At 42.0% G+C, this 287,221-nt stretch overlaps 3 protein-coding genes and 4 long non-coding RNA genes across 18 annotated transcripts in view, besides 21 other annotated features; 3 read left to right on the top strand and 4 right to left on the bottom strand.

The window, feature by feature from the left end:
* RPIA (ribose 5-phosphate isomerase A) overlaps positions 1-54,988 on the bottom strand; it is a 59,257-nt gene extending 4,269 nt beyond the window's left edge. Inside the window, exons 1-8 of one of the 2 annotated variants that reach the window (NM_144563.3) lie at positions 54,678-54,988; positions 48,117-48,177; positions 46,597-46,652; positions 17,324-17,383; positions 12,045-12,109; positions 10,924-10,992; positions 9,985-10,126; positions 8,585-8,684 (exon numbers count right to left, since the gene is read on the bottom strand). In NM_144563.3, coding sequence (NP_653164.2) covers positions 8,585-8,684; positions 9,985-10,126; positions 10,924-10,992; positions 12,045-12,109; positions 17,324-17,383; positions 46,597-46,652; positions 48,117-48,177; positions 54,678-54,962 — 838 coding nt within the window. In that variant the 5' untranslated portion in view covers positions 54,963-54,988. Of the gene's footprint in view, positions 1-8,584; positions 8,685-9,984; positions 10,127-10,923; positions 10,993-11,361; positions 11,459-12,044; positions 12,110-17,323; positions 17,384-46,596; positions 46,653-48,116; positions 48,178-54,677 lie in introns of those variants that run through there. The other variant, XM_047443733.1, reaches the window with a different exon arrangement.
* Positions 23,319-31,389, top strand: LOC105374853 (uncharacterized). 2 transcript variants are annotated; one of them, XR_007087133.1, is made up of 3 exons: positions 23,319-23,397; positions 26,558-26,680; positions 31,303-31,389. It is a non-coding gene; the product is annotated as an uncharacterized LOC105374853 (long non-coding RNA). The 2 variants fall into 2 exon arrangements; XR_940341.4 differs by lacking the exon at positions 23,319-23,397 and adding an exon at positions 30,836-30,902 and having other exon boundaries at positions 26,606-26,680; positions 31,303-31,378.
* Positions 47,820-47,994: a silencer, noted in NCBI's record as "fragment chr2:88998185-88998359 (GRCh37/hg19 assembly coordinates)". NCBI's record gives its function as "represses an EF-1alpha promoter that drives an FKBP-Casp9 reporter gene in an ReSE screen in HepG2 liver carcinoma cells {active_cell/tissue: HepG2}" and the evidence as "EXISTENCE:reporter gene assay evidence [ECO:0000049][PMID:32094911]".
* Positions 54,022-54,201: an enhancer, noted in NCBI's record as "active region_16174". NCBI's record gives its function as "activates an Ori minimal core promoter by ATAC-STARR-seq in GM12878 lymphoblastoid cells {active_cell/tissue: GM12878}" and the evidence as "EXISTENCE:reporter gene assay evidence [ECO:0000049][PMID:35858748]".
* Positions 54,432-54,601: an enhancer, noted in NCBI's record as "active region_16173". NCBI's record gives its function as "activates an Ori minimal core promoter by ATAC-STARR-seq in GM12878 lymphoblastoid cells {active_cell/tissue: GM12878}" and the evidence as "EXISTENCE:reporter gene assay evidence [ECO:0000049][PMID:35858748]".
* Positions 54,762-55,061: a silencer, noted in NCBI's record as "silent region_11733". NCBI's record gives its function as "represses an Ori minimal core promoter by ATAC-STARR-seq in GM12878 lymphoblastoid cells {active_cell/tissue: GM12878}" and the evidence as "EXISTENCE:reporter gene assay evidence [ECO:0000049][PMID:35858748]".
* Positions 55,185-95,451, top strand: LOC102724805 (uncharacterized). Of its 3 annotated transcripts, none has more exons than XR_940345.3 (3): positions 55,185-55,906; positions 58,353-58,516; positions 94,742-95,451. It is a non-coding gene; the product is annotated as an uncharacterized LOC102724805 (long non-coding RNA). The 3 variants fall into 3 exon arrangements; XR_940344.3 differs by lacking the exon at positions 94,742-95,451 and adding an exon at positions 59,135-67,842; XR_007087132.1 differs by lacking the exon at positions 94,742-95,451 and having other exon boundaries at positions 58,353-67,842.
* Positions 55,442-55,511: an enhancer, noted in NCBI's record as "active region_16172". NCBI's record gives its function as "activates an Ori minimal core promoter by ATAC-STARR-seq in GM12878 lymphoblastoid cells {active_cell/tissue: GM12878}" and the evidence as "EXISTENCE:reporter gene assay evidence [ECO:0000049][PMID:35858748]".
* Positions 86,959-87,868: an enhancer, noted in NCBI's record as "OCT4-NANOG-H3K27ac-H3K4me1 hESC enhancer chr2:88958311-88959220 (GRCh37/hg19 assembly coordinates)". NCBI's record gives its function as "activates a minimal SCP1, AML or CMV promoter by ChIP-STARR-seq in primed H9 embryonic stem cells {active_cell/tissue: H9 hESC(primed)}" and the evidence as "EXISTENCE:reporter gene assay evidence [ECO:0000049][PMID:30033119]".
* On the bottom strand, positions 114,836-118,832 carry EIF2AK3-DT (EIF2AK3 divergent transcript). Its single transcript, NR_135540.1, has 2 exons — positions 117,929-118,832; positions 114,836-115,261 (listed from the first exon to the last, which is right to left on the bottom strand). It is a non-coding gene; the product is annotated as an EIF2AK3 divergent transcript (long non-coding RNA).
* Positions 118,063-118,742: an enhancer, noted in NCBI's record as "NANOG-H3K27ac hESC enhancer chr2:88927437-88928116 (GRCh37/hg19 assembly coordinates)". NCBI's record gives its function as "activates a minimal SCP1, AML or CMV promoter by ChIP-STARR-seq in naive H9 embryonic stem cells {active_cell/tissue: H9 hESC(naive)}" and the evidence as "EXISTENCE:reporter gene assay evidence [ECO:0000049][PMID:30033119]".
* Positions 118,172-118,301: an enhancer, noted in NCBI's record as "active region_16171". NCBI's record gives its function as "activates an Ori minimal core promoter by ATAC-STARR-seq in GM12878 lymphoblastoid cells {active_cell/tissue: GM12878}" and the evidence as "EXISTENCE:reporter gene assay evidence [ECO:0000049][PMID:35858748]".
* EIF2AK3 (eukaryotic translation initiation factor 2 alpha kinase 3) lies at positions 118,516-189,920 on the top strand. Of its 5 annotated transcripts, none has more exons than XM_047446428.1 (17): positions 118,516-118,972; positions 132,808-132,937; positions 150,998-151,192; positions 153,256-153,389; positions 155,609-155,843; positions 156,056-156,218; positions 157,760-157,900; positions 158,557-158,679; positions 160,600-160,820; positions 163,119-163,231; positions 167,021-167,143; positions 169,958-170,107; positions 171,215-171,995; positions 175,620-175,787; positions 184,271-184,372; positions 187,682-187,744; positions 188,725-189,920. In XM_047446428.1, exons 1-17 carry the CDS (start codon positions 118,956-118,958, stop codon positions 188,923-188,925), a joined length of 3,060 nt encoding a protein of 1,019 aa, XP_047302384.1. In that variant the 5' UTR covers positions 118,516-118,955; the 3' UTR covers positions 188,926-189,920. The 5 variants fall into 5 exon arrangements, with proteins under 5 accessions (XP_047302384.1, NP_004827.4, XP_047302386.1 ...); NM_004836.7 differs by lacking the exon at positions 118,516-118,972 and adding an exon at positions 119,197-119,694; NM_001313915.2 differs by lacking the exon at positions 118,516-118,972 and adding an exon at positions 121,732-121,915.
* Positions 118,743-119,422: an enhancer, noted in NCBI's record as "NANOG-H3K27ac hESC enhancer chr2:88926757-88927436 (GRCh37/hg19 assembly coordinates)". NCBI's record gives its function as "activates a minimal SCP1, AML or CMV promoter by ChIP-STARR-seq in naive H9 embryonic stem cells {active_cell/tissue: H9 hESC(naive)}" and the evidence as "EXISTENCE:reporter gene assay evidence [ECO:0000049][PMID:30033119]".
* Positions 119,122-119,381: an enhancer, noted in NCBI's record as "active region_16170". NCBI's record gives its function as "activates an Ori minimal core promoter by ATAC-STARR-seq in GM12878 lymphoblastoid cells {active_cell/tissue: GM12878}" and the evidence as "EXISTENCE:reporter gene assay evidence [ECO:0000049][PMID:35858748]".
* Positions 119,423-120,102: an enhancer, noted in NCBI's record as "H3K27ac hESC enhancer chr2:88926077-88926756 (GRCh37/hg19 assembly coordinates)". NCBI's record gives its function as "activates a minimal SCP1, AML or CMV promoter by ChIP-STARR-seq in primed H9 embryonic stem cells {active_cell/tissue: H9 hESC(primed)}" and the evidence as "EXISTENCE:reporter gene assay evidence [ECO:0000049][PMID:30033119]".
* Positions 119,442-119,601: a silencer, noted in NCBI's record as "silent region_11732". NCBI's record gives its function as "represses an Ori minimal core promoter by ATAC-STARR-seq in GM12878 lymphoblastoid cells {active_cell/tissue: GM12878}" and the evidence as "EXISTENCE:reporter gene assay evidence [ECO:0000049][PMID:35858748]".
* Positions 119,702-119,781: a silencer, noted in NCBI's record as "silent region_11731". NCBI's record gives its function as "represses an Ori minimal core promoter by ATAC-STARR-seq in GM12878 lymphoblastoid cells {active_cell/tissue: GM12878}" and the evidence as "EXISTENCE:reporter gene assay evidence [ECO:0000049][PMID:35858748]".
* Positions 130,553-130,762: an enhancer, noted in NCBI's record as "active region_16169". NCBI's record gives its function as "activates an Ori minimal core promoter by ATAC-STARR-seq in GM12878 lymphoblastoid cells {active_cell/tissue: GM12878}" and the evidence as "EXISTENCE:reporter gene assay evidence [ECO:0000049][PMID:35858748]".
* Positions 131,971-132,030: an enhancer, noted in NCBI's record as "active region_16168". NCBI's record gives its function as "activates an Ori minimal core promoter by ATAC-STARR-seq in GM12878 lymphoblastoid cells {active_cell/tissue: GM12878}" and the evidence as "EXISTENCE:reporter gene assay evidence [ECO:0000049][PMID:35858748]".
* Positions 145,777-146,976: an enhancer, noted in NCBI's record as "P300/CBP strongly-dependent group 1 enhancer chr2:88899203-88900402 (GRCh37/hg19 assembly coordinates)". NCBI's record gives its function as "activates an origin of replication core promoter dependent on BRD2, BRD4, P300/CBP, MED14 and CDK7 cofactors, with strong dependence on P300/CBP, by STARR-seq in HCT116 cells {active_cell/tissue: HCT116}" and the evidence as "EXISTENCE:reporter gene assay evidence [ECO:0000049][PMID:35650434]".
* On the bottom strand, positions 171,051-207,941 carry EIF2AK3-AS1 (EIF2AK3 antisense RNA 1). The gene is made up of 3 exons (NR_110236.1): positions 207,407-207,941; positions 206,482-206,596; positions 171,051-172,147 (listed from the first exon to the last, which is right to left on the bottom strand). It is a non-coding gene; the product is annotated as an EIF2AK3 antisense RNA 1 (long non-coding RNA).
* Positions 207,521-208,720: an enhancer, noted in NCBI's record as "MED14-independent group 3 enhancer chr2:88837459-88838658 (GRCh37/hg19 assembly coordinates)". NCBI's record gives its function as "activates an origin of replication core promoter dependent on BRD2, BRD4, P300/CBP and CDK7 cofactors, and independent of MED14, by STARR-seq in HCT116 cells {active_cell/tissue: HCT116}" and the evidence as "EXISTENCE:reporter gene assay evidence [ECO:0000049][PMID:35650434]".
* Positions 217,076-222,012, bottom strand: SPMIP9 (sperm microtubule inner protein 9). 4 transcript variants are annotated; one of them, XM_011532691.2, is made up of 5 exons: positions 221,879-222,012; positions 221,162-221,251; positions 220,990-221,026; positions 220,164-220,256; positions 217,076-217,609 (listed from the first exon to the last, which is right to left on the bottom strand). In XM_011532691.2, the coding sequence occupies exons 3-5, from the start codon at positions 221,014-221,016 to the stop codon at positions 217,187-217,189; spliced, it is 543 nt and encodes a 180-aa protein (XP_011530993.1). In that variant the 5' UTR covers positions 221,017-221,026; positions 221,162-221,251; positions 221,879-222,012; the 3' UTR covers positions 217,076-217,186. The 4 variants fall into 4 exon arrangements, with proteins under 4 accessions (XP_011530993.1, XP_011530994.1, NP_689883.1 ...); XM_011532692.3 differs by lacking the exon at positions 221,162-221,251 and having other exon boundaries at positions 221,855-222,012; NM_152670.3 differs by lacking the exon at positions 221,162-221,251.
* Positions 228,174-228,674: an enhancer, noted in NCBI's record as "OCT4-NANOG-H3K27ac hESC enhancer chr2:88817505-88818005 (GRCh37/hg19 assembly coordinates)". NCBI's record gives its function as "activates a minimal SCP1, AML or CMV promoter by ChIP-STARR-seq in naive and primed H9 embryonic stem cells {active_cell/tissue: H9 hESC(naive and primed)}" and the evidence as "EXISTENCE:reporter gene assay evidence [ECO:0000049][PMID:30033119]".
* Positions 228,675-229,175: an enhancer, noted in NCBI's record as "OCT4-NANOG-H3K27ac hESC enhancer chr2:88817004-88817504 (GRCh37/hg19 assembly coordinates)". NCBI's record gives its function as "activates a minimal SCP1, AML or CMV promoter by ChIP-STARR-seq in primed H9 embryonic stem cells {active_cell/tissue: H9 hESC(primed)}" and the evidence as "EXISTENCE:reporter gene assay evidence [ECO:0000049][PMID:30033119]".
* Positions 234,159-234,660: an enhancer, noted in NCBI's record as "H3K4me1 hESC enhancer chr2:88811519-88812020 (GRCh37/hg19 assembly coordinates)". NCBI's record gives its function as "activates a minimal SCP1, AML or CMV promoter by ChIP-STARR-seq in naive H9 embryonic stem cells {active_cell/tissue: H9 hESC(naive)}" and the evidence as "EXISTENCE:reporter gene assay evidence [ECO:0000049][PMID:30033119]".
* Positions 241,389-242,588: an enhancer, noted in NCBI's record as "MED14-independent group 3 enhancer chr2:88803591-88804790 (GRCh37/hg19 assembly coordinates)". NCBI's record gives its function as "activates an origin of replication core promoter dependent on BRD2, BRD4, P300/CBP and CDK7 cofactors, and independent of MED14, by STARR-seq in HCT116 cells {active_cell/tissue: HCT116}" and the evidence as "EXISTENCE:reporter gene assay evidence [ECO:0000049][PMID:35650434]".

Genomic DNA, 287,221 nt, shown 5'->3' with positions numbered 1-287,221 from the left:
CACCTCCACCGAAGCAGGTGCTGGTATCCACAGCTCGGGGACCTAAAGACAGATCACATCACAGGACTTTCTGCAGACATTCCCCAATACCAGCCTGGAGCCCAGTAGCCGCACTGGGTGGCTAACCCCAGAAGGGCATAACCACTGCAGTCCAGCTCTCAAGAATCCTCATCCTTAGGGGAAGGCGAAGAACACCCCATCAAGGGATCACCCCATTGGACAAAAGAATCTGAACAGCAGCCCTTGGGTTCCAGATCTTTCCAATGAAACAGTCTACTCAAATGAGAAGGAACTAGAAAACAAATTCTGGTAATACGACAAAACGAGGTTCTACAGCACCTCCCAAAGATCACACTAGCTCTCCAGTAACGGAGCCAAACCAAGAAGAAATCTCTGAATTGCCAGATAAAGAATTCAGAAGGTTGATTATTAAGCTACTCAAGGAGGTACCAGAGAAAGGTGAAAACCAACTTAAAGAAAATTTAAAAGGACTCCAGAGAAACAGATATCATAAAGAAAAGATAATCAAACTTCTGGAAATGAAAGACACATTTTAGAAATGCAAAATACACTGGGAAATTTCAACAACAGATTAGAACGAGTAGAAAAAAAGAACTTCAGAGCTCGAAGACAAGGCTTTCAAATTAACCTAATCCAAGAAAGACAAAGAAAAAAAGAATCAAAAAAATGAACAAAGCCTCCAAGAAATTTGGGATTATGTTAAACAATCAAACATAAGAATAACTGATGTTCCTGAGGAAGGAGAGGAGAGAAATCAAAAAGTTTGGAAAGCTTACTTGAGGGAATAATTGAGGAAAACTTTCCTGGTATTGCTGGAAATCTAGACATCCAAATAAAAATGCTTGAAGAACACTCAGGAAATTCATTGCAAAAAGATCACCACCTAGGCATATAGTCATCAGGTCATCTAAAGTAAGACAAAGGAAAGAATCTTGAAAGCTGCCAGGCAAAAGCATTAGGTAACCTATAAAAGAAAGCCTATCAAATTAACAGCAGATTTCTCAGCAGAAGCCCTACAAGCCAGAAGGGATTGGGGTCTTATCTTTAGCCTCCTTAAACAAATTAATTATCAGCCAAGAATTTTGTATCCAGCAAAACTAAGCTTCATAAATAAGGAAGAGATACAGTCATTTTCAGACAAACAAATGCTGAGAGAATTCGCCACTACCAAGCCAGTCCTACAAGAAATGCTAAAATGAGTTCTAAATCTTGATACAAAACTCACAATACACCTAAATAGAACCTCCTTAAAGCATAAATTTCACAGGACCTATGAAACAATATCACAGTGCAAAAAAACAAGGTATCCAGGAGACAACTACCATGATGAATAAAATAATACCTCATATCTCAATATTAACGCTGAATGTAAACTGCCTAAATGCTCTACTTAAAAGGTACACAATGGGCCAGGCTTGGTGGGCGGCCAAGGCAGGCAGATCACCTGAGGTCAGGAGTTTGAGACCAGCCTGGCCAATATGGTGAAACCCCGTCTCTACTAAAACCACAAAAAAATTAGCCAGTCATGGTGGCGGGCACCTGTAATCCCAGCTACTCAGGAGGGTGAGGCAGGAGAATTGCCTGAACCTGAGAGGTGAAGGTTGCAGTGAGCCAAGAACATGCCATTGCACTCCAGCCTGGGCAACAAGAGTGAAACTCTGTCTCAAAAAAATAAAAAGATACACAATGGCAGAATGCATAAAAATCCACCAACCATGTATCTGTTGTCTTCAAGAGACTCACCTAACACATAAGGATTCACATAAACTTACTGTAAAGGGGTGGGAAAAGATACTCCACACAAACAGAAACCAAAAGCAAGCAGGAGTAGCTATTCTTCTATGAGACAAAATAGACTTTAAAGCAACAAGTTAGAAAAGACAAAGAGGAACATTATATAATGATACAAGGATTAGTCCAACAGGAAAATATCACAATTCTAAATATATATGCACCTAATACTAAAGCTCGCAAATTTATAAAACTGTTACTACTAGACCTAAGAAATGAGATAGATGGCAATACAATAATAGTGGGAGACTTAAGTACTCCACTGACAGCACTAGACAGGTCATCAAGACAGAAAGTCAACAAAGAAACAATGAAATTAAACTATACTCTGGAGCAAATGGACTTAACAGATATCTATAGAACTTTCCGCCTAAGAAGTACAGAATATATATTCTTTTCTTCAGCCTGGAACATTCTCCAACATGACAGGCTACAAAACAAGTCTCAATAAATTTTAAAAAATCTAAATTATATCAAGTACTCTCACAGATCACAGTGGAATAAAATTGGAAATCAACTCCAAAAGGAACCCTCAAAACTATACAAATACATGGAAATTAAATAATCTGCTCCTGAATGATCTCTGGGTCAACAATGAAATCAAGATGGAAATTTAAAAATTATTTGAACTGAATAATAATAGTGATACAACCTATCAAAACCTCTGGGATACAGCAAAAGCAGTGCTAAGAGGAAAGCTCATAGCCTTAAATGCCTAAACCAAAAACTCTGAAAGAGTACAGATAATCTGAGGTTACACTTCAAGGAACTAGAGAAACAAGAACAAACCACACTCAAACCCAACAGAAGAAAAGAAATAACTAAGATAAGAGCAGAACTAAATGAAATTGAAACAAAAAATACAAAAAAGATAAATGAAACAAAAACCTGGTTCTTTGAAAAGATAAAATCGATAGACCATTAGTGAGATTAACCAAGAAAAGAAGAGAGAAGATCCAAATAAGCTCAATTACAAATGAAATGGGAGATACTGCAACCAATACCACAGAAATACAAAAGATCATTCAAGGCTACTATGAACACCTGTATGTGCATGAACTAGAAAATCTGGAAATATACAAGCCTCTTAGATTAAAGCAGGAAGAAACAGAAACTATGAACAAATCAATAACAAGCAGCGACACTGAAACAGTAATTAAAAAAACTGCCAACAAAAAAAGTCCAGAACCAAATGGATTCACAGCTGAATTCTATCAGACATTCAAAGAATTGGTAGCAATCCTACTGAAACTATTCCAAAAGATGGGAAAAAAAGGGAATCCTCTCTAAATCATTCTATGAAGCCAGTATTACCCTAATACCAAAACCAGGAAAGATCATAACAAAAAAAGAAAACTACAGACCAATATCCCTGATGAACATAAATGCAAAAATACTCAACAAAATACTAGCTAGCCAAATCCAACAGCATATCAAAAAGATAATACACCATGATCGAGTGCGTTTCATACCAGGGATGCAGGGATGGTTTAACATATGCAAGTCAACAAATGTGACACACCACATAAACAATCTAAAACAAAAATCATACGATCATCTCAATAGATGCAGAAAAAGCATCTATCAAAATCCAGCATTGCTTTATTATTAAAACCCTCAGCAAAATCAACATAGAAGGGACATACCTAAAGGTAATAAAAGCCACCTATGACAAACCTACAGCCAGTATTATACTGAAAGGGGAAAAGTTGAAAGCATTCCCCCTGAGAACTGGAACAAGACAAGGATACCCCGTTTCACATACCCAGTATCCAACATACTATTGAAGCCCTAGCCAGAGCAATCAGACAAGACAAAGGGCATCCAAATCAGTAAAGAGGAAGTCAAACGGTTGCTGTTCACTAATAATATGATCATATACCTAGAAAACCCTCAGGACTCATCCAAAAAGCTCTTAGATCTGATAAATGAATTCCGTAAAGTTTCAGGATACAAAAATCAATGTGCACAAATCAGTGGCACTGCTATACACCAACAGCAACCATGTAGAGAATCAAATCAAGAACTCAACCCCTTTTATGACAACTGCAAAAAAAATAAAATACTTAGGAGTATACCCAACCAAGGAGGTGAAAGATCTCTACAAGGAAAACTACAAAATACTGCTGAAAAAAACCACAGACAACACAAATGGGACACATCCCATGCTCATGGATGGGTAGAATCAGTATTGTGAAAATGACCATATACTGCCAAACGCATTCTACAAATGCAATGCCATTCCCATCGAAATACCGCCATCATTCTTCACAGAACTAGAAAAAAAATCCTAAAATTCATATGGAAAAGCAAAGAGCCCACATAGCCAAAGCAAGACTAAGCAAAAAGAACAAATCTGGCAGCAGTACATTACCTGACTTCAAACTACACTATAAGGTCATGGTCACCAAACAGCATGGTACTGGTATAAAAACAGGCATATAGACCAATGGAATAGAATAGAGAAGCCAGAAATAAAGCCAAATACTTACAGCCAACTGATCTTCAACAAAGCAAACAAAAATATCAAGGGGGAAAGGACACCCTATTCAACAAATGGTGCTGGGATAACTGACAAGCCACATATAGAAGAATGAAACTGGATTCTCATCTCTTATACAAAAAATCAAATCAAGATGGATCAAAGACTTAAATTGAAGACTTGAAACTATAAAAACTCTAGAGGACAACACTGAAAAATCCCTTCTAGACACTGGCTTAGGCAAAGATTTCATGACGAAGAACCCAAAAGCAAATGGAACAAAAACAAAGATAAGTAGGTGGAACTTAATTAAAATAGAGAGCTTCTGCACAACAAAAGGAACAGTCAGCAGAGTAAACAGTCAACCCACAGAGTGGGAGAAAATCTCCACAATCTATACAACTGAAAAAGGACTAATATCTAGAATATATAAGGAACTCAAATTAGCAAGAAAAAAAATCCCATCAAAAAGTGGGCCAAGGACATGAATAGACAATTCTCAAAAGAAGATATACAAATGGCCAACAAACATATGAAAAAATGCTCAACATCACTAATGATCAGGGAAATGCAAATCAAAACCACAATGCAATACCACCTTACTCCCGCAAGAATAAAAAAATAATAGATGTTGGCATGGATGCAGTGAAAAGGGAATACTTTCACACTGCTGGTGGGAATGTAAACTAGTACAACCACTGTGGAAAACAGTGTGAAGATTCCTTAAAAAACTCAAAAGTAGAACTACCATTTATTTGATCCAGCAAAACCACTACTGGGTATCTACCCAGAGGAAAAGAAGTCATTATATGAAAAGGACATTTGTACACACATGTTGATAGCAAAACAACTTGCAATTTCAACAATATGGAACCAGCCTAAATGCCTATCAACCAATGAGTGGATAAAGAAAATGTGATATATATACACATACACACACACACCATGGAATACTACTCAGCCATAAAAAGGAATGAAATAATGGCATTCACAGCAACCTGGATGGAGTTGGAGACCATAATTCTAAGTGAAGTAACTCAGAGATGGAAACCCAAACATCGTATGTTCTCACTTATAACTGGGAGCTAAGCTATGAGGACGCAAAGGTGTAAGAATGATACAACAGACTCTGGGGACTCAGGGGAAAGGGTGAGAGTGGGACAAGGGAGAAAAGACTATGCATTGGGTACAGTGTACGCTGCTTGGGTAATGGGTGCAACAAAATCTCAGAAATCACCACTCAAGAACTTATCCATGTAGCCAAACATCACCTGTTTCCCAACAACTATTGAAATAATTTTAAAAATTAAAAAAAAACTCCCAAAGACAGCTCCCAATAAACAAATGAAACGGAGTAGTGATCGAGTGACGAAAAGCCAACAGGCAGAGCAAAGAGTTGCTGAACACAAATAAAGGTCCCTGGCACCAAACTGTGCCTATGCAACTGGATCCTTCCAAAGATGAGCAAAGTAGCCACTCAAGACCCGTTTTCAAAATGTCTGCAATATAAGGAGAAAGCATCCACTGATCCAAAAAACAGTTAAATCAGGTTCAGAAAAGGCTTTAAAGAAAGAGCAGAGATGAATGGGCAGCAGTCTAAGGTAAGACTTTAGAGCAACTTCTCTTTCAATTACTGAGATGCTGGGTGTGACTGACCTCCCCCAACTCCCCGATAAAATATAGTGGAAAGAGCAGAGGATGCTAAATGTGAACCTAGGGGAAAGAACTCCAGTAGCCCTGGCCCTTCAATTCAGTCACTCTGCTCTGGGTGGAACACAACAAAACATCAAAGGGAGTTGTTTTCTAAGCGTCCTCACATACTGTGTACGAATGCACATGGTAACAGAGATAAACAGGGAAACTCGCCCTACTTCTATTCTCCTGATACTGGTCCAGCCGTGAATCTAATGGACTCAATCAGGAAAAGAAAAAATGAGAAAAGATACAGCAAACCACTCTGATTGTCCTGTAGATATCACATTATATGATTTAATAGCTAGCCTCTTTTATCATTTTCCTCACTTTAAGTTCCTAACAAAACTCTGAACGTCTTTAGGACGCAGCTTCTACATACTTTTTTTTGAAGAATCACATATGAGGGAAATTTCCTTACAAAGGACATTTCAGAACCTTAAGCAGCCAAGGTCTAACCAGGAGCAAGAGTGACACCTAGTGGGCACTGCAAGAACTCCACCTATACGGCAGCCACATTGGTGAGCCCTTTCCTCCTGGGGCCCTGGGTTTGTTTGCATTATCACCAAGGGCAAGTTCTCCCATTTTACTAACAGTGATTTGCAAATCTTCTCTTCCTCCTACCTTCTTGGCTGTTTAGTTCTTCCACTAAAGAGGGAACACTAACCAAGAAAATGAGTATAAGCCAACTCATGTTTTTGACTTAACGTGGTAAAAGACTATCAATAACAAACTAAACTAAAATAACAAACTAAAGTAGAATTGGGGCCAGGCACAGCGGTTCACACCTGTGATCCTGGCACTTTGGGAGGCCAAGGGAGACTTTGAGCCCAGTTCAAGACCAGCCTGGACAACATCGTGAAACCCCGTTTCTATAAAAAATTCAAAACTTAGCCGGTCCTGGTGGTGTGTGTCTGCAGTCCCATCTACTGGGGACGCTGAAATGGGAGAACTGTTTAAGCCCAGGAGGTCAATGCTGCAGTAAACCATGATCACACCACTACACTCCACTCTGGGTGACAGAGCGAGACCCTATCTCAAAAAATTAATAAATAAAGTAGAACTGGAAGAACTAGCTTTTCATTACACAGCTTATATTCACACTATTTTAAATCCCAACTAGCACAGGTGTATCTTAGAATCTTAGTATATTTAATTAAAAATAACAATAGTACCTTTCTTTCAAGGGATTTATTCATTCAACAAACACTTTCCCTTCTGCAATGGGCACGGTTTTAACTCATTTAATCCACCCAACAACCTTATAAGGTAGGCACTAGAATTAACTAGCCCCTTCTACATAGGAAGAAACTCGGGCACAGAGATGTTAACTAACTGCTAAAAGGTAACACGCCAGAGCACAGCTGGGTTAGGATCCTTATCCAGAATAGTCTGCTCCATTAAACTGGCCTGAAAGGTCCTGTCAGCCAGTTCTGGCCCAAGAATACTCCATGATAGGGAATATTCCGTTAGCCTCTTAGTCTCGCAATATCCTAAGAAGCTGATACCTCTCAAGACTGCCTCCTCCTTTTAATCCCCCTGTACGAGCCCTTGATACCTCCTCTAGCCTGGACCAGGACTCCAGCCTCAACCAGGACTCCAGCCTCATAACTCATCTCTACACTGCCCACCCATCCTTCACGCAGGGCCATCCTGGCTCTTATTCCATCATTCCCTGGCACAGCTGCATTAGAAGCTCCCCAAGGCTCTAAATGTTCATTTCACACAGCCTCTCCTCGCCTGGTGCTTCAGCAAGTAAGCATTAAACATTCAGGGTCTAGTGGCAGACAACTTAGGGTGCCCATCTTGGTGCTGTCTTTGGGCAAATGGCTTAACCTTTCTCAGCCAGTGCCCTCCTCTGTAACTACCTCATCAAAGTGGGAATCAAAGGAAATATTTTTAGACGTTTAGCACCGTGTTTAACTTATGTTATGCCAAGGCATGGATGAAAAACCACCTCTACACCATAGAACATCCTCACATTCTCCCAAAAAGAAACTTTTTGTGCACTCTAGACTCTTGGTATTCCTCTAGTAGAATTGAGCACATTCTATCTTATTTGTAGGCATGGCTTCTACACACACACACAGATTTCCCCAGGTTTACATCAATTCTCCTTGAGGACAGATTACAAGTCCTCCAGATCGAAGTATCCCCTGTAACACACAGCACAACATCTTGCCTTTGGCATGCATCCAATGAATGTGGATTAACTGAGTCATTTTCCCCGCTACTTAAGAAGAGAACCCACAAAAAAAGGCTGTAGTCCAGCTCCTGGAAGGAAAGGTTCTACCCAGAGACGATGGCCTTATTTCAAGGCAAGTCCCCTCTGAACTTCCATCAGCTTCAGGACTATCTTAACTCAAACAGGCTGTGAAATGCACAAGCAACAAAGCTGCTAGGTAAGCAACAATTGTTGGGGGAAGGGAATACGGCAAAGGAGGTGAAGTTAAAAACCCAAACATGGTATAAAGGGAATTCTTCTTTCCAACCAAGCCTTACAAAGCCCATGTCCATTGTGCCTTCTGTGGCCAGATGTAGGGGCCAGTTATGAAGGCCATGGGTGTGTATATGACTGGTGAACACCACTCATGTTACCTGGGATCATTTTGATAGCTGTATTCACTTCACTCCATTTGTGTACCCGGTCAAACTTCCAGTCCAAGATAAAATTCCCATTATCTGTCACCACAGGACCCTAGAAGATAATTTTCCACAGTGACCAAGGATGCAGATACAGGTAGGCAGAGAAGGACAGGAAAGTAGAGGGGATAACCAAAGACAAGTATGCATTTTAACCTGCTCCCACCTTATGCTTTCTAGGTGTGCTGTGAAGTGGTAATAAGCAGGAGCTTTGAAATCAGAAAGACTTAGATTGTAGTCTTTTTTTTTTTTTGAGAGAGAGAGAGAGGATACAAGCCTCTTAACAAATGTATCAAGCTATTTTTACTCACATGAGCTCCCACTATGACTATGTGACCATGTCACAATTATCACCACATTCCTATCTGATTTCTGGTTCATTGTTCTTACTTCCTTTAGTCCAAAATTCATTGTTCTTATCTGCTTCCTTAAGTTACTACTTGGCTAATAAGAAAAAGGGCAAGAAACAGAATCCAAAACACAATAAGAACACTAGCAGCAATGTGGCTTTCAAATAAGAACTCTGACAGGGTCAAGGTTGAACGACTTCTCCATTTTGTGCTACATTTCTTTCATGTGCCGACAATCTGAACGTCAGTCAGAGCACTGTACAACCACTAGGAACAGAACTACGGTTTTTTTTTAAAAGTCACAGAAACAGTGGGGACAAAATATATCAAAATAAAAATGTATCAGGGTAGGGTGACAGATCTTTTCGATATCCTCCAAAATGTTTACGTAGTTACATATGTAACTGTGGTTAGCTTCTGGATTGCTGTCTTTGCTTATTTGTTTACTTAAGTATAAAAAGAGGGAAAAGTTATGCGCAATCCACTTTAGAAGCTAAAGAGAAACACGAAAAATTTGGACCATCTGGAGAGTATTCCTTGGGAAGAGTTCACACACCCCAAGAAATTCTACTTCTTGTCACATTTAACCACAGAATGAGAGGAAAGAAGAGGGAGAAAAGAAGTTACACCATGGAACCTAAAAAACTTTCTGTTCCAAGCAGTTCCCAAAGCCAGGGTTTCACAGCTGCCAATCAGGGTGTTCCAGGCCTCAGGCACAAAGGTCAGATCACCTGTGGGATGTCAGAACCTGAGGCACAGAGAAAGAATCATTCCCCTATCTGTACAAAGGAGATGCACTGTATTAAGTGTGGTCTTGTCTACACGAGTTTGAATGCAGAAACTAACAGGCCAATTCTCCGAAAATAAACAAATACATCAATTAAAAATAAATAAAAGCCAATTGCCTGGTGGAAGCACACATGACCTAACTGCAACAGAAGGGAGGACACCACACTGAAAACCTGAGTGCACCCAGCACACCCCCGGCCCAACCAGGCCACTCACAGCCTTGTTGACAGCCATTCGAAGTTCAACCACGCCCCCAAACTTCTGGCTCACAGCTCGGCTCACTGGGACATAGGCCATTGGGATGACCTCGATGGGGATTCCCTTGTGCCACTGATCCCCGAGATTCTTCGAATCTTTCCTGGAAAGAAGGAGTCAGAAAGTACAATAAAAGTAAATAAGCTCAACAGTACAGGCAAACACCAAATTCAGGAACAGGGTTAATGAGATGGTGGGAAGGCAAGGAAAGTGATCAAGGGCAATATACATGGGGCTACAAATGAATTAGCTGTTTCACTATATAGGAAAAGAGCTATTTGAAATAAATATGACAAAAATGTTAAAATCTGATATTGCTGGCTTGTGGGTATGTAGGTGTTTAATATTTATGCTCGTCCTGTGGCTATATTTCACAAGTAAATATACACATACACATATTTGAAATTAACATGCTCAGCACAAGTGCTTTTGACTACATTCCTTGAAGGAGCATCTGAGAGCCTGGTCAAAGACTATCAATGACACCAGTCACCTGCGGCAAACCCTGACCCGAGAAGAAGCAGGGTATGCTGAGTCACTGCCCGTGGGCAGGGCACACCCTGCCTCCTCTGAGGCTCCCTGTGAGGATCCAGTGAGTGACATGACACATGAGAGCATGCTCTGCTAACAGGGTGACAAGCTGTTTCCCCGTTCCACTGAACACATGAAACGATGCTAGAGATCCTGGCTGCGGATAACAGTGCTGTGATTAGCAACATCTACCTTCAGCCTACAAGCAGAACATAAGGTCTCCTAGACACTGTACTAAGTCCTAGCCATCAGTCTCAGAAAGTCAGACAGTCCCTGCAGCTCTCCATTTCCTCTTTCACAAAAATGGGGATGCGGCTTGGGGATCCAATCTACCTCCTCAGTTGGCAGCTCAGACACCAGAAACTGTACCTGAAATCAGCGATCACGATGAAGCGACTAGCATAGCCAGCCACAATCTTCTCCTGGGTCAGGCAGCCTCTGCAGGAAAGAAGCAAAGGAACACAGGAGTAAGACAAAAATCTCAGTTTGGGAACTAAGGTTAAATACAGGAATCCCAAATCCACTCAATCCTGGCACTTAAAGAGAAACTTAACTTTTAATTTTTAAAGGGACATCCCCAGTCCCATCATGCTGCTCCTAGTAAATGGACTCTAGAAACATTACCCCTGTCTGGGAGAAACCTAGAAAGCAGACAAGGTTCCCATTCAGGCCAGGCATAATTCCATCCAAATGTGTCTGAGAGGGAGCATTGTGTTCAGGGAGATGTCATCTGGACATGGCATGAATGGGAGGGTCTAGAAGCTGAGGAGGGCACGCTTTGAACAACCCGCCCAGTCGACTACTTGCCAATGAGGGTGATGAAGTGGAGAGAGCCCAGAGCACTGAATCAGCAGATTTGGGTCCAGGTCTACCTCTAGGGTTTAGCAGCTAAACTATCTCACATCTGCAGTTGACAGGATTAAGTAACACGTAAGAAAATCTAATAAACAGTAAAGTGTGATTTTAAACAAATGCTGCATCACTCAATAGTCTGCTTGATTATAAGAACCAGCAGAACAGGATTTCACCTTTTTCAACTCACCATTCCCACCACTCCCCAAATCAGCACTTAAGAAATACCCAATTAATGTTTTCCAAAGGAACAAATAATATCCCTAACTGCTCACAGAAGTAAGCACAGCTTTAAAGCAAAAGTCACACACTGGTGCCCACAGACCTAACAATCTAGCCCAGTATTATTTTGATTTGGCCTTAAGTTTTTAAAGTCTGAATCAACAAAAGAACACAAATCCACAGAGAATCCATTACGATGAATGATCTCACTAAAGAGGCCCAGGTTCCTTGTCAGTAAATTGCTGCTAATGACCAGAAATGCTGAGTTGGGTCTAAGGCCATATGCTATCAATATCCTAGGAGAAAGACAAACTTGCATATGTCACAGTGGCAATTTGTTTATTCTGTATCCATCTTGCTTTGCTAAGGATTAACTGGCAGATACTCTTTAGCACAGAAGCCCCCACAACACTCACCCGCCACCCTTGATGAGATTGAGATCAGCATCTACTTCATCAGCACCATCGATGGCAAGGTCGATCTGTATTGGGGGAAAGGTAAAGATACAAAAACCACTCGAGGGGAGCCTCTGCTAATTGCCTGAGCATGCGATAGCTCATCAGATACTCAGCAGCCCTGTTAGCTAATTCTAGTACTCCCATTTAGCAAATCAAGAAATTGAGCTACAAGAGGTTAAGCTGCTCCACTAGGATCAAAGGGAAACAGCACAGGACTTGGGACTCTAACCGGGATGCAGTTCTTACCCACAAGACTATGTTCCCTTTTCTCATTGATGGGCTTCTCTGTGGACAAGCTGGCGTTATTTAGAGCACGTGTTCTCAGTGTGGGTGCTATCACCTCCCCCAAGAGGCAAAAATTAGTTTTTGGTGGGGGAATAAAAAATCTTAGACATTACAATGAGTTTTGTCCCACCAAAGGGCCAATACAGTAATATCTGTGCTACTAAATTCCACTGGGGGTGGGAAAAATGCAAAAAAAAAAAACTGATTCAGAAGTCTCTGTACTAACTGTGAGCAACCTCACAGGCAATTTTAAGTGGACATGAGGATCAAATGAAGAGATACACAAGAAAGCTGATGAGTTCCCGAACTGGAAATTACTGGGGCATTGCCACTAAGACCCCACTTGTCTGGGCTTGCCCGCTCCCTCTATTAGGAAGCTCCACCACAAGCCCCAAAAGCAGTTGAGGGGCAAATGGGTTCATCTAGCTTTTAAAAATCAAAATCAAGAAAGTTACACATTTCTCATCACTCATGGTACTCTGCATGGACATTGTAGGAACCCCGAGTATATTTTTAAAGACAGCAAGTAGTATGCAGGGTACAAATTCTATTCATGGTGCAGTTACTAAGTTGCTTGGCATGGCTGGCATGGCACAGGTATAAAAAATACAGTTTCATATGGGTCATGCTTGCTTCCAGCCTTTTACAGATTCCAGCCTTTGTCTGAAGTTACAGCAGGCACTGCTCTCCCCAGGCCTGCATTAACCCCAGAGCCAGGCTGCACTCTGGCAATTCTCAGGGGTATGGAAAGTGGCAACCTTTTCTGTCTGGGCTCCAGGCCCACCTTCAGCCCAAACCACTCTCTTCACAGCTGCTGAACACATGATCAGCCTGTGCCCCTGGCTCTGCCCACAGAAATCCCCAAGTCCTTCCCATAGTTCTTACTAACCCCTGTGAGGCCCATGTGTATGACAGAAACATGGGCTACCAGATCACCATCAAGTCTCAACCTGCCTGGTTTTCCAGGTGCCATAAAACCACCCCACTTTTCCTATCCAGCTTTGCTTTCCCTCTCCCCACTATGCACCAACGCAGTACACTCACTCTGTCCTATCACCCCAGCCAGTCCGAGCAGTGTCCATTTGCCCACATGGAGCTGTTCCTGTGGTTCCCGTCTACCACTCTCTGGAATGTTCTCTCCTGCCCCTGCCACCTGGCCTTTATAGCCCAATTCAAACTTTACCTCTTCCCAAAAAACTCAAACTAGCATTAGTCTAGAAAAGATGTGCCTGAGTTCAAATTCTGATTCTGCCACTTAAAACCTGTGGCATTAGCCATATGACTTACCCTCTCTGTGCCTTTTTCACATCTATAAAATGGGAAAATTGTGGTATCCTATCTTCAAGAATACTGGAAATAAAACAGTTTAATACAGGTACAGCACTTAGCACAAAAGCTGGTACATAATAATGGCTCAGAAAATGCCAGGTAGGGTTTGTGATGTTGCTCACCCTCACCAACATCAGTCTCCTCTGGACTGCCCCTGTGTTAGTCTTTACCACAAAACTTAGTTTTAATATTTTCTTTTTTTTTTTTTTTTTTTTTTTTTTTTTTTTTTTTTATTATACTCTAAGTTTTAGGGTACATGTGCACATTGTGCAGGTTAGTTACATATGTATACATGTGCCATGCTGGTGCGCTGCACCCACTAATGTGTCATCTAGCATTAGGTATATCTCCCAATGCTATCCCTCCCCCCTCCCCCGACCCCACCACAGTCCCCAGAGTGTGATATTCCCCTTCCTGTGTCCATGTGATCTCATTGTTCAATTCCCACCTATGAGTGAGAATATGCGGTGTTTGGTTTTTTGTTCTTGCGATAGTTTACTGAGAATGATGGTTTCCAATTTCATCCATGTCCCTACAAAGGATATGAACTCATCATTTTTTATGGCTGCATAGTATTCCATGGTGTATATGTGCCACATTTTCTTAATCCAGTCTATCATTGTTGGACATTTGGGTTGGTTCCAAGTCTTTGCTATTGTGAATAGTGCCGCAATAAACATACGTGTGCATGTGTCTTTATAGCAGCATGATTTATACTCATTTGGGTATATACCCAGTAATGGGATGGCTGGGTCAAATGGTATTTCTAGTTCTAGATCCCTGAGGAATCGCCACACTGACTTCCACAATGGTTGAACTAGTTTACAGTCCCACCAACAGTGTAAAAGTGTTCCTATTTCTCCGCATCCTCTCCAGCACCTGTTGTTTCCTGACTTTTTAATGATTGCCATTCTAACTGGTGTGAGATGATATCTCATAGTGGTTTTGATTTGCATTTCTCTGATGGCCAGTGATGATGAGCATTTCTTCATGTGTTTTTTGGCTGCATAAATGTCTTCTTTTGAGAAGTGTCTGTTCATGTCCTTCACCCACTTTTTGATGGGGTTGTTTGTTTTTTTCTTGTAAATTTGTTTGAGTTCATTGTAGATTCTGGATATTAGCCCTTTGTCAGATGAGTAGGTTGCGAAAATTTTCTCCCATGTTGTAGGTTGCCTGTTCACTCTGATGGTAGTTTCTTTTGCTGTGCAGAAGCTCTTTAGTTTAATTAGATCCCATTTGTCAATTTTGTCTTTTGTTGCCATTGCTTTTGGTGTTTTGGACATGAAGTCCTTGCCCACGCCTATGTCCTGAATGGTAATGCCTAGGTTTTCTTCTAGGGTTTTTATGGTTTTAGGTTTAACGTTTAAATCTTTAATCCATCTTGAATTGATTTTTGTATAAGGTGTAAGGAAGGGATCCAGTTTCAGCTTTCTACATATGGCTAGCCAGTTTTCCCAGCACCATTTATTAAATAGGGAATCCTTTCCCCATTGCTTGTTTTTCTCAGGTTTGTCAAAGATCAGATAGTTGTAGATATGCGGCATTATTTCTGAGGGCTCTGTTCTGTTCCATTGATCTATATCTCTGTTTTGGTACCAGTACCATGCTGTTTTGGTTACTGTAGCCTTGTAGTATAGTTTGAAGTCAGGTAGTGTGATGCCTCCAGCTTTGTTCTTTTGGCTTAGGATTGACTTGGCAATGCGGGCTCTTTTTTGGTTCCATATGAACTTTAAAGTAGTTTTTTCCAATTCTGTGAAGAAAGTCATTGGTAGCTTGATGGGGATGGCATTGAATCTGTAAATTACCTTGGGCAGTATGGCCATTTTCACGATATTGATTCTTCCTACCCATGAGCATGGAATGTTCTTCCATTTGTTTGTGTCCTCTTTTATTTCCTTGAGCAGTGGTTTGTAGTTCTCCTTGAAGAGGTCCTTCACATCCCTTGTAAGTTGGATTCCTAGGTATTTTATTCTCTTTGAAGCAATTACGAATGGGAGTTCACCCATGATTTGGCTCTCTGTTTGTCTGTTGTTGGTGTATAAGAATGCTTGTGATTTTTGTACATTGATTTTGTATCCTGAGACTTTGCTGAAGTTGCTTATCAGCTTAAGGAGATTTTGGGCTGAGACGATGGGGTTTTCTAGATATACAATCATGTCGTCTGCAAACAGGGACAATTTGACTTCCTCTTTTCCTAATTGAATACCCTTTATTTCCTTCTCCTGCCTGATTGCCCTGGCCAGAACTTCCAACACTATGTTGAATAGGAGCGGTGAGAGAGGGCATCCCTGTCTTGTGCCGGTTTTCAAAGGGAATGCTTCCAGTTTTTGCCCATTCAGTATGATATTGGCTGTGGGTTTGTCATAGATAGCTCTTATTATTTTGAAATACGTCCCATCAATACCTAATTTATTGAGAGTTTTTAGCATGAAGGGTTGTTGAATTTTGTCAAAGGCTTTTTCTGCATCTATTGAGATAATCATGTGGTTTTTGTCTTTGGCTCTGTTTATATGCTGGATTACATTTATTGATTTGCGTATATTGAACCAGCCTTGCATCCCAGGGATGAAGCCCACTTGATCATGGTGGATAAGCTTTTTGATGTGCAACTGGATTCGGTTTGCCAGTATTTTATTGAGGATTTTTGCATCAATGTTCATCAAGGATATTGGTCTAAAATTCTCTTTTTTGGTTGTGTCTCTGCCCGGCTTTGGTATCAGAATGATGCTGGCCTCATAAAATGAGTTAGGGAGGATTCCCTCTTTTTCTATTGATTGGAATAGTTTCAGAAGGAATGGTACCAGTTCCTCCATGTACCTCTGGTAGAATTCGGCTGTGAATCCATCTGGTCCTGGACTCTTTTTGGTTGGTAAACTATTGATTATTGCCACAATTTCAGAGCCTGTTATTGGTCTATTCAGAGATTCAACTTCTTCCTGGTTTAGTCTTGGGAGAGTGTATGTGTCGAGGAATGTATCCATTTCTTCTAGATTTTCTAGTTTATTTGCGTAGAGGTGTTTGTAGTATTCTCTGATGGTAGTTTGTATTTCTGTGGGATCGGTGGTGATATCCCCTTTATCATTTTTTATTGTGTCTATTTGATTCTTCTCTCTTTTTTTCTTTATTAGTCTTGCTAGCGGTCTATCAATTTTGTTGATCCTTTCAAAAAACCAGCTCCTGGATTCATTGATTTTTTGAAGGGTTTTTTGTGTCTCTATTTCCTTCAGTTCTGCTTAGTTTTAATATTTTCAAATGTCCATGGCTGCCTCAGATGATTCTTCCTTATTTCCACTTAGTGGCAAGCTCCATGAGCTGGCTCACTCTTATACCTCTGCACAAAGACCTCAGGAAGCCCTGGATATAGCCCTGGGCTTGCCCACTTCCCTTCACTACATTCACACTGAGCCCTTGCGGTTAAACCACAAGGAATGTGGTGGAAAGGAACCACCTCGGCACTTGTGACCTCAGCCAAAATTAATACTCAAGGTCCCAGGAGAAAACTTGGTACAACTAACTGACATCTTCCCTAGATTTTACAAGATATCTGGAGCCCATGAACAAGTGACAGCCATAAAAAAGCGGAAAGAAATACGCAGTGGTCTGCCTCTGAGTGGCAATCTTACCTCTGGGTGTCGATCCAGATCACTGAGGGTCAAGCCATACTGCAGGATGAGCTGGCGGGCCTGCGGAGGACAGGGAAGAGCAACCACGATCATTTACTTGAGTTCATGACAAGGATTCTCAGAATTCTTCTGGATTTAAGTGTCCCAAGTCCTACCCAGGCTCTCTCCCAAAGCCCAGCATGGCCCACCATGAGGTAGGAGATCTAGCCCCATGAATGGCAAAACTAACTGCTGATTCAACCTGGGAGCTGGGAAAAGGCAAACAGCACAGCAAAGACCCTGTTCCAATGCGAAGCTAAGAGCTCCTCGTCAGTGACTTGTGATGAAAGAGAATGCCACGGCATCCTAAAGCTTCTGGCAAAACAAGTGCGACAAAAAATTCCTAACATAGAACCAAATCCACAACTTACTACAAAGGTTTTAAAACAATCCAATGGTATAAAAACAGACTGAGGAAGATCATTATGAATGGACACGGAGTGGTTTCCAGCCCACACTGTTAAGTAAATATGAGGAAAAGAATATATACACTTAAAAATGCCAGAATTCAGAAAGACTAAGGGAGGAAGTCAGCAAATTTAGCACACTAGACTGGGAGAGATTTAGGATGTTTGTGAGAAAGTCAGCACCACTGACGTTATAGTCAAGCTTCAGAGCTAACCTTCTTAAAAAGGTGACAAAAGGGAGAACAGTGGTTACAGCCATCAAATTTTGGCTCTGAGCAGGATTCGTAGCTGGAATAAAGATACCTCAAACCTTCATGTTTGAATGCCCAAGTCCCAGTGATGTGAGTTTATGTTCATGTCATTGCTTATAATGCACAGAAACCAAAGGATGGAAAACTTTTTTGTAAAGACAAGCCTTCACAACGTTTTCTGCTAAAAACAAAAAGCACCTGAGATTAAGAATCAGAAGGTCCAGGTTCTAATCTTAAATGAGCCAGCCCTGTGACCCTTGGCAATTTTTCTCATCTATAAAAAGGTAGGGACAGATGAAATGACCGAGGCCAACCTTCTAATCTAAAATCGTAAGACTCTAAGGCTAAAACGTAAAGATCTTGAAAATTGTAATGTTGGATCCTGATTCAAACAAACTAAAAAATATACTTTTAAAGGATAAGACAATAAAAAAACTTTGAACCCCAGATTTGATGTTATTAAAAATTATTGATGTTATTAGAAATTATTGCTCTTTTTAGTATTGTTGTGGTGTTTAAAAGACTCCCCATTTTCCAGAGAGACATATGAAATATATACAATGAAATGATATTATGCCTGGAATTTGTTTCTAAATAACAAGATTCAGGGGGATATTTAGGTATGGATGAAATAGGATTGGCTGTGAACTGATAATTATTGAAACTGGATGCTGAGTACATGGAAGTTCATTTTATTGTTCTCTCTCCTTTCTGAACTTTGAAATTTGCCATAATAAAAAGCTAAAATAAAATGCTGGCTGAATAAGCAAGTTCAAAAAAAACCTTATGATTTTGAACTTATCAAAGAGAAATATATGCTGAAAAGGAAAACAGCAAAAATAGTATTGCTAGATTATTTCTTAATTCTTAGATTTCTCCAAAAGTACTATCAGAACTATGCAGCCGTTAAAAACAAAAAGAGAGAGAGATCACGTCCTTTTCAGGAACATGGATGGAGCCAGAGGCCATTATCCTTAGCAAACTAGCGCAGGAACAGAAAACCAAATACCACATGTTCTCACTTGTAAGTGGGAGCTAACAGAGGGCAACAATACACACTGGGGCTGACTGAAGGATAGAGGGTGGAGGGTGGGAGGAAGGAGACGATCAGGGAAAATAACTAATGGGTACTAGGCTTAACACCTGGGTGACAAAATAATCTGTACAGCAAACCCCCATGACATGTTTACCTACATAACAAACCTGCACATGTACCCCTGAACTTTAAAGTTTAAAAAAGTAAAAGTAGTATTAGAGAAACCATCCTAACTTCAGATCTGAGACTACAAAAACATTGGAAAGTGGCCTCAAAGAGGGCCCCAATAATCCTCACCTCCTGACATTCATCCCTTTGGATCATCCCTTCCCATTGTCCCAGAGTTAGTCTGTGTGAGTGACCAATGGCACAAAGCGGAGGTGATGATATGACACTTCTGAGATTAGTTTACAGAGAACGCTGCAGAGGGAGGGCAGGGGTAAGGCTGCAGACTGGCATGCTCCTCTCTCTCGCATGCGCACACATGCACGCGCACACATGCGCGCGCACACACACACACGCACGCACACAAGAGATATTAAACCAATCATTAACACATCGCTAACAGCCATGCGCGGTGGCTCATGCTCATAATCCCAGCACTTCGGGAGGCCAAGGTGGGTGGATCACTTGAGGCCAGGAGTTCAAGACCAGTCTGACCAACATGGTGAAACCCCATCTCTACTAAAAATACAAAAATTAGCTAGGCATCATGGTACCTGTAACCCTAGCTACTCAGGAGGCTGAGGCAGGAGGATCATCTGAGACCAGGAGGTGGAGGGTGGCAGTGAGCCGAGATAGTGCCACTGCACTCCAGTCTGGGCAAGAGAGCAAGACTCTTTCTCAAAAACAAACAAAAAAAACCCCACACTGCTAACTGATAAGGACGTTTTAAAAATAGCTGTCATGTCCTGGACAAGGAGTTGGCTCTCCTTCCCCTAAAAGGCACATTATCTCTACTTCTTCTCTACCATATACTTATAAAATATTGCATACATGAATGTAGCATTAATTCTTTGAATATTTGTGGAGTGCCAGGCACCACACCAGACACTGAAGATAGTAACACACATTCTCCATGCACAAGGGCCTCTCTATTCTTATACAAATGAATATACCTTAAATCAGGGGTGTCCAGCCTTTTGGTTTCCCTGGGTCACACTGGAAGAAGAATTGTCTTGGGCCACACATAAAATGCACTAACACTATCAATAGCTGGTGAGCTTAAAAAAAAAAAATCACAAAAAAACTCAATGTTTTAAGAAAGTTTATGAATTTGTGTTGGACCACATTTAAAGCCATCTTGGGCCACGAGTTGGACAAGCTTGCCTTAAATGATCACGACAACCAACTGAGCTATGCCTCCTCACCACAACCACCAGCCGCCCACCCCAGTACCTGACCAAAGCCTGGCACATGAGAAGGGCCTGGTCGGTGAGCACTGTCTGTTTCTGCAGCTGGGGGGCCCACTGTGATTCCCCTGCATACCCCCATACTCCACCCTCAACTTCTGCAAGCCCTGAGACTCTCCCATCTTCCCCAACAGACAATAAGCAACAACACAAGGGGAGCATCTGTACTCCCTTTAAAACAGTTCTGTGCCCCAATTCACAACACGAGGCTCAGGAATTCTGCCGGTTTGTTAAAATGGTCAACTGAAGTCTGGGCCCCTGTACAATGACTTCAAGATCCCACTAGGAGAGAACACTTTAAGCCTGTTCCCATCAGCAAGTTCTCCAACTCTCCCTTCTCCCAACCTGTGACTTGCCTCCCCGCAGGAGTGGTCCAGCAGCTCTACAGAGAAGTCCTGATTACAAATGGTGTGAGCCTCATCCTTCCTGAATGTTAGGTTGAATTGTGTTCCCCACAAAAAAGATCTATTGGAGTTCTAAGCCTCAGTACTTCAGAATGTGATGTTTTATGGAGACAGTGTCTTTAGAGAGGTAATCAAATTCAAATGAGGCCATTAGAGTAAGCTCTAAATCAGTATGACTGATGTCCTTATTAAAAGCGGAAATTTTGACACAGAAACAAACAGGCCCACAGGGAGAACAACATGTGAACATGCAGGCAGAGATCAGGGGATGGGCCTACAAGCCAAGGAACACCAAAGGATATCAGCAACCCACCGAGAGAGTTAGGAGGAAGGCACAGGACAGATTCTCCTTCACAGTCTCAGAGAACCAATTCTGCCAACACCTTCATCTCAGACTTCTAGCCTCCAGAACTCTGAGACAACACATTTCTGTTTTTTTTTTTTTAAGCTATTCAGTCTGTGGAACCTTGTTATGGCAGCCTTGGCAAACTGATGCATGGAGTTCCACAAACAGCATAAGGGTTTTGACCCACTACTGGCTCAGTGAGCATATGCAGCCTCTGGTGCTCCACTGAGATCTGCATCTGCTAGACACCAGAAGCTTCTAACAGGGAAGCAAAAGGGTCTCCGGAGCGTGTAGAGTAAACACCCCTGCCTGCCTCTTCTGGCCAGAGTTCTGGAAAGTGCAAGGAGCAGGAAAGCTAATGATTAGCTTGTGATTCTGAAGAAAGGCAAGAAGCAAACCCCACAGCTGGTACCTCTAAACGTCTCATGATTAGGGACAGTGGCACTTGGCAGGCTACTGGTACTTCTGTTTTCCCTTCATTTTACAATAAAACCTGAAAATGTAGTTTTATTATTTCACAAAATGTGGTTTTCAGGTTTTATGGTGCTTACATAGTAGAAGCATAAACATTTTCCCTTCTACTACCTAATCAAGGTAGAACCGAAGGCAGAGTGAGCAATAAATGCTGTTTTTGGTTTAAACCAGTTCTGGCTTTCAGGTACTTTACCTTCTTCTTTACCTTCTACCTTTAAAGTTAAAGGCCTTTAATTTTAAAGAGCAAATCCACCAAAATCATTTAAATCCCTACAGGTTTACTTGTTTAAAAAGTAGGGCATGAAACTGTTAGGGCTCAGGATACCCCAAAATAAAAGCCTCAGAAACATCCTCAGGAGCTGCCAGGCACAGTGGTTCACTCCTGTAATCCCAGCACTTTGGAAGGCCGAGGTGGGCAGATCACCTGAGGTCGGGAGTTCGAGACCAGCCTTGCCAACATGGTGAAACCCCATCTCCAGTAAAAATACAAAAAAATTAGCCAGGTGTGTTGCCATATGCTTGTAATCCCATCTACTAGGGAGGCTGAGGCATTAGAATCACTTGAACCTGGGAGGTGGAGGTTGAAGTGAGCCGAGATCACACCACTGCACTCCAGCCTGGGTGACAGAGTGAGACTCTGTCTCAAAAAAAACAAAACAAAACAAAGAAAAAAGAAAGAAACATATTCAGAGGCAAAAGTTTCTTTCAATTATTCTGCCCTCCTGACTCTGGCCTCTCATGCTCCTGAGGATAGCCATAGAAACTAGAATCCCTCCTCCCCAAAGCAGGTCACAGAAACAACAACCACTTTCCTTTTCCCTTTTCCCCAAAGCCAGACATAAAACTGTGAAAGGAAAATAAAACTTGAGGCCCCAAAATCAATCAAGGTGGGAACTGCTTAGGGCAAACCTGTCTCCCATTCTATTCAAAGTCACCCCTCTGCTCACTGTGATAAATGCATATCTGATTGCCTCCTTTGGAAAGGCTAATCAGATGCTCAAAAGAATGCAACCATTTGTCTCTTATATACTTATGACCTGGAAGCTCCCTTCCAGCTTCAAGTCTTCCCGCCTTTGCTTGAGTTGTCCCACCTTTCCAGACCAAACCAATGTTCATCTTGCATATATTGATTAACACCTCATGTCTCCCTAAAACGTACAAAACCAAACTGTGCTCTGACCACCTTGGGCACATGTCGTCAGGACCTCCTGAGGTGTGTCACAGGCACGTGTCCTCAACTTTGGCAAAATAAACTTTCTAAATTACCTGAAACCTGTCTCAGATTTTCAGGGTTGACATTTTGGTAACCACAGAGGGATTCTGAGTAGAGGTACCCCTGACCTTTGACAAATCTATCAGTGCTTAGTACCAGCATGAGCTAATTTTATGGCTCAAACCAACAGGACAATTTGCTGAGGTCTGGGAGTACACCCTCCAGAGAATCCCTGATCTCCCCAAATCTGGTCAAAATCTAAAGTTTATTTTGCTGTAGAACTCCCCCCACCTTTTTGTTTTTTGGAGTTTTACTTGATTCCAACAAGGAATGCAAGATTTCCTGTTTCCATGACGATGGAAGGCAGGTAACTCCTTTATGGAGTTTGAGCTCACTCCCAGCAGGGAATATGAGTTTAACATTTTTTGTTGTTTTTTTCCTCCTGCTTCTAGAGCGGTAGAAAGCAGTCTTTAGCCTGAGACCCATCCCTAGGTAAGTAGTTGAATTGGGGTTTTCTCTTGTCTAAAGCTTAATAACTAGTTGGTCTTAATCTCTCCTTACCATTAGAGCACTCGGTGATCATATTGTTAGGGTTTTTATTGTTGTTGTTTTTTGCAGTCTTTCTCCCAACAGATTTGACCAACTCTACCTGACTTGATCAAATCCAAGCAAGAATTCCAAATTATGGGTAACAAACCCTTTCTAATTTCGCTAAAATTCCTCGCAGCTGCAAAAGAGGGAAAAATAAACAAACAAACAAAAAACTATGCACTTGGTTTCTGTTTGCTTCCTGTCTTAAAAAAACAAACAAATGTTCTTTCATTTACTTCTCTTCCACCCTATACCTCCTTCTTCCCCCTTTGCCATCTGCAGTACCAAAAACAGTCTAGAGGTTTATAATGAGTTGAACCCCTTTAAAGAATTCAGAACAAAGGTGCCACTCACCGCAGTTGGGGTGTTCTGTTTTCTTTGCAGAGTTTCAAGAGTCATGGGCAGATTCTTCTTAGGTCTAAAGCTCTGTTTTCCTGTATTGGGTGACCTGACCTCTTTGGCTGTGGGGGCACCAGAGATCACCTTGTACTGTGAGAGGATCTGACCATGGCATGTATAATGGCAAATGAGACAAAGGACTGTTACGTCTTTGTTTCAAAGCTAAACTACAAACTAAGTTCCTCCCAAAGACCAGGAATGAACAAGGACACCGTAAAGGTTAGAAGCAAGATGGAGTCCGTTAGGTCCTATCTTCTTCACTGTCTCCGAATTTTGCAATGGAAAGTTTCATAACTTTAAATAATGACTATCAAACTTTTCATAAATAATCTAAACAATTAAAATAAGTAAATGTAATGGGATAAATACTTGTAGACAAACTTGTCATAATTTAGAATCTAAAGTTAAATTATAGATATTTTATTATTTGGGTATTTTCCAATAAAAATATATTGTAGGAAAATATTCTTTCAAAAATAAGTGTCCTTAAAAAGGTGAACAATTTTTGTTTGGTTCAAAGCTTTTTTAAAGGTTATGTATAAAACAAGTTGTAAAAGGAACCACAAAATAAGAGAGATGTAAAGAAAGCTATAAAAAAAAAGGGTTTTTTTGGTGAAAAAGCTTAAAGAGAAATAATTTTGTATGAGAAAAAATCTTGTATGGTTAATTTGGGCCTAGAATAAAATGACTGGTTGTTTAAGAAAGAGGTATGTTCAGGACAAACCAGAAAGTCCAAGCACGTCATGAAGAGTCTAAGGCACAATAAAAGGATTAAAAAAAAAAAAAAAACTTTTATAGATCAAGCTGTCTATAATTAAACACAAATTATAATGGTCTTTCTGGAGATTGGGTTTGATATTTAAAAAAAACCATTTATATACTAAAGAATTTATTAGAACAGTAAGGGATTGATTTCTTAAGGGATCTACTCTTAATAAATTATTAGAGATTTTAATTATGTTTTTAAATAAATATATGTATTTAAAGATATATTTGCTATTAATATATGTTTCAATACATAATTATAATTATATAATATATATGAACTCATCCTTTTTTATGGCTGCATTCCATGGTGTATATGCACCACATTTTCTTTATCCAGTCTATCACTGATGGGCATTTGGGCTGGTTCCAAGTCTTTGCTATTGTGAATAGTGCTGCAAAAAACATGTGTGCATGTGGGGGGGGGGGTGTGTGTGTGTGTGTGTGTGTGTGTGTATAATATATATCTAAAATATATCTATTATGTTTTATATTAACATATATTAATTATAATAATAAAACAATATACTAATATGTTGTATTTTATATTATACTAATTATATTAAATATGATTATATTAGTAATATATTTATAAGTATTAAAGTATAATTATTAAATTTATTTTCTTTTTTTTAAATTATACTTTAAGTTCTGGAATATATGTGCAGAACGTGCAGTTTTGCTACATAGGTATATACATGCCACGGTGGTTTGCTGTACCCATCCACCCATCATCTACATTAGGTATTTCTCCTAATGCTATTCCTCCCCTAGCCCCTCACCCCCTGACAGGCCCCAGTGTGTGATGTTCCCCTCCCTGTATCCATGTGTTCTCATTGTTCAACTCCCACTTATGAGTGAGAACATGCAGTGTCTGGTTTTCTGTTCTTGTGTTAGTTTGCTAAGAATGATGGTTTCCAGCTTCATCCATGTCCCTGCAAAGGACATGAACTCATCCTTTTTTATGATTGCATAGTATTCCAAGGTGTATATGTGCCACATTTTCTTTATCCAGTCTATTATTGATGGGCATTTGGGCTGGTTCCAAGTCTTTGCTATTGTGAATAGTGCTGCAATAAACATACGTGTGCATGTGTCTTTATAGTACAGTGATTTATAATCCTTTGGGTATATACCCAGTAATGGGATTGCTGGGTGAAATGGTATTTCTGGTTCTAGATCCTTGAGGAATTGCCACACTGTCTTCCACAATGGTTGAACTAATTTACACTCTCACCAACAGTGTAAAAGCATTCCTATTTCTCCACATCCTCTCCAGCATCTGTTGTTTCCTGACTTTTTAATGATAGCCATTCTAACCAGTGTGAGATGGTATCTCATAACTATTAAATATATTTCTATATATTTAAATAATATATATTTAAACTATATTTAATAATGTATTTTAAAATAATTTAAATTATTTTTTAATTTTGTTTTAGAAGTTTGACATTTATTACATCTCACCATTTTCAGTTTTTTCTCCCCTTTTAAAAGGAGCAAAGTAATAATGTTCTCCAACTCATTTTCAGCTCATATAAGTTTTTTTCCCCTCAAGTTCCATTTGTTGTGGCCTGATGCTAACAATAATTTCTTAAAGGTCTAAAGGAAATGTTTTCTTCCAACATAATATTCTGTACACTGCAGAAGGTCTTTCCTTTTGCCTTTTGGTAACTGGCCTAACAGATTTTACGTTTTATGGAAATAATTCCTATGGCATTAAGTTTTGATTTGCTTACGAAAAAAAACTGAGACAAATTTTTTTTTAAATTAAGGTTATTACATCCACGTATCTTTTTGTATGTGCTTTTGAAGTTCTTGTAACATTAAGTTACAGGGCTTTGACTCTTGGGTCTGAGAAGGATACCAAGTCCTGTAAAATCTTAAATACTGACAGTAATTAAAGCCTCATCATCAGGCCCCATAGAAGATGCCAATCAAAATAAACTGCATTCCTGAGACACAGGCCAGAAATTAAAGCTATTCAACTCCTCAACGCCAAGGGACTACTGTGGAACAGGTGGGTGTGTGAGATTGTAAGGGCCAATTTTGAGAGATAAAATAAGTTCAGTTTCACTATAAATCAAACATTAATGTCAAAAGCACACTGATGCAAGACCAGCATATGGGCACCTGGGTCAGATTAACAAGGTTATCTTGAGGCATTAACCGACTCCTTAATAAAGGTTATAAAGTCTATAAAAGACTTATGGAAGTTATATCTTATGTTCAAGATTAAAATTTTATAAATTGTTTATACATTTTGGAAAACAAATTTAATTAGCTTCATGTTTTGATTAGGGCTTATTGTTTGGCAAATTAAGTCTCCTCTCTCAAAAAATGAAGGTTTTTGACTTTTTCTTTTTTAAATCCTTAGGTTATCACTTTGGTTAAATGAATGACTTATTTTACAATGACCTGTGATCCTCTTTTGTGATATCAAGTGTTTTAAACCTTTGATATTTGACAATATTTCCAAAATCAAATTATAAATTATGTCTTTTTCTGACCTAATTAATCCTTTAAGATACCAGGTTCCCTAAAATCTAAAACAATGACATAATTTGGCTTATTTGGTATAAAAATTATACAGGAAGCATTGTCAAATATGAAATGGTGTTTGCTTTTCTCTGGGCTGTATTTGTATAAATGTTATTGGTATGTGTTCCAAAATTATGGGAAACTCCTATAATTCTGATATGACTTAATGTATGTTATCAGTAATAATTATAATTGTTATGTTAAATTACTATGTGCTACAGAGGTAACAAATCTCCTTGTCAACTGTGTCTTGACTATAGCTGCCCTAAAACTTTTTGTCATCCATGACAATTGTTGTCTTGTTTGGTCCTCTTTAGAAGGTGGCTTTATAATCAGCTATAAAACTCTTAACAGGTGCTCTTGAATACAAGTTTCTCACAACTTTAGAGATTGTAACATCAGAATAAAGGAAAAACTTTCAGGACTCAGAGAGCTGAAATATTCATGAATATCAAGCAGAACAGTAATTAACTGCAGGGACTAAACTAATAGAAGTCTGAAGTAATCTTTTTAACGTTTTGCTTAAGACGTTGCTGATCCTTTCTTTTATTTTTCAGAGTCAAAAAAACTTCTTTTAAGCTATTTATAGCTTTTAACAATTTAGTAAAGTATACTCTTATGAACCAAATTTGGGGCATATTTGTTTTTCTCTACCTGATTTCTATAAAACTTGGGGAGTATTTGTGACTATTCTTACCTTATGACAATACAGTTATTTGCATAAGTGCAATAAGAATCTGTTTTCATTCGTAATGGGGCACAATTAAAGAAACTGGTTATTTTACCAAGGCTTTAACTTGAATGGTGTGTCTTCCATAAAGAAATCAAACTGACTTATGGAGCCCCTTGGAAAAACTGACCTTACACCTTTGTCTATGCAGTCCCTGTACAGGATTCCTGAGCTGTGGTAAGTAAAGAATGTCACTTTCTGACAGGCCTAGGAGGCCCAAGTTTATCTTGGAACCTCAAGAGGAAAGGAATTCACCCAACTCATAGTATTTGATGGTACAAATCCATAATGGCTGGGCTCGGCTTTAAAAAAGGAGTCTTATCTGAGATTCCTTCTATGGAACAAAGTTCCATCAAAGCCAATTTAAAAGCCTGTGTAAAAAAAGTAATTATTATTCTTGCTGCACTGTATACAAATAATAAGGCCAAGTATGATAAAGCAAATCAGTCCTACCATGATTTGTCTTTAGTAAAAATGGGAAACTAGAGAAAAATTGTTTCAAAAACTATAGCACACCTGTTGTTAGATTCTAGTCTTGCCTATGTTTTTCAATTTTATTATTTTCTAAAATTTGAACCAAATTCTAATTTTTCTTGGCTACAACCCTGCAAAATAATGTTTTCAGGGGTTTTTTTCCTTCTTTTTTCCCCACTGTTCCGAATTTGGAGTCACCAAAAACTAAGCTGTGCTTTCACAAAGCCCTGCAAACTGAAGCTAGACAACTTAAACTTCAGAAGCAAACAACAGCAACCTATTTACATACATAAGCCACTTTCATACCTGTCTACTAATGTATGGACTTTAGAGTAATGTGGCCTATATCAATTTTCCAGGATTGTTCTTTTGTTTGTTGTTGCTTTTCTCCCTTCCTCCCCCTATTTTCTCTTCACAGGACATGAGACTTCACGACCTGCTAAAAATGAACTTTCCTAATAACTCAGGAACTACCTGTCTAGGAATAAACAATCCTAGCCATGAGAGATCAGAAGAAACCTGAAGCCAGAGACTCATTTTCTTCTAAAATACTTTCTCCAAAAGATTTTTTAAAAGAAAGGGGGGAAATGTAAAAGGAAAATAAATCTTGGGGCCCCAAAATCACTCAAGCTGGGAACTGCTTAGGGCAAACCTGCCTCTCATTCTATTCAAAGTCACCCCTCTGCTCACTGCGATAAATGCATATCTGATTGCCTCTTTTGGAGAGGCTAATCAGAAACTCAAAAGAATGCAACCATTTGTCTCTTATTTACCTATGACCTGGAAGCTCCCTCCCTGCTTCAAGTCTTCCCGCCTTTGCTTCGAGTTGTCCCGCCTTTCCAGACCAAACCAATGTTCATCTTGCATATGTTGACTGATGTCTCATGTCTCCCTAAAAGGTATAAAACCAAACTGTGCTCTGACCACCTTGGGCACATATCGTCAGGACCTCCTGAGGTGTGTCACAGGCACATGTCCTCAACTTTGGCAATATAAACTTTCTAAATTACCTGGGACCTATCTCACATTTTGGGGGTTCACAAAATTTAACAATATTACTCTAACCTCCTCCCTCCCTAATCTTTCTATGCCAAAACTGGACATAAAGAAATTATCTCGCCTATTTTGTCTGACTGTAGGTCATAAGACCCCCATTCCAAAGACCATTCTGCCCCATACCAAGGAGGGAGTGCTGCAGAGAGACCAGGAAGGATCTAAACCGAGGGTCTTGCTGGGTTTCTCAACTCAGTCTGTATCTACTAGCATTAAATCATATCCTTTTTGTCCAATCGTATCTCTACATGGCTGTCCATACTTTGCTGAACCTAAGCATAAAAATGGAGAGTTTCCTCTGATCTTTGGATCTGCATTCTGAAGGCATTTGTGCCACATAAAACAATGATCAAACACATTTGTATGCCTTTTGTCAGTAATTTTCAGTGAATCTTCAGAGGGCAAAGGGGGAGTTTTTCTCTTGGCCCCCAAAAAATATTTTGACTTCCTTTCAACCATTTCCAGAGACTGTATCTGGCTAAACTTAACACAAAAATAAGTTTACGTTTGAGTGGGAAAAAAAGTAACCTGAACAAGTGAATTTTAAAAGGCCCTGTGAACTCTCAATGACTCCTCCACACAGTTAACCGGAATGGGCCAGCATTTTCCAGTCTGGATACACTGTTATCAATTATCACCATAAAACTCAGTTGGGTGAGGAGTGCTATTTTAAAAACACAGGATCAAACTTCCAGGTAAAGATGGCAGTTTGAACACCTGCATTTAGCTCAGCTCTGTAAACCTGTATCTGAGACAGGTCACAATCAATTTAGAAAGTTTATTTTGCCAAGGTTAAGGATGTGCCTGTGACAGAGACTCAGGAGGTCCTGATATGTGTCCCAAGGTGGTTGGGGTACAGCTTGCTTTTACACGTTTTAGGGAGACATGAGACATCAATCAATATGTATCAGATGTACCTAGGTTCAGTCTGATAAGGCAGGACAACTTGAGGCGGGGAAGGGGTCTTCCGGGTCATAAGTAGATAATAGACAAAAGACTGCATTCTTTTGAGTCCTCAAGCGGCTATCCACTGAATACACAATTTAGTCTAGCTCAGTATCTGCATTTGTACATAAACAATAGGGTAGAGGAAGCAATCAGATATGGATTTGTCTCAGGTGAGCCTCAGAGGGATGACTTTGAGTTCTGTCTTTTGTCCACAAGGAAGTTCCTTGTGGGCAAATTTTGAGGGAGGTATGTAGCTTTTTAATTTTGTAGCTCTTATTTGGAAAGAAAATAGGAGGCAGATTTGCCTGACATAGTTCCCAGCTTGACTTTTCCCTTGGCTTAGTGATTTGGGGGCCCAAGATTTATTTTCCTTTCACAGCTCCTTCTCAAAACCTCTCTGAAACTACAATAAAGGATTTTTTCTTAAAGGAATAAACCTCATGAAAGAGGAGAAAATAGCAACGAATTTTAAAAGCTGGAACACTGATGGACAACGGTAAATGCAGGAATAAGAAACAAAAAACCTAGGCCAGTACTAAAGAAAGCTAAGAAGTAACTAAAATACCACAGAACGTCCCAAAAGTTTCAGGAAGCAGTGATATTTTCAAGTCCAGGATGTGAAGCCAACCTCACAGGGTTAACAAGAATTCTGAACAAAAATATAGTTATAATTAAGCATTAATCAGGCTGCACTTTGGCCCACTTCCTTGTAACCAAAAGTCATGTAGCTCTAGATACTGATCACTTGTATCCTCACTGTTCCTATAGATAGAATTTCTGACATTAGAGTCATGGGCTTTTAAGAATTAATTGCATCCCCCATTGTTCTTATAGATGGGATCTCTGACATTAATTAGAATCATAAGGCTTTTAAGAATTGCTTATGATTTTTTCAGATCCTGAATTCCAGCTGAAGAGTTGACATCAACCAGTTTGAAGCCTCCCTTCCCCCCGAAGAGGAACAAAATCAGCATGAGAATACTGTTTCTTCCTCTCCTGTCCCTTGACTTCACCCTGCACTCTTTCCAATCATCTCCACACTTCAACCCATTCCAAAACCCTTAAAATCCCCAGCCCCCAACTACTCAGGGAGACGGATTTGAGGATTCCTCTTGTCTCCTTGATTGGTGGCCCTATGGTTAAACCTTTCTCTGCTACAAACCAGTGTCTCTGCGTATTGACTTGCTGTGTGCATTAAGTGACGAACCTATTGTGTGGTTACAGTAGGAGTAAAAAAAAGAGAAGACTGGTTGAAAGGCTAATTTAAAACTTGTTATACCTCTAATCCTCCCTCTGTACTCCCAAAACAGCATGCTGATTCTCTAGAGAAGGTCAAACGCTGGTCTTAGGATTGAGTGGCCAAGCACATTTGAGGACAAGGGTACCCTATCAGTGAGCTATTGCTGAACAGCAGCTATCCCAGAACTCGGTGGCTGACAAACAAGTCACATGTTCATGCCCAGGTTCAGGAGATGCTGCACTTTCTCTCATCTACCACAGGTATTGTGTTGAAAACAAGAGAATTAAAAGCAAGTTTACATCCAGAATACTGACAGACATCTTCTAGTCCTCTTTACCTACTTGACTCCCAGGCCATGGGTAGCCATGCATACCCCTCCCAAAAAGAAATGGGGCAGCCTTCTCTAGGACATCTGACCAGCCAGGGGAAAGACAAATGATCTGACATCAGGAGTTCCCCAAGGTAATGGCCTGACAGACAATCCTCATCTTGAGAGCTGGCTGACCATCAGGTAGCCCAGCACTCTTCAAAGGAGCAGACAGGGGCCAGGCACAGTGGCTCACATCTGTAATCCCAGCATTTTGGGAAGCCAAGGCGGGCAGATCACTTGAGGCCAGGAGTTCGAGACCAGCCTGGCCAACATGGTGAAACACTGTCTCTACTAGAAATACAAAAAAATTAGCCGGGTGTGGTGGCAGGTGCCTGTAATCCCAGCTACTTGGAGGCTGAGACAAGAGAATCACTTGAACCCAGGAGGCGGAGGTTGCAGTGAGCCCAGATCGCGCCACTGCACTCCATCCTGGGCGACAGAGTGAAACTCCATCTAAAAAACAAACAAACAAACAAACAAAAAAACAAAAAATGAGCAGATAGAAAACAGACATAATTTAATAGACCAAACAATCCAACAATATTTTCATTGTGTTGGTTGTTACATGACTGTGCTTGTCAAAACTAAAAATTGTACTTAAAAGGAGTGAATTTTACTGTGAAGTGTACCTCCCATGAACTGGAAAAAACAACTGAGGAAACCTGTACAAGAAGAAGTCCCTTAAACAAAAAATCATTAACATCCTCAGTGAAGAAATTGAAAAAAAAAAAAATTAACCATAAAACAAGAACAAGATCCTACTACGAAAAATTTTCAGAAAACAAACAAAAAAGAGCTATTAGAAACTGAACACATGAGAACAAAGAAAGCTCAATAAAAGGGTCAGAAAAAGGCAAAGCTAAAAATGAAGCAAAGGGACAAAATAAGACTGTCCACAAGCACCAAAGTCACAAGAAGGGTCCCAGAAAGATGAACCAGAAAAAACAGAGGGAAGAAAAATGAAATAAACAATAGGGAAAATATTCCCAAAATTGCAGAGTGTGAATACGCATGATGAGCTGTCCCAGCAAGTGCCCAGCACACTGGACGAAAATAGATCCATACCAAGAGACACATCATGGTGTTTTCAGAATGCTGGAGAAAAACATGATAATAAAACGGTACGTGAGTCCTTAGAGAATTAAAAATAGATTTCATACAAAGGATCACAAATCAGAAGGGTATCTACCTCCTCAACAGCAAATTAAAAACCAGAAGACAACAGAGAAATGCCTACAAAATTCCTGAGAAAGTATTTAACATAGTGCTCTGTAGAGTCAAATGATGACTGAGGAAAAGTCGCATAAAGATATTTTCTTAGCCAGGTGTGGAGGCACACATTTGTATTCCAGCTATTCAGGAGGCTGAGGTGGGAGGATGGCTAGAGGCCAAGGGGTCAAGGCTGCAGTGAACTGAGATTGCACCACTGCACTCCAGCGTGGGTGACAGTGAGAAGACACTGTCTCAAAAAAAAAAAAAAAAAAAAAAAAAGGCCTACTCGTAGCTTGAAAAAAAAAAAAAAAATATATATATATATATATATATTCAGACATCCAAAACGTCATGGCCAACATAGTGAAACCTCGTCTCTACTAAAAATACAAAAAAATCAGCTGGGCGTGGTGGCGGGCACCTGTACTCCCAGCTACTTGGGAGGCTGAGGCAGGAGAATCACTTGAACACGGGAGGCGGAGGTTGCAGTGAGGTGAGATCATGCCATTGCACTCCAGCCTGGATGACAACAGCAAGACACCGTCTAAAAAAAGAAAAGAAGAAGAAGAAGAAGCAAGGGCAACCCAAAACAAGAGAAAAGAGAAGGAAATTTCCTGACTGTGAAGGGAGACCCCAAGAGTGCAGCCAAGTATAGCGGCTTACAGTTGACCATCCCGGATGACCCAAACAGCCTTCACAAAGCAGATGAAATTGATGAAGTGGGATACCCACTGTGCTGGAAAAAACAGATTTCACCACTTTGGGGAAAACAAAATATTGGGCAGGCAAGGAAAAGTAATCATACATAACACACTGTGTGGTTCTTGCACAGTTACAATTCTGTAAAAAACAAGTAAAACCTAACTAAAAAGTAACTGTACTGGGACAATTAGGAGAGGAGAGGGAGGGTGAACTGTGAGAGCAAGGTAAAGAATAAGCAAATGTTCATCTTCCATTTATCCATTCAGAATTACAATTACCTAAAGTTGTCAGAAAAAGAAAATCTGAAAGAATTTTAAAAGCAGCTCAAGATAGCTGCAGGTTGAACACACAGGTAAAAGAAACTAGGCCTATGAATTAAAGATGAACTCTCACTTGCAAGGCTGGAATTTGCCAAACATTTCACTAACATGTGCTGATTGTAACCTTCTTGCCTATCAGATGAAGCACAAATGCAGGAGAAAATCAATCATTTCTCTCCAGATCCTGAGACACCTGCATACTGGTTAACTTTTTACCCTATATTCATTGTAAACCAAAAACAAAATTCTATGCCTCCCAACTGACTGATGGACCTCTACTCTCAGCCAGGTGCATTCCAAAGAAAACCTGAAAATCAAGTTCAGGTCATGATGGGAAAGGGGAGTCAGATATGCCTCATTATACCATCTTCCCTTTGGAATTCAGGCACAACTGACAAGCATTAACATTAAAACAGATTTTTGTTCTTAATCTTTTTTTAGAAATAGGGTCTCACTATGTTGCTCAGGCTGGTCTCGAACTGAGCTCAAGCAATCCTCACACCTCAGCCTCCCAAAGTGTTAAGATTACTGGCATGAGCCACCACTCCCAGCTAAAACAGATCTTAAGATGAACAAAACAAACTATTTGTAGCAATAAGACACCAAATTCCAACCTGATCCTAGTATAGAATCACATGACAGCAGGTCCTGAAAGAAACTGTATTTTACCCTAAAATGTATTTCTTTGACATATTTTGAAATAGCCCAGTAAAGCTGTCTCTTGTAGGGAAAAAAATCTACATTCTGTAAAGAATCCCCTTCCCTTTCCAGGTCTTTTCCTTGACCCAGGGGAGAATTAATTAAGACTCTGGCACTTTTTAAGTCTGATAAGAAACATTTACAATCTATTCTGACACCTGCTACCTAAAAGCTTCATCTGCATAAATAAGAACCTTGGTCTCCATAACCCCTTATCTTCACCCAAACATTCCCTTCTATTGATTCCAGGTCTGTAGATAATAATTATTTCAACCAATTGCCAGTCAGAAAATCTTTGAATGCAGCTATGACCTGGAAGTCCCAACTCTGCCCTGGAGCTTCAAGTTGTCCCACCTTTCTAGACTGATCCAAAGTACATGTTACATGTACTGACAGATGTCTTATGTTTCCCTAAAACGTATAAAACCAAGCTATAGCTTGACCACCTTGCGGTGGTTTCTTTGACTAGCTGAGTGTTTTTCTTTTCAAAACTCCTTTGTCTGCACCAATCCTTTACATTCTATATAAGAGCAACAGAGATAAAAATTGCTCCAAATATAAAGGATGCTTGCGCCCACCAGCCCGGACCTCAGGTATTTTTAAGTGACAAAGAATCTTGCGGAAGGGTCAGAGGAGATTCCTCATGACATGTAGTGGTTCCAAAGAGCTTCACCATCAACAGGAAAACACTTAAGTTGTAATAGCTCCTCCAGGGAACTCTCATAATAGGCTGGTCGCCTAGCGTTCAGGGCACCTCACTGCTTCAGCAGGCGAGTTTCTCCTGAAACACCTAAGAGAGCAGACCAGCTCAGGGGTGAGCAGACCACCTCAGGGGTAAGAGCTCGAGGAGTGAAGCTCATAAGCAACACATTTTTGACCCTGAACACATTCTTAATCTGGTGCAGACAAGGGAGAAGGGAGGAGAGACATTTAAAACAAGACATCTGAAGTTGAAGCTATTGAAGGAGAGTTACCATCTTCCAAGACACCAGCTAGGCTTGTGACTAAAAATTATAGCACCTCATCTTATAAATTTTTTGACTCATTGAACCAACATCACTAAAAATTAAATTAGCTTAACTTGGCCAAAATGGGGCTCATTCAAGACCCCAAAATTGAATTATTTACGTGCACAACTGGGAGGAGTGGCTTAAAAATTAAACACAAAGAATGGGATAGTTACTACAATGGTTTTTAAAAGCTTCTAAAAGAAGTAATGATAAAATTGCTTCCATACAGGAGGTGAACCAAAAGATCCTGGAAACTTTCTCCACTGAAAAAATCGTCTCATGTTTCCACTGTCTCACCTCCTCCCCTCCAACTGCTCCTTCAGAACCCTCTTATTCTTTCCTTTCAGAACTGCCTTGGCTGGGCGCAGTGGCTCACATCTGTAATCTCAGCACTTTGGGAGGCTGAGGTGGGTGGATCACTTGAGCCCAGGAGTTCGAGAACAGCCTGCACAACATAGTGAGACATCGTCTCTACAAAAAATTTTTAAAAAGCTAGGCATGGTGGCATGCACCTGTAGTCCCAGCTACTCAGGAGGCTGAGGCAGGAGGATCGCTTGAGCCCAGGAGGCCGAGGCTGCAGTGAGCTGTGATCATGCCACTGTACTCCAGCCTGGGTGACAGAGCAAGACCCTGTCTCAAAAAAAAACAAAAGAACTGCCTTGCCCAGATCAGATGTTCCTTACTCCCTCCTCTACCCACAGAAGTTTTGATAGCACCTTTTAGAGAAAATCCTGACCCAAAGGGAGAACCTTCAGTAGTTTAGTCCCCCAGGACGAGGCAGAACTTAGAGCCCCTACTAAGGAATTTCCAGAAAAAAAAGGGGGGCTATTATTAAGATTCCTGGACACTCCAAACTCAGCCCTTCAGAGAAAAAGTATTTTGTTGACGCAGCAGCCAAAGGCTGCTCTAACACTAATAGCAGATGAAACTATACAGGTGGCTATATTTTTTTTAAATGAGTTCCATTGAAAAACAACTCCAAGTGGCTCAAGAAAAGGGTTCAGAGAAGAAAAAGCAGATATGGCTAACAAAGGAGACACACCTTTCCCCCACTTGCAAATTATAGTATGGACTCAACAACAGACTTGTTTTGCCTTTGGAATTTATTTCAATTTCCTGTATTACAACATTTCTATCAGCTCACTCACTAGGGACCTCAGAAAATGACTGCCTAAGAAAAACAATATTACTGGAAACAGTCACCCACAATTGGCTCATAAGACTTATGCTAAATGTGCAGTTTGTCCTAAACATAATCCAGGACAGCCTCTTCATGGATATCAAGGGCATTTTCCTTTGCCCACCAGACCTTCTGATATCTGGCAAGTGGATTTTATCCAATTACCTCCAGCCCAGGATTATAAATAGATACTGGTTATGATTTGAATGTTCTCTCACTGAGTTGAAACATTTCCTTGCAGAAGAGTCATAGCACACGCAGGAGGAAAATATCGTCGAAGCAAATAATTCCCTCTTGGGGAACTCCTTCCAAATTACATAGCGATAGAAGAACTCATTTTACTAGAAAGACAGTCCACTCAATTTGTAAAATCTGGCCCATTTTCCAACATTTTCATTGTGTATACCATCCTTAGTCTTCTGGATCGGTGGAACAAATAAACGGAATAGTAAAGATCCAGCTGGCTGGCCGGGCGCGGTGGCTCACGCCTGTAACCCCAGCACTTTGGGAGGCCCAGGCGGGTGGATCACAAGGTCAAGAGATGGAGACCATCCTGGCCAACAGGGTGAAACCCCGTCTCTACTAAATATACAAAAAATTAGCCAGGCATGGTGGCGGGTACCTGGAGTCCCAGCTACTCAGGAGGCTGACGCAGGAGTACGGCATGAACCCAGGAGGTGGAGCTTGCAGTGAGCCAAGATCGTGCCACTGCACTCCAGCCTGGGCGACAGAGCGAGACTCCGTCTCAAAAAAAAAAAAAAAAAAAATCCATTTGGCAAAATTAACAAAAGCTTTTCATACTGGGCCAAAGGCTCTTCCATTGGTTTTGCTTAACCCAAGAGCAACTTCTCTTGGATAACATCAATTACCCACTTACGAGACAATTACAAGTCAACCTATGAAACAGGACAGCAATTTATATGAACCAACTTTATTGAAAGGTGCTATACTCAGTTATTGTCAAGGCTTAACTAAACTTCTTTCCCCAAAATAAATTAATAAAAGATTCTTTTTACGGTGTACTCCTTGGAGACGAAGATCTTAAATACCATAATGTCTAGCCAAGGGACCTTTTTTTTGGAAACAACATCAACTAAAAAACTCACTTGAACCTCACTAAAAGACTCACTTGAACCTCACTGGAAAGGACTCTATCAGGTATTGTTAACTAATTGCTGTGCAGCAAAACTTGAAGGAGCTGACTCCTGGATTCACATTTCTCATTTAAAGAAAGCTCCAACAACTAAATGAACTTATAAGTCCACTGGAGACCTCCAGTTAAAGATTTCTGAGATTCCTGACACCTCTGATTATGGAAAGCAGACAAGACCTGATAGACAACATTGCCCAAATTACCAGACCAGGCCTGAACTGACAATGAATTTCTTCTGCATATATCTTTTGTTTTTGTATTTTCCTGCATGATGACTGAATTTTTACTAACACTCCCTCATGTGTTTGATCCCCATTCCTCTTAAGGGAAACTGCTAATCTAACTGATGTGAAAGTAGGACAAACATTTTTTCAATATCAAGAAGATACTGGAACCCTGACATCAATTTCTTAGAATCAGTCCAATGTTCCGATAGCCCATGGCACCAGTTTTTCAGGCATAATAAACTATCAAGAGGCCCCCACTTAGGGAAAGATATCCAGGAAGTTCTTCCCAATTCCATGCCTGGTCTGGCAATTTTTAACACTTTACAAATAGATCACTATGTTACTGTGAATACAGATGATCACTTACTATACACTTACTATACAAACTCCTGGAAGACATTTAGCTGCAGCTTATGTGCCTTGCCATAGCATCTCTTGTCCTAGGAGTCAGGGACCTTGTTTTTGTGACTGGTCTACACAATTCTAATGAAACTGGAAATCAAATAATGAGAGCTACTTGGTGGACAAGAGTACCACCAGAGGATACTTGGGAATGTTACCAGGGAGAATGTGAGAAGCCTTACAGTGTACTCAAACTAAACTGTATCTAGGGGTAACTGCTGCTCCTCTCACCTTAACTTGGAGCACCCAACATTATTGGGTTTGTAACCGGTACTCAAATTGCACTTCCATTATAAATGCTCAATGGCAACAACATGTTTGGTGGATAAAACAGCACTAGCCAACTAAAGCAAAAAGAACCTTAGGTCCAATAAAGGCAGGACTTGAGATGTTAGGACAAGCTAAAAGTGTATTTAACAACGACAAAAAAAAAAGAAAATCACAAGAAAAGTCAATATTTACCAGTCTAAACAGATTAAAAGAAATATTCTTTCAGAAGGAAGGTATGGGTTGGGAAGCTACACAAAAAGATAATGACACTATTGTTAAGAAGGTAAATCAACTACTCAACTAACAAGGAGCCATGCCAAAACCCAGTGATGGAAAATTGCATGCGTCCAAACTCAACAAGGTTTACTGACCATGCTAATCCAAATGGAAACTGAAGTGGCCTCTAAAATGTGCCCTCCATTTTGGATGCAGAAACACAAGGTATACATTTATGCACAAACATATGAACCCTCTTCTTCCTGGAAAATTACTACCAAGAATATGTAGCTTAATTCACTGTACTCTTACAGCATTAGCACCCCACATAGATAATAACTAGACATATAACATAGTGTTAGTAGGAATAGAGATTTTTTTAAGTAATACCCATTTTTCCCAATGGGGAGTTGAAAGGCCATATTAAATAATACTTGGAGTCCAATTTCAGTTCTACATCGTAAACAAATTCAGGAAGTTGGTGCTGTCCCCAAAATGTTTGGAATCCTGAAATCATATAAATATGACCCTTAATTTCTTTTTTTTTTTTAATTTAAAATTCCAGGATACATGTGCAGGTTTGTTACATAGGTAAATGTGTGCCATGGTGGTTTGCTGCATCTATCAACCCATCACCTAGATATTAAGCCCTGCATGCATTAGCTATTTACCCTGATGCTCTCCCTCCCCCCACACCCCCCAGACAGGCCCCAGTATGTGTTGTTCCCCTCCCTGCCTCCATGTGTTCTCACTGTTCAGCTCCAACTTATAAGTGAGAACATGCAATGTTTGGTTTTCCGTTCCTGTGTTAGTTTGCTGAGGATAATGGCTTCCAGCTCTATCCATGTCCCTGCCAAGGACATGATATCGTTCCTTTTTATGGCTGCATAGTATTCTATGGTGCATATGTACCATATTTTCTTCATCCAGTCTATCATTGGTGGCATTTGGGTTGATTCCATGTCTTCGATATTATGAATAGTGCTGCAATGAACATACATGTGCATGTATCTTTAGAATAGAATGATTTATATTCTTTTGGGTATATACTCAGCAATGGGATTGCTGAGTCAAATGATATTTCTGGCTCTAGGTCTTTGAGAAATCGCCGCACCATCTTCCACAATGGCTGAACTAATTTACATTCCTACCAACAATGTAAAAGCATTCCTGTCTCCACAGCCTCCTCAGCATCTGTTGTTTCTTGACTTTTTAATAATCGCCATTCTGACCAGCATGAGATGGTATCTCATTGCACTTTTGATTTGCATTTCTCTAATGATTAGTGATGTTGAGCTTTTTTTCATGTTTGCTAGCCACATAAATGTCTTCTTTTGAGAAGTGTCTGTTCATGTCCTTTGCCCATTTTTTAACAGGACTGTTTGTTTTTTTCTTATAAATTTGTTTAAGTTCCTTGTAGATTCTAGATATTAGAACTTTGTCAGATGGATAGATTGCAAAAATTTTCTCCCATTCTGTAGACTGTCTGTTCACTCTGATGATAGTTTCTTTTGCTGCGCAGAAGCTCTTTAATTAGATCCCATTTGTCAATATTGGTTTTTGTTGCAATTGTTTTTGATGTTTTTGTCATGAAATCATTGCCTGTGCCTATGTCCTGAATGGTATTTTCTTCTAGGGTTTTTATAGTGTTTTTCATTTTCTAGGGTTTTACATTTAAGTTCCTTAATCCATCTTGAGTTAATTTTCATATAAGTTGTAAGGAAAAGGTCCAGTTTCAATTTTTGCATATGGTTAGCCAGTTCTCCTGGCACCATTTATTAAATAGGGATTCCTTTCCCCATCGCTTTTGTCAGGTTTGTCGAAGATCAGATGATTGTAGATGTGCAGTCTTATTTCTGAGATCTCTACTCTGTTCCATTGGTCTGTGTGTCTGCTGTACCAGTACCATGCTGTTTTAGTTATTGTTTTGGTTACTATAGTTTGAAGTCCAGTAGCGTGATGCCTCCAGCTTTGTTCTTTTTGCTTAGGATTGTCTTGGCCATACAGGCTCTTTTTTGGTTCCATATGAATTTTAGGGTAGTTTTTTCTAATTATGTGAAGAATGTCAATGGTAGTTTAATGGGAATAGCATTGAATTTATAAATTACTTTGGGCAGTAATTTGGCCGTTTTCATGATATTGATTCTTCCTATCCATGGGCATGGAATGTTTTCCCATTTGTGTCCTCTCATTTCCTTAAGCAGTGGTTTGTAGTCCTCCTTGAAGAGATCCTTCACTTTCCTTGTTAGCTGTATTCCTAGGTATTTTATTATCTTTGTAGCAATTGTGAATGAGAGTTCATTCATGATTTGGCTCTCTGCTTGTCTATTGTTGGTGTATAGGAATGCTTGTGATTTTTGCACATTGATTTTGTATCCTGAGACTTTGCTAAAGTTGCTTATCAGCTTAAGGAGCTTTTGGGCTGAGATGATGGGGTTTTCTAGATACAGAATCATGTCATCTGCAAACAGAGACAGTTTGACTTTCTCTCTTCCTATGTGAATACCCTTTCTTTCTCTTGCCTGATGGCCCCGGCCAGAACTTCCAGTACTATGTTGAACGGGAGCGGTGAGAGAGATGACCCTTAATTTCTATACCCTGCTCAATATAATATATGGTACAGAAGTGATATGGTTTGGCTCTGTGTCCCCACCCAAATCTCATCTTGAATTGCACTCCCATAATTCCCATGTGTTGTGGGAGAAACCTGGTGGGAGACAATTGAATCATGAGGGCAGTTTCCTCCATACTCTTCTTGTGGTAGTGAATAAGTCTCATGAGATCTGATGGTTTTATCAGGGGTTTCTGCTTTTGCATCTTCTTCATTCTCTGCTTGCTGCCATCCATGTAAGATGGGACTTGCTCCTCCCTGCCTTCCGCCATGATTGTGAGGCTTCCCCAGCCACGTGGAACTGCAAGTCCAATTAAACCTCTTTCTTTTGTAAATTGCCCAGTCTCAGGTATGTCTTTATCAGCTGCGTGAAAACAGACTAACACAGTATGTTGGTACCAGCAGAGTGAGGCGCTGCTGAGAAGATATCCGAAAATATGGAAGTGACTTTAGAACTGGGTAACAGGCAGAGGTTGGAACAGTTTGGAGGGCTCAGAAGACAGAAAAATGTGGTTAAGTTTGGAGACTTGTTGAATGGCCTTGCCCAAAATGCTGATAGCGATATGGAAAATAAGGTCCAGATGGAGATGAAAAACTTGTTGGGAAATGGAGCAAAGGTGACTCGTTGTTTTAGCAAAGAGACTGGCAGCATTTTGCCCCTGCCCCAGAGATTTGTGGAACTTTGACCTTGAGAGAGATGATTTAAGATATCTGGCAGAAGAAATTTCTAAGCAGCAAAGCATTCGAGAGGTGACTTGGGTGCTGTTAAAAGCATTCAGTTTTAAAAGGGAAACAGAGTATAAAAGTTTGAAAAATTTGCAGCCTGAATCCGATAGAAAAGAAAATCCTATTTTCTGAGGAGAAATTCAAGCCGGCTGCAGACATCTGAATAAGTAAGGAAGAGCCAAATGTTAATCCCCAAGACAGTGGGGAAAATGTCACCAGGGCATGTCAGAGGTCTTCATGGAAGCCCCTCCCATCACACACCTGGAGGCCTAGGAGAAAAAAGTGGTTTTGTGGGCCAGGCCCAGGGTCCCCAAGCTGTGTGCAGCCTAGGGACTTGATGCCCTGCGTCCTAGCCACTCCACCCCTGGCTGAAAGGGGCCAATGTAGAGCTCGGGCTGTAGCTTCAGATGGTGCAAGCCCCAAGCCTTGGCAGCTTCCATGTGGTGTTGAGCCTGCAGGAGCACAGAAGTCAAGAATTGAGGTTTGGGAACCTCTGTCTAGATTTCAGAAGATGTATGGAAACACCTGGATGCCCAGGCAGAAGTTTGCTGCAGGAGTGGGGCTCTCATGGAGAACTTCTGCTAGGGCAGTGCGGATGGAAAATGTGGGGTTGGAGCCCCTGCACAGAGTCTCTACTGGGGCACTGCCTAGTGGAGCTGTGAGAAAAGGGCCACTGTCCTCCAGACCCCAGAATGGTAGATCCACTGACAGCTTGCACCATGCACCTGGAAAAGCTGCAGACACTCAATGCCAGCCCATGAAAGCAGCCAGGAGGAAGGCTGTGCCCTGCAAAGCCACAGGAAGGGAACTGCCCAAGACCATGGGCACCCACCTCTAGCATCAGCATGACCTGGATGTGAGACATGGAGACAAAGGAGATCATTTTGGCGCTTTAAGATTTGACTGCCCATCCTGGATTTCAGACTTGCGTGGGACCTGTAGCCCCTGTGTTCTGGCCAATTTTTCCCATCTGGAATGAGTGTATTCACCCAATACCTGTACCCCCAGTGTATCTGGGAAATAACTAGCTTGCTTTTGATTTTATAGGCTTACAAGCTGAAGTGACTTGCCTTGTCTCAGATGAGACTTTGGACTGTGGACTTTTGAGTTAATGCTGAAATGAGCTAAGACTTTGGGGACTATTGGGAAGGCATAATTGGTTTTGAAATGCAAGGACATGAGATTTGGCAGGCTCCAGAGCTGGCTGCAGGCTGCCAGCATTCTGTCCCCACCCAAAGCTCATCTTGAATTGTACTCCCATAATTCCCATGTGTTGTGGGAGTGACCTGGTGGGAGATAATTGAATCATGAGCGTGGTTTCCTCCACGCTGTTCTCATAGTAGTGAGCAAGTCTCACGAGATCTGATGGTTTTATCAAGGTTGCTTTTGTGTCTTCCTCATTCTCTCTTTGTCTGCTGCCATCCACGTAAAACGAGACTTGTTCCTCCTTGCTTTCTGCCATGATTGTGAGGCTTCCCCAGCACGTGGAACTGTAAGTCCAATTAAACCTCATTCTTTTGTAAATTGCCCAGTCTCAGGTATGTCTTTATCAGCAGCATGAAAATGGACTAACACAATAGGAAAAGGTTGCTTACATTAGAAAGGGAGGAAAAATGAGACTGTAGCTGTTTTAGATCTTACTTGCAACCAGACAACATTTGATTTAAATTATACTGCCATTTGGTACAATACTGGGTTAACAGGAAAGTTACTTTTACGATGAAGTAATACTTTTGATAATAAAAATTGGAAAATTGGAACTCAACCCTCCTCAAATTGTACTCCCAGCAGAAAATGGACAAGCAATTAGACATTATAAATCATCAGCTAATTACAGTTATAAATGCAAAGATATCATAAAGTACAAATACAAAGGGAGGAAATTTATCTAATTAGTCACAGACTATCAAAATCTATGTTCAAGATTCTTTTCTATGATAAGTGTTTCTTTACTTCAGTGGACCTCTAAGTTGCTCATCATATTGTTGATTATCTTTCTAATATTCCTACATTACAAATATTATCAATACTGCAAAAATGTTACCAAAAGAATAAAACTCCAGCCAAAATTATGTTAGCTCATCAATTTGAACTACAGCCACAGAATGTATGTAAGGGTGGTCCTCTATTGTCTGTTTTATCCAACATACTCTTTCCTCTAATTCTGACCTACTGAATTACAACAGAAAGGGACACGCTCCCAGTTTGCTCTGAGTCTGTGTCCCTGATCTATAGTCCTCAAACTTGGCTCAGAATAAAATTAACTTTGACTTAAATCTATAGTGGCTGTTAGAATATCCAATCACCTAAAAGAGCTAAAAGTATGTCCATGTAAAGAGCAAGAAATAGTGGAGGTCAGGGGTGGGAGGTAATAAGAGTGTGCTTTCTAGGTAGTGGTCATCTAGGGGAAAGTGAGGGTAGTGTGCTTTTTTTTCTTTTAAATAAAAAGACTTGAATTATTTGTTTCTTCAATCCACGTGCATATATAACTTTAAAAATAAACACCAATGTAATTTATTAACTAAGAAATAAAAATACTTGATGATCAAGCCAGTTGGAAAAATTAGATACTTAGCTTTTCAAAAGACTAAGAAAATCCATCACAAGCCACTGAGGCTTTAAAAGCATTGCCTCAAGAAAGCAGGATTTAAAAAAAAAAAAAAAAAGCTATATAAAACACTTAAGATATTGCCTTCAGTCCCCTGGGTGGCCATCCACCTTGTTTAAGGTCTCCAAGAGATTTAACATCAAGGAAGCTCCAACAGTATGCACTATCCAACTCCCTAACCTGTCTACCTGGAATCTCTGCCTTACACCCTACTGTTAAGCTGAGGCCAGTCTGGTTTAGAAGGAACCTTAACCTCTCTCCCTTCACCAGAGCTGGTTGCAGGCTGCCAGCATCCTGTGTCTCCAGGATTGGGAGGGTTTCCTAAGAAACCCAGCTATCCAAGCCTAAGTCCATAAAGTCCCAGGAGCATCAGTCACTCATAAATCTCATCTCCTACCCCAGTGCATAGTATCATCTTGACTAATCCAGCGAGAGATTATACACATACTCCTCCCTGCAATGGCCAGATGAGGGATGACAATTGGCTCCATCTGAGCAACTGTCTTCCCTTCCACTTCCCAAAACCTCTCTTCCCTTATCTCTCCCTATATTTAACTGGCTCCACTGCTTTCCTCCATCAGCTCCTACTATTTTATGATGTACTTGCATTACCAACACATTGCTTAATTCCTTTTAGCCTGATTTTTTTTTTCTTGAGACAGGGTCTCACTCTGTTGCCCAGGCTGGAGTGCACTGGCACAATCACAGCTCACTGCAGCTTGGACCTCCTGGGCTCAAGGGAGATCCTCCCGCCTCAGCCTCCTACATAGTTGGAACTACAGGTACAAGCCACCACACCCAGCTAATTTTTGTATTTTTTGTAGAGGCAGGCTTTCACCATAATGCCCAGGCTGGTCTTGAACTCCTGTGCTCAAGTGATCTGCCTACCTTGGCCTCCCAAAGTACTTGAGATTACAGGCATGAGCCACCACACCTGGCCTAGCCTGATTTTTTTCACCTATAAATAGGAGTAATATTCCTTGAGGAGAGAGACTACCGGGCCATCTCTGCATTCTCCGTAGTGCCTAAACTCAACATGCACTGAAATATTCACCAAGTGATTAAACAAATGCACCTAAAACTACAATTCCAAGAAGGAATCCTTGGTCAATAAACTCTCCTATTCCTGGACTCTCTGACCTAGAACAACCTTGAGGTACAAGACAAGGCCATAGGTCCACAACCCCGGGGAACCAGAAGATACAGCAGAAGCTGTCACGATGCAGATGGAAAGCAGGACATACCTGGAAGGAAGTGGGAATACAGACGAGGTTCAGATTCTCTTGCTTCACCCTTTCAGCTGTGGAAACAAAAGCCATATTGGCAGTTTTTCACTCTCCTTACTTTATTCTTCTTGTCATATGTGTTTGCTCGAAACCAACAGACAAGGGAAGGTCTATTTCCCAAAGACAGCTGCCTTTCATCCTGTGTCCCCCTCCTTGGTGGGAAAGTTGGTGACTGTACCTCACACATCAGAAGATAGGGACACAAGAAAGCCTGGAGAGGTAAGTACTGACCACAGAAAGCAGTGTCAGTGTTTGCCATTGTTATGTGCCTGACAATATTCTAAGAACTTTGTATATATGAACTCTTAATCCTAACAACCCAAAAGGTAAGTTAAATTATTTTCCGCATTTTGCAGATAAGGCAACTGAGGTTCAGAGAGGTAATGTAACTCGGTAGTTATACTGCTAATAAGGGACACAGCTGGGACATGATCCCAGGCCATGTAGCCACACAGTCTTAACTCCCCTATATTGCCTCTTCTAGGAAAAAGCCAGAACTTTACTTTTGCATTTTAGTAAAAAACATACTTATTTGTAGGCCCCAGAGAGTAGCTAAAGGAGATTTATTTTTTCAATTTGGATTTGTACCTTTCAGGAAAGTTTGATTTAAAAAAAAAAAAAAGACTTCAGGAAAAAATTCGTATTAAAATTTCAAGTCTTTTTAATCACTGAGTGCATCTTGGGAGGTTTGGGTGCCACTATTATAAAATCCATAGTAACTCCTGTGCCCTGAAAGTATTCTCCAGATACTTGGTTAAGATTGAAAGGTATATAACACAAAAGCTCCTATTTGGCCAGTGAGAAGGCTTCCAGAAGCCATCACACCAGCACTAAAACCACTCCTTGATAACAAAGTGTTCCTGGACTTTACCTCCTGGGCTCTGCCCCTTGGCACCTAGAAGAATTCAGCATTCAGGCAGGCCTCTCCTCTGGGCTTTGTTCTTACAAACAAAGAGCAGGGAAGTAAAACCTGTTGAGCAGCCATAGGGGCTGATAATTCCTGAGTCTTTCCTAAGCATAGAGACACCCTAATCAGTGTGAAATGAGCACCTGCAGGAACCAGCCATCAATGGCAGGAGTCCCACATCCACTCCAGGGTCATGGACAGGGCAAACCCACTATGGCCTCAATTATCTGCCTGAGGAAGTCTGAGCTCACGCAAAGAACTCAATGGTAGAATGCCATCAACATGATTAAAATTATATTGGGACCTCAAGCTAAGTCAGCTCCTCCCCTCCAGCTGAGCAGAGTAAACAAAGGCAAGGGCGTCCTTCAAAGTTGGATGAAGAGGCCCAAGATTCCCTCTCTCCACAAAAGAGCAGAAACACTCAACTGACCTCAGGTAGTCCCTCTCTCCAGCTCTGTACTGCTGAAGCCAAAAGGGCAATGCCAAACCTGTGTGCCACTTCCTCCCTCTCCTCTACCTCCCTACCCCATCATCACACACAAAACATCCAGTAGACAGTGAGAGAGCATACCTATTCGCTGCACAGCATGGACAATTGTAGAACCACTTCCAATTCCCAGCACTTGGTTATTCTGCCAAAAAACGGGGAAGAAAAAACAAAACTTATTAATATCATATTTTACTCCTTTGTCAGCCTACTTCCTAAAGCTATAAAATTATTATGAACAGCAATCCACCAACACAGGTACAAGACAGGTACTGTGCCTATTTTATAGGAACATAAACAATGAACCTCAATGCTGTACTTTAGCCAATCCATGGTGGACAAATGTTCAACAAGGCCCTCCTCTCTTCATTTCTGACACTGTCAACACCACCGCTTCCTCCCTACATTCTACCAAATAATTGGTGCAATTACTTGCAACTGAATAGCAACTTGCGTCACCCTCACAGAAATGGCCTGCATATAAACACTTAAAGATTCCTGACATTTCAAGCCAGCAACAGTGTGTTTAAAAAAAAAAAAAAAAGAAAGAAAGAAAGAAGAAGAAGAAAGAAAAGAAAAAGATTCCTGGCCAATCCCAGGGAGGCAATTAGAAAAACACCTAAGAAAAAACAATAGAGCCTGGAGCCTGGGTAAGGGAGGAAAGCTAAGGCTTCTGGCTTCAGTGTCTTCCATAGGCACCTTCAAGTTGGTAGCACCACAAGACACATCAGGCCCACCATCTAGAGCTCTCCCAAAGTCAGCAGATAAAGGGAGGGCCTGAAGTAACCTCAAAATAATAAAGTATGTCAGCATCTGCCTAGGTGACACCAAGGGGTGCTCATTTTGCATGAGCCTGCCTCAGAGAAAATGGAAAGAGGGCAAAGGCTTAGTTAAGAACATGAAAAATAGTCTTCATCTGCAATAGAAAGGATCATAATAAATGCAGAGCACTTCCTGAGTACAAAGTACAGGCAGACATCACAATACGGAGCCTACCTACAAGCAGACCAAACAAGAAGAAACAAAGAAGGTACCTACAAGCAGACCAAACAAGAAGAAACAAAGAAGGTACCTGCAAGCAGACCAAAGAGTAAAAGCTCAGCTGAGTCTACTAGACCACAAAGAGCAAAACGAGGCCAGGGTACTAACAGTCAGGAACTAATATGCAGCTCAGTGCCTAAGCAACTTCCTGACATCTATCTCCTGCCTTTGCAAGGCAAAGCCAAGTGAACACCAAAGCGGCAGCTACCATTTATTAAGCACCTACCAAGAAGACTTATAAATGTTAATATAAAGCCAAATCTCACAACAATCACTTATGACCTACAGAGCCACTATTTCCACTTTATAGATGAGTTCAATATTGTAAGGAAAAACTTAAGACTTTGAAATGAGCAAAAGAGACTACTGGATATCCTTCCAATGGGATGCTGGAACCTGCTTGTATTGTCTGACTCTAAGAAGGTATGTGCCTTTGTCTTTAAGATATATGACGACTGTATAGAGATACACTTTAACTTGCAGAAAACTGTTAACAAAGCAAGTAAGTTTTGTTCATTGAAATGCAAATTAATAGTGTTCTGTGAGACACAATTATTAACAGATCTTCTAAATTCATTTTAAGATTTTTTTACTACATATGAGCTTACAGTTGACTTCTCCTGTTATGCTTTGAACATCTCCACCAAAACTCACGTTGAAATTTAATTGCCATTATAACAATATTAAGAAGTGGGACCTTTAAGAGGTGATTAGGTCAGAGGGCTCCACCCTCATGGGTAGGATTGGTGCCCACCCATAGCACTTCAACATCTGTCTCTCTCACCAGATGCCAACGCCTTGATATTGGACTTCGTAGCCTCCAGAAGTATAAGCCAAAACATTTCTGTTCATTATAAATTACTCATTCTCAGGTATTCTATTATAGCAGCACAAAATGGACTAAGACACCTATGAACAGGTTCTAATAACCTTTCCAGTTCCCTCATTAATTTAGTGAGTTAAATAAAATCTTTGACATATATTTGTTTTATATATGTGTGATTTTACCTGTTTTAAATATATATACAAGATATACAATATATCTTGTATATATGTTTATAATATATATAAACTATCAATGCCCCCCCACACACACACAAACTCATCTTCAAACTCCTGGGCTCATACAATCCTACTGCCTCAGCTTCCCACATAGCTAGTACTATGGGAACATGCCACCATGCCCAGCTAATTTTTTTAATTCTTTTAAAAGACACAGTCTCACTCTGCCAACCAGGCTAGTCTCGAACTCCTGGCCTCAAGTGATCATCTCACCTCTGCCTCCCAAAGTGCTGGGATTACAGGATGAGCCATTTCAATCGAATAAGCAACTTCAGGAAGTTCAATTCGCTGAAACATCAATCTATTTCAAATTTCTTAAGATTTCCAACAACTGATTAACAATTAATTTATTTGACAAAGGAAAGCCCATAGTAAAACCTTCTTTTTAGGAAGAAGACAAGTCCTGAAGGGCCCTCAGGACAAGCAGGGCCACAACTAAAATCCTTCATTCCCCACAGGACAAAGGCCATAGGAATACTTAAAGTCAGCCCCTAGGCCTCACATTAGATATGGTCCTTCTCAAAGCCTGACTACATCTATAACTAGAAAAGATTAGAAAGAATGACCAACAAGTAGAGTTACCAAAAAAAAAAAAATCAAATACTAATGTCCCCACAACCATATACATATATACTAAAAATGCTACTATAGCCTCTCCTACCTACAGAAGACTTTATCCAACAACTTTTGTGTTATTGACCTGGTGGAAACTGCTTTTACTAGCTCACAGTTCCAAAGGCACTGAATACATCAGGGGCTTGGGCTGTCAGAACAGGGCTCGCACTAGGTCAGGATTCCACCTATACCAATGCTCTCAAGAAGGCAATGTGTGTAGTAAAGTTGTTTAGCTACCTGGACAATCCCCAAAGGCAAGGACTTCAAGACAAGTAAATGATACATCACAGTACAGAAACATTCAAAATGGCTAAATATCTCACATATAAAAATCTTCAAGGAATGAGAAAATGTCTTATCAAGGCCTATGTCTGAGTGTGGAAAAACTCAAACTTTTTCCTCTGCTCTCACACCACAACAATCATCAACACAGAAGACTTCTGTGATCAAATGTATGGGGATTTCTCCCCGTATCCCAAGCAAGCAATCTACTCTGCAGCAGACACCAGCTGGGTATCCTCCAATTCAATTTCAACACTCTCTACCTGGAGATACCATAAGGTTCCACTGGTTGAGGGCTCAGCTCCCAAGATTGCCTCCTCCTTCCTACCAAATGCAAGTCCAGGCCTCCAGAACTTCTGACTTGACAGCTTCAAGTTGGAGTTTCCACAACACTCTCTTTGGGTTTGATTAACTTGCTAGAGTGGCTCACAGAACTCAGGGAAAACATGTTTACCAGCTTATAAAGGCTATGATGAAGGATATGGATGAAGAGATGCATAGGTAAAGGCATGTAAGAAGGAGCACAGAGCTTCCATGCTCTCTCTAGGCACACCATCCTCCAGGGACCTTCACATGTTCTGCTCTCCAGAAGCTTCCAAACCCTGTCCTCTCGAGCTTTTCTTTTTCTTTTTCTTTTTTTTTTTTTTTTGAGACTTTATTGAATAGGTATGATTGGCTCTTGGAAAAGACCAGGAATTGCAAGGGCCTAGAAATGTGACTGAACAAAAAGGGCATGATCCAATACTAGCAGACTGACTGGGGAAACCCTGCAACGGCTGTCTGTTCAGATTCTTCTTCACCTGCAGCATTCCTTCCTCCAGGGTATGGAACAGGAACCCTTCTGAAATGGGGATCTTATGACGTACAAACAGACAACATAGGTCACAGAATTTCTTTACAGCCAGCTCCAAGACAGAAAAGCATTGGGGAGAGAAAGGAGCAAGTGGAAGGAGGGAAGGAGAAGGTAAGAGAGGGAGATTCTGTTTTCTGAGGCCTGCTTTGGGCCCTAAAGCACCCCAAATATAACAAAAGACTGTAGCAAGGGCTATGAGTGTTATGAACCAAGAGCCATGGATAAAAACATTGTGTGTGTGTGTTTAAAATATCACACTAGATAGACTTAACCTGACCTTCACATATGACCTGAAGCTAGGAACTCTAGCTTTACAGTAATTCAATCACCAAATTCCTGGTTACCAAGCTTAGCCATACATTCATGTCACTCACAGTCCCCAGCAGGCAGGTGGCACAGAGGTGAATTCGGATGAATCAGACAAGCTCTGTATAAGGCTCGTTCTTTGCCTTTTGAAAGAGACCAGGAATTGCAAGGCCCTGCCAGACCTAAAGCTCTTCACCCATGTGATCCCTGCTGCCTTGGAATCAAATGACTGGCCCAGGAAATCAGTGCCCTTGCCAAAGCCAACCAGAGGTGACCAAAGGCTGCCTATGAGGTGGCCCAACAGCAGAAGACTGCCAAGCAGGCCCTGCTAGAGGAGTGGCCCCATTCTAATGGGCAATATTAAACCACATGTATGTGCAACATCAGAACTTCACTCAGCTTGTCGAATGGAGTAACTTTGGAAATACTACTTCTGCTAACCAACTAGAACCACTGCCCATCAGCTTCCTCAACCAAGCTAGTAAAAAAACAAAGCCCAGGCTCCAAAGAGAACAAAGGGATGAGGCTACAGACATTCAGAAGAGCCTAGTTCTGCATGTCGACCCATCCTGGGTGGCTACACCCACAGAAACAGACAGAGCTGGGCCCAAGGTGGCTATACAAAGGATTCACCTGAGAACTCTCCATGTTTTCCATCCACTCAGACACGGAAGTGGTCACCATATTGGAACTCCAATGGACTAGAGAACAGGAAGCCCTACTCCCCAGAGATTCTACACAAAGAACCTCCAATAACCCCAACACTTTCGTATTTGTGTCCACACTGCACACAATTGAACAAACATGTACTGGGCAGGACCCACTGTGACCAATGCTAAATGAAGGTTAACTACCCTCCAGGAGCTTACCCTTTAAGGGGCTGGAAGAAACGAACACACAGATGACCAAAACATGAGATACAACATAAAGCACATAAGAGGCATGAAGTGCTACAGAATCACGGAAGAGAAATCTTCCTCTCCTTAGGATGCTAAGGAAAAACTGAAAGGAGGAAATGGCCTTTAAGCCAAACCCTGAAGGGCATATATGATTTTAACAGGTGCCCCCAAAAGGTCACTGTAGATCTCCCCAAAATTACCTAACTTCATGAAATGATGTGGTCAGAATCCAGTGTTTTGGGGCTCTAGCCTAAGGTCAGGGCTTGCAGATTTTTATTTAATCAAATACATGACTATAACACAAAGGTCAGGGAGATGCGCCACCAAATATTAATGTAAATTCATTAACAGGACAACTTAGATATGGGGCTTTTCTAATTGTATTCTCATGTGGATTACATTTATCTATTAGCTATTCACTGTATGCAGATATTTTGAAATTTCAGCTTATTGTCTCAATTTTACAACGGAGGCACTGAATCCCAAAGGTAGGGTCAAATTAACACATTTTACATTATCTCTGTTAATCCCCATAGAAAATCCTATTGCCAATCAGACTTACAACAAGCTACACCAGAACAGGGTAGCAGTGGAAAGAGTAGAAGGTCACACTGGAACATCCCTTCTACAGAACTGGCTGAGCCACAGGTTACCACATTGTCCACTCCCACTCAAACAGGCTGTGGTGAAGCTCATCCAACATCATCTAAGCAAAATAATTTTGTAAAGCATTAACAAATGTAAAGAACTATTATCGGAGAAGAAAAGAGACTCTAATACCACTTTCTAATAAGTAGAAACGAGAGATAAAAAGCCAATAAGACCAAGGAAACTACACCACAGGGCAGACATACTCCACTTGGCTTCCTTATTATAATTAAGATACTTGATTGGTGACAGCAAAACCACTTGGATTAAAAAAACTCCACTAACAGCACCACACCTGCCACTTAACAAACAAGTAGGGACCACGACCTGACTGAATAACAGCTAAACATCTCTGCAGACCCGCCTTAAAAAATAAACCAGCATCCTCCAGACTTAGTCCACCCAGCCCTATGGAAAGAAGGAAGTTTGAAGCCCCGGGTCTTCCCTTCCCTCCAAGAGTACACTCAGGGGCCGGCGCGCACCAAGCCCAGAACCTCCTTCGACTGAAATTTCAAAGCACTAGCAAACCAACTCTCCGCCGGCTTCCGGGTCAGTAAAGAGAAATGAAAACCTCTCCGCAGCCCCAAAGCCCACCATTTTCCATTTATTGATAAGGAGGCCACAAGGCAAGTGCCTCTAGCCCCCATTCCAAACATCAGACAGCACCAGGCTCCACTTTGCAAACTGTTCCAGCTGGACAAGGAGTCTTTAGAAAGCTCAAGTATTAGAAGATTCGCCCCCAACCGATTCCACATCTAAAAGGTCTTTAAGGAGCAGGGAAGAGGGGTCTAAACTCGGGTAAAGTGCACACCCTCTACCCTCTCACTCAGCTCCCGCCCTGCCAGGAGCTAGGCGCGCCCCGGCAGCACCCACAACGCGCAACAGTAGCCCATCACGCCAAGGACATGCGCCCCGCGCCCCACGTTTCGAAGTGCTCACCCTCACGTGGTTCTCCACAGCCGCGCGGCCCGCCAGCTTCTTGGCCTCCTCGGCCTTGGACATCGTGGAGGGGGCCGGGCAGATGCTGTTGGAGTCCCCGCAGCTGGTGCTTGTGTTGCCAGCACCGCCACGGGTCCCAGACTGTGCACGCCCCGGCAGCCGCACGTGGGAACCCGGGAGGTCCCAGCTGTTCCCTCCTCCGCCGGAGGCCGCGCCCCCGGCCCTCCCGGGCAGCGGGGCCAAGACCCGCCCGTAGAGGGTGCTGAAGGGCCCGGGGCGCTGCATCCCGACGCCTCGCTCCGGCCTCCGCTGAAGTCCCGCCCCCGGCTCCCCCGGAAATCTGGTCGCTTACGCACACAGTCTGCGTGCCCTGCTGCGCGGGTCTTGCTGGGAAATGTAGTTCTGTGGCTTCGAGGAACCCCTATCTGCGCCTCAGTCTGGACTACCAATCCCATAATGCTCTCCGCGACGGAATGCGCAATCGCCGGCGACGGGCTCCGGCACTTCGCTCTGTGAAGTACCATTAGCCGCGGGAATATCAGTATGGTGACTCCTTACCCTGGGGAAGTGTACTTAGGCCACGGCTAGGTGAAGCCCAGGGATATTTCTGTTCGCCCATGCATCCGAGAAAGGAGTGTTAGACCTGACCCTGTTGTTTCTCCCAGCAGTGAGAACGTGGCCATGGACAAGAATTCCAAGTAGTGGCACTTCTGTAGACGACGCGGCCCTTTTGGGGTTACTACAGCCCAGGAAACTCACATGCGACACGGCGCCAGCTGAAGTCCATCTAGACCCCCGCAGACCCAAGGTCACAAGTTGAGAACCCCCTGCCGTGGACATTCTTCTGCACCTAGTGGTGAAGCAGGTGGAGCTGCACCTTGCTCCGCCCATTTGGAGACTGGTTCTGCACATATGAGTGTGCCCTGCAGCGATCCTGCAATCCTTCGTGACTAACAAGGACTTTCTGTGAAAACAGATTTATCTTTTCTTCTCTACCTTTAAGGTTTCTTGCTGTTGAGAATAGTTAAGGGACGAGGAATTCTTATTGCCCCCATTTTACAGGCAAAGAAACTAATGCTGACCCCAACCTTACCGACCACTTGGAGGTCCCTAAAAACACATGACCTTTGTGTTTCTCGGCTGTTAGTGGAATCCTTTCTGTCTGCTCATGAACTCATCTTCAAACGCATTCCAGGCCTTCAGAACTCTTCCGTGAGCGCAAGTCACTGGTATGGGCCACTGTTAACTGCCGGTTATCACCTAGATTTTCTTAACTATGCTTTGCCCTCTGAGGCCGTGAGCTCTTGAATCTTCACCTTAGTCTGTAGGAGGAAAAGTTGTTTGAGATGATATTTGAATCCTTCATTTTAGGCCAAATTCAGAACATAGCAAAAGGTTCTGGCTAACATGCAGAACAGTATGTCTGGACTCCCACTACTGTTGGTCTGCAAAGTTGAAGGCTACTCTAGGCAAATATGTCACCTTTAATGTATCTCCTTAGGAGGAGTCTTTCACCTTATTCATGCTCCTCAGCACCCACACCAAAAGATTCATGAAGTAAATGTTACCTAGTCTCTGCTTTACCCCATTACCCCCGGCCTGAGGACCTTTGAACCATTTTAAATGCTCTACCTGCCAGCCTGGCCATCTGTGCATTGCTTGCTCCATCCACCCTTCTGACTCAGCTGAAATACCACCTTCCCAAAGAAGTCTAAGTGACCACCTCATCTAAATTGGGTTTCCTGCCCACCCCTCCTCTATCACTTTGCGCATGGTTGTATTTCTATCACAGAACTTCCGTCCATCATTCGTGTCCTTCGTTTTGTACTTGTTTATCATATATCCTCTGTAGAACAGAACATTCTGAGAAGACGGACTTTGGGTGTCTTTCTACAAAATCCTCCATTCCTAAAACTGCTTTACCTGTAGATGGTCCTCAACAAATATCTAAAACATTTTAAATAACAAATAGATGTCATGCTTTAACCCTACACTCCACCTTCGGCCATACAGAATTTTAGTCCCTGCGTCCATGCTCTTACCTCCGTGGTTTTGTACACTCTGTACCGTTCTAACTCTCAGATATTCTTCAAGACTTCATTCTGTTACTTGTTACTCTGCAACTCTAAACCCCACTCTTAGTTGAGTTGGCTGCTCTTCGGTGCTCACAATTACCTGTAACCTCTCTGTCATAACCATCTCACTCTATTCATTTGACTGTCTCACTCAAACGACGTGTCCCTTGATGGCAGAGACTGTTGCTCATAACATGGACAGTGCATTGTTCAATTACTGTTTTGGGGTGACAAAGTCTGTCTGTGCCTCTTTGCGTTCTCTTTCCTTCTCTCTTTTCTCCATGTTGTACTTGTCTTTCCATTTCTGCAACCCTTTTAATCCTTTCCTTAGGTTGTTATTCATGCCTAGTGATTCTCATGGACATTCCGAAATCCCGGTTCTTAGGGCTGAAGACTATGCTGATCTTTGAAATAATATGAGTATCGCATTCTGATGATACTTCATTTGCATAATTATTGATAATAGTGCCAGGTACAATGCTAAGTGCTTTGCAGACTTTATCACATTTAATCCTGACTTCAAGAAGTGGATACTGTTAACTCCTGGCCAGGCACAGCAGCTCTCACCTGTAATCTTAGCACTTTGGGAGGCCAAGGCAGGTGGATCACCTGAGGTCAAGAGTTCGAGACCAGCCTGGCCAACATGGTGAAACCCCGTCTCTACTAAAAATATAAAATTAGCTGGGTGTGGTGGCACACACCTGTAGTCCCAGCTACTCAGGAGGCTGAGACAGGAGAATCACTTGAACCCGGGAGGTAGAGGCTGCAGTGAGCTGAGATGGCACCACTGTCAGCCTGGGCAAGACGTAGTGAGACTCTATCTCAAAAAAAAAAAAAAAAAAAAGTGGATACTGTTATCCTCATTGGCATAAAAGAAGTCCTCACTTTGGGAGGCCAAGGCAGGCAGATCATGAGGTCAGGAGTTCAAGTCCAGCCTGGCCAACATGGTGAACCCCGTCTCTACTGAAAATACAAAAACAAGCTGGGAATGGTGGCAGGTGCCTGTAATCCCAGCTACTTGAGAGGCTGAGGCAGGAGAATCAGTTGAACCCAGGAGGCGGAGGTTGCAGTGAGCCGAGATCACGCCATTGCACTCCAGCCTGGGTGACAGGGTAAGACTCCATCTTAAAAAAAAAAAAAAGTCCTCACTTACTCAAGGTCACACTGCTTGTAAGCGAAGCTGGGATACGAACCTTCAGTGATTCTAGGACCAAACACTGACCTAATAGAATCACCTAGATGGGGATTTATTAATTGCCCCACCCCACCCCCAATATAGCCATGAACTTTGTATAAACCACACAGGTAATGCCTTTTCTCTTTAAAGCCACATGTAATAGCAGCAAATCTTAAGATGAAATGGTTAAGAGGGGGAAAAAACTATAAATGAGGAAGTACTAAATGAAGGGAAGTGCACAGGTTTTGGATGATGGACCAGATTCAGGGTCTGATAAAAGTAAGATCAATCTACTTTATAACTTAATAACCCACTAAAAAGCCTTTTTTAAATTATAAGGGCCATACTAATCTCTGTATCTTGCCAGTTTTAGTATATGTGCTGCCAAAGCAAGCACTAAAAAGTCTTTTTTTTTTTAACTAGATTGCACTAGAAAGAACCACATGGGGTTTATTCTTCCCTCTTTCAAGAAACCTAATGAAATTGGGCTGAGATTCCAAGGAACTCCTGGAAAAGAGTTATCAGTGCCAGAATGAAAGATCCTAGAGGCAGAGCCCACCGTTCTACTCTATTTATAGTGGTGAAAGGTAAGGCCTGCACCTGCATGGGCTTTAAGTATTCACTCCCATGATAGTCCCAGTGTGGTCCAGCCTTAGAGGAAACAGAGGCAATGGGCACCATGGCAATTCACTTAATGCTGGTGTATTAGTCCGTTTTCATGCTGCTGATAAAGGCATACCTGAGATTGGGCAATTTACAAAAGAAAGAGCTTTAATGGACTTATAGTTCCACATGGCTAGGGAAGCCTCACAATCATGGCAGAAGACAAGGAGAAGCAAGTCACATCTTACATGAATGGCAGCAGGCAAAGAGAGAGAGCTTGTGCAGGGAAACTCCCATTTTTAAAACCATCAGATCTCATGAGACTTACTATCACAAGGACAGCACAGGAAATACCCACCCCCATAATTCAATTATCTCCCACCAGGTCCCTCCCACAATACATGGGAATTATGGGAGCTACAAGATGAGATTTGGGTGGGGACACAGAGCAAACCATATCAGCTGGGATGTAGGCACCACCAGGAAGATACATAGCCATCATTGTGTTCCTGCCCAGGCTTCAGTGAAGCAGGAAAAACTCTTGCTTTTTCCACTTCCTCATTTCCATTTCCTCTCCTTTCTCACTCTTACTTTCTTCAAAGTTTGTACATTTTGAAGATGATTTCCATGGAAGACTGTACAGAGCTACAAACTAGATGTTGGAATGGATTTGAGGATCCTGCCAGAGACTGAAGATGCTGGCTCAGATATATCTCAGAATAGAGTTTGGCTCTCCCTACTTTCATTCAACAGCTTCACTCATTTAGACCTAGCAACCCAACCTCACACCCTCCACTCTCACACCGTTAGAATGACCCTTTGGAGCCTCAACTTTTGACCTGCCTTGCTCCATCCCCTTTTCACAAGGGCAGGTTTATTGTCTACTGGCAATCTTGACTAGGGCCTTGGAAGAGGATTGGACCTTATTCACAGTGGTCTAGTGATCAAAACAAGTCATTGTTAATACATCAGTGTTACTACCTTGCTATGCATGTAACGCTGGAAAACAGCATAGTGCAGTCCATTTACCAAAACCAAATCTTACTGCTAGTTGACCAACACCATGTGGTACTGAGAAAAATGTGTATAGAACAACCCCTTACTGCTGTATAAAACCATTCCTTGCTTAAGGATCACCTGACTTTTGATATCTTTACACCAGTGATTGTCAACTTGGAATGATTTTTGCCCCTCCCCTCATGGGGATATTTGACAATGTCTGGACACATTTTTTATTGTCACAATTGGGAGAATTCTACTGGCGTCTAATAGGTTGGGGCCAAGGATACTGCTAAACATCCTTCAGTGCACAGACAGCCACATACACAAAGAATTTTCCCAACCAAAGGTCAATAGTGCTGATATTGAGAAACTGCCTTAAAGAATCTTCAGGTGAGACTACATGGGAGGTTCTGTTAGCAGTAGCGAATCCATACAGGTCTGCAGCAACCTCAATTCTTGCCTCCTCAGAAGAAAGAATTCAACCAAGGAGGCATTAGGCAATAGGAAAGACCAATGCAAGTTTTAGAACAGGAATAAAAGTTTGTTTAAAAGCTTTAGAGAAAGAACAAAAGGAAGGAAAGTCCACTTGGAAGAGGGCCAAGCAGGTGACTTGAAAGACGAGTGGTTTGACCTTTTGACTTAGGTTTTTATATGTTAACAAACTTCCAGGGCTTGCATTTTATTCTCCCCTCATTCTTCCTTTGGGGTGGGCTGTCTGTATGTGCAGTTGCCTGCTAGCCCTTGCAAGGGGAGCATGCATGGTGTGTTTACCGGAGTTGTACACATGCTCACTTGAGGCGTTCTTCCCTTACCAGTTGAATGTCCCTAGGAGGCCAGATACCAGTTCAGCTCTGCCATTTTGTCTCTTAATGCACATGCTTGAGCCCACTAGTGCAACTCCTGAGATCTTATTGGGAAGCTGTTGATTACCAGTTTCAGGTTTTTTCTATCTGTTGGGAGACTTCCTTTCCCTGGCACTGGCAGCAAACAATTATTATTTTAGAGAGGCAATTAACAGCTGCCTGACCATCACCTGATGGTCACCTGACATTCCTTTTAGGGGTTTGGGCAAGTGCTCTCCTGCCCTGTTCATGACCGACTAGCTACCCACTGTAGCATTTCTCCCCTCAAGATTCCAAGACCCCAATTCTTTGGGAAAAATGGATGATCAGTCTTCTGTAAATCCCTCCTGCTGATGGTGGGGCAGTGGTGGTTGTTCTGTGGGTCTTGGCCTGTTGCTAGCTGTCAGAGAAGGAGAGTGGCTCCATGGGTTGATGAGAGCACTATCCAGCCAGGTCCAAGGGAGGCAGGGGCAGAATTTTATCTCCATCATGTATCCCTGATGGACATCTAGGGGTCCCCTGTAAGAGGGTGACTCTTGAATATTGAGAGGATGGTATCCCTCTCTCAGGATTATCTGGAGCTTGATGGCCTGAAGATGAAAATAGACAAATTGAGTTATTAGATTTAGTAGAATGTTAAAATGAAATAAGGAGGTGAGGACAGCTCCAAAAAACCCCAAGCCTGCCGGCACACCCATGTAACTGGTGGCCATAGTCATGCCTGCCAAGACTTGGGTTTATTGGGTTGCTAGCCAGTTCCAGTATGTGCCCAGAATTAGAATATTGATCCAGATTTGTATGTTACCCATCCCTTTTGTTTCTTCTGAGCTGCAGCCAGAGATCACTAGCTGGTTCACAGGAATAAGGGTTAGTCTAAATTGCAGAGAAAAATTCAAAAACAGCTGATGAGACTAGAATCTAAGAACAGGTATACCATAGTTCTTGAAACATAATTTTCCAGACATGGTGGCTCATGCCTGTAATCCCAGCACTTTGGGAGGCCAAGGTGGGCAGATCACTTGAGTTCAGGAGTTTGAGACCAGCCTGGCCAACATGGTGAAACCCCATCTCTACTAAAAATACAAAAATGAGCTGGGCGTGGTGGTGGGTGCCTGTAATCCCAGCTACTCAGAAGGCCATGGCAGGAGAATCGCTTGAACCCAGGTGAAAGAGGTTGCAGGGAGTCGAGATCATGCTTCTGCACTCCAGCCTGGGCAATAGAGTGAGAGACTCCATCTCAAAAAAAAAAAAGAAAAAAGAAAAAAAATAAGAAATAAATAGAATTTTTCTCTCCAGTCCTCATTTTTATTAAAAACAAATCATGACAGGACAGATTTGTTTGCAAAATAAACTTTAGTCTTCTTATACTTGGCCTAATTATTTGCACAAAGCACAGCAAGAATAATTATTTCCCTTATAGGCTCCTTTTTAAATTGGCTTTGATGCAACTTTGTTCCATAAGGAATCTCAGATAAGACGTTTTTAAAGCCTTAAGCCCAGCCATGGGTTGGTGCCATCAAATACCTGTATGAATTGAATAAATTCCTTTCCTCTTGAGGTCCCCAGATAACCTGGGGCTCCTGGGCCTGTCAGAAACTGGTATTCTTTACTTACCACAGGTCAGGAACCCTGTACAGGGACCGTGTAGATAAGGTATGTTTTCCTAGGGGGGGCTTTTATTGGCTCTATAAGTCAAATTTGATTCCCTGAAGGAAAGCACACCATTACAGTTAAAGCCTTGGTAAAATAACCAGTGGCTTCAATTTTGTCATTGCAAAAGAAAACAGATTCTTATTGCACTTATGCAAATTACTATCTTGCCATAAGTTAAGAATACTCACAAATTGTTTCCAAATTCTGGGGAATCTGGAAGAGAGAAATATGCTGCAAATTTTGTTTACAGGGGTATACTTTGCTCATTTGTTAAAAATTGTAAATGGCTCAAAAGAAAAGCTTTCTAGGCTTTGAAAAACAAAGGAGCAGCCATGTTTTAAGCAAAAAGTAATAAGAGGATTGTTCTAGTTTTTTATTAGTTCAGTCCATGTAGTTAACTCCTATTCTGCTTGATATTCACAAACATTTTAGCTCTCCATGAGGGTCCTGAAAGATTTTTCCTCTATTCTAATGTCACAATATCCAAAGTTATCAGAAACCTGCATTTAAGAGCACCTGTTAGATTCCCATAGCTGATTATAAACTGCCTTCTAAAACAATCCTTTAACCATCTAAAGTAGGCAAAAAAATCCATATTCCCATGAGTTCTTATAACTTTTTCCCAAAAGCACATTCTACCTTCCTTACACACCTTCCATGTAAAACTATGTTTCCCATAGCCTCAAGTACATGTTACACTATTAAGTCTTAGCAATTTTTACTTTTGGTGAAAAACCTGGTGAGTAAGTGATTTTAATTATGTGCTAGGTTTGGAGCCTAGGACACCAGACAGAAGTCCAGATAAGGTCTGACTGTTTTCAGCATAGCTAGGGGGCATGGCTAACTCTGTATGTTCCCAGGCCTTACCTAGCTTTAAAGCAGGGAATTTGTACTGTTAAGAGCTATAGTGGCAGTTTGTGAAGCATTTAGATGGCATAGTAACCTTTAAAATTGTGTAGTAGTTCTTTCATAAATTCCCTTTCACAAATCTTTTTTAACAACTTACACAGACCACCTACAACATGCTTGGACTTTTTTACTTGTCCTAAACATCCCTCTTTTTAAACCACCAGTCATTTTACTTTAGGACAAGAATTTACCATACAAGATTTTTTTTTGTTCTACAATATCTCTTCTTTATAGCCTTCCTTACCAGAAATACCACTTTACCTTTATAACCTTTGAATTAGACAAAAGTCATTTTCCTTCTTTTAGAAAGTTAAGGTTTGTACCACATGTTGCTATGTGAGTCCTGTGGAGGGGGAGCAGATAAGGGGGTTATCTACCTACTGCAGAAGTTATCCCCCGCTCAAGAGTTTGCTCAGTTAGATTTTCACTAGAACTTGTCTGAATAAATGTGGGCTATTTCTAAACCCCTGAGGTAGGACTGTACCGGTTAAAGTTATTTGTTAAAGAATTACTTAATTTTGAGGGGAGAGATAGGACTATCAGAGAGAAAGATGAATTCAGAGGCTGGATAAATATTGAGTGAGCACCCATTTTGGAAAGTATATTTTTGCCCCAAAGAGGTGAGAGGACATTGCCAGGGACTGGTGGGAGAATAGTAATTGGTCCCTTAACTAATATAAAGGGGTGTGAATCTTTTCTTTTGGAGGGGGGTGCCATTTGCCCCTATTGCCTGACAGGATTTGGAAGAGAGTTTCTCAGAGAAAGATATTAGCACAGAGTAGGCAGCTCTTGAATCCAAAAGGGAAATTTATAATTTTACTTGCCACCTGCAGAGTTGCCCTCAGCTTTGTCCTGTTGATGATGATGTGTGATTTGGAAGGCAACTAGAGCAGAGACCACCTTCAGCTCAAGGTTATCAGGGGTTGGGATTCTGTCCCAAGGGCCCTTTGGCCCGTCAGGGCGGTCTCATTTCCAGTGGCCAAGCTTGTGGCAGAGAGGCAAGCCATTAGAGGCTTTTTCCCATTTATCCCATTAGGGCACTTTGCCTTCCAGTGGCCTGGCTTCCCACACCAATGGCAGTTACCTGGAGGAGTGCCCTTAGGGCAACCTGGAGGGAGTTGGTGGGCTTGCAGAGCAGCCAGTACTTGAGCCCACCTCCTTTCTCTGTGTTTCTCCTTTTTCTTAGCCTTGTCCTCCTTATTCTGCTGTCAGTTATAAAAGACTGAGGAGGCTAATCTGAGGACCTCCTGCACAGGGGTACTGAGTTCTAAGGCTGACTTTTGCAATTTCCTCCCAGTTCATTCTTAAGCCAAATAGTATTACAAAGGAAAACTAGTTTTTTGTTTTAAGGTTTGGGGGAATCAGACTTTTCCCAGTTTGAGGGGGCGCCTCCAAGGAGCATGATCTTTAATTTGGAGATGCTATTACCCATCTGCAAAAGGCAAACAGAGGAGAAAAAGGGGGGTAAAATTTTTCCTCCACTTTCCTATTATTCTGAATGAGGCATCCTCCATTGTCCTTAGGGTTCCAGAATAAACCAGTCTTACCATGTACCCTTGGTCCATCTCATCACAATTACCCACTTGAAAACAGAAGAGATACTGGAGTGAAAAGTGGGCCCTCTGTTCGTCCCTAAGGTTCTGGAATGAACTGGTCTTACTGTGTACCCCTAACCTTGCCTTCATCTCTGTTCTAATGGTAATCTGTTAGCCTAGGGCTAAACTTCATCTCTGTCCAATGGGTCTCTTGCACCTGCTGCCTTGGGCCAGCCTATATCCTTGTCTCCATGACCCTATAGTGACTCTCACTTCAGCATTTAGCAACAAAATGATTATCTATTTTCTTATATTCCCATTTCCATGTTCTTTAAGTAGATGAGAAGCCTGTTTTTCAGTTAACTGCCCCAAGGGGCTAGACTTCCCTCCCTGCAAATATGACCTTGAAGGTCTTGATGTATGTTAATAAGGGCATGGAAGTGGTTAGAGAAATGGAAGCTACAGGAGGAAGTGGGAGGAAGCAAGAGGAATACTCATGGAAAGCCTTCATATCCTCACAAAAACAGCAGCCCTTGGATTCAAGGGGGCAACATTTATTTGCCCTCTTGACATAAAGGAGTAAACTCCAGGGGACTTGGGGCTTGGGGTAAGAACTCGCAAATGGCAAAGGAAGAATTTATCCTCCTCCCAGTGGGTGCTTACTAAAAAAAAAAAAAAAAAAAAAAAAAAAAAAAAAAAAAAAGCAAGTAGGCAAGTAGGTGGGATCCTTAAAGGGCCAGAGTGAGGTCCTATGTAGGCAGACAAATTGCTTCAAAAGCCACTGGAAAACTTGGCCCTGGGGTGTAACAGGAACAAAAAGCATATAGTAAGTTATAAGGAGCTGGCAGAGCTACAGTTCCAATTAGTGTCTGTCCCAGCAATGTGCCAGCAGACAGGGGAAGGGTTGGAGGTCATCTGAGCTGGTAGGATAAAAACAAGTATAAATCTCAGGGGCTATCTGCAAAGGAGCCTGTGTCTTTTCTGCCATGAAAATTCAGCAAGAGCCGCGGACACATGAATAACAGGGAGTGTGTGTTTAAGAAGTCATGTGGCATGTGAAGTGAAAGCAAAGAGCCAGACTTGCCCCCAAGGCAGACTGTCTGGCTGGGTGTTCAAGGCCATTTCAGAACACACAGAGAAAATAGAAGAATAGGCAGTGCAGGTTCTTGGGGAAAAGCTGATTTTAGTTGAAAAAGCAGAGGAAAACCCAGACATTGCACAGTTTTAGACTTTAGCCCTACCACTTTCATGAGCCTCCTGCCCAGGAGGGCCATTAGTTCTACTCAGTGTGGACCCCAAGGTCCTTCCCACTCCCGTGAGCTACCCATCAGGGTAAGCTGAGAGATCAGCTGGGGGGAGTAGAGCCACTGTAGCTGAGAGGAATTGTTTGTGGGGTTGGTTAGTAAGCAAGAGAGCAAAAAGGAGGAGGAAACCATGTAGACGGGTTGAATGCCTCCAGCTGAAGCAGGCAAGGTGTATAGGTCTTGTACTACTAGGGAACTTATCCGAGTCATATAGCACCAAAGTATGTTAGCAGTGGCAAATTCATACAGGTCTACAGCAACCTCAGTTCTTGCCTCCTCAGAAGGAAGAATTTGACTGAGGAGATGGAAGGCAGGAGAGATCAAGGCAAGTTTTGGAACAGGAATGAAAGTTTGTTTAAAAGCTTTAGAGAAGTTACAAAGGGAAGGAAAGTCCACTTGGAAGAGGGCCAAGTGGGTGACTTGAAATATCAGTGCGTGGTTTGACCTTTTGACTTAGGGTTTTATATGTTTGCATAATTCCAGGGTCTTGCGTTCGTTCTCCCCTGATTCTTCCCTTGGGGTGGGCTGTCTGCATGTATGGTGGCCTGCTAGCGCTTGGGAGGGGAGCATGCACAGTGTGTTACTGGAGTTGTAGGCATGCTCACTTGAGGAATTCTTCCCTTACCAGTCAGATGTCCCTAGGAGGTCATATACCAGTTCAACTACACCATTTTGCCTCAATGTGCATGCTTGAGCCCAGTCGCCCAACTCCTAATATCTTATCATGAAGCTGCTGATCACCAGTTTCAGGTTTTTTCTGTCTGTTGGGAGACTGCCTTTCCCTGGCATTGGCTGCAACCAATTATTTTAGAGAAACAGCACTGCCTGAACATCACCTGATGAGCCCCTGACATTTTTGGTGGGGGTTGTGGGGAGCCCTCTCTTGCCCCGCTCATGCCTGACTAGCTACCCACTATAACACCTCATCTATCTTGTGCAGCTTGTTTCATCTGTTTCATCCATTCCCAGAACTCCCAAGTGATCACCTTCTCCAGACCTATCTTACCCCCAAGGAACTCCCTAGCTCTCAGTACCCCCACCCACATTGGTTGTTCCTTGTTTGCCAAAGCACTCTCTGGAGCTCACCTGTTTGTCAGTGTTGTCATTTAGTTCCATCCATTTGTTTTCTCTGGATGGAGCTGGAGGAAACTTCAGATCCATATGGGCAGAAGAGGAGAAAGATGAAGGAAACCAAGCTTTGCCAGTTTGGTGAGGTAGGGGTGAGGAGCAGACATTCACAAAAAAGATCATTCCTTTCCACGCTGGCAGAGGAATCAGCTCTAGCCCTGATGCCTGCACTGTTGCCAAAGGGCTCCATCTCTGTTCAGTCTTGAGCATCAGCCTAACTTACCAGTTACCAAGCCCTGAAAAGAGGGAATGGATGTGCATCCCACCTCAAGGAGGAGGTGAGAGGAAGAAAACAGACTATTCTGCCACTTGAGTATATACATTCTGTAGAAAAGTCAGAGGGGCACTTTCTAAGACTGGACCACACATCCATGGACCTTGTTGAGTCTGCGAAAATGATACACCAAGATAAAGGTTGCAGAAGAAAAGTTTTCTCTGACCTTCCCCTGCCCTCCAATCTCTGGCTGCTCATTCTCCCCCAGGATAGTCACAGAAACTAGAATCCCTCTTCCCCAAGGCAGGTCATAGAAACCAGAACCCCTTTCCCCAAAAGCAAGCCATAAAGCCTAAAAATATTACTCCAACTTTCCCCCACCTTTCTGTGTGAAAAATTGGCCATAAAGAAATTACCTGACCTACCATGTTAGGGATAACCATTCCAGAGAGGTTCCTGCCCCATACCCAGAAGGAAGGAATGCTCCACAGAGAGACCAAGAGTCATCTAAGCAGACAGGCCTTGCTGGGTTTCCCCACTCAGTCTGTTAGCATTAGATCATAACCTTTATGTACGATCATATTTCTACATGGCTATCCATAGTTCTTGAACCTAAGCATAAAAATGGGCAGTTTCCTCTGTATTTTTGAGTCTTCATTCTGAAGGCTCCCATGTCGTGTAAAATGATGATCAAATACATTTGTACTCCTTTTCTCCCATTAATCTGTCTTGTGTCTGTTGATTTTCAGTGACCCTTCAGAGGGTGAAAGGGAAGCTTTCTCTGGGCCCTTAAAACCTTCACAAGGCTGGCTCCCTTACCTTATTCAGGTTTAGCCACAGAGGTCTTCCCTGATTTACTAATAAAGTACCACTGCCCCAATCCTCAGCCCTCCCATCTCCCCCTCACTCCCATCAAATTATCCTATTGTGCTCTGTCATCATCTTGTTATCAAGAAAGAAAAATAGCTTAGAGCTCTCTGAGGAATGTGAGGTATGTAAAATGTATCAGGCCCAGAGAGTATGGGACTTCAGTCTTCCCATCTTCTCCTGCACCCATTCCCAGAGGCAATTGTTTAAAAGCATTTTGTTTTTTCTTTCCTTTCCTGTAGTTTCATAATGTAACCCTCACCCATTATCTTCATATTCCTGGAACTTGTCATACAAAGAACAACATATAGGCAATCACCAATCAACATTATTTCTGTAAACCAATGAGAATCCTTGACAAACAACTTCCTATCAGTCCACTCCTTATCCCTCCTTTAGGTCTATAAAAACCTGCCTGTTAACAAAGGTTGGATGGAGCTCACATCCAAGGTTACTTGGGTCTGAGTCTTCTGGGCAGCTCTCCTCCTCATGGCTCAAGTAAGCTCTTTAAAATGACATTTTGTGCCTCACCTTCTTGCTTTAAATCAACATTATGTTTTTATTTATTTACTTATTTATTTATTTTTGACACATGGTTTCACTCTGTTGCCAAGGCTGGAGTGTAGTGGCACAATCATGGCTCATTGCAGCCTCTACCTCCTGGGCTCAAGTGATCCTCCACCTCAGCTTCCCTAGTAGTTGGCACTACAGGTGCATACCACCATGCCTGGCTAATTTTTGTATTTTCTTTGTAGAGATGGAGCTTTACCATGATGCCTAGGCTGGTCTCAAACTTCTGAACTCAAGCGATCCACCCACCTCAGCCTCCCAAAATGCTGGGACTACAGGTGTGAGCCACCATGCCTGGCTGACATTATGTAATCTTTTGTTTGTTTGTTTATTGCCTATACTTTGCCATTCTAAAATATAAGCAGAAAACTCACCTGGATCCCAGCATTTGCAGAATGAATGAACTCAGGGTACCAGCCCTTAACACCTCCTTTCTTTCATCCTCCAACTCCCCACCTTCAGCCTCGTGCTACCTCAGTCAGCCTGGAATTTCTCGCTCTTTCTAGCTCACAAGCAATTTCACATTTAATAATCCTACCAAGAAACTATGATTTTAAAAACTGGACCGAGATAACTCCATCCAACATGCTTCTCCTTCTGCATTTCTGGAACAGTTTGCCATTTATAAAGCACACCATTGAATCTATTGGGTGCTCTATACAGTGTTTCTGATATCTTTTACAGCAACTATTTTCTTGCTGGTCTCCCCAACGTCACGCCCAGTGAGAGCTTATAGGGAAGGAGTTGCTAAGGCCACTGGGCCTAGGGCAACATCACACAAAGGCAGGTGCAAGTTAGAGAGGAACAGACCTGAGGTCAGCTATCTTTGTTCTCTTCACTAGAAAAGCAGGGCAAGTCTTGATTGCCATTTAGATATGGACTGACATATAGTACTACTCATGGAAAAGGAAGATTCAGGAAATGAAAATTGTTTTTATTATTTCAGGGAGGATAAAAGCAAAACAAATTGCTAGCTCTCTCAGGATGTTTTTCTTATGTTGTTTAGAAAGTTCAGGCTCTCTCAGCCTTCAATTTTTATGTCAACTTCCCACCATGACTTTGTACATTTTTTTAATGACCAAACGTTTGTTAGCAATAAGGCTAAGTGTCTAAACATTTAATGCTGTTAAGGAAAAAAATTACTCATGCCACTTGTGAAGAATGGTAAGGCAGACTTTTTCAAGAGGAGCCATGGTGATAGGTATAGGGACCACTGCAAATGGGTCTTGCAGTGGGAGAGGGAGACTGGACTCAATTCCAACTCCAAAAAGGACAAGCAGGGATTTATAATCAAGGAGCAGGGCCCGAGCATAGTGGCTCATGCTTGTAATCCCAGCACTTTGGAAGGCCAAAGCAGGAGGATCCCTTGAACCGAGGAGTTCAAGACTATCCTGGGCAACACAGTGAGATGCTGTCTCTACAAAAAAATAAAAAATTAGCCCGGCATGATGGAGCATACCTGTAGTCCCAGCTTCTCAGGAGGCTGAGGTGAGAGGATCACTTGAGCCCAGGAGGTTGAGGCTGCAGTGAGCTATGATCAAGCCACTGCACTCCAGCCTGGGTGACAGTGAGACCCTGTCTCTAAAAAAAAAAAAAAAAAAAAAGGAGCAGGGTGGGAGCCAGTGGATAGAAAATTACTAAGGGGAAACATCAAGGATAAGGGTTTCTGGCTAAACTGACTTGATAGGATTATTGCTGAAGGCAGGCTAGGGTGATAAGATATTGAGGCTGGTCAGATACCAAGGGTGCATAGTTTTGCTAAACTGACTTGGAAAGTTTCTTGCTCAAACTGGATTCTATAAGCACAGAGGAAAAAGCCCAAGGTCAAACCTAGTCAAAAAGGACTCTAGGAGCCTCAATAAAGTTTTGGTCAAAGGATAGAGTCTTTGTAAATGCTATTGCCTCAGGACAGTCTGTTTTTAACTTTTGGAAAATATCAGGGAGAATAAGGAAGCCAAGTGGTCGAGGAACTTTTTATTAACCATCTCAGTTGATTATTATAATATGTTTAGTTAGAGCACAGAACATGGTGGAGGTACTTCAGGGTGGTTTAGGTTGTAAAAGGAATAACAAATGAAGTCTGAGAAAGAGAGAGGACCTAGATGTTTTTATTTTCAGCACAGCTACTGACTGGCTTTGTGACCTTAGTGAAAGCCCTTCATCTCTCTAAACCTCACCTTCCTCCTATTAAATGAGAGTTGAACTCATACAAACATAGAGTTCAAGGGTGGTGGGGAGTGGGGTATGGGGGAATGAAAGTTGAAGTAAATTATCTCTACGGTCTCTTCCAACATTAACATTTTACACAACTGTTTCTGATAGATCATTCCATTTAACCCATATTTACAGAGGATAAAGCATAGGGTGAGATGTAAAGGCAGAGTGTACCCTAAGTCCCATCTCTGAGCTATAGGGGATCCTGCTTTCCCCAGTCAGAAGAATTCATCACTGACTCCTTACCTGTGACATAATTCTGCAAATTCTGCAGGACTCCAGATGGGGTTCCCACAGCCCATTCTGCTGAATATTACCCAGGAATAAAAATGTATACAGTAAACTTTAAAAAACTTAAAAGACTAATACAAGTGTAACAATGGCTATTCCCTGCAAGAAAGAAAAAAAATGATAGAGTGTAGGAGATCCCACCATCATTCCTTTTAATGCTCTCAGCCAGCTTCAATTCCCATGAGACTCAGTTTGAACATTTTGAGGCCCCAAATGTGAGTCTCATGTTCAACCTGATCCCTAATGCATGAGCCAACAACTTCACTTGGTGCTGGCAGTGTGTTAGTACCTGGAAGAAAAACTGGCTGCTGTGGACCTAAGGAGGGGCTCAACAGGACTCTCCAGCATGCTATTTTCAGGGGAATTTTCAATATTAATTTTCCTGATAGTTGAATTTCATTATCTGCACTGAAATTAGAACTTAAACCCTGGTTAAAATGAGGCTCTACTATTAGCCAGGCATGGTGGCAAATGTCTGTACTCCCAGCTACTCAAGAGGCTGAGGCAGGAGAATTGCTTGAACCCGGGAGTCAGAGGTTGCAGTGAGCTGAGATCTTGCCACTGCACTCCAGCCTGGGCAATAGAGCGAGACTCCAGCTCAAAAAAAAAAAAGGCTGTACTCTATGTCCTTTATTGCTCCTGCTGCCATCTTCAATAGCAGTTCGATTCCAGTTATTTTCTGTCACTGTAAAAGTTGTCAGAATCAAAATAGAGTCACTTGTGTTAAAAACCCTGAGAAATGGAGCCAGGGAAGGCCGCGAAAGGAGGGTTCTCACATACAAATGCCAGATAACAAGAACTCTCACAAAATAACCCTGAAAAAAGCACAACTTTGCAAAAGGGCCATTGCAAACTTTCACAGAAGTATTTTGTGTGTGTGTGCCCAGCAACTGTCTGTCCCACCTCATTGTTGTTATTGATCCTTGTAGCCAAGGATAATTATCTCAAGACAATTCTGTAATCCTCATTTTTCTTCTAAAAACTATCTGTTCTTCTAAATATGCTCAACTGCCCAGGCTGGCTCATGTGATATGCTCTAGATAACAAATGATACAGCCACCAGTAGGGGAAGGGCCCCAGGTATGCTGGCCCTTGGAAGCTGAACACAAGTTTCTGCCCGTTATAAAGTCCATTGTTCCCTCTCCTTAAGGAAATCTCCCCTTCCTTGTTCCCATAGAGAACAATGTCTTCTCTCTCTCTCTCTCTCTCTTTTCCTCCTCAATCTACACAGCCTAAGCAGAAGGTTTTCATTCAGTTGCCTCATCTATTCATTCAACAAACATTTGTGGAGCACTTACTACATGCTGGGTGCAGCTCCAGCTTCCAGGAATACAGCAGGGGGCCACAGAGACAAATGCAGCCGATTTTAAAGCTCACATTCAGTTCCGTGCCTCAGTTGCCATGGCCCAGGCACCTTCCAGTGGAAATGATTCTGTTCCCTCACTACCTCAATGGTGGATAATGCTATTGAAAGAGAATTTCTTTAAGACAAAATATAACTCTCATACAGATAAAAAATAAACACATGTTAATACTTTATTGAACTCATTAATAAGGAATCTGGTGAGGTGTTTCAACTAGTTTAAAGAAGTTCTAAAAAATCACAAATTATATGGAGTAAAGAAATGTTGAAATGAATGTGCCAATTGGGGAAACAAAGCAAGCTTGCTCCCTGTATTAGTCTGTTTCCACACTGCTATAAAAATACTACCTGAGACTAGGCAACTTATAAAGAAAAGAGATTTAATTGACTCACTGTTCCACATGGCTGGGGAGGCCTCAGGAAACTTACATTCACATGGAAGGCAAAGGAGAAGCAAGTACCTTCCTCACAAGGTGGCAGGAGAGAGAAAGACCAAGGAAGTGCCACACTTTAACATCATCAGCTCTTGTGAGAACTCACTCACTCTCATGAGAACAGCATGGGGGAACCTCCCCCATGATCCAATCACCTCCCATCAGGTCCTTCCCTTGACATGTGGGGATTACAATTTGAGATGAGATTTGGGTGGGGACAGAGAGCCAAACCATATCACTCCACAATAAGACAAGGAATTCAACTGAACCTCTGCCATACAAAGCAGATGTTGCACGTCTTTAGATAAAAATTATTTCATATTGCTGTTATTTGTTCATAATTTACAAAACTGAAAAATAGCTTTCATGGAATCAGATAACCTGGAAGGCTGTCCTGCACAGTTCAGATAAGGCAAAGTTTTCTACTGAAGTATGAAATTTTCCCTACAATGCCAACTTCAAGATTCCCATGTACCTATCTCTTCAAAGCTGCAGGAAGCTATTAGAGGATTTCACAAACTCAGCAGTACGGACATTTTGAGCAAGATAATCCTTTTTTTTAATTAAAAAGACTTTTTTTTTTTGAGACAAGATCTCACTGTGTTGCCCAGACTGGCCTCAAACTCCTGGGTGGAAGGGATCCTCCTGCCTCAGCTGGTATTTTACAGTAAACAAATGAAAGCTGATTTATGATGTTATTCTAGTTAAAGTTTATCCCAAACTACATCAATTCCTTGGAAATATCTGTATTTCTTTGAAGATGATAGATTTAGGTAACGAACAAGCAAAAACTGTTTGCAGTGAATGAATGTACAAATTCCAAGCCAGGGTTCTAGGAATAGTCCTCTCTTTCACTATATTCCATTAATCACATTCTACCTACACAATCTACCTCCTTTATAACCCTCAGACCCAGCCCTTGTATTTATGTCCAACTCCAGCTGCTCAGTGCAGGCATTTATCAATTCATTTTTCTTTTTTCTTTTCTTTTTTTTTTTTTTTTTTTTTTGAGGTGAAGTCTCACTCTGTCGCCCAGGCTGGAGTGCAGTGGCACAATCTCGGCTCACTGCAACCTCTGCCTCCTGGGTTCAAGCGATTCTCCTGCCTCAGCCTCCCAAGTAGCTGGGATTACAGACACGCACCACCCCCATGCCTGCCTAATTTTTGTATTTTTAGTAGAGACAGGGTTTCACCATGTTGGCCAGGCTGGTCTTGAACTCATGACCTCAAGGGATCCACCCACCTCGGCCTCCCAAAGTGCTGGGATTACAGGCGTGAGCCACTGCACCCAGCCATCAATTCTAGATTATTACTACATCTTCATAATTTTTCTCCTTTCCTCCAATTTCAATGTCCTTCTTCAGCCATCAGAGCGATTTTTTAAAAAAAAATCTGATCATGTTATCCTTGTTTAATCTTACAATGCATCTCACTGTTTTAAGGTTAAAGTCCAAGCTTCTTAACAAGGCATGCAGGGGCTTTTCCATGAGCTGACCTCTTTTTCCCTCAGCAGCATCCTCCTCCACCAGCCCCCTTTTACCACCTAAACTCCAATTATAGCCAGCCACTCAAAGTTTCTGTACGTACCATGTTTTATTATGTCTTCATGCCTTTGCAAGAACCAGTGCCTCCGCACAGAATGTCCTCACTATAACCCCTCATCCTCCCAGTCTTCATCTTCATCTGGCTAAGCCATCTTCTAAGGCAGACAAATATATATGTATATATGTATGTAATTGCTGCACCAGGGTACGAGGTGGAAAAAGAAATAATTGCTATGCCTATTTTTGCCCACTAGAGGGCAAGCTCCTTGCGTGCAGAGCCTGCATCTATTATTTTTTACGTCTGTATCCTCAGGGCTTTACACTGGCACCAGTATGAGGTTACTGGATGGATGCATGCATGGATGGATAGATGACGAATAGATAAAATCATCATGTTAAAAATCCCAGTACAGCGTGATGGCTCACGCCTGTAATCCCAGCACTTTGGGAAGCGAAGGCAGGCGGATCGCTTGAGACCGTAAGCTCAAGACCAGCCTGGCCAACATGGTGAAACCCCGTCTCCACTAAAAATATTTAATATTAATACGAAAATTACCCAGCTGTGGTGGTACATACCTGTGATCCCAGCTGCTCAGGAGGCTGGGGGATGAGAATCACTTGAACACAGGAGGCAAAGGTTGCAATGAGCCGAGATCATGCCACTGCACTCCAGCCTGGGCAACAGAGTGAGACTCCATTTCAAAAAATAATAATAAATAAATAAAATAAAATCCCAGTACAACCCAGAAATTGTATAATTGCTTACAGTTTATTAAGATACGATTTAATGGTTGTATAGTATAATGGTATAAAAGTGCATGGTATAATAGATAATGGAAAATAAAGAATTGAGTTAGAAGAACCAATTTTTAGTCCTCTCTTGGTCACAGACTGGTAGAGGTTGCCTACATTTCTTGGCTCATGGCTCTTTCTCTGCATCACTCCAACATCTTGGTTCCGCGGTCACATCTTCTACTCACTCTGATCTCCTGGTTCCCTCTCACAAGTGTCCTTATGATGACACCCAGCCCACATGGATAATCCAGGATCACTTCTCCATCTCAAGAACCTTAAAGTTAATCACACCAGCAAAGGCCCCTTTGCCATATAAGGTAACATTCGCGGGTTCCAGATATTAGGACATAGACATTATTCAGCTTGCCATTGATAAGTACAGGCAAAACTAAACAAAACAAAAGGTTGGGTGCGGTGGCTCATGCCTATAATTCCAGCACTTTGGGAAGCTGAGGTGGGCAGATCATTTGAGGTCAGGAGGTCAAGATCAAGGCTGCATTGAGCAGTGACTGCGCCACTGCACTCTAGCCTGGGCAACAGGGCGAAACTCTGTCTCAAAAATAAATAAATAAATAAATAATTTTAAAAACCACTTAAACCTCACACTTTATACAAAAATTAACTCAAAATGGATCACAGATTTATTTATTTATGAGACAGGGTCTTGCTCTGTTGCCCAGGCTGGGGTACAGTGGTGTAATCTTGGCTCATGACAACCTCGACCTCCTGGGCTCAGGGGATCCTACCACCTCAGCCTTCCAGGTAGCTGGGACTACAGGCGCATAGTACAGGCACTAATTTTTGTATTTTTTGTCGAGAGGGGGTTTTGCCATGTTGCCCAGGGTGGTCTCGAACTCTTGAATTTAAGCGATCCACCCACCTCAGCTTCCTGAAGTGCTGAGATTACAGATGTAAGCCACAGCTCCCAGCCCCAGTTCTGTATCTTGATCACAGTGATGGTTACGTGGATTTACCCGTGTGATAAAATAGCATAGAACTATACATATATCCTGTGCCAATATCAATGTCAGGTTTTGGTATTACACTCTAGTTATATAAGATGTAACCATTTTTGCAACTTCCTGTGAATGTATAATTATCTCAACATAGCAAGTTTAAAACATACAGGTATATTGCATGTAAACTATACTGCAATAAAGTTATTTGTTATAAAGTGATCTGTTAAATATGTGACAAAATGCAGTGTAACAGCCTGAGATCATACTTTGGAGCCAGAAAGAACTGAGGTCGAATCAACTGTGCCCTTTATTTTCTTGTTTAATCTCGGAGAAACACCTTAACCTCTCTGAGTATCCATGTTAGCATCTGTAAAATTTATATAATATTATCCATGTTACAAGGTTGTGGGAGAAATCTATGTAGACGTCTAGTTCCCATGAATATTCTGCAGATTTTAGTTCTCTTTTCCCTTTACCTCACCCTATTGTGAGATTTCTCATGTACAATAATTCACAAACAATTTTAAAATATTATTTGTGAAGTTTATTTATTTTAGTGGTTAAAAATACAGTCAAAATCTAAGGCGCCTCCAGCTCTTATAATTCTATGCCCAATTAATTCACCCAACACAGGAATTGTGCTTTACCAGGGAGCAATGTTATGAGTTACCATCAGGTGGCAGACCATCCTCCCTATTGGCCGATCAATTTGGTCAACAGAGGTAATGGTAACCACCTATACTTAGATTATGAAGTCTTTCTGTTTCCTGCTGTGAGGAATTTCTGGAACAGCCCAATTTCTTCAGATTTTCTGGCCCTGAAGCTTTAAAAGTGATCTCATAATATACTCAGCTAAACTCAGCTCAACAGTTTATCAAATCTTTATCAAGCTCAGACAACAGGTGCTGTACAAAGGATTTGGAGTCAAAACCATATTAAATGTTCAGTATGTGCGTCACTTTTGCCTTTAGGGTGTGTGTGTGTGTGTGTGTCTTGCAAGGTATTCTTCTAACAAATCCTCCTACATAATGTCATCCAAGGTATTGCAAAAAGTATTTGTTTTTCTTTGGTATCCAACTTCTATGACTTAGACAAAGCTAAAGAGAATTAAATTGAATGGTCAAAGGTGATTCAATTGGTTTTTCACTGTTGAACTTCCTCAAAAGATCTCAGATCATAGGGTAACCAACTTGTCCTAGTTTTCCTGAGACTTTCCCAGTTTTTTATTTGAAAACCCCATATCCTATAAAACCTTGGGAATCTGGGACAGTTGGTCACTCTACCGAAAGATAGCCTCTCTTTTTCTCCCAGTCCAAGGAGTATCAGAAGGAGAAATGGGAGTGGATTTCAGAATGATCTTGTCCTGTCCTTTCACTAAACCTGTCTTGTCATGGGGCCTGCCAATCAGGACACCATGTCTAACCATCAGGCAGACCTAACGCTGCCCTTTGAATCTTGGGACAGCATCCAGAGCAAATATGAGTCAGTAAAGCCTGGAAAACTCTGGTGATAAAGTGGAGAATACATTGGGGTGGGGGGGCTTTAGTTTGGGTCATCAGAAGGCTACTCTGAGGAAGTGACATTTGAGCTGAGCCCTGAAGGAAGGGAAGGAGACAGATATCCAAAGTTCTGTAGGGGAAGGCATTGCAAACAGAAGTAGCAAGTGCCAAGGCCATGCAATGGGAAGAAATGTAAGATGTTGGTGGAACCAAAAAAATGCTCAGTGTGGAGTGTGGCTAGAGCAGAACGAGAAGGAGAAGAAGGGTAGGAGGTGAATTTGTCAGGGCAGGCAGCAACTGGTCCATGGAAGGTCTTGTGGGTCTTGGTAAGGAGTTTGGATTTTGTTCTTAGTGAAGAGAAGCCACTGGAGATCTTAAGAGAGGGAAGGACATGATCAAGTTTATGTTGTAAAAAGATCCCATGGGGCTAATGTGGGGACAGGTAAACCATTCAAGAGGCACCCACTGTTGGAATCAAACTCATGGTATCAGACTGGTGAGAACCCCTGCGCCATCATCTGAGAGGACATGCTGCTGTAGGGGAGAGAAGGTAACAGCTTTTCCTCACCCATCACAAGGTTCATGACTGATCCTCCCATGACAAAAGACAGATTAACAGGAGAAAAGCATACAAGTGTATTTCATATAAGTTTTGTATGAGAGCCTTCAGAAATGAAGATGCAAAGAAATGAAGACAACTGTATTTTTATGAACAGCCATGCAGAAGTATGATTAGAGAACCAAAGTGTATGAGCTGATAGTAACAAACTGAGGGAAAACTTAGCAAGGTTAGTTTGTTCAGATTCTTCTTGGCTCTCCTGTGTAACATTCCTTTTCTCCAAGTGTAGGATGGGCACCTCTCACATGGGGATGTTAGGACCTGCTTCAGGAGAAGCTCAGCTTAGTTTCCTGATCTGCTTCAGAGGATAAGAGGTGAGGGGAAAGTAAGAGTGGGCTTCTTGCTTTTACTGTTTTCTCAAATGCCAAGGTGCCACATTTTGTAGTAGCGTGTCCTGAACCTCATAAGTATCAACAAGGAAAGAAGGCTGCCACTAAGAACAGCTACCCAACCAGAATCTCACCCCAGTTTCCCACACCCTGCTTTAGAGCCAAGAAGCAGCTCAGTCACCCAGCATTAGGCCTCACCAAGAGCAAGGGATGACTCCCCAGAGACAGCCACGAAGCTCCTTGGACACTACTGTCTATATGTCTTTACCCTGAAAGCATGCAGAAGAGGGAGAGATGAGAGAGTAGTAAGGAGATGTGGTCAAAAAATGAGAGAAACTGTAAAAGAATGAGCACTCTTTAGTGCTCTTCATCCTGAAATGCCCTGCAATACACACTCACTGCCTCATCCCACTAGTTTTCCTCTTCCATCCATCTGATGCTGGAGCTGAGTAGAAGACTATTGGAAGTGTCTTGCAGGATCTCAGAATGCATCTACTATCATTCTTGAAATGAATAGGAATGTGAATGCGAGATCAGCCAGCCTCCTCTAGCAGCAGCATGGGCACATCCTGACATGCCAGGCTATTGGGGTGTCAAGTTTTAAAGAAGAGTAAAAATGGTGACACCGGCTGCCCCAGGTAGGGGGCATTAGTGAGAATTCTGGTGGCAAAGGCAAGATCTCTGAGAGAGAGAGGTAGATAGATAGATAAATAGAGAGAGATCTTCAGCAGGTCCTCAAATGATCATACCACCTGCTCTTCTGGGCACCCCATTTTACCCTTGGATTGGACATAGTCATTGATTCAGGAATGAAACTTGTGGGTGAGAGGAAAGAGGAGATGAACTGGTCAGCTCGTGTTAATAAAAACACTCAACTATACACATTGTTGGTCTTCAATACTCCACCCCTCCAAGGCCAAGAAGTTTGTGAACCACACAGCTCTGCTTTCTGCTATAAAGAGTGCTGAGTTAAGCTTGGTTAAGAGCTGCCACCAAATAAATGCTTGGAATGAGTTAGGGTGATTGAGGAAAAGTGATTCACCTGCGCCAAGAGGCTCTCCTGGGTGATGTCTGGTAGGAGTGCTAGGAGTGTGGGAATTCAGGGACAGTGAGGCCGAGGAGGCAATAAGCCCTCAGCATGGGGTCCAGTGAGTGTGTCCACGCACAGCCTGTACCTTAACAATGGATTTGCTGCGGAGACTGGGCCAAGGTTCCAAGGTAAGCAAGACTCATGGCCAACTGCATCTGTGGCTAGTATGTTTGATCTGGCAGGGACCAGGGTGGGAACAGACACAGGCATCCCGTGAGCATGACTCATACCTCTGCTATTGACAGCACCTGAGAATGAGGGCCCCTGAGAGGAGCAGCAGTTGGGGAGGGCAGGAGGGCTGCCACCCAACCACCTTTGGAGAACCTAGATCTGGACTGGACTAATCACAAGGTATTGTTGGACAGAGTCATTCTTTCCTCCATCCTCACTGGGGTAAGGTTATCTTACCTGTGATACTTAGGTCTATAAAGATAAGACTTCTGGCCAGGCACCATGGCTCATGCCTGTAATACCAGCACTTTGGGAGGCCGAGGTAGGCGAGTCACTTGAGGCCAGGAGTTTGAGACCAGTCTGGCCAACATAGTGAACCCTGTCTCTACTAAAAATACAAAAATTAGCAGGGCATGGTGGCACACACCTGTAATCCCAGCTACTTGAGTAGCTGAGGCACGAGAATCATTTGAACCTGGGAGGTGGAGGTTAGCCTGACATAAAGTTTGTGTAAAAGATAGTGGATAAATTATTGAATCTTCCTTTTGATTTATAGGCCACTGTCACTTCCAACATGTTCCCAATTGATAACACCCCATCATGATATTTCTGCCATTAAATTTGATCACCAATATATTTATATGTCTCTCCCTTCCCACTCACCTGTGAGCTTTTTGAGGGCCAAAGGATGATGTCAAACATCTCTGGAACCTAGCACTCTGCTTGGCACATAATAAATACCAAATGATTGTTGTATAAGTCAATGACTATATCCTAGTCCAGGACTTTCTGTTTTTTACCTTTATGCTGCTATCATGGACTGCTTCCAAGTGAGAATTTATTTTCTCCTCTCATAATCCTGAGTCAGAGACTCAATGGAGCCTTCTTAATAAGAACAAAGCCCAGGTCCTCCAAACTGGACACTAGACCAAAGGATCTCCATGTGACGTGGGGGCATGTGGGCCATGAGGTTGCACCTTTGCTCAGACCCTTTGGTCTAGTTCCTGCTTGCCCAGCTGTGAACAAGCTCTCCTTCCTACACCTTATATCACAGCTGAAACATGCAAACCCAACTTCAAGAAGGACTGGACAATCATACCCGATACTTAGTTATGAGGACGCTTTATTCATTTATGTAAAAAAAAAAAAACTTGCCAATATCTACTTGTTAGTAATTGGTTTGTTGTTGTTGTTGTCTCACTCTGTCGTCCAGACTGGAGTGCAATGGCACGATCTTGGCTCACTGCAACCTCTACCTCCTGGGTTCAAGCGATTCTCCTGCCTCAGGCTCCTGAGTAGCTGGGATTACAGGTATGCACCACCATGCTCAGCTAATTTTTGTATTTTTAGTAGACATGGGGTTTCACCATATTGGCCAGGCTGGTCTCAGACTCCTGACCTCAAGTGATCCACCCACCTTGGCCTCCAAAAGTGCTGGGATTACAGGCGTAAGCCACTGCACCCGGCCTAGTAATTGTTCTTCTAGTATTTGTTGACTAATAAAACTCATAATGAAAAATTAATAAGTTCCCCAATGATTTAAAACATATTTGCATTTTATTAATCATGCTATTTCTAGATTCATTAGATTGATTGTCATATGTATGTGTGAGATATATTGTTTATTCAGCCCATAGCCAAAAGCTTGGTGATCCTGTGGGTTTTCCAAAGCCTTTTCCCTCTCCAAACTTCATATCCTGATAACTCTGGTCCCTTGAATCCCAACCTAAGGGACCACAGAGTTATAAAAAAGAAGGTAGCTTGCCTAAAAGGTAAGGCTTGACTCCAAACTCAGGAGACCCCCATTTATATGAGATTCTAGGAAAATAATACCACTCAGGAAGCTTCCCTTCTTCACCTCTCAACTCTTCATTCTTCAGTATCAGCCCTGGATCTCCCAACCCTTCCAGAAAGGTGTTCTTTCAGGATCCCCCAAAGACATATTTAATAACTTCAGTAGTTCTTAGGGGTTGGATGCCAGCCCCAAGGTCTTAGTAAAAGACAGTCTAATATAAAATAAAACTAAGCAAAATAAAAGATGAGGACTTTCTCATATAGGGAGAGTTCCACATTCTTTAAAAAACTCTAGCCGCAGTGGCTCACACCTGTAATCCCAGCACTTTGGGAGGCCAAGCCGGGCAGATCACCTGAGGTCAGGAGTTCGAGACCAGCTTGACCAACATGGAGAAACCCCATCTCTACTAAAAATACAAAATTAGCCGAGCATGGTGGCACATGCCTGTAATCCTAGCTACTCAGGAGGCTGAGGCAGGAGAATCACTTGAACCCAGCAGGTGGTTTGCGGTGAGCTGAGATCGTGCCATTGCACTCCAACCTGGTCAACAAGAGTGAAACTCCATCTGAAAACAAACAAACAAACAAACAAACAACCCCTAGATATTGTCATGCATGTCCATAAGAATTCCTCTGCTACTTTTCTCCTTGTAAGCTACTTCTATTTTGACCTCAGTTTTACCTTTATTCCAGATGTTACTTTTGACTTATTCAATGTTACTGGTTTGCTATCTCTTGTTATGACACCTGGTGTATTGGTCAAGAAGCTTCAGAAAACAGAATCCACTCTAACTAGCTATATTAGTCCTGTATTAACTAGCTGTATAAATGAATATTCGAGACTGGGTAATTTATAAAGAAAAGAAGTTTATTTGACTCACGGTTCTGCAGGCCATACGAGCATGGTGCCAGCATCTACTCAGCTTCTGCTGAGGCCTCAGGAAGCTTACAATCATGGTGGAAAACAAAAGGGGAGCCAGCACATCACATGGCAAGAGGGAGCAAGAGAGCAGGGAGGTGCCAGCCTCTTTTAAACAACTAGCTCTCATGTGAACTAATAGAATGAGAGCTCACTCATCACTAAAGGGATGAGGGATCCATCCACATGACCCAAACAACTCCCACTAGGCCCACCTCCAACACTGGGAGATTACATTTCGACATGAGATTTGGAGGAAACATCCAAACCGTATCACTAGCTTATGCAGAAAGTATTTAATTCAGGGTATTTAAAAGCTTACAGCATTGTTGGAAGGTTTAAAGACATAGAGTCTAGATGGAGCATTCAGAAACAACTCCCAAATTTGAATTAATCAAATAGGTGGCCAGGGGCTCTGCTCCACTGGGGGGCTGTCACACAGCCCTCCTCCCATTCCAGCCAGTGCTAGCACTTCTAATTTTGCCGCCTTTCCCACTTAACTCAGTTCTGAATTCAAATGTCACATACGTGCTTAGGATTAGTGGAATGAGAATGAGATTCAGAGCCCTACATGCAAGGGGAAATGTTTTTAGGCTCCTTGCCTCTGCAATACAGGAAAGCACACAGGAAGAGGCTGAAACAGAAGTCGGGGAGCAAAAGCACAGAATCTCCTGCATGTAGACACCCTTCATCTTGACTTTACCCCTGATTGGAGGTCTTGGAATCCTACCCAGATTTTCTGGGACTTTGCTAATCCAGTGTGATCTGTGGACTAGTAAATTAAACACCTCTTGGGAGCTTTTAGAAATGCAGACACCCGGGCCCCATCCCTACTTCATTAGAATCTGCATTTTAGTAAGATCTTCAGGTGATTTTTATGATATTAAAGCTTGAGAAGTAACAGTTTGGTTCTCAAACTTGACTTCACATTGGAATCACTGGGGAAAGTTTAAAAACTACCAATGCCTGTTTCCCATCTTCAGAGCATCTAATTTTATTGGTCTGGGGTAGTCTGAGCATCAGCTTTTTAAAATATGATATGCTCAAAGTTAGAGAACTACTAGCCTAAGAAAACAGAAACCCTTGCTTTGGGCTTTGCACACTAACCTCGGTGCTGAGTGTTCACCGTGCTTGCACTTCACTGTCTCATGGAGTTTGAATGCCAGGACCCTGTCAGCCTGCTAAGGGTCTCAAGCAATCACAGAGTTATGTTACTCTTCGCAGAATTTTCTATTTAGTTTAAGAGACCACGGAAATCAGAAAGGTGCTGAAAACTAAAATTTCCAAATTGCCATGAAAAATAAATTCCAAGACGAAGGAGTTGCAAACAAGACTACACCCTTTTCTTAAAGGCTCCTCCTTGTATATTTAACACAACACCTAGCACATTACATATGTCCATTTAAATGCCACAAAAGACTGGGCACAGTGGCTCACGCCTATAATCCCAGCACTTTGGGAGGTCAAGGTGGGAGGATCACTTGTGGCCAAGAGCTTGAGACCAGCCTGGCCGATATGGTGAAACCCCATATTTCACTAAAAATACAAAAATTAGTTGGGTATGGTGGCAGGCACCTGTAGTCCCACCTACTTGGGAGGCTGAGGTAGGAGAATCGCTTGAACCCTGGAGGTGGAGGTTGCAGTGAACTGGAATCGTGCCACTGCACTCCAGCCTGGGTGACAGAGCAAGACTCTGTCTCAAAAAAATAAAATAAAATAAATGCCACAGAAGTGATTTTGGATACTGACAATGTACTATGTTTCTTAATTGGTACAAATACTTCCACACTGGTCAGATTCATAAGAGTATTTACTGTACAATTACAAGTTGGATTAGAACAAACTTTCATTGTGATGAGACTCTTGGGCTCCATGTCATGGGGCACAGTAAATGTGTGGTTCATTGCATTCAGCAGTTCAACTCTTGGTTTAGTTCCAAGACAGACCCATATTATAACAAAATTTTTTAACAAAATGACATCCAAGAAACGTTCATTGAATTGAACATGTGGTGTTATGTGTTTTACAGGATCTTCGTCTATACAATGTCTTTTCTAGTGTAGATGCTCAGAAATATTTGCTGGCTTTGGATATGACTGGTTTTTCATTCAAAGCTGGTAAGATTGCATCTACAAAGACTGAAAGGTGCAGCTACATAGGTGACAAATATTGTCCATTTCCCAAAGTGTACAGACATGTCCCCTCCACCTCTCTGGCATTTACATCACCATGGCCTTCCACAGTTCATAATGAGGTCATTTTTGATCAGACAGTAGAATTAGGTGGCTCACTGCTCTAATCTTCTTTATACAGTGTTTAATAGGCAGAATTAGAAAGGTTAACATTTCACAATGGACTAAGATGCCTGAGCTAGTTTATCTTGTAAAGTGAACAAGTAGTATCAAAATTAGTTTGGGCGTCAGTCACCAAGCACCGTTTAGTGACAGGGGCCTGGAAAGGTTAGGATTTCAGAATGGGAAGAGGAGAAAGAAATAAAATTTGGAGAATATTTGGTAGATCAAATTATGAGATACCAAATGACAGTCTTTATGAACCTGAGGTTGAGAGCCTAAAGGTAGGTCTAACCAAATCACTATGGTGAAAATATTCTGTGCCCCTATATGGACCCAGAGTTTGATACAGGTTGCCCCTCGCCTTTTGTCCCACCTGCCTTTCCCAGCATACATTGACATCCCCAAACCTTCCATGAGTCTTTTCATTCACTCGTTAGAGTCTGGAGTGATTAGACGGTGCGGTTGCCTCTGTGCTATTGACTGGCAGCCAGTAACTTATTCTCCAGTTCCATGTTGGCTTTCTATTGAGATTTTAAGAATTAAAACTTGTATTGTTTCAAGCATGAAGAAACACTTTGGAAACAAGGACTTTAGAGACAAAACTACAAAATGTCATGACAACTAAGGTTGGTCTACTTTACATACCACCTTGGCTGTGCCTGAGTTAAGTGTTTAGTTAGGGCCTTACCTCCACGGAAGTCAGATGACAGAGAAGGGCAAGCAGCCTGAGAAGAAAGTCACTCTGAGTGACCCGGAGCCTGGCAGATTGGGTCCAACTCTACAGTACATCTGAGGAGGTATGAGGGTTAATTTTATATGTCCACTCAGCTAGGCCACTGTACCCAGCTTTTTGTCAAGCACCAGTCTATGTGTTACTGTGAAGGTACATATATTTTAGATGAGATTAACATTAGAGGTTGAGTAAATGAGATTACCCTCCATTACGGGGTGGGCCTCATCTAATCAGTTGAAGGCCTTAAGGGAAAACACTGAGGCCCCCCCTAGGAAGATGGAATTCTGCCTCCACACTGCCTTTGGACTTGACACTGCAACATCAACCATTCCTTAAATTTCCAGCCTGCCCTCCAGATTTCAGTCTTACCAGCCCCAACAATTATGTGTGACAATCCCTTAAAACCTATCCTTCTCTCTGACACACACACCCTCCCCCACCTGCATACACACATACATGCACATTCTGTTCCATTTATCTGGAGAACCCTAATTCCAGAGGAGACCCTCCTCCAGGTCCAGTTCTCCTCCATCACTCACATCTGGCATGCCAGTGTGTTGCTGTGCTTCAAAAGTTTCATTTCAGAGAGAAGATTCTTCTATTCTCCCATCCTCAAAGAGTCTTAGTTGGGATTTATGTCTGTCTTCCTTGCTGAGCTGCTTATAGCTCCACAGCTCATTCAAGTGCATGATGTGTGTCGCCTTTTGACTTAATTCTGGCCAGGCATGGTGGCTCACGCCTGTAATCCCAGCACTTTGGGAGGCCAAGCGGTGGATCACCTGAGGTCAGGAGTTCGAGACCAGCCTGACCAATAAGATGAAACCCCATCTCTACTAAAAATACAAAAATTAGCCAGGCATGGTGGCATGCACCTGTAATCCCAGCTACTCGGGAGGCTGAGACAGGAGAATCACTTGAACCCAGGAGGTGGAAGTTGCCGTGAGCCGAGATCATGCCATTGCACTCCGGCTTGGGCAATAAGAGTGAAACTCTGCCTCAAAAAACAAACAAACAAACAAACAAAAAACAATTCTGAGGAATGTGGGAGGCCAGAACTGTGTATAGAAACTGCCTTTCTTTCTGCCTTCTTTTCGGAACAAAGAATTTTTCCTATCAAATGGCAGTTCTCCCTACCCCCAACCCCAAAGAGAGAGGTAGAAAGGGAAGAAGGTGGGGGAGGCTCCACTTTACAGCCTCTCTCTGACCTCACTTTTCCAGCTTCTGCCAGTTCTCCCGGAATAAACTGGTAAATAAAGTCATCTGATCCTCTGAACCCCACCCATGAGCAGCAGGCCACAGCCGCAGCTGCCTTAGGCATTTCAGAAAAACACATCAGAGTCACTACTGGCCTCTCTCAAGGGTCAGGTTACTGTCACTCTACTGAAAACACAATTTCCAAGCCAATCAAGAAGAGCTTATTATAAGCACACGTTTCCTGCTTTTGGGATTCAGGAGCTGCAAGGAAGCTGCTTTCAAAGTGAAAGAAGGATTTCAGGAAGCTGCAGACGGCTGGGAAAGGATAGAATATAAACATCTTACCTAAAGTACAGCAGCAAGAGGGGAAGCCCTTGTTCCTGTAGATAGACATAAGGGGCAAACTTAGCAAGCCGACCACCATCCACTGCAGCTGGGCCCTTTATTGATCGTCTCACTCAGAATGTGGTTGGTAGAGGAAGGCATTAAAGCGTGGGATAGTACTGGCCTTTACTGAACTCCTTTTTTTCCTGGAAATCCTTTAGCTCAGCACTAGGAGAAGAGTGGAGGCCCCATATTCTCAATTCCAGAACAAGTCCAGGCAAAAACTCTTCGTTCCAGTCATTCATTTCTTCATTTGTCATTTATATTGTCAAATATTTCAGGAGTACCTACCATATGCCAGATGGTGCATAAGGACTGAGGACACAGCAGTGACTCAGAAAGCCTGGAACTCCCAAATCATCAAGTCCCTTATCTTCCTGAATGGAATGTGGGCCATACCCTGGCAGGGTGCACCCCTGACTTACTGGGCTTTAGAATTGGCAGTATTAACCAGTCACCATGCTGCCAACAAAGAATGGATATGCAGGTCTTAGGAATGCAAATAGGTGGAAATGTAGAGCCATGTGACCTTTGTGTCAGAAAGGACTGTCAAGATTATCTCTCAACTTCTCCATTTTCTGATTCCCAGCCCTGTATTCCTTCTGTTATACTCATGAACATGACACGACTGGCTCATAAGCAATAACATATCCACTTTGAATAATTTTTCTAGCTCTATATCAGCATTGATTTAAACTATTTTTACCAACTGCATTACTTTTTGATTCACTAAATGGAAATTCTGTAACTGTAGACTGGTGAAGGGGGGTTAAACGTTCCTATAAACATTCAAAGCTAAGGATTAAACACATGTTCTTGATAACATTAGTGCTCTGACCTTATTAAAATAAATGTAGATGTCATAGGAAGAGAAGAGATAAGGAGGAAACGGATAAAGAAGTTGAGCTTTCTAAAAAAGCCAAGATCTTGCCACAGTGACTCAGGATGATTGCAAATAAAGCAAGATTGGAATTTTAAAATGCTGTCTCCTTGCCTTCTCATAACCACTCTGCCAAAGATTTTCGATCTTTCTGAAAACTGATGACTAATAATAACAGCCATCCATTCTCCAGATCTTGGCAACCAAGCTTCAGAATGCAAAAACAAGAAATTATGCAAAGTGCCCAAAGTGGCATCAAAATTATAAATGAAAGGCACATTATACTTTCTATTTTTACATTTTGGCTCTTAAGAGAATAAAGGACCTTAGGAAAATATAATATATTATATTTCATATAATATATATAAAATAAATAAAAATATAATAAAATATAAGTATATTTTCCTGTATATATTATAAAAATATACAGGAGGCACCCAGAAAAGTCATCTTGAATTTGCTATTTAGCTAGAATTTATTTTATTGTGTATTTAAAGATATCCAAGAAGAAAATTCTGTGGCTTTCTGGATAAATTACTCCAATATTTAGTAACTTCCTTAACATTCACCGAATGTTTCTCTAATATATCTGGTTTTATGATCAGAAGTGGTACTATGCTATATTTTCACAATTCAGCATCACAATGCAATAATTATCAATGGGCAACACGAGCCTCTGAAATAGTGAGTTGGTGGTGCAGGTGAAATGGGAAGGACAAAAAAACAAAACAAAGCAAAAAACATAGTCCTTTGTAACTAGGCCAAGGTATGGAACCTTCTTTGGCAGGAGCAGGTAGCAGAGCTCTTCTCTTGCCTTGAGGTATTGTGAGTTACTGCACATCCTCCTGTCCAGAAACCTTTCATGTTGTTCTGTCTTATTAGTTTCAAGTATATTTTTTAATGTCTGAGGAGTTTTATCTCTGTTGAACAGAAAAAGCTGGCCAGTCAAATGTCCTCTATTTCTCTAATGTAGCCTTTGCTTCTCAGGCTTCACCAACCAAAAAAAGTCAAGGGCCCAGGTTACCCTCCAAGGCCCACCTAGTCTTTCTGGAACCCCAGCTCCATAACTGCCCATGCTAAGGCCCCGCCCCAGAATTCTTCCTCTTCTCAGTAGTAGACATCTGTTGTTTCTTTCTGCCTAGCATCCATCTCCCAATTTAGCTGATAAAGGAACCCCAATTTCCCTTAGGAACACTCCCCTCCCCACCCACTCTGTGTAGTCATGAGGGGACTATTGACCAAGGGCCCTGCCCTCCGCTAGCTAGAAATAGACTCACAATCCAAGCTAGGTCAACAGTCCATCTCTCCAGGGAATGTAAACTTTGATAGTGTAGCCCCAGGAAAGAAAATTGAGGTGATTCACTCTTGAGAGATTTATCTTCCTATATTCCAAAGCTGCTCTGGTTCTTGTACTTTTGGAGGCTTGGTTGTTTAGCTTTTTCTTTAATTTTGTGAGCTATCCCATATCCTTCCAACAACAATATATCCCTAAAATTTTTCTTTAAAATGGTTAGAGTTGGTTTCTGTGGCTTGCCACAGAAGAGTCTGAACTGACATATTCCTCAAAGCCTTAGGGACAATTATCCTAAGATAGAACAAAGTATGACCAGCCACAGAATCAGAACACCATGGAAAGACAGCCTTGTTGTCCCCCGGCTGGGCAATTCACCTCCTCCAGTTTCTCAAAGGCCTGGAGCCCCTGGCAGGATAGTGCTGCTGACTCACATTCACATTCAGTCCACTCCAGACCAATGCTTCTGGACGGCTCTGACTCTCTCGGGTCTCTTGTGACAACAACAATCTCCCTCTACACCACAGCTTGTCCCAGCTCATTTTGCCTCAAGTAGGATGCCATCTAGGAATCACCATATTTTCTACCTGGTCAGGAATGGCTGACACTATAGGCCTTTTAGATTAATGTTTATTTTAGCAATTTAGGCCAAGCCTCCAGGAGCTCAGCTGAAAATCAGTTCCAACTGGAGTCGCACGTGAAATGAGAGTAAGATTCTAAAGACAGAACTAAGGCAAACCTACATAGGACTGAAGGACTGAAACCACCCTATGCAATGGAATGCTCTACGGCAGTGAAAAAAATGAGGAGGCTTTCTGTGAGCTGGAACTGAAAGATTTCCAAGATACATTATCTTTTTAAAATTTTTTATTGTGGAAAATTCCAAACATGTACAAAAGAACCCAAAATAGCACAATGAAGCCCCATAGACACACCTCCCAGCTTCAACTGCCATTAACTCATGGCCAATCTTTTTCCATCTATACCCTTACCCACATCCAACCCTTCTCTTCAGATTATTTTGAAGCAAACCTCTAACATCATCTATATGTAATATAGATGATGTGTTTTGATATATATGATGCAAATATATATATATATTTTTTCTTTTTTTTTTTTTGAGAGAGAGAGAGAGAGAGTCTCATTCTGTTGCCTAGGCTGGAGGGCAGTGGTGCAGTTATGACTCACTGCAGCCTTGGCCACCTGGACTTTACTGATCCTCCCAACTCAGCCTCCCAAGTAGTTGGGACCACAGGCACAGGCCACCATGCTTGGCTAATTTTTGTATTTTTTGTAGAGACAGTGTTTTGCCATGTTTCCAAGGCTGTTCTCAAATTCCTGATCTCAAGCAATATGCCCATCTTGGCCTCCCAAAGTACTGGGATTACAGGCATAAGCCACAACACCTGGCCCCTCAGCCATATTATTTTACCCACAATAATTTCAATATACATATCTCTTAAACATAATCATAATACTATTATCACACTTGAAAATTAATTACAATTCCTTGGTATCATTAATATTGAGTTCAAATTTCCATGATTTCATTTGTTTGACTCAAATTCCAACTAAGGTGCTGTGTCCAGGGTCCCCAAGATCACCCCTAGTTTCAGGTGGTCATTAAAAGCACTCACAGGACCTATATTCATGACTATGATTTATTACAAGGAAAGGATACAAAACAAAATCAGCAAAGAGAAAAGGTGCATGGGGTAAAGCCCAGAGTAAGCCAGACTTAAGCTTCCAAGAGTCCTCTCCCAGAGGAGTCACAGTAGATTCACTTAATTCCTTTAGCATCAAATCATGACAAGCGTGTGAAGTATTGTCTACCAGGGAATCTCGTTAATGATTTAGTGTCCAGAAGGAAAGCAGGTATTCACCATAAACCATATTGCACAACGGTTTAGGCACAATGAGCCACTCTTATCATGTAGGGGTTGGTAGGAAACTTCATGAACTCCAAGTTTCCATATGCCAGCCAATGGCTAACCTTACAAGGGGACCTTTCCAAGAATAGCAGTCTCAGGCCTGCTGTGTCAACTTTTTTTCTTCACAGTTGCATACACTGCAACAGGTTAGTATCTCTTAAATCTCTTTTAATCTATGGGATTCTTCTCCGTTGCTTTTTTCCTCTTAGTAATTATTTGTTTCTCATAGTCTGGATTTTGTTTACGCATTTTTGTACAGTCGTTTAAAATATTCCTCTGTTCTCTATCTTTCCCATGAACTGGTAGTTGTATCTACAGATGTAATCCAACGTGGGTTCTCTGTTTTTCCTTTTTGGGGGGTAGTAAGATGACTTCATAAGTGGTGTTGTGTACTTCAAGAGGTCTATTGCATCATGCTGCCTCTCTGTTGCGATGCCACTGGCTCAGCCCTTTGTCCATTAATTCATGAGGGTCCAGAGCAGTGATATTCTGTCATTCCTTCTTCATTAGCTGGAGTATTTCTATAAAGAGAAACTCACCACATAATACTTGATGACTCAGTGCTATAGTTTGTATAGAAATGCTTGATTCACCCTCTTATTTTCCAGTTTTGAAACTAATGATGTCCTCTAGACCCCTCCAAAGATGACATATTTTTGAATATCATTACGAAATTAAGGACTTAGACATATTTGATGAGTGCCGGACGCAGTGGCTCACGCCTGTAATCCCAGCACTTTGGGAGGCCCATGCCAGCAGATCTCTTGAGCTCAGGAGTTCAAGACCAACCTGGGCAACATGGTGAAACCTCGTCTCTACAAAAAATACAAAAATTAGCCAAGCATGGTGGCATGCGCCTATAGTCCTATCTACTCAGGAGGCTGAGGCACGAGTATCGCTTGAACTGAACCCAGGAGGTAGAGGCTGCAGTGAACAAAGATCACCCCATTGCACTCCATCCTGGGCAGCAGAGTGAGACTCTGTCTCAAAACAAACAAACAAAAAATTAAAAACTAAACATAATTGATGGTTTTTAATCTGTCAGTGTCCATGTTATGCTGTTGCTGCCCATGATGAGCCTCTACAGTTTGAAACCTGAAATCTTTACATATGATTCTACCGGTCTTTGAGAGCTTTCTTCCTTTCTTAGGAGACAAGCTATTCCTGAATCATCTTGTGTATTTCCTATCCAAATCTGGAATGAGCAGTTTCTCCAAGAATTCATGGTTCCTTTAAGTGAAAACTGGTATTTAATGTTTACAATCTGGGTGCTAAGATGCCTAAATATTCTTACATTAAAAAAAAAAGGTGCAAAAATATGTTAATATTTGTGCAAAGAGGCAGAAAAAATAAAAAATATTTTCATTAGCTGGACTTGTATAAAGACGTTCTGGGGGCTGGGCATGGTGGCTCATGCCTGTAATCCAAGCACTTTGGGAGGCCAAGGCAGGTGGATGACTTAAGGTCATGAGTTCAAGACCAGCTGGGCCCAACATGGTGACATCCTGTCTCTACTAAAAATACAAAAATTAGCTGGTTGTGGTGGCACACACTTGTAATCCCAGCTACTCGAGAGGCTGAAACAGGAGAATCGCTGGAACCCGGGAGGCGGAGGTCGCAGTGAGCCAAGATCACACCACTGCATTCCAGTCTGGGCAACAGACTGAGATGCCATCTCCACACCCGCCTCCCCCAAAAAAGAAGTTCTGGGAGATGTCACAAGACTCTAATAAAAGTAGTATCTATATGGAGGTAGGAGGAAGGAGTAAGGAGTAATAAATGGATTTAAAAATCACCTTTGAAAAATCCCTCAAATACCACAAAAACAGTATAGAGATATATAAGCTCTTAATAAGTCAAACATGGTCCACGTTGAAACAGATTGTTGTTTCCTCAGATGAACACCAGATGAAGTTACAGGCTTAAGTTTGGGGGTCATTTTGAGTGACAAATATGTATCTTTAAACACTAGAATCACACTCAGCACAGTATGAAGTCACACTAGGAACAGTGAGTTAGAACCCAAGACCAGCTGCAGAGATTCCCAACTCTAGCTGCATATCAGAATTACCTGGGAAGCCTTTACAATCCTGGTGCTCAGGCCATACCTCTAACTAACTGATTATATCAGAATTTCTGACAGTGGGTTCTAGGCACCTGCATTTTTTTTTTAAAGCCCACCTGTTCATCCCAGTGCAGTCAAGGCTGAATCCCACCACACTAAAGGTAAAATTGATGTTAATTCTTCCTTCTCAAGCTTATCAGAGGCAACCCTGAGTGGAATGTTAAGTAGAATAACCTGTACATTAATAAGGATATAGAAACCTGCATTATTTACATACTTATTTCTTTTTTAAAAAAATCTATTTTATTTACTTACTTTTTTGCTTTTTTTTTTTTTTTTTTTTTTGAGACAGAGTCTTGCTCTGTCACCCAGCCTGAGTGCAGTGACACGATATCAGCTCACTGCAACCTCCGCCTCTCGGGTTCAAATGATTCTCCTGCCTCACCCTCCCGAGTAGCTGGGATCACAGATGTGTGCCACCACTCCTGGCTAATTTTTTATTTTGTTTTGTTTTGTTTTGGTTTGGTTTGGTTTGGTTTGGTTTGGTTTGGTTTGGTTTGAGACGGAGTCTTGCTCTGTCGCCCAGGCTAGAGTGCAGTGGCGCGATCTCGGCTCACTGCAAGCTCCGCCTCCCAGGTTCACGCCGTTCTCCTGCCTCAGCCTCCTGAGTAGCTGGGACCACAGGCACCCGCCACTACACCCGGCTATTTTTTTATTTTTTGTATTTTTAGTAGAGACGGGGTTTCACCATGTTAGCCAGGCTGGTCTTGATCTCCTGACCTCGTGATCCGCCCGCCTCAGCCTCCCAAAGTGCAGGGATTACAGGCATGAGCCACTATGCCTGGCCTATTTACTTACTTTTTGAGACAGAGTCTCACTCTGTCATTCAGGCTGGAGTGCAGTAGTGCAATCTCAGCTCATTGCCACCTCCACTTCCTGGGCTCAAGTGCTCCTCCCACTTCAGCCTCCTGAGCAGCTGGAACTACAGGTGCACACCACTATGCCCAGCTAATTTTTTGTATTATTCATAGAGATGGAGTTTTGCCATTTTGCCCAGGCTGGTCTTGAACTCCTGGACTCAAGTGATCCATCCGCCTAAGCCTCCCAAGATGCTGGGACTACAGGCATGAGCCACTTGCCCATTAAATGGTTATTTCTCTTAGATCTCATTTCTCCACCCTTCCCACTTTTGCTTTTCCCCTCATCCACCCTTCCTCTCTGCCAAACATATCTAGTTGAATTTGTGTAAGTTCAGCACTTGTGTGATGCTCTGTCCCGCCTCTATCCATCTGTCTTCTGAAGCATTCATGCCTTCATAGCCTTCCTGCCTCCTAGTCTTGAGGTCTAGTTCCAGTCCTAATCCCTGCCAACCCTCTTTACATTTCATTTCAGAGAAATATACCTCTTACCTAAGTAGACCTGCCTGAAGACCTGCCTTGACCTACAGCATTCCTGAGATGACTGTGCCAATCAAGTCCCTTTGGAGCCCTGGTTTTCTCATATTCATGGTGTTGTGTATTCAGGGCTTATTAAGGCATGTAAGTTAACTGAAGAGAAGAAGCTTTCTTTGTGTTCTCTGAGAATAGGTCTTATGGGCTTGGTTGTTGACCAAATTGGGTGTCAAAGTCAGAAAACTTAAAGGAGATGAAAAGATCAAAGCTCCTGCCCGAGGCCCCCTTTAGGCCCTTAGGTACCCAATTTTGAAAGACATAGCACCTGCCCTAAGGAAATCACAGCCTAAGAAGAAGGCAGGTATTTAAGTAGGTGAATAAAATACCTTATGGTAAGTGCTCTGCTAGTGGTGAGCATGCATTTGACAGAAACTAAGAGAAGAGAACAAAGCTACCATGGAAAGGTGGGGAGAGGGTCAAGGAAGACTTCTTGTAGGAGGTGCCACAAATACTGTGTTTTTGTTTTTTTATTTATTTGAGATGGAGTCTCGCTCTGTCACCCAGGCTGGAGTGATCTCGGCTCACTGCAATCTCTGCCTCCCGGGTAAAAGCGATTCTTGTGCCTCAGCCTCCCAAGTAGCTGGGGCTACAGGCATGTGCCACCACGCCTGGCTAATTTTTGTATTTTTAGCAGAGATGGGGTTTCACCATGTTGGTTAGGCTGGTCTCGAACTCCTAACCTCAAATGATCCTCCCACCTCGGCCTCCCAAAGTGCTGGAATTACAGGCATGAGCTACCTCGCCCAGCCCATTTTTAACTTCAAAATACACAGGTAATGTATGTTCATTGTAGAAAATTAGAGTGAATTAAAAAGAGACACTGAAGATGAACATAAACACATTTTTTAAATGTTCTAAAGGCCAGGCATGGTGGCTCACATCTGTAATCCCAGCACTTTGGGAAGTGGAGGCAGGAGGATCGCTTGAGCTCAGGAGTCTGAGACCAACCTGGGCAACACAGTAAGACCCCATCTCTAGTTTTTTTAATGTTCTGACTTGTGCCAAGTTGGAGGGAGTTATGAGACTAAACATGTAATCGCTCCCTTGTACACGATCCTCTTCTGGAACATCACGCTTGGTAATGAGTGCCTAAAGATGCTGCCAGAGCAGTGTGCTGTATTAATAATTCCCCAGACTTGGAAGAGACCAAGATGTACTTTAGTAGGTGAATAGATAAACTATGGTATATCCGAATAATGGAATATTACCCACCATTAAGAGGAAATGAGCCAGGCACAGTGGATCACACCTGTAATCCTAGGACTTTAGGAGGCCAAGGCAAGCACATTGTTTGAGCCCGGGAGTTTGAGACCAGCCTGAGGAACAAGGCAAAACCTCATCTCTAATAAAAATACAAAAAATTCGCCAGGAATGGTGGCACATGCCTGAAGTCCCAGCTACTCAGGAGGCTGAGGTGGGAGAATCACCTGAGCCCAGGAAGTCCAGGCTTCACTGGGCTATGATTGCACCACTGTGCTCTAGCCTGGGCAACAGGAGTGAGATCCTGTCTCAGAAAAAAAAAAAAAAAAAAAAAAAAGGGAATTAGCTATCAAGCCATGAAGAGACATGGAGCAAACTATAATGTATACTATTAAGTGAAAGAACCCAGTCTGAAAAGGCAACATAGTATATAATTCCAACTGTAGGGCATGCTGGGAAAGACAAAGCCATGGAGACACTAAAAAGATCAGTGGATCCCAGGGATTAGGGGAAAGGGAGGGATGAATAGGAGAGTGAAACTATTCCGTATGATAGATACTATAATGGTAGATACATGTCATTATACATTTGTCCAGACCCATAAAATGTATAACACCAAGGGTGAACTCATGTAAACTATGGGCTTTGGATAATAATTATGTGTCAATGTAGGTTCAACAATTGCAACAAATATACCACTCTGGTGTGGGATGTTGATAGTGGAGGTTGCTGGAGAAAAGAAGTCTGTGGAAAATCTTTGCACTTTCAACTCTATTTTACTATAAACCTAAAACTGCTCTAAAAATAAAGTCTATTTAAAAAATTTTGAAGAGTCATTTAGAACATCGACTTTGGGCCAGGTGCAGTGGCTCACGCCTGTATTCCCAGCACTTTGGGAGGCCAAGGTGGGAAAATCAGCTTGAGTCCAGGAGTTGAAGACCAGCCTGGGCAACACAGCAAGACCCCGTCTCTATGAAAGATAAAAAAAAATTAGCCGAGCATGGTGGTGCACACCTGTAGTCCCAGCTACTCAAGAGGCCGAGGCGGGAGGATGGCTTGAGCCCAGGAATTCAAGGCTGCAGAGAACTATGACTGGGCCACTGCACTGCAGCCTAGGAGACAGAGTGAGACTTTGTTACCTAAAAAGAAAAAAAAAACACACAAAACTTTGACAGATATTATTATGATTGTATCAGCTTTCTTTCTTTTCTTTTCTTTTCTTTCTTTCTTTTTTTTTTTTTTTTTTTTGAGACAGGGTCTCCCTCTGTCGCCCAGGGTGGAGTGCAGTGGTGTGGTCTCAGCTCACTGCAACCTCCACCTCCTGGATTCAAGCCATTCTCCTGCCTTACCCTCCCGAGTAGCTGGGATTACAGGGTGTGTGCCACAATGCTCGGGTAATTTTTGTATTTTTGGTAAAGATGGAGTTTCACCATGTGGGCCAGGCTGGTCTTGAACTCCTGACCTCAGGTGATCCACCCACCTCAGCCTCCCAAAGTGCTGGGATTACAGGCATGAGCCACCATGTCTGGCTTGCATCAGCTTTCTTTTTGCTGTTGTTTACATGTACATCTTTTTGCAAATACACCATTAAGATATGTCTTGTCTTTTATCCAGTCTGACAAGTTTTGACTTTTAAGAGGAGTACTTACTCCATGTATGTTTAATGTAATTACTGATACATTAGGGTTTTAAATCTACATATGGCTGGGTGCAATGGCTCACATCCGTAATCCTAAAACTTTGGGAGGCCATGGCAGGTGGATTGCTTGGGCCCAGGAGTTCGAGAACAGCCTGGACAACATGGTGAAACCACGTCTCTAGTAAAAATACAAAAATTAGCTGGGCATGTTGATGCATGCCTGTAGTTACAGCTACTTGGGGCGGGGGGTGCTGAGGCAGGAAGATCACCTGAGCATTGGGAGGTTGAGGCTACAGTGAACCGTGATCATGCCACTACACTCCAGCCTGGGTGACACAGTGAGACCCTATCTCAAACAACAACAGCAAAACTACAGCTAACTATTCTTTTTGTCTTATCCCACCTGCTCTTTTGTCCTTTTTTTTCTCCTTTCTTGTCTGCTTTGGTAAAATTACATTTTATTATTATTTCATTGTTCCACTCTACTAGCTTGGTAGTTATACAGTCTTTATAATTTTTTCTTTAATTTTATTTATTAAAAATATAGAGACAGGGGTCTCACTATGTGGTTCAGGCTGGTCTTCAACTTGGGGACTCAAGTGATCCTCCCACCTCCACCTCCGAAAGTGCTGGGATTACAGGAGTGAGCCACCGTATCCAGTCAATCTTTATAATTCTTTAAGTGATTACCCTAGAATTACAACATGCATTCCTATTCCTGACTGGTTACAGTATAATATAAATTAGTACTCTACTTTGCCAGACAACACAAAGATCTTCGCTACTTTAACTACTGCCACCTTTTGTGTTGTAATTATATATATATTTCTTTTTTTTTTTTTTTTGAGATACAGTCTCACTCTGTCCCCCAGGCTGAAGTGCAATGGCGAGATCTCAGCTCACTGCAACCTCCACTTCCCAAGTTAAAGTGATCCTCTCACCTCAGTCTCCCAAAGTAGCTAGGACTACAACCGCACGCCACCACGCCCGGCTAATTTTTGTATTTTTAGTACAGATAGGGATTTGCCATGTTGGCCAAACTGATCTCGATCTCCAGTGATCCAGTGAACCACTCACTTTGGTGTCCCAAAGTGCTGGGATTACAGGCATATAGTTATATATTTTAAGATTACATACATTCAATATTATGCATATTTAAAATTCCCAAAGACATTAGTACTCTACAAAACAATAAGTTTTCCTTATATTTACTCCTAAATTTTTTTAAATTTAACTTTTATTTTAGGTTAAGGGGTACATGTGCAGGTTTGTTCTATAGCTAAACCTGTGTTTAGGAATCACCACACTGTCTTCCACATGGTTGAACTAATTTACACTCCCACCAACAGTATATAAGCGTTCCTTTCCTCCCCAACCTCACCCCCATCTGTTATTTTTTGATTTTTTAATAGTAGCCAAGCTGACTGGTGTGAGATAGTATCTCATTGTGGCTTTGATTTGCATTTATCTAATGATCAGTGATGTTGAGCTTTTTTTCATATGCTTGTTGGCCACATGTATGTCCTTTCTAAAATAGTGTCTGTTCATGTCCTTTGCCCACTTTGTAATGGGGTTGTTTGTATTTTTCTTATAAATTTGCTTAAGTTCCTTATAGATGCTGGATATTTGACCTTTGTCAGATGCATAGTTTGCAAAAGTTTTCTCCCATTCTATAGGTTGTCTGTTTACTCTGTTGGTAGCTTCCTTTGCTGTGCAGAAGCTCTTTAGTTTAATTAGATCCAATTTGTCGATTTCTGCTTTTGTTGCAATTGCTGTTGGTGTCTTCCTCATGAAATCTTTGCCTGTTCCTATGTATGGAATGGGTTTTCTATTTATTTCTGGGTTCTCTATTCTGTTCCATTTGTCTCTGTGTCTGTTTTTGTACCAGTACCATGCTATTTTGGTTACCGTAGTATAGTTTGAAGTCACGTATTGTGATGCCTCCAGCTTTGTTCCTTTTGCTTAGGATTGCTTTGGTTATTTGGGCTATTTTTTGGTTTAATATGAATTTTTAAATAGTTTTTTTCTAGTTCTGCGAAAAATGATAGGAACAGCATTGAATCTGTATATTGTTTTGGGCAGTATGGCCATTTTAACAATATTGGTTCTTCCTATCCATGAGCATGGAATGTTTTTCCAATTGTTTGTGTCATCTCTGATTTCTTTGAGCAAGGTTTTGTAGCTCTCCTTGTAGAGATCTTTCACCTTCCCGGTTAGCTGTATTCTTATGTATTTTATTTTTGTGGTGGGAATTGTGAATGGGATTGCATTCCTGATTTGACTCTTGGCTTGACTGTTGTTGGTGTACAGAAATGTTAGTGATTTTCGTACATTGATTTTGTGTTCTGAGACTTTGCTAAAGTTGTTCATCAGCTTAAGAATGTTTTGGGCTGGGCGCGGTGGCTCATGCCTGTAATCCCAGCACATCAGGAAGCCAAGGCGGGCGGATCACGAGGTCAGGAGATCGAGACCATCCTGGCTAACATGGTAAAACCCCATCTCTACTAAAAATACAAAAAATTATCCGGGCGTGTTGGTGGGCACCTGTAGCCCCAGCTACTCGGGAGGCTGGGGCAGGAGAATGGTGTGAACCTTGGAGGCAGAGCTTGCAGTGAGCCAAGATTGTGCCACTGCACTCCAGCCTGGGCAACAGAGTGAGACTCTGTCTATAAAAAAAAAAAGGTTTTGAGTTGAGACTATATTCTAGATGTAGAATCATGTCATCTGCAAACAGGGATAGTTTGACTTCCTCTTTTCCTATCTGGATGCCCTTTATTTCTTTCTCTTGCCTGATTGTCCTGGCCAGAACTTCCAATACTATGTTGAATAGGAGTGGTGGGAGAGGGCATCCTTGTCTTGTGCCAGTTTTCAAGGGGAATGCTTCCAGCTTTTGCCCATTCAGTATCATGTTGTCTGTGGGTTTGTCATAGATGGCTCTTATTATTTTGAGGTACGTTCCCTCAATAACTAGTTTATTGAGATTTTTTAATATGAAGGATGATTGAATTTTATCAAAAGCCTTTACAGCATCTATTGAGATAATCATGTGGTTTTTGTCTTTAGTTCTGTTTATGTGATAAATCACATTTACTGATTTGCATATGTTGAACTAACCTTGCATCCCGGGAATAAAGCCTACTTGATCATGGTGGATAAGCTTTTTGATGTGCTGCTGGATTCAGTTTGCCAGTATTTTGTTGAGAATTTTTGCATTGATGTTCATCAAGCATATTGACCTGAAGTTTTCTTTTTTTGTTGTGTCTCTGCCAGGTTTTGGTATGAGGATGATCTAAGCCTCATAGAATGAGTTAGGGAGGAGTTTCTCCTCCTCAATTTCTTAGAATAGTGTAAGCAGGGATGGTACCAGCTCCTTTTGTATATCTGGTAGAATTCAGCTGTGAATCTATCTTGTCCTTGGCTTTTTTGTTGTTGTTAGGCTATTTATTCCTGACTCAATTTCAGAGCTTGTTATTGGTCTGTTTGGGGATTCAATTTCTTCCTGGTTCAGTCTTGGGAGGGTGTATGTTCGTAGGAATTTATCCTTTCTTCTTGTTTTTCTAGTTTATGTGCATATGGGTGTTCATAATACTCTCTGATGGTTGTTTGTATTTCTGTGGGGTCTGTGGTAATATCCCCCTTGTCGTTTCTGATTCTGTTTATTTGAATCTTCTCTCTTTTCTTCTGCATTAATCTTGCTAGTGGTCTATCTATGTCATAAATCTTTTCAGAAAACCAGCTCCTGGATTCACTGATCTTTTGAATGTTTTTTTTTTTTGTCTCAGTTTCCTTTAGTTCAGCTATGGTTTTGGTTATTTCCTGTCTTCTGCTAGCTTTGGAATTTGTTTGCTCTTGGTTCTCTAGTTCTTTTAGTTGTGATGTGAGGCTGTTGATTTGAGAGCTTTCTAACTTTTTGATGTGGACATTTAATGCTATAAATTTTCCTTTTAACCCTGACTTAGCTGTGTCCCAGAGATTCTGGTATGTTGTATTTTAGTTCTCATTAGTTTCAAAGAACTTCTGATTTTTGCCTTAATTTCATTACTTACCCAAATGTCATTCAGGAGCAGGGTATTCAATTTCCATGTAATTGTATAGTTTTCAGTAAATTTCTTAATCTTGATTTCTAATTTGATTGCACTATGGTCTGAGAATTGTTATGATTTCAATTATTTTGCATTTGCTGAGGAGTGTTTTTACTTCTGATTGTGTGATCAATTTTAGAAGATGTGCCATGTGACAAAGAGAAAAATGTATATTCTCTTGTTTCTCAGTAAAGAGTCCTGTAGATATTTATCAGGTCCATTTGATCCCATGCTTAGTTCATGTCCTGAATATCTTTGTTAATTTTCTGTCTTGATCTGTCTAATATTGTCAGTGAGGTGTTAAAGTCTCTTTGAAGATCTCTAAGAACTTGCTTTATGAATCTGGGTGCTCCTGTGTTGGGTGCATATATATTTAGGATAGTTAGATCTTCTTGTTGAATTGAACCCTTTACCATTATATAATGCCCTTCTTTGTCTTTTTCAGTCTTTGTTGGTTTAAAATCTGTTTTGTCTGAAACTAGGATTGCAACCTCTGCTTTTTTCTGTTTTCCATTTGCTTGGTAAATTTTTCTCCATCCCTTTATTTTAAGCCTATGTGTGTTGCTGCATGTGAGATGGGTCTCTTGAAGACAGCATCTCAAAGGGTCTTGTTTCTTACTTTTTTTTTTTTTTTTTTTTGAGACGGAGTCTCTCTCTGTCGCCCAGGCTAGAGTGCAGTGGCATGATCTTGGCTCACTGCCAGCTCCACCTCCCGGGTTCATGCCATTCTCCTGCCTTAGCCTCCTAAGTAGCTGGGACTACAGGTACCCGCCACCATGCCCGGCTAATTTTTTGTATTTTTAGTAGAGACGGGGTTTCACCGTGTTAGCCAGGATAGTCTCGATCTCCTGACCTCATGATCCACCTGCCTCAGCCTCCCAAAGTTTTGTGGGTTTTTTTTTTTGATACAGAGTCTCACTCTGTGGCCCAAGCTGGAGTGCAGTGGCACAATCTCAGCTCACTGCAACCTCTACCTCCTGGGTTCAAGCCATTCTCCTGCCTCAGCCTCCCGAGTAGCTGGGACTACAGGGGCATGCCACTATGCCTAGCCAACTTTTGTATTTTTAGTAGAGACAGGGTTTCACCATGTTGGCCAGGCTGGTCTCAAACTCCTGACCTCAAGTGATCTGCCCACCTCAGCCTCCCAAATTGCTGGGATTACAGGTGTGAGCCACCATGCCCAGCCAGGTTTGGTTCTTTATCCACCTTGCCACTCTGTGTCTTTTTTTATTTTTCTGAGACAGAGTCTTGCTTTGCCACCCAGGCTGGAGTACAGTGGTGTGATCATGGTTCACTGTTACCTCCACCTCCTGGCTTCAAGCAATTCTTATGCCTCAGCCTCCCAAGTAGCTGGGATTACAGGTGTGCACCACCACACCCAGCTAATTTTTGTAATTTTAATAGACACGGGATTTCACCATGTTGGCCAGGCTGGTCTCACACTCCTGGCCTTAAGTGATCTGCCTGCCTTGGCCTCCCAAAGTTCTGGGATTATAGGGTGAGCCACTGCACCTGACCTCTGTGTTTTTAATTGGGGCATTTAGCACATTTACATTGAAGGTTAGTATTGATATGTGTGAACTTGATCCTGTCATCATGATGTAAGTGGGGTATTTTGCAGACTTGTTTATGTGGTTGCTTTATAGTGTAACTGGTCTGTGTACTTCAGTGTGTTTTTGTAGTGGTCAGTAATGGTCTTTCCTTTCCATATGTAGTGCTTTCTTCAGGCAAGTCTCATGGTAACAAATTCTGTCAGCATTTGCTTGTCTGAAAAGGATTTTATTTCTCCTTCACTTATGAAGTGTAGTTGGGCCAGATATGAAATTCTGAGTTGGAATTTCTTTTCTTCAAGAATGTAATGTTGGCCTCCAATCTCTTCTGGCTTGTAGGGTTTTTGCTGAGAGGATCGCTGTTAGGCTGATAGGATTCCCTTTGTAGGTGACCTGACCTTTCTCTCTAGCTGCCTTTAAAATTTTTTCTTTCATTTTGACCTTAGAGAATCTGATGATCAAGTGTCTTGGGGATGATCTTCTTATGAAGTGTCTTACTGGGGTTCTCTGGATTTTTTTAATTGGAATGCTGGCCTCTCTAGCAAGGTTGAGGAAGTTCTCATGGATGACGTTCTGAAATATGTTTTCCAAGTTGGTTCCATTCTCCCTATCTCTTTCAGGTACACCAATGAGTCACAGATTTAGTCTATTTACATAATCTCATATTTTTTGGAGGTTTTGTTCATTTCTTTTTATTCTTTTTTCTTCATTCTTATCTGACTGTCATATTTCAGAAAGCCAGTCATCAAACTCTGAGATGCTTTCCTCCACTTGGTCTCTTCTTGCTATTAATACTTGTGATTGCATTGTGAAATTCTCATAGTGAGTTTTTCATCTTTATTAGGTCGATTACATTCTTTTCTATACTGGCTCTTTTCTCTGTCAGCTCCTGCATTGTTTTATCATGATTTTTAGCTTCCTTGTATCGGGTTTCAAGTTGAGTTTCAACTCCTGTAGCTCAGTGACCTTCATTCCTATCCATATTCCGACATTTCAGCCATCTCAGCCTGGTTCAGAACACTTGCTAAAGAGACAATGTGGTTGTTTGGAGGAAAGAAAGCACTCTGGCTTTTTGAGTTGTCAGAGTTTTTGCACTGGTTCTTCCTCTTCTTTGTGGGCTTATCTACCTTCAATCTTTGAGTTTGCTGACCTTTAAATTTTTTTTCTTTTATCCTATTTGATGACCTTGAGGGTTTGATTGTTGTATAAGGTAGATTCAGCTGACTGGCTTCGTTTTTGTTTTTGTTTTTGTTTTTGTTTTTGTTTTTGTTTTTGAGATGGAGTCTTGCTGTGTCAGCCAGGTTGGAGTGCAGTGGTGTGATCTTGGCTCACTGCAACCTCCACCTCCTGGGTTCAAGCAGTTCTCCTGCCTCAGCCTCCCAAGTAGCTGGGATTAAAGTGCGCCCCGCCACCACGCCCAGCTAACTGTTTTTTGGGTTTTTTTTTTTTTTTTTTTTGTATTTTTTAGTAGAGACAGGTTTCACCATGTGGGCCAGGCTGGTTTCGAATTCCTCTCCTCAAGTGATCCGCCCACCTCGGCCTCCCAAAGTGTTGGGATTACTGGCATGATCCACCACACTCGGCCTGGCTTCATTTTCAGAAGATTTTAGAGGGTCAATGCTCAGCTCCCAGCTCCTGGACTGTGTGCTCTAACTCTGGAGGACTTGTATTGGGCCCTGGCTTTGTTCTCTGACTCCTTGGGGTTAAGAATTCACTGTGCTAAGGGGCCATGGTGGCCCTGGACCACTCGTCACTACACTGCAATAGGTGGTGTCAGCCAAAGTGTTTCGTAGCGGGGTGACAGTGAGATTTGACCTCATAGTGGCAGCTGTGTCAGAGTGCTAGCAGGTGCCAGGTTGCCTGCCCCTCTGTGGGTGTTCACACAGTGGCAGAGGCAATGCAGCTAGGGCAGGAGGGCAGGGTAGGGGGGTGGTTGTGCTGGTGACTGTGTGGGCAGTCGCACTGGAGGTGGTGTTCGCTGGGGGTGGGACGCTGGTGGGCGCAGGTCTGGGTGCCTTCTCTATGCTCCACAATTAGGAGTGGTTGCTCAGGGCTGGGGAGGACCCGCTGTTCTCTATGCAATGCTAGCGTAAGGGTGATGCACTGACAGAGGTGGGGCTGGCTGGCTTTGTGCCCACCAAGGCTCCATCTGCAATGATGGTTGGTGACGGCGGGGGCTGGGGGTGAGAGACTGCACTCCCCCATGCTGGTGGGGCAAGGAAAGCAAAATCTGCGTGTGCAGTCATGCACCAGCAAAGCTATGTTGGGAGATGTGGTGGGCCCACAGGAAGCTACAGTATGGGGAGGGAGCGTGTGGGCTGGTGTGTGGCCGTACAGGCCACCCCATCGTAGCTCTCCACTGGTCAAGCATGGTCCACAAGTGCAGAAGGTATGATACCCCCCCAGGGCACCCTAGACTGCCCTACAAGCAGGTGTGAACAGGCTGGGGCCCTGGGAGAGGCCAGCATACCAAGGAGCGCTCAAGTTGGACTGGCTCCATCTGATCGGCAAGATCACCCTGCAGAGTTCAGTTTCTACAGCTCCCCTAGAACTAACGTCTCCTATGGGAGCAAGGAGAGCCTAGGGGGATAGCCGTCCCTAGCTGTACTCCACTACAGACGCTCCCACATCAAACCCTCTGGGCTCCACATCAGCTGGTGTGCTGCCTCTACCACTTCTCTAAGCAGCTCTCCCTGCCAACTCGAGTGTCAGTGGTGGTCAAGGTATCTTCTCCTGCCAGGGTTCCAGAGGCCCATGGCAAGAACAGGTTCCTCCTTGCCAGTTCAACTCACTCATTTCCCCAGAGCCATTGGGCGCCAGGAACAAGTCCCGGTGTTCCTGGCCCTATACAGGATTCCCAGCTTTCTCCTGCTTCAGCCCAGCTTCTGTGTCTTCCCTCCATCCACTCTCAGTGCCTTCCCTCTGAAGATCTGTTAGGAGCATGCCAGTTGTCTCAGTCCCTTGGTGGGAGCTGTTCTACCTGGCTGTGTCTAGTGGACCATCTTCCCTCCCCCACTTTACTCATAAATTGACTCTTTCCCATAATAATCTTCAGTTCTCCTCCCCTTTATTTTCAAATTTCCATCTTGGGCCATTTTCCCTCCATTTAAAAAGCTCCCTTTAGTATTTATTTTACTGTAAGCCAATTGGAAACAAGTTTCTTTGGTTTATTTTTTAATGTCTTTTTCTTGCTTTCATTTTTGAAAGACATTTTCACTGAGTATAGTATTATAAGTTGTCAGTTTATTTTTTTCTGCACATTACAATGTCACTTCTTTGTCTAGTAGAAAGGCATCTGTCAATCCTTCTATTGCTCCTTTGAAGGCAATGTGTATTTTTTCCCCAGAGCTTCTTTTAAGAATGTCTCTTTGATCTTTGTTTGTCAGCAGTTTCGCTAGATGGATCAACATGTGGTTTTGTTTTGTATTTAAATTGCCTGGTGTTCAAAGAAATTTTTGAATCTGTGGTTTTTTTAAACCAATTTTTTGTAAATTGTTAGTATTTCTTTAAATACTTCTTCTGCCTTCTCTCTTTCTTGAAGACTCCAATTACACATATGTAAACCTTTTCACAATGTTCCCTGTATCTTTTATGTTTTTTCCCTACATTTTCCATTATATTTTTTCTCTGTGATTCAATTGGAATTTTTTTTTCCTGAGAAGTTTTCCAGTTCACTAATTCTCTCAGCAGTTGTTAAACCCATGTACTAAATTCTTAATTTTAATTAATTAATTGTTTCTTTTAATTAAATAATAGCGTTTGGGAACTAAATCCACATACCATGAAATCTTTTACAGTGTATAATTCAGTAGTTTTTTAGTATAGTCCTAGAGTCATACAACCATCACCACTATCTAATTTCAGAACATTTTCATCATCCCCAAAAGAAACTCCAAGCACATTAGCAGTCATCCCCTATTCTCTCCTCTCCCAGACCCTGGCAACCACTAAACACTACTTTCTGTCTGTGTGGATTTGCCTATTCTGGACATTTCATATAAATGGAATCATACAATAGGTAGCCTTTTACGACTGGCTTCTTTCACTTGGCATTTGTTACCAAGGCTCAATCATGTTGCAGCATGTGTTGGTACTTCATTCCTTTTTATGGCAGAATAGTATTCCCATGTATAGATGTATCACATTTTGCTTATCCATTTATAAGTTGATGGACATTTTGGTTGTTTCTACTTTTTGGCTATTATGAATAATGTTGCTATGAACATTGCTGTACAAGTTTTTGTGTAGATATATGTTTTCAATTCTCGTGGGTATGTACCAAGGAGTGGAATTTCTGGGTCATATAGTAACTATGTTTAACATTTTGATAAACTGCCAAACTGTTTTTCAATGTTTCAGCACAATTTTGCACCCCCAGCAAGGTACGAGGGTTTAAATTTTCCACATCCTGGCCAAACTTTGTTACTGCCTTTTTTATTTTAGGCATATTGGTGGGTGTGAAGTGGTGTTTCATTGTGGTTTTGGTTTGCATTTCCCCAATGACTAATGATGTTGAGCATTTTTATGTGCTTATGAATCATTTGTATGTCAATTAATTTATCTCTAAGTTCTAAAAGTTTCTGATAGATTCGAATAGATTGCAGGTCTTTGATGAAATTCTCCATTTTGTCATCTTTTTTAAGGATGATTATCCTTTTTTAAGGATGATTATAAAATAACCACAATTATTTTATAGCCTGTGTCTGATAACACCAATATCTCAATCTTCTCTAAGTCTAATCTGTTTCTGTTTTTTACTTTTTATTTTCTGTCACTTGGTTCTATTTATTGACATTACCTAGAGATTTTTACTCAGATGCTAGACATTGTATATGAAAAATTATAGAAGCTCTGTGTGATGTTTTCCTTCTTCAAAGACAATTTAATTTTCTTCTGGCAGACAGAGTAGGGGCAGATCACCCTAATCCAATTAGGTAATTTGATACTTTGAGGCTGGGTTTTAGGTTTTTTGAGGCTAGTTTATTTCTGCTTTGCCCTTACTCCTATCTGCAGTCTGTCAGAAGTCTCAGCTGAAAGTGTGGAGGTATTTTTCAAAGCTTCAACTCTTTGCTAGACTGACCTCCAATTTTTGACTCCTCAGCACAATGAGACTTTCACTTTTTAGCTTCTTACCTGTCTCTCACTACGTAGTTTTTGTTTGTTTTTTTGTTTTTTAATCTCTCTTATTTGAATGACTTAGGAACCAGCAACTGCCTTAATGGGGGGAAAAAAAACTATCAGTCTCACTTTTCAGCCATTCGCTTTTCTATGGGATCTTTAACCTTTTAATGCTGGTTTTCTTGCTAGCCCTGAACTCCACATTTTGTCTCTGTGGCCTTATAAGACTCCTAAAAGCTCTCTAAGCTGCACCTTCCTGCATGGCCCTAGACCCTGCACTTTTTGCTTATAATTCATTAAATGTCTCAAGAGAGAAAATGGTAGGGAGTATTACCCTGATCTAATTGCTTTTTGTTTCTTTCTCATTCTTAGCCCCTCAGGTCTTGGATGCTGTGGTTGCTTTCTGATACCTTCAAAGATTTTTTTTTTAATCTAACTTAACAGTCAATCTCAGTGAGATATGTGGTCTAAAACCAGCGACCATGTCAGTACTGGTAGCTGATGCCCAACAGATGATAATTTAATGAAACTACAGCACTACTCTGAAAACAAATACCATAGTGACAGCTAAGACAGGTTGTTTTCAATCTGGCCCACTGACAAAACTACATTCTATGTGAGGACTAAATTCTCCCACGACTTTTCTTTATTTGAACCACTGTGTAACACTTGCTTTTAGAGGATACCAGTCATTTGACATTTATTTGGTAGCAATGAATCATTTATATAAAATATGCATCTTACTTTTTCTCAGTTGCCTGTAACAATTAAGATAGCATTACTTGGTGCTGGTTTGATAGACACAAATGCAAGTTTTGGCCCTGAAATGCCAAAAGGGTTTAGCCAGACTATCCTATAATTACATTATATTTTTTAAAAATCATCCAAATAAAAACATAAGAAATTTGAAATCTTATTCTATACTTGCTGACCATTAGGAATATGCTGATGTCCACCATATGAAATAATTTCATCTATTGTTAGTGATACAAAGTGATACTTCGCATTTGTGCTTACTATTGCCACCTGGTTGTTTAGATTGTTCTGATTATAAAATTGTGTAAACATTCTCTACAGAGAAAAGAGGCAGAACATTATAGAAAATGGAAATGAAGTGACTAAAGACAGCCCTTGGTGTAAGTGCCCATTGAGAACACTGGAAGAAACTGACTTCAGAGTCCACCCGGTACAAATGGCCGCTGAGAGTCCCTGGTATAAGTAACCAAGGCAGTGCCTGGTCCAAGATGCCACCTAAAACACTGTGAGACTTAGAGAGGAGAAGCAGATTCTTTCAGAGCACACGGCGAGTTACTTGGCAGTTCCAGGGTCAGTGCTATGCTCTACATTGCCTCTATTTCTTCCTGAATTTGAAGAATTACAAACAACTGGAAAAATAAAATTACTCCCTCTCTTCCCCCTAGACAGAAAATGAAAGTAATGAAGACTTTGGGTAAGAATTTTACAGCGGCATTTTCAAAGCTTTGCAAGGGGCTTTGTGCATTTAAGAGAATTTGCTATTTAGAGGTCCAGAGATCTGGCTCCTGGAGTTTGGTTATGAAGAAGGAAGAGGCAAGTTTGAAGAAAAGGCACTGATATTTCTCAGTACAATGTGAAGTCCTGAAATCATTATGAAATAGAATTCTTTGCAATTTATAAAGCAGTTAGGAAAATCCTCTTGTTTGTACTTAAGAGTTCACATGTACACATGCTCATGTATATAAGTGTGCACAGGCACATGTGTTAGCATTTGTTTCTGCATTTATGCATACATGCTTGCAAATCCCCCTTTTGGAGCACTCACCAAAAGGAACAGAATGGATCATCCATATTGGCCCAGGACTGGACCAGACTATATAAATTCAAGGGTTTATAATTATCAATTACTGTCCTTGTGAAGCACCAAGGCATTTCTCTAGACTTAGTTACTCAGACAGGAGAGAAATACTCATGACGGGTATGGCTGACTGAATGTATGGTCACAATGCTTCTCTCCCCTGTGGCAGCATACACATCCACACTCTAGCTGTGACCTCATGGTATGTGGAGTGTGCTTTCCAATCCCTGCACTTTGAACTTGGCCATGTGACATACTTTGGCTACAGAGCTTTTCATAGACATAGGAAGGCAGAGACTTGAAATACATATGTGTGGCAGGCCTTGCCCTCTTGTATTTCTATTATTGCCATGAGAAGAACATGCTCCAGGTAGACCATTCTTCCAAGGAGGATGAGAGACCAGTGGAGTAGACCTGGGTCCAGCTTAGTTTGGAGCCAAGCCCCAAATGACATGCAGACTTATGAAGATGAATACATTACTATTGTTAAACAAATAGTATTACAAATTATTGTTAAAGTTTTAGGGTAGTTTGTTATAAAGATTATTGTGACAATAGCTGACAAATACAATGGGGGAGGCAGTGAGTCCTGGGCTGAGACCAATTTCTGTGGGTAAGAAGGTGAAAAGAAGTGAAAGTAAATGTATCCAAGACAGAAGAATAGAGGACAGAAAGCCGGGTTAGGAATAGAAGCATGCATGCGAGGGGACCCCCAAGGGCAGCATTAATTTTGGGAGTTCCTGCTTTAATTAGCCCATCCTTTCAGCAAAGTTTGATCTGCACATGCAGTCTTGTGTGGTGGGTATAGAAAATAAAGTTTGGTTGGAAGCTGTGGGTGAAGAGCAGCCTCCTACTTAGGGGCTGTGTCTAGGAGTTCTGTGCAGTGACTACAGTGAAGTGGTCATGACCCACAGTCAAGTTGCAAACATCTGAGATGAGTTTGCTATGGCCAGGAAGAATTTTCTAGTACATCGTAAAGGAGAAATTAAAGGCCTCTGAATTGGTGGGGGATTGCTGGGAGTGATAATGGACTCTCAAGTAGCACTTCAATGTAAAGAATTACTGATATAAACTATGCACATGTAAATAAATTATAGGCATATAGAAAAATTATGAATTTCACAAAATCCACAATTTATCAAACATATTAAGTCCAAAGTGCCATGTTCCTCCACTTTTAGTATACGTAAGAGTCTCCTAGAGTGTTTGTTAAAACTGCAGATTCCTGGACCCCATTCCCTGAACTTTTGATTAAGTCAGTCCAGGGCCACACTTTAAGAAACATCGATAAGCTGCTTCCTTGCTATGGTTACAACAACCCCTTGTCTTTCATGTAGGAATTTGGATATTTCAGGCCCATTTTACACATGATCCAACTATAATTGTCCTTTTAAATGTTGAAATAGCCACCAGAAGACCAGGCGTGTTGCTATGTGCTCTGCATTTTTTAAGCAGAACCTCCTGAATTCCTCTTTCCATCCTTGTTATTCAAACAACTTCTAGTGCTTAAAGTGCACCCCAAAACTCCTTATTGATGTGTCGTATGTCACATCAAAGCAAGCTACATTTAATTTTTTGTGTTTGTCTTGTCACTTCATTGGTTAAAATCTTTGAAATTTCAGTTTTTAAACAAACAAAATCTGTTTTCACATCCTTCTGCCTTTTTTGGGGCAAAGTGGAGGAGAAAAATCTGTATTGCTTTTTGTTTAAGTCAGGTCTATTAATATATGATTTATATACAGTAAAATTCACCCTTCTTACGTATACACTTCTATAAGTTTGACAAACTTATATACTGACATCACCACCACCACCAATAAGATTTGGGATCTTTCCGTCACCTAAGAAAGGTTCCTTGTGTCCTTCGTTAGTCAATCTCATCTCCTTTGTCACTATGGTTTTATCTTTTGCAGATGTCAATACATGGAATCATAAAGTATATAATATTCTGTATCTGGCTTCTTTTACTTGGTTCAACACTTTTGAAATGCACCCTTGTCATTCATATCATCAGTAGGTTGTCCCTTTTTACTGCTGAGTAGTATTCCAGCATATGAATGCACTATAATTTGTTTACCCGTTAACTAGTGGAGAGACATTATGACATTTCCAGTTTGGAGCAATTATGTAAAAAAGCTTCTATAAACATTTGCCTACAGGCCTTTTTACAAATATACGTTTTTATCTCTTAAGTAAAAACTTAGGAGTGGGATTGTTGAGTCATATGGTGTATTAGTCCGTTTTCACACTCCTGCAAAGATACTACCTGAGGGCAGGGCACAGTGGCTCACATCTGTAATCCCAGCACTTTGGGAGGCCAAGGCGGGTGCATCACTTGAGGTCAGGAGTTCAACACCAGCCTGGCCAACATGGCGAAACCCCATCTCTACTACAAATACAAAAATTAGCTGAGTGTGGTGGCACACATCTATAATCCCAGCTACTTGGGAGGCTGAGGCAAGAGAATCACTTGAACCTGGGAGGTGGAGGTTGCAGTTAGCCGAGATCATGCCACTGCAACTCCAACCTGGGAGATAAGGCGAGACTCTGTCTCAAAAAAATAAAAATAAAAAAATACTACCTGAGATAGGTAATTGATAAAGGAAAGAGGTTTAATTGACTCACAGTCCCACATTGCTGGGGAGGCCTCGGGAGACTTACATTCATGGTGGAAGTCAAATGAGAAGCAAACACCTTCTTCACAAGGTGGCAGGAGAGAGAAAGCACAAGGAAGTGCCACACTTTAAAATCATCAGCTCTTGTGATCACTATCACAAGAACAGCATGGGGGGATCATCCCCATGATTTAATCGCCTCCCAACAGGTCCTTCTCTCAATATGTGGGGATTACAATTTGAAATGAGATTTGGGTGGGGACACAGAGCCAAACCATGTCATATGGTAAGTGTATGTTTAACTGTAATAGAAATTGCCAAGCTGTTTCCAAGATAGTTGTACCATTTTACCTTCAGACCAGCAATGTGTGAGGAATTGCTCATATATTCTTGCCAGCACTTGATATTGTATTTTTAAAAATAGCTATTCTAATATATATGGAGTAGTATCTCATTATGTACAATCAGTTATATCTGTTCCTGAACCTAGCATGAGCGATTGTGAAGCCATTGTGGAGCAATTGTTCATGCTAGGTTCAGGAACAGATATAACTGATTACTCTTATAGTACTTGTGGTAGAATCTCCTAGGGTGTTTGTTAAAACTGCAGATTTAGGCCGGGCGCAGTGGCTCACGCCTGTAATCCCAGCACTCTGGGAGGCTGAGGTGGGTGGATCACCTAAGGTTGGGAGTTCGAGACCAGCCTGACCAACGTGGAGAAACTGTCTCTACTAAAAATACAAAATTAGCCGGGTATGATGGCGCCTTCCTGTAATCCCAGCTACTCAGGAGGCTGAGGCAGGGGAATAGCTTGAACCCGGGAGATGGAAGTTGCAGTGAGCCAAGATTGCACCATTGCACTCCAGCCGGGGCAACAAGAGCGAAACTCCATCTCAAAAAAAAAAAAAAAAAAAAGGAAAATCTGCAGATTCCTGGACCCCATTCCTTGAACTTCTGATGAAGTCAGTCCAGGGCCACACTTTAAGAAACATTGATGAGCTAATTCCTTGCTACAATTACATTTTAGTTCCATGCCCTCTGTCACATGACTTTGCAGTTTCTTTCACTAGAGGCAGGGCATGTTGTCCTGCCTCTTTGATGTTAGGCCTAGTCATATGCCTTGCTTTAGTCCATCCTGCTCCAATAATAAGTGCTCCAGTTCTGATACTAGTTTTAAGAGGCCATGTAAGTTTCCACCCATCTTAATTGTGTTTCTTCCATTGCCATAAGAAAATCGTGCTCTAGCTAGATCAGGCAACTCCAGGTGAAGGGTGTCAGAGTATACATTTTTGCTGTTTAAAGCCACTGAATTTTGGGATGGTTGCTTACACAGCATTGCTATGCCAATAGCTAACTGGTACAACACAACAAATTTCACTGTGTGGCAAACTCTTCAAGAGTGCCTACCCATAAACATTTCTCTCTTTATAAACACTTTTAATAGACATTTTACAAAAGATGATATATAATGTCCAACAAGCACATTAAAAGATGTTCAAAATCACTAGTCGTCAGGGATATGCAAACCAAAGCTACAATGAAATGGCATCACATACCTACTAGAATAGTTAGAATTAAAAAGACAATTACCAAATGTTGGTGAGGATATAGAACAACTTGAACTCTCGTGCACCACTGGTGGGGGTATAAAATGGTACATCACTTTGTGAAAATGCTTGGCAGATTCTTATAAAGTTAAACATCCATCTACTATATGAGCGAGTTATTCCACATCTAGGTATTTACCCAAGAGAAATAAAAACCTACATCTACAAAAAGACCTGTACGTACATAAATGTTCTCATAGTAGCTTTATGTGTAATCGCCAAAAATTGAAAATATACCAAATGTACTCCAACAAGTAAATGGATAAAGAAACATGGAACATATAAAGCAGAGTACTACTCAGCAGTAAAAAGGAACTAAGTATTGCTACATTCAACAACATGAATAAATTTAAAAACATTATATGGAGTGAAAAAAGTAAGACACAAAAGTACATACTGTATGACTGCATTTATTAAAGATGCTAGAATATGCAGACTAATCTATTGTGATGGAAAACAGATCAGCGGTTACCTAGGGGCCTCGTGTAGGAGGGATTGACCACAAAGGGACACAAAGAATCTCTTGGAGTGATGGGAATGTTCTGTATCTTGACTGTGGTATATACATCTGTCAAAACTCATCCAAATGTATATTTCCAATAGGTTCAGTTTATTGTACATGTATTATACTTCAAGAAAACTGATTACACATTCTTCCTTTCATCCTCACTAGCAGAATCCTCATTTTGCTTAGCAGCAGCATGGTCTGGCCTGGGAAATGTCAGTGAAAATTCCTTGGTGGTGCTTCCTGGAGAGCTCTTTGATAGGGGCAAATTCAGGTGGTTACATGCCTTTTGTCATTCCTCTTTGTCCTACCTATAATAAAGAAATGATACTGGAGTTGCCATCCCAAAACAGTGAGACGACAGGCAAAAGGAACAAAGTCACCCATGAAGCATGGAGAAACAGAAGGAGCATAAGTTTAAATAAAACATCACTGTAGAGCTGTGGTGTCAGTAAAAAAAAAAAACCCACTTCTTGCTTCACCCACTATATGGCAACGTTTTTGTTATTCACAATCAAATATCATTTCAACAGATGCAGTCTCTCTCTGTTAAGGGATTGAACTCACTGTTTCTAAATCTCAGACCTATTTTGCTGATTTTTTGGGCCACACTCAGTTGTAGAATCTTGGTTGTTTTGGGCAACCCTGGCTCAGGGTACCTGAGCACCAGCTTCTTTTCCTGGCCCAGCCTCACGGGCCAGCTCTCATGCCCGGTCCCCACTTTCTTACATTTCCCTGAGGCACCCAGGTTCCAGAGTTCCCACAAAGTCACTGTGAAGCTCCATGCTGTCCTAAAGCAGGTAGACTCTCTTTTCTCTCCTTAATTTATTTTCCCAGTCAGCACACTTCGACTCAGGCTTTTTTTCCAAAATGGAAAATTTGTGTTTTGTTCCCAAGTATAAAGCTTGACTCTCCTTACTGGCATTTTCCACCACTGTGCTCTTCTGCCCGCGCCTTTTTCATCATAGCACTTATCTCAGTTTTAATAATATATGTGTGATTGTTAATGTCTGTCTCCCTAACTAGATAGGTGTTAACCTTCAGAAGGGCGGGAACCACATCTATTTTGTTCATATCTTTATTCTCATTATTTGCAGGTGGTCATGTGGAATCCCTGAATGTTAAATGAATAAATAAAACTTCCACAGTATTTACAGGTGGCAAGTAGACTCCTAATTCATTAGTTCAGATTAATAGCCTTGTTCATGCCATGATCATTTTTTGAAAAAATTACAAAACCATGAAGACCAGGCCCACTAAAATATATACACTAATTTCAAACAGGTAGTTAACAATCATTTTTCATCTTATGTTAATTTTCTGACACCTTCCTCATACCAACTAGTATAATCCCTTTTAGGTGGGCAATTTTATCTCCTATTTTGTTGAGTAGATAATGGTCAATTGGTTTGAGTTCGCTCATCTATTTTCTCTACTTTTCAAAATAACTTACTCTCTAGGAATACCTCCTACGCTCTACTTTCAACATGGAAGGCAGAGCTGCCCCTTTTCCTCCAGATACTCTGGAATCTTGCTCTCGTAATCAACCCCCTCTGTCTACAGCAACTGCAGTCTCTTCCTTTCCAGTTGTCTCTTTCCTTCTGTCCTCAGGTATTCATTCATTCATTCATTCATTCAACAAACATTTATTAAATGCTTGCTAAACACTTTGCACTGTTTTATGTCTTCGAATACATCAATGAGCAAATCTTCACAGAATTTACATGCAAGTGGAAGGAAACACAGCAGACAATAAACAAAACAAATATGTAAATTACAGTATTTACATATTTGTAATGTATGTATCGGCTAAGCAGAAATAAAGCAGGAGAGAAATAAAGGAAGGAAGGTGGTGGAGGTTTTAATTTTAAATAAGGTAGTGAGGAGGGACTTCACTGGGATTAGCAAAGCCTCAAATAAAGTGAGGGAACATATCTTGTGGGTACCTGGGTATTATGTGCTAAATTGTGTCCCTCCAAAATTTACATGTTGAAGTCCCAACCTTTAGTGCTTCAGAATATAACTATACTGTATTTGGAGATAAGATCTTTAAAGCAGTGATTAAGTTAAAATGAGGCTGTTAAAGGTAGCCCCACACTCCAATCTGACTGGTGTTAGAAGAATAGGAAGAGACATCAGAGGGAAGAGGAAGTAAGAGGGCTGTCATCGGCAAGCCAAGGAGAGAGGCCTCAGAATCCCACCTTGATCTTGGACTTCTAGCCTCCAGAACTTCGAGAAAATAAACTAGTTTTGTTCAGGCCACCTGGTCTGTGGTATTTGTTAGGGCAACTCTAGCAAACTCATATACCTGGGAAGTTTCCTAGGCAGGCAAAACAACAAAGGAAAACCCCCCAGGTGGGTCTTGATTGGCCCAGTGGAGTGAGCAAAGACAGTATGAAATGAGATCAGAAAAGCCATAGGAACCAGATGCTGTAGCACCCTGTAGTCTATTTTAAGGACTTGACTTTTATCCTGAGTGAACTGGGGGACCTTTTGAGGGTTACGACCAGCACTATGGAGAAGCAAGAAGACCGGTGAAAGGTGTTCTAGACAGGAAAAACTTGAGTTGCTGGATCAAATACAGCTGATAAAACAAAGATTATCCTTTGAATACAGCACTGGTGGCCTCAGCGAGAGCAGTTTTGGTGGTGTGAATGCCTGACTGTAGTGTACTTGGGAATGGGAGAAGAGGAATTGAAGATAAGGAATTTTGAACACTTGAGTTTTGCCATACAGAGGAGCAAAGACACGTGGTAGGAGCTGGAAGGGGAAGAGAGGTTTCTTGTTTGTTTTGGGCTGGGGAGAGATTAGAGCATGTTTTTAGCAGATGAAGGATAATCTAGGTATACCCATATTGCCAACACCTTAACAAATCTTCACCGGTTTTGGACCAGGTGCGGTGGCTAATGCCCGTAAATTGCAGCACTTTGGGAGGCTGAGGCGGGAGGATGGCTTGAGGCCAGGAATTTGAGACCAACCTGGGCAACACAGAAACCCCATCTTTACAAAACAAAATTAAAAATTGGCCTGGCATGGTGGCACGCATCTGTAGTCCCAGCTACTCCGGAAGCTGAGGAAGGAAGATCGCTTGAACGCAGGAATTCAAGGTTATAGAGAACTATGGTCAAGCCACTGCACTCCAGCCTGGGCAAAAGAGCAAGACCCTCTCTCTAAAAAAAAAATTTTTTTTAATGTTCACTGGTTTTGATGCGGGTAATAGCCTCCCGGCCAGTCTCCTCCTCGTTGATGCTGTCACTGCTGAAGATGCATTTTCTTATCACTTCACTCATCTGCTCAAAAATCTTCAGGAAGTCTTGACTTGCAGCATTAAAAGTTCAAATGCCTTGGCTGAACATTCCAGTCTTCTCCACTCTGCCCTTTTGCAATTTCATCACTGTCTTTGGTGAGGTACAAAGCGTGCCAGGTCAGAGTCAGAAGACATGAATTAAAGTCATGATTCTGTGACCAACCAGCTACGTGATCTTAGGCTAACTACGTCAGTGCACTGGGCCGGGGCTCCTTCCCGTTCCTAAGGAGGCGGGAGGCGTGTCGGGCAGACTGGATTGTCACAGGTCACTGCCATCTCTAACAAGCGGACTTCTGAGCCCCGTTGCGGCCACAAGTAGGACCATCTCCTGCATCCTCCTTACCCTTCTACTTCTAGGGACCACACGGCTTCTGTGGCCACTTCTTGCTGCTTCGCTTTTGCCTTCCTAAGTAGACTAGGCTTTAGAAGAGCTACAATACCAGCTCCTTTAAGGTCGACCTCCTCCCGGTCACAAGGCACTTGCCTCCCACTCTTCACTTGGGACAGTCCTCTTCACAGTCAGAATCCGCCACGTAGTAAGTGCCGCTTCCAACCAATCAAGAGGCAGTTAGCGCAGACCTTTGAGGGACATCCACTTCCACCAATGATCTTCAAGTCTTCTCCAGCGCCTCGCTTTGTGGGGCGAGGCCAACCACCGCGATGGCCAATCTGTTGTAGGAAAGGTATTCCGGGAACTGATGAGCGCACCAATCAGGTAAAAAGACGTCGGGGAAGGGCATTTCTCATTGGTAATTGCGTCCGGAAGAGGGACGGGCCTCGAACGACGAAATTACGATTTGATTGGTAGGTGCGATGTTGACCACCAGGGAAAGTCCACCTTCCCCAACAAGGCCAGCCTGGGAACATGGAGTGGCAGCGGCCGCAGCCAATGAGAGAGCAAACGCGCGGAAAGTTTGCTCAATGGGCGATGTCCGAGATAGGCTGTCACTCAGGTGGCAGCGGCAGAGGCCGGGCTGAGACGTGGCCAGGGGAACACGGCTGGCTGTCCAGGCCGTCGGGGCGGCAGTAGGGTCCCTAGCACGTCCTTGCCTTCTTGGGAGCTCCAAGCGGCGGGAGAGGCAGGCGTCAGTGGCTGCGCCTCCATGCCTGCGCGCGGGGCGGGACGCTGATGGAGCGCGCCATCAGCCCGGGGCTGCTGGTACGGGCGCTGCTGCTGCTGCTGCTGCTGCTGGGGCTCGCGGCAAGGACGGTGGCCGCGGGGCGCGCCCGTGGCCTCCCAGCGCCGACGGCGGAGGCGGCGTTCGGCCTCGGGGCGGCCGCTGCTCCCACCTCAGCGACGCGAGTACCGGCGGCGGGCGCCGTGGCTGCGGCCGAGGTGACTGTGGAGGACGCTGAGGCGCTGCCGGCAGCCGCGGGAGAGCAGGAGCCTCGGGGTCCGGAACCAGACGATGAGACAGAGTTGCGACCGCGCGGCAGGTGAGGGGCTGCCGACCCGGGGGAGGCAACTTGTTTACGCGCGCGAGCCGCGGAGGATGCGGTGTAGGGGGGCGGAGATCCGGGACCCGGGCGGGCGTCTTCCCTCGGCTGCGGAGGGCAGCTGGCGACCTGGGGACGAGCGCGGGGCCACGACGCCCTCCCATCCCCCGGCCAGCGACCTGCCTGGGCTCGGCTCCCGAGGGCCTGGTGCTGGCCGACGGGTCAGAGCAGCATCCTCGCAGGTGCGGGAGAATGGAATTCCAGGGTTGCAAAGAAACGCCACTTCCCCTCTTTCATTGTTTTCGGGCATTGATTCTCTTCCAAGGAACCTTTCCCTCTTTTTCCTTACGCACATCACCTCCTGTCTGTGCTGGCGTGACAGCTGTTTTGAGAAAGGACTTTAGCAAAAGACGTCTGCATTTTCTTTCAAACACAACTCTGTAGTGCCCCCGGACAAGGATTGAGATCAGTGTCTAATTGAGATCTGCGGAACACCTGCATCCGAATCACCTGGGGTTGCTGGTGAAATCTACAGTTTTCTAGGCCCTACCCCAGTTTTACTGAATGAGACATTCCCTGGGTAAGAGCCTGGCATCTGCGTGTTTAACAAGCACGCCGGATAATTCTTGCACGCTAAAGTTTAAGAGCTATAGTCAGATTCTTGAATATTGGTTCTTGAACCTAAGAGCCATGGTTAGGTTCTTGAATAAGGGGTTTACTGTATAAACATTTAATATAGGGTTTTCTTTGAGTTTCTCAGCATTCAAAAAATGTTACTTCAAGGTGATTGTTTTAAAGCACTTTTCAAAGTCTAGACACAATGTAAGGCATGTTAACAGTAAATTTGGGGGACAGCCAATCTTATCACACCCGTGGAGAAAGTGATGTCCCATTTTATAAATGGAGTGCTAAAGGGAGCATTAAGTAAATTAAACTAGGGAAGGCTGGGCTCTGGATTGGAACATATTTTAGACTTATAGTCATTACTAGATCGTAACAAGTTAGATTTAATTTTAAATTAATATTAGAACTTTGATCTATATATCTGGAGACTACTATAAATAGGATAAGTACTAAAATTCTCTAGGCACCATTTGAATATATAAACATTTGTAAATATATATATATAAAACAAAGTTTTCTTAGGTTTGCTAATGAGTCAGTTTTCCTGGAAGAGTGTTTTTGTTTATCATAAATTTCTGAAGCTCCTGCTCAAAATGAATTACATGAAGTAGAGTTGAGACGTTTTCTTTTTCTTAGAATTCAAATCCACTTCAACAGGTACTTACTGGTTAACAAGAGCCCAAGGATGCCCTGGGTGGCAGAGGTTAGGCAGGTAGTTCCTGCCTTCCAGGAGAGTGTGCAGTCTAACAGTACGGATGAAACGAGAAGACCTATAACAACATTACAGACTAGAAACAGTGCCAGTGTCAGGGATGTCCCAAGGTTTTTGTGGTGTTCTACTAGGTGAGGTATGGGAGTGAGGGTAGGTAAGAAGATAAGAGAAGGTTGTGGCAGAATGAGTTGGTTCCTGAAAAATGGGTAAAATTGTAATGGAAAGTCACTGGACTTGAGGAAACAGCAAGAGGCACAGAGGCCGGAGATTATGTTTGGAAAACATTTTGTCTCTGTGTATGTCTGTGTGTGTGTGTGTGTGTGTGTGTGTGTGTGTGTGTGTGTGTACGTAAGCGATATAGACATGCACATATGTATGCTAGGCAGGGAGAAGTAGATGAGGATAGAAAAAATAGGTTAGAGCCGACTGTATATGCATATAGTCTGATGCTAATAGCATCATTGTCACTTGGGAGTATGTTAAAACTCCGGAGTGGGGCACCACCCCACACTCCCTGAATGAGAGTATCTGCATTTTAACAAGATCACCGTGTGATTCACATGCACGTTAAAGTTTGAGAAATGTTGGGTAGAGTATCCTGAGTGCCAGGCTTGATCAAAATTACACCTAAGGAATGTTTCTCTAGCAATAGTGTGTACTGAAAACTTGAGTTAAGAATACCAAAAGGAGAGTGTTATAGCAGTTCAGATGAGAGGTTTAGTGTAAAGTGGTATAGGACAGAGGGGACAGAGTTGAGATATTTGATGCAAAATCTAGGTTCCTGGCAAGTGAATGCATTCTTCCTTTCTTGGTACCCTTGTCCAGAGATTGAGACTGCGTGGCCAGAAGTTGACAAAAGAGGTTTAAGGGAGCAGGGAAGAAAAGGTAAGGGGTTTGGTGTTGGACATGTGACTCGGAGGTGCAGGCAGGACATCCAGAGGGAGGTAGGCGGGTGGAAATGAGTGACTAGAGCCAGTGAGAAGGCAGCATAAATATGAATAGGTGAAGCTGTGGGAAAGGGAAAGCTCATGAGAAAACCTCAGGAAATGCCTTTTATTTTAGGGAGGAAGATGAGCCAGCAAAGGAGACAGAAATACAGCTGGCTAGGTTGGAGGTACAGGAGGAGGACTGGGAAGAAAGATTTGGCGATGAGCACACTTAAAGAGTTTAAATGAAGCAGCAGAGACAATACTCAAATTGCAAGAGGTTAAAGATTCAGGCCCTTCTGCCCCAATCCCTCCTTTCCTCACTGATGAGGTAATTTTTAGGAGAAGGAACCTCCGAACTTACTTATGTACTGAAAAGAGGGAGCCTGTGTAGATAGAATGAAAATGAAAGGGGCTGGGCGCATTGGCTCAGCCTGTTATCCCAGCACTTTGGGAGGCCAAGGCGGGTGGATCACCTGAGGTCAGGAGTTTGAGACCGGCCTGGCCAACATGATGAAACCCCATCTCTACTAAAAATACAAAAAATTAGCCAGGCATGGTGGCGGGTGCCTGTAATCCGAGCTACTCGGGAGGCTGAGGCAGGAGAATCACTTGAACCTGGGAGGCGGAGGTTGCAGTGAGCTGAGATCGTGACACTGCACTCCAGCCTGGGCAACAAGAGCGAAACTCCGTCTCAAAAAAAAAAAGAAAAGGAAAATGAAAGGAACAGGTGATGAGGTGAAGGTAGTTAGAGAAGATCCACTTAGCAAACAGGAGGATCATTTCTTTCTCATAAATTGCAGTGAAAACAGGAATTTTGGCTTGAAGAGCATACATGATCACCAAACAGAATTGCCTAGGAAGAGATAGAGCCCAGTTTTGGGGTCTGCCTTGTAGTGTGGACTTAAGATAGTGTGGAATGTTTGAGAAACCTTGAATAAGTTGATAGTCAACAGGAGATAAATACGCAGTTTATAAAAGTTTTTTCTAAATGCTCTTAAAAAAAGATAAAAACCCAGAGAATATTAATTAGTTCAGTAATAATAGACCGGTAATTCTGTTTGTTTCAAGGAGTATTAGGGGAACAGATTTGAATTAACCAAGCGTTTACTATGAACAGCTGTGAAGAACTGCAGTACTGGCAAAACTTTTAAAAAGGAGGAGGTGTGGAATTATCTTTATTTTTGCATGTTGTCTTTTGATACTCAAGAAGCAATCCGAGATTCACCAGTTCATTGATACTTTTCTCTTGATGGAATTTTCAAGTTTCATTCTAAGTGCTTACTCTGCATATCAAGCATGTGAATGAGTGAATAAGCTATTTATTTTCTTTAAAAGTTAGCTAAAATAAACTTGTTTTTCTGGTACCAATCTCGTTGTCCATGTTCTTCTGCTAAACATTACATTAGTTGATATTTAAGTGGGATGGTCATTGCAGAAAGTTGGGAAGAAAGTCTCATCACCTCACTGTTAGATTTTACATATGTTTATGTAATTTTGTGAATTACCAGTCTTCTGACTTCAACACAAATAGCAAATTGCAAAGTGTTACTTGGGGTTCTTGGGATGGGTTGGGAAGACATTCTGACAATCTCAGAAGTTCTAAAGAACTAGTTTTATCTTAACTATCACTAATTTGCAAAGTACATGTTCCTTTTTCCTCTGGCTCTAATTCCTCTCTAACAAAAGTATTTCTAAATTTGACATTAATCTCTGGTGCTTCTTCAATTTGTGCATCTGCAAACTGATTTTTTTATTAAATGAGATAACATGAAAATATTTGCAAATATAAGATGATATAATTTCTCTTTTTTTCCTCTGTCGTTTTACAAAGTGATCTGATGTGAAACAAAGGTACAGAAATCTAGTCTTCCTCAGACTTTCAGATTTATAATCATTTTTTTGTTTGTTTTTTTAACTACTAGGACCCTTGAATAGTAGCATATCAGAATACCATGTTGAAAGGAAGCTCAGTCATATAGTCCTATTCCTATTCACTCACCCAACTCCAGACTTTTAAAGTTAACTAACAGTCACCTTTAAGGAAGAATTTACACAGAACTTTCAAAGCAAGTAATAAGCCAAAATAAATATACTTCAGGCAAGTAATGAACTATCCTTTGTGTCTGCAATTGTCTTTAGCTTAATTGATGCCAGGACTGTGCTTAGACTATGTGGACAGGGATGGGAGATTGCTTTTTATCTGATCTCAGGTCCCTGCATTCATAGGCATCTTCCAGATTGCAGAGAGGACCTGTCTTTATCAGTTGCTGTGAGCTGTAGCTTCAGCGTGTCTCTTTACTCCCTAAACATTGCCTGATAACTCCATTTGCTTTTCTCCTTTTTTGTAAGAGGGGAACTTCTTATACATTTTTATTACAAATTGTTTTAAAATACAAAGGAGAAAACTTGTAAGTTGCAGAGCTAAATGTGAGGGGAGGAGATAAATTTGTGTGTTTAATTCCATTCTATTTGTAAATGACCATTTTGATTAAAAGTCTTTCATAGGGCCGGGCGTGGTGGCTCACGCCTGTAATCACAGCACTTTGGGAGGCCAAGGCAGGCGGATCACCTGAGGTCAGGAGTTCAAGACCAGCCTGGCCAACATTGTGAAACCCTGTCTCTACTAAAAATACAAAAATTAGCCAGGCATGGTGGCACACGTCTGTAGTCCCAGCTACTCAGGAGGCTGAGGCAGGATAATCAATTGAACCCGGGATGCAGAGTTTGCTGTGAACCAAGATCATGCCACTGCACTCCAGCCTGGGTGACAGAGTGAGACTCTGCCTCAAAAAAAAAAAAAAAAAATTATAGAATAAAGTAGAAAAGGTACTTTCAAAAATGTTTTAATGTAACAGGAAAAGGATATCTGTTACGCTTATGTTAAACCTGTACCACTGAAAACTTAGATTGTATGTCTTTAAGGTCTAGCTGATATGCCAAAGTTATAAAGTATAGTTGGTAATTTTTGATATATTTGTTATGATTTGGGGCATGGCTAGTCTTGTCATATGTTTAAGTAAAGGAGGTTTGACTTGAAGATTTACTTAGTAGGTGAGGACCAGGAAGTATAGTCTAATCAGTACTACTTTGTTTCTAAACAAGAACATATGCCTCCTTTAGTGAGGGCACAAGTTTGGGCAAAGGATTCTCAGCTACGCCAAAAAAACAGGTTCAACCAAATCACATTTATAGTTTTGTGAAATAACGCCCTCTCCCCAACCCCCAGAAAGGATATTTGAAATTTTAAAATAAGCAGTTGTTAATGTAGAAACTATTTAATCCATACAATGTTCTCCTATCACCTGCTTGTCTTCTTTCACATCGGAAACTTCCACAGGAAATAAAAGTTCCTTTAAAATGATTTTATGAAGAAATTTAGCATACACTTATCAGAATTTGATAAACTTAACTGTAAATAGGCAGGTGTTCTGGGTAACTTAAGTCAGCACAGTTTTTCTTTTTTTATTGCGTATTCATTGTGGCATAAAGTCATTTCTCCTGGATTGAGGACATAATCAGAGCAATTACAGGATGAACGACATCTATGAGATTTCTGAGAGGAATAAAAAGCTGCACGTTTTAGTAATATAGTAGTTGCCACTTATGCAAACTTACAGTTAACAGAATAATGAGTTAAAAACCTGAATTTCTGCTCCTGTTCAAAATTTTGTATTTGGTGCATAACCTTAGGTAAATCACATCTTTTCCCATCTTCTCAGCCTTTTTGGTGGTGATTGTTTTGTGTAGATAATATGTTTGTCCTACCAAGGTTTATTCATTCAACAAACATTTATTTAGTTTTACTGGGGCCCAGGTACTGCTAGGCCCTGAGAGTAGATAAATGTCTTTTCCGTAGGAAGCTCCAAGCCTGACAGATCATTGTGTTAAAGAATTAACTATCCTCGAATGGATAATAAGTGACATAAAAGTAGTGTGAGTGAAAAGAATGGAAGTGGCAAGTTATTGAGTCCCGGAATGAGAAAAATATCAAGGACAGTGTAGGCAACAGAATAGTGTGAGCAAGGGCACAGAGCAGGGAGTTTGTACAGTGAGCACAGAGCAGTGGTTCCTAAGCCAGGGCTCCAGGACCCCTACAGATCTGCAAAGATAAAAATGGGGATCCATGAGACTGCCAGTATTTTAAAATAACCTAATGGAAATTAAATATTTAATAGAAGGTACATTAAAAAGTGAAGTTCCTTTGCTTTGAACTAGAATTATATAAAACCTTATATAGTAATTACAGTTCTTTCAAGAAATGTTGAATATTTTGATTGGTTCTTAAGTATTTCCTCTAAAGATGGGAGAATTTATTATACACAGTGTTCATTTGGCAGGTGGAATAATTTAAGACATGGAGGAAAATATAGACAAGAGAACTTTTGAAAAGTTCACCCCATGGAAAGGGGGGAGTGTGGAGCTGGGAAGGAGAGGGGAGAGAGGGTTGGGCTGGTACAAGAGGCAGAAAAATGAGATTAGGAAAGTACACCGAAACCAAATTGTGAAAGGCTTTATGTGCCACACCAAGCAGTGTGACCTTTCTTTTTCAGTGGGCACAGGGAACCTTGGAAGTTTATCAGATCTCTATTACAGAAACAAAACTGTGGGAAGAAGAGAGGGGAAAGAAACCTGAGGCAGGAAAATGTGTTAGAAAGCATTTTAAGGTGTTCTGATGAGAAATGAGAATCTTCTAGAGCAAGAGCTGTGGTAATGAAGAAGGCAAAGATTTTTTTTTTTTTTTTTTTTGAGACGGAGTCTCGCTCTGTCGTGCAGGCTGGAGTGCAGTGGTGCAATCTTAGCTTACTGCAACCTCCGCCTCCCAGGTTCAAGTGATTCTCCTGTCTCAGCCTCTCCCAATTAGCTGGGATTACAGGTGCATGCCATCACACCCGGCTTACTTTTGTATTTTTAGTAGAGATAGGGTTTCACCATGTTGGCCGGGTTGGTCTTGAACTCCTGATCTCAGGTGATCCATCCGCCTTGGCCTCCCAAAGTGCTGGGATTACAGGGGTGAGTCACCGTGCCCAGCCAGAAAAGATTTAAGAGAAGCTTCAGAAATAGAATTAAGAGTACATGGCTGTTGTTTAAATGTAGAGGATGAGGGAGCACAAAGAGTTGATGTCTGATTTAAATGTTAGGTAATAGGATGGATGGCTACCCTTTTAAGTGGCAGGAATAGATTGTGGGAAAGAAGTTTCCTGAGCCTGTTATGGTGATAACAAGTAGATCCTGCTGAAGATGCAGAACTAGGATAGGGGAGAGATGGTGAACTATAAATCCTGTACAGGTTTGGGGGCTGTCATACTATAGATGGAGGTGAAGCTGTAGACATTGACCATCTAGGTAGAACATGTAGTACAAACAGGAAAATGCCTGCTCTATAGATAGAAAACTATAAGGATGATAGGTGAGGCCGGGCACGGTGGCTCACGCCTATAATCCCAGCACTTTAGGAGGCTGAAGCGGGCAGATCACCTGAGGTCAGGAGCTCGAGACCAGCCTGGCCAACATGGTGAACCCCCACCTCTACTAAAAAATACAAAAATTAGCTGGGCATGGTGGTGGGCACCTGTAATCCCAGCTACTTGGGAGGCTGAGGCAGGAGAATCGCTTGAACCTGGGAGGCGGAGGTTGCCATTGAGCAGAGATCGTACCATTGGGCGACAGAGCAAGACTCCGTCCCCCCAAAAAAAAAAAAAAAGAATGATAGATGAGGACCCAGGAGGGACTGGTCCTGTAGAAACCAGGAAAGAAAAATGTCCAGAATGAGGAGCTGGCCACAACGGTGGCTTTTGTGAAGACAGGCCTGATGAGGGGAGTGAATCTGGCAGTTAGGAAACCATTGAAAATCTTTCTTGAGAGTGGCTTCCAAGGATTGGATCATGGGTGAGAGTTCAGGGCTTGCTGAGGAATCATCCAAATAAATGCTTTTGTAAGCTACAGCAAAATGTAAGTGAGAGACAGAAGTCTCCAAAGTATTTACTGACAGAGATGTTCAATATGCCTTCTTCATCCACATCATAAATTTAATTTTTCTCTATGGAAATGACTAAGGTAAAACAGTGTTTGCACAACTGGTCTTATGAGACTCACCTGGGGTGCTTGTTAGGCTACATTCTCCCAGTCTCCCTCTTAGGATGAGACGTGGGAACCTTTAATGGTTTTTAACAAGCACTCCAGATTATTTTTATGATCAGGTACACTTGGGTTACACTGAGATAGGTGAAATAACCATATTTTGCCTATGAAAAAATAACTCGAATGAAGCCATGAGGAGAATGAGAGGAGAGCCTTGGGGATGTACACCCAGGTCTGACTTAGGCTTTGGTTCTTTCCACTGGAAAAGCTGTCTCTGCAGTTCCTTCAATTCTTGAATAAGTTAAGAGTTTTTCATCTTGATCTTGGAACCCTCAAAATAGGGCAAGTGGTCTTGGGGAGATAAATAACCTTATATTCTTCCTGTTTTGGGAGGTGTTCATTTTTCACTTTTTATCTCTGTTTATGTTTCTTCTTCTTTCTGGAGACAGCATTTCACTCTAACACTTAGGCTGGACTGCAGTGGTGCAATAACAGTTCACTGCAGCCACGACCTCCTGGGCACAAGCAATCCTCCCACCTCAGCCTCTGAGTAGCTGGGACTACAGGCATCTGCCACCATACCCGGCTAATTTTTAAAGTATTTTTGTACATTTGGAGTCTCAGTATGTTGCATAGGCTGGTCTGAAACTCCTGGCCCTCCAAGCAGTTCTCCTGCGTCAGTCTCCCTGAGTGTTGGGTTTACAAAGGAAAGCCACTGCACCTGGCTGTGTTTGTTCTAAATGCCATACCTTTTTTAAGTTCAACTTTTATTTCAGATACAGGAAGTACATGTGCTGATTTGTTACATAGTATATTACACCCAGGTAGTGAGCATAGTACCCAATGGTAGTTTTTCTTTTTTTTTTTTGAGATGGAGTCTCGCTGTGTTGCCAGGCTGGAGTGCAGTGGCGTGATCTTGGCTCACTGCAACCTCTGCCTCCTGGGTTCAAGCGATTCCCCTGCCTTAGCCTCCTGAGTAGGTGGGACTACAGGCATGCACCACCACGCCCGGCTAATTTTTTTTTATATTTTAGTAGAGATGGGGTTTCACCACGTTGGCCAGGATGGTCTTGATCTCCTGACCTCGTGAGCCACCGCACCTGGCCCCAATGGTAGTTTTTCAACTCACCCCCGGCCAGTACTCTGCAGTGTCTATTGCTCCCATGTTTATGTCCATGTGTGCTCAATATTTAGCTTCCACTTATAAGTGAGAACATGCAGTATTTGATTTTCTGTTCCTGTGTTAATTCGCTTAGGATTGTGGCTTCCAGCTCCCTCCATGTTGCTGCAAAGGACATGATTTCATCTTTTTATGGCTGCATAGTATTCTATGGTATATATGTACCACATTTTCTTTATCCAGTTTACTGCTGATGGGCACTAGACTGATTCCGTGTCTTTGCTCTTGTGAATAGTGCACTAAATGCTGTATCTCATTGCTATCCTCTGGTCATCCCTGCATTCAGCCTGAGGACTTTGTTTTTTAGCATTATCTGTCTACTTGATGTTTTTCTTGATCTACATTATGCCAATGAGCACCTCTTTCTTAGACTGTGATTAGGTATAGTAGCAAATCTTTATTGCTCCGGTGGTGCTTCTTAATTCCAACCACAGCAGAAGGGGTGCCTCCATTCCAGAGACATGCTTCTGGGGAGGAGCCCATAATGAATACTACAGCTGGCTTGTAATGCAAGAGAGTCTTGGTCAACTTGCGGCTTTACTTTGAATTTATATACATTGTGCATCAAGTGATATAGAAGAGATAAAGTTGCATCTTGTATTCCTGACCAGGAATATAACTATACATGCTTACAGTGTGCATGGTCTTTAAAGCTGATAAATACACATAATGAATTCATAGAACAACTGTACAAGTCATCCTTTAAACAACTATTTAGGCCGGGCAGGTGGGATCACACCTGTAATCCCAGCACTTTGGGAGGCTGAGGTGGGCGGATCACCTCAGGTCAGGAGTTCAAGACCAGCCTGGCCAACATGGTGAAACCCCGTCTCTACTAAAAATATAAAAATTAGCCGGGTGTGATGGCGGGCACCTGTAATCCCAGCTACTTGGGAGGCTGAGGCTGGAGACTTGCTTAAACCCAGGAGGCGGAGGTTGCAGTGAGCCGAGATTGCGCCATTGCACTCCAGCCTGGGCGACAAGAGCGCAACTCTGTCTCAAAAAATAAATAAATAAAAACAAATAAATAATTTATGGAGAGTCTGCTCTGTAGCTGGAGGTGTATGTTCCAGGCAGAAGGAACGGTAGATGCAAAGGCCCTAAGCAAAAATTTTGCATGATGTATTTGAAGAGTTGAGGGGGTCTGTCTATGGATATGCAAACTCTGAAAAGCCTGTTAGACAGTCTAAATCAGGTAGGTGGTTAGGTATGTATGTCTGCAGTTCAGGGGAGAGGCCTGAAACCAGATATAAATTTGGGAGTTGCCAGGATATAGATGGTATTTAAAGCTATGAGACTGGATGAGATCACCAAAAAAATTACATGTAGGTAGAGACTATTTTAAGAGATAGGAAAGATAAGAAGGAACCAGAAAATGAAACTGAGACAGAATAGCATAGAACTGAGTCCAAAAAAAAAAGAGCGTGGTGACCTGGAAGCCATATAGAGTGTGTTTCATGGAGGGCAGAAATGGCTGGTCAGGTGCTGCTGGGTGGTCAAGTGAAGCAAGACCTGACCACGGGATTTATCAGTGTGAAGGTCATTCTTGACTCTGACAAGAACCATTTTAGTGAGGTGGTAGGGGCGAGAACTTGATTAGAAATAGTTCAACATAGAAGGAGAGGAAGAGATTAGGAGACAGTATATAACAACTCTTTCAAGGAGTTTTGTTGCAGAGGGGCAAGAAGTAGATTGGATGCTTGAGGAGGAGAAGGATTCATTTTGTTTGATCTGGTTTGGTTTTTAAGTTGGGGAAAATAGTAGCAGGTTTGAATGCTGCTATAACAAAATACTGTAGACTGGGTGGTTTATAGACAACAGACCTTTATTTCTCATAGTTCTAGAGGCTGGGAAGTTCAAGATCAAGGTACTGGCAGATTCAGTATCTGGTGAAGACTGATTCTTCACAGAAGCACTCCTACATGGTGGAAGGGGCAAGGGCATCTCTGGGGCTGCTTTTATAAAGGCATTAATATCATAAGTGAGGACCCCACCTTCATGAACTAATCACCTCCTAAAGCCCCACCTCCTGGTATGATCACCTTGGGGATTAGGTTTCAACTTATGAATTTTTTGGTGGGGACACAAAAGTTCAGTTTATAGCAAATGCTGATGGGAATATTCTAGTAGGGAATGACTGATGGTGTGGGAGTGACAGGAGACATTTGCAGGAGCAAGACCTCACGAATGCGTAAGGGGGAGCTCTGTTGCTTAAGTGGAGGTGTTGGCGGTAGATGGGAGTGTGGACAGTTCACTTGCACTAACAGGAGGGAAGGTGGAACCCATGGTCCAGGTACTGTTGCATAGATAGAGGTGGTAGGGGGAAACAAGCTGATTTCTCCTGTTTTTCCCTATGAAATAGGAAGCACAGTCACCAAGATGTGTGAGCTTGAAAGAGCTGGCATCAGAAGTTTGAGGAACAGGGAGACATGAATGGTTAACATGGTTCAGTGGCATAATGGATAGACTAGGGAAGGGTGTTATGATTGTTGAGCATTGTTAGTAGCCTTTTTGAGGTTGGTGGTCGTTAATTAAAGTGAGGATAGTCAACATGGTATGTTTCTCTTCAGATACGTTCAACTGCACAGATGTAGGAGTGAGAAAGGGGAGAAGATTGACTTTAACCAGTTCTTCCAGAGTGTGACATGTGAGAGGCAGGGTAGGGAGTTGAGGTGTGTGCAAAGTAGTGCTTAAGATGAAGGACTGTGGGATTTTAACTGGTTAAGAAAGAAGTGAGGGCATGGTGGTAGTGAAGGTTGTAGTATCAGTGGCTTGTAGGTTCTCATAGGGTCAGAAGTTTCTTGGAGTCAGGGAAGTAGAGGAAGTGAGCTGAAAAGAGAGGGGTTGGTGGTTAGGGGGTTGCGGTGATTTGTAATGACAAGGTCTAGAGTCTGACCACAGGAGCAGCTGAAGCAAGGTAGATAGATATTGAAAACCCAAAGAATTGAGGCAGAAGTATGTTAAATATGTTAGGTGGTGACAGTAAACCAGCAGCTGAAATCCTCCAGGATGGGGCTAGTTACCTAAGGGTCAATTAGATGTCTACTAGGAGGGGTAAGGGACAAAACAGTCTGATCCTGAGGATTTTCAGAGAGGAGAGGAAAAAAGTGGTCTGGAAATGGCAATGAGATACATGGAGTCCACTTACCCCATTCTGAGCAAGGGTTATGGGAGAAAAAAATTATCTGTGCTTCTGTAGGGAAGCGATATCCTCAGGGAAAGCCCGGTTTCTATGAGAGCAAAAAGATAAGTGAACGATCAGGGAAGACAGTGTTTCAGGGGAAAGGCTTTCAGGAGGTATGTAGGTAGAAGAGGACATACCAGGGGACATTGTGTTCCTTATGGGAATTAGAGTGTGGAATGAAGGGTGACCTATGAGTCAGGGGCTTTTCATAAGTTACATAAACAGATAAAGGGCATATTGAAATTGTCTTGGTCCAAAGACAGTGGTGGCAAGAGTGGTAGAAGGCCCCCTCTTCCTTTCTACGAATAGAGGCCTGGACATGGGCTGGTTTTCTTTTGAGCATGTGGGATAAGTGCCCAATATCTTAGATATCTGTTAATTTTAAAAATATTTTTAATATTTACAGGTCATTAGTAATTATCAGCACTTTAGATGGGAGAATTGCTGCCTTGGATCCTGAAAATCATGGTAAAAAGCAGTGGGATTTGGATGTGGGATCCGGTTCCTTGGTGTCATCCAGCCTTAGCAAACCAGAGGTAAGAATTTTCTGTTAACTGTTGACTAGAAAACTTAATTCTAATGAGTAATTGCTGATATTAAGAAGTTTGGGGCCCTATTGCCCAGGTTTGAGGCCTGTCTGCCTCTTACAGTTTGTGTCCCTTTAGGGCAATTACTTAACTTTTCTATTCCTCAGTTCCCCTCTTGTGAAATGAGATGGATAATAACATCTTCTTAGGATTACTTGGGGCATTAAGTGAGTTAATCCTATAAGTGAGCAGCTGAGGATACTATCTGCCATATCAGCAAAGCACATTATCTGAGCTATAAATGATTGTTTATTATCATCACAAGATCTCTAGGAATAATAAGATAAATATAAATAAAAACTTTATTGAATTTTACTAGTTAGAAATCTGTGCTGCAAAATCCCATAAATTATTATTCCCTAATTATAAGCAGAATTCATCTGAAATTTTTTTGTAATGTAATTCCAGGTAAATTTGATTATTTGCAGAAAAAGTGTACTTAATAATTTGGAGCTCTAGAATAGTAGAGGGGAAAGAGCATAGATTCAAAGAGACCTCGCTTCCAAAATTACTCTGTCACATGACTTCAAGCCCCTCAGAGCTTTAGTTGTTCTCATCAATAAAGTGAGGACACAGCCTGCCCGCATGGGGTACAGATGGGGGAGATTAAATAAGAGAAGCTGATTTTCCTCACCTTTAGTTTCAATTCTGATGGATTAAGTCTCTCTGCTTTTCTGGAGCTTTAGTCTGTTGTTTAAATTACTTAAAAATAAGTCCATCTTTTGAGTGGTGACTACTAACATTGAAGCAGTCACCTCTGTTTTCCAGAATGCCTGTGGCCTTCTTTTATATCGAGTTGTTCTTGTAGGACACTCCCTAGGGTAGTCTTTTTTCTCTTTTGTCATCAGTCTTTTTCTTTAAAAAGCTTCCTAGCTGATATTAAGTATGGAAAAGACAAAATCGTACATGAGGGGTTTGAGAATGACCTGAATATTGGTGACCAAACTTTCCAATGGGAAACTGCTACCAGTGACGCATCTATAATAACAGACTTTCCTGTGCTTTCCAGTAAACCCAGCCCAAATCTTTTCTGGTGCACCCAAACTGATATTTAAGGAAACAACACTGCCAAATTTCCACATTTGCTGTGTGCTGAACCCTGAGTAGACTTTATAAGTGGCTACTGTTTCTCAGTATACTGAAAATATATTTTGAGAATAGAGAACTTCTATTGTATTATGAATTATTAATACAAATAGCAATTTGATTGTAAATTACATTAAGTTTATAATTGAGTATGGTATTCAAGTGAATTACTACTTAAGATAAACTTGTTTATTTTTCTTCTGCTGGGATTATGCTTGGGTATGCATGTTTTACTTTATTTTTAAACTAGACATAAGAGATGATCAGCAAAATGAGAAGATTGTAAGCTGCTTACATCTGAGGTAATATCACAGTGTGTTGTAGTAGTTCAAAGCATGTGTGTGTTTGCAAACTGAAATATATATAGGTACAAAAAGATAAGTTGCATGGTATGGCAAAGTAGAATGCAAATAGTTGTAATAACCTGAGTGCTAGTAAGTGTGTTTGAGTTATAAGCAGCTAGTTGTATTTGAAGGTTTTCTTACACATAGCCGTTATATTAGCTGTTTTTAAAACTACAGTTCAACATTCTTACTGTCTTTAGTTCGCACCATTTTCTGTGGTTTATTAGGGCTCCCTTGTTTTCAGTGTCCTCTCTCACACCCACCCACCCCCAATCCTAGATCTTTTGGATAAAATTTTTGCTTTGAAATGTTGAATCGTAGGCCGGGCGTGGTGACTCATGCCTGTAATCCCAGCACTTTGGGAGGCTGAGGCGGGCGGATCACAAGGTCAGGAGTTTGAGACCAGCCTGGCCAACATAGTAAAACCCCGTCTAAATACAAAAAATTAGCAAGGTGTGGTGGCAGGCCCCTGTAATCCTAGCTACTTGGGAGGCTGAGGCAGGAAAATCACTTGAACCTGGGAGGCGGAGGTTGCAGCGAGCCAAGATCGTGCCACTGTGCACCAGCCCAGGCGACAGTGCAAGACTCCCATCTCAAACAACAACAACAGCAAAAGAAATGTTGAATCGAAAGCCTTTTCAGAAAGCTCACTGGTCGCTTTTCATGCAGGAAAAGAATCCTGATACCTCTTTGCATTATCTAGATTTTCATTTTCTACTTCATAGAAAAAAAAAAAGAAAATCTGAAGGTATTGAAACAGCTGCGATAACATGATAGATTAACTAGATTTTACTGCTGCCCCAAATTCTTGGGACCATTTCTTGAGAGTGGATGTTTAATATGTAGAGATACTGATGATATAACGTTGTTCCCAGCATTGTAACATATACTCGATGCTGCTTACACAGTGTAATCCTCATAGTAACCCTTCTGAGGTTGATAAGTTGGTCCCATTTTGTAAAGAGGAAATTGCAGCTCAAATAAATTTGCTTGAGGTTGCTGACCGGCTATATATATGGATGAAGTTGGAACTGAGCCCGAGATTGCCTGACTGTACTCCATTCTGCCTGCTCTGAAGCCCTTTTGCCACCTTGTATATACCTCCCTTTCTTTACAAGCTCAGGCTCTTCATAGACTACAGTGGTTCTGAGACTGTTTGGTGTCAGGACCTGTTTATACTCTAAAAAATTATTGAGGGCTCTAAAGAGCTTTTTATCAGGCTGGAGTGCAATGGTGTGATCATATCTCTCTGCAGCCTTGAATCCTGGGCTCAAGCAATCCTCCTGCCTCAGCCTCCTGAGTAGCTGGGACTACAGACATGCACCACCATGCCCAGCTAACTTTTTTTTTTGTGGAGACAGAGTCTCGATATTGCCTAGGCTGGTCTCGAACCCCTGGGCTCAAGTGATCTTCCCACCTTGGCCTCTCAAAGTGCTGGGATTACAGGCATAAGCCACCACGACCAGCCTAAAACAAATGTTTAAAAAACATGTATTTTATTAAAGAAATAACAATAAACCCACTCCACAATAACGTAACATTTTTATGAATAATAACTATATTCTTTAATACAAAAAATTTAATGAGAAAAGTAGCATTTTACATTTTTGCAAGTCTCTTAAATTTTTGGTTTAATAGAAAACAGTTGTATCCGCGTCTGCCTTAAATATATTGCATTGTTGTTTTGATTTAACTACGTAAAGAAGAAAATCCAGCCACATACAAATGTAGTTGGAAAAGGGAGGAATATTCTAGTAGCCTTTTCAAATAATTGAGGCCATTCTTTTTTAATAATCTGCCAAAACAAGTGGAAGTTTTTTAAAGGTTAGTTGCAGTGTGGAATCAGAAACCATATCAATGAACATTTTATACTCTGAACACTAACATCCATTGGTCTGTCTTGCCTTTTACTCATGCATGATTTTATAACTTAGAAAATACTGACTGAGTTACATAGATCTTTTAAATGTTGGCATATTTCCTTATAGAATATTTTTTAAAAAAACAAATTTGTTGCTGTTACCACTGATCTCATCAGAAAAGTCTGTAAGTACTGGGAAGCTGTGAAGCGCAAATTGGCAGATCCAAGTTGTTTTGTTTTGTTTTGTTTTTTGTCTTTTAGAGACAGGGTCTCACTCTGTTGCCCAGGCTGGAGTGCAGTGGCGTGATCATAGCTCACAGTAGCCTCCAACTCCTGGGCTCAAGCAGTCCTTCCACCTCAGCCTCCTAAGTGGCTAAGACTATAGGCGCTTGCCACCAAGCTCAGCTACCTTTTTTTTTTTTTTTTTTTTTTTTTTGTAGAGATGGAGTTTTCTTATTTTGCCCAGGCTGATCTCGAACTGCTGGGCTCAAGCTATCCTCCTGCCTCAGCCTCCCAAAGTGCTGGAATTACAGGCATGAGCCACCATGCCTGGCCCAAGTTTTCCAGTATTCTAGAATTCACTTAAAAACATAAATTTTATCACAAATACCGTCAGATGTGTTCTTTGAAGTAAAAAGTTCACTTTGTTCATTTTTTAGAAAATGTCTACCAAATACCCAGTTGACTTTTGAGTAAAATTGGAGCTCAATGAACAAAGCTGCTAGTTCAGCTCACAACTCAGTTCTAGAAGTGCTTTTCCTCAAGACATGCTTTAGCATGTGGAGAAAGGCTTGTTACATACTTCCTAATTAGTCATGCAGAATAATAAAAAGATGTGTTACTCAGGGTCAAGATTTAATGAAATCAGTCATTTTTATTGCTTCATCAAGAACATTTGTAAGTGGAACTGTCTCTGTTTTTTTCCTTTAGTTCAGGTGTATGACAGTGAAGAATACCATTGTATTCTTAGTTTGGTTCCTGAATTGTGCCAAGGCACCGGCAGTTTTAGTCAGCATTGCTTTTATACCTTCAGGGCAAATAGCAACCTTTGTGAAAAGGCAAATCACACCTTGTTTGAAAACTGTGTGCTATTTTGCACCCCTGAAAGAATCCACGAACCATACTTTGAAAATTACTTAATTGGTATATGATAGAAATATAAGAATATTTGTGAAATTATAAACATATTAGCAAGGAGAGAAGACTGTATTGTGAGCATGAGTCATCTGTTATTCAGCAAGGTGTGTGCTGCTCAGCATCTAGAAGTTATGTTCAAAAGTTGAACATTTGTCCAGTTCAGATTTAGAAAAAAAAAAAGTTGGACAAAACACCACAAAAGGATCATCAAGGCCGGGCGCGGTGGCTCACACCTGTAATCCCAGCACTTTGGGAAGCCAAGGCAGGTGGATTGCTTGAAGTCAAGAGTTCTAGACCAGCCTGGGCAACATGGCAAAACCCCATCTCTACAAAAAATACAAAATACAAAAAAAAAAAAAAAATACAAAAATTAGCCAGGTGTGGTGACATGCACCTGTAGTTCCAGCTACTTTGGAGGCTGAGGTGGGAGGATCACTTGGGCCTGGGAGACGGAGGTTGCGGTGAGTCAGGTCACACCACTGCACTCCAGCCTGGGTGACAGAGTGAGACCCTGTCTCAAAAAAAAAAAAAAAAAAAAAAAAAAGAAATCAAAAACTGCCATTTGAAATGCTGTGAACTGGATGCATAGAGTAATACTACCTTCAAAATGCATCTGGTGCAGTGTTTTCTTAAGGTCCTTAACCTTCATAATAGTTAACTTTTTTAAAAGTAGTTAACTTCCTCTCTCAGAAACCCAGTGTGTTTGGTTGTAAAGGCTGGTGTAGGGAAGAGGGCCAGTTGTAGCAGGCAGAAAGAGCTGGCATGGATATATAGCAGGTGTCACCTCCCAGGTAACAATAAATAGGTTCATGGCTTCCTGTGGGGACTCCTGTGTTAGAATGTCAGTTTCTCCAAGCTTTCATCAAGAATGGTATGAAAGTTGGGCACAGTGGCACGTGCCTCCTGAGTAGTCGTCCCAGCTACTCAGGAGGCTGGGCCCAGTTGAGCCCAGGAGTTTGAGGCCAGCCTGGGCCACATAGCACAACCCTGTCTTATGACGAGGAAACAGATGTAACTCAGAAGACCAGAGAAGATGTATTCTCTGCAACTATCAAAGTTACTTATTAATCTGAGAAGCTGAAGGATAAAGGATTTGATAGACTGTATAATAATTTTTAAGTTATTGATAAAGGAATTGATTATGGATCCCATGTACTTTTGCTGGAATACTAAAGCCACACAGGAACTTTTTAGACTGTGTGGTATTGTGGAGGAGGGACTAGGATTCAGGAGCTTCAGTTTTAGTCTTAATTCTTCCATTAACTTACTGTGTGAACTGGCTAAATTATTTAATCAGTAGAGCTTTAATTTCCTTCTCTGTAAAGTTATAGAATTGGACTACATCTCTAAAGATAATCTAACTTCATGCATCAGGTACAGTCACATACATGAAACACCCAAGTAAATTATCTGGAGAAATTTTTGAACTTTCCCTTTTACTACATTTAAGGATTCTTCTGAAAATAAAGAACAAATTCACTAGGAATTACCATTAGGTACATACTTGCCTCCTGGCTTGCTCTGATGTTCTTAACCTTTTCTGATCCAAAAGGCTTACAGAATAGTGTATTTTGTTGCTTTAGTGGGATTTTGATTACGTCAATGGAAAAAATAAGCTCCTGGAAGATAAGGGAAATTGACAGTTCCACTAAGAACAGATGTTTTAAATTACATTTAGAATGAATTGTATGAATTGTGTACCTTGGGACACACATCTCATTTGCCACTATCTCCTGAAAAGAGTGTGGATACATAACCAAGCTAAAACCGTTAAGGTGCATGTTTGTGTGTCTTAGAATAAATAATGCACCTAAAGTTCACTCTATTAGCTTTAACAGATGTGCTTAGGTTCTAAGCATAATATTTTTGCCAGTTAATAGTAGCTAAGAATTTTGTTTTTAATTTTCAGATGTGAAATCTGATTTGCTTTCCTCTAGTAATTTATATTCAGATTCAACCTTGATAAAAGCACTAAGGAAATTTGTCTGTGATTCCTCACTGATTGCCTTAAAATTTTGTTTTGTAACACATGAGCATCGTTTTTTCTTTAGGATCTCTGGGCTACATTTGGATCACTTCACCAAATCTAAGTAGATTGAACTATCTACTTCTTTATGTCTTGGAACTCATTTTTAAATATGAAGACCTTCCTTATTGTTATTCAGAATGCATATTGTAATTGTGTATATATAACTAATTTGTACTTAGATGAATACCTTTATCTTTATTTAGAGATACCATATTTGTTTTCTGTTTTGGTTTTCTGTTAAATATGCCCTTTTTTTCCTCTTAAGAAGAACAAACAACTCTATCGTCTAAACTTAGATAAGGTTTGGGGTTTTGCTTTATTTTAGGCATGTTTCTCCCCAAGGGACACCGCCTTTCTGTTTCAGACAGGTGCAGAAACAGACAGCTCTGATGCTGGTGCTCTCCAGCCTCCTCCCCCTCCCCATATCAGACTACATTCCACTAATATAAGGGCTTTGAAAAGTGGGACTGCCTTTGAAAAGGGTACAGCTTTACTGGTTACTGATTTGTTTAGAAAGAGTCTATTAGTAGACCCTTTTAAGTATTTATTAAAAGAGGATCTGTAATCTCTTTTAAAGCTTCTCTTACTTTTACTGAAAGCTGTCCAAGTTGTTTTGCAGTTTTTCATTTGCACGCAAACTAGCACATTTTGAGTCTGTGTCATCTAAGATGGCAGTTTATTTTGAAGCATAGCTGTCAATCATGTAGCAAGCCAATATTTAAATAATTGCCTGGGTTAATTGCTTTTCTTTTAATTATAGAAATGAAACAGTGCTTTAATTTAATTTTGTTATATTAATCCCTTAGCATGGCTGAAAGCAGTGCTGTGAACTAAGCTAATTTATCCCAGCATTGCATGTCACCAAAGGAGAAACTGATTTGGCCCTGTTTTTTTTATTTTTTATTTTATTTTTTTAGGAAATTGACTCTTCATGTACATTGTTTATGTCATGAATATATATTAATCTAGGTGAAGGCAGAGATAGTTATTAAAATCAGTGTTCTTTTATCATGACTGTGAGAAGTATGCTTAAAAAGCTAGTCTGGTAGTTTCCCTTGAGGCATTTTGTTTTGTAGGTTGATTAAATTAGTGAAAAAAAGAATTAAACAATTGTTATCAACTTGATATTTCTCTGCTCTTGAGTACTAATTTACATTTTTTAAGATAAATACCAAATCATTGCAGAGGTTTTTCTCAACATTTAAGCATATAGCATATCACTTGGGATGCAATCTGACTAATACCCGGATCTGCTGAACAATCTCATTACCCCTCCCGTTAGGGCATCATCATCTAATGGTGATGCCCCTTCCCTTGTCTTTCAGGTATGATTCCTGGAGACCCTTTACTTTTATCAAACAGTCTTCCTTTTACTTTCCCCAATGTTTCCAGGGAAGTAAAAATATATATTTCCATAATACAACAATGTTGAAGCATCTTTTTTTTTTAAGTCACAAATAGTCAATTCTGATATCTAGTAGTGTAGTCAGTTGCTCATTTTGGTTAATTAAGATTTACTGTTTATGTTCCATTCAAGTGTATCATTTTTGAAGAATTAAAATATACAGACATATACTTGTTAATTTTTCTTTAGCACTGATTGTCTTTATTGATTAATAAAGTACTTTCAATCCGTTAGAGTTTTTATGTTACAATCAAAGAATTTTAGGCTTGATAGAGCTTTCTGATAAATCAAAAACTGCAGCAGTTTGATATATTCTACACTGAATTAATCTTTATTTGGTTTTGAGGCCTTGTTTTTAAACAGATGTGAATCCATGTTTGGGAAAGAAATAACTGACCTTGCATAATTAAGCTTTCTGTCTGCTCCCGCCTTTAATTTACTTGTGGAGCAGGTATTCTCTAGAATTCAAAAAGCTTTTGTTATTTTTGAAATTTTGTATTCATGAATAATAGTTCTCTCCTGAAGTTTCCAATAGAGAATAAAATAAAGCTCACAATGAATTATAGGTAGTCACATGAGCTAGACTGAGTTTATATTTTTGCTTTTAACTTTTTTCTTTCATAAGTATACATGTATATATACACATAAACACATACAAATTACCTTAGAAGTTCAAAGTAAGCAGCCCTGGATCATAAACTTTTGTTTGAGTAGCACTTTATAGTTTGTAAAGTGATATCTATTCTTAGTCATTTACATAGCCCTGTGAAGTAAATATTCTTATTAACCCTAATTTTTTGCATGATAAAATCGGGGATCAAAAAGGTTCAGAGATTTATCTGATATAGTAAAGGTGAGACTCAACCCGAGATCTTTGTACTTACATCTTTCCCTCTTTCCAACATTTAATGCTTTTTAAAATACCTTAATGCTTACCAATTTATTTGTATTTTCTCTACTAATAATTCTTCATGTGCTTTATGGAGATTAATTACTCAAAGACATCTTGCGTACAGCATACTTAGCACGTAGCTCAGCACATTTTGAGCATCTAAACTGCTTCTAGGACAACCCTAGTGGGATAGTCACAGGCACCAAAACTTAACACATCCAAAACTGAATTCAGCATTGCGGGATTGCAGGAGGGAGGCGTGCAGAATTGTGCACTGCCCAGGACAGATGTGATTCTTGCCTTTCTAGAACTTATAAGGTACTGTGTGGAGCCAGCTAGGGAGGCAAATATGAAATAATTATAGTACAAATAATGCAATTGAGTGTGGTAACTGGCACAAGGCAGGATAGAGCACAAAGAAAGACTCTAACAAGCATAAGTGCTTACCTAGCCTGATGGTCAAAGAAGGCCTCTCTTGTATGATCAGGAGTTACTGAGGCAAGAGATGGATAGAGAGGAGGGGGAGGATTATGCTGGGAGAGGAAATAGCCTATCTCAAGGCCTTAAGGCGAGAGTTATCATGGCATGTTTGGGGAACTGAGAGAAGTTGAGGATGGCAACAGGAATGAGGGTTGGGAGAGAGCAGCCGAAATGAGCCCATTGAGGTGGGCCAGGATCAGGTTATGCAGGGTCTAGTAAGCTATGTTAGACATTCCAGATTTTATCCTGAGCCATGAGAAACCATTGAAGGTTTAAGTGGAAGAGATCACTCTGACTGTAGAAAATGGACTGAAACAACAGCAGAAATTGGGAGACTATTTCTAGTCTCCCACACTAGTTAAGAGACTGCATGGTAGTCATCCAGATGGGGATGATAGACTGGATGGAGACAGTGGAAATGAGTGAAGTAAAGTGACAGATTCAAAAGATGTTTAACGAGGAAGATAAAATTACAAGACCAAAGGAGGATTTAGTAGTAAATTAAGAACAGGTATAGAAAGGAAGAACATGTGTTGTTTAGATATGAGTTGGGAGAGACCATGAGAGCTCTCCAAGCAGAGATGCTAAAGAAGGCATTTGACTTTATGGGTCTTGTGCTGACAGAGGAAAAGTCTGGGCTGAAGTTAAAATTAGAATTGCTTGTGTCATGGGAACTGAGAAGATCAATCACCTTGAAAGAAAGTAGGGTGAGAAGACCTATGACCAAAGCTTTGAAGTCCAACATTTTAAAATTGAGAGAGACTGATAAGTTAGAGAAAATTGAGAGAAAAAGTGTTTCAATGATAGATTTGTTTTAGTAGGATTTTAGGGATTATCCTGCTTTCCTTCAGATTTTTGCATCTGCTACTTGGTGTGAAGACTTTATGAATATGTATAAATATAAATACTTCCATAATTAGAGATAACTGATTTATAATGCAAATGCCTCTTCAAACAACTCCTTGATTTGTTAGTCTTATTGAAAGTTTTGCAGCAAAACAGAACATCAGAAAACCCTTTCCACTGTCAACTGGGGAACTTGGAAAGCAGTGGGAAAAAGCAGGAAGCCTGTGGATGCCCAAAGTGATAAAAGCATTAGTCAGTGGTTGAAGACCAAAAAGGAATCCCTTTTAAGTTAGTTGTGGAGAGCGATTTTGAGAATCAAGTGAAATAAGGAAACGTGAGACATTTTGTAAAACAGTGAAGTGTTCGTTTTTATCCGAGGTCACATAGTAAATGAGTAGTAGAGTCAGGGACCCAGGGGATGGGGCTGGATGAGGTGCAGTCAGCTGGTCTGGTTGGTATGGATACATCTTGATTTTATGTTTTGGATGTGTGCTGTTGCCCCATCACCTTGGTTTGCAAAACAACTAGTATGGCTAGGAAAGTAATTGTTCTAGGCAAAGGAGACTTCCAGATAATAAAAAAGTCAACAATTTAGCATTTTTAATGGCATATTTTTATTTTTCTTTTTTTTTTACTTTAAGTTCCAGGATATAGCAGAATGTGCAGGTTTGTTACATAGGTATACATGTGTCATGGTGGTTTGCTTTACCTATGAACCCATCATCTAGGTTTTAAACCCCACATACATTAGGTGTTTGTCCTAATGCTCTTCCTCCCCTTGCTCCCCACCCCCGTCAGGCCCCAGTATGTGTTGTTCCCCTCCCTGTGTCCATGTGATCTCATTGTTCAACTCTCACTTACAAGTGAGAACATTAATGGTGTATTCATGTATTTCACATCTTCCCAATCTTAATGAGTTGTATCTTTTTATTTGTAAGTTGTAAGAATTATTTATTTGTAAATATTGTAAGAATGTTATTGTATTATCCTAGAAATGCTCTCTGGGGTTCTTAGGTGGGACAGGGATGTGTGCCCCTTTAATAAATATTCTAGGATAATTGGTGTTTTACACTCTCTTTCTTCATGGCCTATGTTCATTCTTCCTTATCTCTACATTCAGTGAGTCTGCATCTTGCCACACTCTTTTTCTTACCCCCTCTTCTCCTTTTTAAACCTTGTTGCTTCTTAGCTTATACACAGAACTTGGCTTTTGTTAACTATCAGGGCCAGTGTGTTCCTGGTTAGGGAACACACTGGTCTCACCAAGTCTCCTGAACCCTTTTCAATTTTCAGTTTTATAGTGGGTGAGTTACTTCTGGATACAATTTTTGGGATTTGAGAGTGTTTAATGCCTGAGTCACTAATCAAGAAAATGCTAGTGTATGCAAATCTGGCTTCCAAAACCGAATGAGGAAAAGTTCTTTATAGAAAAATCCTAACTAGGCCGGGAGTAGTGGCTCACGCCTGTAATCCCAGCACTTTGAAAGGCTGAGGCAGGCAGATCACGAGGTCAGGAGACTGAGACCACCCTGGCTAACATGGTGAAACCCTGTCTCTACTAAAAATACAAAAAATTAGCCAGGCATGGTGGTAGGCGCCTGTAGTCCCACCTACTCGGGAGGCTGAGGCAGGAGAATCACTTGAACCTGGGAGGTGGAGGTTGCAGTGAGCCGAGATTGCGCCACTACACTCCAGCCTGGGTGACAGAGCAAGACCCCATCTCAAAAAAAGAAAAGCAAAAAAAAAAAAAAAAAAAAAGAAAAATCTTAACTAATAAATGCAGAAAGAATGACAAAATTAGAAATTGCTATTCTAGTTCTTTTATTGAAATAGTAGGCCATCAAGCAATACTAAAATGGTAAAAAGTTGATGGGACACTTTAAATGGAGGGATCAGGCTGACTCCCCCAAACTCAAGTGATTGATAGTAACATCATTAAAAGTGGGGCATGCAAACACTATGTGCCTCCTAATATGGTATAGCATAGGGGCCAGCAAACTTTTCCTGTAAAGGGCCAGATGGTGCTTATCTTAGGCTTTGAGGATCATGTGGCCTTTAGTTGCAGCTGGAAAGCAGTCATAGACAGATACATAAATGAATGAATGTGTGGCTGTGTTCCAATAAAACTTTTCTTACAAAACAGGCATTAGGCTGGATTTGGCTCATGGGCTGTAGTTTGTAGACCCCTAATGTAATAGGAAGTGCGTAGCACCAGATACGAAGGCTTCTTGTCAAAACAACTGAACCTGCATCAGATCAAAGCTCCAAGTCTAATCATACTTTTCAGGAAATATAGGAAATAAAGGAACAAGTTAAATGACATGTAGAATCCTGACTGTGGGACATTCTATAGGACAGATAATCTGGTTTCTCAAGTAAATCAGTGCATAACAAAGGGGTTGAAAGAAGTTCCTTTGTGGAGGGAAAAGAATCAGATGTAATATGTAGACTTGGAATTCCTCATCATAAAGTAGATCTTTGAGATAATAGGAGAAATTTTAAAATTTGATGATTTTACTCCAGTAAACAAGTATATAGTAGGTGAGTGGAGATAGATGAAACAGTTGGCAAAATGTTGATAATTGTTGGAACTGGATGATAGATACATGGGGATTTATTAATCTCCACATTCTATATGCTTGAAATTTTTTATAACCAGTTAAAATAAAGTTGAATGTACTCCAAAAAGTGTGTGAGTCAGTTGGGGAGAGGGGTTGGCTGCATAGAAAAATAGGGAAGAATCAAATGGAAAACATTTTTTCTTATGGTTAGAGGAATTTTTGTTTTTTAATGCTGGTAGTGCTCATTTTAGTAGTAGTACTTCCTTTATTTTCTCATATGAAATTCCTTCCTCCACTTTAAAATTAAAGTTATTTTCACATTTTAATTTCAGATAGAAGTCCCTGATTGCAAGTGCCACTGGTATTCATTGTACCACTTAGGTTTTGTTAAGAAACAGAAACGGAATTACTTTACTAAACTGCTTTATGATTACACAGATAGACTCTGGGAGTTTGCTAGCACCTTTTATTTTAAATTATGAACAGGGAAAAAACAATAAAGAAAATAAATACAAAAATTTAGACTTTTTAAAATGACTTAAGGGAGAAGCAAGTCACACAATAAGTTTGAGATGCAGAGCAGCGAATCAGAACAAATAGCTGCTTACATGAACAAATCAGTGGGATGTGAAAATGCATCACCGTAACCTACATTTTTTTCTACCAAGAGATTTGCAGCTGACTATCGGGTGACTCATTCCTATGCTTAGGGGGTGAGGTAATGCTATTGTGAAGGGTGATGTCATCTCTGTACCTGAACTGCATGCATATATTGCTTCTGTGGCTCTCAAGGAAAAGCTCCATCTGCTTTCACATATGCAGCCTGAAAGACTTGACAAGATTGGCACAAAGGTCAGCAGCCATGTGTATGACTCATAAGCAACCAATTAGCGAAGAGCAGCTATTTAAAAGTGAACTTTTAAAATCACAATCCAGAAATATGACATGATGATTCATTATTGAATCATAATGCCTTGTTGTTGTTTTGTGTTTTGCACTTACTGAGTTAATGCTGTTGAGCATTTAACTTTTAAAATAAGGAAGTTTTCTCAGTATGGTCAATGATATCAAATCTTGAATCTTTAAACTATATTTTTAATTGAAGATAAGGTTGGTTGGTCAGTCTGTTGGTTGATTGGCTGGTTTTACTTTTGGAGTTGCAGAGACCATCCTTAGGGCAAAAATGGATTCTATTTCATATTAGTTTGGCAGTTGATTTTTGCACTTAGGAGACATTGTATTCCCTAAGGACCCGCTACTGCTTTAGAGGAAAAGAGGTTTTTAATGGAAGAGGAAATAAGTCAAAATAAACGCTATCTGTTTACTGCAGACACACTTAACTCCTCTTCCTCTTTTAGTCATGCACACCTGCTTTCTCTGTTTATACTTTAACCTAATACTACTGTTGAGATGACCAATTAAAATATCTATTTTTAACTTTATTATTTGAATCTAGTGTTCTGGTAAATAAAATATAGAATATTTAACATAATATGGAGGTAGATAATGGTAAATACTTGATTTTCTATCTGATATGTAACTCAAAATAGAAGATCATATCGGCTAAATACTACTTATTGTTATTATAGGGTATGTGCATACTCTGACCTAAATTTGTTCTAATGGCAACTTCAAGTTGGACATTCTACAAAAGATAAAAATAAAGGTTTTAATTTTTGAGAATAAAATTTGTTATCTATTATCAGGAAATAGAAGGAAACAAAGAATAAAATAGTTATGCTAAGACTCTAAGGTAATATTAGGTAAGGTATATACCAGTGTCACTTGAGAACTTACTGAAAATCAAATGTTTTTTCAGTAATGAGTAATAGGAACCCTTAAATGTCTAGAATTATGGTAAACCTTCATTTAATGGTATGGTCTTGAGTTTGATTATAGAGCTCCTGCAAGACTCTTGAGTACCTTTCTTTTGTTTTTAAACTCTTGTTTGGAAATAATTTCAAACTACAGACAGTTGTACAATAAACGTGGTACCAAAAAAGAAAAAAAAAAACCTTATGTGCTCAGACTTTACCTACCCCAACCTGGTTGCCTGCTTTATATGCTTGCCCGTGTCCTCTTGCCCACTCTCACTCTTCTCCCCCATTCCCTCATACACACTTGTTTTTCTTGAAATATTTGAGGATAAGTTAAATATGCATCATGGCCCTTTACTCTTAAATACATCAGTGTATATTTCCTAATAGAGATATTCTCTTACATAACTACAAAAGTTATAAGCATTATCAATTTATATTAATACAATGCCTTACCATCCATATGCAAGTTTTGTCAGTTGACCTAATAATATCCTTTATAGCATCCTCTATGCCTAGTACAGCATCTAGTCTAGGGTCAGATATTGCATTTATTTGTCACATTAGCCTCTTTTAATCTAGTTTTTTTTTTCACAGCCCTTTCTTTATCTGACATTGACATTTTTGAAGAATATGGTTTCTCTGTTATTTTTAAAATGGAATTTTCCTTACTTTGTGCTTGCCTGATGTTTCTTTGTGCTGAGATTCAGGTTGTGCATTCTTGGCTGGAATACTACATAGGTGATGCAGTCTCTCTCAGGGCATCTAACTCTCATTGATGATTTTTACTTTTGGTTATCCAATCAAGGTATTATCTCCACTATGTAATATATAACTTTTGTTTTTTAATTTCTTGTAACTAATAAGTACTCTGTAAGGAGACACCCTAGAACATGTAGATATTCTGTTCTTCATCAAAGTTTCCACCTCAGTTTAGCACCATTGCTGACTCTGGTATGACCCAGTCTTTACTGTGATGGTGGCAAAATGCTAATTTTTCCAACTCCAGCCCTTCCTTTTCCCTCATATATTATTTATTTTATCTGTTTGCTATTGGTATGAACATGTGAATTCCTATTTTTAAAAATTCAGTACTTAATTATTTTGGTGCTTAATTGTCCCAGATTTGGCCAGTGGCCCTCACCCTTTTCAAGCACATCCTTGTTTTTTGAAAGAATAAGATGGTAAAGGCTCATCTCACATCTACACTGCCCCAGCCCTGGAATCTGCCATTTCTCTGAGGAGCCCTGGTTCCTTTTGGTGGAGAATGAAATTAGATAACAAAATTTGGGCACCGGGTATGAGTGCACTACTTTTACAGCCACTGTATAAACATAAATATAAACATTAGCTGACCTGGTAAGTATTTCTTGGAGGTACAGTGAACAATTTTTGAGGATATCACGGTGTCTCGGATTATAGTGACAACAAAAAGGAAAGTTAAGGAATGGGAAGATTTTTGTCACTAAACTTACATTGCCAAAATTTTCTTAGATTTCAAAGCAAAAAAATACATGATGCTAGGTTGAAGGCTAGATAGGATTTCTGTGGACAAAGTTGGTACAGAAGGATGTTCCAGAAAGAAGAAATGACATTGACAATGACATAACTGAACAATATCAGTAACTTTAAATGTTGTGTTTAAATAACCATGCCTGATTTCCACCCATTGGGGGAGAACTAAAAGACAGGGATGAAAGGTTTATTTAAGGTCAGTTTTAGAGGACTTTGAATGTCCTCTAAAGGATTTTGGATCTTTAGGATTTGGGGTCTTTAGTAAGAAGATAATAGCTGTTGAAGATTTTTGAATAGTGTCATAACAAGCTTAACTCTGACTGAAAGAGATTAATCTGGAAGATACATAGAAGATTAAGGAAATTTCCAGTTAAGAACTGTAAAGAGGCTATTATAGTAGTTAAGGCAGGATTTGAACTGGATTTGAACTGGAAAATAATAAGGATTTGAACTGGAAAATGAAAGAAAGAAGTGAATTAGAATAGTGGTTTTTAATCTGTCTTCCAAAACCCCAGGTTTGGGGCAAAGTAGATGTGTGAGTTGAACACCAAATGAGAACTCTCAGTTACTGTATGCGAGTTTTCAAGTAAGTATCCCTTTAAAGAAAGCAATCTGCTGCTTAAAGAACAAAAAACTATGTAGAAAAATTTTGTTAACTCTTACTTCTCTCGTATTCCTGTTTCCTAAAGTTTTGAGCCTGGATAATCAGGAAAATAATTGTGTCATTAATTGATGTAGGTCAAATTATGCGTTTTTTAAATGCCAAAGGTCAATGTCACAAAGACATGTACTAAAACTCTTACTGAAGAAATAAGATATTCTTGGCCAGAAGTCTTGGAATTATCCTGGACTCCTTTCTTTTGCTCATGCCATAAAGAGAATCCACCATGAAATCCTATTGGCTTTACCTTTCAATTATATCCCAAACCTGACTACCTTAAACAGCTCTACTGCTTATCAACTAACCTCTTACCTTCTGCCTGCTCTCTCTGCCTCCACTCTTGCCTCTCAGCCTGTTCACTTTCCTTGTGGTTTTTCAAACATGATGGGTATGCTTCCATCTAAGAGCCTTTGCAAAGCCTGGCCTGGCGTGGTTAACTCTCTCACGTTAAGACTTTGCCCAAACGTTACTTTCTCAGTGGGGTCTACCCTAAGCTCTTTATTGATAATCCCCTCTCCACCCCATGCGTATTTACCATTCTCCCTTTATCTTGTTCCATTTTTTTAACGGCATTTATCACCTAACATACCATATAATTTACTTATTTATTAAGTTGTTTGTCTCGTGACACCAGAGTTTAACCTTCACAAAGGCAGTGATTTGTTTGCTTTGCTCGCTAATCTATCCCAACCATCAGAATGTGCCAGGCCATAGGTAAGCCCTTAATAAGCATTGTTAAAAGAAGGGAGGGCAACCGAGAACACAAAACCAGTAAGCTTACTTACTAGGCTTCTATCTCATTGCAGATTTGAGAAAGCAAATGAAAGAAGGGATGGGACACTACTTGAATCAGTATCTCTAAACCTGTGTTCCTTGGAGCTGAGTCTATGACAGTAATTGGCCTTGATAAAAATAGCCCTAGAAAATACTGCATATATTATCTATTTACACATTAAATATTCATATTACACATATTACACATAATCATGTTACACATTAACATACTAATTGCTATAAGAGCTCCTATAGTAACCTCTTCTTGAACTCACTTGATCATAAAACTCTCTTTTGGTAACTCACCTACCATTATGGGACCCTTTTGGCCCATGGTAAACTGAGTTTGAGAAAAATCTTACTAGAGTACTATGTGTAGGGCCTGGGAGTGATTGGCAGTTCTTTTAAATTACTTTTGGTTGATGGACTGCACTGCTTCATGTGCTACTCAGAAGGAGGCTGGAGTACATCAGGATCAAGACTCCAGCTCTTAATTACTATTATTCTTTTAAAGGTATGATGCTTCTATTTTTCTGGGAGAAATAAGAAAAAAATAATAATTAATGTTATGGCCCTTTTAAAAAGTTAGCTTCTGTTTTAGGTATTTGGGAATAAGATGATCATTCCTTCCCTGGATGGAGCCCTCTTCCAGTGGGACCAAGACCGTGAAAGCATGGAAACAGTTCCTTTCACAGTTGAATCACTTCTTGAATCTTCTTATAAATTTGGAGATGATGTTGTTTTGGTTGGAGGAAAATCTCTGACTACATATGGACTCAGTGCATATAGTGGAAAGGTAAGTGAAAATGCTGAATTTACTTTGGGGAAATCAGAGTAAATTAGGGTAGAAAAAGTAATTTATTAAACTACACTTATTATTAGTTGAGTTTTATTGTAATTTTCCCCTGAGGTTGTCATTTGTTTTAATAAGAGAACTGTGAGGTAGGAAGGGGAAACTAATAACAGAATAAATGGCAGAGCCAGGAATAGCAGGAGGAAGAGAATTCATAAATATGGTCTACTGTGTCTCAGGTGTTTTTTTTTTTTTTTTTTTTTTTGAGACAGAGTCTCACTCTGTTGCCCAGGCTGATCTCAGCTCATGGCAATCCCCACCCCCACCCCATTCCACACCCCCTCAGGTTCAAGTGGGTTCAAGCGATTCTTGTGCCTCAGCCTCCTGAGTAGCTAGGATTACAGGCACATGCCACCATGCTTGGCTAATTTTTGTATTCTTAGTAGAGACAGGGTTTTACTGTATTGCCAGGCTGGTCTCCAGCTTCTGGCCTTAAGGGATCTGCCCACTTCAGCCTCCCAAAGTGCTGGGATTATAAGCAGGAGCCACCATGCCCAGCCTCAGGTTCTTTTTTTTATACATTATTTTGCAATCTTCACAGTCTTCCTAAGTGTAACTTTCGTTTTTTTTTTTTTTTTTTTACATTTTGACAGATGAAGAACCTTATAAAGATTAATAGTAATCCTAATGATAAGAATAATTGATACTACTCATTTATAGGGTTTGATCCTATAATAAGGTGATCCAAGAGGAAAGTTTATACTCATTTTACAGATGAAGAAACTGAGACTTTAAAAGGTTCAGAAACTTCCAGGGTCACATTTAACTTAGATCTATCTGACAACAAAGTCATGCTGTTAATAATCTAGACTTTCTCCAACATTAGCTCTTAGGATATAATCATAATATAATCTGCTTCTAAGATTGGGTCTTATAAATCCATTATCAAGAGTAGCTAATTAAAAGCATCCTTTCAACCAGGCAAGGTGGCTCACACTTGTAATCCTACCACTTTGGGAGGCCAAGGTGGGTGGATCACTTGAGGCCAGGAGTTCGAGACCAGCCTGGCCAACATGGTGAAACCCCATCTCTGCTAAAAATAAAAAAATTAGCTGGGGATGGTGGCGCACGCACGCCTGTAGTCCCAGCTAGTCAGGAGGCTGAGGTACGAGAATCACTTGAACCTGGGAGGTGGAGGTTGCAGTGAGCTGAGATCACACCATTGTGACGTGTAAACGGTTTATATACAGACTTGGACTAAAATAAGGAAGAATAGAAACGTGGTCTTTTTACTCTTGCATTTTTCAACTTTAACAATTCCTTATCTAAGTGTTAGGCCCATAGCACTTTCTTGCTCTTGCAGATGCTTTTCTGCCTTCTCCACCCACCTGCATCTGCATTGTGTTGAGGAGGCCATGCCATCCTATCTGGCCGTTTTTTGAGCAAAGCACTTCAATCTCTGTTTACTTCGGTAGTCTCATCTGTAAACAACAGGATTGAACCCGATCACCTGGTTTTCCGATTTGATGTGCTGCTACATAATTCTGGTATTGTAGAAGGTATGCTTTTCGTGAGGATTTTAGTTTGGATCATATTAACTCTTCCTTTTTTCTTTAGTGAAAATTTGAGGCAGTTACTTTTGAATACAAAAAGCTCTCAGAAAAGTTTCAAATTTTTAAAAACCAAACACTTTTGTTATACAGAAACTCTAAGGTTGATTTTTTTTTTAACTCACCTGAAATTTTATTAATGATATTGTAGAAAAGCTATCACAAGTAGCTATCCATTTCTTCTTGTATATTCTATGGAAATCTCCAAAGTAAGGCTAAAATTATGTAAATCCTTAAAATCATTCCCTGAAATAAATATTCATTGGTACTGTCATTGTTCTAAATAACTCATTTTAGGAGTTGGTAATCTAACTGATGCTTCTTATGACTTGAGTACTTCATACACATTTCCTTAGTTTCCTTTCACTTTTTAAAAATTACAGATTCCTTTAATATCTCTGATCTATTATGAGTTGTCTCCTTTTACTAATTTTGTATCTAATTTTGTCTTTTCAGGTGAGGTATATCTGTTCAGCTCTGGGTTGTCGCCAATGGGATAGTGACGAAATGGAACAAGAGGAAGACATCCTGCTTCTACAGCGTACCCAAAAAACTGTTAGAGCTGTCGGACCTCGCAGTGGCAATGAGAAGTGTGTATTCAGATAATGTTGCTGTTGGTATTATTTAGAAATACACCTAATACCAAAATTTATCAGATTTCTGTTTGTGGAGATTTTGACTATTTTGTTGCCTTAAAAGCATATATATATATATTTTTTTGATACGGAGTCTTGCTCTGTCGCCCAGGCTTGAGTACAGTGGCGTGATATTGGCTCACTGCAACCTCCACCTCCTGGGTTCAAGCGAATCTCCTGCCTCTGCCTCCCGAGTACCGGGGATTACAGGCACGTGCCACCACACCCAACTAATTTTTGTATTTTTAGTAGAGACGGGGTTTCACCATGTTGGCCAGGCTGGTGTCCAACTCCCGACGTCAGGTGATCCAATGTGGGTCCTAAAATAAAAATGGTTTCATGGTTATTAACAAATTCTGAACTGAACTTCTCACCATATGCTTCGGGATATGATAACCACAGGGGTTCTCATATGATAACTATTAGTTTAGTCTCAGGTTAATGATTTTTTTTTTTTTTTTTTGAGACCGAGTTTCACTCTTGTTGCCCAGGCTGGAGTGCAATGGCATGATCTTAGCTCACCACAACAGCTGCCTCCCGGGTTCAAGCAATTCTCCTGCCTCAGCCTCCTGAGTAGCTGGGATGACAGGCATGCGCCACCATGCCCGGCTAATTTTGTATTTTTAGTAGAGATGGGGTTTCTCCACGTTGGTTAGGCTAGTCTCAAACTCCCAACCTCAGGTGATCCACCCACCTCAGACTCCCAAAGTGCTAGGATTACAGGCATGAGCCACGGTGCCTGGCCTAATGATATTTTTTATAGCAATCTCATCATTCAAAGTTCTTTGAATACAGAAAGATGTTAAGACAAAATTGATGTGTTTCTTTGAGCTTGAACTTATTTGACTCTCTAATTATGTCTAGTAGGTAGTTTCATAGTTTGATTATCTCAATTTTAAAATAATAATCATCTTATTCAATTTTCTTGAAGTATTAAAACATTTATTTAGCCTAATACCTTTCTGTTTCCTTCTTTAAATAATGAACCCCTTATGTAATTTTTATATTTAAATATGTGATTAAAAAATGTGATACCTAGATTAGATACGCTGATTCTACATCAAATGCTTGATTTTTTTTAAACCTAATATTTAAGTTTTAAATTGCCTTTGTAGTAAAAATAACTTTAGATTCCATCTTTATCTTTTGAAAATGAACCAGACTTTCGGGTTTTGTCTGATCCGATGCAGTGTAATTCAGTTTCCTTTCCTGAAAACTGTTTTCTCAAACTCAGTTAAGAATGCATTTATTCTTTCTACTTTGGACTATGAATAGGGCTTTGCATTTACAGACAACTTGACCTTCTTTATCCTGACTGGATTTTGTTTTTTTAAGTGTTTGAGTGCTTACTGGGAGCTCAGCCACCATAGCAGCAGATGTCCAACTTAACAGATTTTTGAGTTACCAGAATAGGAAGGATCTGGGTTTCTAAGATCCATGATTCTTTAAAATATAATTATTTCCATAAATGTCAGAATTCTTAACTATGCCATTTTATATCTAAGTGAAAAGACACAATACTCTCAGTAGTTGAGTGATTTTTCTATTTACTAATTATAGAGGAAACATTATTACTGCCACTTTAGGATAAGACTGCTGAAACTTACTTAGGAAAGGGTAAATGACTTGCCACATCTTGTTCAGTGGAGATCCAAGATTGGGGCTGAGGTATCCTGGATCACATTGCCTTTTTGAGGCCATGTTTTAGTATGAATTTAAGACTGGTGCATTCATCTTGACTTTTACACTGGTTTGTTAGGGCATATTAATTTTGCTGCACTTAATGAAATGTATCCTGCCTTTAATTAAGAGGTAAGGCAGACTGTGTGCTACCTCATTTTAAGGTGACATTGATGTGTTTGGGGAAAATCACTCTGATGTAGAAGTACAAACATTTGTAAGTTTTTGAGAGAAAATCTGTCCCTTAGCTGTTGTAAGGGACACATCAAGTCAGTCCACAACCCTCAAAACCATTGTGTCTGAAGGGTCAGGACAAAGTTCTTGTGGGCCCTCTTGTGGCATAAATCAGTAGAGCACTCTTTTCCAGAAGGTTATGTTGTTAGTTTTCTCATCACATAATTTTAGTATTTGCTTCTTCAATCTAGAAGAGTTCTATATTATTTTGTCCCTTTCTTTAAATGTAAATTTCTAAAACACACCTTTGTAAATTTAAGGTGGAATTTCAGTGTTGGCCACTTTGAACTTCGGTATATTCCAGACATGGAAACGAGAGCCGGATTTATTGAAAGCACCTTTAAGCCCAATGAGAACACAGAAGAGTCTAAAATTATTTCAGATGTGGAAGAACAGGAAGCTGCCATAATGGACATAGTGATAAAGGTTTCGGTTGCTGACTGGAAAGTTATGGCATTCAGTAAGAAGGGAGGACATCTGGAATGGGAGTACCAGGTACCTAACACCACTGAGGATTTAAAATACGGTTCTTCCTCTCCCAGTCTGACCAAACTTATTGATTGGGTGGAACGAAATTACTACTACTTGGGGCTCTCAGCTTGTTCTCTGTGCTTTTATAAATTTGTGATTTTAAATGGTATTTTATGGGTTGGAACTATATAACTACTGCTTGAATTATTTAAGACCTTTTTTCCATTTTTGTTTAGTTTTGTACTCCAATTGCATCTGCCTGGTTACTTAAGGATGGGAAAGTCATTCCCATCAGTCTTTTTGATGATACAAGTTATACATCTAATGATGATGTTTTAGAAGATGAAGAAGACATTGTAGAAGCTGCCAGAGGAGCCACAGAAAACAGTGTTTACTTGGGTGAGTAAATGTATCTTATCTAACGATAGTACACATTGACATCTAGATTTTCTTCTTACATTGTTCCTTCCTACTTCAGGAGTGCCTGTAGTAGTTTTAAATCCTAATATCATCTCTGATGTACGTTGCCCTTGAGATTTATACTTCGATTTCCATTCCTGCTACTTTTCCATTTGTCCAATTCTGAAAATTTTTTTGTTGTTGTTGGAGATGGAGTTTCACTCTTGTCGCCCAGGCTAGAGTGTGATGGCATGATCTCTGCTCACTGCAACCTCCGCCTCCTGGGTTCAAGCGATTCTCCTGCCTCAGCCTCCTAAGTAGCTGGGATTACTGGCACCTGCCACCATGCCCAGCTAATTTTTGTATTTTTAGTAGAGATGGGATTTCACCACATTGGCCAGAATATAGTGCACCTGACCTCAGGTGATCCACCCACCTCGGCCTCCCAAAGTGCTGGGATTACAGGCATGAGCCACCACGCCCAGCCCAATTCTGAAATTTTTAATTACTGTCGCATATTCTTTTTCTCTGAGGTCTATATTAGAAAGGCTTAGAAATATTCTCATTATATAACATGATTTCAAATTACTCATTAGCCAAGAATGGTGGCACGCACCTGTAATCCTAGCTACTCCAGAGGCTGAGATGGGAGGATCGCTTGACCCCAGGAGTTAGAGCCTACCCCAAACTATAATCATGTCACTGCACTCCTGCCTGGGTGACAGGACAACACTCTGTCTGTTTATATATATATAATTATTTATAAGTAATTACATATATGTATTACATATATAATTATTTATATGTAATTACATATAAAATATATAGTTAGGTATATATCCTCAAAGTCTATAATTTTCTGTATTTGTATTTGCATCCATATTAGTTTGTGACCCTCCCCTCTTTAAGATTAGATTTCTTTCTTTTTTATCAGTGCATCTGTACAACTGATCTAAAAAATAAAACTCTGGTGTGCTTCTGGGCAATTGAAAGCCTTTAATATTATAAATTTTGAAAACTCTTGGATCTAATTTGAACTAGTCTGCATCATCAAATACTCATAAAATTCTATAAGCTCTGACAATGTGCCATCCACCTGTTGGTTTGAATGAAAAGCAAGAATTTGAAGGAATAACATGTCATTTGTGTTATGATAGTATTTAACTGAATTGTTAGCAATATTTCTAGAATTATAGGTGTTTAGGTAAACTTTCTTGAGAAAGTTACTTAGTGTAAGCTATTTGTTTTGTGAGAGTACAGTGACTTATCTTTGAATTTTTCTACTGGAACAATTTTCCTGTATTACTGAAAATGTGCTATTATTCAGTGAGAAATATCATATGGACCTTTTGTGTAACTTTCCCTCCCTGTTTTTGTTGAATAAACATTGAGTTTATCTTTGAGTGCTTCAAGCATGTTTCTTCTTTGACAAGAGTTTTGTGGTGTATGTAGAAATAACTGGAATTAATGTAATTTTATTTAATTAAAAAAACCTTTTTAAAAAAATCAATGCATAATTGACAATGTTCTGGTTGATTCAGGAATGTATAGAGGCCAGCTGTATCTGCAGTCATCAGTCAGAATTTCAGAAAAGTTTCCTTCAAGTCCCAAGGCTTTGGAATCTGTCACTAATGAAAACGCAATTATTCCTTTACCAACAATCAAATGGAAACCCTTAATTCGTAAGTGAATTGTAAACTTTTCTAAATACTGTTAGTGTTCAGAGACCTAATCCTGACTGTCTTTGCCCTAGTTTTGAATACTGCAGAGATAAGAACTGTTATATACTTTATATTTTATTGATAAACCATGATGGTATTTCAGATGTTAATAATGAATTTTTATTTTCATTTAGAGCATCATTTCTTGGAAGCAGCAGTTGCTTCTAAAAAATGTTAATCAAATATTTCTCTATACAACTTAGAAAAACTCTTAATCATTCCCTGACCATGCCAAAGTAACATTTAGCGCTTAACATACTTATATTAAGACTGTTTAGGCAAAAGTTATCTGGTTAGCACATCATATTCTTTGAGACTGAACGAATAGAAATCAAATACTGTGCACCTACTTCTTTCATTATCTTTCTAAACCTTGTACGTGTTTTTTACTACATATGTCATGTCATATTTTAATTGTTTGTTTAAACAACTCAGATTCTCTGTAAAACTGTGCTTTTCAAAGGCAAGAGCTCTGGGCCATTTGTTTAACTTATATGTTTGAATTGAATTATGGTTGAATATCAGTTTATTCAATTAAGCACGTGCATTTTTATTCAAGTCATAACAGTTCAGACTTAAGAAATATTATTATTAAGAAAATAATAATTTTCTTTTAGATTCTCCTTCCAGAACTCCTGTCTTGGTAGGATCTGATGAATTTGACAAATGTCTCAGTAATGATAAGTTTTCTCATGAAGAATATAGTAATGGTGCACTTTCAATCTTGCAGTATCCATATGGTAAGTGAAAATACTGAGTTTTATTTATTTTATTTTTTAATTTGAAATTAATAGAATTCAAATGAAGAAAAGTCGATTAGAGTATAGACAATAAAACATCTTGGGAGACAATTTCATGAATGATTACTAAGCATACAAGCTCCAAAGTTAGGTTGCCAGGGTTCAGATCCCATTTTTGCCACATGCTAGGTTGGGCACATCTAACTCCCCTGTGTCTCAATTTCTTTATCTGTAAAATTAGAATAATAATCCTAATATCTATGTATTGAGTTGTTGTGAGGCCTAAATGAGATAACGCAGGCAAAGTCTCAGTTAACATCATACGTGGCACATAGTGTCAGTAAACATTGGTTCTCGTTATTAGCTCTTATTTATCAGACTATATTATGTAGGCTGTATAGTTGCCTGTATAATGAAGAAAATGTGTTTTTCATAAAACTACATGAAAATGATGCACAATGAGGTTATCTTCTTACTCAGACAAGAGAAATTAGTGCAAAAGTCAAGAATAGGTGAGATTTGGCATGAAATACATTTTCTATTTAGTAAGCAGCAGTTTTTTGAAGTTAGGATATATTCAGATATGAAAGCCTTTTAAACAGTTGTGTAATTAAGAAGTCCTCAAATCTGTATCAGGTAAACACGTAGACGACTCATCAGTTACCCTAGATGTTAGCACTGGAAAGTTATTATATAAATTAAATTGATTAAAAAAAAATGGCTCTGAACTAGAAACAGCAGCCTTTATCTTTTTTTTTTTTTTTTTTTTTTTTTTTTGAGATGGAGTTTCGCTCTGTCACCCAGGCTGGAGTGCAGTGGCACAATCTCGGCTCACTACAACCTCCACCTCCTGGGTTCAAGCGATTCTTCTGCCTCAGCCTCCCGAGTAGCTGGGACTACAGATGCACGCCACCACGCCCAGCTAATTTTTGTATTTTTAGTAGAGACGGGGTTTCACCATATTGGCCAGGCTGTTCTCGAACTCCTGACCTTGTGATCCACCTGCCTCGGCCTCCCAAAGTGTCTGGATTACAGGCGTGAGCCACTGTGCCCGGCTCCTTTATCTTGATATTGATCAAAAGACAAGTTAGGCTGGGAGTGGTGGCTCATGCCTGTAATCCCAGCACTTTGGGAGGCTGAGGCGGGTGGATCACTTGAGGTCAGGAGTTCAAGACCAGCCTGGCCAACATGGTGAAACCCCATCTTTACTAAAAATACAAAAATTAGCCAGGCATTGTGGTACACATGTGTAGTCCCAGCTGCTCAGGAGGCTGAGGCAGGAGGATCACCTGAGTCCAGGAGACAGAGGTTGCAGTGAGGCAAGATCACTGCACTCCAGCCTGGGCAACAGAGCAAGACCCTGTCTCAAAAAAAAAAAAAAAAAAAGGCAAGATAAAAGAGAACTGTGTAGTCTGACCACGTAGTACAAAATAGAAGACAAAAAAAGACAAGCTATTTTTCTGGGACAAACTCATTTTGACAGCCTAAACTGAACCAAACAGCATGGATGTTTTCCTTTCATTTTGTGAAGAATGATTGGTGGTAAAATTTGGTATTTTATTGATAACTAAACAAAAAGAAAGCTAAAAATACCCTGAAGGAAGATTGAGTATTAATTCTTATATTTAAAGAATTGAATTATTAATGAGGTTATGAATGGAGTAGCCCTTAAGATTTTTTTCTAGTCTTATTACTTAATATAAAGAAAATTTAATATGCTTATAGGATAAAGGAAAATGTCTATATTTACGGGAGAAAAATGAGACAAATTAAGATGTTTAAAATACGTTAAAGAAGAGAGACAAAACTTAAAAGGAATTAATGTGATAAGTCACAGGAAAATGGATAAATTTTAATAGTTAAAGACGGGCCTATTTTTGATTACCTTTAAAAAAAACGTTTTAATGTTTCTATTTGAAGATAATGGTTATTATCTACCATACTACAAGAGGGAGAGGAACAAACGAAGCACACAGATTACAGTCAGATTCCTCGACAACCCACATTACAACAAGAATATCCGCAAAAAGGATCCTGTTCTTCTTTTACACTGGTGGAAAGAAATAGTTGCAACGATTTTGTTTTGTATCATAGCAACAACGTTTATTGTGCGCAGGCTTTTCCATCCTCATCCTCACAGGGTAAGAATCATGGTTGCTTACTGTCTGGTTTCCACTTCCCCACCTCCTATTTGCTTCTCAACCCATCACAGTCTGGCTTCCATCCCTACTGCTCCACCAAAGCTACTCTTGCCAAAGTTCTCAGTGATCTTCCTTGTGTTAAATGTAATGGACATTTTTCAGTCCTTATCTAACTGAACCTCTTTGTATTTGACACTGTTGAACATCTCCCTTTGACCTTTCTTGCCTGACTTCCTTGACACCATGCTCTCCTGGTCTCCTTGGGTGTGATGTGGATGCTTCAGGACCTGATCTTTCTCATCCTCTCAGTATTGTTGGTATTCCTCAGCACTCCCTCTTTTCACTGTTCATCCCACAAACTCTCCTTAGATGGTCTTCCCTACTTTCCCAGCTCCAATCTTCTTATATACTAATGGTTCCCAAATCTGTTTCTCTGGAACAGCTATCTAGTAAGTGCTACACAGGCACTTCAAATGAGCCATATCTCAGACTGTCCTCATTTCCCCTCCCATTCCCCTCCCCTCCCCAGCCTGTTCTAGCATTTTTCTCTCTCAAAGAAACGTACTGCCGTATGCAGTCACGAAAGCCATGAAATCATTTTGCTCTCCCTTATCAGTCACCAAGTTCTGTCGAATCCTTCCTCCTAGATATCTTCACATTTTTCTTCTTCTCTATGTGTCAGTTTTCATTTCCACAGCACAAATACCATCATCACACCTCTCCTGAATCACTGAAATAACTTCTAACTGGCCTCTGTGCCCCTAGTCCTCAGGCTATCTCCAGTCCATTCTCCACACCCTAACTCTAGCTGCATTTCTGGGCTTAAAAACCTCTAATACCTGACCCTCCTCCCCATTGTTAGGCTCAAGTCCAACCTTCTTAAAACATGCAAGGTTCTGAATGATTCGTACCCTGCCTGCACGTGACCCATCCTTCACTGGTACCCTAATCCCTTCCTCCCCTCCACCGTGCTCAGCCACTAGGCTGAGCTGCTTTCAGTCCTTCCTGTAGACCGTGCTCTCGCTTAGCCTGGTGGTGCTCATCCCTCTAACCTCGCCTTGGAACCTTGTTCCTTACCTCCTCTCCCTTCCCTCTCAAATAATTAACTCCTGGGTAATATCTTTTAGTTTGAAATTAGTTGCCACGTCCCCTGGGAAGTCTTCTTTAACCTCTTATTTCTGAGTTAGATTTCCTGCCTATGTCTACACTCTGTACTCCTCTTACTAGAGTATTTACTAAAATATTTAATAGGTAATTCCTAATTTCTCTCTCTACCTCTAGACTGTACATTCTTTTTTTTTTTTTTTTTTTTTCAGAGACAGGGTCTCACTCATCTCACTCTGTCACCCAAGCTGGAATGCAGTGGCACCATCTCAGCTCACTGCAACCTCCGCCTCCTGGGTTCAAGCAATTCTTGTTCTTCAGCCTCCCGAGTAGCTGGGACTATTGGCATATACCACCACACCCAGCTAATTTTTGTATTTTTTGTAGAGATGGGGTTTCATTATGTTGGTCAGGCTGGTCTGGAACTCCTGGCCTCAAGTGATCTGCCCACCTCAGCTTTCCAAAGTGTTGGGATTACAGGCATGAGCCACCACGCCTGGCCTAGACTGTACATTCTTAAGGACAAGAACCAGTCTACACTGTTTACCACCATCTCCTCAGCCCCTTACACAGTGCTTGGCACATAATTGGAGCTCAGTAAAGATTTGTTGAAAGAATCAGTGACTAAACAGGTGACCCACAGTGCCCCAATTTGACCATGATAATTATTAACATCCTCTAAAACATCTTTTAGGAGATGTTGGTAAAGAGGCATTGCCTGATTTAATTTCCTGTTCTTAAAAGCATTTTAATGCAATCTATGAAACTGGTTAGGAAGGAAATCTCTCTAGTCTTTTTGTTGTTGTTGTTATTGTTACTGGGTTTTTTGTTTGTTTGCTTTTTTTCCCTACCTTATTTTGTCAAAAGAAATCACTCTAGTCTTGCCCAGGAGTTTGTGTTTATGCTTACATGTGTGCATTGTCTTTCTATCTAGTTATGTATCATGCTGTACATATGACATACCCACATTATAAAGAAACAAAATCCCCTCAAAGACTGGAGGGATAGCAGTGGGAAGATAAACTTTTTTTCTTTTATAATAAAGCAAAATGCTGCACTTTGTTTTCATAATGCTTTTATTTTTCTTGATGCTACTTATGTATTTTTCAGTGTTGTTTATTTTATAACCTAAAATTGTTAGCTAACTTCAGTTCAGCTTTGTACTGGTAGTGATTTTGTTTTTCACCTTATCAGCAAAGGAAGGAGTCTGAAACTCAGTGTCAAACTGAAAATAAATATGATTCTGTAAGTGGTGAAGCCAATGACAGTAGCTGGAATGACATAAAAAACTCTGGATATATATCACGGTAAGAGTCTTATAAAATACAACCATCTGAATCAAAGAAGAAATGACCTAAGATCTTGTTTAACTTTTTTTTTAATGTGTGGATATCTAGAAAAATAAAACATAGGCTTAACCCTCAATAAATAAATAAATTCAGGTAACTTAAATGTATTAAAAGTGGTATATACCCTAAGAAAGATAAAAATAGAGTGTTATAGGAATTTAGAATTTCAGCTACCAAATTAAGTTCTTATTCAAGTAACTTAGTTATTTAGGGTCTACTATGTACTAGGATTAGCATTTATAGTACCAGATAATAATTAGGTTTATAAGAGTGTGATATGAGTCTCCACGTTTCGGAATCCTCATTTATTTTCATTATTGTTCTATCTGTAATAGGAAGTAGAAATATAGGGAAAAAAACACTAATAGAACAGATAGTTTTTAAAAGCAGAAGGGGGAGATGGATTAGCTAAAAGTAGGCAGTTTAAATAAAAGTAAAGAAGCTATTAGCAATCTCTCAAGTATAAAATGTCACCTTTGATGCATTGTGATAACTGGAAATGGTGTTATGGTTTATTTTTCATATTACATGGATTATACCTATTTTTCTCTTTGTCTTGATAGCATACTTCTTATCACTTTAGTGATATGGGGACAAGGAAAAGACGTGGAACTATACTGCTTAATATCTAGGGTAATGATTTTATGGCAGAAAAGATTGAAAATAATAGATAAATATGTATATTGGGGCCCTCCAAGGAAACAGAAATGACAAGATGTGCATATATATCTTATACATAGGCATATATCTTTATATATATACTTCTATATAGATATAGATGCACAAGCATATTCACAACAAATTAAGGAAATACTTGTGACAATTACAGTTCTCATTTTTGATACCTGTCATGTGGTCACAGCTGGTAGTTATAAGTACCTTCCTCCTCTATCCATCCCATATTCCCTTTCCCATTGGAGAACAACACCTCAGCCGGTTGTAATTCTATATCTGGTAGGGTGACCCAAATCCACAGTCCTGAAGGGTCTGGGAGATTGGTAGTTCTGCCTGGATTGGATTGTTGTAGTTTTCCATTGACCTTAATCACAAGGCATGATTATACAAAGAGATCCCTAAGGGATCTCATGTATTTCAGACCTACTCTTTCTTACACCTCCACTGTGAAACAGCAATCCAATTTCCCCTTAGTAGTCAGGATTAGTCATCCAGCCAGCACAGTAGCTGTCTTCTTTGTTGATTGGAAGGCATGAGGAGTTCAAAGTTGCTGTTGTATCTCCTGGTGGAAGTGTTCCTCTCCCTTAGACAAAGACCTCTAGGCCTGCCGAACATAAGGTCACAGGAACAGGAAGCAAAAATGTTGCCAGTGGATCACTAGGTGGTAATGGTGGGTGATGCCACTCGCATTTCCATCCCTTGATCCCTGGACCTGTAAATACTGGCTATGGGAGAAACCATGCTATAATATATTAGACACTGATTCAGAGCATATCCAGCTTTCTGGAGAACCCTGGCCCAGCCCTGCAAGGTACCTACCTGGCAGTGTAATGGAGTCTTAAAAGGCCATTCTACCTTTCTGTCAAACCAGCTGCTTCAGGATGGTGGGGAACAGGTAAAAACAGTCAATTTCATAAACAAAGCAAAATTTACTAGGTGATTAACAAATGCTAAAGGCTACTTTAATACCTTTGCTAATAAAAATACTAATATATCAGTGACTGTCAACACCAGCAGGCAGTGAGAGAAAGAATAAAGGATCCAACAACTCCCATGAGGTAGTCTACTACTGAAGTTATTCACTGTTCATTAAACATTTATTCGGAACAGCTGTGTGCAGGACAATATTTCAGGCTTTGGGAGAAATAAAAAGACTGCTCCTATCCTGGAGAAGCTTAAAGTCTATGGGAAAGATACTACTGGGTAAAACAAGCATGTAAGAAGAAAGCCATGAACCAAATCACTAAATCTGTTTGTGATGATCTAGGAGGACATCATAAATGAAGTCATATTTGAACTGAATTTTAAATTGTGAGAGTTCGGCAAGTAGAGATGAGGTTTGGGGAGTAGAATAAATGCGGTATCATGAATAAAGATGTATTTGTCAGGCTTTTGTCAAGAAAATTAGAAAAATATACTCAAAATTGAATTAGACTTAAGTCAGTTTAACTTTATTCAATATGAAGAATGCAGCTCTTGGGTCTTTTTTTTTTTTTTTTAATATGGGAGTTCTATAATAATACCTAATGTTTTTTAGTGGCGACAATGTCCTAGGCACTGTTAAGAACATGAACTCTGCATTCAGTCATGAGTTCAAATCTCAGCTCTGTTATTTATCAGCTGACAACTTAGGCAAGATGATACTTACATTTCTAGGGTCTGTAATCACATATAAGATGTTACTCTTTTTAGAAGATAATCCGTTTTTATATAGGTGTTTTCCTTAATATGGGAAGATAATTCAGCTGGCCCTCCAGGAGTAGGATATGAAGTTTGTGGGCTTTTGCATTTGGGGAGACTGATTTGTACTGAGGTACCTTGACTGGCTATTTTTAGGAATACAGATTATTACTCTTCATTTTCTATGAAAGGAATTGGCCCATGGAACGTTGAAATCTATTGCTTCTCCTTAACTCCATGCTTTAACCAGCTGAGGCAACTACTAAATAAATGAGTATGTAAGTCATAATGTAAGTCTTAAAGTAAATAATGAGTATGTAAGTCATAAACTTACCCTTATAAGGGATATCAGACATCATCTAATTTATTCATTAATTCATGCATTTATTCAACAGACATTTGTTAGACTTTCGGTTTGTCAGGTAGTGCCCACCCATTGGAAATACAAAGAGAAACAAGAATGATTTTCTGCATTCATGGCCCCCAAAATACAGTGGCGGTGGGAGAAGGGAGCTGCTTACACATAATTGCAAAAAATTAAGATTAAGTTTAAATACTTCAAAGTATTATGTGCAGAGTGTTATGGGAATGTCAAGACAGGGGTCTAAGAAAGCCTTACAGAGGTGAGGAGATGAGCAGAATGAAAGAAGAATAGGGTTCATTAAATGCAAAGAGGAAGGCCATCCCAGTGGAGCAGACAGCAGAAGCAAAACCTTGAATTGTGAGACAGCATGGTGCAAATTGACTGGATGATACAGTGCAGGTCAGTGAAGTCAGCACTAAAGGGAGAAACAGGCTGCTTAGTGGAGGCCCCTGTGAGTGACAGATGGTGAGTTGGCTTCTGTTTGACTTGGTACCTCCAGTGGTAGGTACACTGACTCGTGGGGCAACCCAACCCATGTCAGCTTTGGTTCCTAGGAAGGTTTATGGCTAAAATAGTACCTGGGTATAATAGGACTGATTAAAATTTTCCCATAAAATTGACAGGTAATTAGCTAAGATAAAAACACATTTTCTGTAATTGATTACAAAATGTCACAGAATGTAAAAGATATGAGGATTAGGAATATGATATTTTGGTAGATGATAGGAAGTATTGGACAGCACACATCACTAGTGCAGCAGTTGTAAGAAAAAGTGATTAACAAGTGATTCCCAATTAAACATGTCTTTTTTATTTTTAATTTTTTTCTAGGAAACATAAGAATGTGTTTGCTTCATTTATACAAACAGGACTAAAAATGCTGTTAATCAAATTCAAAATATACTATTTATTAAGATGAGTTCTATGAGTTTATACATTTTTATGTGTCATAAGATTGAACTGATTTTCACATTACCACAAAATTTAAAACTGTTGCAAACCTTTATAAATTTTATCTCTTTTTAAAGATATCTAACTGATTTTGAGCCAATTCAATGCCTGGGACGTGGTGGCTTTGGAGTTGTTTTTGAAGCTAAAAACAAAGTAGATGACTGCAATTATGCTATCAAGAGGATCCGTCTCCCCAATAGGTAATGGGTGGTACCTTCAGTAAACTTGAAATCAGCACAGTGTGATCTAATCTCATGGGTAAAATATCCTTCTTACTGTACTCTGTAAACACCATAGAAAACAGTTTCAGACGTTTCAAATCTTAGGTTCTAAGTGCTGCCAATTAACCAGCTGTCTAAAAGTTGTTATCTCTATAGGTTGCTTTCTATCTACTTTTAAAATATGCCCTTGTTTTTTATTATTAACTCAGGACTTTCGTTTAGTGGCTTATAATAACTGTAGACCAGTAAATTGCAGCATTTTAAAACATTCTATATTTTTGTATAAATAAGGAAAAGTACTAGAACAAAAACATTTGAATTATATTGTCTCTACCTGGTAATAACTATTAACACTTTAGAGTATTTCCTTTTGATTTTGTTTTCTGGTCATATATTTACCTAACTGGTAGCCAGTTGCCAGTACTGTACAGTTTTGTCTGTTGCTTTCTTCATCATATCCTCTATATTTTTCATGTTATTAAGAATATGTTATTAGAATCCTAAAATATATTAAAAGTATTTTATGGCTTGGTAATAGTCCATTTAATACACGTGCCATATTTTGTTTAACCATTTCTTATTGTTAAACAATTTGGTTTCTAATTTGTTAGAATTAGAAATAACTTTACCATAAAAAAAACCTTTGCAGTATTCATCTTTTTATGTACCTTTTGACAATATCTATTTCCTTAGGATAGATTCCTAGAAGTGTGATTTCTGGCTCAGAACAGTGTGATGCTTAAGATGATAGGGTTCCAGCAATACCTTTTATTCTAACTATGTAGAAGGCCCTTGTTGCTTTTTTTTTTTTTTTTGAGACAGGGTCTTGCACCGTCACCCAGGCTGGAGTGCAATGGCACAATCTCGGCTCTCTGCAACCTTTGCCTCCCTGGTTCAAGTGATTCTCATGCCTCAGCCTCCCGAGTAGCTGGGATTACAGACACCCACCACCACACCCAGCTAATTTTGTATTTTTAGTAGAGATGGGGTTTCACTATGTTGGCCAGGCTGGTCTCAAACTCCTGACCTCAGGTGATCCACCTGCTTTGGCCTCCCAAAGTGCTGGGATTACAGGCATGCACCACCACACTCGGCTAATTTTTGTATTTTTAGTAGAGACAGTGTTTCACCGTGTTGGCCAGGCTGGTCTCGAACTCCTGACCTCAAATGATCCACCCGTCTTGCCCTCCCGAAGTGCTGGGATTGCAGGCATGAGCCACTGTGCCTGGCCTCTTGTTGATTCTTGATTAAATGCACACTAATTGTTGTGCTGTCATCATATCTGGTAGTCACAGCTTTTTCAAATTCCTGTCTGGTAGGTACAGGAATTGGATGGTTTGGGTACTAGGGAACTATTTTTTTTCTTTTGGTAAATAACTTTTGAGTAGTTTAAATATTCATATGTGCCAGGCACTACATAAGTGATAAAAACTGAGCAAGGTTTCTGCCCTCAAGAAGCCTGTACCTTTTTGGTGCTTCTGTATGTACACTCAAGTAAATACAATGCAAGAAAGATTTTGACCTTTGCCTTATCTTAGTAAATATTAATAGCTTCTCATGAAGAAGAGCAGATGTGGCCAAAAGGCAGTCAAGGAAGTCAAGCTTCTTAGAAATGGCGGCATTTGCTCTGGGTGCTCAAGAGTAGCCTTTCCCTCAGTAGGAGACAGGTGGGGAGGGATGGCCAAGTGCATGAAATGGCCCGAGCAAAGGCTCTCACAAGCACTTGGAGGTGGTATGGAGAATGGTGAGAGTTCTGGAGTAGATGGAACAAAGGGTAAGAATAGGGGAGGATGGAAGAGAGGAAGAAAAAGATAGGTTGGCCAGGTACAGTGGCTCACGCTTGTAATCCCAGCACTGTGGGAGTCCTAGGCGGGTGGATCATTTGAGGCCAGGAGTTCGAGACCAGCCTGACCAACATGACAAAATCTCATCTCTACTAAAAGGCAGTTGGAGGTTACAGTGAGCTGAGATCGCATCACTGTACTCCAGCGTGGGTGACAGAGTGAGACCCTGTCTCAGGAAAAAAAAAAAAAAAGATAGCTTGTAGCACCTTAAATGCCAAGCAAAGAAGTTGGGATTTTAAAACTTTATTTGTACGTGCAGTAGATGCGCTTGTAGCATTTATTTCCAGAAGAGAAAAACAAACAAAACTGAAATACTTGTATTTTTTAAAATACAGGACTTGTGTGGCCTTTTAGAAGTATACCCTAGGCTAGCCGGGCACGGTGGCTCACACTTGTAATCCCAGCACTTTGGGAGGCCAAGGCAGGTGGATCACCTGAGGTTAGGAGTTCGAGACTAGCCTGACCAACATGGTGAAACCCTGTCTCTACCAAAAACACAAAATTACCTGGGTGTGGTGGTGCGCATCTGTAATCCCAGCTACTCGGGAGGCTGAGGCATGAGAATCACTTGAACCAGGGAGGCGGAGGTTGCAGAGAGCCGAGATTGCGCCACTGCACTCCAGCCTGGGTGACAGAGCAAGACCCTGTCTCAAAAAAAAAAAAAAGTATAACCTAGGCTAACTCATCTGTTTCTAATTTTAGTTTCAAGAAAAGATCCTATTTTATTATTTTTCTGTTTTCACTATTAGATATGAATACTTCAGATATGAACAGCCTTCAGTGTTGTCTTACTTTCTCTCTTTTTCAGGCTAATTTTATTTCTTTAATTTTCCTTTTTTATTGGTATATAATACATCTACATATTTTAGGGGTATAAGTCATATAATTTGTAAAGATCAAATCAGTGTAATTGGAATATCCATCACCTTAAATATTTTCTCTCTTTCAGGGAATTGGCTCGGGAAAAGGTAATGCGAGAAGTTAAAGCCTTAGCCAAGCTTGAACACCCGGGCATTGTTAGATATTTCAATGCCTGGCTCGAAGCACCACCAGAGAAGTGGCAAGAAAAGATGGATGAAATTTGGCTGAAAGATGAAAGGTAACTAACTTTGTTACACATACACTTAAGCTAGTTTTTTGCTTGTGTGATTACAATGTCAGTTTTATAACTTTAGGGATTTTTTTTTTTAAAGAAAAGGAACAGCAGAGTTCTGTTGTTTCATGTTTTGAAAAGTTCTCTAGCCACTTGTGAAATTTTGGTTTAGATTTTGAGAACATACACGGGTGACTCATGCCTGTAATCCCAGCACTTTGGGAGGCCGAGGTGGGAAGATGGCTTGAGCCCAGGAGTTCAAGACCAACCTGAGCAACATAGTGAGACCCTGTCTCTTAGAAAAAATAAGAGAGAACTTACATTTTAAAAAATTACTAGTTGATAGGACTCTATACATTGTGATTGATTGAGGGATTTATAGTGACTTTTCTCAGTATAAGGTATCTGCTTCTGTCTCCATTTTTTAAAAATGTTTGTTATTTAGTTCTCTTAGCAGTTAACAATTTACAGCTCCTTTTTAAGTAGTTTTGAACTATTTGCAGTTAAAAATACATAAACTTAGCCTGAATATATTGTCCATATTAACTATGATGTGCTATAGGAAGGAAGGCCCTTTAAAAACTATTAAAGGAGAAGAAAAAGGAAGCATGTGTAGATAGACTGCCACCAAACAACTGGAGTGAAACTCCTACCTACAGGTATCTAAGCAACATTAGATCCACGTGAGGTACCTTGTTAAAGTGGTGCTTATTATAGACTCAACCAATAACTAAGCCATAGAAGGACCAAGTGAAGTGGCCCCATGTCTCAAGGCCTTGTGAGGCGCTGCCCTTTTAGGTTAATTTTAAGCCACCAAGGAATCCTGTCCTCACTTTGCATAAAAGGCTTTGGCTGCTCTGGCAGCCCCAGACAGTCCCAGGTAACTGTTTCATGTATAAAATTAAGCTTTAAAATTAAGTTTTTTAGAAGGAATGAATGGAATGTGATGTTCTGTATCTCACATTGCATGTTTTTATTTAGTTTGTATGTTGTTTTGTTGTCATTTGGTAAGTGGCCTTATTACAGTTGAAGCTTTTTAAACAGAGGGTGCAGTTCAGGTACTTGAATCAATATATATTCACTCTTACCCCTTTGTATTTCTCCCACTTTTAGCACAGACTGGCCACTCAGCTCTCCTAGCCCAATGGATGCACCATCAGTTAAAATACGCAGAATGGATCCTTTCGCTACAAAAGAACATATTGAAATCATAGCTCCTTCACCACAAAGAAGCAGGTCTTTTTCAGTAGGGATTTCCTGTGACCAGACAAGTTCATCTGAGAGCCAGTTCTCACCACTGGAATTCTCAGGAATGGACCATGAGGACATCAGTGAGTCAGTGGATGCAGCATACAACCTCCAGGACAGTTGCCTTACAGACTGTGATGTGGAAGATGGGACTATGGATGGCAATGATGAGGGGCACTCCTTTGAACTTTGTCCTTCTGAAGCTTCTCCTTATGTAAGGTCAAGGGAGAGAACCTCCTCTTCAATAGTATTTGAAGATTCTGGCTGTGATAATGCTTCCAGTAAAGAAGAGCCGAAAACTAATCGATTGCATATTGGCAACCATTGTGCTAATAAACTAACTGCTTTCAAGCCCACCAGTAGCAAATCTTCTTCTGAAGCTACATTGTCTATTTCTCCTCCAAGACCAACCACTTTAAGTTTAGATCTCACTAAAAACACCACAGAAAAACTCCAGCCCAGTTCACCAAAGGTGTATCTTTACATTCAAATGCAGCTGTGCAGAAAAGAAAACCTCAAAGACTGGATGAATGGACGATGTACCATAGAGGAGAGAGAGAGGAGCGTGTGTCTGCACATCTTCCTGCAGATCGCAGAGGCAGTGGAGTTTCTTCACAGTAAAGGACTGATGCACAGGGACCTCAAGGTCTGTATTTGTGGAGCATCACCCTTGGGGTTTCAATCTGACGTTTTGTGATTCAGAGCAGTACTTGCAGTACTCTGAAGGATCCTTAAGAGTTGGGGAGAGTAAAAGCATCTGAGAGCAGAGGTCTGAGAAAGTAGCCTCGAAGGGGCCTGCTGCAAGAATAAGAAGTCTTATGTCTGAAAACTTTAGGCAAACCATGCATTCATTGTCTTCAGTAATGTGTTTGTGTTCATTTTACTGTAAAAGGTATTCTCAGTAGTCCAGGTGAGGGAAAAAAAAGAAAAAAGAATCTTTAGGTAAAATCCACCATGAGCAGATATAGCCTGTTTTTTTGTTTGTTTGTTTGTTTTTGTTTTTCTATGGTTTTGAGTAACCCTGACACCAATACCTCCAGGGCTCTGAAGCAGCATGGTGAAAGGGATCCGAATGGAAGGAGAGACATGGGTTCCTTCATTAGCCAGCTTGAATTGGGGCAAATCTCCACACTTTTGCTTCTTTTTCTGAACTGTTTAGACTTTGGGGGAAGGGGTAAGAAGCCGAATGGGGAAAGGTAGCAAATAGTTAACAGATGACTGTTTACAGCTCTAAAACCTTGGATTCTATTTTCAATATATTCAGTAGTGAATTTTGCAGTAATATAATATGCAAAATTATTAAAGAGTCTTACTAAAACATGACATTTCCGTAGTAGTGTTTCTAAAAATAAGTACATGGAACTTTTATTTAACTAATTTCCCACATTCCATATACTCTTAGCCATCACCAGTAGATGTGGAGTGAATGTATAAATACTTTTCTGATGAAAGTAGCTTAAAGTCTTGATAGATGTGGATCCATTTTAAGTCTTTTCAGACTTAAAACAGACTTGTTTCAGGCACAAAAGTAGCTATTTGGACACAAGTTATTTTCTTCTAAAATCAGCAGTAGGTTTTCAAATTCTTGGGTATATTTTAAGAGTTTTAGGGTAACAAGAATAGGAATTAGAAATAATTCTTATTTTTTAATATAATTGTTATTTAGTCATATAAATCATTATGCTTCAGTGATTTTGACGTGGGCCCAAACTGATTGCCAAGAATTGTTCTGCACTGAATGAAAAGTTCAGAGATGAATTATTTGGTTGGATTGGAGAAGACAGTTTACAGGAGACCACACACCCCTAATTTGAGAGAATACTAGCAGTTAGGTTTGAATATAGTAAACGCTTATCACTAGGTGGGAAACAGCTAGCTGAAATACACATTCTTCTTGTACTTAACACTTGCTGTACACACAAATGCCAACTTGAAAGACAATGAATCATGTTTTCACTAATAATGAATATTCTTCTGCTAATTTTATAATGTAAATGAGATATTGGTAAATATCCATTTAATGCTACAATGTTGTCTAAAGATTTTTCTGTAATTGTCTATGCACCAGAAAAATTGCAAGAAGAAAGTTAATATTCCTGTTAGTTTTTCTAGAAATCAGAAAGTTTTATTCCTTTCTAAATAGAAGACAATTCCTTTTAAAGATTTCTAGTGCGCCACCCCCAACCAAAAAAAAAAAAAAAGCCAAGATTTTTGTTCCTGGGTGAAAAAGCTGTACATTTTGCTACGTTCTGACCTAAATCTTTGAGCTCAATGTTAAACCTTCTAGGCCCTCTCCCCCTGTTATATTTTGGTCACATTTTTGTCTTCAGGACTTTGGCTCCTGCCTCTTCAGACTAACTTCTAGTCTTCTATTTTCTCCACTCTGAACTTTTCTCAGTTCCTCTTGATATACACTGTTCTGACAGAAACCTGGTCCTTCTTCATTATTCTCATCACACCTGGATTATTTATTCTGTGGTTTCTATGGGGTATGAACCATATCTGTTTCTTTTACCTGTTATAGTCTCAGTACAATGCCTGAATGTTCTAGATGGTCATACCATTTATTTTGAATTTTATTTTCTTTGCACTCAAAAGTGTTTATACTGACTTAACCAGAAAAGGAAATCTGTTGGCCCACATGGCTAAACTGTTGAGAATTCAGGTAAAGCTTTAGCTGAGATCAAGTGATTTAGCCAGAACCTGGTTTCTGTCCTCCCCATTTCTTGTTTCTATTTAAGTCTTTTGGAGTTGGTGGGGTAGAGGGTGGAGAGAAAAGTATTGCTTTTTCCCACTATCAGAAATTTTATTCTACTTAAACCAAGGACACCTACCCATCCCTCAACAATCCCTAGCCAGGCAATGGGATTCCATGGATTGGCGTAAGCAACTTTTAGAGCATGGATGCCTTCCACACTAACCGTGGGGTTTTGCTGCACAGTCAGCAAGAAGGAAGTTCCCAAAGTAAAGTCAAGATACTTCTGCTGGAAGCACAGGGAGATAGATACTGGAGAGCCAAAAAGCTTGTCTATTATAGGGTTCAGTAAATAACAACTGCCATCAGATGTTGGGAGTTGGGAAGAAAGATGACATTTAATGCAGGATAGTCTATTATTGCCTCTGGTACAAAGTTATTTATTGGAGAGCTGCAGATTATTACCATAGATCTTATACACAATAACTTCATGCTTCCAAGTCAAAATCGTTTAATGGTATTTTAGAGTTTGGGAATGCAATGTTATTTTCTGGCAGTATTTGAAACATGATGAAATTCAATTTCATGAGCTAAATGGCTTCCTTTTTCCTCATTTCAAGGGCTATGAATGGTGGTCATATTACCCGCAGAGTAGAGTAGACTCTGAGGGAGAGGTGATGTATTTCATGTAGGGCACCTTGGGTTTGAGAAGCCCATGAGACCTCTGGTTAGATGTATTCAATAAACAGTGTAATATGAGTTTAGAACTCAGGGCAGAGATCTGGGAGTAGATATAGTCTTGAGAACATAGAGGTTTTACGAGAGGCAGCATAGAGTAGTAGTGAAGAGCTCTTATCCCTTCTGATAATCTATATCCCCCTCAGACGCAAACCAAAAGATCAGTCTGTTTCATTCATTCACCAAATAGTAATTAGCTACCATAGAGCAAGAACTGGACTGAAATCTGGGCACGTGGCAGTGGATCACAAGGTCCTTTCCTCATAGAGCCAGACTGCTCAGGTCTGAATCCCTGCTTCACCACTTGCTAGTTGGGTAACCTTGGGCAATTTGTTTAACTTCTGGGCCTCACTTTCTATGTCTGTAAAATGGGGTTAGTACTCATCTAATGGGGTTGTAGTACATGAGTTAGTAGTAGTAAACTGCTTTGAACAGTGCCTAGCACATTGCAAGTTCTATTTATGAACTAGTTATTATTAGTTATAATTATTAAGGCTTTAAGTCATAAGTGTAGAGATGCTTGCCTGGGAAGAATATATAGAATAATAAGATTGAGGATTAAGTACCATGATCCCTAGGGAATGTGCACCTCAAAGGGTTTAAGTAGATGTTCAATAAATACTAGCACTCTTTGCTACCCTTCCCTTTTCTTTACTAGCAGTACTTGTCTGGCACAGAAAAATTGTCACTATTTTCCTGTTAGCCCATTTTAAAAAGAAATATGCTTGAAAATATCTAGTTTGTTGTATTTTTTCTTTGTAGTCTTTTAAATAATTCTCTTTACTTTTTCGCCTCCATGCACACCCACTGTACTTTTGTCTGTTGTATTCTTTCCAGCCATCCAACATATTCTTTACAATGGATGATGTGGTCAAGGTTGGAGACTTTGGGTTAGTGACTGCAATGGACCAGGATGAGGAAGAGCAGACGGTTCTGACCCCAATGCCAGCTTATGCCAGACACACAGGACAAGTAGGGACCAAACTGTATATGAGCCCAGAGCAGGTGAGTTTTTCAGACCTTTACTTACTAGCACAGCAGCAGATGTACCTGATGAATCTCTTCTCATGTTTTCATTAAAATACCCAGTAATCTAAAACCCAGTAAGTCTGAAAATTATGAAAACTGGCAGTAGTGTTCCAGTAGTGGAATAGTGACACAGCTAAGATGTAGTTTCTACAACCTGAATTGGGGCTGGATTAAGAAAAATACAACACATAAAATGCACTCACCCCCTGAACAAGCACCTGACAGCAACCAGGAATTTGGAAAGAGACTTTGAATGCCACCCTCCCAAACTTAACTCGTTTGCCTTGTGTAGACTGTGTTGGAACTGTTTTCAGAGCCAGCTAGACCCAGAGGTACTATACTGAGCTGCCCTTTGTGGTCACTCATAGGCAACTTCCAGCATGTACCACAGTAGGAAATAGAGGCACACAGGCCGGCAGGTGTTGCCTTGTGGGCTGCTTGGCCTTCACAGGAAAAGCACTGTAATCAGGGCAGGGACTGGAAGAGCTGGGGGAGCAGGGCATCCTGGAAGCATCAGGCGAGCATGCTCAGCCACCACCAGGCAAATGATCTTCACAAGCTTCTCTATGCTTAGAGCAGCGGGTCTCGGACGTTTTGGGCTCAGTACATACTTACACTTGTAGAAATAACTGAGAACCCAAAAGGTTTTCTTAACAAAATTTTATCTATCGATATTTGTTATATTAGAAGTTAAAAGAGAAATTTATAAAACTTTATTAAATCAACTAAATAACAATGAAACCTATCACATCTTAAGATATTTTTATGAAAAATAAGTATTTTCTAAAACAAAAAAAAATTACAGGCACCAATTCCCCTGCAAAAAAAAAAAATTAGAGTGACATTTGTTTACATTTTTGCCAGTCTCTTTAAAGCTAACTTATAAAAGTGCTACATTCTTCTATCTGCTTTTGTGTTCAATCTGTTGCAGTATGTTATTTTGGCTGAAGTACATGAGGAAATCTGGCCTCGCACAGATATGTAGTTGGAAAAAAGAGCAATATTTCATTTCAAGTAATTGTAGATATTTTGTCTTTGATAGTATATCAAAACTTAGTAAATGATAGTTTCTTAGAAGTCATTTACACTGTGGAATCTAAAACCATTCATGAATATTTTGTACTCTGGTACTTTTAACATCCCTTGGTCCATTTTGTACTTTGAATGGATCTTTTTACCCATGCTTGACTTTACATTGTGCATTAGTCATTTGGAAACTATTGGTTCCCTAAGTTTGGCAACTATTCCAAAAGTCATCACAGTTCATTATGTAATATAAAAAGTCACTTTGGTTAATACAACCACCAATCTCACCAGAAAAGGCTTTATGTACATATTAGGAGGCTATCAAATTCCCACTGGTAGACTGAAATCTTCCAAAATTTTAATTTTCACTTAAAAGCTCAACTTTTAACATTGGCAACAAATACTGTTAGTTTTCCTTGAAATGCCATTCTCACATTGTTCATCTTTTTTTCTCTTTAAAAAAAAAATGTTGTTTGTTTTTTTTTTTGAGATGGGGTCTTGCTGTGTTACCCAGACTAGTTTTGAACTTCTGGCCGCAAGCCATCCTTGAACCTCAGCCTCCCAAAGTGCTGGGATCACAGGCGTGAGCTACCATGCCCGGTCTCATTGTTCATCTTTAAGAAAGTGTCCCTCGGCCAGTCGCAGTGGCTCACACCTATAATCCCAGCACTTTGGGAGGCCGAGGCAGGCAGATTACCTGAGGCCAGGAGTTCGAGACCAGCATGGCCAACATGGTGAAACCCCGTCTCTTGTAAAAACACAAAAATTAGCTGGGCATAGTAACGCATGCCTGTAGTCCCAGCTACCCAGGAGGCTGAGGCACAAGAATTGCTTGAACTTAGGAGGCAGAGGTTGCAGTGAGCCGAGATTGCACCACTGCACTTCAGCCTGGGTGACAGAGCAAGACTCCATCTCGAAAAAAAAACTCTCTGTCAAGTATCCAAGTCTCAATAACTGTAGTTTGTCTACCAATTATTCTTTCAAGTCAAAATGGTGTTCTATGAAAAGAGCAGCTAGAGCATATTGTAACTCAAATAATTGCACAAATGCTAATGATACTCACAAGCTAATCTATGCTTACATCAGCAGGTCTCAACTTCTTAAAATTAGTTTGTTTTTTAAATTGACTCATAATTGTACATATTTATGGGGTACATACTGTCGTTTTAATACATACACTATTTAGTGATTGGATCAGGGTTATTAGCATATCCAAGGTATCAAACTTGGAGACAACTATTGTACTTTGGTATGGAGCATAAATGTTTTTCTGAATATTTTCCATTTTGTCAGATTATTAAAAAGGTGTATATTTAAAGGTTGAGATTTAATAAATTAATAATTTCTACTGCTAAGGACATTTTAAGTGAAATGTTTTTTGGTTTTGCCTGTGAGCACGTGGTGCTGAAGAATGTAATTGCTACTGGTACAGCTTGGCACTGCTCGCTTGATTCATGCTTAGGTTCTGTCAGTGCAAATGTCAACACAGTGAAAAATTATATCTTAGTATTATTATGAAAATAGTCTTGGCCTTGCAGACCTTTTGAAAGGGTGTTAGGGTCCCGAGGAATCCATGGACCATACTTCAAGAACCACTGGATTTGACTATCTTTGAAAGATTATATCAGAGACCAGTAATAGGAACTGCCTTTGAGGAGGGCAAGTTTGTTTTACTGTCATAGAGCATCCTTTTGAAGTGTTTGCATTGTTTACCTTAGTCAAGTGTTTCTTTTTTGCAATGTGAATTTTTATTTTGTATTTCGTCTTTGAAGGAGATTGCAGTGAGCCAAGATCCTGCCACTGCACTCCAGCCTGGGCAACAGAGCAAGACTCTGTCTCAAAAAAAAGAAAAAAGAAATCAAGCATTTTTACATATTAAGAGTCAAAAAAGTATCTTAAGTGAAAAAAAACAAAATGCAGAAATGTGTACACCTTTTGTGTAAAGGAGGAAAAGATAGATATACATTTGCTTATGTTTACATTAAAAAACTCTGGAATGATGTGTAAGAAACAAATGGCTATGGGGGCAGTGGCAGAGGGGAAGTAACTGGTGGGGCTAGGCCAGTGAGGGACAGAGTGAGAGGGAACTTTTACTGTTAGCTCTTTTTGAGCCATCTGAATGTGTTACCTATTAAAAGTTAATTTGAGATGAGAAATATATAAAAATTGGCAATAGACATCAAACCCAATGAACGATATGTGCCAATGGTTCTTGTGAATATTGATACCAAAATGAGAATAAAATCCAAAATGTATTCCTAGTAAAAGACAAATAATTTTAAGTATGCTTATCATTATAAGCTGAGTTTGTCATTCCTATATTAAATTAACAAAGATTAGGAAATGGACGATGGTAAGAACATGGAAAATAAAGATGGGAATAGGGATTTGTACTTGATGTAGCTAAGTTTGGCAAATAGAATAATAAAACAATATTTCTACCTCTGTATCACTTACAGACGACAAACACAAACTGCAGCAAAGGGAAAGGATATGGAAATACAAGTGATGCTAAAGCCAAATATTAGTTATGACAACAAATAAATAGATGTGTTTAAATATCCCCATGAAAGGGAAACTTCAGGTTGGATTATAATTTAAAAAAAAAAAGGTTAGAAAGGGAAGCTAGGTAAAAAAATACTAAGCTTTATATACAGTTGCTATTTGAAGATTTATTGATGAATAAATTATAATTATATTTACTTTCATTTTGAACTTCTAGGCCACAAAGAAATATCATGGATATTGTAAATGCCTTTTTATGATTATAATATATTAAAAGAAGGGTATAGTGGTGTATAAATTGATTTTTATAATTTTGTCTGTTTTTATTTTTGCTTTTGCTTCTGTTTTGCTGGCTGGAAATTTTATTATTTTTTTGAGACAGGGTCTTTGTCACTCAGGCTGGAGTATAGTCATGTGATCTTGGCTCACTGTAGCCTCTGCCTCCTGGGCTCAAGTGATCCTCCCACCTCAGCCTTCCAAGTAGCTGGGATTACAGGTCCACACCGCCATGCTCAGATAATTTTTTTGTTTTTTGTGGAGATGAGGTGTCACTATGTTGCCAAGGCTGGTCTTGAACTCTTGGGATCAAGCAATCCTCCCGCCTTGGCCTCCCAAAGTGCTAGGATTACAGGCGTGAGCCACTGTGCCTGGCCAACTGGAAATTTTAAAACCCTCCTAAATAACTATCAGGTCAATAGATGATGGGTTGATAAGTGCAGCAAACCACCATGGCACACGTTTACCTGTGTAACAGACCTGCACGTCCTACACATGTACCCCAGAACTTAAAAAAAAAAAGAGTTTTTAAAAATAACTATCAGGTCAATAATGAAGTAAAAATACTCATACAAAGTATTAAGAAAATGATGAAAGAAGCTGGGCACTGTGGCTTGAGCCTATAATCTCAGCTACTCAGGAGGGTGAGGTGAGAGGATCACTTGAGTCCAGGAGTTCCAGGCCAGCCTGGGCAAAATAGACCCCATCTTAAAAGAAAATGTAAAAAACTTTTTTTAAAAATGAAAGAAATGAAAAATAGTGAAATCTATAGGAAGTTTTCAAAGTTCCATTTGGAGATAAATTTATTTTCAGGCCTTCATTACATAGCACATTACTGTATAAGAGATTAGAATTCTGCTCAATAGAAGGCAGGGAGGAGCCAAGAAGATGGAAAACAAACATAAGAATTGATACTGGTGAAACAGTAAAATAGCATCACCATGGTTGTTTCTAATAGTTTAAAATAAAGATAATCCTCTCTAGCATAGATACCTACTTAAGGGGGGAAAATCACAAATAAATTTAGAAATTAGAAGAGATACAGAAGAGATTTTTATTTATAGGAGACTTTCATATATAGTCAATTGGTTGCAACCAAAAGTATCCAAACTGGCTTACGTAGAAAAATAAATAAAATAAATCTATTGGCCCTGGTAATTAAATCATCCTGCTCAAATGATCTGGCCAAGGGGTGGTGAAAGGAAAAATTAAAACTGTATGAAATATCAAAATACTATAAATACATATTTCTATCTATAGGAAAAAAGACTAGAAGAGCCATAAAATATCAACAGTCATTGCTTCTGAGTAGTGGGACTTCAAATGAATTTTAATCTATTTTGGACTTTTCTGTATGATCCAATTTTTCTACATAGTCATACAACAGAATTGATATTAAAAACAGTTTTGGTTGGGCATGGTGGCTCATGCCTGTAATCCCAGCACTTTGGGACAGGTGGATTGCTTGAGCTTCAGAGTTCGAGACCGGCCTGGGCAACATGGCGAAACCCCATCTCTACAAAAAATACAAAAATTAGCTGGGCATGGTGGTGTATGCCTGTGGTCCCAGCTACTTGAGAGACTGAAGTAGAAAGGATCGCTTGAGGCTGGGAGGTGGAGGTTGCAGTGAGCCAAGGTCATGCCACCGTGCTCCAGCCTGGGTGACAGAGTGAAACCCCTTTAAAAAAAAAAAAAAAAAGTTTTTTTGGCCAGGCATGGTGGCTGACACCTGTAATCCCAGCACTTTGGGAAGCCAAAGCAGGCAGATCATCTGAGGTCAGGAGTTCGAGACCAGCCTGGCCATCATGGTGAAACCCCGTCTCTACTGAAAATATAAAAATTACCGGGCATGATGGCAGGCACCTGTAATCCCAGCTACTTGGGAGGCTGAGGCAGGAGAATTGCTTGAACCCAGGAGGGGGAGGTTGCAGTGAGCCGACATCTTGCCATTGCACTCCAGCCTGGGCAACAAGAGTGAAACTCCGTCTCAAAAAAAAAAAAAAACACCTTTTTAATTGTGTTTTTAAAAATTTATTATTATTTAAGAGGCTGGAAATAATACTTTTACATTTTAAATATTGTGAAAACAAATAAAAGGAATTCTATCTGGATGCTTATTAATGAAGGCTCACGACTTGGGAAGCCTCTCTCACCCAGTCCTATTTAAAAGAGATGCTTCTCCCTTCACTCCCTGCCTGGGTCCATCCCATTACACTGGTTTCTTTTTACAGCATTTTTAACTCTTTGAGGTTCTTTTTTCTTTCCCTGTGAAATATAAACTATCAGTATAGGGACTTAGCTTGTCTCTCATTCTACTCTTAACACCTGAAACAACACCTAGAATGTGGCATAGTTTCATAAGTGTTTGGTGGATGAGTGAAGGTGAATGCTAGTGAAAAGATGAACACCAGGTAGTCCCGGCCACCCCATACACACTTCTGTGCTGACTGTAGTGTGGCTTGTGGCTGCTGTGTGTGTGTGTGTGTGTGTCTTGGAAATGGGTTGCCATTTGAGAAAGGAAGAGGTTGATGACAACTGAAGCTATATTTCGTATTGTTGAAAATACTAGAAAATTAGGATAGCTGTAGAAATTTTATGGCAATGTATAGTGGTTAAAATTTGGTAGTTAAAAATGGACAGTCTTAATTATCTTCTTAATCCTCTTTAAACATAGAAACTGTCACTTTATAAAGTGCTCCTTAAAAAGTCACACAAAATATTTGGGCTGTATGAATTGTACAATCTTACCCAAGCCTTAGAAGCTATACTAAAACATTGTTTTAAAATTATTTATTATTAGAACTCTCTTAATTTTCTCATCCTTGAAATAAATGAGCAGGACCCATGGTTACTTTGTTCTTGGTTGTAATTACGAAGAAACACAGGTTAAGTTCTAGATTTGCACACAGCGATTAAACAATTCAAAGGATATATTCTAGGTCCTAATTCCTTATTTTTTAGATATTTTGTAAATATAACTTTTCATGCGTTCATGAGGCTACATTTCTTTTTTTAAATATGTTTAATCACGTTAGAAACAATAAATAAATTTAGTAACACATTATATATCTATCTGTCCTCTAGGGAATACAGAAAGTATAGGGACATATAACAAAAAAGTAAAAATCACTTACCAAAAATATCTGTAAGACATTAACAGCAGTTATTTCCTTTTCTCTCTCTGTGTGTGTGTATATCTATATACACCTTACTTTAGAAAATAAAATTGGAATTCTACTCTAACATTTTGGATACAATATTAAAATATAAGTATTTCCCATATTATTAAATATTCTTAGAAAAGATTTCCAGCTGCATAGTATTCAACATTCATTTGGGACATTTTAATTACTTGTAAATTTTGCTATTAGGAATATCACTTGGGTAACTATCCCTGTACCCAAATACCCAAATGTCTGTACACATTTCCATCTGCCCTAGGGTGGGTAAAATTAGATGGCATCATTAAGCAGGAGTAAACATTTATTGCCAAGTTGCTTCTTATAAATTTGTGTTTATTTATATTCTCCAAATAGTGTGTGAGGGTGTCCTTTTCAGTTCCCCTATAAGATTTGTTTTTGCACATTTTTTTTAACACTTCCAAAACCCCAGGGATAAGAAGTGAGACAGGGTTCAGATTGCTACAGTCTCTTGGAAGGGAAGAGGGTGATGCCACTGATGTGGTCACTGAAGCTTTCCATCTGCTCTTCTATAAGTACAGAGGCAGGCAGGCTGCGCAGAAGGCCAGGGAGACAGATGCCAAGTACGGTTTAGAGGGGAAGTTGTGAAGGGATCATAAACCCTGGCAACTGCCCTGTGACCACCTCTACTTCCCAGTTAAGAAGTACTGGTATGGAGCATTTCCAAAGTTCCCTTCTTTGGCAGTTTCTCAAATGTCATGTTATATCTCTAAAGAAATTTTCACAAATAAAGGGGTTCTTCTGAGTCACCAAAAGGTCAATTTTAATTTAAATAATGCTTTCTTTAGTCGAGTAGTTCTGTTGTAATTCATTTGTTCATTTTAACAACTAAGTATTTATTGAGGGCCTTCTCTATACTTAGCCCCAGTGCTGGACGATAGCAACACAAAAGAAGCATTTCCCTTCCTCCAGGACTTGATAATCTAGTTGTGAAGAATAAGAAATATACACATGAAAAATACAACCAAGAATGCAAAGTATCCGTAATTAAGTGCCCTAATGAAGGCTAACTACAGTTGATTAGTGGTTTGGAGTAATGAAGATTTTCTCATAAAAATGGGTTAGGACTAAGATGATTAGAAATGAAAGATTTGCTTTAGATAGCGTTCCCTTTGAAAAACCTCACCTCAGGGGTAGTCGAGCAGATTTTGCTGGCTCCCACAAACTTTTTTAGCATGGCAAGTCTCCAGGTTTCCGAGGGGCCTGTTTTACTGATGCATATCTCAGAGCTATACCTGGGCTTTCCTTCTGTAATGCTGAGTAGTTTAATTACTCTTGGTGTAGTAGTGAAGAAAAGAGACTTGGGAGATTAACTCTTTGCTAACATTTTTACACATGTACTTGCATTTAAACCAAGAAGTGACTAAGTAAACTTTGGGATTCAATAATGCTGTAATATCAACTGTACTGTCTCTGTGTTAATTTTTAAATTTTCTTTATGTGGGATTTCAGATTCATGGAAACAGCTATTCTCATAAAGTGGACATCTTTTCTTTAGGCCTGATTCTATTTGAATTGCTGTATCCATTCAGCACTCAGATGGAGAGAGTCAGGGTAAGTACCCTCCCTACTCAAAAAAAAAGTTTCAAACAGAAAATAATCTAACATTTACAAAAGAGTTTTTTAAAGACTTAGTTCTTCTTAATACCAGCAGATTGGTTAACTAAAAGTGAAAGAGGTGATGTGAGTAACACAGAGAGGAGTTCTAGACTATTTGCTTCCATTTAAAGCTCAGTCTTCAAAAACTTGTTTGGTTAGATTGTTTGTTCTTAGTTTTTGCTTAAATTCATCATAATTTAACAATGTTTTGCACTCAGTAAGTTTGTTATAAGTAAAAATCTAGGGGAACCACAAGGTAATGGGGGCCACACACTCATATATTTAAAAGCTGGCAGATTAAGCATAATTAGGTTTCTTTCCTCTCAAAATAAACCATGACCACAGCCTTTAAAGCAGATAGTACTGAAAGTCTTTTTTTTTTCTCAAGGCAAGGTCTTGCTCTGTCGCTCAGGCTGGAGTGCAGTGGTGTGATCACAGCTCGCTGCAGCCTCAACCTCCTGGGCTCAAGCCATCCTCCCATCTCAGTCTCCCCAGTAGCTGGGACCACAGGCACGTGCCACTATGCCTGGCTAATTTTATTTTATTCATTTTGTAGAAATGGGCTCTGCCTATGTTGTCTAGGCTGGTCTCAAACTCCTGGGCTCAAGTGATCCTCCTGCCTTGGCCTCCCAAAGTGCTGGGATTATAGGGATGACTGAAAGTCATTTTAAAGTAGCCCTCTGGGCCGGGTGCAGTGGCTCACGCCTGTAATCCCAGCAGTTTGGGAGGCTGAGGCAGGTGGATCATGAGGTCAAGAGATCAAGATCATCCTGGCTAACACGGTAAAACCCCATCTCTGCTAAAAATACAAAAAATTAGCCGGGCATGGTGGCACGTGCCTGTAGTCCCAGCTACTCTGGAGGCTGAGGCAGGAGAATGGTGTGAACCCGGGAGGCGGAGCTTGCATTGAGCAGAGATCGCGCCACTGCACTCCAGCCTGGGTGACAGAGTGAGACTCTGTCTCGAAAAAAAAAAAAAAAGTAGCCCTCTGGCCAGGCATGGTGGCTCACACCTCTAATCCCAACACTTTGGGAGGCTCAAGCAGGAAGATCACTTGAGGCCAGAGTTCAACACCAGCCTGGGCAACATAGTAAGACCCCATCTCTACAAAAAATTTAAAAATTAGCAAGGCATGGTAGCACATGCCTTGAGAGGCTAAGGCAGGAAGATCACTATGATTGTGCCACTGCACTCCAGCCTGGGCGACACAGCAAGACCCTGTCTCTGAAAATAAAGTGGGCCTCTGTCACATTCTTCCCTATCTTTCATAAGTAGCTACCCTCACCTCTTCTAGTTGTTGTCCCTGGTACTTATCTCCATATTTTCAAAGTTTAGGCTCTTGTCACTATTTCTTATTTTATCAGTTTTAGATCTTACTTATTGATCTCTGGCCATGGTAGAAGAGGATGTAGTTCTCACATAGAGCAAAATGACTCATATCTTCTAACCGAAAGGACCTACCAAATGTTCTGTACAATGAATGAAAAAAAAAAAAAAACAGTCAAAATAACCATTTTCAGAACACCAGAAATAAAGGCCCTAAAAGCTTCCAGAAAGGAAAATAAAACAGGTCTAACCTAAGTAAAGGATCAAGAATCAGATGGCATCAAAATTTATATAGTTATAAATGCCTCAGAGAATACTGTCAAGAAAGTGAAAAGACAAGGTGGACGTGGTAGCACATGCCTGTAGTCCCAGCTACGTGGGAAGCTTGAGGCAAAAGGAATTCCTTGAGACCAGGAGTTCACGGCTACAGTAAGCTATGATTATGCCTGCAAATAGCCTGGGCACCATGAGACCCTATCTCTAAATAAATTAATTAAATGAAATAGAAAGTGAAAAGGCAGCTCACAGAATGGGAGAAAATATTTGTAAATCCTATATCCGAAAAGTGTCTAGAATTCAGAATACATAAAGAACTATTACAACTCAACAAAAAGACAACTCATTTTAAAAAGGGGCAAAGCAATAGAACTTTCTCCAAAGAGGATAAACAAATGGCCAATAAGCATGTGAAAAGATGCTCAACATCGTTGGGCATTAGGGAAATGCAAATCAAAACCACAATGAGATACCACTTCAGCACCATCTAGGGTATCTGTAATAAAAAAATTAAAAAAAAAGGAAATGTCAAGTGTTGGCTAGGATGTGGAGAAATTGGAACCCTCATACGTTGCTGGTGGAATGTAAAATGGTGCAGCTGCTTTGGAAAACAGTCTGGCAGTTCCTTAAACAGTTAAACATAGAATTACCATAGAATCCAGTAATTCTACTCCTAGGTATGTACTCAAGGGAAATGAAAACATAGACAAAAGCTTGTATACAACTGTTCATATGAGCATTATTTCTAATATCCAAAAGTAGAAACCACCAAAATGCTCATCAGCTGATGAATGGAAAAACAAAGTGTGGTATTTTATACAATGAAAAGTATTCAACCATTACAAGGAAGGAAATACTAACATGTGCCGCAACGTAGATGAATCTTGAAAACATGCTGAGTGAAAAAAGCCAGACACAAAAGTCCACTTTTATATCATTCAGTTTTTATGAAATATTCAGAAGAGGCAACTCCATAGAAACAAAGATTTCCAATATTTTCTTTGTGCTTTAATATGGCCCTTTCTCTCTCTCTCTCTCCCCTTTCTCTTTCTCCCTCCCTCCACACATACATATATACACATATATGTAAATGTACATACACACACACACACACACACACACACACACACAGTCATCTTGGTATCCACAGGGGATTGGTTCCAGGACTCCCTGTGGATACCAAATCTGCAGATGCTCAAGTCCCTTATATAAAATGGTGTAATATTTGTATAGAACCTACATATATTCTGTGTATTTTAAATCTTCTGTAAATTACAGTACCTAACATAATGTAAATTCTATGTAAATAAGTATTATACTGTATTGATGAGGGAATAATGACAAGAAAAAAATCTGTATCTGTCCAGTACAGATGCAACCATCTATTTTTAAATTTTTTAAATATTTTCATTCTGTGGTTGGTTGAATCCTTGGATGTGGAATCTGTGGATGTGGAAGACCAGCTGTATATTTTGAGGATATTTGATGGAGTGTACATCTGTGCTCAGGAAACATATGTAGTTATTAAATCAGGAAAAGCTATTGATAAATTTTCCATTTGATAGATGTACAACCTCTTAGTCATTTTGTTAGAGTATCAAAAAATATTTTCATGTTGTATGTCAAAATAAACTTAATAAGTGATACTTTTTTTCTTTTTAGACCTTAACTGATGTAAGAAATCTCAAATTTCCACCATTATTTACTCAGAAATATCCTTGTGAGGTATGTGTAATTCTCATCTTTTATCTTCTTTAGAATCATCTTTAGAACGTAAGCGGTCCTTAGCAGTCGACTCAGTTTCCCCTATTTTACAGATGAGGAAGCCAAAGGTCTAGAGAGGAAAGAGACCTGCTCCCAAGAGCCCAGAATTTGTTAAAACCAAACACTGGAGCTGGGGCCTGGCTCCTTCAGCCTAATGTCCAGTGTTCCACACTGTAGCACCTGTGAAATTTATATATTGATAAATCTTGAATTTCCTTAAGTAATTAAGTTGAAGTGAGTTAGTATGTGTTCATTTTCAAATTGGAAAAAGTCAAAATTTATCTTTCAGTATTATAATGAAGGGTTGCATTAAAAAATGGACTTTATAACAATATATTAATACCTACATATACTTAAGTCTGTTTTACTAAAAATTGTCATCATGTATTTTGCAAACTTGATGAATCTATTCCCAGGGTGGCTCATAAGAGTACATGTTACGTTCAAAGAGATTTTTAAAAACCAAGAAAAGGTGTTGGTTGCTGATCTCTGCCATAATTTTTTCTAATTAAAATTTCTATTGAGATAATTGTAGATTTACATGCAATTATAAGATGATTTTTAAAAATCATATTTATGTTTCAGGGATGTGATTAAATAATCCTTTATAATGTGTTAGAAAATCAAATTACCCAAAAATTGTCCATGTTTTTTTGGAATGAGGGTTGGCAAACTAGTGCCCACAGGTCAAATCCAGCCTGCCACCTATTTTTATAATAAAGTTCTATTGGAACACAGCCATGCCCATTAATTTACAAATTGTCTCTGGATGCTTTTGTGCATTGACGGCAGAGCTGAGTAGTTGTATCAGAGACTTGAAAACTCGAATATGGCTCAAAAGCTTAAAATATGTACAGAAATATTTTGCCAGCACTGATTTTAAAAACTGTACAGTGATCAAACCTGGCCGTTTTATCACAAAACAATTTTTATATTTTCAGTACGTGATGGTTCAAGACATGCTCTCTCCATCCCCCATGGAACGACCTGAAGCTATAAACATCATTGAAAATGCTGTATTTGAGGACTTGGACTTTCCAGGAAAAACAGTGCTCAGACAGAGGTCTCGCTCCTTGAGTTCATCGGGAACAAAACATTCAAGACAGTCCAACAACTCCCATAGCCCTTTGCCAAGCAATTAGCCTTAAGTTGTGCTAGCAACCCTAATAGGTGATGCAGATAATAGCCTACTTCTTAGAATATGCCTGTCCAAAATTGCAGACTTGAAAAGTTTGTTCTTCGCTCAATTTTTTTGTGGACTACTTTTTTTATATCAAATTTAAGCTGGATTTGGGGGCATAACCTAATTTGAGCCAACTCCTGAGTTTTGCTATACTTAAGGAAAGGGCTATCTTTGTTCTTTGTTAGTCTCTTGAAACTGGCTGCTGGCCAAGCTTTATAGCCCTCACCATTTGCCTAAGGAGGTAGCAGCAATCCCTAATATATATATATAGTGAGAACTAAAATGGATATATTTTTATAATGCAGAAGAAGGAAAGTCCCCCTGTGTGGTAACTGTATTGTTCTAGAAATATGCTTTCTAGAGATATGATGATTTTGAAACTGATTTCTAGAAAAAGCTGACTCCATTTTTGTCCCTGGCGGGTAAATTAGGAATCTGCACTATTTTGGAGGACAAGTAGCACAAACTGTATAACGGTTTATGTCCGTAGTTTTATAGTCCTATTTGTAGCATTCAATAGCTTTATTCCTTAGATGGTTCTAGGGTGGGTTTACAGCTTTTTGTACTTTTACCTCCAATAAAGGGAAAATGAAGCTTTTTATGTAAATTGGTTGAAAGGTCTAGTTTTGGGAGGAAAAAAGCCGTAGTAAGAAATGGATCATATATATTACAACTAACTTCTTCAACTATGGACTTTTTAAGCCTAATGAAATCTTAAGTGTCTTATATGTAATCCTGTAGGTTGGTACTTCCCCCAAACTGATTATAGGTAACAGTTTAATCATCTCACTTGCTAACATGTTTTTATTTTTCACTGTAAATATGTTTATGTTTTATTTATAAAAATTCTGAAATCAATCCATTTGGGTTGGTGGTGTACAGAACACACTTAAGTGTGTTAACTTGTGACTTCTTTCAAGTCTAAATGATTTAATAAAACTTTTTTTAAATTAAGTATGTTGACTCTTATTTTGAGGAGTTAGTCCCAAAATGGTAGATTTTCTAATTTATAAAATGGGATCATAGATCTAGGAAGAGTCATAAACCTATCCTCAAAAAAACTTCTTCCTAACCCATTTCAGACAGGTATCTTTTTCATCATTTCCCAAAGACTTGGCAGGCCCTTTCAAAATTCACAAGATCCATAATTGACAGACATTTGCCCAGTACCTACCCTGTGCCAAGGACTGAGAATATAGAGGACTTTCCCCTAAAGGGAGAGCTCTCAGAGAAAAGGGCTGTGGTGATGCTAGTTGTATTGATACCGAGGTGTATCTGACATGTGCCACATCGAGGCATGTGGCAGGCTGGGCTGATGGGGCATGAACCAGCTAGACACAATCTAGAAAGGTCAAAATGCATAGCATCTCCATATTACAAACAAATAATGTCTGCCACGCAAGGTTATGAGCAACTTGTACGCTGGAAAAACACTTCCCAGATCTTTGTGGCTGACTGTATATCCAGACTCGCTCGCAGCAGTGCTGCTCAAACGACTTCCTTCCCCAGCTTCTGCTTGGTTCCTGTCCAGCTCACCCCCGTCATCTTCATCTCTTGGTCAGCCTGCTTTAGTTGCTATTCCTTTTCTCCCTTCCTCTTTACCCCAGCCAGGGGTGAAGGTTTGTTGACTTCTGGCAGCACACCCCATTCAGTCCCCCAAAGATCCTTTGACCCCCAGGACTTCCCTAGGAGCTAGCCATGGCAGACACTACTATTACCATTCTACTTACCGTCAAATCTAGGTCCAGAAAGGTGCTGTGATTTGTTCAAGGCCACAAAGACAGCAAGAGCAGAACCGGGATCAAAACCTAGGTATTTAGATTCCTAGTGTTTTGTCTACCCGCGTGCACCAAGCTGTCTAGGGATTGGTAAATTCTTACATGATGTAATCAGGTTTTCTTTCATTTTAACCTGGGTTTGCCTTTGCTGACCACCAGCAGGAAAGCAGGCATAGGGTTGGGGAAGTTAAGAGCCTGGGCCAGCAACACTTAAGTCCGTAACACTAGTCAGAATGGAGACCCCTGTGTTCTCACCCACAGCCCTTTCTACTGAGTCCAAACCCCACTGCCCACTTTAAGTTCTGTTGTTTTTCCAGCATCTTTCCATCCCCCGCACTTGCCTCTGCTTTTAGCACATTGTATTTGATAATACTTATTCTCAGGCTGCAGAGGAGCCAGCAACTCTGACGAAGATCAGCTCCCCCTTGTTCGTTTCTAAAATCTCAGAAAGTAAGGGGACACCTTCTTGTAGTCCAGCAACATCCAGCGTAAAGCCTGGTACTTGATTACATATTTGTAGAATTGAATTTGAGGAACCTACATATAACCCCTGCTACAATAAAAATCTGGCAAAAGTGAAGGAGGAAAGATGGCTTAAAAATCCTTATGCTAGCTGGGCGCAGTGGCTCACATCTGTAATCCCAGCACTTTGGGAAGTCAAGGCAGGTGAATTGCTTGAGCTCAGGAGTTAGATACCAGCTTGGGCAACATCGCAAGACCCCAACTCTACAAAAGATACAAAAGTTAGCCAGCTGTTCTGGTGCATGCCTGGAGTCCCAGCTACTCCAGAGGCTGAGGTGACAGAATCGCTTGAGCCCAACAGGCAGAGGTTGTAGTGAGCTATGGTTGTACCAACGCACTCCAGCCTGGGCGACAGAGTGAGACCCTATCTCAAAAAAGAATCCTGATGCTAAAAACAGATGAAAGCGTCAAATCTCAGAAGTTTTTTGTTTGTTTGCTTGCTTCTTTGTTTTTGAGACAGAGTCTCCCTCTGTTGCCCAGGCTGGAGTGCAGTGGCACCATCTCGTTTCACTGCAACCTCCACCTCCTGGGTTCAAGCGATTCTCCTACCAGGAAAGAAGAGCACAGGGCTCTCCTGATTCACCCTTCAGGGAGGCAGCAGGACTAGCCGGAGGGCTGGTCCGGGCATAGGAAGCCCATGAGAAGTTTTGAAAACTAGCTACCTAGTCTGCTGTTTGCCTCCCAGGAGCAGACAGAAAAGCAGACTTTTATGATGTTAGGATGGAGTGGGGGGTTTTTCTCACTGACATCTTTGTCTGGATGCATTTACAACAAAAGCCATTTTATTTCTGTGCCATTTTTCTCTGAAAGAGTAGAGATAGAGCAAGCTCCCAGTCTAACCACTAGCCATAGTGGAGAAGTCAAGGGCTAAGCGGGGACTCTGGATGTTCTTTGGCTCACTGCTGGGAACATCTACGATCCCCCATAACTAGATTGTCCAGGGACTGCCTTGCGAGACTTCCCCATGGAGAGCCTTTTCCTGCAACTACAGTAGCTGTCACCAGGTGACAGTCATGCCTTGCTTAAAGGTCTGAGAAATGCATTGTTAGGTGATTTTGTCCTGTGAATATCACGAAGTGCACTTACACAAACCTAGATGACACAGCATGATGTCTACCGAATATTGTAGGCCATGGTAACACAATGGTAAGTATTTGTGTGTCTAAACACAGAAAAGGGACAGTAAAACTACAGTATTATAAACTTTTTTTTTTTTGAGATGGAGTCTCACTCTGTCACCCAGGCTGGAGTGTAGCGGCACGACCTCAGCTCACTGTATCCTCCACCTCCCAGGTTCAAACGATTCTTGTGCCTCAGCCTCTGGAGTAGCTGGGATTACAGGTGCCTGCCACCAGGCCCAGCTGATTTTTGTATTTTTAGTAGAGACAGGGTTTCATCATGTTGGTCAGGCTGGTCTCGAACTCCTGACCTCAGGTGATCCACCCGCCTCGGCCTCCCAAAGTGCTCACCGTGCCCAGCCCCAGTATTATAATCTTATGGGACCACTGTTGCATATGTGTTCCCTTGTTGACTAAAACATTGTTACGTGGCACATGACTGTAGTAGACAGTGGAGGGCTGAGATAAAGAACATTTTTCAACATGTAAAGTTATTCCTCCCTCCCCTCAAATGTTCAACACATCACGAGAACAAGCATGTCAACATAATCTAAACATGCCAGATATTGCAAAATTCGACCGTATAAAGTCCCACATGCCATGAACTGCTTTTAAATTTCTCACGTGAACAATGACTTAAAACAACAAATGGGCCAGCTGCAGTGGCTCACTTCTATAATCCCAGCACTTTGGGAGGCTGAGGTGGGAGGATCTCTTAAGCCCAGGAGTTTGAGACCAGCCTGGGCAACATGACGAAATCCCATCTCTACAAAAAAAGTAGAAAAATGAGCCGGGCATGGTGGCACATGCTTAGAGTCCCAGCTGCCTGGGAGGCTGAAGTGGGAGGATCACCTGAGCCTGGGAGGTTGAGGCTACAGTGAGCCATGATTACACCACTGCACTCCAGCCTGGACTACAGAGTGAGACTCTGTCTCAAAATAAACAAACAAAAAACAAATACAGGAACAGTATGTGCCTGGCTACTTCCAACAACTCTACTTCTAACAACTCTCAGTATCCCTAATCCCTAATACCTTACTCGGTGCCTCCCTCTTTGGAGCAGCTGAGTAGCTTTCCTTTCTGATTCTTCTTCATGTTCTGGGGGACTAAGAAAAGGTTGGGGAAGGGAGAGGGAACAGAGAGAACAGCCCATGCAAAGGCATGGAGGGAGGGCAGGAGTAAAAAAGAGAGCTCTCAAAGGTGGGGTCGGGAGAAGTAGACCAACTTAAGAATTATTTTTGAGTCAGAAAGACCAGGATACTGGAATTCACTAAATACAGGTAAAGGAGAAGATGGCTCCTGAGTTTCTGGTGTGGACACTTTTATAGAATCCAGAGGAGAGTGCACTTTGGGGACAGAAGAAATGACAGATATCCCTTTTTGAAGATGATGGATGAGTATTCCAGGACTTTGTTGGTAAACAGTTAAGGTATTATTAGAAAATCGGAAGCTGTAGAAAATTACTGAACTGAGGAAGGACATGATGAGAGATTTTAAGATCACTATAGGCTGGACACAGAGGCTCACTCCTATAATCCCAACACATTGGGAGGTCGAGGGAGAAGGATTGCTTAAGCCCAGGAGTTCAAGACTAGACTGGGCACCACAGCGAGATCCCTATCTCTAATTTTTTTTTTTAAATCACAAGATCACTATGGTGGCTGAGAAAGAGGGTTGACGAGAGGGAGAAAGAGTTGGAGATGAAACCAGACAGGGGCCGTTAGCCTTTATCGAGCAAGAGGTCAGAGGGCCTGAGCCAGGGCAGTGGAAGCTGAAAGCCATCCCTTCTTTGTCCAGCAGCTGACCACGTGCTAGCTCCCAACAACCAGAGGGGGGTCTTCTATCAATGCTCTGTGGTGTTGAGTTTTAAAGGACTTCAGGGGGTGCTATAGTGAGTGGCTCTTTGAGAAGAACCTGCTGCTTTCTCAAATGATGTTAGCTTTTAGAGTACTCAGAGAACATTGTCATAAATGATGGCAGCCACTTTGGGACCAGCTCCTCTCTTGCTAGCAGCAAGAATGTGAGTAGGAGGAGAGGAAACAGTGCCGAATTTGCTGGCATAGAGCTCTACTGCCTCCCAGGAAGAGCCTGGGAGAATTTTCACCACCCAGAAAGGTCACATACTTGCCCCAAGGGAGTGAGAGAGTTTGATATTGATACTGAGAAGTAATGAAGGAGAAAGGGTGCTCTTTCTCCAAAAGGATCTTTTCATGACATACTCAAGAAAACAGTTGTCCAGCCTGGCCAACATGGTGAAACCTCATCTCTACTAAAAGAAAAAATACAAAAATTAGCCAGGCATGCTAGTGCACTCTTATAGTCCCAGCTACTGGGGAGGCTGAGGCCGGAGAACCACTTGAACCCTGGAGGTGGTAGCAGGAATTGTCGGTACAAAGACCTAGCCCAGGAGGAAGAGGAGCTTGGGCAAGCCGAGATCGTGCCACTGCACTCCAGCCTGGGCCACAGAGCGAGACTCCGTCTCAAAACAAAACAAACAAACAAAAAAAACCCAGCTGAATAAGTGAAGATATATTCATACTATAGATAACGCAATGAGTCAGTAGCATAAGTGGAATTACTAAATGGTTTATTAAGCAGATAAATGACAGATTCAAGTTGCAGAGAAGTGTGAATAGTACAACTGCAACCAAGTAAAAGAGTTTCTACGTCTGTTTAAATGGCATTTTTCATGGGCATAGAGGAAGTTTCGGAAGGATTCTCACCAAATGCTACACTAGCTACCTTACAAGGGTAGACAGAGTTGGAGAGGTTGGAGAAGATTATTAGCTTCAATATGCATCTCAGCATTGTTTGAGTTCTTTCCAATGCAGATAATACTTTAATCCAATGTGATTAATAAATTAGATTTTAAAATTAAGAAAAAGGAAACCAATAAACAACATTTACAATATCTTTTTTTTTTTTTTTTTTTTTTTTTTTGAGACAGTGTTTCACTCTTGTTACCCAGGCTGGGCTGGAGTGCAATGGCGTGATCTCGGCTCACTACAACCTCTGCCTCCCGGGTTCAAGGATTCTCCTGCCTCAGCCTCCCAAGTAGCTGGGATTACAAGCATGTGCCACCATGCCTGGCTAATTTTTTGTACTTTTAGTAGAGATGGGATTTCACCATGTGGGCCAGGCTGGTCTCAAACTCCTGGCCTCAACTGATCCACCCACCTCAGCCTCCCAAAGTTCCGGGATTACAGGTGTGAGCCACCGCCCCTGGCCAGCGTTTATAATATCTTAATTGATCTCATATTTGTATTCTGCTTTATAGTTTATTTTACATAGTCTCATTTAATTCTAATAGGATCTCTGCAAAGCAGATATTTTCATCACTGTTTTATATGAAAAAAAAAAAAACCAATGCAATAATTAAAATAACTACAACAGCCTAACAGGAAGCTTGTAATAATACAGTTATCACTGCATTGCCCTTGTTAGCATAACAATCCCCACTTTTCTGAATAATCCCTAATTCAGAGAGCATTTTAGAGGAGTAACAGGTGACAGGACAGCGCTGGGCTTTGGAATTAGGGCTGGCTGCATTACTTCTTCCTTGTTTACAATTTTCCTTCAGCTCTCCAATCTGTTTCTTCATTGCAAACAGCACATTTTGAAGATTAAATAATAAATACAAAATTTAGTGTAGAATCTGGTAAATAGAATTCAATAAACGGAAACAAAATGAAATTACAACTTCAGTTCTCTCAATTCTAAAATGGGCACAGTCCTGTGGTAGGGTTATTCTGAGGACTAAGTGACAACTATGAGTTAAAGGGTCATACAAATATGTGTGACTTATTTTTCTTACGATTATATGATGGGAGAGAAAGGCACAGAAAAAAACCCTTTAGTAAAACACGCAGCATATAAAAACTTTATAATGTTTATGCATAAATGTGGACATTGAATATGCCTATGACAAGGACTACAGGCTGGCATTTGATTGGGTGAGGACAACGTATTTTGCAAATATAAAAGGATGGTTATTATTCAAGTAGTCAAGAAACGCCTTTGTTGTATAGGGATTTCGGGTTGCCCAGGGGGTGGAGGAGGGCTAGGAATGCCTCCTTTCTCCCAGGCCTTTGACCCTAGCTGCCGGTCTACAGGAATCAGCGGGGAGCCGGGGCGCAGCATGGCCGGAGGGTTTGGAGATGAAAGATAGGAGGATGCCGTCTGGATTCTCGGGGCTGGGGCAGGGAATCTGGCTCGGGCGCAGCCAGGAGCCGCGGCAGGAATTGTCGTTTCAAAGACCTGGCCCAGGAGGAAGAAGAGCTCAGGGTGGCCAAGTGGGGACGACAGATGCCGAGGCAAAGCGGGGGCTCCGCGGGCCCGCGGCGCTCTTGCGTTCCCCCGTAAGGGCCTTGGGATGGAGGGTGGGGGACTGAGTGTCACCGAGTCAGTCCAGTGCGGTGACTGATCCTCTTGTGACAGATGCAGGAGGGTGGGCTGGGCATGAGAACTACCGGCGATGGAGGTGTGGCGTGCGGGAGATGCTGGCCAAAGAGGAGGAGGGACGGGAGGAGTCCCTCGCTCTCCTAGGTTAATTACCACTCACTCCGCCCTCAGGACTAATGGATTTGTCCGGGACGCAGACCTGCTGGGCAGCCAGAGGGTGGCTACTGGATAAGTTTCAAAATCCAACGTTACTGGAAGGCCTGCTGCATACCATGTCCTATACTAGGCAGTTCATATTCGTGGTATCTCATAGAATACCTTCAATAACCTTGGGAGATATTATGGCCCCCATTTTACAGAGGAGGAAACTGAGGCTTACTGAATCAAAGGATTTCCATGCAATGGGTATAATCAGGCAAATCATAGGTGAATTGTAAGTAGTTTAAAAAAAATGAAAAGAACTCTACTTAGCTACTCATCAGAAATAAAAGCTGAGCACGGTGGCTCACGCCTGTAATCCCAGCACTTTAGGAGGCCGAGGAGGGCGGATCACGAGGTCAGGAGATCCAGACCATCCTGACCAACATGGTGAAACCCCCTCTCTACTAAAAATACAAAAATTAGCTGGGTGTGGTGGTGCACGCCTGTAGTCCCAGCTACTCGGGAGGCTGAGGCAGGAGAATCGCTTGAACCCGGGAGGCAGAGGTTGCAGTGAGCCGAGATCGTGCACCACTGCACTCCAGCCTGGGCGACAGAGCAAGACTCCGTCTGAAAAAAAAAAAAAAAGGAAAGAAAGAAATACAAACGAAACCAACAGTGGATCCCATTTTTCTGCTATCACGTGGAAAACATTTAAAAGATTTATGCGTGTAAGCAAAAGTGTGATGAAAGAATTATCTCATAGCCTGTTGTTAGAAATGTATCTTTATGATTTTTTCTGTCAGTATCTGTCTAAATTTGAAAGATAATTTCTCTTGAAAATTCCACTTTGGGAATCTATTCTTTAAAAATAATCACACGGGTAAATGTCAATCTTAGTGGGAAAGGCAAGTAAAAGAGTTAAGGGTTTTTTAAATGTGATTGACCCACTAGTATATGGTTGCTGGAAAATACTAGCCTGGAGGTCCAATCAGCTCTATCCAATTCCAATAACCATGACCCTCAGGCAGCTTCGCCATAATCACTGCACTCTGGCATCACCATGACCCACAGGGTCCTTTTCCAAGTGTAAGGGCTGTTTACCTGCAGTAGATTCTCCAACAGTGCTTGCTATAGTGCACACTTCTTGCAAGGCCTCTTTCAAGTTGTTTTTCTTCCTGTTATTTATTTATTTATTTATTTGAGATGCTCAGGCTGGAGTGTGGTGTCACAATCTCAGCTCACTGCAACCTCTGCCTCCTGCATTCAAGCAATTCTCCTGCCTCAGCCTCCTGAGTAGCTGAGATTACAGGCATGTGCCACAACGCCCAGCTAATTTTGGGGGTTTTTGTTTGTTTGTTGTTTTGAGATGGAGTTTCACTCTTGTCACCCAGGCTGGACTCCAATGGTGCGATCTCAGCTCACTGCAACCTCCACCTCCTGGGTTCAAGTGATTCTCCTGACTCAGCCTCCCAAGTAGCTGGGACTACAGGCGTGCACCACCACACCTGGCTAATTTTTTGTATTTTTAATAGAGACAGAGTTTTGCCACATTGGCCAGACTGGTCTCCAACTCCTGGCCTCAAGCGATCCTCCTGCCTCAGCCTCCCAAAGTGCTAGGATTACAGGCGTGAGCCACAGTGCCCGGCCTCTTTCTTTTCTTCGGAGAGGAAGTCATATTATGTTGCCCAGGCTGGAGTGCAGTGACTATTGCAACCTCCAACTCCTGGCCTCAAGAGATCTTCCTATCTCAGCTTCCCCAGTAACTGGGACTATAGGTATGCACCACCCATCCACTACTTCCAAGATTTAAAGAATCAAAAGTTTTAAGAACCTACATTTTAAACACTCATAGGTGATTCTAAGGCACTGCTTCTCAATCTTGACAGCACAGTAGAATAATAATATGACCTTAAAAAAAAATAGCCAATACCCAGGCAGCACTCCAGCCCTGTAAATCACAACCTGAGGGTGTGGAGCCCAGGCCTCAGGATTTTTTTAAGCCTCCTGATAATTCCAAAGTACAGTCAAAGCTGAGAACCACATGCCTCCCCTTTCATAGTGGCTACAGGACCAGAAGCATCTGCAGAAATGCAGTATCTCAGGTTCTACTCCAGACCTGCTGGACCAGAATTCATGTTTTAATAGGATCCCAAAGTAATTCACACAAACATTAATATTTGCAATGGACTGTGGTGAAGTTTAGATTTATTTCAGCCCTTCTCCTGTACTGGCCCTACCCTGACTACTTCTGGGATAGGCTGGCACTAACAAGATAAAATGCACCTGGGCCATGGTTCTTTCTACTAACATCTCCCAAGCAATTCCTAAGAGGAAGGGACTATTCTAGAAGGGACCTATAACCATTCCCCCAGATCCCTAAGCTCTGGATGGACAAATGCAGGCCGAGTAGGAACTAGCTTCGAAGCAATACAAATGTTGACAATGAGAACTCTAGGTTTGTTGGAAACTTAAAGTAAATCAACAATGTGAGACATCTAGCAGAACTTCAAACACAAGCAGGTTGCATTCATTGGTCCCTACACCTCTCACGGGACCTCAGAACTGGTCTGCCCACCTCCAGTCTTGAACCAACTCATGCTGTCATGACAGAATATTTTACAACATAAATCTGGCCTTGCTATTTCTTCCCTGCTTAACATCCTCTGAAAGTCCCTGGACATCCTCAGGTTCAAAGTCAAACTCATGAGCTTGACATACAAGACCCTCCACCAACTTACCCAGTTGAGCCTTAATTCTTGAGAACCCACATGTGCCCATTCTGCTTTTCAGGAGTAACAAATGAACTCCTGGCCTTTTCTCAAGCTGCCATGCTCCCTAGCTTGTCTATCTGTTACCCCTTTACTTCCTCTACCCACCTGAACCCTCACCCCCTGGAAACCCTTCCTCTCAGGTCTCTCCTCCAGGATAACAATCTTGGTGAAGATCCTCCTGATCGGCCCTCATCCCAGTGAAGGGATGAACACGACATAATTAGGAAGAGGTCTATCACCTGACTTTGGGGGGTTTTTTTGTTTGTTTTTTGAGACATGTTCTCACTCTTTTGCCCAGGATGGAGTGCAGTGGCATGATAATGACTCACTGTAGCCTCAACCTCCTGGCCTCAAGTAATCCTCCCACCTCAGCCTCCCAAGCAGCTGGGACTACAGGCATGCATCATCACACCCAGCTAATTTGTTGTTGTTGTTGTTGTTGTTTTGTAGAGATGAGATCTCACTCTGTTCCCCACGCTGGAGTGCAGTGGCACAATCATGACTCACTGTAGCCGTGACGTCCTGGTCTCAAGCAATCCACCTCAGCCCTCGAGTAGCTGGGACTACAGGCATGCACCACCATACCTGGATAATTTTTGTATTTTTTGTAGAGACAGGGCTTCACCATGTTCTCCAGGCTGGTCTTGAACTCCTGGGCTCAAGCTATCCTCCCACCTTGGCCTTCCAAAATGCTGAGATTACAGTCATGAGCCACTGTGCCTGGCCCTGACTTTTCATTTGAAGGCCTGTCCAGCAGTCTGAGAGCAGTTTGACTCTATTCTCAAGGCGTAGCTTTTAAGAGCCAAGACCCACCTGAGCTTGGACACATCAGGATATAGTTTTAAGTGTTTAACAGAAACCCAAATTACCAGTGACATAAACCAAGGGTTCTCAACCTTGGCTGGGGAGATTTTTAAATATCCAACGCCGGCCAGGAGCCACTAGTGGCTCACGCCTGTAATCCCAACACTTTGGGAGGCCAAGGTGGGTGGATCACCTGAGGTCAGGAGTTCGAGACCAGTCTGGCCAACTTGGTGAAACCCCATCTCTACTAAAAATACAAAAAATTAGCCGGGCGTGGTGGCAGGTGCCTGTAATCCCAGCTGTTGGGAAGCTGAGGCAGGAAAATTGCTTGAACCCAGGAGGCGGAGGTTGCAGTGAGCCGAGATTGTGCCACTGCACTCTAGCCTGGGTGACAGAGGGAGATTCTGTCTCAAAAAATTATCCAATGCCAGGCTATACCTCAGTCCAATTAAATCAAAAATTTAGGAGAAGGGGCAAGAATCAGTATATATATATATACTTTTTAAGCTCCACAGGTGATTCTAATGTACAGGTAAGCTTGAGAAACATTGGCTTAAACAATTGGAGGTTTATTTTATTCCACGGGACACTCTAGACCTGACGAGACTGCTGTGTACCACTCAAAAATCCAACCTCCTTCTCACTGCCATTTCACCATCCCTAGGGTAGGGCCCTTATCCACAAGGTCCAACTAGGCTCATAACTTGTCCAAGCACCAGGATGCAGGAGGGGAAGGGCGTGGCCTGGGAAGAGGCATATACCATTTTTGCTTATGGCCCATTGGCTGGGATCTAGTCACATGGCCGTGTTTTATGCAAGGGAAGCTGGGAAATGTAGTCTTTATTCCAAGTGGCCATTGCTCAGCAAAAATCTTAGGTGTCTGTTAATACAGAAGAGAAGATGGCTATTGGGGAGAATCTAGCAGAGCTCAATCTAAGGAAGAATATCCTCGAGAACAGAAAGGTCATGTACTGGGATAGAATGTGGCAGTGCGTGCCCTGCCACCTGGAGAAGTCATCACGCCAGGAGAGAACCACAGCTCAAGGCAGTCAGATATTCACTCAGTCCACAACTCAATTCTTTCTCAGTCACCACAGCCAATATACTGGACTTCCTGTTCCATGAGCACACCCAGCACTCTTCATCAGATGGCCTTGTGCTTGCCACCAAAGGGCTTCTGCCCAGAGTTTCTCCTGTCATTTCGGTCTCAGAGAGGTCTCCATTTTTTTTTTTTTTCCTGTTTTTTTTTTTCTGAGACAGAGTCTTGCTCTGTGGCCCAAGCTGGAGTGTGGTGGCACGATCTCGGCTCACCGCAACCTCTGCCTCCTGGGTTCAAGCGATTCTCCTGCCTCAGCCTCCCTAGTAGCTGAGATTACAGGTGCCCACCACCACACCTGGCTAATTTTTGTATTTTTAGTAGAGATGTGGTTTCACCATCTTGGCCAGACTGGTCTCGAACTCGTGACCTCAAGTGATCTGTTCACCTCAGTCTCCCAAAGTGCTGGGATTACAGGCATGAGCTGCCGCACCTGGCTTGCATTTTTTTTTTTCATAGTGTTTACAATCTCTCTCTTTCTCTCTCTTTTCAGAGACGGGGTCTTGCTTTATTTCTCAGGCAAGAATGCAGTAGTACAATCTTGGCTCACTGAAGCCTCAACCTCCAGGACTCAAGGGATCCTCCTGCCTCAGCCTCCCAAGTAGCTGGGACTACAGGCACACGCCACTAAATCTGGCTTTTTTATTTTTTGTAGAGATGGAGGTCTCACTATGTTACCAAGGCTGGTCTTGGACTCCTGGGCTCAAGCAATCCTCCCGCCTTGGCCTCCCAAAGCACTGAGATTGCAGATGTGAGCCACTGCATGCAGCAGCCCTTATAATCTTGAGATAGACTACTAGGGTTCAAATCCCAGCTCCACCATTCACTAGCCGTCTGACCTTTCTGTGCCTCAATTTTCTCATCTATAAAATCGGGATGATAATAGTGCCTGTCTTTACCTAAAAGTTAAAGGTAAAATGGGAAATTTTATGTGTGTATTTTATTGAGCATTTTCAAATTTTATGTGAGCATTGTTAAGAGCACTTGGTTACCTCTTTCAGGTTTTCACCCCCAGGCTCCTTGCGGGTCACCAATAATAACCTTGTTGCTATTAATACATCCAGTGCTAAGTCCTCAGTCCTGGCCCAGCAACAGCATCTGACGCTGCTGATCCGCAGGTTGCTCCCTCCTCCCTGTCACCTTTCTTCACGTGATCTCCAGAACACCAGACCCCTGTGGTTTTTGTCCCACCTCAAAGCTCCCTCCATCTGCCTGACCTTTCAACTTTGACCTGCCCTAGACCTCAGTCCTCGGACCACTTCCACTCCTTGGCAAGGGACTGAGTCTCCTGATTTTCAATGCCATCCATATGCTGTTAATTCCTGAGGATCTATCTCCAGGCCCTGACCTCTCTCCTGGACTCTGCCCTGTGTAGCCAGCTGCCTCCTCAAATCCTAGAGGCATTTCAAACTTAATATTTCCAAAACCAAACTGATCTTCCCCAAACTCATTTGGACTATCGTTTTCTCCATTTCAGTGAAAAGCAGGTCACCTTTCCAGTTTGCACAAGCCAAAAAATGGAGTCATCATCAATGTCTCTCTCATGTACTCCACAGCCAATCTGTCAAGAAATCTCAGGCTCTGCCTTCACACACAATCAAAATCCAACCATTTCTCCATCTTCTCCACCTCCACAGTGATTGCTGTGGTCCACGCCACCCCTACCTCTCACCTGGATTATCCTGCTTCTCCATTTGTCCCCTCTGTCTTTTCTCAATCCAGTGGTCAAAATGATTCTTCTAAAACAGAAACCAGGCTGGGCATGGTGGCTCACACCTGTAATCTCGGCAATTTGGAAGGCCAAGGCAGGTGGATCACTTGAGGTCAGGAGTTCAAGACCAGCCTTGCCAATATGGTGAAACCCCATCTCTACTAAAATTACACAAATTAGCTGGGTGTGGTGGCATGCACCTGTAATCTCAGCTACTCGGGAGGCTGAGACAGGAGAATTGCTTGAACCCAGGAGGCAGAGGTTGCAGCAAGCCGAGATCACACCACTGCACTCCAACCTGGGGAAAAGAGCGAGACTCTGTCTCAAAAAAATAAAAAATAAAAATAAACAATAAAACTGAAACCAGGTTATGTCACCCTTTGTTCATTACTTTGCAGTGGCTCCCGTCTCACTCGAAAGAAGAGTCGCAGCCTTTGTAAGGGCTTACCTGCACCTAGACAGTCCTGAGAAACCTTGTAACCACCCTGACACTGCCTCCCAGGCACCTCCCCAGGGTCTGCCCTTCCTGTTCCTTCAGTCCCAGTCCTCCCCGTGCGAAGGGCTCCCCTTCTCCAAGGTGTTGGTCAAATGCCACCTGCTCTGAGGAACCTGGTGTCATAACTCTGACATCCTCCTACCTGCTTTGTCTTTCTCCACTCCACTTACAACCTTCCAACATGCCACATTTCCCTCATTTTATTTATTGTTATTTTCCCCAATTAGAATGGAATCTCCTTGTCTTATTATTATTTTCATTTTTGCTATATTCCCGGTACTTAGAATTGTGCCTGGTACGCAGGTGTTAAATATGTATGTGCTAAATGAGAGAAAAATGATTGAATTAAAAATCATTTTTCTCCAGCATTGTGGGTCTGTTTCTTCATAGTATAAAGAACTCAGATGTGTTATTTATGTTGCAAATATTTTCCTACTTTGTTCTTTGCCTTTTATTTATTTATTTTTTTTCTTGGCAGGGTCTCACTCTGTCACTCAGGCTGGAGTACTGTGGCATGATCTCGGCTCACTGCAGCCTCCACCTCCTGGGTTCAAGTGATTCTCCCACCTCAGTCTCCCAAGTAGCTAGGACTGCAGGAGCACACCACCATGCCTGGCTAATTTTTGTACTTTTGGTAGAGATGGGGTTTCACCAGGTTGCCCAGGCTGGTATTGACCTCCTGGACTCAAGGGATCTGTCGGCATCAGCCTCCCAAAGTGTTAGGATTACAAGCATGAGCACTGCACTCGGCCTGCCTTTTTATTTTATGGGTTTTTTTTCCACGCAGGAAGTTTGATTATTATGTACGCAATGTATAATTTAATTTTTTAATTTGTAGTTTCCAGATTTTATGTCATACTGAGAGAAACTTTATTTTTATGTGTGTTTGTGTCTGTGTGTTTTATATATAAATATTTGTTGTAGTAAAATACACACATAAAATTTACCATTTTAACTATTTTTAAGTGTAGAGATCTATGACATTAAGTACATTCACACTGTAGTGCAATCATCATCACCATCCATCTCCAGAACTTTTTAACCTCCCAAACTGAAACTCTGTACCACTGAATAATAACTCCCCATTTCTTCCTTCCCCAACCCCTCACAACCACCATTCTTCCTCCTGTCTCTATGAGTCTGACTACTCTAGGCATCCTATACAAATGGAATATATATTCTTTAATGTTTGGAAATTAATGGACATGTTCTGGAATGTTGCAAAGCCAAAACATTCTTTTTAATTTTTTAAAAGTAGATACAGGGTCTTGCTTTGTTGCCCAGGCTGCTCTTGAACTCCTGGGCTCAAGAGATTGTCACACATCAGCCTCCCAAAGTGCTGGGATTACAGGCATGAGCCACCACTCCAGGCCCCAAAACATTCTTGAGATACACTATGGTTTGGATATGGTTTATCTGCACCAAATCTCATGTTGAAATTTGATCCCCAGTGTGGCAGTATGAAGAGGTGGGGCCTACTGGGAAGTGTTTGGGTCATGGGGGCAGGTCCCTCATGAATGGCTTGGTGCTGTTCTTGAGGAAGTGAGTGAGCCCTTGCTCTCAAGGGACTGGGAATGAATTCGTTCCCAGAAGAGTAGGTTGTTATAAAGCCAAGACACTCTTCATGTTTTCTTTCTTCGTTTGAGTCCACTTACCCTTTGACTTTCTCTGCCATATTATAACACAGCATAAAAGCCCTCTTCAGAAGCCAGAGCCATGTCCTTGAACTTCCCAGCCTGCAGAACCATGAACTAAATATACCTCTTTCTTATATAAATTACCCAGTCTCATGTGTTCTTTTATAGCAACACAAAATGGACTAGTAAAAGATATTTCTTTTCTTTTCTTTTTTTTTTTTTTTTGAGATGCAGTTTTGCTCTTGCTGCCCATGCTAGAATGCAATGGCTTGATCTTGGTTCACTGCAACCTCTGCCTCCTGAGTTCAAGCAATTCTCCTGCCTCAGCCTCCCAAGTAGCTGAGATTACAGGTGTCCACCACCACGCCCAACTAATTTTTTGTATTTTTAGTAGAGACGGGGTTTCACCATGTTGGCCAGTCTGGTCTCGAACTCCTGACCTCAGGTGATCCACTCACCTCAGCCTCCCAAAGTGCTAAGATTACAGGTGTGAGCCACCACACCCCAGCCGTAAAAGATATTTCAATCTATGCATGCTCTGATCCACCTTACCCTAGCTCCCTAGTTATAGTTTATGTCCAGCAAAGACTTGTCACTCTCTGTCCAAGACTTCCAGGGGCTGTGCATTCTCTTCTGCTATTTCTCAATGTGTGATTCACATGGCACCAGTGACTCAGCCGCCAGTGAACCATATAAAACAATAGATTACTGGAGTTCACACCAGTTCTAATGACTCTCCATCCAGACCTGGCAGAACTGAGGAATCAGCATTTGACCCAGGCACTCCACTGCCATCCCCTGCTAGGAACTCTCAGAGTCAAAGATCAACTGTGAGTGACCACTTGATCTGGAAGAGGGCACACTGCCATGGAAGCCTGGGGCCTAAACCCTCACCCCTTGGTTGCTGGTGCTTTCTGTGAAATGAGTGTAAGAATTCCTGTGTCACAGAGAAGAAATGAAGTTGGAAGATGATACCCTCTGTGGCCATGTTTTGTAAGCTCTGAAATATATATATAACATAAAAAAGCTGTTAGCATTACCTTCAAGCCCCCAGTCTGGTCTCTGCAGCCTCTGCCACGGGGTCCCTCCCAAGGCCAAAAAAAGACAAAAGCATCCATAGAGTTGACATCATGGTGGTGGGGCGCAGCACAGAATCTACAAGTAAGGGTGGGAAAATAAGTGTTAATTAATTCTCTTTTATATTGATAATTGAAAGAAACACTCTATTAACCCTTTAAAAATGTTAAGTGCATTCATGTACTTTCTTTTTTGTATCTTGTAAGATGGGTATAATTATCCTCCCTTCTACACATGAGAAAACGAAAGGTCAAAATGAGATTTTTATGGGAGGAGAAAGCCAAACCCAGCTCAGCCAATCGCAGCTCAGCTACCACCCGTGTGACATTTGGCCAAGTCACCTGAGGCCTTGGTTTTCTCTGCTACAACATAGGCCCGATGGCTGTATTCACTCAATGGTGAAGGCAGGTATTGAGTAAGATAAGGTATGTGCTCAGCCCAATATGGGGGTTGGCACATTGCATGACACTGTGAGTCTAGTTCCAGGATACCTGCTCCCGATTCTCTGCTCTCAGCCTAATATTGAGGAACTTCAGGGGACCCTAAAAAATACAAGAGGAATGAAGGCAGATGGGGATGGCTGCTGGAATCCGGCCATGCTCTGCCCAGCAATAAACTAGGTGAAGAGTGAAGAGTTTTATTCTGAGACTATTAAGATGTCTGTTGACCAAAGCAGGCTCCCCCTGGATCTATTCACTAAACACAGCTATTGGACCAGGGCAGAGCTGGGACTAGGAAGACACAGGGGATGATCGAGACACCACCCAAACCCAATTTGGAATTCCTATTGTCCTGCTTTTCCCCAAAGGCAACTTCAGTTGGAGAGAGTAGAATTCAGTGGGCAAAGTTGTGAGCCATCCTCAGGAATGTCTGTCTGGGTCACTTTACCTGATATTGCCAGGTACTGATAGCTTCCTTGCTCCCTGCCTGGAGCCTGAAGCTGCTGGGGGCAGTTACAGAAGACAACTGGAGCCCTTCTGTCTCTTTCCTGTGCGGGCCCTTGGAAAACCGCTGCTCTCTCTCACCCTCATTCCTTCCTTCAATATTTGTTGAGCACCTGCTATATGCCAGGTTTCAAGGGCAAGAAAGAAAGTAAAACACTCCAAAAGATTTTCAAAAAAGAAATTATTCTAAAGATAATACATATTAAAATTAAATATGGCTGGGCGTTGTGGCTAACCCTGTAATCCAGCACTTTGGGAGGCCGAGGTGGGCAAATCACTTGAGGTCAGGAGTTTCAGACCAGCCTGGCCAACAGGGCAGAATCCCGTCTCTACTAAAAATAGAAAAATTAACCGGGCGTGGTGGCACATGTCTCTGTTAGAAACAAGTGCTCGGTGCCGAAAAGAAGAACCAGCACTCAGGCAAAAAGTTTTCTCAGTAAGGCAACTACTTCTACAGAAGGGTGCTGCCTGCATCAGCCATGATCACAAGAGTACCCCAACAAAGGAGAGAAGGGGTTTTTATCCCTAACGCAGTTGTTGTTTCTGTGTCCTTTCCCCATTGGCTGGAGTTGGACCTCACAATCTAAGCTGACCTGATTGGCTAAGACTTAAAATTCTCCAAATAGAGTAAACGCGCAATTTGCTAAAAGAGGAGTGGGGAGGAGAGACCGTCTGTTACTAACTAGGCAGGAGGGAAGGCATGCCTAGGCATGCCTGGATATGTATGGGTACAGCAAGGGGGTTGGTTACAGAACAGAAGGAAGTTTGAACCTCTTTCTAAATAAGGTAGCGAGACGAGGACTTTGAAGGCCAAAGTGGAGAAAGGGGAAAGCAGGGAGAAGGGCTAGCTTATAACCTTACAACTTATAAACAGGGAGGTAAGTTTTGAAGAGGAACTTAGTTGTGCTAACACCTGTAATCCTAGCTACTCTGGAGGCTGAGGCATGAGAATCGCTTGGACCTGGGAGGTGGAGGTTGCAGTGAGCTGAGATCACGCCTGGTGATGGAGCAAGACTCTGTCTCAAAAAAAAATTTTTTTAATAAAATAAAATATAGCTCACAATGATTGAGCAGTCACTGTTTGCCAGGGCAGGCACTGGGTGTTCACTCTTGGACTCCTCACAGCCCCCCGCTGAAAGATGTAGGAACAAAGGGACTTAAGAACACAGAGAGCGAGCAAACTGTTAGGGACAGGGGGTTGTCAAGGCAGGATTCTTCAGAGGAGGCTGTGTAAGCTGTCAGCTGGGGGAAACTGGGGGAAACCAGGAGAAAAAGTTGTTTACAAAAAGTAACAGCAAGTGGAAGGCAGGAGGTGGGAGAGGGGTGAATATGCGTGTAGGGCAGGTTGAGATGGGGTTGGAGGGAGGGGTTGCTGCCTCCTAGGAAGGGCCTTACGCTGTGGGACCCCCCACGTGGTGGTTATACAGGGAGATCATGAATATGTAATCAGACCTGTGTTTTATGATTCCTCTAGAGTTAAAATGGGGAGGACTGCAAGGGCCGTTCCCGGGTGCCATAGAGGAGGCCTGCTGCAGTGGGGTCTGAATGGAGGGTCAAATTCGAAGGAGATTTCTGAGGCAAAATCTTAGGATTTTAGTAGCTATTTCTCAGAGCTGTTTCCTCAGCCTCCTGTGGGAAGGTGCAGCAAGCGCCTCAAAAGCAGCGTGTTGGGGTCTCAACTCATCCTTCTCTCCTGTGCCTGATCCCTTCCTGGGCTCCCCTACCGCTGTCCTCTCCTGCTCCAGCAGATCCAGGTCATGGCTCACCTTCTTGCTCTGTCCACCTAGGGGAGAGACAGTGATGGTCTCTCCAGAAACAGACATTTCCAAGGTTTCTGAACATCTCAGATTAAGAACTAGCGAAGGATATCTCCGAATCCAGCTGATCTTCTTGGTCCAGGTAGTTGTTCACACTGATGGCTATTAATCAATGAAACTTGGACATTAGGGAGCAAGACAACCGTTTTTATTAAAGTTTTAGAATAGGCCGGGCACAATGTCTCACGCCTGTAATCCCATCACTTTGGGAGGCCGAGGTGGGTGGATCATCTGAGGTCAGGAGTTCAAGACCAGCCTGGCCAACATGGCGAAACCCTGTCTCTACTAAAAATACAAAAAATTAGCATGCACCTGTAATCCCAGCTACTTGGGAGGCTGAGGCAAGAGAATCGCTTGAGCATGGAAGGCAGAGGTTGCAGTGAGCCGAGATCGTGCCATTGCATTCCAGCCTGGGTGACAGAGGAAAACTCTGTTTCAAAAAATAAATAAATAAAAATAAAAAAATAAAGTTTTAGAATAAAACTTTTATTTAGAATAAAGTGACATGCAAGTTTTCAAAAATGACTAAAACTTTAGGGTTGGAATCAAATCTGGGATTTAAATTCTGGCTTTGTTACATGTGGACTTGAGCCAGGTACTTAACCTCCCTCAACCTCTGTTTCTTCATCTGAATATGAAGACGAAATATGTGTGGTGTGTGCAGCAAATATGTATTGTTACTAATGTTTTCACCTCAGCTAAAGCATTTTGTAGAAATTCCATGTGTTAAAACCATCAGCTGATCCACATGACCTGTCACTGAAAAAAAAATTATTTATTAAAAAGCATTGAGATGTAGTAAGCTTTCTTTTGTAGATACTTTCTTTTATAGACATCTTAGAAGGCATGTTATGGATAAAACAGATTCACTAAAGATTGTAACAAGATAGGAAGAAAGGAATGTACTGACCAGGAAGCATTTTACAAGTGATGAAGAGATAAAGGGTCTTTGAAAAGTTATTCCACCTCACCAGGGATCAAAGAGACTGTACTCTTATCAAACTAATAGGCAGTCTTCTTCCTTTCTTTTCTTTCTCTTTCATTCTTTCTTTCTTGATAATAACAGGGATAAGGACACTGTGAATTAACTACTCTCATAAATGGCTAGTAGTATTCTAAAGAGATACATCTTTCATTTTTTCTTTCCTTTTCTTTTCTGCCTCCCTTCTTCCCTCCTTCCTTTTCCTCCCTTCCCTTCCCCTCCGCCTGCCTTCCTTCCTTCCTTCCTTCCATTTTAATGTTTTATTGTGGATAATTTCAAAAATACCCAAAAGCAGAGAGTAGGATCATGAACTTGCAAGCACCTGTCACCCAACAATTTTTATTTTGTCACTGATATTGTTTGACCTATTTCCTACCCCCATCAACGCTTTTTGCTAGAGCTTTTTTAAAATAAATTTCAGACATCAATTCTTCAGTTAATATTTCAAGAGAAAATGATCTCTAATAAATAAATGCTTAAACATAACCAAAATTCCCTCATCACACCTAACAAAATTAGTAACCATTTCTTAATATTAAAAATACATCTGATTAGAAAGTAGTAATTGGTAATATGCTTCAAGAATGTGTTCATGCATTTCGACCCAGTAACTTTGCTTCTCCTTTTCTTTTTTTACTTTTCTTTTGTTTTTTTTTTTTTTTTTTGAGACGGAGTCTCTCTCTGTCGCCCAGGCTGGAATGCAATGGTGCGATCTCGGCTCACTGCAACCTCCACCTCCTGAGTTCAAGCGATTTTCCCTGCCTCAGCCCCCGAGTAGGCAGGATTACAGGCGCCCACCATCAGGCCTGGCTAATTTTTGTATTTTTAGTAAGACAGGGTTTCGCCATGTTGGCCAGCCTGGTCTTGAACTCCTGACCTCAGATGATCCACCCGCCTGTGCCTCCCAAAGTGCTGGGATTACAGGCACGAGCCACTGCACCTGGCCTGCTACTCCTTTTCAACCTAATTACAGAAAAAAGGTTTATATTTTAAAAAACATCCTGTTATTTGTAACAGAAAATGCATAATGGAAAAAATCTTGAATAGCTAACAATAATAAATTATGTTATGTTCATGCAGTGATGTTTATAGTTTTAAAATTCACGCAATGATGCAAAGTTTTAAGGTTGAGTGGGAATGTTGATAGTTAATGCAATTAAAATCAAGCAGGATTTAAAATTACAGTATTCAATATGATCCAGCAATCCTACCACTGGGTATTTCTTCAAAGGAAAGGAAACCAGTATATTAGAGAGGCATCTGCAGTCCCATACTTATTGCAGCACCATTCACAACAGCCAAAATATCAATCAACTTAAGCGTCCATCAACAGACAAATGGTTAAAGAAATGTGGTACATATTCGAATGGAAAACTCTTCAGCCACAAAAAGGAATAAAATCCTGACATGGATGAACCTGGAGGACATTATGGTAAGCAAAAGAAGCCAGGCACAGAAAGACAAAAATTACATGTTCTCACTCATATATGAAGTCTTTTTATTTTTTTTTTTGAGATGGAGTCTTGCTCTGTCGCCCAGGCTGAAGTGCAATGGCGCAATCTCGGCTCACCGCAACCTCTGTCTCCCGGGTTCAAGCGATTCTCCTGCCTCAGCCTCCTGAGTAGCTGGGATTACAGGCATGTGCCACCATGCCTGGCCAATTTTTTTGTATTTTTAGTAGAGACGGGTTTCTCCATGTTGGTCAGGCTGGTCTTGAGCTCCCAACCTCAGGTGATCTACCCGCCTTGGCCTCCCAAAGTGCTGGGATTACAGGCGTGAGCCACTGCACCTGGCCATATAAGAAGTCTTTTAAAAAGTTAATCTCGGCCGGGCGCGGTGGCTCACGCCTGTAATCCCAGCACTTTGGGAGGCCGAGGCGGGCGGATCACGAGGTCAGATCGAGACCATCCCGGCTAAAACGGTGAAACCCCGTCTCTACTAAAAATACAAAAAATTAGCCGGGCGTAGTGGCGGGCGCCTGTAGTCCCAGCTACTTGGGAGACTGAGGCAGGAGAATGGCGTGAACCCGGGAGGCGGAGCTTGCAGTGAGCCGAGATCCCGCCACTGCACTCCAGCCTGGGCGACAGAGCGAGACTCTGTCTCAAAAAAAAAAAAAAAAAAAAAAGTTAATCTCACAGAAATAGGAAGTAGAATAGTGGTTATTAGAGGCTGGGAAGGGTAGGAGGGGAAGCAAAATAGGGAGAGGCTGGTTAAAGGATACAAAATTATAGCTAGAAAAAAGTTTTACTGTTCTACAGCACAATAGAGTGACTAGAGCCAACAACAATTTATCATATACTTTCAAATAGCTAGAAGAGAGGATTTTGAATGTTCCCAAGATAAAGAAATGATAAATGTTTGAGGTGATGAATATACTGGTTACTCTGTATATTAGTCAGGGTTATCTAGAGGGACAGAACTGATAGGATATATATACAATAGGATATCCTATTGTATATAGGATATCCATATATATATATATAATATAATATATATATATGGGAGCTTATTATTAACTCACACAATCACAAGGTCCCACAACAGGCCACCTGAGGAGCGAGGAAGCCAGTCCAAGTCCCAAAACTGAAGAACTTGGAGTCCATGTTCGAGGGCAGGAAGCATCCAGCACGGGAGAAGGATGTAGGCTGGGAAGCTAGGCCAGTCTAGTCTTTCCACATTTTTCTACCTGCTTTATATTCTAGCCAAGCTGGCAGCTGATTAGATGGTGTCCACCCAGATTAAGGGTGGGTCTGCCTTTTCCAGCCCACTGATTCAAATGTTAGTCTCCTTTTGGCAACACCCTCACAGACACACCCAGGATCAATACTTTGCATCCTTCAATCCAATCAAGTTGACACTCAGTATTACTGTCATCACACCCTGATTAGACCACTACACATTGCACGTATCAAAACATCACCATGTACTCTACAAATATGTACAATTATTATGTGGTAATTTTTTAAATAATAATTTTTTAAAAAGAAAGAAATCAACCAGGGGGATGATACAAGAAATAGAAAGTAGGCATGAAAAAATACCTTAATAAAATGTATTATTGCCTAAAAACAGAAAAACAAAAATAATTACAGAATTCAGTGTGAACTTTGTAAATGTGTGTATAAAAGGTCTCACTATCTCAGGCACTGTTCAGTGTTCACTCATAAGATAGGAGCATTATTAATGCCTCTTACAGATGAGAGAATTGAGGTTCAGAGAGATTTTCTAGAACATCTCTCAGCTAGTAAATAGTAAATTAAGGCATGGGTGAAGCCTCAGTTTTGCCTGACTCCAAAATCAAGATTTTGGCCGGGTGTGCTGGCTCACACCCGTAATCCCAACATTTTGGGAGGCCAAGGCAGGTGGATCACCTGAGGTCAGGAGTTTGAGACCAGCCTGGCTAACATGGCAAAACCCCATCTCTATTAAAAATACAAAAATTAGCTGGGCTTGGTGGCATGCACCTGTAATCCCAGCTACTTCGGAGACTGAGGCAGGAGAATCACTTGAACCCGGGAGGTGGAGGTTGCAGTGAGCTGAGATGGCGCCATCACACTCCAGCCTGGACAATAAGAGTGAAATCCTGTCTCAAAAAAACAAAACAAAACAAAACAAAAAATCAAGATCGTCACCTTTATCCTGCCACCCTGGCATCAAAATATTAACAGTAGTTATCACTGAGTAGTGGGATTTTATAGGTGGTCTCCTTTTCTTCTTTCAAACTTTTCTTCACTTTGCAGTATTTTCTACTGAAGGCATTATTAATTTTATATTAGAAAAAATATTATCACATTACATATCTAAAATTTCATAATTACAACTAAAGAGGAACATATTTGGAACATTTACTAGATAAAAGGGCTAACATGTCAATGTACAAAGAGCTCCCATAAATTGATGAGAAGAGCCAGGCACGGTGGCTCACGCTTGTAATCCCAGCACTTTGGCAGGCCGAGGAGGGTGGATCACCTGAGGTCAGGAGTTCGAGACCAGCCTGACCAACATGGAGAAACCCTGTCTCTATTAAAAATACAAAATTAGCCAGGCATGGTGGTGCATGCCTGTAATTCCAGCTACTAGAGAGAGTGAGGCAGGAGAATCGCTTGAACCTGGGAGGCAGAAGTTGCGGTAAGCCAAAATTGCGCCATTGCACTCCAGCCTGGGCAACAAGAGTGAAACTCCATCTCAAAAAAAAAAAAAAAAATTGATGAGAAGAAATAAAACTCGAGAGAAAAACATGGGACTAGGAAACCCAAGGACGAATAATATAGAAAAAATTTCACGCCTGGCTAGTAGACAGGTAATTGCAAATTAAAACCATGATAAGGGCTGGGCACCGTGGCTCATGCCTGTAATCCCAGCACTTTGGGAGGCTGAGGCGGGTGGATCACGAGGTCAAGAGGTTGAGACCATCCTGGCCAACATGGTGAAACCCTGTCTCAACAAAAATACAAAAATTAGCTGGGTATGGTGGCACGCACCTGTAGTCCCAGCTACTCAGGAGGCTGAGGCAGGACAATCACTTGAACCCAGGAGGCAGAGGGTGCAGTAAACCGAGATCATGCCACTGCACTCCAGCTTGATGACAGAGTGAGACTCCATCTCAAAAAAAAAAAAAAAAGATAAGATACCATTTTTCACCCATCAAATTGGCAAAAATTAAAGATTGATAATATCCATGTGCTGGTGAGGAGACAGGAAAAGAGACACTATCACACACTGCGGTGGGATGGGGACTTTTGACTCGACTCTTCTGAACAAATTCTCTTAGTCTCTATTAACACTAAACATCCATACCGTTTTACCAGCAATTCTACTTGTAAGATTCTGTCTTACAGAAATAAAAACATCAATAGGTAAGGATATATGTTCATGAATAGTTATCGCAGCACTATGCGTACAGGAAAAAATGGAAAAGCATGGCTATCCACTAGTAATAAAATTGTAATACATCAATATCCATCAATTCAATGGAATATTAGGTAGTCATTAAAAATAATTAAATCCATAAGTCGGGGGAAAATCAGCCTGCAGAGTATTGTGTCCAGCCTGGCTACTCCAGTGTGCCCTATAGTCCTGCAGCATTGGCATCAAGCATGTTCTCACTCATCTGTGGAGTCTTTTAAAAAGTTGATGTTATAGAAGTAGGAAATAAAATAGTGGGAGCTTGTTGGAAATGCAGAATGTACACCCCAGAACTACAGAACCAAAACTTGCATTTTAATAAGATTCCCTAGGGGAAACACTGGTGTACAGTATGATCCCAAAGCAAAAGATTTCTCATGTATTGGGCAAAGCTGGATAGTCACAACCAAAATCTATCCTCTCCTAAACTAATAAACCCCTCATTTTTAGCTGGGTACATGGCCATCCAGAATAAACATTATACTTCCCGGCCTTCCTCAAGGTTTGGTATGGCGGTATAACTAAGCTCTGACCAAGGGGACAAGACAGTAAGTGAAGAATATAATTTCTGCATTTTGCTCGTAAAAGAAAAGTACCTGTATCCCCAGGTTATTCTTCTTTCTAACTGAAAAATGTCAACAACTGAATCAGCCACTGTATCACTCAGCTTGGGCTGCCATAACAAAATACCACAGACTGGGCAACTAAAACAACAGAAATTTATTTTCTCACAGTTCTGGAGGCTGGAAAGTCCAAGTTCAAGGTCCAGCAGGGTTTGGTCTCTGGTGGGGGCTCTCTTCCTGGCTTGGACACAGCTGCCTTCAGAGTGTCCTCCCATGACCATTCCTCAGTGCATGCACATGGATGGAGAAATCTCTTTCTCTTCCTCTTCTAATAAGGATGCCTATTAGAAGAGGTGTGGAATAAGGCTCTACTCTTATGACCTCAATTAACCTTAATTACCTCCTAAAAGCTTTATCTCCAAATACAATCATATCGGGGGTTAGAGTTTCAACATATGCATTTGTGGGATACATAATTCAGCCCATAGCATCCACCTTGGACCCAGAGATAGAAGCCACAACAAACATGTTCTACCCTCCTAACTGTCTACCTCTGAACTATTAGACAATAGAGAAATAAACTAGCATGTTGGTCAAGCTACTGTGTTTTGGTTCTCTGTTATAGCAGACTCACTGACTCACACGTATGTATGTTTACATGCATTCCACTGAGCAAGAAGAAAAGTATGAAACAATGCCCTTTAAACTGTTGCTGTTGATTGCTACAAGGTAGGAGTGGTGGATGAACTGAAATAAGAATATCGAGGGGAAAAGTTATCCAACAGCACCTCAGGTTTTGCGATCACACCCAATAGCTAGATGACTGCGGGAAACACACTTTTCCCCACTTTTTAAATAAATGCTTAAAACAGTAAAAATCTTTACAACAGGACTTTCGTTTTCCCCCAAGACCGAGTCTCTCACTGTTGCCCAGGCTGGAGTGCAGTGGCGCGATCTCAGCTCACTGCAACCTCTGCCTTCTGGGTTCGAGCGATTCTCGTGCCTTAGCCTCCCCAGTAGCTGGGACTACTGGGTGTAAGCCACCATGCCTGGCTAATTTTTGTATTTTTAGTAGAGACGGGGTTTCACCATGTTGGCCAGACTGGTCTTGAACTCCTGACCTCAGGTGATCCACCTGCCTTGGCTTCCCAAAGTGCTGGGATAATACGCATAAGCCACCGCACCTGGCCAGGTTTCTTAATTATAATGAAACATGACACAAATTTCAGTTCTAAATACACACTAATTTCCCCTCCCTCTCTCTCTTCCTCCCTCTGCAATGGGCATGCTGTAGCCCAGGGCAGCCCGGGGAGGGAGGTAGAATGAACATGATCCCAGGGTCCCAGTGCAGTTGGAACATCTTTCCAGTTTTATTTTCAGTTCTCCTCTCTGCACTCCAAGGTCATAGGATTTCCACATGCCCTTGGAAGAGCCTTTGGAAGGTATTTTCATCCTTCCTACTGGTAAAATGGCATCAAGGGTCCCCACCGGTTCAAGATGGGGACCTTGACTATATGGCAATGAAGACAGGGACACCCTGGCAGTAGCAGGTAGCCTTTGGCCATCTCTGCAGCAGGCTGGTGTTTGGGATCCACGAGGCACGGAAAGTCAGCACTCTGGAGGACCTGGTTGGGGTCACCCTGGGCCAGGTGCAGATCGTGGGAAGCTGGATATGTGAAATGGCAGGTGCTGGTGAACTTGCGCTCGTCCTCCCTCGTGGCCTCATGTTCCTGTGATGGGAAGAAGCCGGGGAGTCCCAGGTCTTTGGCAGTCATGTGGGGTCTTTTGAAAGCAGGGTACCCATCTGTTAGCTTGGGGTTGGGGTTAGGGATGGGCCTGTAAAACTCTTTGTCCCGGAGTTGAGCATCGAGCTTTGCCTGCTGTGGAAACAAATCACACATGAATGGAGGGGTGAGAGAGACAAGAGATGATGTAGCTTTTCTTGGAAGCATCCAAGACAGAGCACACCCTTCTTTATTTTTTCAAAACTTTAAATTAGTCCTTGAATGGTAACATATACAACAGAGGGAATGCTGAAATTACACAAAAGGGTTTATAGTGAAACGTAAGTCTCTTTCCCACTCTCCTCCTCCCTTGGTTCCCATCTCCAGAGACAACCACTGCTATCAGTGCTTTTTGTATCTCTCTAGAAATATTTGATGTGCATATAAACATGTATGTGTATATCTTCTTCCCTTGGTTTGTACAGAAATGATGAATATTATATTCCATCCCACACTTTGCTTCCATTAAATAACATCTCAGAAACTGATCCATCTTTGTTTGTTTAGATCTTTTTTTAGTGGGGAAACCTCAGGACGGGAGAAGATTTTTAAGCAATCTTGAAAAGAGAAAATGATAAAGGAAAAAACTGATAAATCTAACTATATTAACAATTAGAATTCACATTCCCTGAAATATTTAGTGCAAAGACAAACCACAAACTGGAGAAGAGTTTATCCACATATATAACTGACAAATGAAAAATGCTTAGGGCCAGGTGTGGTGGCTTACGCCTGTAATCCCAGCACTTTGGGAGGCTGAGGTGAGTGGATCACTTGAGGACAGGAGTCCAAGACCAGCCTGGCCAACATGGTAAAACCTCATCTCTACTAAAAATACAAAAATTAGCTGGGTGTCGTGGTGCATGCCTGTAATCCCAGCTACTCGGGAGGCTGAGGCAGGAGAATCGCTTGAACCCAGGAGGCGGAGGTTGCAGTGAGCCAAGATCAAACCACTGCACTGCAGCCTGGGCAACAGAGCCAGACTCCTTCTCAAAAAAAAAAAAAAAAAGGGAAAATGCTTAGAATATTTTTTAGAACGTCTACAAATTAATAAGAAAAAGACAAGAAACCCAGTAGAAAAATGAGCAAAAGACATAAACAGACATTTTATAAAATAGCAAATCTCCATCGACAAATGAAAATGTGTCCAACCTCATTGTTAGTGAAATGAAAATTATGACCACAGGAAAATATGATTTTGCACCCACCAAACTGGCAAAAATTAAAATGTCTGCCAATACCAAGCAATGGCAAGATTGCAGAGCAGCAGAAGTAACTGTCTCCTGCTGGCCATAATGTAAATTGGTGCAACTGCTTTGGAAAACAGTGATTTTACCTAATACTCCATGACAAACAATTCCACTCCTGGAATGGATAAACTCTTGAACATTAGGATGTGACTTATCTCATCTTCAATGCAGCATTTGGGAGTGGGAAGAGTAGGAATAAAGCACCCAAATGTCCACCAATAAGAAGAGACAGATACAGAAACGACAAATACGGTACACTGTGGCATATTCATGCAATGTAATACTATGCAGCAGAAAATGAATAATATGCCATAATGTTTAGCAAAAAGTGACAATTGTGGAAGGGTACAAATCCAATATGTAATAAAGTTCAAAAAGGCAAAACCAAAGAATATATACATATAAGGTAAAATGAGTTTTTAGAAAAACACATAAGGGAATGATTTTTTTGGGGGGGATAGAGTCTCGCCCCACCTCCCAGGTTCAAGCAATTCTCATGTCTCAGCCTTCCACGCAGCTGAAAATACAAGCGTGCACCAACAAGCCAGGCTAATTTTTGTATTTTTTATAGAGACGGGATTTCGCCATGTCAGCCAGGCTGGTCTCGAACTGCTGGCCTCAAACTCCTGGTCTCAAACCCCTGGTCTCAACTCCTGGCCGCCTCTGCCTCCCAAAATGCTGGGATTCCAGGTGTGAGCCACTGTGCCTGGCCTACAAGGGAATGATTAACCACTTCTGGAGATGGGAGGAGGGGTAAGTTTGCGGGTTACCAAGAGGCTACAAGGTACTGCTAATGTTAATGTGCCATGTTTTAAGCGGTCTGTAATGGTTACATCGGTGTTTATCAGTGTAATTTTAACTCTAAATGTGTATTATTTACAATTTTTTGTATGCATGACGTATTTGATGTACATTTGAAAACATACACACATGGCCGGCCACGGTGGCTCACGCCTGTAATTCTAGCACTTTGGGAGGCCGAGGCAGGTGGATCACGAGGTCAGGAGTTCAAGATCAGCCTGGCCAGGATGGTGAAATCCCATCTCTACTAAAAATACAAAAATTAGCTGACGCAGTGGCAGGCACCTGTAATCCCAGCTACTCAGGAAGTTGAGGCAGGAGAATCGCTTGAATCCAGGCAGGCGGCAGAGGTTGTAGTGAGCCGAGATCGCGCCACTGCACTCCAGCCTGGGTGACAGAGTAAGACTCCTTCTCAAAAAGAAAAAAAAAATACACACACATACATGCACATGCACAGAAAAGATCTCTAAGTCATATCTCCTGGCATTGGATATTGTTCTAACAAGGGCCCAAATGTCCACATTTGTAATACAAATGAAGCAACAGAGAGGATTTCAGTAGGCAGTTGATTGAATGACAGGACTTGCGTGCCTTCCTACCTCTTGCGGCGTGACCCTGGAGTATTTGTGCTTCCTGTAGGGCTGATAGTCGACCATGTGGGAGCTTTGGTATATGTCTAAATCCACAGGGTCCTAAAGCACAAGGAGAATATAAAACAAGAGATTCCCTCGTCACTCCTCCACTTAAAGCCATTCAATGGCTTCTTGCTGTTTGTAGGACAAAGGCCGACTTTGGGGCCTGACATTCAGAGCCCAAATGATCTGGCTGTGACCCATTTTTACCATCCCGCCACCTTCCTGCCTTCTCTACTCCAGCCTTACTTCCTCCCACTTGCATGGGCCTGGCATGTGCTCTTTCCTATCTCCTGATGGAAATGCAAGTTGCCCTCCTCACAGACTAGCAAACTCCTACCTATCCTCCAAGACCCAGACTAAATGTCACTTCCCCAAAACATCTCTCCCACCCTTTTATTCTCCACCTCCCAAGAGTTAAACCCTTTCCTTGTTCCTTACAACCCTCCACAACAGCACTTGCAGGGTGTACTGTGATGGATTTAATGAAGTACACTAGAGCAGGTTTAGTGTACTTAGACATCTCTGCAGTCCCAAAGCCCAGGACAGGGCCTGGCACACTGTGGGTGCCTAATAAGTGCATGCTGAGTAAATAACTGAACCCCCAGAAAATTATAAAGAAGAAAACTCAGTTCTCTTCTTCTTCTTGTACCAAAAAAAAAAAAAACCCACAAAACCCAAAACTATCATTACAGAAAGATGAGCTTCTAGAAAGAGCCTGGCCCTTCCAGGGCCTTGCTGAGGCTACCCAACCCTGAGACCGTCACAGGGGACAGAAACCCACATCACTCACCTGTCCCGGGTATTTCACACCTGCCATGGCAAACGACCTAGACACAGACAAGTTGTTTAGCCCTGCTCTGCCACAGACAAGGAAAGTAGCCACTATCTTCAAGCTGTGCCAACCAAGCATGGCTGCCCCAGCTTTCTTAGCCCACTCCTCCCCATCTTCCCTGGGCTCCTACCCTGCATGTCACTCCATCATCAAGGGGTTGGTGGTGATACCAGGGTCCCTGGGACAAAGGGGCTGGAGCAGGACTCAGGAGGAATGAGGGCTGTTTAGAAGATCACATTTACTGATCAGGTTTACTGTTTGAGAGGTATAGCTGATCCTAGGGCAAGTGAAGTGCTGGTAAATGTTTAACAACCATGTTTTCAGGGAAAATAGGCCCTGGGTTTATAGCATCTGCCAATTTCTGTGGTGTAAATGCTCCTATCATGGCTCATTTCAGGCTATCAACATAATGTCATTGGCACTGAGTTGCACAGATATGCACAGGATGGGCTCTTGTGAGCCAGTATGAACTGGCTCCAGCTCACATGTTCCTCTGAACCAGGCCTCAGCACTTCCCCTGGATAGAGGAAGGCCCAGGCCTAGGACTCAGAGCCACCTTGATTCACAGGGGAGTATCCAAGGTGAAGAAAGTTGCAAGACTCTGCATTCCCAGTTGAACAACAGTAGTTTGTAGGCCTAACACTGACCCCTCCCTTCCAGCCCTGAAGTCCTAGCGAGGGCCTCGCTGCACAGACTCCTTGTGTGCGTGGCCCCTAGATCCTTAAGGGGTACTCCACTGCATTCCCAGGGAACCCTCCCCTAAGCCCCACTCTCTTCAGCAGACTGTGGCCCAGCAGGGTGGTGCCCAGACCTCAACCAACACCTGTATCCCCTCCCTTTTGCTCACAGACAGCTTCTCTCCTAGGGCTGGGGACCAGCTGCCACGCAGACAGAGCCTACCGCTTCTTCTGCCAGGGCAAGACGACGCTCCTGCCCTCCCACCTCCAGGTGCCCTTGCCACATGGAGAGTCCTGTTGCTGTGTCCCACTGCCACGCCTGTCTTTGAGTTGAGCCCTGACCTGTATGATGAGGGTCCCTGTCATTGTGAGGTGAGTAGGTGGCTGCTTGGGCTGCCTGCAGGTCAGTTCCCTGTCCCTGGCTCACCAGAGCCAACATGAATCCTGGCAGCACATGAACCAATGCTTTCCGATACTCTACAGAATCTTCCTAGTCCTAGGAGAGGAAGGTAAATAGAGCCCATGTGGTTTACAACATCAGACTGTGTGTGACTAAATCCACTTCACACCACAGACTGCCACCCAGGCCTCTGCTGCCTGAAAGCCTGGCTCAAAATTGTCAAAATGTCACTTTTTGACATTCATAGTGTGTGGCTACAATAAAAAAAAAATACAGAAACAAGCGTTGATGAGGATGTGGAGAAATTCCACTTCTAGTTATAAATAAAAAAGAATTGAAAGCAAGGGCTCAAATGGATACCTGTACACCAACGTTCACAACAGCATGGTTCACAATAGTCAAAAGGTAGAAACAACTTACATGTCCTTCAGAGATGAATGGATTTGGTATCTACGTACAATGGAATATTATTCAGCCTTAAAAGGGAGGCCAGGCACGGTGGCTCACGCTGGTAATCCCAGCAACTTGGGAGGCCGAGGCAGGCAGTTTGCCTGAGGTCAGAAGTTCCAGACCAGCCTGACTAACATGGTGAAACCCCGTCTCTACTAAAAATACAAAAATTAGCCGGGTGTGGTGGTGCACGCCTGTAGTCCCAGCTACTCGGGAGGCTGAGGCAGAAGAATTGCTTCAACTCGGGAGGCAGAGGTTGCAGTGAGCCGAGATCACACCACTGCACTCCAGCCTGTGTAACAGAGCGACACTCTGTCTCAAAACAAAATTAAAAAAAAAAAAAAAAAGGGAAGGCAATTCTGACACGTGCTACAGCATGGATAAACCTTGAGGACATTATGCTAAGCAAAATAAAGCAAAATAAGCCGGTCACAAAAAGAAAAATGCTGCATGATTCCACTTCTGCGAGGTACCTAGAGAAGTACAATTCATAGAGACAGAAAGTAGAATGATAGTTGCCAGAGACTGAGGAGAGGAATGGGGAGTTACTGTTTAATGGATATGAAGTTTCTGTTTCAGAATATTAAAAAAAGTTCTGGGAATGGATGGTGGTGATGGTTGCCCATTGTGAATGTACTTAATGCCACTGAATTATTCACTTAAAAGTGACTAAAATGATAAACTTTGTTATATATATGAAATTGTATATATATTTGTATTTTATATATTTTATGTAATTATATACAAATATGTATATTTAATTTTATATATAATATTAAACATATATGTTACATATATTATATATATAATTTTAATAATCCACCTTCTTTAAGGGACACCTCCTCTATAAAGCTTTCCTTTATCTCACTAGGTGCCACCATAGACTCATTTATCCAACCAATATTTACTGAGCACTTCTTTTGTGTTTGGGCATTGTTCTGAACTTTATAGATTCAAGAACAAAAATAGATGGAAATCTCTGCTTACATTCTGGTGAGATGAAAACACAGAGCAAACACAATAATAAGCAGGTCACCCTCCCTTAGATAGAGCAAATAAGCCAGGCGATGCACAAGAGGATGACTAGTGGGCACTTCAGATGGGAGGTCCAAGGAGGTCTCTCTGAGAGGGTGATGTTATAGTAGAGATCTGAAGCATGGGAAAGAACCAGCCATGCAAAGATCTGAGAATAAGGGGTTCTAGACACAGCAATCAGCTAGTGCAAAGCCTAAAGGCAGGAACCACTGAGAACAAGAATCACCAGCCATGTGCCTAGAAAGGAGTGAATGATGGGCAAGGTCAAGAGATTGAGTTGGCTGGGAATCTCTGGCATTCCTCTTCTTTAATGGAATGCCAACTTCCCCTCAGATAATTATTTCCTGCCTTTCTTTGAGTGTGTCCACAGAATTAATGTGTTAGAAATTTGGTCCCCAGCATGGCAGTGTTGGGAGGTGAGGCCTTTAAGATTTGATGAGGTGGTTAAGAGGGATTAATGCCACTCTCTTGGGACTGCGCTAATTCTCACCATAGTGAGTGAGTTATCACTCTCTCAGGACTGGATTAGTTAACCCAAGAGCCAGTTGTTGTAAAGTGAGGCCGCCCCTCATGTTTCGCCACTTTTGCGTGTACTCGCTTGCCCTCCCACTTTTGTACCACGTTATGATACAGTATGAAAAGGCCTTGCCAGAAGCTGCTGTCATGCCCTTGAACTTCCTAACCTCCAAAACTGTGAGCCAAATAAACTTCTGGGTTTTGTTGTTGTTGTTGTTTATTGAGATGGAGTCTTGCTCTGTTGCCCAGGCTGAAGTGTGCAGTGACGTGATCTTAGTTCACTGCAACCTCCACCTCTTGGGTTCAAGCAATCCTCCCACCTCAGCCTCCTGAGTAACTAGGAGTATTGGCATGCACCACCATGCCGAAGTAACTTTTTTTGTATTTTTAGTAGAGATAAGGTTTCACCACATTGGCCAGGCTGGTCTGGAACTCCTGAACTCAAGTCATCTGCCCGCCTCGGCCTCCCAAAGTGCTAGGATTACAGGCGTGAGCCACCAGGCCCAGCCTTAAACTTTTTTTTTTTTTTTTTTTTTTTTTTTTTTTTACAAATTATCTAGTCTGTGGTATTCTGTTACAGCAACAAAAAATGAACTAAGACACTCCCCTTTGGGGATCACATGGCATGGGTGGTGCTGATCCTACTCCAACTCTAAATGGGCATGTTGCCACCAGAACATTCCACTCTCTAGGCCACAGTGATTGATTCAGGGGGAGGCTCATGATCCAAGCTGGACTGATGAGTGCCATCCCTAGCTCTTGGGAAGGAAGAGCTGAAACAGCAGGCACTAAGAACCATGTGAGCCTGAGGCTGCCTGAAGCCACTGTGTAGAGAAAGCCAGGCCAATAATAAAATCAGCACAAAGACAAGACTATCCCAGAGATAGAAACAGCAACAGCATTTTGACTAACACTGAGCCCCTGGATATAACCATGCCTGAAGCAAGCTTGATCTACATCTACACTTCGCAGTTTATGTGAGCCAGTACATTCCTTTTCTTGCTAAAGCCAATTTCAGTTGAGTTTCTGTAACTGCCAGCTGAAACAATACCTACAAATTCAAGGTTGGAGTGCTCACATAGTTATTTCTCCTAACTAACTGTGGGATTCTTGAGGGAAAGAGCTGGATCTTACTTTTTATTCCTCAGTGCACCAACACTTAAGCATGGGGATTTAAGAAGTGCTTGTGAATTAAATAAAACTGAAAGAGATGGCAAAGGCTAAGGCAAAGAACAGAGTGGCCACAGGGATAAGAGTGGAGGAGACAGCTGGGGCATAAGTGATTTTTGTGCCCCAAGTATGTATTTTTCAGAAAAATATTACCAAGTACATTTTTGGAGTCCTGAATTCAAATTCTGATACTTGCTATCCTCATGTCTTTGGGTAAATCATCTAAGATTAATAAAAGGCAGTTTGATCATCTGTAAAACAGAGGTAACACCTACCTGAAAAGAGTGTAGGAAGTCAACAGATATGTCTGTGAAAGTGCTTGGTGTTCTTCAAACCAATATTTGCCCCCATATTTTTTGAGTTCCTGCTGTATCTCAGGCATTGTGCAAGGGCCTGGAATTATGGTAACGAAATAAAATAGAAATGGTCTCTGTCCTTACGAAGTTACAGTACGATGGGAGATAAATATGCAAATAATCACACAAGTGAGTCTTTCATTACAATTTTGACAAGTGCCATGAAAAAATGTGGAGTATCGGAGGTTGATCCAGTCTTGGAATCTGGTCAGAGAAAACTTGCCTCAAGTAATGACATTTTAACTCAGTTCTAAAGGGGAAGGAGACTTCTGTTCACTGCCCTAGGGCAGGAAATAGACTTCCCACGTGTAGGAGAGAGCCTGCTCTGCTGCAGCAGAGCCAGGAGGGACAAGGGCAGCTCCAGATGAGGCTGGAGAGGAGATACTACCTCATCACGCACGTATGGGAAGAACTTTGACTTTATCCATTGTAGGCCACTGGATGATGATGATGATGGCTGGGACAGTTGGATGAGATGGCAGTAGATATGGAGAGAAGTGAGTAGGTTCAAGGGACGTTAGGAAAGTAGACCGCATAGGATTTAATCATTATCAGAAAGAGGCAGTGGCAAGACAGAGTAGGGTCAAAAAGATTCCCAGATTTCTCAAATAAGCCATTGGAGCTTGATGGTCCTTTGATGAGGTGGGAAAGGCAGGAGGAGGCATTGGTTTGGGAAGTGCTATGGTTTGAATATTGTCCCCTCCAAAACTCATGTTGAAATTTAATCTATGTGGCAGCATTGAGAGGTGGGGACTTTACAAGGTGACTGGGTCATGAGGGCTCTTCATGAATTAATGAATTAATGGGTTAATGGATTAATGGGTTATCATGGGAGGGCAACTGGTGTCTTTATAAGAAGAAAAGAGACCTGAGCTAGCACGTCAGCATGCTCAGCCCCTCACCAGGTGATGCTCTGCTCTGCTCTGGGACTCTGAAGGGTCCCCACCAGCAAGAAAGCCGTCACCAGATATGGCCCCTTGACCTTGTACTTCACAGCCTTTATAACCATGAGAAATAAATTACTTTTCTTTATTAAGCACCCAGTTTCAAGTATTCTGTTATAAGCAACAGAAAATGGACTAATACCAGGAATAAATCTATGAGTGCAGTTGGGGTCCTATTCTAGTTGTGGAGCCTGTGTGGTTTCCAAGAAGAGGCGAGTAAACACATGGGCAGAAGGATTTATAGTTCAGAGAAGAAAGTTCTGAACATGTTATACACTCTGGAATTGCTGATGATATAGGTGGTACTTGAAGCTAACAGGGAGGATGGACAATATCCCTAATTTAGGTACTACAGCCTCCCAAGTAGCCCTGCAGAGCAACCCTGCCCTGACACTAAAAGGCATTCTGTGCCTCCCAAATGGAGTGTTCAAGGGCAGCAGGAGGGAAATCAGGCCAGAAGGATGATAAGGTCACTGGCACTTGTGCTCAGGCCTTGCTGGTCCATGTACTCGAGCCTCTTTTTGGCCCCTTTGTGTGCCACCTTCACTGCAGTCAGGTTTCTTTTTTTTTTTTTTTTTTGAGACAGTCTCACTCTGTCACCCAGGCTGGAGTGCACTGGCGCGATCTGAGCTCACTGCAACCTCTGCCTCCCAGGTTCAAGCGATTCTCCTGCCTCAGCCTCCTGAGTAGCTGGGATTACAGGCATGTGCCACCACGCCCGGCTAATTTTTGTATTTTTAGTAGAGACGGGGTTTCACCATGTTGGTCAGGCTGTTCTCGAACTCCTGACCTCATGATCTGCCCACCTCAGCCTCCCAAAGTGCTGGGGTTACAGGCGTGAGACACTGCGCCCAGCATGTTTCTGCAGAATCTCTTAGCTTTGGTGCCAATGCAGCAACGTTAGTGCAACAAGCTGCAGGAGTGGCTAGGCCCTCAGCTCAGCCACCCGCTGGTTATGGCAGTGTGGACAAGTCACTTCACTCCCAGGAGCTCAGTGCCCTCTTCATTGAGATTGAAATCCTCAATGCCTGCACAGGCTTCCTCCACCCCAGACTACCACATAGTTAACTGAACTTGAGTGAGCTTGCCTGAAACACTGCAAAACATCATGGAAACACTGCAAAACATCATGTTGTACCAATTTTTAAGTTTTTACAATGCAATACATGTGATTTTTCTGAAGTTCAAATGGGTAAATGTTTTCATGGTTCTCATTGTCTCCTTCAGCAGCAGGCAAGGGAGGATCTTTCCTACATATGTAAGAGACAAAAAATAACCCAGAAAACAAATCCTGCTTTTGTTTTTTTAAAGTTTCAATCACATAGAAATTTTGCATTCAAATTGTGTAAGATAAACCAAATTATATTATTTAAAAAACACTCATATAGAAATATGAGTGTACTTCTAGAAGCACAGTTATGTTAAAATAAATGTTATTTTAAAGGATGCAAAAAAGGTGTGTGGACAAGATCCAATAAACAGGTTATACAAAGCAGAGGCACACCAAACGCCCTCAACAAGCATCATTCCTCCTCCTCCCTTGCTACCTCCAATGAGGATATTCACCTCTAAATCTATATATCTATACTGAGAAAATAGCCCAATACATATACAACAGGGTTGGATGTGAAAACTAAAGAAGAAAAGTATCAATTACTTAGCACCTAGTCTGGTATGCTGTAGGACTTTAATTATTGTAACCTTCATTCATTCGATGGAAATAGGAACAAGAACACCCCAAAAGTCATCTGAGAGTGACTCCCACATCTCCCACCATAACCTGGAGAGAGCTGGGCCCCAAATTTCTGCCTATGCAAATTCAGTATGTTAATATTGTTAAATCACAGGAGGAAATTCTTCTCCCCAATCAGAAGCCCTCAAGTTCCTCCAGGCTTATATTAAAGGGATTACAATCCATTTCCTTCCTAATACGGCTAATGCGCTATGGGAAGCCCTCGGGCCAGGGATTAAAGCATTTATGCCTTTAATTAGGAGCAACCCTTCCCTTAGAGCCTGAAACACAAACAGCAAGTCGACACTACAAAGGCCTCCTCCCCAGCTCAGTGGGGATATTGCTCCCTCTCCAGGATCCTGGAGCCTCCAAGAGCTTAGCAAACACTGCTTTCCCAAAAGAGATGTCTTAGCCAGGAGGACCCTCATCAGAAATAGAAACCCCTTCACCTGAAGAACAAAACAAACAAAAAACAGATCTTGAGTTAATTCAGGATCAGCCCCTGCCGCACAGCAGGGAAGGCAAGAGGAATCCATTCCATTAAAGGGCCCTGAGGAATCAGCACATCTCCAGGAGGGATCAGGACGCTGACTGTCCCACTGCCACAAACACACTGGGTCATTAGGTTTCAAGTGGATGGCTCTGAAAATTAAAAAGTGATGGTGCTTCGGAGAGGTCTGTCCCCAACTGGATGCCTTTGGGAGCCCCACACACAGGGTCTGTCATCCTTTTCCATTCTAGATTCATAGAAACTAGCTGGGTCACCTAGCATAGGATTTCTCCAAGGGCAGCCCAATGACCCTCTTCTTCAAAGTCCCCTGGGATACATGTTAAAATCCAGATTTCTGCTGCCACACTTGTGTCAGAATCTCTGGGAAATGAAGCCAACCCTGGACTTTTAACAAGCTTTACTGGAGATTCTGTGATTCTTATGCATGGGTAGGAGGACCATGGCTGGGCCACCCCTACTATTTATAGAGCGGGGAGCTGGGGCCCAAAATCTTTCAGGGATGGACAGAAGCAGACAGCCAATCAAGGCCTGGTCTGGGATGCTTTCGGGGCGGTGGATGTGCACAGTACCTGAGAAATGATACCAAAAGAACCTGTGAAATTGTTAAACTGAGATAAGAACTCAGGACCTTTTGCTTCATTTGTTCAACACACAAGTATTGACTGTCTTAGGTGAGCGAGGCATGGTGCTAGATGCTGTGTGTATGTGAGTGTGTGTGTGTGTGTGTGTGTGTGTGTGGTCATAGGAAGGAAGGTGTTGGTGGATGATGATAAAAGATGAAAAACTCTGTTCCTGCCATCCAGCACTTTACACACTGGGAGGGAGAGGAAGCAGGAAGTGTCCAAAGAAAGCACATGCAGGGAAGTGCAGAAGCAGGCCAGGGTCATCTGGAGTTGAGGGAGACTGAAGAAATGGCAGAGAACAGGTAGCGATGAAATCAAGTGTTAGATGAGGAGCATCCTTCTCTTGTCCAAATTTGCTCCACCCCTGAAGCCTCCGCCACTCCCTGGCTTCTGGTGGGAACTACTTCCTAACTACTCATTCTCACCTACATCCCTTTTCTCTGAACATTTATGACACTTCAGCAGATATTTGTCACTTACTTTATGCCATGTCCATGTCTTTGTTTAGTTGTGCTTTTTTTTTTGCTTCCCCCACAAAAAAATATTTGAACTGCCTTTTTCCTCTTGACTTCCTCTGAGCCTGCTAGACCCTCCATAATGCTCTTTGACTATATAGGGGATATTTAAAAGTCAGGCTGGAAAGGCATCTGGGGCTGTGCAATGAAGACCTTCAGTGCTGGACTTACATGGGGGAGGCTAAATGCAGAGAGGAAAAAGCTTTAGAGTCAGATGATTTTGCACTTGAACTCAGCTTTACCACTTACAAACTGTGTGTCTTTGGGTAAGTTACTTATATTCTCTCTTCGGTTTCCTTCTGAAGTGGTAAAGTAGGGCTAAAAATGCCTGCCCTGCAGGAGAATAAAGTAAAACTCTGGGAAAACCCTGCCCAGCCCAATGCCTGATGTACAGTACATGCTCAATAAATGAGAGTGAGCATGGATCATGTCATTCAACAGTAACATGATGAAAGGGACCTTTCAAAAGGAACTGTGTGGGGTAAGTATGCAGCACAGACAGGAAAGAAGAGAATACAGAAGAAATGACGGCCAGGCACGGTGGCTCACGTCTATAATCCCAGTATTTTGGGAGGCTGAGGCAGGTGGATCACCTGAGGTCAGGAGTTCACGACCAGCCTGACTAATATGGTGAAACCCGGTCCCTACTAAAAATACAAAAAATTAGCTGGGCACGGTGGCATGCGCCTGTAGTCCCAGCTACTCGGGACGCCGAGACAGGAGAATTGCTTGAACCCAGGAGGCAGAGGTTGCAGTGAGCTGAGATCATAGCACTGCACTCCAGCCTGGGTAACAGAGTAAGACTCCATCTCAAAAAAGAAGAAATGACAACAGCCAGAGGCTCCTACAACTCCCCAGGCACTTGAGAATTGACTGGACATTCAGTAGTAACAGTAACAACAAGGCAATCCTCTGTGCTGGGTACGGTCCTGACAGCTTTGTGTGGATTTGATTCACTTAATCATCACCCTAGGCCGAGCGTGGTGGCTCACGCCTGTAATCCCAACACCCTCTTTGAGGTGGGTGGATCATCTGAGGTCAGGAGTTTAAGACCAGCCTGGCCAACATGGTGAAACCTCATCTCTACCAAAAATACAAAATTAGTCGGGAGTGGTGGTGCACACCTGTAATCCCAGCTACTTGGCAGGTTGAGGCAGGAGAATCGCTTGAACCCAGGAGGCGGAGGTTGCAGTGAGCTGAAATCGTGCCATTGCACTCCAGCCTAGGCAACAAGAGCCAAACTCTGTCTCAAAAAAAAAAAAAAAAAAAAATTAGCTGGGCATGGTGGTGCACACCTATAATCTCAGCTACTCCAGAGGCTGAGGCAGGAGAATTGCTTGAACGTGGGAGGCGGAGGCTGCAGTGAGCCAAGATTGTGCCACTGTGCTTCAGCCTTAAAGACAGAGCAAGACTCCATCTCAAAAAAAAAAAAAAAAAAAAAATGCCGGGCGCGGTGGCTCATGCCTGTAATCCCAGCACTTTGGGAGGCCGAGGCGGACGGATCACGAGGTCAGGAGATCGAGACCATCCTGGCTAACACAGTGAAACCCCATCTCTACCAAAAATACAAAAAATTAGCTGGGCGTGGTGGTGGGCACCTGCAGTCCTAGCTACTCGGGAGGCTGAGGCAGGAGAATGGCGGGAACCTGGGAGGCGGAGCCTGCAGTGAGCCAAGACAGCGCCACTGCACTCCAGCCTGGGCAAAAGAAAAAGACTCCATCTCAAAAAAAAAAAAAAAAAAAAAAAAATCACCCTAACTGTACAATATAGGTCCTTTTTATTCTTCCCATTTTGTAAGTGGGTTCTCCAGAGAAACAGAACCTGTATGTGTGTATGTATATACACATACACACACACACACACACATATACATATCCATACATACCTATATACATGGAGAGAGATTATAGGAATTGGCTCACATGATTATAGAGATAAGAAGTCCCACACTTTGCCATCAGTAAGCTGCAGAACCAGGTAAACTGGTGGTATAATTCAGTCTGAGTCTGAAGGCCTGAGAACCAGAAGCGCCCATGTACATAAGGGCAGGAGAAGACAGATGTTTCAGCTTGAACAGCAAGACAGCAAATTTGCCCTTTTTCTGCTTTTTTATTCTGTTTAGGTCCCCACTGGATTGGATGATACCTCCCCACATTGAGAAGGGTGTTCACCTGTACTTGGTCTACTAATTGAAATGCTAATCTCTTCTGGAAATGCCCCCAGAGACATACCCAGAAATAGTGTTTTACCAGCTATCTGGGCATCCCTTATCCCAGGCAAGTTGACACATAAAATTAGCCATCAGAGTAAATAACTTGCTCAGGTTCACACACAGTTAAGAAGTGACAGGAGCAGGATTCCAGCCTCAGCTGCCTGGAATCAGAGTTCACACTTTCAACCACAGTGTCTATGGCCTCTGCATGCGTGGTGAGAAAAAGATCTAAAGAGGGCAATCTATATGCTGGAATTTGGGGGATGGTTTTTATTTTAAACAATTTCTAAAACATTCTAATAGAAAAGTGGCTCCTGATCTGGAAGCTCTGGTGTTCTCCTACGGGGCATAAACAACTTCACAGAGCATCAACATCAGACAAGACCGTTGTGACCATGATGGATGAAGACAAAAACAAGACTCCTCCATAACCATGTCTCAACACAGACAAAACATGAACATTGTCCAAGACAGACACAAAAATAACCAAAAACTTCCCTATCCAGCCTAATGGTAACTGCTGCTTCTTTAGCCTTGACTTACTCCTCCTGCCTTATAGATAAGAACTATCAGGCCAGGCATGGTGGCTCACGCCTGTAATCCTAGCACTCTAGAAGGCCAAGGCGGGTGGATCAACTGAGGTCAGAAGTTCGAGACCAGCCTGGCCAACATGGCGAAACCCCATCTCTACTAAAAATACAAAACTTAGCCGGGCGTGGTAGCAGGTGCCTGTAATCCCAGCTATTCGGGAGGCTGAGGCAGGAGAATCGCTTGAACCCCAGGGGCAGAGATTGCAGTGAGCTGAGATTGCACCACTTCACTCCAGCTTGGGCGAAAGAACAAGACTCCATCTCAAAAAAATAAATAAATAAAAAATAAGACCACAGAGTTACATCTGCTTCCAGACAGCATATAATCCAGAGCAAAACCCGACTCTCTTAAACCCTCCCCCAAATCACCTGACACAAGCTCGAATCCTGTAATTTTTTTTTTTTTTTTTGACACAGGGTCTTACTCTGTCACCCAGGCTGAGTGCAGTGGTGCAATCACGGCTCACTACAGCCTCAACCTCCCTGGCTCAGGCAATCCTCCCACCTCAACCTACCAAGTAGCTTGGACCACAGATGTATGCCACCATGCCCAGCTAATTTTTGTATTTTCTATAGGGACACGGATTTCCCATGTTGGCCAGGCTGGTCTCTAACTCCTAGGCTCAAGCAATTCACCAGCCCCAGCTTCCCAAAGTGCTGGGGTTATAGGCATGAGCCACTGTCCCCGGCCAATTATAGATACTTTTTTTTTTTTTTGAGATGGAGTCTTGCTCTGCTGCCCAGGTTATAGTGCAGTGGCGTGATCTCGGCTCACTGCAACCTCTGCCTCCCAGGTTCAAGTGATTCTCCTGCCTCAGCCTCCCGAGCAGCTGGGATTACAGGCGCATGCCACCATACCCAGCTAATTTTTGTATTTTTAGTAGAGATGAGGTTTCACCATGTTGGCCAGGCTGGTCTTGAACTCCTGACCTCATGATCCACCCACCTTGGCCTCCCAAAGTCCTGGGATTACAGGCATGAGCCACCACACCCAGCCCAATTATAGATACTTTCTAACACCCCATTCCAAAAGCTTCCCATTGTATGTGTTTTCCCTATTTGCTACTAGAAATAAACTCAATTTGTTCAATTCCAGTTGGGTCCCTAATGATCTTTGGATGGAAGTCACTGACATCCTATTGAACATCCCAGTGTTTCAGTATCCAATCTGTTTCTCAGACTGCCTCTCCCAGTAAGAAGGAAATGTCATTCAATTCAATTGAAATCCCATAGAAAGAAGCTGATAATTGGCCAGCACGGTGGCTCACGCCTGTAATCCCAGCACTTTGGGAGGCCGAGGCGGGTGGATTGCGAGGTCAGGAGCTCGAGACCATCCTGGTTAACACGGTGAAACCCCATCTCTACTAAAAATACAAAAAATTAGCTGGACATGAGTGGCGGGTGCCTGTAGTCCCAGCTACCGGGAGGCTGAGGCAGGAGAACGGTGTGAATCCAGGAGGCGGAGCTTGCAGTGAGCCGACTTCACGCCATTGCACTCCAGCCTGGGTGACAGAGCGAGACTTTGTCTCAAAATAAAAAAGGAAAAGAAAAGAAAAAAGAAAGAAGCTGATAATCAGGCTGAATTTTTAAAACAGTTTTTGAGTCTTGTGGAAAAAACTGAAGCTTTTCAGAATAAGAAAATAAACTAAGAATTAGTCTGTCTACCAGTCACTGTGCTAGACGTGGCGACTGTTCTACCACTGGATCTTTACGCTTCTTTGATGCTGTTATGATTCTCACCCTCACTTTTAAAGAGAATGCTCTCCCCCTTTCTGCTGAGGAGCTCTAACAAACACACTGCATCGTCAAGGCTATGCTGTGGTTGGGAACTCAAAGTGTCACTGGCATCATCTTTGCCTGCTTCATTTTTGTGTTGTCAGATCTCCTCAACAGAAAGGGGAAAGCATTCTCTTTAAAAGTGAGAGTTAGGCTGGGTACGGTGGCTCACGCTTGTAATCCCAACATTTTGGGAGCCCAAGCCGGGCGGATCACTTGAGGTCAGGAGTTCGTGTCCAGCCTGGCAAACCTGGTGAAACCCCATCACTACTAAAAATACAAAATTAGCCAAGTGTGGTGGTGGGTGCCTGTAGTCCCAGCTACTCAGGAGGCTGAGGCAGGAGAATCACTTAAACTTGGGAGGTGGAGGCTGCAGTAAGCCTAGATTGCACCATTGCACTTCAGCTTGGGCAATAGAGTGAGACTGTCTCAAAAAAAAAAAAAAAAAAAAAAAAAAGGCCGGGCGCGGTGGCTCACGCCTGTAATCCCATCACTTTGGGAGGCCGAGGCAGGCGGATCACCTGAGGTCAAGAGTTCAAGACCAGCCTGGTCAACATGGTGAAACCCCATCTCTACTAAAAATACAAAAAATTAGCTGGGCGTGGTGGTGGGCACCTGTAATCCCAGCTACTCGGGAGGCTGAGGCAGGAGAATAGCTTGAACCTGAGAGGTGGAGGTTGCAGTGAGCTGACATCACACCACTGCACTCTAGCCTGGTGACACAGCAAGACTCCATCTAAAAAAAAAAAAAAAGTGAGGGTGAGAATCATAACAGCACCAAATAATTGTTGAGAAGATCCAATGGTAGAAAAGTCGTCATGTCTAGCATAGTGACTGGCAGAGAGACTGCAATTGTTTATTTTCTTGTTCAGAAAAGCTTCAATTTTTTCCACAAGACTCAAAAACCATTTTAAAACTTCAGTGGCCGGGCACAGTGGCTCACGCCTGTAATCCCAGCACTTTGGGAGGCCAAGGCGGGCGGATCACAAGGTCAGGAGATCGAGACCATCCTGGCTAACACAGTGAAACCCTGTCTCTACTAAAAATACAAAAAAAACTAGCCGGGTGTGGTAGCAGGCGCCTGTAGTCTCAGCTACTCGGGAGGCTGAGGCAGGAGAATGGCATGAACCCGGGAGGCGGAGCTTGCAGTGAGCCGAGATCGCGCCACTCCACTCCAGCCTGGGCAACAGAGCAAGTCTCAAAAAAAAAAAAAAAAAAAAAAACTTCATCCTGATTATCAGCTTCTTTCTATTCTATGACTCTGGGATCAAATGACATGACATAAATGAGACATGTTCAGTACCTTCATATCATACATTTTCCTAATAAACAAAGCTTACTATTTTAAAACTTAAAAATATTTTTTAAATTAACCTCTGTTTAAAGTAATTTTAATATCTTCATAAGTTTAGCAAAGGATTAGGCATTTCACAGAATAAAAATACACAAATGACCCATAAATACATTGTTGTAAATAAAAGGAGTGCCAATGAACATATGATGCGATTTTCCACCTATCGGAGTGCCAAGAGAACGTTTAAAATGTAATTTTCCAGTACTGACATGAGGAAATAGGCACTTGCTCATCACTATCGATATAAGTATAAACCACCATAACTTTTTTGAAGGCAATTGGAGGTACCTGCCAAAAATGTAAATGACTCTACCCTTTGACATAGCAATTACACTTTTAGGTGTTGGTCTTACATCAATGATCACTCACTTGTGCAAAGACAGGCATGACATGGTTTGTCATGGCACTGCTTGAATTAGCAAAAACCTGTGACAACCCAAATCTACACCAGCAGAAACTGATTTTAAAAATATGGGTGCATGCCAGGGAATTTATAGGCAAACAATAGGAAAAAAAGAATACGAGTGCACGCATACTATGAAATGCTAGCATGTCTTGGCCGGGCGCGGTGGCTCACGCCTGTAATCCCAGCACTTTGGGAAGCCGAGGTGGGCGGATCACGGGGTCAGGAGATCAAGACCATCCTGGCTAACACAGTGAAACTCCATCTCTATTAAAAATACAAAAAATTAGCCGGGCGTGGTGGCAGGCACCTGTAGTCCCAGCTACTCGGGAGGCTGAGGCAGGAGAATGGCGTGAACCCAGGAGACGGAGCTTGCAGTGAGCCGAGATAGTGCCACTGCAGTCCAGCCTGGGCGAAAGAGAGAGACTCCGTCTCAAAAAAAAAAAAAAAAAAAAAAAAGAAATGCTAACATGTCTTTAAAGAAAATAGATTTTCAAATGAACAGAAACAGAAGGATGTCCATGTCCATGCGAGAAACCATTTCTGTGAAAATGTCTAAAATAATTTTGGTAGCCTCGGGGATACCTGAATAAAATCCTTTGGCCCAAAGGCCTGGAAATAGAATACAAAATGACAGTCCTAGGCCAGGCACAGGGGCTCAAGCCTATAATCCTAGCACTTTGGGAGGCTGAAATGGGAGGACTGCTTAATGCCAGGAGTTTGAGACCAGCCTGAGCAACAGACATCCTGTCAAGAAAAATAGCCCTCATCCTTTGAGTGCTCCATAACTACTGATTGCTGTTGTTGATGATGACGATGGTAGTTATGATGATAATGTGATCTATGCCCAAAATAACTGGAAGAAGGATACTGTCCCTAAAAGATCTTATTCTAACAGTTTCTGCAAGATATTAACAGCTTATTTTGTCTTCTCGTACTTCTGTCAGCTTTTCTAAATTCTTTCAAATGCTTTTTGGGACATGAGTCCAGGGTCAGTGCTGGGTCGGGCCATTTAGATGTTGAAAGGGCAAGGTAATCAGTAAGTCACACCCCCGTTCTCTCCCTGTCTGACCTGGCGCGGGAGGCGTAATCTATGAGAGAATCTCCCTCATGCCATCGCACTGGAATTGAAGTGCAGAGAGGAACACCTTCCCCAGAAATCGTGTTGACAGATCGGTCAGTCACTTTGAGGTCAGCCCCCACCCTACCTCAATGCAAACCTGGCAGCAAGAGGTTGAGAAAAAGCCTGATGTTTCTGGTCACAAACACTTTCAAGGTAAGTTGATGGATCTTCAAGTGTGGTCCTTGGATTTCCAGTGCTGATTGCTAAGAATACAGAATATCAAGTCCCCACTTCATATCTTCCAAATCAGAATTTGATGAGGGAGGCTGGAGTGAGGCACAGGAATCATCATTTTAAACAAGCTCTCAAGGGAATTATTTTGTGCCCTAAAGTTTGGAAACTGAGGAAGACCTTGAAGATATTTTGCCCATGGCCGAGTCTTTCAGAATCCCATTTTGTCTGATTATATCTTTGGGTGAAGCATTTTTGCAAGCAGTCAAGTGACTATCTATTCCATTACCCTGGTTTCGAAAATAATTAGAAATAAATAAAAGTTTATTTTCACTAGGCTCCTCTGTGTATATTCCAGCAATATTAGACATAAGGCAACCCCAAAAACAATAACATTAAGAAATAAGAAAACTTCAAGACAAATTACATAGATACAAGCCATTTATCAATTCCTTTATTATATATTAAATAGCTCAAATATGTATATATATGTTTATCTTCAGTTCTCAGATATTTCCTATTTGTATTCATTTGTAATATGTAGTATTTAGAGATAAAATTTTGTTTTTCCCTACTCTTCCCAGCAAAATCTTGAGTGTAACTATCATTGGTTAAAACCATTTAACCACCTATGTGTAACAGCTTTTATATCATTTTCTTCCTTTTCTCCCTTCCTTCCTTTTGTTTGTTTTGAGACACAGTCTCACTCTGTTGCTTAGGCTGGAGTGCAATGGCGCGATCTCAGCTCACTGCAACCTCTGCCTCCGGGTTCAAATGATTCTCCCACCTCAGCCTCCCAAGTAGCTGCGATTATAGGCACACACCATCATGTCCAGCTAATTTTTGTATTTTTGTAGATACAAAATTAGCAACAGGGTTTCCCCATGTTGGCCAGGCTGGTCTTGAACTCCTGACCTCAGGTGATCCACCTGCCTCAGCCTCCCAAAGTGCTGGGATTACAGGCGTGAGCCACCGCGCCCAGCCCCTTCCTTCCTTTCTTCCAATATTTATTGAGCACCTGCTACGTACCAATCATTGGGAATTTATTAGTGAACAAAGGACAGGTTTACCTATTCATATGATGTATGTATAATATATACAATTACATAAATATAACTTCATGAAGAATTAGAAATAATGCACAAAAACCTGATCCATAGCCATTCCTAATGATGACTCTATGCAGAAAACACAGGCGTAGATTTAAACTCAGTGTTCTTTTTTTGTGTTTTTGAGATGGAGTCTCACTCTGTCACCTAGGCTGGAGTGCAGTGGCACAATCTTGGCTCACTGCAACCTCCGCCTTCCAGGTGCAAGTGATTCTCCTGCCTCAGCCTCCCGAGTAACTGGGATTACAGGCACGCGCCACCACATCCGGCTAATTTTGTATTTTTAGTAGAGACAGGGTTTCACCACGATGGACAGGCTAGTTTTGAACTCCTGACCTGAAGTGATCCACCTGCCTCAGACTCCCAAAGTGCTGGGATTACAGGTGTGAGCCACTGCGCCCAGCCTAAACTCAGTGTTCTATCGTTTGTTAGTGTGATTCCTGGGCAGGTAATTTAGATCCTCATCCCCTTTCAGAAAATGCAGATAAAAATGCCTACCTTGTAGAGTAGTTGAATGAATTAGAAACAGTACATACAAAGCACCTGGTACAGCTCAATACATTGTAGCCATCCATATCCCCCATTCCTGCCAAAACCCAACTCTATATATATATGTATGTATATGTGTATATGTGTGTGTGTATATATATATCTATATGTATCTCTCTCTCTCTCTCTATATATATATATAGGATTTATATATCCATGCCCAATTTCTCTGCTCTTTGCCCAGGCACCATCATTTCTACTGAGATGGACCCATGCAATGGGTTTCCAAATAGCTTTTCTGCCTCTGCTCAATTTTTCTAAAGGCCAAGTCCAACGTATTCATGCTGGTCAGAACCTCAGATGTGCCCTACTGCCCTAAGGATAAAGTTGAACCTCCTCACTTAGTCCGCATGGCCCTTCTAGTTCTGGTCCCTGCTCACCTCTCAGTCACCCCTCTTTTCTCCCACTCACAGCATCACATTCAAATCACACCCTCAGACATGCTAAGCCGTCTCTTGGCTCTCGGCCTTTAGACACTTCCTCCTCTTCATCTGGCTAGCAAACTCCTCACCATCTGGTCACTTCTTCCAGGAAGCTCTCCTTGATGCCCACTAGAGCATGCTAGGTGCCTTTGTGGTACTCCTGAGGCACCTGGACTTCCTCCGTCAGTCACATGCTTATCACATGTCCTGGTGGCTGGCTGTTTATTTGTACACAGCCTCTGGGGTCAGTTCGCGGGAGTTCAACTTCCAGCCTTGACACTTAGCGACAAAGCCTTAAATAAGTTACTTTACATTGGGCCTCAGTTTTCTCAATTGGTGTAGACAATAATAGTACCTACTTCACAGGTTTGTGGTGAGAATTAAATGAGAACATGCATGTAAATTGATTAGCGCTGTGACCTGGCACCTATTAAGAATTCAATAAAGAATGCAATAAACTATGATATTTGCCTTAATCACTAAGGATAGGGGCTATGATTGCCTCCCCAATATCCATTCCATCCTTCCACCATTGAATTTGGGTAAAATAACCTTCCCCACCAGCTCCACAAATGGGATCTGATTAGTTCAAGAGTAAACTACAGCGTGCATTAGAATCACCTGGAGGGCTTGCTGAGCACAGGTTGCTGAGCCCTCCCCCTCCAGAGTTGCTGATTCCACTTCTGATCCCAAGGATTTGCACTTCTAGCAAATTCCCAGGGGATGCTGATACTGCTGGCCGGGAGGCCACACTTAAGAGTAGCACTGGTCTAAACCAATCAGGATATCTTACTTCCTTTGCCTTATAATTGAGTCAGGGATGAGCTTGGATCTGTGGATTCAATCACGTGGATGTATGATTGCAGGAGAATGCCCCCTCCCACCTCCCCAGTGTAAAGCAAGCAGCTGCAGATACTGCTGGTAACCATCCTGAAACCATGAACAAAAAAGAAGTCAACCCTAGGCTGGAACTGACACACAGAAGAGAGAAGGCCCAAGAGAATCACAAAGAAACCAAGTAGGAGCCTGGCTGAATGGTGCTGGAAGCCCCAAATGCCTTGGGAATTACTGGAAATAATATGTTCCTTTTATTGTTTAAGTCAGTTTGAGTTTTCTGTTACTTGCAACCAAAATATTCCTGATACATTATTACCAGCTCTGTGAGGGTAAGAAATGCATTTGGCCCTCCGATGTTCCATGCTAGATCTGAGTCTGGCACACAAAGTGGATGCTCAACAAACATATTTTGGCCAGACATGGTGGCTCACACCCATAATCTCAGAGCTTTGGGAAGCCAAATTGGGAGAATCATATGAGCCCAAGAGTTCAAGACCAGTCTGGGCAACATAGCAAGAGCCCCATCTCTACAAAAAATACAAAAATTATCCGGGTGTGGTGGCACGTATTTGTAGTCCTAGCTACTCGGGAGGCAGAGGTAGGAGGATCAATTGAGCCCAGGAGTTCAAGGTTGCAGCCAGCTATGATCCCATTACTGCACTCCGGCCTGGGCAACAGAGCGAGACCCTGTCAATCAATCAATCAATTTCAATCCACACAGGGATATCTACTCTCTTACAAAGCACCTGGTAACAGCCTTAGTCAGGGGGTGAGGGAGCAGTCTCAAAGCTGGTCCAATCCTTTCCTGGTCTCTGTCCTGCATCACACTCTACCTCTCCTGTTAGAATGTGTCTGGCCTGTTTCAGGCCCTGAGTTGCCCCATCTTAGGCTACCTTCTTCCAAATACTCCAAGTTTACTTCTAGTATTGAGTCTTGACCATCTGATTTCCCTCACAAGTTTCACTTTCCTTCAATAAGCTTTGCAAAGTGAGTCTGCCTTCTTTAATGTTTAATGGATGAGAGCATGTATTCTGTAATACTCCATCCTTCACCTAGACTGGGCACACTCTGTTGGGGCTATCAAATTTATTTCCCTGCCATCATAATCAGCTGTTTGTGCATGGTAGTGATAGCCTGAGCAGTTAAACCCTCTAGAGGGGGACGTCCCTTGCATTCGTTTCCCCCAGGAGTGGGAAGCCGTTGCTGCCAGAACAAATTACCACTAAGTGACTTAAGGTAACAGAAAATGCATTCACTTACAATTCCGTAGGCTAGAAGACCAACATCTATGTATCAGCAACGGCATGCTCCCTCTGAAGGCTCTTGGGGAGACTCCCTTGTCTCTTCCTCGCCCCTTTCAGCTTCTGGCATCCTCAGATGTTCTTTGGCTTGTGGCAGCATGACTTCAATCTCTACCCACTTCAGTCTTCTCATGGCTGTCTTCTCTGTGAGCCCTTTTCCAACTGTCTCCTACTTTTTCAATACATTTTTTTCCCCCAAGACACGGTCTTGCTTTGTCACCCAGGCTGGAGTACAATAGCACGATCATGGCTCACTTCACCCTTGACCTCTTCGGCTCAAGCAATCCTCCCACCTCTTGAGTAGCTGGGACCGCAGGCATGCACCAACATGCCCAGCTAATTTTTTGTTGTTGTATTTTTTTGTAGAGACGGGGTTTCACCATGTAGCCCAGCTGGTCTCAAACTCCAGGGCTCAAGCAATCCTCCTGCCTTGGCCTCTCCAAGTGTTGGTGGGTCCGGAATCGGTAGCTTCTTGGTCTCACTAACATCAAGAACCAAGCCGCGGACCCTCGCAGCGAGTATTACAGTTCTTAAAGGCAGCGTGTCCGGAGTTTGTTCCTTCTGATGTTCAGACGTGTTGAGAGTTTCTTCCTTCTGGTGGGTTCTTGGTCTCGCTGGCTCAGGAGTTAAGCTGTAGACCTTCGAGGTGAGTGTTACAGCTCCTAAGGCGGGGCGTAAGGAGTTGTTCCTTTCTCCCGGTGGGTTCACGGTCTCGCTGGCTTCAGAAATAAAGCTGCAGACCTTCACAGTGAGTGTTACAACTCATAAAAGCAGTGTGGGTTTAAAGGCCGAGCAGCTGCAACATTTATTGCAAAGAGCAAAAGAACTACCCCTCCACACCGTGGAAAAGAACCCGAGCAGCTTACCGCTGCTAGCTCCGCAGCCTGCTTTTATGCTCTTATCTGGCCCCACCCACATGCTGCTGATTGGTCCACTTTACAGAGAGCCGATTGGTCTGTTTTACAGAGAGCTGATTGGTCCATTTTGACAGGGGGCTGATTGGTGCGTTTAAATCCCTGAGATAGACACAAAAGTTCTCCACCTCCCCACTAGATTAGCTAGATACAGAGTGTCTGTTGGTGTATTTACAATCCCTTAGCTAGACATAAAGGTTCTCTAAGTCCCCACCAGAGTAACTAGACACAGAGTGCCGATTGGTGTATTCACAAACCCTGAGCTAGACACAGGGTGCTGATTGGTGTGTTTACAAACCTTGAGCTAGATACAGAGTGCTGATTGGTGTATTTACGATCCCTTAGCTAGACATAAATATTCTCCAAGTCCCCACCAGACTCAGGAGCCCAGCTGGCTTCACCCCGCGGATCCCACACCAGGGCCCTAGGTGGAGCTGCCTGCCGGTCCCCGCTGTGCGCCTGCACTCTTCAGCGGTTGGGTGGTCGATGGGACCGGGCGCCCTGGAGCAGGGGGCGGCGCTCGTCGTGGAGGCTCGGGCGGCGCAGGAGCCCACGGCGGAGAGGGGAGGCTCAGGCATGGTGGGCTGCAGTTCCCAAGCCCTGCCCGGCGGGGAGGCAGCTAAGGCTCCGCGAGAAGTTGAGCACAGCAGCTGCTGGCCCAGGTGCTAAGCCCCTCACTTCCCCGGGCCGGAGGGGCCGGCCGGCCGCTCCGAGTGCGGGGCCCGCCGAGCCCACGCCCACCCAGAACTCGCGCTGGCCCGCAAGCGCGGCGCGCAGCCCCGGTTCCGGCCCGCGCCTCTCCCTCCACACCTCCCCGCAAGCTGAGGGAGCCGGCTCCCACAGTGCAGCGGCGGGCTGAAGGGCTCCTCAAGCGCGGCCAGAGTGAGCGCCAAGGCCGAGGAGGCGCCGAGAGCGAGCGAGGGCTGCCAGCATGCTGTCACCTCTCATTGGGATTACAGACGTGAGCCACCACAGCTAACCCTTTTCCATCTCTTATAAGGACACTCACTGGATTTACATCCCACTCTAATCCGGTATGATATCATCTCAATTCTTACCTTAATTACATCTGCAAAGACCATATTTCCGAACAAGCTCACAACCTGAGATTCCAAATGGATATGAATTTGGAGAGGACCCTATTCGACCACATCTCTTTAGGTCAGGGTCCTTACCAAAAACACATTCCCAACCTGCTGTGAGCAACACCATGAAACACTAACCGCCTGGCAGCCGCTGCTGAAGCACCCAGATGACTCTGTTGCAGGTGCTTCCAGAATGCGCTTAGTGACGCCATGACATAAAAGAGTCATCTCCGGCGGGTGCGGTGACTCATGCCTGTAATCCCAGCACTTTGGGAGGCTGAGGCAGGTGGATAGCTTGAGGCCAGGAGTTCGAGATCAGCCTGACCAACATGGTGAAACCCCATCTCTACTAAAAATACAAAAATTAGTTGGGCGTGGTTGTGGGCTCCTGTAATCCCAGCTACTCAGGAGGGTGAGGCAGGAGAATCGCTTGAACCTTGGAAGCGGAGGCTGCAGTGAGCTGAGATCGCGCCATTGCACTCCAGCCTGGGCAACAGAGCCAGACTCAGTCTCAAAAAAAAAAAAAAAGAGTCATCTCCAAGAGGCACTTGCAATGCAGGAGAATGGGGCTGAGCCCAGGGTGCTAGGGGAACCAGAGGAGGGACTCAAAACTCAGATAAGTATGTGGGAGGGTGGTGGGTTCAAGTGGATTCAACTGATAAACAAACGTTGCTGGTCCACAAGGGGCCTATGGTAGTGTCTGTAACAGCCTAGATTCCAACACTTGGTTACCCAGAGGGGTGGATGTTACAGGAAGAAAGTGGATCTACCATCCAGACACTCACTTTCTTGGCCCAGCTTGCTACTAAACTGGTATTACTCTAGGCAGTTCATTTAATCAGAAGACGAGTAAGAGGTGAAAGCAACAGGGCCTACTGATATGAGGAGGAGCAGGGGTAGGGGTGGTGGAGCGATCATCGGTAGCTGAGACCTGTTTTCCCCATAAATTTCCAGAGGGCAGCGTGCCTTGTCATTTTTTTCTTCATGATTTCCTGGAGCTCCAACCATAATAGATCTTCCAAAAAAAATTAACAGAAAAATAAAAATATTAAGACTTGGCCAGGGGGCCGGGCGCGGTGGCTCACGCTTTAATCCCAGCACTTTGGGAGGCCGAGGGGGGTGGATTACGTGAGGTCAGGAGTTCAAAACCAGCCTGGCCAACATGGTGAAACCCCGTCTCTACTGAAAATACAAAAAAAGTAGCCAGGCATGGTGGCGGGCGCCTGTGATCCCAGCTACTCAGGAGGCTGAGGCAGGAGAATCGCTTGAACACAGGAGGCAGAAGTTGCTGAGATTGTGCCACTGCACTCTAGTCTGGGCAACAGAGCGAGACTCCGTCTCAAAAAAAAAAAAAAAAAAAAAAACTTGGCCGGGGCACTGCCTCACACCTGTAATTCCAGCACTTTGGGAGACTGAAGCAGGGGAATCACTTGAGCCCAGGAGTCTGAGGCTGCAGTGAACTAGGATCACACTACCACTCAGGTCATGATGGAAAAAAAAAAAAATTAAGGCTCATGGTAAATCTTTCTCTCAATTCCCAGAATCAGGAATAACTGTTTCTTCAGGGGGAAAAAAAAATATATATATATATACATATATATATATATATATATGTATATATATATATGCTTGCTTTTAATTTCATGGACCATGTTTAAATTTTATTTTCTTCATATCCTTCATCATGACCTGAAGCCACCTTGCTTGTGTCTTCCTTTGCTTGTCCAGCTACAGGCACTAGGTTGCTGGCTGCTGAAGAGCAGGCAACCAGGGGTCCTGCCAGCCCTGCATCCCACCTGCCGGGCGTGGTCCATCTTCATCTTTCCCTACTCTTATTTTCTTCCAGGTGTGGGCTTGCTTCATCTTTTCCCATTCTTATTTTCACTCATTATTTTTTATCTGGTTGCATCATCTGCAGTTTTGCAAGCCACCTTGAATCCCTTTCTGGAAAAAGGCCAGGCATACACAAGTACATTATTAATCCATGCCTGCAATAGCTTAGATTCCAACACTTGATTACCCAGAGGGGTGGATGTTACACAGGTGGATGTTACATCAGCATCCTCTTTCAGAGACAAATCAACTCCTTTATTCAGCTTATTTCTTTCTCAGTGTCTGTTACACACTGGTCACTGTACTAGGGGTCAGAGTATCAGACACTAAACAAGTAGACAAAAAATTAAATTCTGACAAAGTACAAGTAATGCAAGGGAGAAAATAAGCAGAAAAACGGGTAGGTGTCAGCATTTGTACAGGAAAGTGCAGGCAAGGCCTCTCTGAGGAGGTGACATTTCAGCAAGGACTGGAAGACAAGGAGAGGTGGGGGGAGTCATCCTGGTGAGCAGCACAGAGAAACAGCCGGTTGGGTTTTAGGAATGACAGAGGCCTGTGTATATGAGGGGGATGGGACAGGTATCAAGAGAAGACAGGGGTCGGGCATGGCGGCTCACGCCTATAATTCCAGCATTTTGGGAGGCCAAGGCGGGCAGATCACTTGAGGTCAGGAGTTCGAGACCAGTCTGGCCAACATGGTGAAACACCATCTCTGCTAAAAATACAAAATCAGCTGGGCGTGGTGGCACATGACTGTAGTCTCAGCTATATGGGAGGCTGAGGCAGGAGAATCGCTTGAACCCAGGAGGCAGAGGTTGCAATGAGCTGAGATTGTGCCACTGCACTCCACCCTGGGTAACAGAGTGAGACTCCATCTCAAAAAAAGAGAGAGAGAGAAGATAGGGAGGCAGCTGCCAGCCAGGCAGGGAGGCCCACTAGGTGAGGAGCATATGTTTTGTTCTTAGTGCCATAGGAAAGGTCCATTTGAACATGGAAGTGACAGGTTCCAATCTGCTGTTGTCTGCGTTTTGGTTTTTTTTTTAGACAGAGTCTTACTCTGTCACCCAGGCTGGAGTGCAGTAGCACCATCTCAGCTCAATGCAACATCCACCTCCTGGGTTCAAGCAATTCTCCTCCCTCAGCCTCCCAAGTAGCTGGGACCAATCTGCTTTAAAAAGATTATTCTACATTCATACTATAGAATATTACACAGCAATAAAAAGAAACACTGATATACACGACCACTTGGATGGATCTCTAGGGCATTATGCTGAGAAAAAAAAGCCAACTTCAAAAGGTCACATATGCATGATTCCATTTATATGACACTCTCAAAATGACAAAATTATTGAGATTAGTGGTTGCCTGGGGTTAGGGACAAGGGAGGAGAAGTAGACTGGGTATGACTATAAAGGGTAGCACAAGGGAAATATCTGGTGATAGAACAATTCTGTATCTTGATTGTGGTGGTAGCTACATGAATCCACACTTAGGATAAAATTACACAGACTGATACACACACACAGCACACAAAAATGAGTGCAGGTACAACTGAAATCTGAATAAGCTCCATGGATTGTACCCATGTCCATTTCCTGGTACTGACAGTATAATATACTTATGTAAAACAGTGACATTGGGGGAAGCTGGATGAAGGATCTGTGAGACCTCTCTCTTCTGTTCTTGCAGCTTCCTGTAAATCTATAATCATTTTCAAAATAAAACGTTTTTATAAAAGTTTACCATCTCTGTGGGGAGGAAGGGTGCATGTAGGGAGTTTAGAGGATGACAGAGTGGCATCAGTGGAGACAGTGAGACCCAGAGGGAGGGGAGAGCTTTGGGAACAAGGGATGAATGGAGGAATCCATTTCATCAGAGGCAGGGTTAGGGAAAGGAAGGAGAAGGGAGTCCCAGGTTTTAGACCTTAGTCACTTGGGGGAATGGTGGTGCCAATCACTGAAATGGTGAAGAATGGCAAAAGACCAGGCTTATGTGGACGAACAGACCTTTTTATTGTTGCTTACTGTGACAAAGTTCACAGAAAGAAGCAAGTATTAAAATATGCAAATATAGAAGCCAACAGAGCAATGGAAATAATGTATATACAAATACAACATATTTATTTTTTGTACAGATGGGGTCTCCCTATTTTGCCCAGGCTGGTCTCGAACTCCTAGGCTCAAGTGGTCCTCCCACCTTGGCCTCCCAAAGTGCTGGGATTACAGCCGTGAGCCACCACACATGCCAGGCCAAGTTTAATGAATTACTCTAATGCATTGCATGCATCTAACCACTACCCAGGTCAAGAAATAAAACCCTGGAAATCACTCACCCTCATTGTTCCTCCTGATCACAGGTATCCCATAGAGGTAACCACTGCCCTGATTTTTAGAGTAATTGCATCCTTGATTTTCTTCCTAGTTTATGCATGGGCCATGTTCAGTTTGAGATGCCATAAGACATCCAAATGAATGTTTGAATTCAAAGAGCTCTAAACTTCCATCCAATACCAGTGTCAGCCTTTCAAATACTGCCAATTCTTCATGTCCTGTAGGCCATTCCCTTCTTGAGGCTGGAAGAAGTGACACCCATGGCAACATCACGTACACTTCAATGTTGTAAACATTTGAAGAAGATGGTCAGTGTTTTAGGGCTTGCTGCGAGATGTCCTTGTGCCTTGTTATTTCCTTTCCCCCACTGTTACTTGTGAAGTCTTGAATGTTGAATTTATTTCTACACGTTTCCAGAACAATACCTTTCGAGCATAATTCAATAGATTAGTGAGTGCACAGGGGGCTGCAAGAAGGGTGGGGAATCACGAGGTCAGGAGATCAAGACCATCCTGGCTAACACGGTGAAACCCCCTCTCTACTAAAAACACAAAAAATTACCCAGACGTGGTGGCACGCACTTGTAGTCCCAGCTACTCAGGAGGCTGAGGCAGGAGAACTGCTTGAACCTGGGAGGCGGAGCTTGCAGTGAGCCAAGATCACGCCACTGCACTCCAGCCTGACAGAGGGAGACTGTGTCTCAAAAAAAAAAAAAAAAAAAAAAAAGGGTGGGGAGTTCTTCAATTCCCAGGCTAGTCCTTTGAAACTTCCTCTGAACAGTGCCTTAGGCAAACCATACCACCTCATCGGAATGCTGCGGTGGATGTTTTCCTGAGGGAGTGCTCTGGCCTTCTCCCTAGCACAGTGTTGAAAGCATCATTCCTCTGCATGCTCCTCCAACATGCTTGCCTCCAGGATGCACTTCTGTGTTTATAATCCTTCACCAGGGTTACACTGCAGCACGCAGGGTCCCCTGCATTGATGCCTCTTGGTGCACAGGCTTGAATCTGCATAATACAAGGGCCCCCAATAACTAGATGCCAAAACACTGAATCGTCTGTTATTGCACCCATTAATTATCACATATGTGCACAAATATCTTATGCACATATTTCTAGGTGCTTACACACAGAAAGTGCTAGAAAAACCTAAGATATCGCTTTTGTGTCCATTTTGTACATATGAGATCTGAGTGATCCAGGGACAGTTTCTGGGGCCAAGGGATTTACTCCCTCTTCTTCCCTCCAACTTGAATATAGAGAGACTTGGGACCCCCAAGTCCAGTGGTGGGCACATAGGACTCTTCTGATCTAACAGGGACCTGCCCCTGGATGCAGTGGGTACAATGGGGCCCCCTAGAGATGAATCTGACCCTCTCTAGCTGCCTGATCTTGGGTAACTTTCTCAAAGTCTTTGTGCCCCAGATTCCTCTTTGGTAAAAGACAGATGTACCAGCACCTACCTCAGAACTACTTTACAAGAGCTATTCATATACAAAACTCAGCACAGGGCAGTTAGAGCTTATTAACTCATGCTGCTTAGCATCTATCATTTAACACTAGGTGCCAGACGCTACAAAACGTGGTGCACGAATTAACTCCTTTCATCCTCATGAGAGGGCAAAGAGGGGGTTCCTGTTATCAACCCCATCCTGCAGATGCTCAGAGAGTTAAGTAACTTGCCCTAAGTTACACAGCTAGTGAACTGCTGTGCCGAGCGTCTAACCCCGCTGACTTAGCCACTCTGCTTTGTGACCTCCAACATCTTCAGTGAATTCAATTCAGTTACTGGGTTCTGACAGCTGGTGTCAGAAGCCACTTTTGTGCTGGTCCAGGGTAATGCTCTGCCCTAATTGGTCAGAATCCGTGAGAGGTACTGCAAGAAAACCAGCTGGGAGGCACATTTCCAAGCCTATTGATGGTGGTGACCACACTCAATGAGTTTTATTTGTTCTACCTAAAACAACTGATAATGTCCAGCTCAACAGGCCCCGAAGCTCACAGGAGATACTAAAAGGATAATGCCCTGCTGTTTCTTTTGGAGACTTCCTGTGGCAGATTCTTCCCTTCTCCTGGCTTACAGGGACCACAGCAGACATCTGTGAACATTTCCTCTGAGCTAGAAGCTGTTCTAAGAATCCACATGCACTGTCCCATTCCATTCTCACAGTATTCTCACATGAGAACCAGCTCTTATCATCCTAACAAGGGTGAGTCCGTGTCAAAAACCACACAGCAGTAACAGAGACAGGACTTCAACTCGGGCCCTCTAGGCTCAATGCCATGCATTTGACCTAAAGAGTGTTATGCATATATCACCTTTCTATTCTTTTATTTTTTTGCATATATCATCTTATTCATCATCAGCAACAATGTAAACTGCAACTATCTTATTTCTCTCTTCACTTACAGCATTATATCCAAATGGTGGGTTGAAATTTGACCAGAAGGCGCAACTCTTATGATTCCCAAATTCACTGGACTTGCATTTAAAATCACAGTGCTCAGCCAGGCACGGTGGCTCACACCTGTAATCCCTGCACTTTGGGAGGCCAAGGCGGGTGAATCACCTGAGGTCAGGAGTTCAAGTCCAGCCTGGCCAACATGATGAAACTGTGTCTCTACTAAAAATACAAAAAATTAGCTGGGCATGGTGGCACACCCCTGTAATTCCAGCTACTTAGGAGGCTGAGGCAGGAGAATCGCTTGAACCCAGGAGGCGGAGGTTGCAGTGAGCTGAGATCGCATCACTGCACTTCAGCCTGGGCAACAAGAGCGAAACTCTGTCTCTAAATAAATAAATCAATCAAATCACAGTGCTCATTGACGAACTATATATAATACAAGGGCTACTAATAGTCAATTTTTAACAATTTTCATTAATAGATATCACAAACCCATTTGAAATGTTTTAAAAAGGTGAATATTTAAAGCAAAAGCTGCTGCCTACCCCCATACTTAAAAAAACAATCTGATGAAAGTCATGGACTTTCTCCAGAAATGTGGATATTTCCATTAAAAGAAAAAAAGCATACCTGCATCCTCAAGGAGTTCCCAGAACCCCTGAGGCCCATCCATTGACCCCAGTAATAAGAAGTTCTATGGATTTACAATTGGTGAGACTCTCTGTGAAGCAAATGTTTTTCCTTCAATTTGCATTTTATAACTCCTTGTGCAAGAGTTTTCTCCTTCTCTCTTTCTACTTCTATAGGCACAAATATGGTATATTCTCTCATGTGCTGTCATCATCACCTATATTTATCATAAGAATAGATTTTCCTTTTTTATATTCTGTGTTTCAAACTAAAGTCACCACAACAAACCCTTCAGTTTTATAAAACACAAACAAAATTTTAGCTTCATCATTTCACTAAACTGATGCCTCAGCTAATGTGCAGACCTTTAATTTTCAAGCCTAAACTTGTCCTTGAACTGATTTGTAGATTTCCTACAGAATATGCTCAGCATCCATATAGTATTAGAGGCATAAAACAGGTCCATTTAAAGGAGTAGTTGGGATAGGTTACACCCTTTCTACAAAAGCAGTCTACTTGTTCACCTAAGAAAAACACAAATTGTTGACAATATGGTTATCTCTTCTTGTTACTCTTTGCAGGAGACTTTGGATTTAAAAATGCTTCACACACACTTTACTTACATCATAATATCTAATTGGTGGGTCAAAATTTGACCAGAAGTCACAATTCTTATGATCCCAAAATTTGCTGGACTTGCATTTCAAATTAGGGTACTCACTGATGAACTACGGTAGAGTATAGTCCCGAGAATTTGCCATTGTTGCAAGTTCCCTTAAAAAGTGATCATGTGCTTCCCGCTCCATGTATATTACCAATAATCCTCATGACAATCCTGCAATGTATCAGAACACAATTTTACAGATGAGGAAACTGAGGATCAAAGAATTTAACTACCTTACCCAAGGTCACACAGCTGGGAAGTGGCCCATGACTTGTCTGGCTTAAGAACCCACACTTTTTCAGCTACCATGTTGCCTTCCTGGCTTTGGCCTGAATTTGGCTTCAGACCAGTATTTGTAGAGTGTCCCCACTGCAAATGGAAATGTTTACTTCACCCCGGAACAGGGCTGAACTTGCCACATCTCTTCATGTCCTTAAAACTTAAATCTGGCCAGGTGCAGTGGCTCATGCCCGTAATCCCAGCACTTTGGGAAGCTAAGGCAGGAGGATTGCTTGAGGCCAGGAGTTTGAGACCAGCCTGGGCAACATAACGAGACCGCCATCTCTGAATCGTTTTTTAAAAACTAAAAAGGTAAAAATAAAAATGTAAACCTGATAAAGAGGATGATCAAGCAGAACTAGCGAAGAATTTTTTTTTTTAATACAGAGTCTCGCTCTGTCGCCCAGGCTGGAATGCAGTGGCGCAACCTCGGCTCACTGCAACCTCCGCCTCCCGGGTTCACGCCATTCTCCTGCCTCAGCCTCCCGAGTAGCTGGGACTACAGGCGCCCGCCACCACGCCCGGCTAATTTTTTTTGTATTTTCAGTAGAGACGGGGTTTCACCGTGTTAGCCAGGATGGTCTCCATCTCCTGACCTCGTGATCCACCCGCCTCGACCTCCCAAAGTGCTGGGATTACAGGCGTGAGCTACCGCGCCCAGCCCTAGCAGAGAATTTTTAAGATTAATGTCTGCAACACAGCCACATAATCTTTTAGAGTAAGTAAGGTATTTATCAATTTAATTGTAGAACTTTATTTTAAAACCTAAGCATGCATTTAGCATCAGATGCTAAATTGAAAGTGCTGCGCCTACATTCCATATGCCTAAGAAAAATTTTTGTTCATAAAAATTATTCCCAAATGGGCAATTAATTTCAAGATGTCCTGCTATTGGCTCACTTTTGCTCTGTTAGGTAACATAAACCTGTCCCGGAAAATAACCACCTGCCTATACTGACAGACAGGCAAAGTAAAACCTGGCCTTTCACATAAAGAGATAATTAAACAACTGGACGGTTTCAGTTTGTGTCAAAAGTCACCCTCTCCTTTGATCTGTACTTCAGCTAAGGTGCATCACGAACCTCAGGGGTCATGGGAGAAGAGGAGCAGGGCAAGAGAGAAATTTCAGTCCACCTTGAAGTGTGAAGTGTTTGCTTTTCCCCAGACAGCTCGTCTCACTTCCTCTCTAGTGAAAATCTACCCTCTATATTCCTTAATGAAACTATCATGGCATTCTTCGGCTGCCCTTCCCAAAACTTTAAGAAGCTCAGAACGAACTCATTGCTTTCTGAAAGGCTTCTGGTAATAAACACCATGAAATGTGGGGGTTCTGAGATACACTGTGGGCTTTTTGGAGTCCCCTGTGATTTTTTTTCTTAATGGAGTAAAGTTTTAATCTTTCGGTAATAGCATTTAAACGCAACACCTCTACACTACTGAAAATAAGAATAATAATAATATTAACTAAAAGTCACAGCATTTTGTTTAACCCTTCACAATTTTCCCCTTGTTCTCTACTCAAATGTCATCACAAATTAAAGATCCTGCAGATTACATGTATGTAAAAAGAGGGCTTTTATCGGACTTGGGAGGCTGAGAGGAAAGGCTGACGGAGATAATTTCTACTACTTTTTCTAGTCTTAAATCTTCCTACTTTTCTTTTCTCTTCCATGACTTTATATCATTGGCAATGCACTAAAATGTGAAATTCTCTCTTTGTACATTTTTGTGTCACCCCTAACTGCAAGGCCCTGAGGCCCCATTAATTTCAAAGTGGAGATAAGCCACTGGGAGCAGGAGTCACTATTCAAGGAATCCTTACCCCACCCTTGTTGGCTTGGTTAAGTCAAAAGTACTCTTATCCTAAATCAGAAATCCTAGAAATGAACGGAGATGTCTCTAGTATCCCTCTTAAAGCAGCAGCCCATAGCAGCATGGGTTCTCAAAGACTCAAGCCTTTTATTTCTCACCTTGCACAACCATAAAATAAATCAAATACTTGTCATTACGATTTGAAGGTGACACTGGTTCCAGTGATTAGCTACTCATTGTAGATCTATCTGGCTGACTACGACATGGAAACATATCTTTGATATGACATATCTTTGATACGACATATCTTTGATTTGCAGATATGGTTTTTAAGGAATCTGATAATGTGATTGATATTTTCTCACACCCTCCCAGTAGTGCAGTGGTTTACTGAGAGTTGAGGCATTTCTCTTTTCAAGAGCAGAGAGGACATGTTTGAATCCTGGCTTCAACACTTACTGAGCTGCAGGGACTTTCGGAGGTTCGTGGACCTCTCTGGACCACAGCTGCCCTAAATAAATGAGGATATTATTCATGTCCAGGGTAGTTGTGGCAAGAGTAGACAATGGACACTGTTCCCTATTCAGGAGAAGCAGGGCTCCCGGGAAGGAAATTGGCTCCCCGTTAGGCCTGCCTCTTCTGTCCAACCCCCATGGGCCAGAAGCTGGAGGGAGTCAGCCTGAAGGGGCTGTGTTTGGTCATGCCCAAAGCTCTTACAACATGTAATCCAGTTATGTCTTTGAGCATTAGCCATACATTTTTTCCCCCGGAAACTGAAAAGAATATTTATTTTCTCTCCATGGTTTCCATTTATCCTCCAGACTTGGTCATTGTCCCTGTCCTTACTCAAATTCTCTGCTAACTGGTGGCTTTGCCTAATGAACGCCCTGAATTCCAGCTCTTACAAGCTCGACTCCATGTATTTTCTCATTTTCACATTCAGTGACCTAGAGCACATGATGACTGCTAAGTTACCTTGGGCTTAGTTAGCACTTGTAAGTCTCAGAAGAGGACTCAGTAAATGCTGGCTGAGGAAATAAAAGCTGAAATCCATTTAATTCTAAGGATTCCAGGTATCAAAGAATTTCTGTGGGTGTATACATCAGGCCAAGAGGATTTTCACTCATTTTAAGAGTCATTCTCGAGATTCCAACTGCTCCTTGACACTTTTTTTTATTATTAAAAAAAAATATATATATATATATAGAGAGAGAGAGAGGGTCTCACTGTGTTGGCCACGCTGGTCTCAAACTATTGGCCTCAAGTGATCTGCCCCCTCGGCCTTCCAAAGTGCTGAGATTACAGGTGTGAGCCACCATGCACAGCCTCCTTCATACTTTTAACAGGAATTTGTTTTCTTCTTATTTAAGAAAGATCTCAAAACAATGTGCAAAAAAAAAAAAAAAAAAAAGCCTGAAAGGGAATCACCGAAATGCTAACAGTTGTATTAGATTGGTGGAACTATATAGGTTATTTCTATAATATACACATATTCATTTATAATAGTTTACTGTATAAACTTTATTTTAAAAGAAACACTTCACTGATGATCTGTATCAATGTTAATTAAGTATATAAAATATTCAAGCCTAGGCCAGATGCTGTGGCTCACGTCTGTAATCCTAGCAGTTTGGGAGGCTAAGGCGGTTGGATCACCTGAGGTCAGGGGTTTGAGACCAGCCTAACCAAGGTGGTGAAACCCTGTTTCTACTAAAAATAGAAAAATTAGCTCGGCGTGGTGGCACGTGCCTATAATCCCAGCTACTCGGGAGGCTGAGGCAGGAGAATCGCTTGAACCTGGGAGGCAGAGGTGGTAGTGAGCCAAGATTGTGCCACTGCACTCCAGCCTGGGCAAAAGAGTGAGATGCTGTCAAAAAAAAAAAAAAAAAAAAGCCAGGCCCAGTGGCTCACACCTGTAATCCCAGCACTTTGGGAGACCGAGGCAGACGGATCAACTGAGGTCGGGAGTTCAAAACCAGCCTGACCAACATGAAGAAAACCCGCATCTACTAAAAATGCAAAATTAGCTGGGCGTGGTGGCACATGACTGTAGTCCCAGCTACTTGGGAGGCTAAGGCAGGAGAATCGCTTGAACCCCGGAGGCGGAGGTTGTGCTGAGCCGAGATCGCGGCATTGCACTCCAGCCTAGGCAACAAGAGCGAAACTCCGTCTCAAAAAAAAAAAAAAAATTCAAGCCTCTGTTCTGTCCAGTTCTTTCTTCCATAGTCTTTCTCATTTTATATTTCCGTGAGGAGTATCCTAATATCAGCTATAGATTTAAATAACCACCATGAGAAGCCGATTTTATTGAATATTGAGTGTCTACTCTATTTGTGAGATATACTGAGTTATAAGAGGACAAAATAAGGACTTGGGCATAGTTCTGAACAGCAGAACAGATACTACATAGAGGCACACACCAGAAACTCTGATATCCCTATTTCTCTTGGGTTTGTTCCTGGATTTTAAATGGCCTGGGTTATATTTGGTAGCACCCAAACATCTGCCCAAAGTGATACCTTGAAATGATCTCTGCATCTGTGTCATTCACACAGAAAACTCAGCAGTTCCAGAGCTGCAGAAACACAAGGAAAAGAACAGACAAAGTTGAGAGAGTTAAGAGAAGCATTGTGATGTGACTGTTGCCTGTTCCACCTGACAGTTTACCTGTGTCTCCTTTTCCATCACTGCAAGTTGTCAAGGTGTTTGTGGATAAACAGAGCTCCTTCTCTTAATGATCCGACTTCTCACACTGCTTGATTTATGCACGGATCACTGCCTACCCTTGGAGAGATGGCCAAGAAACCTCAACAGGCTTTAAAAAAATGAATCAGATGCTGATTTAACTGCTGTACAATGCAAGATATTGTCTCTGTGTCTCTGTATGCCCCCCATAGACCCTGAATGAGTTGACGGAGTCCCACTGCCAACCAGAAAGACCCTGGCTTCTTACAACTTTTAGGCCTTCCTAAACTCCTAACCCAACCTCCCACTTTTACAGCCTCAGCTACCACTCCTGTCCCTACAAAAATGTCTTTTTTCTCACCGGCTGTTATCTCTTTTTACCTCCACGCTGTTCATTCTGTTGGAAACTTCCATTCTTCCTTCTTTAGAGGCCACACAGCTCAAATGCTATCTTCCCCAGAAACCTTCTCCAATTGCCCCAGATTTTCAATGCATAGTCTTCATTCAGGACTGACTAGTGTCCCAAATAGGCTGAAACTATATTAGCGACCTGCTGGCATGGGAGATGTTAAATGATTCCCTGCTGCTATGATGTTTAATAAAAGCTTATTGAAATTACTTACATATATGTTTAATAGCACAAAGAAATTAAAAAGAAAATTTTTACTACTTCTGCATCGGCAGTACTCTTTCCTCACACCTGCTTCTCTTTCTCAGTACCTGCTTTGGTAGGTGAGATTTCTCACCCATCCCAGCAGCCAGGGAACCAACACTTGAGAACTGTTTTCCCCTTTATGGCCACAGGATGTCATTTCTTCTCCTCATTTGAATGACATCTGGCTTCCAAGATTGATTTGTTGTAATATCACGCACCCAGCTGGCCAGTGGGCTGAAAATCAATTCACCAAATGACCAATTTGCTGGATCAACTCTAACTCCATAGTAAGTCTGAAAAGGTAGGCTGTGGAAAGGGGGATATTGAGGCTAAGTCTCAAAGAATGGGCAGGATTTGGGTGAGCTATTACAAGAGAGAGGCAGGAAGGGGCATTCCAGGAGAGACAACCAGCAATGGCAAAAAACAAACAAACAAAAAAGAATTCCTTTTGGTTGGGATTTCTAACACCTCCCCCTCCAAAGAAAGAGAAGTAGTTTCAAAATAAGTGATTTGCAAATACAGGATAATTTTCTGGAGTTACATGTGCTCTTACTGCTGCAATTGCATAAATCTTGAGAAGATTTTGTCTTCATTTGATTCAGACTTCGGTTGAGTAGCTGCCTTCTTTTCTCCCACTTCTTGGTAATATAGGTTCTGCTAAAGAATGGAGATCTAGGCCAGGTGCTGTGCCTCACGCCTGTAATCCCAGCACTTTGGGAGGCTGAGGCAGGCGGATCACCTAAGGTCAGGAGTTCAAGACCAGCCTGGCCAACATGGTGAAACCCCGTCTCTACTAAAACTAAAAAATTAGCCAGATGTGGTGGCACGTGCTTGTAGTCCCAGCTACTCGGGAGGCTGAGGCAGGAACCCAGGAGGTGGAGGCTGCAGTGAGCCAAGACTATGCCACTGCACTCCAGCATGGGTGACAGAGTGAGATTCCATCCCCCCTCCACCGAAAAAAAAAAAAAAGAATGGAGATCTAGCCGTAGAGAATATATTTACCTCCCTAAAGTACCCAATTTATGTCAATGGCAATTGGCTTGAGTTTAATGGAAATTGACTTGAGTTTAATGGAAATTGACTCAAGTTTAATGGAAATTGACTCATGCTGTCAAGCATGTCAAATGGAAGGTAAACTCCAGTATATTTGTTCAGTAATTCTGGTAACCTAAATTTTTTTTTTTTTTGAGACAGAGTTTTGATGTTGTTGCCCAGGCTGGAGTGCAATGGTGCGATCTCAGCTCACCGCAACCTCTGCCTCCCAGGTTCAAGCGATTCTCCTGCCTCAGCCTCCTGAGTAGCTAGGATTACAGGCATGCACCACCATGCCCCACTAATTTTTTACTTTTAGTAGAGACAGGGTTTCTCCATGTTGGTCAGGCTGGTCTCGAACTCCTGACCTCAGGTGATCCGCCCGCCTCGGCCTCCCAAAGTGCTGGGATTACAGGCGTAAGCTACCGTGCCCGGCTGAAAAATTTTTTTTAAAAAAAGAAAAGATGACAGTACATCCAGTGGGTCTGCTGCTTTCCACTAGTTAGGAAACACCCCGTGTTCCTGCTGCTATGATCTTAGAACTTTCTATAGGTGGTATGACCATGGTGATGATGGAGGGAAGAGTAGCATGTGTCACAAAACACAGGTTCCAAAACCAGATCCATGCGCACACCTGGAGTTCCAGCTACTTGGGAGGCTGAGGCGGGGGGATCACTTGAGCCCAGGAGTTCAAGGCTGCAGTGAGCCATGATCATGCCACTGCACTCCAGCCTGGGCAACAGAGTGAGATCATGTCTCTAAAAACAGAAAAAAGTATTAAATTAGAATTGTCAGATTTCACATAAAAATACAAGACACCAGCTGGGCACGGTGACTCACGCCTGTAATCCCAGCACTTAGGGAGGCTGAGGCAGGTGGATCACGAGGTCAGGAGTTCGAGACCAGCTTGGCCAACATGGTAAAACCCCATCTCTACTAAAAATAAAAACTGGGCATGGTGGCACGTGCCTGTAATCCCAGCTACTCGGGAGGCTGAGGCAGGAGAATCGTTTGAACCCAGGAGGCGGAGGTTGCAGTGAGCCGAGATCGTGCCATTGCATTCCAGCCTGGGCAACACGGTGAGACTCCATCTCAAAAAAAAAAAAAAAAAAAAAATACAGGATACCCAGCTGGATTTGAATTTCAGGTAAAATATGATTTTTTAAAGTATGTCTCATGAAATATTTGGGATATACTTATACTAAAAATCATTCATTATTTATCTGAAATTAAAATGTAACTAAGCATCCTGTATTCTGTCAATCAATTTATCTACATTAATGATCTCATCTTCTAACTAAAGAAACTTAAGGCTGGGCACAGTGGCTCACACCTGTAATCTCAGCACTTTGGGAGGCCGAGGCGGGTGGATCACCTGAGGTCAGGAGTTCAAGACCAGCCTGGCCAACATGGTGAAACCCCATCTCTACTAAAAAAATACAAAAATTAGCCAGCCATGGTGGCATGCACCTGTAATCCCAGCCACTCAGGAGGCTGAGGCAGGAGAATCACTTGAACCTGGGAGTCAGAGGTTGTAGTGAGCCGAGATCATGCCACTGCATTCCAGCCTGGGCAGTAGAACAAGACTCTGTCTCAAAAAACAAAACAAAACAAAACAAAAAAACAAAAAAAACCAAAATAGCTTCAAAAAACATCAAATACTTGGGAGGCCAAGGCAGGCGGATCACCTGGGGTCAGGAGTTCGAGATCAGCCTGGCCAAACATGGCAAAACCCCATCTCTACTAAAAATACAAAAATTAGCCAGGCATGGTGGCATGAGCCTATAATCCCAGCCACTAGGGAGGCTGAGGCAGGAGAATCGCTTGAACCCAGAAGGCAGGGTTGCAGTGAGCCAGGGTCGTGCCACTGCACTCCAGCCTGGGCAACAAAGCAAGAGTCCGTCTTAAAAATAAACAAATAAATAAAATAAACAAAACAAATACTTAGAAAAAAATTTTAAGAAAATACATTCAATGTCTGCATGCTGAAAACCACAAAACACTGATGAAAGAAATCCAGAAAGACCTAAATAAATGGAGATAAACACTGTGTTCATGCATTGGAAGACTCAATATTGTTTGTTTTTGAGACAGGGGCTCACTCCGTCACCCAGGCTGGAGTACAGTGGCACACTCTTGGCTTACTGCAACCTCTGCCTCCCAGGCTCAAGCCATCCTCCCACCTCAGCCTCCCAAGTAGCTGGGACTACAGGCATGTGCTCCTCCCCTCCAACACATCAGGCTAATTTTTGTATTTTTTTGTAGAGATGGGGTTTCGCCACATTATCCACAGTGGTCTTAAACTCCTGAGCTCAAGCAATCTACCTGCCTCGGCCTCCCAAAGTGCTGGGATTACAGGTGTGAGCCCCTATGCGTGGCTGACTCAATATTGTTCAGATGCCAATTATCTCTAAATTGACTAATAGCTTTATTACCATGTCAATCAAAATTCCAGCAAGAGTTTTTGTAAAACTTAATACGCTGATTCTAAAATTTATATGGAAAGGCAAAGAAACTAAAATAACCAAAACAATTTTTTAAAATAACAAAGTTGAAAGACACTACTTGAGTTGAGTCTCATTATAAAGCTACAGTAATCAAGACAAATCAATGGAACAAAATAGCAAATAGAGAATTAGAGATACATGTATACAACTCATTGATTTTCTACAAAGTTGCAAAAGCAATTTAATGAAGAAAGAAAAGACATTCCAACAAATGATGCTGAAAGAATTGTACATCCTAATGCAAAAAAAAGACAGAGAGAGAAATGAATCTCAATTTATACCTCACATCCTACACAAAAATTAACTAAGCATGGATCATAAAATCTAACACTATAAAAGTTGTAGGAAAAATATTTGTGACTTTGGAATAGAAAATGATTTCCTAGATATGACACAAAAGCATGTTCCTTGAAAGAATTTTTTTTTTTTGAGACGGAGTCTAACTCTGTCACCCAGGCTGGAGTGCAATGGCGTAATCTCAGCTCACTGCAACCTCCACCTCCCGGGTTCAAGCGATTCTCATGCCTCTTGAGTAGGTGGGATTATAGGCACCTGCCACCACACCCAGCTAATTTTTTTAGTAGAGATGGTATTTCACCGTGTTGGCCAAGCTGGTCTCAAACTCCTGACCTCAAGTGATCCAACCACCTCAGCCTCCCAAAGTGTTGGGATTACAGGCATGAGCCACCACGCTGGGCTTTTTTTTTTTGAAACAGGGTCTCACTCTGTCACCAGGGCTGGAGTGCAGTGACGTGATCACAGCTCATTGCCGCTTCAACTTCCCAGGCTCAAGTGATCCTCCCACCTCAGCCTCCCAAGTAGCTGGGACTGCAGGCATATGCCATCACGCCTGGCTAATTTTTGTAGTTTTTGTAGAGATGAAGTCTCGCATGTTGTCCAGGCTGGTCTTGAACTTCTGGGCTCAGGCAATCCTCCTGCCTGGGCCTCCCAAAGTGCTGGGATTATAGGTGTGAGCCACTGCGCCCAGCCTATTTTGTATCTTAACTATAACAGTGGTTATACATCTGTATGCGTTTGTGAAAACTCACAGAAGTGAACATTAAAATGGTGAATTTAATGTATGTAACTTAATATAATTTAATTTTTTTTTGGTGGGGGATAGAGCTTCGCTCTTGTTGCCCAGGCTGGAGTGCAATGGCGTGATGTGGGCTTACTGCAACCTGTGCCTCCCACGCTCAAGTGATTCTCCTGCTTCAGCCTCCTGAGTAGCTGGGATTACACGTGCCCACCACCACATCTGGCTAATTTTTTGTATTTTTAGTAGAGAAAGGGTTTCACCATGTTGACCATGGCTGATCTTGAACTCCTGACCTCAGGTGATACACCCGCCTCGGCCTCCCAAAGTGTGATTACAGGTGTGAGCCACCACGCCCAGCCAGTTTATTAAAATTTTTAAAAAGAAGTGAGACATGTAAATACCAGAGCTGTGTAAATGCAAAGTTTATTAGGTACTGATCATTCCATAGGTGACAAATGGAGTGACGGTGGCTGGGTTTGGAAGCAGAGACAACTAGGGGACTGCTGAGAAAAGGTGAAAACAAGGAATCGGCAAGAGACTGTTTGGACGAACATCTGGGCTTACTGCAAAACAGGAAAGAATCACAGACTTGAGGTGAGAAACTGTGGGGCTGCCACACCTGGGCCTGAATTGCTCATTGATCAGCATTACAGAAGGAGTGCTCCTGTTGGTGATGGTGGAGGACCTGGGGCAGACCTCAGGAGAGAAGCCCAGTGAATGGCTCATTGTGTGCCAAGTCTAATGCGTTATCCTTATGTAGGGTTGCAGTGGAAAGAATGCAGAACCAGGAATCAGGATATCTGAGTTCCAGGCACAGCCCAGCCAGTGATGAACTGTGTGACCTGTGAAATCAGATGAGCCTCAGAGTTCACATCTGACCAGAGAGTTTAGAAAGGTGGAATCTCGGCCAGGTGTGGTGGCTCATGCCTGTAATCCCAGCACTTTGGGAGGCCAGGGCGGGTGGATCACTTGAGGCCAGGAGTTCAAGACCAGCCTGGCCAACATTGTGAAACCCCATCTCTACTAAAAATAAAAAAATTAGCCAGGCGTGGTGGCACACACCTGTAATCCCGACTACTTGGGAGGCTGAGGCAGGAGAATCGCTTGAACCTGGGAGGTGGAGGTTGCAGTCAGCCAAGATTGCACCACTGCACTCCAGCTGGGGTGACAGAGTGAGACTCTGTCTCAAAAAAATAAAAAAGAAAGAAAGAAAGATGGGGCCTCAAGACCCTTCTACTGTGAACCATCTCTTGGTTACATAATTTATACCCTAAAATGAGTTCACTAGAATATACATTTGCACAGTCCTTTACAGTTTATAAAGCACTCTTAGCACCAACCTTATTCACCCCCGGCGGCAGTGAGGAGTGTGCTATTCCTCTTTTCCATGTGAGGAAGCTGGTCCTCGGAGAGGTTAATTAGTCTTGTGTAAAGTCACTCCAAGTCCAGTGCTCTTTCAGTCATCCCACACCAAGGAGCAGGGCAGTGCCTGCATTTTCTAAGACCAGGCTGAGGGATGGCCCACTAGGGAGAAGGCTTTGGGCCCAGAGCCAGACAGGAGAACTCATTCCTGGAAAGAGCTACAGTGAGAATGCTCCAGGTGTGTAAACACTTCTTCCTCTGCATCTCAGCCATTGCCTGGTGGCGCCCCACTTCCAGTTCACAGGTTTTAAATACTTGTGGTAGTAGGTGTGGTAGTTTGAACCCTGACCCCTCAAAGATGCCTTCCTCCTAATTCCAGAAGCTACGAATATGCTACCTCTCCATGGTAAAGGGGATTTTGCAGATGGGATAAAGTTAAGGATCTTGCAATGGGAGATTATCCTGGATTATCCGGGTGGGTCCAGTGTAATCACAAGGGTCATTCTAAGAGTGAAGGAGGAGGGTCAGTCAGGAAAAGCTGAAGACAGAAGAGGTTGGTGTGGTACACTTTGAAGATGGAGGGAGGGGCCACAAACCTAGAAATGGAGGCAAGGAAATTGATTCTCCCCTGAAACTTCTGGAAGGAATGTGGCACTACTGACACCCTGATTTTAGACTGTTGGCCTCCAGCACTGTAAAGAGTAAATTTGTGTTGCTTAAGCTACCAAATTTGTGGTAACTTATTACAACAGAAATAGGAAACCAACACAGTAGGGAAGAAGAAACATTGACCCTATGGAATTAGGTACATCAGAAAAGTTAAAGCCAAAGATTCTTTAATTATTTTCCCACATTTAAAACAAAGCAAAATGAACATACACACACACGCATCTATCCTATGACAAAATGGTCATAATTTTGCAGTGTTTAGGAGATACTGTTTAACACTTCAGAACCCCAAGTAAATTGGGAACAAAGACACTTAGAATTCTTTTTTACCCAGAACTGTGCTGAAACTAATGAACTGCAGGGTGGGAGAGTAACTTTTATTAACGCAAATGCATTTCAGGGGAGAAGGCACTGAATTGAGAAAAATACATGATTTAAAATTCAATTGGAAATTTGGATGATTATATCCACGATTTCTGACCCACTTTCAAATTTGCCACCCTTATCTCTATAAATATACTTAGACTTTTCATGTGCAGATTTTCATTCAGAAAATCCACTCTTGGTTCTCTGAAAACAAGTACTGAAGTATCTTAGAGATTTACCAAAAAAAAAAGTGTATGGGAATCAAGCTTCCTTTTCCTTTTGAAAACGCATATGATATTTGTTTTAACCCAGCTCTGGCTTTGAGAGTGATCTACTGTTCTGTCGCCCTAAGCGTGAGTTTAGTGGTCATTCCAGTATGTGTTAACAGACAGTGACATCATCTGGAAGCAGGAAATGGCTCTCAGGTTACCATATAAATTGACTTAAGCTTCAGAGAGGATTACAGGGCAGACCTCTGCTAAGTGTGGAGATGCCATTACAGCTAAATCAAAGGTAACTGCGAGGTCTGGCAGGCACCTGTCAACAGGTAAGGGAAGGAGAAGCCCAGAAGGAGCCTTGAGTCAGGATTACATTCTCCAAGCTTTATTTTTATTTCAGGTTAAAGGGTCAGACAGAGAAGCCATTCGCAGTGGTCTTTATTTATGGTTCTCAGAGGCCGGGCTGGTGAAGCGTCATGAGGAAGAGGGATGGTCCAGGTGGGATCCCCATCTCCTGGCCCAGCTGATGACAGATGGAGGGCCTTGAGCTTTGTGAAAGCCTAGCTTTTTATCCATGTGCATTAATGTTTGCAGGCAAACATGAGAGCTCATCCTTTGTTACCTCTCTTATGGGGAGAGGTATGTGTTTTCCGAGCCTCCTTACTCCTTGGCCACCTGAAAAGAATTGTTTCCACTACCTATTGTTGGCCTTTGAAGGACAGGTGAGGAGGAAGCTGCATCATTGACTGGCAAGCTTGGCTGGAGAGAGTCTCACAGACTGTCAGCCAGCTGATCCCTAGCAAGGGATTCTCTGATAACTGATGTGTTAACAATAAAGTATACCCATTCCAAAAGACATTTCCATTGAGTCAGATGACTCCTGAAAACGAGATTTTAGCATCCAAAACAACAAAGCTATAATGGCTAAATGATTAGAAGTAATACTTTGGAACAGTAAATGGACGCTAGAAGGCAGTTGAAAATATTGTCATCATGCCAAAAAGAAATTCCATGCCCACTGGCAGTCACTACCCATTTCTTCTACCGCCCACTGATCACTAATTCCTTTCAGCAACCACTAATCCATTTTCTGTCTCTATGCATTTGCCTATCCTGAATGTTATGTAGAAGTTGAATCCTACAATATGTGGTCTTTAGCATCATGTTTTCTTTCTTTTTGAGACGGAGTCTCGCTCTGTCGCCCAGGCTATAGTGCAGTGGCGTGATCTTGGCTCACTGCAACATCCGCCTCCCAGGTTCACGCCGTTCTCCTGCCTCAGCCTCCCGAGTAGCTGGGACTACAGGCACCCGCCACCATGCCCGGCTAATTTTTTTTTATTTTTACTAGAGACGGGGTTTCACTGTGTTAGCCAGGATGGTCTTGATCTCCTGACCTCGTGATCTGCCCGCCTCAGCCTCCCAAAGTGCCAGGATTACAGGCGTGAGCCACCGCCTCCAGCCAGCATCATGTTTTCAAGGTTCATTCATGCTGTAGCATGTATCAGCACTTCATTCCCATTTATTGCCAAATAATATTCCTTTGTATGGCTACACCACTTTTATTTATCCAGTCATCAATTAGTGAACACTTGGGTTATTTTCCTTGGCCAGACGTGGTGGCTAACGTCTGTAATCCCAGCACTTTGGGAGGCTGAGGCAGGTAAACTGCTTGAGCCTAGCAGTTTGAGACCAGCCTGGCCAACATACTGAGACCCTGTCTCTACAACAATACAAAAATCAGCCTGGCACGGCGGAGCACACCTATAGTCCCAGCTACTCAGGAGCCTAAGGTGGGAGGATTGCTTGAGCCCAGGAGGTCGAGGCTGCAGTGAGCCAAGATTGCCCCACTGAACTCCAGCCTGGGCATTGGAGTAAGGCCTGTCTCAAAAAATAAATAAAGAAATAAAATTTAAAAACAAAAAAAAAAATGAACGCTTGAGTTATTTTTCCTTTTGGGCCATCCCTCTGCACTTTAAAGATGCTTCTGTGTTTCTCTCCTACTATCCATGGTTATTATTTTAGTCTTATGTCGTCTTTGATGTGTGACTTTGTTTTTTTTGGTGTTCTTTTTTGAGATAAGGTCTCGCTGTGTCACGCAGGCTTGAGTGTAGTGGCGCGATCTCAGCTCACTGCAGTCTTGACCCCCCAGGCTGAAGCCATCTCCCACCTCAGCCTCCTGAGTGGCTGGAACCACAGGTATAGTCCATGATCCTGGCTAATTTTTGTATTTTTGTAGAATGGAATCTCACTATGTTGGCCAGGCTGGTCTCAAACTCCTAGGCTCAAGTGATATGCCCACCTCAGCCTCCCAAAGTGCTGGGATTACAGGCATGTGCCACCACACCCGACCATAATTATATTAAACTTTTTAATCTGTAAGTTTGCATGTGCACAGAAAAAAAAGTGATCAACAAAACAAGAGGAGTCAGCATTATTAGTCATCAGAGAAATGCAAATTAAAACCACAATGAGATATCCTTACATACGTATTTACAATGGTTAAAATTAACAAGACTGTCCACATCAAATACTGGTGAAGATATGGAAGAACCAGAACTCATAAATACCCCTGCTGGGAATGTAGATGGCACAATCACTCTGGAAAAAAGTCTGGTAGTGTCTCAAATTTAAGCACATGCCTGCCATTCCATTCCTAGGCATTTATCCAAGAGGAAGGAAAGCATATGTCCATACAAAGACCTGTACACAAATGCTCATGGCAGCTTTGTATGCACAGGTTGAATATCGCTTATCCAAAATCCTTGGGACAAAAAGTGTTTCAGATTTTGACTGTTTCTAATTTTGGAATATTTGCATATACACAATGAGATATCTTGAGGATGAGACCCAAGTCTAGAACATTCATTTCCGTTTCATGTACACCTTATACGCATAGCCCGAAGGTAATTTTATAAAATATTTTTTAGCAATTTTGTGCATGAGGCCGCGCATGGTGGCTCACGCCTGTAATCCCAGCACTTTGGGAGGCTGAGGTGGGTGGATCACTTGAGATCAGGAGTTCAAGACCAGCCTAGCCAATGTGGTGAAACCCCATCTCTACTAGAAATACAAAAATTAGCCAGGCATGGTGGCGCACGCCTGTAATTGCAGCTTCTCGGGAGGCCAAGGCACGAGAATTGCTTGAACATGGGAGGCAAAGGTTGCAGTGAGCCGAGATTGCACCACTGCACTCCAGCCTGGGTGATTGAGCAAGACTCTGTCTCAAAAAAAAAAAAAAAAAATGTGCATGAAACAAAGTTTGTATACATTGAACCATCAGAAAGCAAAGATGTCAGGTGCAAAATTTTCTGTTTCTGGCATCATCTCAGTGCTCAAAAAGTTTCGAATTTTAGAGCATTTTGCATTCCAGATTTTTGAATTAAGGATGTTCAACCTGTAATAGCCCCAAACTGGAAACTGTGTAAATGTCCATCAACAGGTGAATGGATAAACAAACTGTAGTATATCCATACAGTGGGGGATACTCCACAATAAAATAATAAAGAGGAATGGACTATGAAGTTATTGACTCACATAACAGCAAGGATGAATCTAAATAATTGTGCTGAACGAAAGGAGTCAGACTTTTAAATTATATGATTCAATTTATATAAAGTTTTAGAAAATGCACACTAATCTAAAAGCAGATCAGTAGGAGCCTCTAAGGTGTTTGCATTAGGGATGGGAGGGGTTATAGAGGGACATGACGACATTTTGGGGGCTGATGGAAATGTTTGCTATCTTGATTGCGGCAATAGTTCCACATGTACATATATATATATCTATTTATTTATCAAATTGTGCACTTTTAAATATGTGCAGTTGATTTTATGTCAATTATACCTGAATGAAAGAATAAAAGATGCCGGGTGCAGTGGCTCCCACTTTGGGAGGCTAAGGCAGGTGGATCACCTGAGGTCAGGAGTTTGAGACCAGCCTGGCCAACATGGTGAAATCCCATCTCTACTAAAAATACAAAAATTAGTTGGGTATGTTGGTTCATGCTTGTAATCCCAGCTACTCGGGAGGCTGAGGCAGGAGAATCGCTTGAACCCGGGACGCGGAGGTTGCAGTGAGCTGAGATCGTGCCACTGTACTCCAGCCTGGGCGACAGAGCGAGACTCCTCAAAAAAGGAAAGAAAGAAAACAGGAAGGAAGGAAGGAAAAGAAAGAAAGGAATGAAAGAAGAAAGAAAGAGAGAGAGATGGAAAGAGAGTCAAAGGATAGGGAGGAACAACAGGAGGCAATGCACCAGAAGCAAGAAGAAAAAGCAGATGCAGCATAAACCTCGAAACATCCAAAATCTAGAGTCTAGCCATAAAAAAAGAATAAAAATCACGTCCTTTCCAGAAACATGGTTGCAGCTGGAAGCCATTATCCTAAGAGAATTAATACAGGAACTGAAAACCAAATACTGCATGTTATCTCTTATAAATGGTAGCTAAACATGAGTACACATGGGAACAACAGACTCTGGGGACTACTAGAGGAGGAAGGGAGGGAGAGAGGCAACGGTTTAACAACTAACTGTTGGGTACTATACTCAGTACCTGGGTGAGGGGATCATTTGTACCCCAAACCTCAGCATCACACAATATACCCAGGTAACAAACCTGCACGTTTTCCCTGAATCTAAAATAAAAGTAGAAAAAAAAAATTTTTTTTTTGAGACAGGGTCTCACTGTCTCCCAGGCTAGAGTGCAGTGGCATGATCAGGGCTCACTGTAGCCTCGACTTCCTGGGCTGAGGCGATCGTCCTGCCTCAGCCCCCTGAGTAGCTAGGACTACAGGCATGCGCCACCACACCCGGCTAATTTATTGTATTTTTAGTAGAGATGGGGTTTCACCATGTTGCCCAGGCTGGTCTCCAACTCCTGGACTTAAGTAATCTGCACACCTCAGCCTCCCAAAGTGCTGGGACTACAGGCATGAGCCACTGCATCCAGCCAGAAAAAAGTATCTTTTAAGAACTAAATAAAAATAAATGCAATACATTTTTTTTCTTTGAAATAAATAAATAAATAAAATCTAGAGTCTCCTCCAGGCACAATCCCACTGGTCCTGGCATTGGGAGACGTCATTGTAAGGCTCAGCTCTGCCAGTCACTGGCTCTGACTTCTGAGGCAAATCTCTTTGGAGGTTCAAATGGGATAAATTTTCCTCTTCCGTGAAGCCCCATACAAATGTTTGCAGCAGCAATAAGAACAACAGTGGATACTGTTGACATTTTACTGTTGTTGATATTATAATTATGCTCATCAGTGGATTCAAGCTTTCCCCACAGAGCTTTGTGATGACTGAGGATGGGTGTCACCTAGAGTCCTGTCACCATCTCCATGGAGATCCTGCATGGGCACTTTGCAGAAAACAAAAGATTTCCACTTTCTCAGGGCTGCACCGCTGCAATAAGAATCAAGCCATGTTTGGCCAGGTGCAGTGGCTCATGCCTGTAATCCCAGCACTTTGGGAGTCTGAGGCAGGCAGATCACCTGAGGTCAGGAGTTGGAGACCAGCCTGGCCAACATGGTGAAACCGCGGCTCTACTAAAAATACAAAAATTAGCTGGGTGTAGTGGCGCACACCTGTAATCCCAGCTACTCAGGAGGCTGAGGCAGGTGAATTGCTTGAACCCAGGAGGTGAAGGTTGCGGTGAGCTGAGATCGGGCCACTGCACTCCAGCCTGGGTGACAGAGCAAGACTCTATCTCAAAATAAATAAATAAATAAATAAACAAATAAATAAGAATCAAGCCATGTTTTAGCTTGCACCACATGGAAGTGGGTCTACTATCATTTCAGGAGACTTCGTGGTACCCTTTTGCCACAAGTCTCATGGGTGGAAAAAAAAGAAGTAAGTAAAATATGTTTTAGTATTTGACATCCCCCACTCCTGAGATGAGATCAGCACAAAAGTACCAGTTATATTTTTTCATGTTCTGAATTTTGCCTGTAACCCTGCTAGTTTGGTTTACTTTTTGTCATTATTATCTGTAACCTTGTAATAAAAGACAAGCCTTTCATCAAGTTTGAGTCTCCTCCCTGTCTACTAACACAACCCATGAAAACACCATACTCAAATATTGGCTGCATAATTCCTAGAGCCTACTGCAGAAAATATTCCTGTGACCCTTATAAGAGACTTCTCATCAGCATATGTAAGAGATGAATATTTCTACCTAAGGATGATGGCACCTACAACTCTTTCTGCATTATTTTGAATTTTCTTTAGCATTTTCCTGCTGAGGCAGCCTCTTGGATATCATCACATCTTAGCTAGTCAAATGCCATTAATCTCTTTTTGGGATATAGAGATGGTGCTTCATAAAGTCAATTGTTTTTTAAGATGCCTCTAAAGAAATGCTCTTCTCCTATATTAGTCTGTTCTCACATTGCTAATAAAGGCATACCTGAGACTGGGTAATTTACAAAGGAAAGAGGTTTAATGGACTCACAGTTCCACGTGGCTGGGGAGGCCTCACAATCATGGTGGAAGGCAAAGCAGATGCAAAGCACGTCTTACATAGCAGCAGGCAAGAGAGCTTGTGCAGGAGAACTCCAGTTTACAAAACCATCAGATATCGTGAGACTTATTCATTAGCAGGAGAATGGCGTAGGGGAAACTGTCCCCATGATTCAATTATCTCCATCTGGCCCCACCCTTGACACATGGGGATTATTACAATTCAAGGTGAGATTTGGGTGGGGACACAGCCAAATCATGTCATCTTTTTACAGAGAAAGCCAGCTCACTTTCCCCACTACTTCTTCCTTGGGTGCTGCAGAGTTAGAAATGCCCAGTGCTCAGCAGCAGGGCCAAGCTAGAGCTATTGCTTGGGCTTGGCATAAATAGTGAATTGGTTATTATCTGTGATAACTCCTCCCTGAATTTCTCTGCAGTCTGGAGACCCTGGATCAGTTGAGATATGCTCTCAATTGATCTTCTTGGTAAGAGGGATTCATTGGATTGCATGTTCCTAGTTTCTAGATGCTATTCTTTCTAGCAATGGTATTTTCCCTTTTCCACAGAGGGGATTCAAGTAGTGGTTTCTCCAATTCAATTCATAAGTAGACTTCATTCTTCAATCCAACTGCATCCAGCTCATAGGATTCTAGGAACTCCAAACCTAAACTAGGGCAAAGCCCTGCAGTACTTAGACTTATACAGTTTCTTCCTATGCATTTTAAAATTATTATCTGGGATTTATCTTTTTTTTTTTTTTCCCAGATGGAGTCTCACTCTGTAGCCCAGGCTAGAGTGTGCAATGGCATGATCTCCACTCACTGCAACCTCTGACTCCTGGGTTCAAGTGATTCTCCTGCCTCAGCCTCCTGAGTAGCTGGGATTACAGGCACATGCCACCATAGTCGGCTAATTTTTGTGTTTTTAGTAGAGACATGGTTTCACCATGTTGGCCAGGCTGTTCTCGAACTCCTGACCTCAGGTGATCTGCCCACTTTGGCCTCCCAAAATGCTAGGATTACAGGTGTAAGCCATCGCACCTGGCCTATCTGGGATTAATCTTATTTATGCACCGGAATGTTACAAAGTACTGAGTTAACAGAATACTGCTTATTCATTTTGTTGAAAGTGCTTATTTAGGAAATTATCTTAAATTTAGGGCCAGGCATGGTAGCTCACACCTGTAATCTCGGCACTCTGGGAAGCCAAGGAAGGAGGATCGCTTGAGGCCAGGATTTTGAGACCAACCTTGGCAACAAAGTGAGACTCCATCTCTACAAAAAAATTAAAAATTAGCTGGGTGTGGTGATACTCATTTGTAGCCTTAGCTACTTGGGAGGATGAGGAGGGATGATTACTTGAGCCTAGACATTCGAGGCTACAGTGAGCTATGATCGTGCCATGGCTCTCCAGCCTAGGCAACACAGTGAGACCCTGTATCTGAAAAAGAAAAGAAAGGAAATTATTTTAAATTTAAACCTGGAATGACTTCAGCAGGAAAACAGCTTCAATATTCCCCCTTTTATATAAAATCTTTTTTCTTTTTTTTTTTTTGAGACAGAGTCTCGCTCTGTTGCCCAGGATGGAGTGCAGTGGCGTGATCTCAGCTCACCACAACCTCCGCCTCCCAGGTTCAAGAGATTTCTCCTGCCTCAGCCTCCTGAGTAGCTGGGACTACAGGCGTGCACCACAATGCCTGGCTAATTTTTGTATTTTTAGTACAGACGGGGTTTCACTACGTTGGCCAGTCTGGTCTCGACTTGGTGATCTGCCCACCTTGGCCTCCCAAAGTGCTGGGATTACAGGTGTGAGCCACTGCGCACATACTTAAAATCTTCACAGTAATCTTTACAGTAAGATTACATATTTTACATACTTAAAATATTTTCAGTAATCTTTACTTAAAATCTTTAGAGTAAAGTGATGTAGGATTCACACGGGAGGATCAAGAGTGGAGAACAGGTCAAGAATATGCAGTTTTCTCACATCTGAACTTGTCTATTTCCCGCAGAAAGCCCACAGTCTGCCAAAGAAGGGTGCATCATCAAATAAGCCATAATGTATATTTTGTAGGTGAAAACAGTTGAATAAAAGCAAACTTCAACCTTCAGTGCCATCATCAATTATAGGCTCCTTCAAGGATAAGCTTGAGATTAAAAACAAATACTCCTTACCTTTTACAGAAACAGATTTTTAGGAAGCTAAAGGAACATCTGAAGAGGTACACCATCATCAGACCCTCTGATTGATTAACAATAGGATACAGCAGCAAGCATTTCACAGCAAGCAATCCCCACTGGCCAATTATGTGTTAGGTGCAGTGTTAGACCAGGAAACATGGCAGTAGCCAACCGTGTCATAGCCCTAGAGCTGCAAGACTTTACCCCGGTGTGGCAGTTAGCATGACAATCATGGAAAAAAGGCTCCCTATGGGCAAACAGGTCATCACCCAGGATTTGTCTGTGCACCGGACATCTCTTGGGACACAGTTTTCCAACGCCTCTAAAATGAGGCCCTAAGCACCAATGTCTCTGCACATCGTAGACAGAGCACAGATGACCATCCAATGTCATCTTGGTTCCTTTTCTTCCTCTGTGAGGCATGACTGATTCTAAGCCTTTACATACTACTTACAGAAAAGTTTTGTTTTTGAGATGTTCAAAAACCCCTTTATTCAGCCTTAAATCTCTGGGCATTCAATGCTATATGTGGAGATTTTAAAAAGTTTTAATCTCTGAGCAGCCTATTGGCAGCTACCATTTCTTAGGGTTAACAGAGAAGCCAGATGCACAAGGAATTTGAGTGCCTCCCCCAACAACCCCAAATTGAGGAAAAATTTCCCAAGATCCTACTCACTTTTATGTATTAATTTTTTATTTTTATTTATTTATTTATTATTTATTTATTTATTTATTTATTATTTATTTATTTATTTTAGACAGAATCTCACTCTGTCGCCCAGGCTGGAGTGCAATGTCACAATCTCGGTTCACTGCAACCTCCACCCCCCGGGTTTAAATGATTCTTCTACCTCAGCCTCCTAAATAGCTGGGATTACAGGCGCCCGCCACCGTGCCCGGCTAATTTTTGTATTTTTAGTAGAGATGGGGTTTCACCATCTTGGCTAGGCTGGTCTTGAACTCCTGACCTCGTGATCCACCCGCTTCGGCCTCCCAAAGTGCTGGGATTACAGGCATGAGCCACTGCGCCCGGCCCCTACTCACTTTTAAAATGTAAAATTATGCATTGTGTTGTGTAATACAGTCACCTCTGTAGCTTGCAGGACTTCTGAGAGACTAAATTGATCAATAAATGGCGGCCAGGTACAACTGGAGAAGCAAGCTTCAATTCCTTGTATTTCTACAGAACCTTTCCCAAAGGTGCTGAAGAATAACTGTGCCAAAGAGACCATAGGCAATGAACTCCCCAGAAGCCTGAGGCCCATATTCACATAAACTGTCTCTATCTCAGGCCAGGCGCGGTGGCTCATGCCTGTAATCCCAGCACTTTGGGAGGTCAAGGCAGGCGGATCACGAGGTCAAGAGATGGAGACCATCCTGGCCAACATGGTGAAACCCTGTCTCTACTAAAAATACAAGAATTAGCCGGGCATGGGGGCATGCACCTGTAGTCACAGCTACTTGGGAGGCCGAGGCAGGGGAATCGCTTGAACCCGGGAGGCAGAGGTTGCAGTGAGCCGAGATTGCGCCACTGCACTCCAGCCTGGCGACAGAGCAAGATTCTGTCTCAAAAAAAAAAAAAAAAAGAAAGAAAGAAAAGAAAAAAAACTGTCTCTATTGCAGAACTTGTCAGTTTGACAGGCTAGGCATTTCCAAAATCTAACTCCCCCGCTTGATGGGCACCTCAGTGGTGGGGGTAGGAAGTGACAGAGCTCTCTCATTCATGTAAATAAAGGTGACTGCATCCCCCTCATAGCTGTGGGTGGTGGAACTCCTTTTATTTCTAAGATTAAAAGAGCAAGGCTGTAGGGGGCAGAGGAATAACCTTGTGGAAGAGAAGGGGCTGAGGTGGACAGGGGAGTTGGCTTTCAGGAAGCAGAAGTCAGCTGTTTTACAGTATGGATTAGACACACACACTCCAGGTGTTTTGAAACAAGTTTCCCAAAGCACTCAGCAGTCTGCATTCCTTTCCACGACTCTCTAAGAAAAGTGTCTCTTCTGGCTTAGGAAGAATCATAAAAAAATTGCCACCCTGACCCCCTCATCTTAATCCCTCGCCATTTGGCGAACAATAGAGAAAACGCACCTGACAAAGGTGTTGGGCTAATGCCACAGCTCCTTGTCTCTTTCTGAAGAGCTGAGCGGGAGGCAGAAGATCAAGCTGAGCCCCTGATTTGAGTGTCTTTTGGAAATGCATAAAGCTGCAGACGGAAAGGCGGCTTTCATGTGCAAATCATCTGAGGCTGGCACTACTAGCCTTGGTCCTCCTAGTCTTTGCCCAATGCTTTCTTTAATCTTGAAATTACTCCTCTTTTCAGATCTAATGTTTTTGCCAGACAAGATTTGAAAATACAGAGATACTGAATGCATTTTCACATGCTCAGTAGGGGGAACAATTTGCCTATTTTGAAGTGGCTGCCATTCAAATACTCTGCCAGAGACTTACTACTGAACAAATAGTACAAAAGCGTCATCAGGTATAACAAATATTACAAGTCTTCTTTTCAAAAGACTTTCCTCCAAGTACTCTTCGTAAAGAGTGTCAACAATAAAAGTGAACTAATTTCAAGCAATAAAATTTAGCAGGTAGGCTAGGCACGGTGGCTCACACCTGTAATCTCAGCACTTTGGGAGGCCGAGACAGGTGGATCACTTGAGGCCAGGAGTTCGAGACCAGACTGGCCAACATGATGAAACACTGTCTTTACTAAAATACAAAAATTATCCAGGTGTGGTGGCACATGCCTGTAATCGCAGCTACTTGGGAGTCTGAAGCAGGAGAATCACTTGAACCTGGGAGGTGGAGGTTTCAGTGAGCCAAGATTGTGCCACTGTACTCCAGCCTGGGCGACAGAGTGAGACCCTGTCTCAAAAATTAAAAAAAAATCTAATAGGTGCATTAATATGGGAAAGTTAGAACCAAACCTTGCTCTCCTATTAATTTTTGCAAAAGTCAACAGTGCATTGGTTATGCAAAGGAATAGACTGAGGATTGGAAGGAAGAACTGCTAGCTCATCCATTCTGTTTTGTTTCATTTTTTTTTTTTCACCTTCTCGAAATTATTTAACAGGAGAAAATCTAAACAGCAAACAGGAAGATGGTCTATTATAAAGTGCTTGAATGTCTGGAGTTGATTAAATGCAAAAACTCTTCATTGGTCAGCAATAGATATAAATGGACACATTAGAAATAATATAGCTCGTATCTGTCCAAAATGAAACAGTGCCTCAGCAGTTTAATTTTGATAGTCAATATGCTATATTTTATTGACTAGGACACCTGACAACACTCAATAATAATGTCAAAGTGTAATGACAATAGGGAAATCATGGCATCTTAATTACTTTTGTTTTACCACCACTTCTAATTTATATTTTCGTTAAACGTTAGTGTCACTTTCAGATTAAGTAAGAGTAAATTCTCGAAATAAATATCTGACAGAAGATTTAGCTTTGTTCCAGAAAAATGAATGAAGTCATGGAACCGTAATTTTATTTCATAGAAAGGCTAGGAAAAGTCCAACATGTAACATTTCATTAATTCAACAATTATTTATTAAGCATCCATGCATCTTCTAAAGGGACAGAGGCCTCTACCCACACAGAGTAGAGTGGCATACAGTAAAGTATAGTACAATAGATCACAGTAGAGTAGACTACAGTCGAGTACAATAGAGTAGGGTAGAGTAGGATACAGTACAGTACAGTATAGAGTGAAGTACAGTAGAGTAGAGTGAAGTATAGTAGAGTAGAGCACACTAGAGTAGGGTAGAGTACAGTAGAGTTGAGTAGACTAGAGTACAGTACAGTAGAGTAGGGCACACTAGAGTAGGGTAGAGTACAGTAGAGTTAAGTAGACTAGAGTACAGTACAGTAGAGTAGGGTTGAGTGGAGTACAGTAGAGTACGGTGGAGTACAGTAGAGTAGAAAACAGTAGAAGGTGGTAGGGTACAGTAGATTAGAGTAGAATACAGTAGAGTATAGTACAGTAGAGTGGAGTGGAGTACAGCAGAGTAGAGTAGAGTAGAGTAGGGTAGAGTGGAGTAGAGGACAGTAAAGTACAGTACAGTAGAACAGAGTGGAGTAAAGTATAGCAGAGTGGAGTATTGTACAGTACAGTAGAATATAATATAATACAGTAGAGTCGAGTAGAGTACAGTACAGTATAGTAGAGGGGGGGTGCAGTAGAGTAGAAGACAGTAGATTACAGTAGAGTAAAGTACAATAGAATGCAGTAGAGCAGAGTAGAGGAGAGGAGAGGACAGGATAGTAGAGTGGGGGACAGTAGAGTAGGGTAGAGTGGAGTAGAGTACAGCAGAGTGGAACAGAGTAGAGTGGAGTACAGTAGAGTAAAGTAGGGTGGAGTTGGGTAGAATGGAATAGACTACAGTAGAGTGGAACAGAGTAGAGTGGAATATAGTAGAGTGGGCATTTCTTACCAACACCCCTCTGCCCTGAAGAGGTTTTGCCCTGTCTATGGATGGCTGCAGACTGTAGTATTCAGTACATCGGTTTCCACCAGATCTGCCCAGGCTATATCCACCCCATCCCCAATTCTCAGCCCCCCGCTCTCAGCCCTGACAGGGTACCCATGGCATCCTAAGACATCAACTAATTTTGTGTTAGCCTCTTTCATTCTCTCAGGGCTCTCTGCCTTCCTCTCTCACAATTCATTCATTTGTGGAGGAAATATTTATTGAGTACCTACTCTGTACCCAGGACTGGGTTCTATCCCTAGAAGTGAGCAAAAGAGACACAGCCTCTGCCCTGGAAGTCCACAGTCCACAACCCTCTCAGGCAAGCCTCAACCAAATAGTCACAGAAACACATCCTAGTTACCAACTGTGAATGAGCTATGAATAAAGATTAACATGAGACTATTATCAAGGATCCCTCAGCTACTTTGGGGAGGTGAGGAAGAGCCAGGGCTGCCTGAGGATGAGGCTGTGAGCCTCGGAGGAGCAGCAGCAACTAACTGGCTGAAAGGCTGGAAAGGTGGTCAGACCAAAGAAGGGGAATTTCCCAAGACCCTCAGGAGGAAAAGAGTATTCTTTCTCTCTCTTTTCTTTCTTTTTTTATTGAGACGGAGTCTTGCTCTGTCTTGCCCAGGCTGGAGTGCAGTGGTGCGATCTCGGTTCACTTCAGCAGCCTCGGCCTCCTAGGTTCAAGCGATTCCCCTGGCTCAGCCTCCCGAGTAGCTGGGACTACAGGCATGCATCACCACACGCGGCTAATTTTGTATTTTTAGTTGAGACAGGGGTTTCACCATGTTGGCCAGGCTGGTCTCAAACTCCTGACCTCAGGTGATCCACCTGCCTGGGCCTCCCAAAGTGCTGGGATTACAGGTGTGAGCCACCACGCCTGGCCTCTCTTTTCTAACTCTGAATTGTCTCTTATTATTATCCCCAACAAAAAAGCTTGGGGCAAAAAACAACAAAAAGCAGAATCTGCATCTACAAAAACTGTAATTCTTGTAGCTAAGGAAAAGATCCAGAAGGACGTTCAGGGAGGGAGTAATTTCACATACGCAGGGTTTGGAGAGGTGTGGTACTGACGGTCAATTGTGCCCTAGTATTCTCTGCTTCCCTGGCATGGCTGCCGCAGTACGCCTTTCAGCAGGGCACAGCAGGCCCAGTTTAAGACTGCACTTCCCAGGGTCCTTTGCAACCAGGTGGGGCCATGTGACTAAGTTCCGATGAATTTAAGGAGAAATCCATGTCACTTTCTTTGAGGGAAATTATTAATGCTTATTTTCCACTTCCTATCCTTTCACTTTTTTCTTTTCTTTTTTTTTTTTTTGAGACGGAGTCTTGCTCTGTTGCCCAGGATAGAGTGCAGTCGCACGATCTCCATTCACTGCAACCTCTGCCTCCCAGGTTCAAGCACTTCTCCTGCCTCAGCCTCCCGAGTAGCTGGGATTACGCGCCCACGACCACATCCAGCTAATTTTTTTTTTTTTTTTTTTTGAGAGAGTCTCGCTCTGTCGCCCAGGCTGAAGTGCAATGGCGCGATCTCGGCTCACTGCAAGCTCCACCTCCCGGGTTCATGCCATTCTCCTGCCTCAGCCTCCCGAGTAGCTGGGACTACAGGCGCCCACCACCACGCCTGGCTAATTTTTTTTTTTTTTTTTTGTATTTTTAGTAGGGACAGGGTTTCACCGTGGTATCGATCTCCGGACCTTGTGATCCGCCGCCTTGGCCTCCCAAAGTGCTGGGATTACAGGCGTGAGCCACCGCGCCCGGCCTAGTTTTTGTATTTTTAATAGAGATGGGTTTCACCATGTTGGCCGGGCTAGTCTCAAACTCCTGACCCCAGGTGGCCCACCTGCCTCGGCCTCCCACAATGCTGGGATTACAGGCGTGAGCCACTGCGCCCGGCCCCTATCCCTCTGCTTTCCCAGGGGTAGGAGCATACATTTGGTACTAGGAAGCCAGCTGCTGTGGTGGGGTTGAGGACAAGAGGTGAGAGAATCTTAACAGAGAAGGTGCCTGGGTTCCTAGGAGCCCGGAGGAGCAGAACCACCTCCCTAGTCTAGACTGTTCCATGAGAGAAGCCCACTGTCATCTTGTATTTTGGGGTCTTTCTAAGTTTGCCTGTTCCTTAATTAACACAAGAGAGGTTATCTTATTCAATGATTTTGTCTTTACAATGCCAACCAAAACAAAAGTCATAACAAAAGTCATAACGGAAAAGATAAAGAAATTTGATTATATAAAAATTGTGTAGGGCTGGGCGCTGTGGTTCACGCCTGTAATCCCAGCACTTTGGGAGGCCGAGGCGGGCAGATCACGAGGTCAGGAGTTCGAGACCAGCCTGGTGAAACCTCATCTGTAATAAAAATACAAAAAATTAGCCAGGCATGGTGGCACACGCCTGTAATCCCAGCTACTTGGGAGGCTGAGGCAGGAGAATCGCTTGAACCCAGGAGGTGGAGGTTGCAGTGAGCCAAGATTGTGCCACTTCACTCCAGCCTGGGCGACAGAGCGAGACTCCGTCTAGAAGAAAAAAAAAATTGTGTGGGTTAGCAAACACCACAAGCAAAATCAAATGCCAAATGATGAAACTAGAAAACAATATTTGCAACGCATGACAGACTAAAGGCTAATATCCCATACATTTTATTAAGCGTTTACTACCCATCAGGCACTGTGCTGAGTGCTTCATGAGGACTGTCCTGATTGATACTGACTTCAAATTTCAACCCTTTGTGTAGGTGCCATACAGCACAACAATTAATCATAGGCTCTGAATTTGCCACAAATTTACTGTGTGGTACTGGAGAAGTGAACTAAAATGAGGATAATAGTCCCTTCTTTATAGGATTGTTTATAAAAATTAAATGAGACAGGGCTGCTGTGAATGATTGGGCAGGTTGCGCCTGAAGGAAGGCAAACTACTAAGGGAATAAGTAAGGCCGAAATCCAGTGCCTGCTCTCCAGCCCTGTGCCCCACCACATGGTGGTACCAGCCCAAGGAAAAGGTGCCTTTTTCTTATTTGTGCCAAGGCACTATATGAACTAGCAGCCCTGACATGAGAGAATTGCTTAGAAAAGTACCTGCAGTAAGTGGCCAATATAAGTTACAATTACTATTAGCATTAGCATTATTGTTCTTATTCTCCAGATGAGAAAAGGAAAGCTTACAGAAGCCATGTAGTTTGCCCATCACAGGGCTAATGCAAAGATTCTTGTCAATGCGTAACAAAAATTCAAACAACGCTAGCTGGGTGCGGTGGCTCACGCCTGTAATCCCAGCACTTTGGGAGGCCGAGGTGGGTGGATCACAAGGTCAGGAGGTCGAGACCAGCCTGGCCAACATGGTGAAACCCCACTTCTACTAAAAAAATACAAAAATTAGCTGGGCATGATGGCTACTTGGGAGCCTGAGGCAGGAGAATTGCTTGAACCTGGGAGGTGGAGGTTGCAGTGAGCTGAGATCGTGCCACTGCACTCCAGCCTAGGTGACAGAGTGAGACTCCGTCCCCCAAAAAAATAAAAACAAAAACTTCAAACAACCCAATAAAAACATGCAAAGGACATTGATCACAGAAAAAGAATAAATTATGAGAAGATACAGAAACTTACTCATAATTAAACAAGAGGAAGTTAAAACAATAAAATACCTTTTTCACCTATAAGTTTAGTAAACTTTGATTATACTCAACATTGAAAAAGTGTATGCTGCGCATGGTGGCTCATGCCTGTAATCCCAACACTTTGGGAGGCTGAGACAAGAGGATCGCTTGAGTCCAGAAGTTTGAGGCCAGCCTGGGCAACACAGGGAGTCCTTGTCACTACAGAAAAATTTTTAAATTAGCCCGGTGTGGTAGCTCACACCTGTGGTCCCAGCTACTTGGGAGAATGAGGTGGGAGGATCGCTTGAGCCGCGGAGGTCAAGGCTGCAGTGAGCGGTGTATGTGCCACTGCACTCCATCCTGGGCAACACAGAAAGAACCTGTCTCAGACCAAAAAAAAAAAAAACAAAACAAAAAAAAAAAACAACTTTGATTCTGATGAGCCTCTCAGATCTCCCCAACTTGGGAATTACTAGTTTATCATTTATGTCAATAAAGCAACATTTCTTTTCATTTTAAAGGTTCTAAATAGTTAATTAAGCTCCCAAACTCGACAGCGTCAGAATCACTCAGGGGGAGGAAGGAGGAGGTAAAAAGTACATAGCCTGCAGGCATCCCACCCTAGAGATACAGACTCTCTTGGAGACTTGGCTCTTGGGCGGTGCCAAGGAATCTGCATTTTAACAAACCCCCTGAAGGACTCCACACTAGGACTGGGAAGCACTGGCTGGAAAATTAGGTCAGTTCAGCTGCAATCTCAACCCTGGCTAGTGGGGTTGATCCACGTAGATCTAGAATCAGGAAGCAGCCATACAATCAAGGCTGTCACCAATATTATCGCGGTCGACAACAGCAGCAGCAGCAGTGGTATCTTAGCTGTTGTCATAGTCATCATCATCGTCATCAAAAACATCTATGGGTCCCTATTATATGAAAGGCAATCACCAATTTTTAAAAGTAGAAACAAAGCAGAAGGCTGTAGGATACAAAGGCTGTGAGAGCTGGGACTAGAAGAATGAGTCTGGATTCAATTGGAAGCTGGTTAAGAAGAGGTATGGGAAGTCAATAAAATATATCTGTTGCTTATACAAAGATATTTTATATATAACGTAGGCCAGCAAACTAATGAAGCCACTGATTTGATTTGATTTGATTTGATTTTTTTGAGACAGGGTCTTGCTCTATCACCTACGCTGGAGTGTGCAATGGTATAATCATGGCTCACTGTAGCCTCCACCTCCAAGGCTCAAGTGATCCTCCCACCTCCGCATCCCAAAGTGCTGAGATTACAGACATGAGCCACCGCACCCGGCCCATGCCTTTCTGTAAGAGAGGGGAAGAATTCAGTCTTTCCAGAAGAAATTCTATCTTCATAAAGATCATGTGCATGACTGGGTGAGGATTTGCAAATTAGCATATCTTGTAGATAAGTTCTGCTCATTTGAAAGCCTAATTTAGCCTTAAAAGACAAGCTTATTTCAGTTTTCCCAGGCATGATAAAGTGACCTTCGAAATTGTTAAGCCTGGGCAGGGGGTGGCCGGGGCCACTGAGTCCCTTGGTCCCCTGGGTCATGCAGACTGGGAATCTTCTTGTCTGAAGCTCTGTGGGAGCAGGGATTCATTGTTTATCTTCTTTTTTTTTTTTTTTTTTTTTTGAGATGGAGTCTCGTTCTGTCTCCCAGGCTGGAGTGCAGTGGTGCGATCAAGGCTCATTGCAACCTCCGCCTCCCTGGTTCAAGCAACTCTGTGCCTCAGCCTCCCGAGTAGCTGGGATTACAGTCACCCACCACCACGCCCAGCTAATTTTTGTATTTTTAATAGAGACCATCTTGGCCAGGCTGGTCTTGAACTCCTGACCTCATGATCCACCCGCCTTGGCCTCCCAAAGTGCTAGGATTATAGGTGTGAGCTACCGCACCCAGCCTGGATTCATTGTTTATCACCTATACCTACAGCTAGAGCCAGGGTCTGGCATGCTCAATAGATATTTCTTGTATTCATAAATGAACCTGGTCATAAACTCACCTGAAATGCTTACTGAAAACATTTTGCAGGGCATGAAAACCATTTGACACAGCTGACAAAAGGTTTCCTTCCTTTCCTTCTTTCCCTTTTATTTCTTTCTTTTCTTTCTCTTTATTTCGTGAGACAGTCTCTTTCCTTTTCTTTCTTTCTTTTTTTCTTTCTATAATCCATTCCTTTCTTTCCTTCCTTCCTTGTTTCTTTCATGAGACAGTCTCTCCCTCCCTCCTTTCTTTCTCTTTCCTTCCTTCCTTCCTCCCTCCCTCCCTCCCTCCCTCCCTCCCTCCCTCCTTTCTTTCTTTCTTTCTTTCTTTCTTTCTTTCTTTCTTTCTTTCTTTCTTTCTCTTTCTTTCTTTCTTTCTTTCTTTCTTTCTTTCTTTCTTTCTTTCTTTCCTTTCTCTTTCTATGAAAGAAAGAAAGAAAGAAAGAGTGAGGCAGTCTCACTCTGTCATTGAGGCTGGAGTGCAGTAGCATGATCTCAGCTTACTGCAACCTCCATCTCCCAGTTTCAGCTTGTGCCTCAGTTTCTTGAGTAGCTGGGATTACAGCCACGCGCCACCACGCCAGGCTAATTTTTGTATTTTTAGTAGAGACAGGGTTTCACTATATTGGCCAGGCTGGTCTCAAGTAATCCGCCCACCTCGGCCTCCCAAAGTGCTAGGATTATAGGTGTGGGCCACTGCGCCCGGCCAAGACAAAAGATTGTCATAATCATTGTCCAGTAACAGTAGTCAGGGACAAGAAATCGTTTCTCTATTCCTTTTTGGATATTATCTGGGATTATACTTAGGTTGGTGCAAAAGTAATTGCGGTTTTTGCCATTAACAGTAATGGCAAAAACTTCAGTTACTTTTACGCCAACCTAATATCTACATAAATTCACAACAGATCCTAGGATTACTTAAGATGGCTTTTGGAAGCAAATATTTATTGAATAAAAGGTAGCAAGGCCAGGCACAGTGGCTCATGCCTATACTCCCAGCACTTTGGGAGGCCTAAGTGGGAGTATCGCTTGAGCCCAGGAGTTCAAGATTAGCCTGGGCAACATAGTGAGACCCTGCCTCTATTTAAATACAAAAAAATAAAAAGATTAGTCGGGAGTGGTGGCATGTGCCTGTGGTCCCAGCTACTTGGGAGGCTGAGGTGGGAGGATCACTTGAGCCAGGGAGTTCGAGGCTGCAGTGAGCTGAGATGGCGCCACTACACTCCAGCCTGGGTGACAGAGGGAGACTCTGTCTCAAAATAAAAAATAAAAATAAAATAAAAAGTTAGCCAAACCTATCAAATGGGGCAATTAAATACCTTTTTCCATTCCCATATAGACACATGAGAGCTGCAATTCTTCATGCTGGTTTTTTTGTTTTTTTGCTTTTTGAGACAAAGTCTTGCTCTGTCCCCCAGGCTAGAGGGCAGAGGCACGATCTCAGCTCACTGCAACCTCTGCCTCCCAGGTTCAAGCAATTCTTGTGCCTCAGCCTCTCGAGTAGCTGGGACTACAGGCGTGTGCCACCACACCTGGCTAATTTTTTTTGTATTTTAGTAGAGATGAGGTTTCAACGTGTTGCCCAGGCTGGTCTCAAACTCCCAAGCTCAGGCAATCTGCCCACCTCGGCCTCCCAAAGTGTTAGGATCACAGGTGTGAGCCATGGTGCTTGGCATGCTGGTTTTAAAAAGTTCATAAAATGGAATTTGTTTTACTAATTTATAACATAATTTGAAAATAATCCTCATTAAATTTAATATCACTTTGTTTCTATACTGATCATAATAGTTCTATTCTTATTGAAGATCTATTTTTTAGGTTGGATTTTTAGTAATCAATGAAATTAACTTGTATTACAGTATTTATGCTTACATTTTAAAACATTTGAAACATTACATAAGGAAACAATTTTTTTTTTTTTTTGAGACAGAGTTTTGCTCTTATCGCCCAGGCTGGAGTGTAATGGAGCGATCTCAGCTCACTGCAACCTCCGCCTCCCAGGTTCAAGTGATTCTCATGACTCGGCCTCCCAAGTAGCTGGGATTACAGGCGTGCGCCACTACACCCAGCTAATTTTTGTATTTTTAGTGGAGCTGAAGTTTCACCATGTTGGCCAGGCTGGTCTCGAACTCCTTACCTCAAGTGATCTGCCCGCCTCCACCTCCCAAAGTGCTGGGATTACAGGCGATGAGCCACAGTGCCCAGCCAGGAAACAATTTTATCAGTACAATTAATGATCTATGTATATTGTTTACCTTCTGTTTATGGCAAATGATCTTTTCAAATTTTTAACTTACAGTAATGCTGTATGGTTTCTTTTTCAAAAAATGGGGTCAGGTGTGGTGGCTCACGCCTCTAATCCCAGCACTTTGGGAGGCTGTTGCAGGCAGATCGCTTGTGTTCAGGAGTTCAAGACTGTCCTGGGTAACATAGCAAAACTCTGTCTCTACCAAAAATACCAAAACTTAGCCAGGTATAGTGGCGCACACCTGTGGTCCCAGCTACTCTGGAAGCTGAGGTGGGAGGCTCGCTCAAACTCAGGAGGTAGAGGTTCCAGTGAGCCAAGATCGTGCCACTGCACTCCAGCCTGGGTGACAGAGACCTCATCTGCAAAAAAAAAAAAAAAAAAAAGAGGGGGGAGGAAATGGAATTTAAGTTTAAAAATTGAATCTATTAAAAGAAAAACATTAAGTAATTAATAGCATAAGTGGCTTAGAGAATCAGCAAAACTCATGAAGAGGATATCAGAATGAATGATACGATGCCTGATTTGGCAAAACAGTGAGCTTTAGAAGAGTATGAGGCCAGCACAGAGTGTGGACAAGGCTGGCTAAATGAGCTGCCTCTGCTAGGATCACATGTGTCATGCAGTGGGAGCCGCTGAGAGTTGGAAGCACGGGAGGCTCATGACTGGATCTGCCCTCTTAGCGGATCATTATGAGGGTGGTGTAGAGAGAGGATTGGAAGGCACAAGAGGAGGCAGGGAGGCCAACAAGGGACTGATAGCAGTAATCCAGAAGGGAATGAAGGTGGATGAACCTCAATGCTGCCAGTGGGACAGAGAGTAAAGTGCTATCATGGCACAACTTGGTCACTGAGGTAGAAGACCCTAAATTCTCTGGCTTAGATAACTAGATCAACAAGAGACCCTCCATAGAGATCAGGAACAAAGGAGGAAAGCAGGTTTACAGGGAATTCTGCCGACGGCCCAGGCATGGTGGCTCACACCTATAATCCCAGCACTTTGGGAGCCCAAGGAAGGAGGATGGCTTGAGGCCAGGAGTTTCAGATCAGCCTGGGCAACATAGTGAGACTCCAGTTCTACAAAAATAAAAATAAAAAATTAGCCAGGCATGGTGGCATGTGCCTGTAGTCCTAGCTACTTGGGAGGCTTAGGTGGCAGGATGGCTTGAGCCCAGGAGTCTGAGGCTACATTGAGCTATATCTCACCACTGTACTCAAGCCTGGGCAACAGAGCAAGACTCCGTCTCTAAAGAAAAAAAAAACAGTAATTAAAATTTTTAAAAGAGAGGAAGGAATGGAAACCCACCTATATAATAGTTTGCTAGGGCTGCCACAACAAAGTATCACATAGACTGGATGGCTTAAAGAACAGAAATGTGGCCAGGCACGGTGGCTTACGCCTGTAATACCAGCACTTTGGGAGGCCGAGGTGGACAGATCACCAGAGGTCAGGAGTTCAGGACCAGCCTGGCCAACATGGTAAAACCCCATCTCTATTAAAAATACAAAAATTAGCTGGGTGTTGTGGCAGATGCCTGTAATCCCAGCTACCTGGGAGGCTGAGGCAGGAGAATTGCTTGAACCCAGGAGGCAGAGGTTGCAATAAGCCAAGATCGTGCCATTGCACCCCAGCCTGGGCAACAGAGCCAGACTCTATCTCACAAAAAAAAAAAAAAAAAAAAAGAACAGAAATGCATTTCCTCATAGTTCTTGGGGCTAGAAGTCCAAGATCAAGGTGTTGGCAGATTGGTTTTCCCTGAGGGCCTCTCTCGGCTTGCAGAGGGTTGTCTTCCTGTATCTCCACATGTTCTTCGCCCTGCACACGTCTGTGTGCAAAAATTTTTTATATCGTTTTAAAAAATACCATTTAATGCTTTTTAATTTATTCAAGCAACAAACAACAGTTGAAGATGCATTAAAGTCAGGCAGTGGACTGAGCCTGGGGAAATCATGGGTGAGACAGTTCAA

Source organism: Homo sapiens, chromosome 2 (assembly GCF_000001405.40).
Source record: "Homo sapiens chromosome 2, GRCh38.p14 Primary Assembly".
In the NCBI taxonomy this organism is placed as follows: domain Eukaryota; kingdom Metazoa; phylum Chordata; class Mammalia; order Primates; family Hominidae; genus Homo; species Homo sapiens.
Note: the sequence above shows the minus strand (reverse complement) of the source record. Positions and strands in the feature narration are given on the sequence as shown.

Excerpts from the sequence above, each read along its gene's own strand:
- EIF2AK3 (NM_004836.7), top strand. The coding sequence starts at position 119,387 with ATGGAGCGCGCCATCAGCCCGGGGCTGCTGGTACGGGCGCTGCTGCTG. Across the intron at positions 151,193-153,255 it reads TCAGTGCATATAGTGGAAAG|GTGAGGTATATCTGTTCAGC; the intron begins GTAAGTGAAAAT and ends TTGTCTTTTCAG. Across the intron at positions 158,680-160,599 it reads AATCTTGCAGTATCCATATG|ATAATGGTTATTATCTACCA; the intron begins GTAAGTGAAAAT and ends TTCTATTTGAAG.
- SPMIP9 (XM_011532692.3), bottom strand. The coding sequence starts at position 221,016 with ATGGCAGGTGTGAAATACCCGGGACAG. Across the intron at positions 220,257-220,989 it reads GTGTGAAATACCCGGGACAG|GACCCTGTGGATTTAGACAT; the intron begins GTGAGTGATGTG and ends CTTGTGCTTTAG. Across the intron at positions 217,610-220,163 it reads CCAGGGTCACGCCGCAAGAG|CAGGCAAAGCTCGATGCTCA; the intron begins GTAGGAAGGCAC and ends TTGTTTCCACAG.